Source organism: Heloderma suspectum, chromosome 1, assembly GCF_057233095.1.
Source record: "Heloderma suspectum isolate Gila_16-S chromosome 1, 16-S_ref, whole genome shotgun sequence".
Lineage (NCBI taxonomy): Eukaryota > Metazoa > Chordata > Lepidosauria > Squamata > Helodermatidae > Heloderma > Heloderma suspectum.
Genome location: NC_139458.1, coordinates 39,887,698 through 40,176,055, shown reverse-complemented (window position 1 = coordinate 40,176,055; position 288,358 = coordinate 39,887,698). Strand labels below are relative to the sequence as shown.

Here is a 288,358-nt window from a genome sequence, read left to right as displayed (position 1 = left end):
AACCACTCCAAAAATTGGTAACCTGTATTTTCTTCACAATTCACCCCAGGAGAGTATGGACTGAGCACTAGGAGTGCACGAAAGCCACTTACCTGGTCTCGCAGCTTGCTTCGTGGTGGGGGGGAGGCGCTTCGCTGCTCTCCCCGAAGTTCAGGCCGGGGGGGGAGGCTTCCCGCCTCGCCTGGCCGAAATTCAGGCCGGGGAGGAGGCGCCTCGCCTTGCCCAGCCGCGAAATAAAAAGTTTTTTTTAAAAAATGCCCCCGTGATAGGCTACATGACGATTAATGTAGCCTATCCCGGCTAGATCTGCAAAGTCAGCCATGATAGGCTACGTTAATCGTCACGTAGCCTATCACGGGTGACTTAAAAAAAAAAAAAGCACGTATGCAAATGGCGGCCCCCATAGGGAGCCACCATTCGCATTCCTTATTTGGTCACTGTAGTCTACGTAAATCTTTATGTAGACTACAGCGACCAAATAAGGAACGTGACTGGCGGCTCCCTATGGGGGCTGCCATTAGCCATACGCGCTTTTTTTTTTTTTAAAGTCACCCGTGATAGGCTACGTGACGATTTACATAGCCTATCACGGCTGACTTTGCAAATCTAGCTGTGATAGGCTACGTTAATCGTCACGTAGCCTATCACGGGGGCGTGTTGTTGTTTTTTTACTTTTATTGGAATGGTGGCGGCGGCAGCCGGTCGAAAGACCGGCTGCCGCTTCTGCCCCTGTCGAAGACCTGACGAACCGCCGCCGGGACCCGCCGCCGGGAGGGACATTCGGGAAAGGTAAGTCCCGTCCCGGGGGGGATGCGGGGGGCACGGGGGTGCGGAGAATTTCTCCCCGAAACTACTTCGGGGGGCTGAACACGTTGGCACTCGGCCCCCCGAAGTTTCAGGGAGAAATTCTCCCCCATCCCTAGCACAGCAAAGGTGCTTCCAGGCCACCCCTGCCACTCTCCAAATGTTATGTCTACTTTCATCTCTGATTTCCTTCAGCACCTTGTTGCTGGTTCCTTAGATGGTTCCTAAGAGATGATGGGTGAGAAATTAATTCAGTGTGCATTTTAATGAGAACTTACCGAACTTGGTAGTTTTGAACCACTAGATGGACTTCCTTCAAAGTTATTCCTTTCAAGTTATCCTTCAAAATTGGCACTTATCTGAATTTTGCAATAGACCCCCCCCATGCCAAGTTCATACAAAAATGTGTATATTAGGCAAAATAATATCCAAAAGTATTCAAAACGTAGGGGGAATGACATTCAATAACGTTAGGATAAATGCACACCAAAATGCATATGAGTTTTAATGCAAGCTTTAAAAAAATCCTCAATGTTCAAGATGGACTGAACTTCTGATGGGAAAATTTCTCACTGGGATGAAGTGAATTTGAGACTGGAGAAATGAGAAACTAAGAGAAACTGAAATTGACACATTTGTCCATCTCTATGAGAGCTGGACTATAAGGAAGGCTGAGCGCCGAAGAATTGATGCTTTCCAACTGTGGTGCTGGAGAAGACTCTTACGAGTCCCCTGAACTTCAAGGAGGTCAAATCAGTCAATCCTAGAGGAAATCAACCCTGACTGCTCATTGGAAGGACAGATACTGAAGCTGAAGCTCAAATATTTTGGCCACCAAATGCGAAGAGAAAACTCCCTGGAAAAGACCCTGATGCTGGGAAAGATTGAAGGCAAAAGGAGAAGGGGACGGCAGAGGATGAGATGGCTAGATAGCATCACCGATGCAATGAATATGAACTTGAGCACACTCCCGGGAGAGAGTGAAGGACAGGAAGGCCTGGCGTGTTATGGTCCATGGGGTCACGAAGAGTCGGACACGACTGAACGACTGAACAACAACATTCCTAAGGAAAATGTGGTATCAAAATGCCCTAGATTCTCCTACCATTTCTGGTACGTGGTGGTTAGCAGTTGATTGTTGTGTTTTAATTACTCTCCCCTCTTATGATGTCTGTGGGCTTACTAGTATGAGTTTGTTCGCTTTTCCAAGAATTCCATGGGGCATCTGCATTCAGATTGCATTCGGGCCTGTACACTTGTTTATGTCAGAGCAATTAAAAGAGCGAAGAAGAGATGAAAGGGAGAATTAGAAATCAATCACTTATTCATTAAGGATTTGAAGTTGGTCTTAACAGCTCTGGTGGTTTTCAAAGATGTGAATATTTATTCACATTGAACACCACCATAAGGCATAAAAAAGGCCTGTTTCAACTTGCCTGTAAAAGTGAAACAAAGCAATGTGATTGCTGGTGAAGTTAGAACATTTCAAATTATCCTTTATCCTTTGGAGAAATGACAGGCAAGATGTATCGACCAGCAAAGCATTTTTTGGCTATTTAAATTCTCATTGGTTGTTTAATCTAATGTTTTTGTTGTTGTTCTTATTTCATGCTTTGCCAACAGAATTAAATAAAAATGAAAACTGAACATGAAACAAATTGTATATCTGTTTGTGATTGAAACTTGCCCCCAAACTGAATACTGTGTCATCTAAGGAATCTGTAATGCTCTCCTACCAGTCTCTAGTCCCATTCTGTTTGTTCTGACAATGTTTTATTTTCTTCTGCAAAGGAAGAGGCTGGAGGCTGAAAGACCAAGGGAAAGTGTAGGTGCATCGATGTTCAGTTGTAAGTGAGCACAGTATGTGTGAGACTGTAGAATATTTTTACTACTTACATAGTATGGAAGTTAAGTCGGCCCTCTCAGTTTACAATTCCCATGCTTTTTTGGAGACTGAGTGAATTTTCAAGTGCTATAGCTCTTCTCTTAAACCAAAACTTTGTTTCTCATTTTGCTCAGGGTAGTATCCAGTTGTGTCGTTCCACCACTGCTCCCCCTGAAGTCCCTGGTGTGCCCCCCAAATCTGTATCCAAGGGTTGGTGGACTCCTTGGAGCAGATCTGTGGTGTGCGTGGGGGACTACAGGTAGAGATGCACAGACTGTGTAAAATCTGCTCTATCTGTGTTTCGCAGATTGTCAGGTGCCTTTTGTTCCATCATCCACCCATAGACAGATGCAAAATTTTTTTTTTTCATCGTGTGGAAAAATATGTAAATAATTACCGAAGTATTTACACAAGTATTTACATAATTTACCTTAGTACGTAACATTTAGCATATTGTCCCCCATTCCATTCAACACTTCCTCAGCAGAAACTTATGTATTTTCCTACAAATTTTTATGTGTACATTTCGGGAAAGTAAAAAAAAAAAAAAAATCGAACAGAAGTCCATGGACTCTGCGCAGCCTGAGGGGGTTGCTCTACAGCAGATTCCACAGGTCAGATTCTCAGAAATCTGAGCTCATTTTAGTCTGCCTCAAATTTCTCCAGCATCCCTGGGGGGAGGGGGAGAGGATGGGGAAGTTTTGCCTCATTGTTTCCACTAGGGCAATGTTGTTAGCGCTACTGGACGGACATGATTGGATACTTCCTTTGTTTCAGAATTATGTCCCAGTTAGGCTTATCAAAACCCTTACTCAGAAAAATATCAATCTGACATCAACCCCTTATCTAAACTATCCTCAGCAGCCTGGTAACTAAGGCATAGGCATGGGATTGATCCCATTAGAGTAGGGATGTGCAAATCAGCAAAACTGATTCCTTGTCAACAGTTGGTTGGCCACTGTGTGATCAGAGTGCTGAACTAGATGGACCCTTGGTCTGATCGAGCAGGGCTCTTCTTATGTTCTTATGCTCTTAAAACTCAAGCTCGCCAAAGGGCTCTGAATTCTGTATCAAAGCTCTTTCCAACTTGGGTTTGTATCAAATTGCAATCTTTGCTGTTTTCTTTTCACATGAAAATTCATGTGTATTTCCGTGCATATTTTTCCAAATGTACACATCAGTTGTGCCCATCTTTGAAATGCGTGCATTGCATTCTTCTTCCATTGATTAAAGTTTATCTGTGCACATTTTTCAAAAATACACATTTTTCATGCACATTTTTCAAATGGATGGGATGCATGCTATCAAATGCGGGGGCGGGGGGTTGGTCTGCAAATCACATTGCAAGCTCGAAAATGTACAAATTTCAAACGCAGGTTACATCCGAGTCCGTGTTCGGTCCGGAATGTGTGAACTGGGTAAATCTTGATTAAAAAAATGAACTGAAATGAATTTCTCATACATCCCTACACTACAGCCAAAATAAACAAAACTAAGATGTTTATTAAGGGATTTATATACACAGGGGGATAGAGTGTTCTTCAAATTATAGGATGGGAATGCTTAAACGTAATGAATTAACTATCCTTGGTTACCGTATCTAATAAGAAAGTATTCCTTGTTAATAAGCACTCAATACATCCCCCCTCCCCTGCCCCACAGATAAAATTCCCCTGAACTCCACCCTAGCCAATCCCTCACAACCATGAATGGATGCTTACAGCAGTCTCCCTCTGCCTTCAGCCCCTCCTGTTGCCTCTAACTTCTGAGATGATGGTACCATATCAGGGATCAGGGAAGCTCCCTCTGGCCAGACCTCTGACGGAATTCCCCTGGTGCTGGGTTCTGCTGCCTGCCTGAAGTATCACCACCTCACAGCCTAGCCTCCTGATCTCCATAGCCATCAGCTCCAGATTCCAGGTCTCCATCCAAGGCGTTATCTCAGACTGGCTTTCTCTTTTTCCTAGCTCTAAACACTCCCTTCAGTGCCCTTCAGTCTGTCCTATTCTCTGCCTCCAACTGTCTTTCACTGACTGTAATACACTTCTTTCTGACTTTTTAAACATTTCCTGGCCAATCATAACTTTTTGTGGAATTTCTAACTGCCAATCATCTAAGTTGACCCACCTGACCAATCAAAGCAAATGTAACTTCTCCCCTTCAGCATTTTAAACAGCCTGAAGCTTCCTGTCACAAGCCACTGTAACCAAGGCAACCACAGCTGTTAAAGGTTCCATACACAGTAGCAAAGCTATGCCTCTGGCCTACTCAGTTATATTTTAGCCTCACAGACGTCACACAAAGTATTTAAATGTAATAAAACATAAACAGCTATATATGCAGCATTTCTCCACAGTATGCTTTAAGTGTTCTTGCATGTTCACAGACCCATCCTGTAAGTCTCCTTGATGCTGGTCATTTGGGTAGCTGAGCTTCTTAAAGCTGGAAGTAATGTGAAACCCATGCAACTGAAAATCCAGGCAAATGCAAAAGAGAAAATGTGGCCACAACGGCAAAGGTCAATATTTGGACATTCCTACAACAACTCATTTCAATTCCCCACTTTCTGCCAATCTAGAAATGACTTATTTTCAGCTGTTGCATCGTCAACAGACAGATGCCCAAAGAAAGCATCTAAGTTCAAATAATGTGTCCACATTTCAGGGCTGGCTGGTAGAATATGCTCAAATTTTTAAAAATACCCAAATAAAATATGTTGTTTTCTCTGTGCAGATTAACATTAAAATGCCTTCTGCCTTGCATGGGAACAGGATAAGCCTTTACATTTCAATCTAGCCCTTATAGAGAGACTGTTTTGCGGGCTTGTGTTTTGCTGAAGTCCAGGTGTCTGGTTTCTCAAGGGACTGTTAAAGAGAGATTCATGGTCTTTCCTTATCTAAAACCTAAAGTAAACTCAGACAGACCCAGACATCATCTGTATTGCAAAAGGCCCTGTTTGACTAATCACCGCTGTAGACCATTCCCATAAAATTCTATGCTATTCATGCATGCTGCATAGCAAAAGATAGCACGTGTCTAACCTCTGATCTCCCAGCTGTCCGGAGCAAACTGGACCTATGCTGACCTGCCCATATCATCACTTCCTCTCCCCTGCTGTAACAGAAGGGTATCTCTTCCTAAGCAAATAGCAGAAGGTCTGACCCCCTTCCTGTGTCACCTTATGGTCTCAGGGTGCTCCCAACTCTATTTTTTCAGCTTGTCTCAAGGTCCCTTGAATTAAAGGTGGTAAAGCTGACATGAGCCAAGTTAATGCTAGCAGACATGCCACTGGATAAATTCAAGCCTGCTTATATAGTTATCTCAGGCAACAGGAGTCCATGTTCCCTGAGATCTTTTCAAAAGGTTTGTAAACAGGCCAGTGTGAAGGGGCTCTGTTGATCCCAGTGGAAATATGACTGGGTCCATTAGCCTACTGGAACAGGTGCATTCTCAGCTAGCACAAATGGGCACCGCTCTGTTGCAAACCACAAAATCTGGCTGATTTATGTCACCTGTGGATCTGGCATGAATTTAATAATAACAGACTGTGGTGGATAGTCACTGAGATGCTAATGCTCCATCTGGTCATAGTTTCTTTTTCCAGTAGTGCAAGGTGGGGAGAGCAGGGATTTCATGCATTCATAAACAGCAGTGAACTCCTCTCAGCCTTCTGCAAGGCCCTTGTGCTATTCTGTGTGGAATGTTTGCCAGGGGGTGGGGGCAGCCTACAATGCATAGTCCTTTGTGCAAGGCAAACAGAGGGGGAGCTTTACTAGCCAGCCAAGAGGCTGATAGTGACCCCATCAAATGCTGCAAACGGATATAACACGATACCATACTGGAAACTGAACTTAATATAATACTAGGACATGCAGCCAAATTCTCCACTGTCTAGTTTTAATCAAGGTTCAAATTTGTGTGGGTGTATGCACATGCATGTACACACCTCTAATTGGCTCACCAACCCACTTGCCTTGGCTGCTGAACCACAGTGTCCCCACCCGAACCCCCGCTCCAAAGGTCCCCTGGCTGTCCACTCCATTCTTGATAGCAGGACTCAGGCCCTCTTAGCTCTAGATCCTGACTGAGATGTTTTCCCAGTCCACTTTCTCCTTGGCCTCTCATTTTCTCAACTCCATGACCCCTGCTCCTTAATTTATTTAGTGTATAAGTCTGTCTGTCTGTCTGTCTGTCTGTCTATCTATCTATCTATCTATCTATCTATCTATCTATCTATCAAAATCATCATCTATGGAACTATATGATGAATGCTTACTCTCTGAGAGGAAATAACTTGGTGTACAACTTCAAAGCTCTATGGATACAGATACAGCTTCACAGTGGCAATTTCCAAGATTCTTTTAGGTCATTTTCCAGCCTCAACTGGTGTCACTTCCAGGTGGCTGTTGTTGTATGTATGGTGGGTTGGGGTCATATGTTACCTTCTCCACATGAATGCAAGCCAAGGGACAGCAGAGACTTACTGCAAGGGAGAAAGAATTTGATGGTATGAGCTGACCTAAGTCATGAACATAACCATTTCAGCTTCCTCCAAATGTAACCAGGGGTTGGTAAATACATTTCACCCAGTGTCATTCCCTCTTCCCCTTTTCCTTGCAAAATCAGACAGAGGATTCGTATCATCAGAACAAAATGGTATCCGGTGTTAGTGACTTACAATTCGAGACCAAAGGTTATTCTGCTTATCTTTAGCTGGAATACGGTATGGAGACCTGAGCAATCATGTTCATGTGACCTGTATTTGAAGATAATTATAAATGGCCTTTCTGATTTAATTTGAGCCACATGTTGGGATGTGGAAAAAAATATTCTCTATTAAAAAGAAATTGAAATCGAGTTCAGATGACACTTTAGTGTTGTATCAGGGCCTCAATGACCTGCTGAAACTTAAATATTTGTTTTGAAAAAAGCAAATTCCAAAGAACATTCATCATTATTATTCTTCGCTGCTGTAGAAGAAGTCTGAAGCAAGAGGTTGACTGTGGAGAAGCCCTGAGCTATTTGGTATTTCTGTTTAATGAGTGATGAAAAGCATCCCCACCCTCCATACATATTGTAGACCCCATCTTAAGGAATTCTTTGTGAAGCATATTTTCCAAATATAGCTTTGCAAGTTACTGAAATAGTCTGGTTCCAGGGTTTTTTGGGGGAGGGGGGGTCTTGAGACTTCTGGTGTGCCCTCCCTCCCTCATGGTTGAACTCCCTTTCCCCCTCAAACATATATACTATACACAGTGCAGCCACTAAAGAACTGCCTTCCCTTTTCCAGCTGCCAGTACAATGGGTCAGATAACTCTACCAGCAGCCTTGGTGCTAGCCAGGCTGCCCACGTACATGCCATCTATCTTTCAGCCATGGAGAAGGAAGTGGCAGAGGTAGAGTAGCCTGGATTCATTCTTGGTCTGACCTGACCTGCCTCAACCTCTGTGGTTGTGAGACAGATGTTAGCTTCTCACAAAGGCCCACCCTCTGAGTCCAGTTGCCATTGTGGGAACAAGCAAGGGGGAAGAGGAAGAGTGGAGTAGGTAATGCCCATCAGCCAGAATGGCAGGGTGTAGACCATGACAGATGGCTGACCGTGACAACTACTGGTACTCAACCTGCACTGAACTATTTTGGGATTTCTCCTCCTTGTCCTTCTCCTCCTCGTCCTCCTTCTCCTTTTATTTATTTATTTTATTTATTTATTACATTTCTATTCTGCCCAGTAAGTAACTAATGTTCTCTGGGCAGATTACAAACATTTAAAAAACTAAAATACCACAGAACAGTTAAAATATAAAGTACAAGAGAATATTTAAAAAGAATAAAATGCAATATAATGCAAAACAATTAACTGCGCAGGCATCGATAAACAGCCATAAAATCTAGAACTTCTTCATCATCATCATTTATGTATTTATTAAATTTATGAGTCATCCCATTGCTGAACCTCTCAGGGAGACATACATAATAAAAGCAAAAAACAACAACAATACAACCAATGGTAAAAACCAATAATACAACACATTAGGAAGTATTATCTTAAAAGCAGCAACAAAAATTCAGCATTGAAAAGAGATAAACCTAAAAGCAAAGAAGATGGTTTCAAAATGCAGCAGTACACATATTAAACATAGATAATCCCCCCCTTTTTTTTCTTTTGAATGTGTCTTGCTATTATGATTGCTTTTGCTATAATTACAAATAAAATATCTTTTGAAAACAAAGCAAGCAGCAGTTTAAAAGTCTTGGGAGTATAAAAAGTATTTGCATGGTGTCAAAAAGTCAACAAAGTAGGTGCCAGGTGGACCTTACTGGGGAAGACATACCACAATTTGGTAGCTACTACAGAAAAGGTCCACTCACTCCCTCACTCACTCACTCACTCACGAGTAGCCACCCACTGAATCTCAGTGTGTGGAGACACTTGGAGCAGGACCTCAGATGATGATCTCAGGGCACGGGCAGGAACATATTGTTCTTCACTGAACAAAAGCATTTTAAATCATGCCTAGAAAGCTGATGCCCATGATACAGTCTAGATCCTGACGTATACTAATGTGCCAACAGCTACAATCCCTAATTAGGCAGGAATTCAGGGTGGCTTTATACCATCATTTCTGATGCATGATGTCAATGTTATAAGGTTTCCCCCCCCCTTAAAACAACAATTCAAAAACAACAATGAATCTTGTGGCATCTTAAAGGCTAGCACATGTATAGCATAAGCTTTTGTAGACCAGAGTCTACGTCATTGGATGAATGGTGTTTTCCCACAGCAGTTTTGCATGGTAAAATGCTTACCATATCCTATGGAACTGTGGAAAAATATGGAAAGAAGTCATGTGACCATTTTGTCATCCAAAATCTGGATTTGGATTTAAGTTGAATCCATTATGCTAGCGAAAGTGGACTTCTGCACCCCCTCCTTCCCACAGGAGTCATCCAGCCCCCTGAAAAGACTACACGGAGAGTTGGGAGACCCTGATGAATGGAGTGAGCTGTGGCATGGGGGAGGGGGACCCTCCAAAATTGGGCAGAGGGATGTTCCACAAGTAGAGCCCTTCCTCTTGTGGAAGGTCCCTTTCTCTTGCCAAAGGCAGATCTTAGATCCAATCCCTTGTGGAGGACATTTCACCATTAGGTTATGTTCCTTGCAGAAACTTTGCAAAGGGAAGGAGTGATATGAATGCTTCTCCACATAATTGCATTTCCTCATCAAACATCTTTGCCGCACACACATACACCTTCACACGATTCCCAGCATTCATAAGAGGGGGCCGAGGATTTCTTCCAATAACTCCATCTCACATACTTTTTATCAAACAAAGTCTGTAAAGTGCCCTTGGAGCCTCACTGAATAAATACAAAATATTAATGAACTTTTGGGTCACAGCTGAAGGTCACTTCAGCCCATTTTCCGCTCAGCTGTGTCTAAAAGATTTGGCTAGACTCACTTTGCACTTCAGTTCTGTGGGTTGACAAGACTGTAGACACTGTTATCCAAGTTAATCCCCTTTCCAACGTCATAAACATGCCAGGAAGGGAGTGTTGTTCTCAGGGAATTGTCACCACTTGTAGGTTATCAAGCCTGTTGTCACTCTACGGGTATCTATACGAAAGGAGAGATGCTTGACATTAAAAAAGAAAACCAGCATTTAAGGTGCATATAATTGCGACCTTGTAATAATATAATAGTGTTGCTCAAAGGAAGCAATCACTTTCTGACTACTTGAACATCTTAATGCAAGATTAATAAGAAGAAAGCACTATTCTTTCTACTGTTTGGTAAAATATTACATTGGTGTCATTGAAGGATATTCTGCAGCTTGAGCTCAAAGAGAAGAATTTCCAGCAATTCTTTCACAATGATGAAATCCCACCCATTTGATGACTTTGCCATAATCTGAACCTGAGCATCTCGCAGACGTACTGTAAGCCTTACAGAGTGAAATATGAAGCAAATGTTGAGGTTCCTCTTTGGGTGAAACAACTGTGGAATGGGAAGGAAGTTAAAAGAGTTTCAGTGAGACTACATCCATTCTCAAGAGTGATGTCAAAAGCAAATTCTACTCTTTTCTACTTCTACCTGACCAGTGCTGCAGTGATAAATTTTGAATTGCAGGCATTCATCGTGACAGTCCCCCAAGGAGAGTCCAAAAACACAGGCTGCTGTGTTTATCCATATCAACAAACCAGTTCTAGGATTCTTCATCTCTACCAGGAGCAGGTCTTTTGTAAAGCTAATGGTCTTAATTGCCCACTCAACACCAAGCCACCCCAAAATACTCTGCATCATAACAAGGAACATTCTATTGTTTCTGGGAAAATTCATTTCTTCCCAGCTACCGTGAAGATTGCAGCTTAATTCAGAGGGAACAGGGGATTCTGGTTGTGGCAGATGACATCAGTGTCCCTGCTAATAAAAAAAAAAAGTGCCAGTGCTGCATTCCTGCCAGCCCTGACTCCACTACACCACTGGACCTGACCAGTATGAAGTGAGCAAGGACTCCAGCAATTTCACTGACCTTGGACCCAGAATACCTTGGAGTGTGAAGAGGCTGTAGCAATATATTAAAATGGTGTCATATTACTTTTAATCTGCTTTCTAGAAAAGAAAGAAAAATCCTCTGATCTATATGATTTGATTTTCTGCACAGGAAAGAACCTTGGTAACTGTTTCAGGAAAAGTCTGTAAATCTGCAAGATGGAAACAGGAAGCGAGGCCAACTGAAACAGCACGGTGGAATGTGTCACACTTTTTGTTTAACTAAACATATTTTACATTACTTATCAGACAATATACAGCACCCAGCTGATTACATGGCTGTAAATTTGTTTGAAGGGTTGTACAGAGAACCATAAAGGGATAGCTGGGTTTCCTTATTTTGTAATGTTGCCAGGGTATGAAGAATGAGCTACTTTTTTGATATTTCAACTATATTCAGCCATGTATTCTCGTTAATAATCAATAGGCTTACTTGTTTCAGTTTCAGGAGCCCAACATGCCAAAAGTGTTAAACTTCTGTTTAGCCAAGGCAGGAACATTTAAGCACTACCCAGATACTCCCGTTCCTTCCCTCTCTTTTACCGAATGCTGACACAGCCGAGAATAACTTTTCCAGCACTGCAGTAAAATTCAAGGCAGCAAAACTCAAATGAAAGAGGGGGGGGGGGAAAGGAGTCTCTTATTTGGAGTAATATGCTAGATAAAGGATACAAGCTGGAATCCTGACTCAACTGTTATCAAGTACAGTCCATTTAACTTGCTTTTTAACCTGCCTAGTTTCCCTTAATTTGTTCATTTTATTCAGTTAGATATATAAGTCGCCCGGTCCTCAAGGGCTCACAGTGTGCAACAGCCTTAATAAAAACAATTTTTGCTGCCATAAACTATGGTAGATCATAAGATTAAAATATATATGAAAACATATATTTAAATGCTACTAAAAGCGATGGCAATTTATGCTCCAACGGTCCTTATTTAACAAGCATAATCAGTGTTTCTATTTTGTCTCTGTATTGCCCTAGGGGCAGATTCTGGGGATACCTCATGCATATGTAGGGCTATTCTAATTACCGTAAGGGCTGGAACAATAAATACTATTCATTAGATATGCTGACAAAGCTGCTGAACTGAGGCTCAGGTACAAGCTTCGGGGGCTCATAAAGCTCAACTCAAAGAAGAATTGAGCTTTATGAGCCCCAAAGTTATTCTCTGGCTTGGATTAAAACCTGAAGTCAGATTCGTTCAGAAAATAAGCCAAGCTATTTCTGACTTTTGGAGATATTGCTTATTTCTGAGCCAGTCTGATTCAGGCTGTGGAAAGCTGACCCAACACTATTATTTACTGAAATATTTAGCATCCATTTCAACAGTAAAGTTAGGCAACAATCCTATACCCACTTAGCTGGGAGTAAGCTAGGGATGCTGGAGGAATCTGGAACGGACTGAAAAGAGTTTAGATTTCTGATATTCTGACCTGCAGACTCCACTGCAGACTGGTCTACTCAGGCCATGCAAAGTCCATGGGTTTCAGGTCAGTTCTTTACTTTCCCAGAATTAATGCAAATTTATTCATTAGAAAATACGCACGTTTATGCTGAGAAGTATGCCATTCTGGAAAATATACACAGGGAAAGGTTGAATGGAATGGGGGACAATACACTAAATGTTACATACTACCATAAATTATGTAAATTGTGTTGAACCTCTAACAGAACTTTTTGCATATTTTTCCGCGCACCAAAAAACCCCCCAAACACCCGAAGCCATCTGTGAGCAGACACTGGAATAAATGACACTGGACAATCCATGGAACACACACAGGACAGATTTCACAAAATCTGGACATCCCTAGAGTAAGCCCATTAAACTCAATGGGATTTAATTCTGAGTAGTACTGGACTGTGCTGTTAAGTACATACTGTGCAATTTTTTCCTATGCCTTTTTATTTGGAAGTAAGCTCTACTGTGATCAATGGGACTTATTCCTCAATAAATGTGCTTGGGATTGCAGCCAATATTATTCCCATTAAAAACAACATAAAACTGTTTTAACTTTGGCTGGATTGTGTCTTGGTACTTCTTTTGTGATGGCTTTTTCACAGATACCAGCCATCACTTGCGTGATCTACATGCATGTATGAACTCTCCTAGAGTGATGACTGCAGAATTCCTCATTGCAAAGTGGTGGCAGAACCCTTAGAGAGAGACAGTTCTTATGAATTTTTCTCCATAGCAACAGTGACAGCTGGTACACAAAAGGCCTTGGGACATGGGTTAGCTATAGAGCCATCAGGTAGCATAGAGCCATCCGGACTAGTAGCCATTGACAGCCTTCTCCTCCATGAATTCGTCCAATTAGGGATGGCAGAGAATTCCGCCACGGATCTCGGGGAGGCCGAATGCCAGTGCATTTGGCCCCCCAAAATCTGTGGCGGAACAGCCTGCCCCCCCCCGCGGATCCCCCCTGGACGAGACTTACCTGGGGCGGATCTTCCGGGCGGCGGCGGCTCCAGCAGCTGCAGCGGCGGCAGCTGCAGTGGCTGGTCTTCCAACCGGCTGCCACTGCCGCCATTTGCAGGTTTTTGTTTTTGTTTTTTACACACACGTGATAGGCTACGTAAGTTTTTACATAGCCTAAAACATCTGGGTAAAAAAAAAAAAAACAGGTGTACACAAATGGCGGCTGCTACCACAGATGGATGAAAGTCCCTTACCTGATCCCGTAGCTTGCTTCGCGGTGGGGGGGAGGTGCTGCCTCCCTCCCCCGAAATTCTGGGCAGGGGGGAGGCGCTCCATCCCTCCCCACTGAAATTCTGGCCGGGGGGGAGGCGCCCCATCCCTCCGGCCGCGAAACCTCCTCTCCTGCCAGGATGCAAATGGCGGCGGCCATAGCCGCTGCCGTTTGCGTCCCTGCAGTCAGCCGTGATAGGCTACGTAAATGTTTACGTAGCCTATCACGGTGTTTTTTGAAAATCTAGTTGTGATAGGCTACGTAAATCTTTTTTTTCTACATTTTTTTTTTTTTACTTGGAAATGGTGGCGGTGGCAGCCGGTTGGAAGACCGGCTGCCACAGCCACTGCCGCCGAACCGCTGCCGAACCGCCGCCGGGAACTGCCGCCACCAGGGACATTCACACAAGGTAAGTCCCATCCCGGGGGGGGGCAGGGGGGTGGCAGACCGTTTCTCCACCAATTTCGGGGGGCCGAATGCGTTGGCATTCGGCCTCCCGGAGATTCATGGAGAAATTCTCTGACATCCCTAGCTGCTACAGCCGCCTCCATTTGCGTACGCCTTTTTTTTTTTTTTTTAACCCAGACGTTTTAGGCTACGTAAAAACTTACGTAGCCTAAAACAACTGGGTAAAAAAAAAAAAGGCATATGCAAATGGCGGCTACAGCCGCCGCCATTTGCGTTCCTTATTTTGGCCCATCTTAGTCTACGTAAATATTTACGTAGATTAAGACATCTAAAATAAGGAATGCAAATGGCGGCGGCCATAGCCACCGCCATTTGCGTACGCATTCCCCCTCCCCACAGTGCCCTCTGTGGCCGGAAATCCAGCTGCGGATGGCTCTGGCCTGGGCCTGGCCAGCTGCTCTGCAGAGCCACCGCGGAGCACAGCCAGCCAAGGAGGATTCCGGGGGGGAGGCACAGAGTGCCTCCCCCCCATCCAGGATTCCGGGGGGAGGGACAGAACGCCTCCCCCCCCACCATAAACATAATCCGCGAACAGGGAAGTGATTTTCGTACATCCCTACGTCCAAGTTCCAACCTCCTTTTAAAGCCATCTAAATTGGTGGCCATCACTATGTCATGTAGTAGTGAATTCCATAGTTTAAATATGTGCTGTGTGAAGAAGTACGTCCTTTTATCTGTCCTGAATCTCCCACCAATCAGCTTCATGGGATGACTCTGGGTTCTAGTATTATGAGAGAGGGAGAAAAATGTCTCCTTATCCACATTCTCCATGCCATGCATAATTTTGTTCACCTCTATCATGTCTCCCCTGACTTGTCTTTTTTCCAAGCTAAATAATCCCAGTGGTTGTAACCTTCCCTCATAGGGGAGCTTCTCCAGCCTCTTGATCCTTGGACCCACCTTCCTGCTTGTACACACTCCAAACCTTATGCACACACCTTTTTCACAGTTGATGGCTAGGGATGTACGAAAGGTACTTACCTTTCCGCGGATTATGCTGATGCTGGGGGGAAGGCGTTCCATCCCTCCCCCCAGAATCCTGGCCGGGGGGGAGGCACTCCGTACTTCCCCCCCGGAATCCTGGCCGGCCAGCTTCGCTCCGCAAGGATTCTGCGGAGCCGCCGGCCAGCTCCACCAGCAGCCGGACATCCGGCCACTGGCTAGCAGGGACGCAAATGGCGGCGGCCATAGCCGCTGCCGTTTGCGTCCCTGCAGTCAGCCGTGATAGGCTACGTAAATGTTTACGTAGCCTATCACGGCTGATTTAAAAAAAAAAATGCATGTACGCAAATGGCTAGGGATGTACGAAAGTTCCGCCACGGATCTCAGGGAGACCGAATGCCAGCACATTCGGCCCCCTGAAATTGGTGGTGGAACCGCCCCCTGCCCCCCGCCCCCCCCGGGACGGGACTTACCTGGGGCGGATCTTCCTGGCGGCGGCGGCAGCTCCAGCGGCGGCTCCGGTGGCGGTTCAGCGGCGGCAGCTGCGGCAACTAGTCTTCCGACCGGCTGCCACCACCGCCATTTCCAAGTTAAAAAAAAAAAGAAGTGATAGGCTACGTAAAGATTTACGTAGCCTATCATGGCTAAATTTTAAAAAACACTGTGATAGGCTATGTAAATGTTTACGTAGCCTATCATGGCCGAGTAAAAAAAAAAAGCGCTGACGCAAATGGCGGCACCCATGGGCGCCGCCATTTGCGTTCCTTATTTTGGCACATCTTCGTCTATGTAAACATTTACATAGACTAAGACGTGCCAAAATAAGGAACGCAAATGGCGGCGCCCATGGGCGCCGCCATTTGCATACGCGCGTTTTTTGTGCTTTTTTAAATCATCGGTGATAGGCTACATAAATCTTTACGTAGCCTATCACTTTTTTTTTTTTTTTTTACCTGGAAATGGTGGCGGTGGCAGCCAGTTGGAAGACCGGCCGCTGCAGCCGCAGCCGCCACCGCTGAACCGCTGCCGGAGCCGCCACTGGAGCCACCGCCACCAGGAAGATCCGCCTAAGGTAAGTCCCATCCCAGGGGGGGCGGGGGGCCATCCTGCCACTGATTTCGGGGGGCCGAATGCTCTGGCATTCGGCCTCCCCGAGATCTGTGGCGGAACTTTCGTACATCCCTATTAATGGCTCACTCCAGTAGGTCTTATTCACATAATTGTTTATGTGCCAAATTCCAGGTTCCCATTAAAGGTTTGTTGGGGGAGAGCATGGGAGGCCAAAGCCACATGAATGCTGTATGTGCCCATGTTCTGTGTACACTGACCCTCAGGGAGCAATGCGTGGAAACCTTATCAGTCATCTGAACTGGCCCTCTATTATTTCTTCAAAGCCCAGCATAGATAACAAACTGTTTGTTTATCATCTCCAAGTTCATAACCTTTTCTTTTCATGTCATGAGCTTCATGTCATGTCTGATAAACATGTTCCACTCATCACAGATGGCAATTTTAAGTGCATAACAGCCATCCAACATCTGCATTTTTAAAAAAATGCTGCTGTTTCTATTGGAAAACTAAAAATCAATAAAAGTGTCCATCACTCAGAACTGGAAACTGTACACAAGACGACAACAACTTTTATTGTGGACAAAACAGTAATTTCTCCCTATCATTCCAACTGTGAGCTTTATGGTTGCATGTTGTTGAATGCAGCTTTTTTGTGTTTCATCATTGCAGCTACTACTTTTGATTGGCATCTCTCATCATGTATCTCACCACAAGACATTTTGGAGAGTTTAATGCACCAGAGATTTTAATGACTCTATTGAACGAACTTCTACAGAATGCTTTTGTAAAGGGAGAGTGACTTGCAACCATGTGAAACTGTCACTGATGGCCAGCTTGTCAATCATGAGCCATATGAGGATTGACCATCAAGTCTTCCAAGACGCAGTGCTTGAAAAATAAACCATCTATAAAAGACCAGACACATTGACCACATAACCCTACATTTCTGCTCCCTTCCCAGCTCTCTCTATGTTATAGTCCTGAGTTGACCCAAGCAGGGCTGCATCATGCAGTAGCATAGTACCTAAACAAGTACAGTTTGGAAAGTGTTTTTTCCTCCCAAACTTAGCAAACATTCAAGGCAGGCTTCCATAATCTGGTGCCCTCCAGATGCTGGCTGGGAATGATGTGAGTTGCACCAGGTTGGAGAAGGCTGATCTAAAAATAGGTTTGAGGAGGGAAAACCTCAAGAGAACCCATAATCCTGTCAGGAGGGAAGAGAGGGAAGCCAGCATAGACACTATGGTGTGTGTGTGTGTGTGTGTGTGTGTGTGTGTGTGAAGAATTAGAACAGGCCGAAGTCACACAGTTTTCACATACATTATTTCAGTAATTCCTCCATCCTTCTAGGTGTACATTTGGTCCCGTTTAACCTCAGAACCTGCACCAAATGGGTCCAAAGCACCCCAGTGGGTAACCAAGCAATCCCAACAGGTAAACATCAACCAAAAACACCACTACAGACAAGATCGTAACTTGAAACTATATTTATGGCTTTATTGCTGAAAATTCAGGGGAAATACAAAATAAAAGAAATAGCATGGTGGTTATATGAGTGTTAGAAATTCTGTCTCCAATTACAGGGAAAGAGAATGCAACAAAAACAGAAGATAAATCAAAAGAATTGCAATTGCCAAAGCTGGTACTATGAACTTGGCCCATAAGATAACGGCTTGAGCTTCTAGTGTTATGACTCCTCTTTCTAACTTACTCCTGTTTACTACTTGCAGTTCAAAGCTAAATAATTCAACCTATGTGTTAACCCACCCATGGCCTCCTCCTGCTTCTTACTTGAATACAAAACTTATGCTGAAGCATTACTAAGTTCCTCTAGGCATAGGAAGAATAGAGGAAGGAGTTGGAGTGAACAGAAAACTCCAGACTTGGGAATAATTCCAGTTCTCACCTTTGAAGATGGGATTCCAAATCCCCTCTTCAGATACAACCTCCAAGTCTCAAGCTTAGGAAACACTCCAAGTCCCAAACCCAGAGATCACTCTAAGTGCCAAACTCAGAAATCATTCTAAGTCCAAAACTCAGAAATCATTCTAAGTGCCACTCTCAGAAATCATTCTAAGTCCCAAAGTCTAAGAGTCTAAAAAGGTCCATAGTTACCTAAGTCCGTGGGTCTGGTGGCACAGCAGAAAGAGGGAAGTGGAGCAGCAGCAGCAGCAGGAACAAAAGACACCAACAACCCTGGAGCTCCCATTCCCTGGGCTTTTATACTCCTGCTCTGGTCAAAGGTGGGGCCCAAGGAGCAATGAGACAATCAGCTTCCAATAGGAAATGGGGTGCATGTGGTTAGAGCATTTGCTCACCAATCAGAAACAAGGTGTCCCATCTATCTCCCCTGATTTCATGTGTCTGGGGAACATGTTTGGCACTATTGTTGTTGTTCAGTCGTTCAGTCGTGTCCGACTCTTCGTGACCCCATGGACCATAGCACGCCAGGCCTTCCTGTCCTGCGCTCTCTCCCGGAGCGTGCTCAAGTTCATATTCATTGCATCCGTGATGCTATCTAGCCATCTCATCCTCTGCCGTCCCCTTCTCCTTTTGCCTTCAGTCTTTCCCAGCATCAGGGTCTTTTCCAGGGAGTTTTGGCACTATTACAAATGGGTTATTTTGAAATGTCCCAACATATGACCCAAAGTCTGCCATCTGGGCATGCTATCTTGATTGACGCATTTCTTTTTGGTATATTCTTTGAATCCCCGGTCATCTTTGGGCATTTTTGGTTATATCCGCCCAAACACCTCCTCCTAGTTGTTGCTTGTGCTCATGGCTACATTTCCCCGCCCAACTAGCATTGAGTAGGGACATTCTCTTATCAGCAGGTATTCACCACGAGAAGTCAAAACAGTACTTTTCCTCCTCTCAGTAGGCATCTGAGCATGCTCAGTTCTGCTGTTCATCTCATTTAGACCCTCTGCCAGCACGTCATGACCTTGAGCAAGCTCTGTGAAGCCGCTTGTAAAGACTGCTGCATTTTTTTTCCCCTCCTCAAAAACAGTTCTGAAAAAATCTCAGTTAGAGTCTCAGTGAAATAACATCATTTAGTATAGAATCAAACTTCATGGTCTTCTCGCCCAGGGGTCAAGAGTCTGGAATACAAAGCTGCTTATGAGTCTGGAGTCTTCTATGGGCTCCTCTTGTAGGCCTCTCCCAGATTAAATCAGCCATCTTTACACTTTGTTAACCCTTTTCAGTACCAGATTAACACTAGGTATGTGTCACTACAATTACCTCCATATTGCACATGCAGAAGTTACAAGAGGGGTGGGCAGACAGACAGACAAACTTGCATGAGTTAAGATCATCTAGTTGCTTATGGTAGAAATAGGGATGTATGGATTTTGTTTAATTTGTTCCATGTATGTTTCACAGATTGTCAGGTGTCTTTTGTTCCATCATCTGCTCATTGATGGAAATGGATTCCCCCCACCCTTCGGAAAAGTATGCAAAAAAAGCCTTCTATAATATAAGTAGCTTTTTCTGGTATGCAAATCTTATATATTTTTCTTAGTGCTACCCAGTCGAGGCTGAGGAGAGATTGGAGATGTATAAAATGTGTGTGGGGGAGGGGTTAAAAAGTCATATATATTGGTATATTTCCACTAATTTTTGTACTTTCATATGACTAAATTTGCATACTATGCAGGAAGGTTTTAAAAAAATGGTCTGAAGGCCTCAGAATCTGTATGACTTGGAAGATGTTAGTCTGCTGCTGCAGAATCCATGGGTTGAATTCATAGAAATCCAAAGTCATTTGAACTTCATAGAATCATAGGGTTGGAAGGGGCCTACAAGACCATCAAATCCAACCCCCTGCTCCACGCAGGAAGCCTGCTTCCCTGGTGGTCTCCCATCCAAGTACTAACCAGGGCTGACCCTGCTTAGCTTCCAAGATCAGACAAGATCAGGCGCATCCAGCCCTTTGCTCATCTTGTTTCAGATTTCTCTGACATCACTAGCTAGAGGCAAGTTGGGTTTTGTTTTTACTACAGACATCCTAGTTCAGCTCACAGCACAATCCTATACATGTCTACTCAGAAGTAAGTAATTCAGTGGCACTTACTCCCAGGTGTAAGGATAGGATAGGATTACAGGCTCTCTGAATGCAATCCACTTTCCTGGCAATAAGCCCAGTGAACGGTATAGGATTGCACTGTCAACCACAAAATGGGACACAGATGAAGACATGTTCTGGTGGCATCAGAAAGCCCAAGCTGCTTAGGCAATTTGTGGCCAACAAGAGTTGTCCAAAGCAGTGTCTTCATTATTGACTCCAGTTGTAAATGAAGATTGTTTCTTTGGAAATTTAAAAGAAAGAAAATAAATCTGACCCATTAGAGACATGTCAATAACATTTGACAGTGCACACACAGTCTAAATGACATCATTAAAAAAAAACCAGCCAATAACAGTGTTTAGTACAAAGATTAAAAGGAGATGAACTATTCATGACTCCAAGTAGCTCACGGATGTATCCATGCTCCATTTAGATCTGATTTTTACTCTACACTAAATACCTCTGCATTCTATTTTTAATTCCTGTTGGCTGTCAGAGCTGTTCTCCCAAATGTCAAGCTTTCAAAGCCAAATATAAGCACAAAATGTATATTGCCTGCATGTGGAGGTTTATATAACAGAAAATGCAAGCATGCAGAAGTTTTAGACAAATATGTGGTGTTAAGATGAAAAGCAATGCAGGCAAGAAAGAAAGAGTTTACATTCTTCTCATATCATTATAAACTTGAAACAAGATTAGTGTGTGTGTGTGTGTGTGTGTGTAGGGGGGTTATGTACCACCACTCTTGTCAAGAATGAAGCCCCATGCCTTATGAAGTACTAATTGCTTTACATTCAGGTCTTGATCCTGAAAAATACTGTAACTTCTGTTCTAATGTGCTTTTAACCATGGATGTGATCCTGATCCCTGTGTGCAAGGCCAGGAACCAGCAAAGCATGAAACAGGATGGTGAATAGGGGTTCAGGTGGCCACTTACCCCCCCCCCAGGGAATGTATTGCCAAAATAAGATGGCAAAAGCGGGCACAGATTGCATCACATTTGCATTTGCAAATGCAGATGCGTAGATAGAAATGTAGAAATAATCACTCCTGTTTAAATTGAAATGCAATGCACCTCACCATAGTAGAGAAGACTGTGACCAGATTACCTGTGTGTCTGCCCAGTCTGCTGTCCCAAGTGCTAACTGTTGATGGGCAACTTCAGGGTTCTTTCCCCCTTTCTTATGGTTCTTTATCTTTCAACCAGACTTGGACTGGACAGATCTTCAAATAGAGGATGACTTCAACTGCAGGACTGTCCTTTGGCAAAGTAGGACAGATGGCCTACTTTGTGGGGTGGGGGCAGGCACGGAGTAGAATGGTCTGACCTATTCCTCCCTGCTCCCCATTTAGTTCCCTGCTTGGCATTCAGCAACAGAACCCTGGCTACACACAGGCCACTGTTGCTAAGCAGCAGATGAGAGGAGAAAAGGCTGGCCCAGTATAGCTCCTCTCTACTCTCAGCCCAGTAAACTGCTGCAAGGAGCCCCATTTCTTAGCCTTTGTTTTTTCACTCAGGGGTGCCTCAAAGATCCTCATCCTCTGATATGTGAAATTTATTTATTTATTGTATTACATTTCTATACCACCCAATAGCCAAAGCTCTCTGGGCAGTTTACAAAGATTAAAACATTTAAAAATACAATATACAGATTTTAAAAGCCAATTCCATAAAAAACACATGAACAGAACAATATACAAGAACATATATCTAAAACAATTTGAACAAGCAATCTCAAAGCAGACAACCATAACCATACAGCATTCTAGGATCAATTAAAATTTATCATATGCTGCCAAATGCCAGGGAGAAGAAAAAGGTCTTAACCTGGCACCAAAAAGATAACGATGTTGGCGCCAGGCGGGCCTCGTTGGGGAGATCATTCCATAATTTGGGGGCCACCACTGAGAAGGCCCTCTCCCTTGTAGCCATCTTCCGAGCTTCCCTTGGAGCAGGCAGCTGGAGGAGGGCCTTAGATGTTGAGCGTAGTGTACGGGTTGGTTTGTGTCAGGAGAGGCGCTCTGTCAGGTATTGTGGTCCCAAGCCGTGTAAGGCTTTATAGGTTAAAACCAGCATCTTGAATTGGACTCAGAAACATAAAGGCAGCTGGTGCAGGCAGTCCAGAATCAGTCTTACATGTTCGGACCTTCTGGTCCCCGTTATCAATCTGACCACCGCATTTTGCATGCGCTGCAGCTTCTGAACTGTCTTCAATGGCAGCCCCATGTAGAGTGCATTGCAGTTATCTAACTTGGAGATAGCCACAGCATAGACAACTGAAGCCCGGTTATCCCTGTCCAGATAGGGGCGTAGCTGGGCCACCAACCAAAGATGGTAGAAGGCACTCTGTGCTACTGAGGCCACCTGAGCCTCAAGTGACAAAGATGGTTCCAGGAGGACCCCCAAGCTATGGACCTGCTCCTTCAGGGGGCGTGCAACCCCATCCAGACCAGGTTGAACACCCTCCATCCAGTCAGCAGAACCACCTACCAACAGCATCTCAGTCTCATAGTGTATCCACAGAATTACAATTTATAAGAACTGGTTATGCTGCTGAGATCAATTATCCATCTATCTTGGCATCCAGAGAGTCTCCAAAATGCAGGTGTGACTGTGACCACCACTCCCTGTTGTTAAACTGCAGTGATAATCAGGATTATCCTGGGGGTTACATGCTTGTGTGTATTACAGCTAGCAGTCACTAATATAGAACTATCTCCACATATTAAATTAGGTAGTTGTGTTTTTGAAGATAGATTCATTTTGGTCCACAATGGAAGTGCAAACTAGAATATTTTTATTTGATTAGGGAAATGGTATGAAGAGCTGATTCAGTTTGTGCTGGCTAAAAATATAAGCTACAATGCTATTACTGGTTCACATCTCACCTCAGGTGGCCTCCAGGTGGCCTCAGACAAGCCATTGTTTCCTGATGAACTTGAAAAAAATGTTCAATTTGTACTGGAGATACCCAGTTCAAATTTATGCTCATCTATGAAGCTCACTGTGTGACTTTGGACCAGTCATTATCTCTCAGACTAACCTACCTGTTGTGAGGATAAAATTGGGAACGATCCATGCATGCTAGGTAGTAATAAGTAGTTATTATAAGAATGGGATAGATGGCAAAAAGCCAGAAAAAATATAGGCAACATTTTCATAAATATGTCTGAGTTGTATTATTATTTAAAATATGTATTTGGCTGCCTTTCAGGGCAGAAGCTCTCCCAAGGCAGCTTACTGCAATGTATCCAATGGTAGCTTTTCTTTAGTGGAAAGCTCTTCCACTCATGCAGGCTGGGGCATCCGACTTATCCATTTCCACTACTGTGCACTGGGCAGACCTGTTTAGTCCAATTCTGCAGAGTTCCTCTTTGACCCACTGCCAAGCCCATTCCATGCTGGTTCCATGCAGATGTGGATTTTTTTTTACGGGGCATTGTTTTTGCTTTAAAAAAAAAAAAAAGTGTACATTTTTATATGCATCAACCCGTCGAGGAAAACATGATTGTACACACTTTTGAAATGGACATATTTTCCTTTGCTCACTTTCAGATATGCACATTTAATTAGATACATTTTTCCTGTTTTGCAGAATGCGTTGTAAGTCCTGAAATGTGGAGGTTTCCAAGCACAAAGTGCACCCAGATCATTTCTGGGTGGTCCAATAGGGGAAATACACACACACGCACACACACATCCAGCGAAATGGATTCCTCACACATCCATACTGCTACCCACTTAAATCCCCACCTGCTCCTGAGGGTTGGGGACCCTCCAGAACAGAGTGAATAAGGTTCAGAGGGCTCCACTAGACAGAAGCGGACTGGCAAAAATTGAGTTCCCCAACTTGGGCAAACAGAAGTATTTTTCATAAAGTAAAGCCACCATTGGATATAATGATCCTCCATATTGCCAAGCTGAATTTGTCATCTGACAATCAAACCAAAAAGCTTCTAAACAACAACATTATTTTCTGGTTTGGGAGCTATATGGAAAGACCTCTGACTAAATGTTGGTTATCTACCAATTCAACAATGGGCTATTGCTGTTAAACAAACTGTCAATGAGGTTAATGGTGTAAGGCTACCCGATTATGAATAGATCTTTGAAGCAAGTAAACAGCTGCTGTGAAACAATAGAATCTACTTTATTGCCAGGTGACTTACTCCTAAGGTCAATTATTCTCATTAAAGAGCTGTGTAAATTTGATGAACTCCATAAAAAGAAAAGTCTCTTTCACAGAGAGAAATGATGAAAAACAGAAGTGTTGTAATGTCATTTTAGCTGAAATAATTGCACCCCTTGTAAGTCTCCTTTTAGGAAAATGATACCCAGTTTCTTCCTTCCCCAGGGGTGGGGACCCCAGCCATTACTTTCTGCATGAATACTGGGAAATGAATTCATCAAACCAGTCACAAGGTCTGTGTATTAAACATTAGGGGGAGGGGGAGAGAAACACAAGTGTTGTCATTGGATGTTCTGCAGTATATGTTGGTTCTTCAGAAGATGTTGAGGGCAAAAGAACACAATGAAATCCAGGCATTTCAGACATACACACCTTTCAGTTAAGAGGACAAAATGCTTAACAGCATATAACATTCATTATGGAGGGTGGCGTGAATAGCCCTGCCACTAAGGAGAGGGAGTCAGATGCCTCGGGTGATACATGCTTGGGGTCAGGGAGTGGTGGCAAGGTGTTTCAAGACAGAACTGTGTGTGCCATGCAGCCTGTCCTGCACCCCTAAACTAGCCTACTGCTCTCTAGGTGTGGTGGGATATACTGCCCCATTGCCAGTGTTGAAGTAAGATTCATCTGCTAGTCTTATGTACATGGAATGGGGAGAGGCAACATCTTGTCCTTTGCTTCAGACAGCAAAATATCTTGGGCCAACCCTGAGGGTGCCAATCCTCATAACTAATTAAGGAAGCATGAGAAGCTAAAAAATACTGAAGCTGAAGCTTTAGGAAGGGCACTTAACAAGTTTGCCACCTGAGTGGCATACATTGGAAACTCAGAAGAATGATAACCTATCAAAGGAGAAACCAACATTTTAGAGCTTAGTTCTCTGAAGAGATTTTTGCTCCCATGAACTTCTTCAGCACCCATGCTGAAGCCAAGCTCCAGCAAACCAAAGTCATCTCCTGTAATGTCCTGAGCAATCATGGTCAGCTGGAAGCTCTACCAAGGACAATATTCCAGGCCCATCAAGAACAATCTTACACACCTTGGAAGGATGCACTAGGTTGGCTAAAACTGTCCTTGACAGCCACTTGTCCAGGATCTGCAGAAGGAGACTTATTAGGCCAGATGTGTTGAATAAAACACTGAGAAATCAAATCAACCATTTTTAATGCAGTACAAATTATGGTCCTTCATACTAATCAGTCTAATGGCATTAAAACGTTCATTGTGTCAGTGCAAGGTAACCTTGGATAGCTCTGTTAAGACTTGGAGTAAACCACCGGCAACTTAGTTTGATCCTTTATTCTCTTACATATAGCCTATTACTATGGTATAGGAGTGTCTTGTGGCCTTGGGTTTACTTATTTACTTACCTCTCCTGTGAGATAGGGAGCGGGAGGTAACTGCTACCAACATTAAACAGATGGGCAAATGAGGTACAAAAACTACCCAATTGCTTGCCCAAGGTCAACCAGAAGCAAAGCTACAGATGGGGCCTGTGCTGTTGCCATTGGTGGCGGTTAGCACTCTGATAGCTAGAGAAGGCTCAGGGCTCAGCCATGGCAACATCTGACAGCAGGGACAGAATATCACAGTGGAAAAGAATAGCTGTATTTCAGTCCAATAGTATAACTGTTGAACCACTTTCAGCTGGGGGGCCACATTCCATTTTGGAGAAGCTCTCAGGGGCTGCATTCCAGTGCTGGGCAGTGCCAAAAGCAAAGCGGGCAGGGCCAAATGCAAAGTCAGCAGGGCCAAAGGCAAACTGGGCAGGGCCAAAATAGCCACATATTTTAGCTTAAAACTCTTCCTGCCAGTAAGGAAAGCCAAGGAACTACCCAAAGAGGGTGGGGCCTTTTAGGAGCCCCAGAGGGCCAGATTGGCATAAGGAAGAAAGACCTGACCCACCCCAATTGGTACTGAAAGGTCATTGCACTCTGGGAACCTAACTATATATCACATGCAAACAAGTGTTACAAAAACACAATGGCTGCTTTTCCTAGGGAAAAAAGCCGAAGAGAGGATGAAGCAGAGAAGTGATGGGGGAGTGGGTGCTTCATCCTTCCCAAACAACCATGGCTTCTTCACTCCAGTTCAAATCCCTCCCCAAGTCTGCTCCTGTGGGTTTATATATGAATGTTTGCCTCTGTGAACAGGGGTCTAAAATCCCACAGGGGGATAAGTAGCTTGGGGGTGATTAAGATTCACCCGGTGGGAAAAGGGGTAGGCACCCACATCACTTCTCTATTCCAAATTTCCTTTGGTCCTTGCTAAGAAAATCAGCTATTGGGCATTTAAGATGAAGTTGGACCTTGAGTGGGAAGGCCAGAAAGAAAGGGGATTCTTCCTTGTACTGTCCTGCCACAGCATTCGGAAGGATTGCAAATATTTGTGGGGTTTTGGTTGGCTTAAAGGGTAGGGGGGACCTAGATCCTTTCTTTGGTCCAGCAAACAGTCAAGAAGCATCTACTGCTGCAGCAGTCTGGCAGCTAAGTGGGTGTGGACCTTACCGGTGCTTCAGTGGGAAATCCCTGGGTGCCCTATATATACTATCATCATCATCATCATGTGTATTATGAATCCGTTGTTGAATAATAATAACAATAACATTTATTATTAATCCACTGTTGTTCAGTAAGTTGAGTATAGCTCAAGACTGGGTACATCAACCAGCCCATCTGCAACCTTTTTTTGTATGTTGCCCAGTGAAGAATTTATCAAAACTGGAAAGAAACCTGTTTTTCTCTTCTTCTTGGACTCAGTGTAGATTACTAGGCTGCCGGAGACTGCAGAGTAGGTGGAGCTATGCCTCCTGAGAGACTGTCTCCTCAGAGTGGGTCATCCCCACCCACCCTGTCATGAGGCAGGCCAACCTCGACTATGAAATTGAGCGAGTGCCCAGCCCACTCCACCCACCACCACAAAAACAACTTCCCCAGATGAAAGCGGTCACTTGAAGCAGAACCAAGCTGAGACAAGTTGACCCTGCTGCCCTGGAACACTCATCGCAGGACTGCATATAATCAGAAGGAGTTTCCAGTATCCTCTTCTCCTTGAACTTCTTGGAACACACTCTCTGGTAAGTGAGAACTATATTAATGCTCACTTTATCTTTAATTAAGTAAGCAAATTAACAGAAGGCAAATGATAATCTTTGTTTATGGCTTTCTAGCCCTTCTGTTGCTTCTTCATAGTATTTGAAGATGACACTCTTTTAAGAGGTCAGACCAGTGTTGCTGTAAACTCCTGAGGAACTGGCTCATTTGCCCAAGTAAATATGCACAAGAAATGGATTTAAGCAATCTTTGTCATAAACATCCATCTGCTCCTTAGCACAGAAAGAAGTTACATTGAATTTTGGGAAATCATCTAATTACCCAATGAGAAAAAGAAGTTTTTTTATCAAACCAATCCTGACTCTGTTAGGTTTTCTCTCTGTTGTTATCTAGTTGACCCAATCTGTCATTTGATTTCTTCAAATCCTGATAATGTTCCCATATGATCCAGATGTCTCCTCTAGCAAACATTGATTGTGGGGCTGTCTGGCAAATAAATGTGTGTAAGACCATCAGGACCAATGCAATTAAATAGGTGAGCTGAGGATACAAAATTTATACATCAGTGATTTTTGTAAAACTGAACTCCTATATGTGTTGTTGTAATAATTGTTGCTGTTGCTGCTGCTGCTGTTTTCTGGACTGGCTAATTTGCCATAATAACATGGACAAGGAAAGCAATGTCACTGCAAATATGCCCCCCTTTGCTTGCAAGACAAGGATATGTTCACTATGGTTATACATTACTTTCATTGGGCAGGGTGCATTCCTGAAAATCAAGTTGTCCACGATAAGTATTACACAAAGGTCAACACAGGTTTGCCAAAAAAAATGTGTGCTCAATGGGAAGCTCCAATGAATAATGACTCCTTGAAAAGTGTACCTGTATGATACATGTCTTTTCAAAAACATGGGCACAATCTAGCCAAAGTTAAGCATTTTCAGTCCCATTGTTTTCAGCAGGAATGTTAGCATATACATAAATCTCTGCACTGAAATCCATGGGATGGGCAAATTCATGACTACCCTGGCTGGATTAAACCCATGTGTTTCTCACATATACACTTTGCAATTTTAGGTGTATGTCTACAAATGTAGGGTTGGATCTAGTAATGCTTAGACTAGACCCACAGAAATTAATGGGACTCAGTTAAGTCTCATTGATTTCAGTGGGCCTACTGCAAGCATCATAACTATGTCTGAAATCAATCCATGGTGTAAATGGTCCAGAAACTTCAGCTAGTCCAAAATAGGGAAAAATGTTAACAGGGACTGGCCAATGAGATCACATTACGCTAGTACTTTTCCAGCTGCACTGGCTGCCAGTCCATTTCTGGGCCTGATTTAAAGTGCTGGTATTAACATTCAAAGCCCTAAACAGTTTGGGGCCAGGTTATCTGAAGGATCGCCTGCTCCCATATGTGCTTGCCCAGACCCTGAGATCATCTTCAGAAGCCCTTCTCCATGATCCCCTGTCAAAGGAAGCAAGGCGGGTCGCTACCAGGAAGAGGGCCTTTTCTGCTGTGGGACCCCGGCTGAAGAATGAGCTCCCTAGAGAGGTTTGCCTGGCACCTGCGTTGTACTCCTTCTGGTGCCAGGTGAAAACCTTGTTGTTCTCCTAGTATTTTAGCTTCCTAGCCTTTTAGCTTTGGTGTTTTAAATCTGCATTGCTGCTAGGCTTTATTCTGATTGTATATTGTGATTTTTTCATATTTTATATTGTTCTATGCTGCACCTTGTGGTTTTAATTTTTGTGAACCACCCAGAGAGCTTCAGCTATTGGGCAGTACAGAAATTAATTAATTAATTAATGTGGCCCAGAAATGGCTCACATAATAATGAGCATTGATGTCTGGGAGATGGTTAAAATCTTGTTGTCAGTGGTGGACAAGCATATGTGGAATTCATTGGCACATGTAGCAGGCCCTATATCCATTACAACAAAGTTTGGGCACAAAGGAAATGTTAACAGTAGTGATGCCTGATAAGCCTGGTTCAGGCTTTTGAAGGGACAGTAGGGATGTGCTAGTTGGCCCTCTGTTGCATGCCCAATACCTGGTCCTGCTGCCTGCCACACATTGAGGGGTGACGGACTGCAGCGGGGAGCTTGTTCCACTTGTGGAGACTCCCTGCATTCATTCATTTATTTATTTATTTATTTATTTATTATTAAATTTATTAATCGCCCATCTGGCTGGTCACCCAGCCACTCTGGGCGATGTACAACATACAATAAAAACAGTTTAAAACAATAAAATTCTACAATAAAAACATTTTCTAAAATACCCTAACCCACCCCAAATGCCTGCCTGAACAACAAGGTTTTTAATGCATGATGGAAGCTCATTAAAGACTGCAAACCCTGTGCAATCTGGGTTCTAAACAGGACTGGGAGCCTGCACACATAGATGTGTAGCAGACCTGCAGCAGACCTCTGCCTGCCAACACCTGGAGTGTGGTGGGTCTGGGCAATGGGGATGCAACAGAGGGGTTGGGGATGGCTAGCATGTCCCCATCATCCCCTCATCGCGTGGGGCTTTGAACCTGAAAAGAAAAGAAAAGAAAAAAATTACTACAACCTGGAGAAAGTGAGGAAGAGGGACTGACAGGAGACATCAGATCTCTGTCCTTTCTTCTTCCAGAGCTGCTACTTTCCGGATGGGTAAGTGCTATTTAAAGGGAAGGGGGAAGTGGTGTTTGGTAATGGGGGGAAGGGCTTAGTGCAGGGGTGTGGAACCTTTGGCCTGTGGGCCTAATCTGGCCTGCAGAGGCTCTGCATCCAGCCGATAGAGCCTCCTTGCATTCCTTCAGGAGGCAGGGCCTGGCCTCCAAGCCCCATCCCTTGAAGGAGTCCTCCCTTGGAGGAATCCCTGCTTTTATCTCCAATGTGAGATCTGAGATAACAGTGGGAGTGCAGGGGGGGGGTCGCCTGCTGCTGGGACCAGTGGCTGCCCCCATGGGCACAAAGCCAGTCTCAGCTGGTGGTGGGGAGGAGTGCCTGCTCCTCCCAATGCTGGCTGAGTCCCTTTCTCCATGCTGAGAGAGGTACAGAAGGCCATGCCTCTCTCAGTACAGAGGAAGGCAAAATGGGCAGGAGGTGAGGCATGTGAAGGATGTCAGTGGGCATGGCCATGCCCACTGATATCATCTGGCCCACTGAGAGCCTACTGGGGAGAAATTGGAAACTGGTTTGGTACCCCTGGCTTGGTGAGTGAGGGGGAGACTTAGGGGTTACTTGGGTGGATCAGCCAGGAATTTGTCTTTGCTTCAGCTCACTTCTTGTTGGAGGAATCGATGACCCCTTGAAGTTCATACCAGGGGCAAAGTCCGGCAAGCTTTCCTGGCATCTCTAGAAATGATCCACTCTTTTAGAAACAACAAGTTATATTATGTTCTCTGTAAAGTTGAACTTCCGTCTTCCAACATGATTGACATCACTGACCATTGAAATACCGTCTATGCTATTGGAGGTCGGAACCAAATACAAAGAGGAAAGGCCAGCTGGTTATCACAGTGAGGTCATTTTATGATCTGGTGTCTCAAGAGAGCCGGGATTTTTTTCAAGGTTTCCACCGTCTGAGGCATTTATTGCGGCATCTTGAGATAGTGTATCTTGGTGGGGTGTCCCAATAGAGGAAGCTAAAGACATCATGAGTTTTTATTGGTGGAGTTACCAAATACTCATTCCATTGTGGGGAATAACAGAGGGTGTTTGCTTGTTTTCCTTTAATGAGTGATATAACTCTGTCTGATTATGGAACTCATAGATTTCCTATCCTTTGGGAAAGGATAGGAATAGCTGTCCTTGGGGCGTAGTCCAGAGGGGCGGGATGCACAGGGGTCTGAGAGACATATTTCAACCTCCTTCCTTTAATGTCCAGTTTTAGTGCACAATCCCAGCTGCTTCTCCTCCTCTCCCTCATCATTGCTACCACCTGCTTGCTTGCCAGGCAGAGAGCCAATCAGCATCTACTGCTTCTCCATTGCCTGGACCAGAGCAGCACCAGCATTGCCTTGGCCAGAGCAAGAGGAGGGTGCACAGGCAGGTTGCCATGGTGGAGAGATGGTTCCTGCCAATCCTGCCAATCCTCTTGTCAGTAGGCCCCCTGCTGGGGCATGGGCCTTCAGCTGGTGCCCGACGATGCCGACCCCCTTGCCATTGGCCCTGCTCTAGGCAAGAGTAATTTGCTGTCCGGGATCCTAAGGAGGAGAAAGAATGGGTGGTAAGGCAGATGGGAGGTGTACCCCAGCCTTCCAGTCTGAGCAATGGCAAGTATGCTACAATCCACACTAGTGCTGTGCCGAAATTTCTCCAACATGTTTTTCGACCATTCTCATTCAATTTGATAGAAGAGAAATGGCTTTTGAAAAGAAATTCAATGCTCAAGAAATTCTCGAGGGTTGGGTTTGGGTTTCTTGGGCTTACCTTACTTAGGATGTGGCTGAGAAGTGAGCACGAGTGTCCTGTTTGTCATTGTACAATCATCATTCTGGCAGCCTGTAGCCTCCTCAGCTTCCTACACTTCAATTAAAGCCCAGTTTAAGGCACCATGAGGTAATTCCTCCCACGGGGCTTTTTCAGATCAGGACGTGCAGGCGGCCTGGGAGGCTAACTGTGATTAGGGAAGCTCAAAAACACTGCAAAAAATAAAGTATAAAACTTCCTGAATGAGGCAGAATAATGGAAGTCTCTTTTGGCGGGGGGGGGGGGACTTTCAGGAAATCAGAGGAGAGATTTTGGCAAAGCACTAACTCCACCTCACCCCTGGAGCTACACACAACGCTGTCCCCACTGTGGTGGATGCAAACTGGGTGGGGGGGGGGCAGCCTGCCAAGACAGTTGATGCTGTTGCAGCATGAACCCCCCCCCCCAACCCCTTGGGGGAAAACACACACACACAAGCTGTGCTACAAGCCCTGCCAATGGGGAGCCCTAGCTTGGAGAAACTGTGGAGAATTTCTCCTCCCCCTGGAGAAATCTGGTGAAATTGTCTCCCAGATTTCTCTGCCCACAAGTAAGGTGGAGAATTTCAAGAGGCCATTTGCGCACAGCTCTAGCTACAATCCACACACATCCAAAGAGGGGAAGGGAAGATGACTCGCCTACACCACTCACCTCATGGGGTGAAGCTGTGTTCTGTTGTGTATTTGTGGCATGTGCTCTTAGTCTCTAGTCCTTTTACTTATGGCCATATAAGGGAAAACTACAGGCAATACTTTACCCATTAAGGAATAAACCTGCTTTAACCTTCTAGTGTTCTGGCCAATCAGTGTAAAGGCACTAGATGATTGATAAATGCTTGAATGAACGCTTGGCGCTTTTTAAAGCATTCATTAAAATTTAATTGTGTAGTCTCCAAATGATGTAATAACTTTGTTGCTTTTATTAAAAGTGTTTTAAAACCAACCCTCATCCTTACAGTTGCCAGTGCATGAGGAAAACTAATCACTCCAAGCGAAAATACGACAAGTCAATAAACAAACTACATAGGTTTCTCTCTCTGTGTGCGTGTACGTGTGCGTGTGTGTTCAGAGGCAACAAAAAAAATAGAGCAAACTAACCACATCATTAAACTTTAAATGCCTGGGCAAATAAAGAGAAGTTTTGACCTGGCACCAAAAATATTGTAGTGCCAGTGCTGGTCATACTTCTATGGGGAAGATATTCTGTGGACATATTGCAAAACTTTATTTAGGATTGTGCTGTTTGGGTTGACTTGACATGCCCCCCATGTGTACATTTAGTCCCCTCCCACAATTTCCAGCTCCAGGCCTACCTCTGTGGAGGCCAGTGCCTCTGATTTTGGTGGGGCTGTGAATCCATTCTGGGTTTCAGTCAGAGCCAGCCAGAACTCTAAAGGAGAGATCCAAGATGCTGAACTCTATCCACAAAATAGGTAACATGGTTGTAACAAAACCGTGCGAGTTTGTGTGGGCCTGGCGGTGCATTTGTGGGGTTGTTTGCAGCATGTATATGCCTGTGTGTATACGCCTTGATTCTGTGCTGGAGAGGGGAAAAAACCAAACAAGATTCTTTGATTAAATGCTGCTTTACAATGGCAGGTAATAAAACCAACAAACCTTGACACAAGTTTTTGTTTGAAAAGTGAAGGGTTTGTCCTGTGGTTTCATAGCTTGCAAAGAATCTCTCAAAGGAACAATGACAGGCTGCAGAAAGACTGAACAATGCATATAGGATCAAAATGAATATCAAATTGTTTACACCATCATCACTTTGCCTACATTCTTTTCTCCTCCCACCTTCAGACATTCTGGTTTTCTAGGCCTTTGTTGGCCATAGCTTTTATATAAAATATACAGGCATGCTTTCTTTGTTCTCAAGGGTGTGTGAACAACATCTATCTTCATTTCTTTAAGGTCACCTCTAATGCTGTATTTCCCTACTTATAGAATGTTGTGGAGAAAACGTTCTGTTGCTATTGATATTTCTCTTGACCAAAGCACAACTGTTTTTTAATGTCAGGCATGCTAACCAAACTTACACTTTTAGCTTCCCACACTACTATTTTAATGCATTTCCACAGACAGACAGACAGACAGACAGACAGAGAAATAAACACATTGCCCTTCTAGCAGCAGGTGTGCAGTTGCACACCTATTCTAAGAACATAAGAACATCCCTGCTGAATCAGACCAAAGGCATATTAGTCCAGTATCCTGTTTCAGATAGTGGACAGCTGGATGATGAAGGGAAACCCACAAGCAGGACAAGAGGACAGGGCAATACCCCAATCTCACCATTATTTCCTAGCAACTGGTATTCAGGGGCTTGCTGCCTCTGTTCCTGGAGATACCATATAGCTAACATGATTAGTTGCCTTTATCCCCCCTTCTGTATAAATATCCTTTTGATTCCATGGACATTCAACTGAGTTGTTAGACAAACATCCCCAGACCCCACCAGACTTTCCCTCCCTCATAAGTGTTAGACAGCAGGCCCAGGCAGGCATTCACCTGCAACGTGGGTAGACCAAAGCAGGAGCCCACACACGAGCCCCACCCACAAATGTCCTCACCTCTCAGGCTGCCTTATAGATCTTTGTGTGTTTAGCACAAGGATCTGGGAAGTGTTTGTAAGTGCTTTGGGCTGAATGGGTCCCACAATCGGGAACCCTGATTAGGGAGGCTGCCTGAATGCAAGGAGCTTTTTAAGTGTGCTCAACTGACCATGCTTACAAGCCCTTTTCAGATCTTCATAGTTCACCTGGGAGGGGTGACAATTTCCTTTCAGTTTGGTTTGGATAGGAATTTACCAAAGGAGGTGATGTTCTCCATGATCAGGACAAAAAGAACTTGAGATTTTTAAAAAAACAACAACCCTCAAATGTGGGAGAAACCAAAACCAACAGATTTGTCCACCCATACCCATGGATTTGAATACTTTGCTCTTAGAATCATAGAATCACAGAATAGTAGGGTTGGAAGGGGCCTATAAGACCATCGAGTCCAACCCCCTGCTCAGTGCAGGAATCCAAGTCAAAGCATCCCTGACAGATGGCTGTCCAGCTTCATCTTGAATGCTTCCAGTGTGGGAGAGCCCACCACCTCCCTAGGTCATTGGCTTCATTGTCGTATTGCTCTAACAGTCAGGAATTTTTTCCTGATGTTCAGCCGGAATCTGGCTTCCTGTAACTTGAGCCCATTCTTCCATGTCCTGCACTCTAGGATGATGGACACAAGATCCTGGCCTTCCTCTCTGTGACAACCTTTCAAGTAGGGGTGTACGAAACCCCTCTTACCTGGCTCTGCCAGGTTCCGCAGGTGTGGGGAGGCGATCTTTTCCTCCCCCCAGAATCCTCGACGGGGGGGAGGCGATCCGTTCCTCCCCCCCGGGAATCCTGCCCGGCCAGGCCGCGGAGCCCTTGGCTGGGCCAACCCGCAGCGGGGCCTCCAGCCGCTGCCAGGCTACTGCAGACGCAAATGGCGTCCTGCATAGGGGACGCCATTTGCGTACCTGCTTTAGTCGTGATAGGCTATGTAAATATATACGTAGCCTATCACAGGCCGGCGTAGAGAAGCAAATGGTGGCTGCTACAATGGCCGCCATTTGCGGCCACAGCAGCCTGGCAGTGGCCAGAGCCGCCACCGCCTCCAGAGCTGGAGCTGCAGCCAGGTAGGCTCCATTTCGCGGGGCTTTCACAGGGTGGTGGGGTGGGGGGCTCCGTTCTGCCATGGATTCCGGGAGGGCGAATTTACTGGAATTGCCCTGGGATGTGTGGCAGAATTCTCTAACATCCCTACTTTCAAGTACTTGAAGAGCGCTATCCTATCTCCCCTCAGTCTTCTCTTCTCAAGGCTAAACATGCCCAGTTCTTTCAGTCTCTCTTCATAGGGCTTTGTTTCCAGTCCCCTGATCATCTTTGTTGCCCTCCTCTGAACCCTCTCTAGTTTGTCTGCATCCTTCTTAAAGTGCAGTGCCCAGAACTGGGCACAGTACTCCAGATGAGGCCTAAGTAGTGCTGAGTAGGGGGGAACTAGTACTTCACATGATTTTGAAGCTATGCTTTTGTTAATGCAGACCAAAATAGCATATGTGTTTTTTGCAGCCACCTCACATTGTTGGCTCATATTCAGCTTGGGATCTACAACAATTCCAAGATCCTTCTCGCTTGTAGTATTGTTGAGCCAGGTATCACCCATCTTGTAACTGTGCGTTTGGTTTCTTTTTCCCAGATGCAGAACTTGGCATTTATCCCTGTTAAATTTCATTCTGATGTTTTCTGCCGAGCACTCCAGCCTATCAACATCACTCTTAAAAGTCTGAGTTTGAATCCCTGTGTATTCATCCATGTTAGTGTTAAATTAAGGTTTCCACCTCTTTTCTGATTGGCTCCTCATCTTTAGCAGCTATATGTCAAGCAGGGATTATAAGGAGCATGGTTGGGGTAACAGCATGGAGAGTAAGGTTAAACATCGCTTCCGTCTCTGCTGCTGCTCCCATCAAATTCAGAGCTCCCTGTCTCTGCGTACTCATTCCATTTGGTTTGACCTGCCCAGCACAGTGTGAAGAGTAGATCATAAATCTCTTATATCCCTCTCTGTTCCGTCAAGCCAGTCTAGAAGCTTTAATTTTAGAGGATCCATATCTTTAGACATTTCTTGCTTTCTAATCTCAGCAATGGTCTTTGGTCCTTGATTTGACCAAAAAAAAATCCTCAACATTGTTTTCTGAAACTTTGGTGTTTTGCCCGAAGCCCGTGACTCGGATGCCTCCCTGCCCTCCAGTGACTCTAACATTCACAGCGAAGTTTGGTTTGGGTTCTGCACTTGGCTTGGCTTGTTCAAATGCTTTTGGCTGCAATAGAGATTGCCATGATGTGCTACTGGTTCGCTGTTTGCATTCCGCAATATGCGTGAGATCAGACAATCTTCACTAGGTCCACTCTCTCCATTTCCAAATGGTGTTCCTCAACTAGGAAACTAGAAAGTGGGAGTGTTTGTTTATTCCATGAATGTTTAGATTCTTAAAAGTGCCACAAGAGTTCATGCATCAAAGCAGGCACCCCTATTTCTGAATGTAATTGTGCATTCAGAAATTTCTAGATCCGGATTATACCACTGGACAAGCACATTGAACTGCTGTATCCATACACATTCCAATCTGTCTTTAAAACATTGCATTCAGTGATGTAAACCTTGTGTATGTAATGGCACAACAGCAATATGATGGACAGGTTGTCCATTTTGAGAAGCACTTTCGATTGGCTAGTTTGCAAGGGAAATTACAGTCATCATCAAAATCCCTCTGTGTCATGCCCCCCCTCGGACTCCTCTGAGGATGAAGGGGAAGAGCAGGCTCCAGACCCAGGGGAAGGGACCAGCACAGAAGGAGCCCGAGCCCCCTCACCCCCTATGGAAGTTCCAGGCCCAGTTGCAGTCTCCCCAGAGGATTTGGAGGGGAAAATGCCACTGACCCCTGCAGAAAGAAGGCAGCTGCATGTCCGGGAGCAGCGTAGGTGAGCCTCTGTCCATTTAAGAGTAAAATGTAAAACAGGGATGCAAATGGCATCCTGGACACCCCCTTCAGCCAGCGATATGGCATGGCGGCCATATCACTGGCGCTTCAGAGCCGGCTGGCAGCTCCGCGGAATTGCCGCAGAGCAGAGCTGGCTGAAGAGGATTCCGGGGGGAGGAACGGATCGCCTCCCCCCTACAGGCAGATTGCCCAAGGACTAGCAGATAGGGAATCCACCCTTCCCTAAGGAGGACTGATTAGATACAGCTGCCTCAAGTCATGGCCGTTAAAAGGGGTTGGCAGACTGGGGTGAGACGGCTGAAGATACAACGTCATGTTACATGCCGGTCCTCAGCCTCGGATTTTGTGCACTGCCGTGCTTGTGTTTCCTCATGTGTTTTGGACTCCGGATCGGATAACGGACTTCTCTTTGCCTCGACGCTTTGGACTCACTGCCTGAGTAAAACATCCCTTGCCACAAGCTGCTTTTTCGCTTCCCAGCCTTGGACAGGTTTACAGCCCTGTTATCAGCCGGTGATTTATTGCAGCTAGCTGTGGTCAGCTGGCAGGAGCCAACACTCTGGTTCTTCTTCTTTGGGGATATCAGTGTGTGTGTGGGGGGGGTCCTAAGCTGAAGCCAGGGTGTGTGAGTGGGTAAAATAGTAGCTGACAAGTTATTGGTAGCCAATAGACTTTTGATAAGTCATGAAGTGAAGGTGGGTTGCAATCATGCGACATTTAAATAAATATATGTTTGTACAGAACAAAACGTAGTGAGTGCTAAATATCCCAGTCTATTTTGCTTATCACAGAGAAATACAAGTGGCCTTGATTGCAAGCTTTGAGTACCTACACATGTTCATATTCAGGGACACTTTAATCTAGCAGGTAAAGGTATAAAGGGAGTTGATGGTTAGAAAATTAAGTTAGACATGATTTGGATTGGAAACATAAGGCAGATGTTTGGACAGTTGGAATTATTTATCTTCCCAAGTGTGCTTCAGTTCTTGGTTGTATGTTTTGTCTCCTTCCTTCTCCATTATTCCTCTGCTACTGGATCCTGTCAGAAAGTTGGATCCTGTCAGAATGATTCGTTTCTTTTAATGGTCAGAGAGTAGGGATGTTAGAGAATTCCGCCACGGATCCCAAGGGGGCTGAATTCCAGTGAATTTGCCCCCCCCGGAATCTGCGGCAGAACGGATCCCCCCGCCCCACCACCCTGCGAAAGCCCCGCGAAATGGAGCCTACCTGGTTGCAGTCCGGCTTCAGTGGCAGTGGCAGCGGCAGCAGTGGCGGCGGCAGCTCCAGCCGCTGCCGGGCTGCTGCGGCCACCATTTGTGTCCCTATGGTAGCCTGTGATAGGCTACGTATATATTTACGTAGCCTATCACGGCTAAAGCAGAGACGCAAATGGTGTCCCCTACGCCATTTGCATTAGCCGTGATAGGCTGCCTAAATATTTACGCAGCCTATCACGGGCTACAATAGGGACGCAAATGGCATTCCCTACTCAGGATGCCATTTGCGTCCGCACTAGCCTGGCAGCAGCTGGAGGCCCTGCTGTGGGTTGGCCCGGCCGGTGACTCTGCAGGCTGGCTGCGAAGTGGAGCCAGCTGGGCAGGATTCCGGCGGGGAGGAACGGATCGCCTCCCCCCCTGTCGAGGATTTCGGGGGGAGAGATGGAGCGCCTCCCCCCCACTGTGGATGTCCCTGGACAAAACCAGGTGTTTCATACATCCCTAGTAGGGACGAAAATGGCGTCCCCTACGCAGGACGCCATTTGCGTCCACAGCAGCCTGGCAGAGGCTGGAGGCCCCGCTGCAGGTTGGCCCGGCTGGCAGCTCCACGGAACGGAGCCAGCCGGGCAGGATTCCAGGGGGGAGGAACGGATCGCCTCCCCCCCCATCGAGGATTCTGGGGGAAGGAAGGGATCGCCTCCCCCCACCTGCAGAACCCGGCGGAGCCAGGTAAGCGGGGTTTCATACACCCCTATCAGAGAGTTTCTCTTCTTGGTCTCTGCCTTATGCGAGGGAATCTTACTTGGGATAATTTGGCAATTATGCAATATACAAGGAGGAAGGTTTAAGGTGGGGTGGGCAACTTGTGGCCCTCCAGCATCCATTACCATTGGCCATGATGGCTAAGGCTGATGGGAGTTGCAATCCAACAACATCTGGAGGGCAGCAAGTTGCCCACTGCTGGTTTAAGACAAGGGCTTCATTGGGCCTGGGATTGGCTTGTTTGGGTCAATAGATTGGATGATCAGTTATATTGGTACTGCAGCCTAGATGGCACCCAACTCAAGGTGAAACTGTGCATTGCCTTTAATACATAGCAAGCAGCTGTATCTGTCCTTTTTTCCTTATTTCAAAAGTAGGCACAGAGCTGGGCCAGACCTACACCTCCTGACAGATCAATACAATCCCATCATGGTGACTATATCCCTCTTGTGCATTTATACCTCAATAGGATGCACACTGACGTCTGTTACGGTATTTTGGATAATACAGAATAAAACACAGGAAATAACACTAGAAAAGCAGTCTACGGAACACATAATATGCCCCAACAGTTATCAGTGCACTTTAATCCTGATAAAAAGCACGTGTCTCGATGTAGCCTTGATCTGCATCAGAGCCCTAGTGTGGGAGGTAGGGAGGCTTTAGCCTTTTATCCTCCACTGTGGTCCTGTTCTGAACTGGGGTCGGTGGGGACACCTGGAATGTGCACAGGAAAAAAAGACCCATTCACTTCAATGGGAGCTTTTTTCCCCTATGCAAATTGCAGGTGCAGGGTCCCTGACCAGGACTGGACAAACAATGGAGGCCAAAGGATTAAAGCCCCCCACACACACACACACACAGTAGGGTCCCTGTGCTTACTTTTGAGTAAAGGAAAAGAACTAGGGATGGCGGAGAATTTCTCCACGAATCTCCGGGAGGCCGAATGCCAATGCATTCGGCCCCCCGAAATTGGTGGTGAAATTCTCCGCCGGCCCCCTGCCCCCCCCGGGATGGGACTTACCTCGTGTGAATGTCCCTTTCGGTGGCGGGTCCCGGCGGCATTTCGGCAGGGGCAGCGGCGGCGGCCGGTCTTCTGACTGGCTGCTGCTGCCGCCATTGCAAAATAAAAAAGTAAACTAAAAACACACACACACACCCGTGATAGGCTACGTAACGATTTACATAGCCTATCACGGCTAGATTTCCAAAGTCAGCCGTGATAGGCTACGTAAATCATCACGTAGCCTATCACGGGTGACTTTGGAAAAAAAAACGCATACGCAAATGGCGGCACCCATGGGGCGCCACCATTTGTGTTCCTTAGTTTGGCACATCTAGTCTACGTAAAAATTTACGTAGACTATGGCGAAAATAAGGGCAACACAAATAGCGTTCCCTTATTTTCGCCGTAGTCTACTTTACGTAGACTAGACGTGCCAAACCAAGGAAAGCAAATGGTGGCGCCCCATGGGCGCCGCCATTAACTGTACGCGCTTTTTTTTTTTTCCAAAGTCACCTGTGATAGGCTACGTGACGATTTACGTAGCCTATCACGGCTGACTTTGGAAATCTAGCCATGTTAGGCTACGTAAATCATTACGTAGCCTATCACGGGTGTGTGTTTGGTTTTTTTTACTTTACTTTTTTTTTTTCACGGCCGGGTAGACGGGGCGCTCCACCCTGGCCTGAATTTCGGCGGCGAGGGATGGGGCGCCTCCCCCCCCTTGCCTGAACTTCGGGGGGAGAAGCGAAGCACCTCCCCCCCACCGCGAAGCAAGCTGCGGGACAAGGTAAGTCCCTTTCGTCCATCCCTAAAAAGAACAGATGTCACTGTATGCTACCTATTAAAGGTAATGTTTAGTTTGCTCCTCAGTCTGCCAGGTACACAGTAGAAATAGACAGCTGGATCCAGACTCAGTCATAATTAGAGCAAGAGAGCCATTGAAATCAATTGGACTTTACTTAATCACAACTGCCTTGAGTCCCATTGATTGCAAGAGGCGTACTCTAAGTATGACTAAATCTGGAACCAGTGAGCTGATGGAACAAGAAGTTAGGTACCGAAGCCGAACTTCTGTGAAAACCTGGTCTGAGGCACACATGCACATACCCTGTAGAACTCTGCACATATTTTTTATGGAGTGGATTCCATTTTGATGCAGGGAGATTTTAAACAAGGAAACTCCATCCCCATGTGAAAATTAAGGTGGCACAGTCTCATAAGAGGGCTGCGCCATATCAGGTACTGAACCTTTGAATCCACTTTATGTGACTTGCCCTTGCCAGCAGCCTTAGGAGAATGGGAAGCTGCCTTATACTGAGTCAGACACTTGGTCCATCTAGCTTAGTATTGGCGACACTGATGGGAGGCGGCTCTCCGGGGTTTCAGGCAGGATTTCTTCCTAGCCCCATCTGGAGATGCCAGGAGTTGAACCTTGGACCTTATGTATGCAAAGCGTGTGCTGTACCCCTAAGCTACAACCCCTGCTTTATCCACCAAGCTGAGGTTAGGGGGAAGGATTTCAAAGACAGTGGGTGTGAGTTGATATTAGGGATGTTGGAGAATTCCGCCATGGACTCCAGTGAGGCCAGATTCTAAAGAATCCAGCCCCCCGGAATCCGTGGCGGAACAGCCTCGCCCCCCTCCCACCGCCTGCAATCCCCCCTGGAACAGACCTACCTGGCGGCTCCGGCGGCGGCTCAGGGTTGTCTTCCAGGCTGCTGTGGCTGCAAATGGCAGCTGTCGCGGTGGCCGCCTTTTGCGTCCCTGTCTTTTGCCATGATAGGCTATGTAAGTATTTACATAGCCTATCATGGCTAAAGTGAGGACGCAAATGGCAGCCGCTACGCCATTTGCAGCCCTGCTTTTGCCGTGATAGGCTACGTAAGTATCTACGTAGCCTAAGATGGCAAAAGACAGGGATGCAAATGGCGTAGCGGCCGCCATTTGAGTCCCCGCTTTAGCCGTGATAGGCTACGTAAAAATCTACATAGCCTATCATGGCCTAGCATAGGGATGCAAATGGTGTCCACCACACAGGACGCCATTTGTGTCCACAGCATCCCAGCAGCGGATGGGGGCCCTGCTGCAGTTCGGCCTGGCTGGCGGCTCCTTGGACTGGGCGTGGAGCGGAGCTGGCTGGGCAGGATTCCGGGGGGGAGGAACGGATCACCTCCCTCCCCCATTGAGGATTCCGGGTAGAGGACCGGATCGCCCCCCCCCCCCCCCGCGGAACCCAGCGGAGCCAGGTAAGTGGGGTTTCATACACCCCTAGTTGATGTCAGCCTCCAGCTGTAGCACCTCTTACTTTTCGAAATTAAGCACTGACTCAAAACTATGGAGCAAAACCTCAGAGTTCTCCAATCCTATTCTTGTGGCTTAACCAAACTTCCTCCTATGTTTTGGCAGACTGTGCTAGCAGATTGGCTGCACAGATAAACATTCTTGTTACTTGTGTAAACAAGGATATTTTCATAAATTTGCAGAATGAAAATCTTAATAAGCATCATCAACATTTCTTGCTTTGAATGGCTTGAAGGTTACGAGCAATGTTGATACAAGGCCAGGAAAACCAGAGGCAGCGAGAGCCGAAAGCAGTTAGTAATCAGTAATGGATGATCGAGGAGCAGTAAATAATTAAAGAGAATTCCGACAAATGCCGAAAGACGTACAGAGCATTCATAATGCTAACAGATGACAGACAGCTGAATACAGACAAATGAATTGTAATTATGACTTTGACAAGCTTTTATGGCATAAGACTTGCTCTTTGTTCATGATAAAATGTAAGTAAAGAGGGGTTGTTGGCGGGGGGGTGTATTTTTTTTTCTTTTTTGAAAAGTCAGGAGACGAGCCATTCTCTACCTTTAATGAATGACATGAACAGAAAGGGATTTTTTAAAAAAGACAAATCAGTACAATTATCAATAGCCAAGTTGTTCAGGATTGTGGGCTTCACAAAATATGAGTTTCAAGACATTGGTAGGAAACAACAAAAGAGAGTTCTTATGTGCTATATACTTCTGTGGCTTTGCTATTCACCGGTCCCTGAAGGTTTGTGTCACTAGCCACAACTAGAAATTGCAGAGCACTCAGATAGATATGTTATTGGTTGGGGCTTTGCTGGTCTAGGTTTCTATAGCACAAGCATACATATGCAAAATGAACTCTCAGCTTTTCATTCTTTGCATTTTTGTGTATTTCAGGAATTATGATATTTAGTTCCAATCCAAACCAGAGTAATTTTATTCAAATTTGACTGGAGGCTATAAACTGTGGAATCCTCAGAACTCATATTTCAGGGAAGAAACACACTTCTCTCCCTCTCTCTTTCTGAGGAGTGGGGATGGCATTCTAAAAACCCAGACCATCAAAAGGAAACAGGCTTTCACTTAAGGAAAAAAAAAGCACATGTTTAGTGCAAAGATGCAAATTCTGAGATCACAAGAACACATACGATCAGACCAAGAGGCATATTAGACGTTTTGTTATGTGACAAGTTCTCTTGCACAAGCTCAGTTTATTATCTATTTCATGGATTTTTAAATTGCCTTTGAGGATAAATTATACTATTGGCGTGATCTGCAACTGTACAAGGTCCTGTTCTGTGGAACAGTTCATCATGGATTGTCCGCACAGAAACCTGTCCCAAATGTAATTGATTTAGTTGTGTTAAAGATGGATGTGAGAGATCAATGTATTTTTATTCCTTGGGATTTTAGAGAATAATAATTTCCAAGGTCAATGAAGGATAAATTTTTTTACATTGCCTTGATCTTGAAAAGTACTTACAAAACTGCCACAAATTAAACATTATGCAGTTGTATCTATTAGACGTAACGGGGATAAAACTCTAATCCCCGCTAGTTACGGATAGATCCTGTGTTGGTGCAGAACAGTGCACAGTCCAAAACCAGGCTGCAGTGATGACCGATAACAAGCAAATCATTACCTGACAGGATCAACAGTGGACAGAGCTAAGTAGTTTATGAATCTGCTGAACAGCAGTGCAAAGTCCCTCTGTCTCTGAAAAGAGCATAAAATAAACTCCAAGTGGGTTCTCATGGCTATTTATTTCTTAATTATATTTGTTAAATACCACATAAAATGGATTTCTCTAGGCATTGTCCAGTTCAGTTTAAAACAGAATGATTGTGATATAATAAATGCAACAAAATCACAATAAAATCCAATGCAACATAAAACCAATCAACATATATCAACACAACAAAGAAATATAATATGGACACACAAACTAAAACCACCATCAGATGGAAGAGTTAAAGCCATGGCACAGGGATGAAAATAATATATCTTAAATATTGAATGGACTAAAAAAATGATGTGGTCCTGAGGTCAGAAACTGTGTCAAGCTTTATAGGACAAAATCTGCACTTTGAATTGGGCCCAGAAATGTACTGGAAGCCAGTGCAGGCAAGAGAGGACCATAGTAATAAGATCATAATGCCTGGTCCCAGTTATAACTTTCACAGCCATATCTTACACTAGCAGAAGTTTACGGACCATCAAAGGCAGGCCCATACACAACTAGGGATGTATGGATTTTGTCTGCATGTTGTCTGCGTTCTGTCTGTGTTTTGCAGGTTGTCAGGTGCCTCCTGTTCCATTGTCCACTCACTGATGGATTTTTTTCCAATTTCCTGAAGTTGCACAAATTTGCTCTTGTGAAAATGTCCCCCCCCCCCATGCACAACTTCATGCTTTAGCCTATGGAGGAACTGAGCATTTTTAGTTTTTTTTAATGTTACATATTTTTCTATGACTAAATTTACATAAAATTCCAGAAAGTTAAAAAAAAAAAAAAAAAAGCCTGCAGGTGCAGGTATGCAGAATCTGTGCAACTTGGGAAAAGCCAATCCACTGCTGAATCTACAGGTCAGATTGGTAGAAATCCAAATTCATTTGATTCCTAGGGATGTCAGAGAATTCCGCCACGGATCTCGGTGAGGCCGAATGCCAGTGCATTCAGCCCCCCGAATTCCGTGGCGGAATGGCCTGCCACCCCTCCGCCCCCCCCCCCACGGATCCCCCCCGGGACGAGACTTACCTGGGGCGGATGTTCCGGACGACGGCGGCTCCAGCGGCGGCTCCAGCGGCGGCGGCAGCTGGTCTTCTGACCAGCTGCCACCGCCGCCGCCATTTGCAGTCTGTTCCCCCCCCCCCCCCGAATTCGTGATAGGCTACGTAAAGACTTACGTAGCCTATCACGTCTGGGTTAAAAAAAAAAATGCGTATGCAAATGGCATTCCTTATTTTCGCCGTCTTAGTCTATGTAAATATTTAAGTAGACTAAGATGGCCAAAAATAAGAAACGCAAATAGTGGCGGCCGTAGCCACCGCCATTTGCATACACGTGTTTTTTTTTTTTAACCCAGATGTGATAGGCTACATAAGTCTTTACGTAGCCTATCATGGCTGAATTCAGGGACGCAAACGGCAGTGGCTACGGCCGCCACCATTTGCGTCCCTGCTAGCCAGCGGCTGGATGTCCGGCTGCTGGTGGAGCCGGCCGGCAGCTCTGCGGAATCCCCGCGGAGCGGAGCTGGCTGGACAGGATTCCAGGGGGAGGCGCAGAGCGCCTCTCCCCCCCCAGCGAGGATTCCGGGGGAAGGGACGGAGTGCCTCCCCCCCCCCAGTGGAACCCGGCGGAGCCAGGTAAGTGGAGTTTCATACACCCCTATTGATTCCATTGTGGATTTCTCTGACATCCCTACATACAACATATTCCAGTAATCCAGTGGTAAATCAAAGCTAAAGCCTATTTTGCAACTGGCCTTACAGCAGTTCATCCCCCTGCTAAATGGGTGTTGAAACCACCCACATGATTCAAACTGTGAAATTTGTGAGTCAATCTTTAAAGGAGAAGAGGGAGAAATACTTTCCTTCACTCTCTTGATTCTAGTCAGACCCAGAGTCACATATTAAATGCTCTGAATCCTTGTATCTCTTCAGGGAGGGTTTGAAAGATCTTCTCGAAACCCCCAAAGAAAAGCACAATTCGAACTTCTTAGTTGTCTTTCTGCCTGAGGCACATAAAGTAAAGAGCTTATGATCTATGTAAAAGTCTCAACTGCCCTAGGGATATGTGAATGTGACAGATCTTGTTGTGTTGTGTGCACTCATGAGCGCATGCCACATGCATGCCTTCATACATGTATAGTTCTTCTAAATCAAGCAGTGTCTGAGTGCTTCAGGCATTCCTAGATGGAAGACAATTCATGTAAATTGAAAACAAATGTGTTGTGTACCAAAGTGATCTGAAGTAATCTTGCAAACAGTGAACTGAAAGAGACCCTTGTTTGTTATTGGTTCAAGAGATTCGGTAAAGGGTGTGGCCTAGGCAAACATAGTTGAACAAGACATGGAAAGCAGCTACTGAACAACTTATACGTATAAAAACATTCCACTGGAATGAGCTGCTCCTCTGGGCATGTGTTCTTGGGCCAAGAAAGGCAAGGTCTGAAAAGAAGAAATGGAAATATAATTTGTTCCAGTCTCTCCTGAGCTTGCTTAAGCTCATCCTAAGCACTCAGACCTTTTGGAAGATTTTTCAACGGTGTTTATTTACACATTAGATGTGTTTTAAGTATCCCGAAGGACTAATAACATCCAGAGTCTTTCACAACACTTGTAAAGAATGAGGATGACAGTATGGGGGGAAAAAATGTGACTCAGATCAATGTCAAAGCATCCTCCATACAACATCAACAAGAAAACTAGCTTCATTCCATTCAGCTGTGTTTTTTCCAGTTCCATATAGAACTCACACACTGGCACTGCATTAAACTAACCCTTTCCCATCTTTCTGCCATCAGAGATAAGTTTCTCGAATGGGTGATAGATTTTTTTAGTGGCTCAGCAGATCTGTACTCATTTCTCCAGCACCATAAACTTTCTCAACTGTCTGAAAATAATGAAACCACACAGGGCCTGCTTCATTTGAGTTAAGCCTTCAGGGAATTAAAACAATGGATTAACTAAGTTGGATTAACTACTGTAACTAGAAAAGTCTGGCTTATTTTAATTTATTCATTGTATCTTCCATTTCTGGAACCATGAAAAGTATCATAAACTATGGGTTGTATCCAGTGTTAGTCCTACTTAGAGTAAACTCAGTGAAATGAATGGGTCTTAATTTAGATTAACATTGGATATAGTCCTGTGTTACCTATGTTATTGTAAATCAATATAAGGATGCAGTGTACAACTTGATGACAAGGTTACAGCTATCCCCAAACCAGCCAAATGCATTCTGACCCAGTTTAGAGTTTAGCTGGGTCCAGGATATGCAGAAAGGGAAGGAAAATCCATGAAGACAGTTATGGGCTGCGGTGTTAAGATCAGCAGGGGAGGCCCTGTTATCAATACTGCTACCATTGTAGGTTTGTGGAGCAGCAGCAGCGCATGAAATGGCCTCTCTGTGGTGGCCCCGAGGTTGTGGAATACCCTGTCCCCTGAGGTGCATCTGGTGCTTTTGTTGTGTGCATTTCATCAGCAAGTCAAGATGCAGGCCTTTAGAAGTCGATGAATTACATGAGATCACGTTGGTTTCCCCCTGTAGTGAAGCTGTGTCCTGAACTGGTGTTTTGAATTGCGCTTTTGATGGTGGTAACTAAAGGTGAGGGACAGTCTGTAAATTTAAATAATATATAAATATTACAATATGTAGAGAACGCTACGGCTACAGATTACTTACGTCTGAGTAGAAATGTATAGGGTTGTTCTGTAAAGGTGTGAAATCCAGACTAAAAATAAGGACAGGTATGCTAACACTTTTTATCTGCTGTTTTATATTTGTATTCCTGTGTGCTTACCTACCTACCTTCCATCTTTATTGTATTGTTCTTGTATTGTTAGCCATTGTGAATGCCACTGGCAGAACAGTGGGATATAAATAGAAATAATAAATAGCTGCAATTGCCAACTGACTCAGGTGTGTGTGTGTGTGTGTGTGTGTGTGTGTGCGCATAAATGACATAGCCTTCTTCCAACCTCCATCAATCAGCAAATGAACCTTTTCACTTCATGGACATGAGAAGCATCATCACCTGCTAATGTCTGGAGATCAATCTCCTGTTAAAGGCAAAGGGATAGAGTCTAGTAAAGACCTTTTGCAAATAACATGCATGCACACCCACTTATCACTTATATGTAGTGATGTGGCCAAATTTTGTAATTAGTCAGCTCACTGATCAAACTTCTCCTGTTCATATGCTCACCATTTTAATGAGCCTGGACAGGCATTTTCCAAATTCACTATTAAGTTCAGAATTGATCATGAGCTTCTGTATCTAAACAATGCTGTTTCTGCACATGCACTGAGTTGGTTGCATTGACCCTTTCCTTGCATACAGTAAACTGTGATGTTGTCATATCCCTCTCTTACTCTTGTCGGATGAAATTTGAGTCATTGTTCCAACAGTATTTTCTTTTATTTTGTTCATTATATAAACATGTACTTTACTTACTGCTGCTAGTTGAAAACAACCCATCAGGAAGGCTGTACATAACATGGTGATGTATGATGGCATGATGCACCATGCATTTCCAAACTACAGCTCCAGAGGTGCATTTTTAATATTGCACATGTGGAAAAGCTCATTTACATGGAATGAGAGTTCATTTTAAGTGAGAACCCTTGTCTGAGCTTACTAGTCCCCTCTACTCAGCACTGGTTAGGCCTCATCTGGAGTATTGTGCCCAGTTCTGGGCACCACACTTTAAGAAGGATGCAGACAAACTGGAGAGGGTTCAGAGGAGGGCAACAAAGATGATCAGGGGACTGGAAACAAAGCCCTACGAAGAGAGACTGAAAGTTTAGCCTTGAGAAGAGAAGACTGAGGGGAGATATGATAGCGCTCTTCAAGTACTTGAAAGGTTGTCACAGAGAATAATGGGCTCAAGTAACAGGAAGCCAGATTCCAGCTGAACATCAGGAAAAACTTCCTGACTTTTAGAGCAATACAACAATGAAGCCAATGACCTAGGGAGGTAGTGGGCTCTCCCACACTGGAGGCATTCAAGATAAGGCTGGACAGCCATCTGTTGGGGATGCTCTGACTTCCTGGGGATGATTCCTGCATTGAGCAGGGGGTTGGACTCGATAGTCTTGTAGGCCCCTTCCAACCCTACTATTCTATGATTCTATGATTCTATGATTCTATGGGTGAGTTTGTTATTATCCAATGTAACAGCACATTTGCCTGGGGTAATTTCACCCATCACTACTTCTGTGGAGCTAGATTAAAGCTAAATTATGTGATACTGGTTTGAATTTGCAATCCCACCCACCCATGAATAAAGCGGTTAGATGTTGTTCATTGGGCAAACGAGGACCACAACATCATTAATGTAAAACGAGGAGATTTGCAATGGAACAAGCTGTGTTGGTGCTGTCATGTTAACAAATAGGGATGAGCCTCCCTTGGCCCTGAGTTTGAGGATAGTGCCATCACTGTCCCCATCCCATAGCTATGCCTTGAAGTGTTGGGTGGTATCCTATGGAGCCACAGCCTTCTCAAGTCCCACAACTCTGGGCAGTATCTAACCAGGCCGCTCTGCCTCCACTGGTACTGTTGCCCTCATGGGACCACCACTTGTGCAATGGGGCTTTCCCTCTTCTTTTCTGCGGAACCTCTTATTTCCAGATCAGGACAGGTCAGTGGAATGCCTCTCTGTGAGCTCTGCTGACCTGCCCCATTCTGAAAATGAGGGTTTCCACTCAAGCAAGAAAGCCCTGTTGCACAAGTGGTTACTCCTGGAAGCACACAGGTGCAATAGGATACTACCCTCTGTGTTTAACCTGCTCAAGAACCGAAGGAGTTCCTTCCCTTGCCGCTGAGTCCTAATGGGCAAGAAGTCACAGGAATGCCTTTTCTTCTCTCTCTTTTTCTTTTTTCAAAAAATATTTTTATTGAATTTTAAATTTGTAACAAAAGGATATAACATCCAATCACATCAAACATAACCCAATGATCAAACATGAGACACACTTGATGCACACAATCAACATCAATCCAAATGAATTAGGAGACACAGTAGACTGATTGTAATTGCATATATACAAAACTAGAGGAAAACATTTAAAAATATCCCCCCACCCCCAAGTCTTATCCTAACAGGTCTTTCTCCAGCATGTTCCATAAGTTGATGGAGGTGCAATAAGTGTTGTGTGCCCTACCTGGACTCCCCTGCCCACATTGTGACCAACCTAACCTACTTAACTCAGGGCACCACATCCTTAACAGCCAGATAATCCCCCAAGAAATTCAGTATGTAGTAGATAAAAAAAACAACAACCATGCACCATCAGCCAATCTTGTGCAGAGCAAAGAGGTCCTACCTGGCTCCACAAAGCCAACCAGAAGCAAACTCATACTGATCCATGCATACTATGGGCGGAAGCCGACCAAATAGCAAATAAGCCAGTGAGAGGTGTGGCTGGGCTTTATACAAGCCTGGATGCACCACCCCTCGACACCAATGCATGGATGTAAATGTGCTCTCCTGAGGCACCTACCAGGGTTGCCATAAAGGCTAATCTCCCCATGGAAAGTTGAGGTCCCACAGGGGAGATATCAGTCTTTTGAATGCTCCTGTTTTGACATTTCCAAAATTATGATAACATCTGTTCACAAGCTTGTGACCCCAAACCTCAAGTTGTCTTCTCAAACCCCAGGCTTTGCTCCCTTCATTTTTAATTTCCCATTTTCAAAAATTGATTGTTGTGCCCTTGCACACTAGGTTTCCTTCTATATAAGCCGGATTTTGTGCAGTCCAGGTCCATTTGTGTGAATGCATCATCATAACATAATCACAGAATTATCCTGATCTCCTCAATTTGGTAGAAATTTATCCATATGCAAAATAGGTACCATCTGTTCTGTCCATATTGCTTGGTTTTGGTTTTGGCACTTTGGATTTTTTATATTTTATTGACCTTTCAATAAAAGAATGGCTTTGTGTACAATGATTCAGTTAAAGCTTAACTCCACAATCCTATGAATGTTTACTCCAGGAGTGAGTTCTGCTGTAGGTAGGAGGGATCAGCAAAACCAGATGGCCAGCCTTGCACAAATGATTACATCCCTTGGTCTGGATCAGTAGTTATCAAAGAGTACACTCTTGTGCATGCCGACTCAGAAGTAAGTCCCATTGAGTTCCTCAGTGGCTTACTTGCAGGTCAGTGTGCACAGGTTTGCAGCCTTTGGATCCGTTACATCTCCCCTAGGAAACAACTATTTTGCTTAATTTTCTCATTTACCCATCTGCCTTAGAAGAACAGTTAGTTCTATTTTAAACCATTCAAAAATAAAGGCATTTTCATTTTTCACACATGACATGAAATCTGCCTTTGAGTCGCCCTTGTGCTATTTGTGTGCATGCGTGAATATTGTTAATATAGGACAGAAAGTAGAAAAGATGCATTTTTAAAATTAAATGTATTGGAACCACTGTAGGTTTTGCATTAATATTACAGCTGGAGATTACACTTTTGGTGTCATGTGCAAAAATATCCTAAAACAAAAGCATTGACAATTCCACAGTCCTTGAATATCTTCTCTCTTAACCAGCTAGTTTTCCCTCTTGGTTTCAGCAAGAATTGAGAAAGATGCCTTCTCACATGGCCTTTCTATCAATGACACTGTTACTACTTATACTGTTGAAATCCCATCAGAACTAGGGATGTACGAAACTCACTTACCTTTTGGTGGATTGATTCGCGGTGGGGCGGGAGGCACTCCGTCCCTTCCCCCGGAATCCTCGACGGTCCTCCCTGACAGAATCCTGCCTGGCCGGCTCCACTCCATGGCAGCTCTGCGGAGCAGCCGGCCAGGGCCATCCGCAGCCAGATTTCCGGCCATGGACGGGCTGGTGCGGACGCAAATGGCGGCCGCCATAGTGGCCGCCATTTACGTCCAGCCAGGCTGCCATGATAGACTACGTAAGTATTTATGTAGCCTATCATGGCTAACCCCCCCCCCAAAAAAAACCCAGCGTACGCAAATGGCAGCGGCTACGGCGGCCGCCATTTGCATTCCCTACTTTTCGCTGTTCTAGCCTACATAAATATTTACGTAGGCTATTACAGCGAAAAAAAGGGGAATGCAAATAGCGTAGCGGGCACTATTTGCATTCCTTTATTTTTTGCCATTCTAGCCTACATAAATATTTACGTAAGCTATTATGGCGAAAAAGAAACACAAATAGCACACACAACGCTATTTGCGTTCCCCTTTTTTCGCTGTAATAGGCTACGTAAATATTTTCGTAGGCTAGAACAGTGAAAAATAGGGAACACAAATGGCAGCCGCTGTAGCCACCGCCATTTGCGTACGCTGGATTGGGGGGGGGGTTAGCCATGATAGGCTACGTAAATACTTACATAGCCTATCATAGCTGCAAGAACGGCAATGGTGGCCGCAGCAGCCTGGCTGCGGCCGGACAGGAGACCAGCCGCCGGAGCTGCTGCCACCGCTGGAACTGCCGGCACCACCACCGCATCCGCCGCATCCGCCCCAGGTAAGTGCCATCCCAGGGGGATTCCGTGGGTAAGGCCGTTCTGCCATGGATTCTGGGGGGCCAGATTCTAAACAATCTGGCCTCACTGGAATCCATGGGGGAATTCTCTGCCATCCCTAATCAGAACCAATAAGACTCAATAGGTATGATAGTCAGTACATTGACTGCATACTAACTGCATTAGGGCGCAATCCTATCAGGATAGGTGGCCGCCTCTGAACTCGGAGGCAACCACCTATTCAGTGCAGGGCAGGAGCAGTGTGGAGGGGATCGTCCCCTCCATGCTTCAGCCACCTTGCATTTGTGGCTAGACAGCCAATTTCAGCTGTCTAGCCGTGGGAAGTTGGAGCGGGGTGGTGGTGGCTGCTGGATGATGCACAGGAAGCATTGGAACAGCACATCTGCCATCCCAGGCCTGGCCCACCCCCAGGAACGCCCCGTTTTCAGTGTTCCATGCTCCTCTTATGAGCGCAGAGCACGGGGCCAGTCCGCGCTGCCTATGAGGCAGCGTGGGAGTGGGTGGAGGTTGGTTCTCAGGGAACTGACCTTGGAGCACAGGCTCCGAGGTTGGTTCCCAGGAACTGAACTATCCTATGGCCATCTAGCCACTGACTAGCGGCCATAGGATTGCGCCCTTAGTTATTTAGTTTTAATAACTATTTTTTTAAAAAAGAAATAAATAACAGGAATATGGTTTAAGAAATGTATCACTAGCATACCTGATCAATATTCACTTATGCTGAGAAAAGAGGACGAGGACGAAAGGGTATTCTGGATATTGCATTAAAACTGCCAGTCATTTCCGGATTCAAAATGCTTGTATTAAAATTCAAAAGCCTAAACGGCTTGGGACCAGGTTACATGAATTGTCTTTTCCCATATACACCTGCCCAAACCCTAAATTCACCTTCAGCAGTCCTTCTCTGGGAGCCCCTGCCAAAGGAAGTGAGGTGGTTGGCTACTAGGAAGAGGCCCTTTTCTATTGTGGCACCCCGGCTGTGAAATGGGTTTCCCAGAGAGGCTCTGGGAAATACGTAAATATTTACGTAGGCTAGAATGGCAAAAAATAAAGGAATGCAAATAGCATCCACTATGCTATTTGCGTTCCCCTTTTTTTTCGCTGTTTTATCTTTAAATATTTTTAAAGATAAAATAAATCTTTAAATATTTAAATAAATATTTAAATATTTAAAGATACAGATACAGATTTAAATAAATCTTTAAATCTATAAATATTTACATAAGCTAAATCGGTGAAAAATATGGAACGCAAATGGCTGCCATCATAGCTGCTGCCATTTGCATATGCTGCGGTTTTTTGGGGTTTTTTTGAGGTTAGCCACGATAGGCTACGTAAATCCTTACGTAGCCTATCACGGCTGCCTGGCTGGACGCAAATGGCGGCCACTATGGTGGCTGCCATTTGCAACCACACCAGCCCATCCGTGGCTGGAAATCCGGCTGTGGACGGCCCTGGCCAGCTGCTCCGTGGCCTGGCCATGGAGCGGAGCCAGCCATCGAGGATTCCGGGGGGGAGGAGCGGATCGCCTCCCCCCCTGTTGAGGATTCCAGGGAGAGGGACGGAGTGCCTCCCCCCCCACCGTGAAAGATTCCGCAAAAAGGTGAGTTTCGTACATCCCTAGCTACCTCCACCAAAAGAGCCTTAAAACCCTCTGACTCTCCAGTATCCACTTTTAGGTAGTGTGGGTGTTGGTTGTTACTAGACATTGGGTCTAGTAACAACAAGAAAAGGGACCACAATGTTTCAAACAACAAAGTTTAAAAGTTTACTTTAAAAACAGCAACACTGTTAAAGGAAAAAGTTTCAACATCTAAATGAATACACACATACAGTATACCAAAAACAACAATGTAAGAGTAATAAGGTAATAAAATACCTAAGGATAAATGCATCCAGCTAACCTAATTAGACTGTGTCCCTATATGATGATGGTGATCCATCCCCATGTGTACAGTTGGAGATGGTGCATCAGGTGGGTGGAGAAGAGCTGTGTGTAGGCTTGTGCTCCCTTCAAAGTCCTTGGCCATGTCAGGTGGAGAAGTATCATCCAAACCATCCCTTTAAGTAGGATATGTCAGTGAAACATGAATGTATGTAAGACAAACACAATTGTGACAAAAAATATAGAGCCATGGTCAACTTCCATAAGAATGTTACTACTGATTAATGTTGAATTATTTCCCCAGAGGAAGAATGTGGATATTTGAAATGCTTCCAGAAATCTGATAACCAACCTGTTAATAAATCTTCTTCTATGTGTTGGCACTGCCTCTTCTTCACTCTTCTGCTCTGCAGCGTGGCCCTTCGGTTTGCAGCTCAGAGGCTTAAGCCTATGGTTGTTGCTGCACTAGACTAGTTAATCTCAAAGGGACTTGTGCATACCTTGTGCATAATATGCTTTCTTTATGCTCACTCTCCCCTTTTTTTAATTCCAACCCTAGCAACTTAAAAAAATATATATTCTGTAATGCACACAATTTTTATTTCATTTGCTAAAATGAGATGATGAAGAATCAATTTAAGGAGGAGCCTGTTTGCCAAAATGGAATGAGAAATTGCAGTTTAACTTGAGCTAAGCACCTGATTTACAACCCAATCCTATGCCTGTTTGCTATGAAGTTTGCTATGAAGCAAATACCACAAAGTTCCAATGGGACTTATGCTGAAGTAAGTGTACATAGGATTGTATTCTAACAACCCAATCCTACAAATGTTTACTCAGAAGAAAATACCACTATGTGCAATGGAGGTTACTCCCAGATAAAACTCCACAGGACTGAAGTCTATCAATAACAACAACAACAACAGCAGCAGCAGCAGCAGCAGGATATTGTGACAAAGGAGGTCCTGATTTTAAGGCACTTTGCAGCATTTTAAAGCATTCTTCATGAATAAGTATTTCTATTGTTATTAATTTGCAGTCCATTCAAGTAAATGCAAATACTCATTGACTTCAAAAGATCATTATTTACAGCCCTGAGAGAAATCCCATTATTTCTCCTTACCTTTTGCTCCTTGTTAAGGCAGAAATATCACTTCTGAATTTGGTTGGCTTTAGTGGTTGGAGGGATGTGTGTGTGTGCTCACTATCCCTGGTTTCAGTCTCTCCATTTTAGTGAGATTGATGTGCATCTCATCTTCTGTGCACTGTCCAGATCTTCCCCACTGGTGGTGTGTGATTTCCCCCACATAGAATATGATTGCATGAGTGACATGGGCACCTAGTGGAAGGGAATGTTGAATGACCAAGGGCTGATGCTCAGAAGTAGAGTACATACTTTGCATGCAAAGTCTCAGATTCAAAACCCTGGCATCTCCAAGTATAGCTAGGATAAGACTCCTGTGTGAAACTGGATAGCTGCTGTGAAACTATGGATAGCTGGATGGAACAATGGTCTGAATTCATATAGGGTTCCTTCCAGTGTTGCCAGGGCTCTGTGTTCAAAGCCCAGTTCTATACCAAGGTAATCCAAGCCAGTGTGGTGACTGTGGTACAGTGATTAGAGTGGTGGACTGGGGCTCGGGAGATATGTGTTCTAGCCCCCCACTGGCTCTCAGCCTAACCTTCCTCACTGGGGTACTGTGAGGATAAAATGGAGGGGAGAAGGACCATATAAGTGGCCTTGGTTTTCTTGCAAGAAAGGGGAAAAGGTGGGAAATAATAATAATAATAATAATAATAATAATAATAAATGTGTGCCAAAAGGCTAATTCTGTGGTTTGTATAAACTATGCATATATTTATTTCTTATTTTTGCCGATAGATAGAGACAGACAGACAGACAGACATTATTCCATGATGGCAGTGATCTCAGAATGGTTTACAGTATAGACATTTAGGCAGCAATATTGTACCCATTTAACTGGGAGTAAGCCCCATTGAACTCGGTGGGACTTCCTTCTAAGTAAACATTTATACAATCATGCTGTTAAACTATAAAACTACAATAAATAACAACCTTGGACAAAAACAGCACCTATAAAACATCACAAAATGAGGTAATGATTAAAAGTAACCATTTCCAGGTCAAAATCAATAACTCATTTAAGACAAATATCCCCTGGAATAAAACTAGGGGATATTTTTAAATAGCAGTAGGAAAGATAAGTGAACCTTCTTGGACCCAGAGTTCCCCATCTGGAGTACCACTACAAAGAAGGGCTGAGTTCTTATGGCTCTTCATCACAGGTACACTAATAAAATATAGCCTCATGGGAAGATCTCAGTACATAGGGAGGGACATATGGGGAAGGAAAGGAAGGAGTTTGATTCATTCATTCATCAGGAGTGGCATGAAGCTCTGTAAGGTACTGGCATCTTTATCCATGTCTACTGGAAATTTCATTCAGCCACTCCTTTGGCTTCTAGATTTGTCAGATGGGTATTGTCTGCTTTCTACCTATTTCCATAAGGGCTAGAAACTTGGTTTAAAAAACAACAAAAAACTAGGTTCTTTTGAAGCTGAATGTTGTGCTCGGTGCCATATTGTCTGTGTGTGTGTGCGCGTGTGTGCATGCACACTTGAGAGAAAGTGTTTCTATAGTCACTCAGAATCACATATACATACAACACACACAGTATAAAGTCCTGGATATGGCTGACAATATGAATGGGGACAAGCAAAGGGACACATGCAACCACCATATCCATGCCATCATTGAACCTTTTTCAGTTTCATTTTTTAAAGCATGCTTTAGGGAATATATATGTACTCTTATGTGCATTTGGGGATGCCTGTTTAGTCTTTTAACAGAAGCTCAGCTGTCCTCTTCCCCAGGGCAATGCTCCTCCATTTCACCAAACATTTTGCTTTCATTATATTCAGCCTGATCCTATGCATGTCTTATTCCTAAAAGAATCCTACTGAGTCCAATGGGACTCACTCCCAAGGGAGAATGCATACCTGTAGTAAGCACTCATCCTCTGAGTAAGGCTGCAATCCTATTCACATTGAGTTTGGATTAAGCGCAATTGAAGTCACTGGGACAGCACTGAGTTGCTAGTCTTTTGAAAGCTGCATGCTCCCTGCTGGAGCATACATCTATCTCCCCACTTCTTTCGTTCTTTCGTTCTTTTTGTTTTTACAAAAAGGGGAGGTGTTTGGCTGTGCACAGTCCCCCCCCAAAAAAACCTCCATCCTCATAGGAGTTCCCTATTTTCCCCATCCTTTACATATCGACTGACTCCGCCCACTCTATCACCTTGGGAAGGATATTCCCTCTCCCTTTACATTTTTTTTTCCCCCCCATAGGGATTAGCAGAAGTATCCCATGGGGGCTGCAGTTTTGAGAACACTTCCTTGGGACTTATTCTCCTGGCTGGAACACAATGGGATTTACTTCCACATTTTTTAAACAGAAATGCATGGCACTAGGCTGGAAAAGCCTCACATATAAATATGATTGCAAGATGCCGAAAGGATGGACCCATGCAACGCAGCCTTATGGCCACTCACTTGGGAGTGAAGCGCATAGAGCACCAGGAACTGATCCCAAGAAGGATTACAGGCAGAAGACTTACAAATACTAAACGGCTTCTCTCTTTTTTTTTTTTTAATTAAAAATATCATTTTTTTTAAAAAAAAAAATAGTATGAATCAGTAACCCAACACCACTCCGATCTAGGCGAACTTCTGAATAGGGGTTGCCTGGTTTTAGTTTGCTCAAGCTGGCTTCCTTTCCAATGATGGAAAAGATTTAATAATAAAAATATTAAAAACACCCCATGCTCCTTTTTTTTTTTTTTTTTTTAAAGCAGTGTTTAAGGGCTAAGTAATCGGACGATAACCAAGATTAATAATTCAGGGTGGTGGCGGCGGAATAAATCAACCTAAACGAAAGGCGAAGGGGGCGGGGTGGCAGCTTGGGGGTGGGCGATTACGCGCCCGCATGTCCCCTTTTCGACTCGGTCTTGCTATCGCGAACGTTCCTCCGATCGGCCTCCTCCGATACTCTACTGCCACCTTGGCTAACCGAAGGGATTTACACCGCAACTGTACAAACACGGCGTTACCTTTCTGCTCCTGGGCGCTTATCTTGCCTGTCCCAGCGAAGGCGATGTTTGCACCGCCCTCCCCGCCCCGCATAGTTTCCTCAGCCCCGCCGACTAGGACCAGAGAGTTATCAGATCTTCTCGAGGTGGGTTTTGGAAATCGAGGAAGCCGAGACGAGCAAATCAAGCACAGAACATCGCTCTGTTCGCTCTCCGTTCCCATTAGGGTTTATGTTACTCTGTTAGGAGATCGCTTTTGTGCCTTGACCGGGTTTTTTCTCTCTCTCTCCCTCTCTGTGTTTAATCTCGTGTAATCTGGAATTAAAATTTCCCGGAATGAACCAGACTGCAGCTGACATCCACAAACCATTTACTCCGGAATGACCCCGTTGCCGTCCCTGGTGCTCCTGCGCCGTGCTTTCTCACAGGGCTAAGTTACCTTGAGGACTCTGGGGAAGAGGCTACAAGAGGGTTCCCCCCCCCCCCATGTTCTGCCTTCAGTTCACATCAGTTCTCTGCACACGAGCTGGTTTAGGACGCCTGGTGACGGACGAGGTAGTAGTAGGCTGTGTAAAGTGAATTATATCCTAGATCTCCCTTCTCTCCGCCCCCGCCTTTCTCTCCCCCCCTCTCTCCCCCCCCCCTTTATGATTCCACGTGTGAGAGCAGGAGGGCAGAGCATCGAGGCCCTGAATTTCCTGGTCTCATCATTAGCAATTTGACTAACGCAGTCTTTGTTTGCCATTTACAACATGCCAACGTCCCTCGTAGCTTCTCGGCTGCAACGGGGAGCAAACTGACTTTGCTAACTATCCAGTCAGAGAGAGAGAGAGCGAGAGAGCGAGCTGTATCTAATTCATCTTCCAAGCACATGGGCGAAATAGGACTAGATCTCATCTAAGTAGGGCTTTGCTTAAACTAAGACGTAAATTGCCTCTCGACGCGCGGAGCGGGGCTTGTGCAAAGAGGGGGGAAGCGAGACTGCCAGTGGAGGCTGGTGGTTCAGATTTCGGTGGGGCTGTGCATCCATGCTGGGTTTCAATCAGAACCAGCCAGAACTTTAAAGGAGCTATCCAAGGTGCTGAACCCTATCTCCCATTCTGGCTGGTTCTGACTGAAACCCAGCATGGATGCACAGCCCCACCGAAATCCGAGCCACCATCTTCCACTGGAGACTGATTATCCTTCCTTGCCTTTTTTTCTTTCTTTCTTCCGTGCCACCATAAAATTCCTTTGTAAAGTTCTGGCTGGCTCTCCCTCTCACACAGACTCTCCCCCCTCCCGGAATGAACAATCATCTTCCTACGCCTCTTTAGAGAAACCAGGAAAGGGAGGGGGGTGATGATGAAGGATTGGGGCCTGGTGGTGGTGGGGGGGATCACTAATGGGAAATGTTACACTGCTGAGCTAGAAGCTTACCCCCCCGCCCCCAGCGCCGCGCGCTTGCAATGCAAGGCCCTGCGGTGCTAGAGCGGCTACCCGATGCAACCTAGAACTCGCCCCTTTTTTCTGGCCGTCGAGTTCAGCCCCAGCTTACGTCTGTTCATTCATCCCTTTCCAAACGCGTTACAAAGAGACGCGCAGCTTCAGCCACCCCCACCCCACCCCCCGGGCGGGGGGAGCGCGCGCGCGCGAGCGCTTCCCCGAGCAAGCCCGTCTCCAGACTCTCCCGGGCCAGCCATAACATAACCCTCCCCCCCGGCAGCGGCAGCAGGACCCTTCGCAGCAGCTCGCCTCTTCTTCCAGCGTCCCGCCCGCGAAGGGTTAAGCGGCCGCTGCCTCCCGCTCTTTGCTAGACGGCGGAGTTTCGAGGAAGGCGCTGTTCGAGGCAGGCGCCGCGGCGTGTTGCTGCTGCTGCAGCCGCCGCTCGAAAGCCATCAGGCTGATTCGGGGAAAGCAGCGGCCACCTCTGGGTCCTGGAGGCCGCGCGGCTTCCGCTGAAACCAGCCCCCGGGGAGCCTGCCGGGGGCGGCGGGCAGCGGCGGGGAAGGAGGCTTGCGCCGAAGGCGGAAAAGGGGGCGCGACTGGAGCCGCGACCGTCCTGCGGGCGTCTGGGCGCTCTCCGGGTCGAATGACCGGCTGGACAGCGGCGGCGGCGGCGGCGGCGGCTCCGGGAGCTTCTCTTTGCTCGTCGCTCTCTGGGAGAGAATCCGATCTAGCGGGGGGAGAGGAGGATGAGGACGAGCGTGGCGTTCGCCAGCTATGGAACCAGGCCAGCCCTTGGCGGTGATCCTTAAACCAGGACAATGCAGGAATCGAGCCGCGTCCCTCTCCACCTTCCTGACCCAGTGGGGTTTGGGTGAGATCCAGAGGGAGAAGAGCCGCGGCAGCCTCGCCAGGTAAAGCGGCTTCCCTAGCCCTTTCTCTCGTCTCCTTTCCCTCCGCCGATGCTTCCCCTTCCCATCTGCTTAATAATAATAATAATAATAATAAGGTCGATGAATAACAAACAAAGAAATCAATCCCAGAACTTGAGGACGCGCGTCCTTCTGCCAGAGTTGTATGCTTCATTCGGAGGACCAGAGAGGCGTGCAAGCCGGGTTAGGTTCCGTGGGGCTGCGGCGTGGTGGGGGCTCGTTGGAGAGAAAACCTGGGGAATCTCTCCCCAAGGCAGGAAGGATCGCCTACATTAACATCCAGCAAGAGACTTTGGGAAGGTTGTGTGTGTGTGTGTGATGCTTGCGATCCTGAAAACACTTACTCCAGAGTAGTCCCCCTTTTGGCCAATGTCATTCTGATTTTCAGCCTGGCAGGTTCAGTTTGGTTGTGTCACGTCTCTCTCTCTCTCTCTCTCTCTCTCTCTGTGTGTGTGTGTGTGTATTGGGGTGGATTAATTTCCCATCAGAAGGATCTTTGTTTCCTTTCCCCCCCGTTTTTCGAATCCTTCGGACTCCACCACAAAAGATCCACGTGGATCCCGAATTCCCGATCTGTTTTTGTGAAGGAGACTACGTCTGAGCGGGGCCAAAGCTAGGGTTTTCCTTCTCCCGCTCCACACCTGTTTGTCGTGCAGCCTGAGCCTGTGCGTGCTTACTCGCAAGTAACTTCCATGCGAGTTCAATGGGACTTTCTTTCTCCCAGGCAAATACGGATCGGATCGGGATGCGAACAAGATCGGCACGGATTTTAGGAAAGGGGGGGCTGTCTCTCTCGCTCTTCCCGCCCCTATGAATTTAACTCACACATGAACGACTTACAAATAAGGATCCAGAATCAATCAAGCGGAGACGCTGAGTGGCTCAGTCCTTGTGGGTCCCCCCCTTTCTTTTTACCCCCCCCTTTAATCAATACACTGCTGAAGCAAATAAGACCCTTGTATTCCCCCCCCCCCTTCCCGCCAGTCAATCACTGTCTCGCAAATGTCTTTTTCCACCCCGTTTTTCGCCTCCGCAGAAGAGGGGAACTTGAGGGCTGTTTTTAACTCCTTCGAGCCTGCTCGTTTCCTTCCTTCTTCAGTGAGACCAGGAAGGAAGGGAAAACCACACGCCCAAACCAGGCTCCGCGGCAGCTCGGCTCCCCCGTCCCTCTCCGCAGGCTGCATTTTACGAGGGTGCCAGCCCCTCGCTAACTGACAGCGTTTCCTCCAGATCTCTCTTCCCTTCTCCCTCTCCTGCGGTCATCGCCCCACTCCAGCGATTTCGTTTTTCCAACGGGTGGGTAGGTGGCACCCTCTTCCCGGGGTGGGGGTGGGGACGTGGATTCGTCTGTAGTGGAAAAGTAGACCAGGCCACCGTTAGCCGCGCGATCCTGCGAGCCTCGGCGACCGGCGTGCCACGATCACGAAGCTCAGGGGCCGGTGATGGGACGTGTGTGTGTGTGTGTATGTGTGTGTGTGTGTGAGAGAGAGAGAGAGAGAGAGAGAGAGAAAGGGAAGCATCTCCTAATTTGTGCCCAGGGCAATCTGGAGAAAGGTGTGCGTCTCCTTGAGCTGATCCGCTTCGTAATCCGCTGCTATTTGAGTTTCTCCGCTGCTCGGAAACGGCCAGCCAGGAGAGTCACGCACGCCACCTTTCCTTGGGGCGGTATATTCTTTTCACTGCACTGAGGTTTGGGTTTGTGTGTCTCTAGGCCGTATTATAAACGCGCCGGAAGTCTTTCTCCGGTTTCCAACGCGTTGCTGTCAACGTGAGAATCGGGGGTGGTGGCTAAGGAAAGGACTGCATGCGCGAACGGGGAAAAAAGGGAGAGGAGGAAACCGAAATACGACGAGCCCTTTCTGAGCGTCGGTGTGGCCGAAGCCATTCGCTTCCCAGGAAGGCTCAGTATCCAGACGTTAGAACGATTTTATTTATTGAATTATTTCTATACCGCCCGATAGCGGGAGCTATCTGGCGGTTCACAAAAATTAGGCCTGGCGGTTCGCTCACGTGTCTGTGCGTGGTTTGCAATCCCATACGCCCTTACCTCGGAGTTGAGGTCATTGAACTCCCTTCTGCTTAAGGCATCCGTAGGATTACGCCGTTTGCCAACACTTCAGCGCTGAACCCCTGACGACTGTCAGCTTGAACGTCTGAACGGACCCCATTAAAAAGTATTGTGTTGAAGTTCACCGCCTTAATGGCTTAAAAAAGCAAATAAGACGGCATGTACGTAATACTAATAATGAAGTTGTATCTATAACGTTAGATCCGCCGATGGCCCTTTCACACCTGCAAGCCATCACTTAGCTTCTCTGTTGTCTAATGATGAAAATGTTTGTATGAAAGGCCCCCATCCCCAAATGAATCAGCATTGGGGGGAGGGCAGCATCTCCAGGGGGCTTTCAAAATGTTTTAAACAAATCCCCCCCCCCGTTGGGTATATGGCACTGATCATTTTCACCAATTTTCCTCCACCCCTGGCACTAAAGAATAATGTAAAACATGCGATCTGGATAAGTGTGTGTGTGTATAAACCAGCAAGATCCAACTGGTCCAACTTCTCTTTTTCCCTTCCCATTTGCATTTAGCAAGGTTCCTCTAACACACAATTGTGATAACGTGCCGAAAATCCCCTCCGCGCAGTACCAGATGATTTTAGTTGTTAAATTGACTCTCCCGCCCCCCTCCCTCAAATGGCTTAATGGTTGCCCCAAATGCATCATTTATGGTTGTTGTTTTTGACTTATATATGGGAAAGAGACCCATGTGGATCTATCTACACGCACGCTCCTGGATTTCTCCAGCCTTTTAGAAAAGTCCAGATAACACAAAACAGATATCTCCGTTCTCCGGAGATCTGTGGATGTATTTATTGATTTGATTTGCCAGATAGAAGTTCAAAGGGGGGGGGGGCACTCATGCGCTGCATCCGCTCATGGGCTGCATCCACAACGCCACCCTGGTGAAGATTCTCTTCCTCTCTCCTACACACACACACACCCTTCTCCTTCTTAATGACTACCATTAATTTATGTTATCCCAGAGAAGGGAGTTCCTTCCTTTTAATTTTTATTCCCATGGAAGGGGAGCGTTCATCTGCTCCCAGGCACCGTAGGATACAAACACGGGGTAAAACCAGATGGCCTTTATTCCTCAGGGCTGGGAGGGGAGGAGTGAGTGTGTGTGTGTGTGGGGGGGGGGTATTTCAAAAGCCAGGAAACCTCTTGGATACCGACGGTCCTGCTTTCTGGGACCAGGGAAGGTTTTCTGTCTTGTTTTGCCAGGGAGCCTCTATTGGGGCAGCGAAAGCGGCTAATACACGCGCCCGCCCGGCCGCGCGGGGCAGGGCGGAGAAGTGGAAGGCTGAGCTCCGAAGATTGATTCCACTTAGTCCTGTGCCCCGTATTCTACCTGATAGATACGCGCTGAAAAGAAAAAAAAGGGGGGGGGGAGTGCAGGGGACTACTGATAATGCAGGGAGAAGCGCCGCTTTGGCTGCAGAACTTTTCGGTACAGGCTGGGTTAACTTTTTTGGGGGGGTAAGACCCGAACTCGACTTTGCCTCTTGGGAAGCTTTCAGGTTGCAGCCCTGCCTTCCAAGCATTCTTTAACCCAGAAATGTGGGAGGGACTCCAGGAGGGAGGGAGGGAGGGGAGGGGGCTATCCACTGAATTCATTACTGTAAACATCTCTCTGGGGTGTCAGGCGAGGAGAAGGGGGAGAGGAGGGGGGCGAGCGCAAAGAGAGGCACGGCTCCCATTCGCGGGGAAGAGTCAGCCTGCGGACCTCATTACTGCGGAGATCAACCTGCGGAGCAGCCCCGGCTCTCCCGCAGGCCGGCGCGGGACTCGGTCGGGGGGCAGAGCGGGAGGAGGCGCTCGCTCGCTCGCTCGCACGCACGCACACGCGCTGGCAGCTTTGCGCGCCCGCGCGCGCCCGCATGTGCCCGCCGCCTCTGGAGACTTCCCCGCGCCCTGCCCGCCCGCGCGTCCTCCGCCTCGTCCTCCGCCCCGCGTGAGCCTCTCCCCCGATCTCCGAGGGCCGAGAGGCGCCCGGCGGCGGCAGGCTCCGTCGGGCGCGCGGCTCCGCTCCGCCCGCTGCTGGCGTGAGTTGGGCGGGGAGGGGGCCGTTCCCGCCCGCCGGCCCCTCTCCGCCTTCTCCCTGGGCGGCGGGGACCGAGCGCGGCGAGAGCGGGCGCGGGCGCGCGTTCTCGGGGATGCGTGCGCCCCGGGCTGCGCGCTGGAGGGGCACGGGCGAGGATGCGGCCGCTGCCTCGCCGTAAGAGAGGGCGGCGAAAGAAAGTGACGCGCGCGCTCCGCGGAGCGGGAGCCGGCGGCGGCGGCACCGGAGGCCCGCGCCGCCAGCCTGCGCGGGAGAAGAGGGGGACCCCCCGGCGCGGCAGCGAGCTGGGCATCGCGGCGGCCTCTCCGCGCCGCGCTGGATACCGCACGAGGCGGCGGTCGGCGCGCAGGAGGCGCCGCCGCGGCGACGGCCGCCAAAGCCCGGCCGTTCCAGGACCAAAGACGCCCGGGGGATTACGAGCAGCCGAGTCGGAGGAGGTCGCCGCTCAGGGTCTCCGATCTTCCAGGTAGAGGGGGGCTCCCGCGGCTTTCCTGGGACGTGCCCTTTCCCGCCTTCTCCCCGATTCAGCAGCTGTAGCCTCGCTCCCCCCCCCCCCGCATCCCCTCGCCTATTCCCGTCCCCAGAGAATGTTAAACATAAAAGAAAGTGATTTGGGACTAGATTAGAGAGATCACTAGCCGCCTCGTTAGAAGGGATATACGTGTCTGCTTGTGTGTACGTGTGTGTGTGTGTGTGTGTGTGTGTGTGAGAGAGAGAGAGAGAGAGAGAGAGAGAGAGAGAGAGAAGCACGCAGGTATGACCGCAGAGAAATGTACCAATGGGCTGCATGTGACAAGTGTAGGGAAAAAGGAAAGGTGTAGGAATTCTATACCAGGAGTGTGTGTGTGTGTGTGTGGAGAGAGAGAGAGAGAGAAAGTATCCAGGTGGATAGAGAGGGAAGCTTTCTAGCTTCCCTCCCTCATTCCCCAAGGACGCTTTAGCGCTCCTGCATGTGTCGTCTGGCCATTTCCTAGCCCTAAAAGCGACAAGCCCCTCCGTCTTCCCTTAGCCATCATCATCACGCCATCAAGTCAAGAGGCTGCTGCTGCTGCTACTGAACATCTGGAATGAGGGGTATCTTTGGGGAAAGGGCGGACCAGGAAGATTTCCTTTGGAAAGGAGAAGTTGAAAAGAGAGAAGCCAAGCTGGGAAAGGGAACATCAGGTTAGTCAGTGTGCTGACAAGCGTTATGAAATTCAAATGGAGGAGTGCGGGGAGGGAACTGTAAATTGCATCATTATTCATCAGATTCCCATCAATAGCTACATAAAGGTGGAATTGATGGCTTGGGGGAGGGAGAAGGAGTCAGAAATTGCATTTCAAGTCTATCAAGTGGACAGCAGCCTTATTTCATGGAGCTGGTCAGACAGATGATGACTACCGACAAGCCAAAGGGGGGGGGGGGTTGAACCAAACAGCTGAAAAAGCTCTCTAGAGTGTGAAATAAAACATACATTAAAAAAAGAAGCCAGCTGCAAACTAAGGGAGAAGCCATCAACCTTCTTCTCTGGAATGGAGAATCAGTCAACAGGAGCTTTTAATTAATTTTAATGGAGGAAATCTGTTTTAAGGCTTACAATAAGCTAATAAAGTCCAAGGCACAAATCCATGCAAAAACCTGTGCTTGCATATAGAAAGTGCTGATTAGATTTCTGTAGTTGCTGAATTTATTTATTTTTATTTTATGTTATTTGCTTTGATTCGGGTTAGCAGGAAGAGAGAAAGAGAGCATTGTGGGGGGGGGGGATAGAAAAAGGCTAAATATAAGCCAAGCTCTATATCTTACACACAAGCATATTCAGAGGTGCCTCTTATTGACTGCCTCTTAGCTTCTCGGTGCTTACAAACTAATAAAACCAATTTGGAGGTGAAACTTAATCTTCTGCAGGCAGTGTAATTCTACAGTCCTCGTTATGTCAAAAAAAGAAAAGAAAAAGGGAACCAACTCTCATGATTCTCAGCTCTTTCATCCATGGATTCATTCACTGAGGGGAAGTCCTTTTCCAGAAACATTTGTGAATCCATCCTGGAGTCAAGAGAAACAAAAGGGACAGGCCCTCAGTGAAGAGGTGTGTGTGTGTGTGTGTGTGTGTGTACGTGCGTCTCAGAAACACTCTTGAAAGGTGGCATTTTTCACTCAAGGCTGTGGCGTTTTGATATTTACAGAAAGGGTCTCGGTGGGTTTGGCTATCCTTGGAGGTGGTCACTGCATATTTCTAGGCACAGGAGGGACAGAGCTGGGCAACAGGACTCTGGAGAGGTTGATTCATTTTCTTTCAAAATGGCACTAACCTGTCTGACCTATTGAAAAGGACACAAAATAAAGGGTTGCACATAGTGTGAAAGCCTCCGGCAGCCAGCCATTTCTGTTACATGTAGCAGCACTATTTCTCGGGCCCTTTCTGTTTAGATGTGACAGGACTATTTCTTTCATTCTTCTTCTGGCCTTATTTTCTGAAGATGACTGTCACTCCATCCCCTCCTTACCCTTTCGACAGCAGAGAACAAAACCTTCCCACCTCTCCCGGAGCCCCACTATCTTTCTGCCCATCAAGCCCAGGTAATCACCGTCACTTCTCTCACTTTCCCCTATCTTATGTAGTCCCAGAGCCCTGTACTACACCAGAAAGCCAGGTGGCTACAATACCTATCAACCTATTCTAAGCCTACCGTCTCCTCTCCCCAAGCTTCTCTTATGGGTCAAGCCCAGGACATTACACATTGCGCTAGCAAACACTGTGAACTTCGCCTTGGTTTTAAAACAGGCTCGGTTGTTTGCGGGTAGTGTTGCAATGGTTAAAAGACAAAGAAGAGTGGAAAGTATAGGCTAAGCACCGCTAAGAAGTGGACTTCCATGTTAATTGGCCTCTGATCAGAATGCTGGATGCTCTTTGCAGAAGTCTCAGGTTTAGACAAAAGAGAAATAGTTGGAATGCACGCAGGCTAGGCTAAGGATCACCTCGTACTTACTTATACATATATACACACACATGCGTTTTGTGAGATGTGATTGTTATCTGCCTTTGACTTTCAGTCTCTGGATTTAATTTGAGCCGTTGCTATAAGTCATGATTATATCCTGGCCTGCCAGAGGAGTTTGATATAGAATTAGGCTTATCTGCAGAAAACAACCCCACCTCCTCCACCCATTTTAAAAATGCACAAAACGGGCAATGGTTTTAGGCAAGGATCAAGGAATGTGTCTGTGTCTGTAAATGGTTAGAAAGGAAACTCAGTTATGGAGAGCCTTGTTGAATTGATATTTTTCCTATCTATTCCATCCTTGGCATCAAAAGTAGAGGTTTACTTCTTCGAAAACAAGCTGGAGTTCCAGTATGTTAACAACTGTGGGCTTTCTTCTACTGCACTTTATAGATAAAGGAAATATCCTCTCTTAAGAGAATATTGTTTGTTTCCAAGAAAGAGAGTCTCTTAGTCATCTCTGCACCCTCCACTCTTAATCTAAAAGTGAGTTCATTTTTCACTAGATTACTTTCATATAACTTTGTGGTTTCTGCCACAGTGATTCAAATTCAGTCCATTAGTGACCTCTATCTGTGAGAAGTGTACAATCAATGCATTCTCCCCTCCCTCCTTTTTTTCTGCAAAGTATATTGGTGCGGGGGTGGGGGGTGGACATCTGAATTGCTTGGAATGCTGATAAATTACTCAGTTTGCTTGCTGCGTTCAAAGATGGTGTTCACTCTAGGTTCTCAGTATTTTGGCAGTACAAGGTTCGAACAAATACAAGTTAACTCCAACCCATGGTTAACAATCAGTCATTGAGTTTATTGATCCAGTCAACAATCAGTTTATTGATCCAGTCAATGTAATAATAGTAACAATAAGAATACACCAGCCACTTGGACAAGGTTCTGTGTAGTTCACTTGTGATCATGGATTGGCCATCTTAACTAAATCGAGAGACAAAATGCAGTTTGGTCCATTGATGGTCTACATTTGCTTCAGAAGGTCTGTTCTTTGAGTATTGTCCCCATAGGAACACGTAAAATTGAAACTTGAAATGCATAACTTAGCAAAGGTGTACAGTAACCTCCATTTAAGTATAGTAGCAACATGCTCGTAGTAATAGCATCCCCCCCCCCCAACCACACCCATCTGTGTCTATACTGTGAATACACATCAGAGATCAAGGGACTGGGCTGTTGTTAACAGATGGTCCCTTTTGGGAGATTATTAAACCCAGCTTCCCAATACTAATTTGTCTCTTGCTTGTATCCAGTTTCATATTTCATGTTCTAGTTAATTATTGTGAATTGTGAATTGGGGGCTTAAATAATTACATTGCTTTGATAAGGGGAATAGTTTTGTTTGACATTTTCCAGATGATATTTGATGTATTAGTGCTGGGGTAATATGGTGACATTAGATGCTTGACAATTCTTTATTTCCTTTTGGCAAGCCTTTGCCCAGAAGTAATTCTTTGGAGGCTTTCTTTATTTCCTTTTTTCCTTTCTTAACTGACATTTTAGAAGAGCTGAAAGGCGCCCAAGACTAATACGTGGTGTTTTTGTTGTGCTTCTTTGGAAACAACTTGTGCTCTTTACTGAAAAAAAAGTCAAAGGAAACCACACAAAGCAAGTATTCTGAAGAAGACTGCATCGGCATCAAGCTGATAGTATTAAGCTTAATTTTGTTTCGTAAAGCCACATATGATCTATAGTTCCATCCCACAACTAACCTAATTGTTATATCTTTAGTTTTTGTGAACCTCCCAGAGAGCTTCTGCTATTGGGTGGTATAGAAATAAAATACATAAATAAATACCTTGGGGTCTTTTCATCATAAAACTGGCTGTTTATAAAAGGCAAATACTTTGGCAGAAAATAATCCAGTCTGTTTTGAACGTCTTCCAGTTCAGCCATCCAGTCAAATGCTTAGCTAGTGCAATGAACTTAGTTATTTCCAGCCAGTGGCCCAAACTGTTGTGATCTTCCTGTTCTGTGCTTCTTTACCAGTAAGTTACACAACTAACAATCTTTATTTCTCTTTGATTTTTTCTCCTGACGTGGGCCTTTGAATTGAATTGAAGCTCAGCTCTGGTGAGCTCTTAAAACAAATTTGTTATGTTAGATCCAGGATTCTAGAAAACATAATGGTCCATAAAGAACTCTGCAAAACATCTTTAATTTAAAATGAAGAAAATAAAGAAAACATTCTATGTTTTCAGGCCTGCTTCTTAAAGGTCCTTTGTCTACTTTATACTGAGCCAGACCTGTGTGGTTTATTTATTTCAAAGCTAGCCCCTATTGATTTGGTTTAATGTGAGGCATATCTTTCCTTCTGTATACAGAGTTATAGAAACTGATCATGCATTTAGGTAAATCGTCCACTAAAGCGTAGACATCAGTCCCCAAACTGCTTACTGGCAGGCAGTTCTATTGGCTTAAATGGGATTATTCCACAGTGTGGGTGCAGCGTATCAATTGCAGAATTTTGAATTTGTGTGTGTGTGTGCTCACTTCTTTAGATGTTGCTGTACCTATTCCCTTTCTATAAAATCAAATGGGATTTTGTGATGAGGATCATCCTATAGATTCCAGTCTTGCAACTTGCCAGAGTCATTCCATTGGCCTAATCCTGGGTTCCCTGCTCCCACCACCCTTGAGTACCTATTGGCACATTTTGATCAGGCTTTGAAAGATGTGGGAAGTGCAGGCTTGCAGGATTGGTCCTCCCCTGCTTCTCCCCACAGATCAATCCCCTAAAGGTCACAACAAATATTCCAACATGGCTTTTTGAGTCCTTCATAATTATTAATCACTGGGCAGCTAGTCAACTGATAAATTAATAGAGTAATTCCCTGTGACAGTTTATGGGCTAAGGACCACAGTCACAGAAATTATCATAAAGGAAAATGATTTGCAAACATATTGGGGGTGAGAACCTTTCAATGCTCATGATAATCAAAGAGTCCAATCCTGATAAACTCTCGTCTGTGTGGGACCTGAGCCTGTAAAAAAAAAAATCAGCATTCGGATAATTTTGATTCCTTCGACTTGTTGGCTCTTTAAACTTACAGAGGCTTGGGCTGATCTCTGTCTTAAATTTGCTTGATTCTGAAGGGATGAAGTGGTGGTGGTTGTAATAATGTTTTATAATTCACTGTTGAAACCTAAAGCTGAAATAAGCCTTTAAAGTAAAGGAGAAAGAGCCCAATCTTTTGGGACACTCTCCTGTGCAACTTCCACTGAACCAAACAGTAGCTATGGAAATACAGCTATGGAACTTTCCATTCCATTGGCCCTCTATAGGAAAGCTCAGAGTTTCAGCCTTACAGGAAATGCATCAATGCCTTCTTGAAATTCCCTTGGGATTGCTTGAATTAAACCAAAGGTTTATTACATGTTCTTCAATTTAGGATGCATGCATATACCTTGGAGCAGTTGCCATTTGTCATCTGTTGTAGGCAACATTTACCCTTGGGCAGATCCATGTGCGTGACGTGACCAGTATTTTAGACTTGCGGCTTCCTTAAGGTCAACTGGTGCAGCAATTAAGGAGCCAAGCATAATATTTATTTTATTTTATTATTAAATTTATTAATCGCCCATCTGGCTGGTCACCCAGCCACTCTGGGCGATGTACAGCACACAATAAAAACAGTTTAAAACAATAAAATTCTACAATAAAAACATTTTCTAAAATACCCTAACCCACCCCAAATATGTGGAAGGGGTAAAGCCCCCAGTTATTGTTCCCCTTGACAGGGAAGTTTAAGACTGGCCAAAGCAGGTCTTCCCTCAGCCCGGAATAATTGTGCCTAAACACATTGGGCCTGTCTTCCCAGAGATGTTTGCCCTTTGATATTTCTGTACCATCTAATCCTAGACATGTCTCTGAAAGTAGCTGCTATAAACTGTCCACCAGCTATTACGTGATACACTGATATAAAAGGTCAGACCCCAGAATGGAAACTGATTCCAGTACCTTATTGGGATAGAAATGGGTTATTGCTGCCAAGAATGACACTCCCAACTGCAGCTGGTGGTACATGTCATTGTCGTAATAAGCAGAAACAAATGGGAAACCATAGGTCAAAGGGAAGGAAATGTTCCATTTCTCGACTGTAGCAATGAAAAGGGTCCAAACGCACCCTGCGTCTTTTGACCGAAAATGAAAATACCCATCTGCAAGATGGGACTGCAACCCATAATACACAGTCACTGTTGTGAGATTTGACTGTTCGATGTTGAGGACCTCACTGTAAACAAAACAAAGATGCTATAAAAGCATGTTTCCGCCCTCTCGACTATAGCTGCTTGCGGTGTTGCAGTTGCAATTCTTTAATTGAAAGGTAAAACAGCTTTTGCTGAAAAAATAACCCAGTACAGTGCTCTTACACATTGATCAGGGATCCTTTCTATTTGGTGGGGGAACATTCATCTGTGAATGTTGCACCTCTACTACACAGATGTGAGATAATGTGCAGTGGAGGCAGTAGGCAATGTGTGTGTGTGTGTGTGCGCGCGCGCACATGCGTGCTTGTGCGCCTTTTTCTCTTTGAAGGAAAGGATCACGTGAATTGGATTTATTATCTACAACATACACTATGTCATGCATGCAGTGGGGAGGGAACTTGTGTCTATTCCCTCACGGTGCATACAGGTCACTAGAGTATGTGAATAAGAGCTCAGTGTATGCACTGGGTCTACTTCAAGGCAGACCATGATTAAACATAGAGGCTGATAACTCAGGTCCCACCCAGAGTTCCTTCTCTTTTATGTAATGACACCTGGAACATCTAAGTGGTTGGCTTCTCTCTCTTTTTTTAAGCTGTGATAAAGCTTTTTTTAAAGCTGTCATTTGGACAGCAACTGAATAATAGAATCATGATGTTGCAAGGTACAAAACAGACACCAAGTCCAACTCCTGTTCCAGAGGCTGGACCATCTTGTCTACTAGGCTTCAAGAGACCCTGCTATGCAATCAAGACCATAGTTAATGCAAGCATGCAGAGGAGGCATTTGTTGAGCAGATCTCTGTCCAGATGGCTCAAGCAATCAAGTCAGTCCACATGCTTCAGGGAAAAGTAACCTTCTTCTCCCAAGTTGCTGATAACAAATAGTAATAACACCCCCAGGCAGTTGATTTATCTTCCATATAGGCCTATTTAATCTATGTTGCATTACTTGAAATGTAAGCAATTTTGACTGGTGCACATTGTGTATTTTAAAGAAGTAAATGTTAATCAGAGTCAAGTTCCCCAGACGCTCTTGAAAATGACAAGCAAATTGAGAACATCTGACAACTGGGAGAGCTGGCTGATAGTCTAGAACTTTATCAAAAAGGAAGACTTAAAAAAATGTTGGAATGCCTTGGCATACTTTGATGTCTCCATTACTTTGACATTATTAATAGAGAAAGTTGACTTACCCTCCCCCCTCCCCCCAGTAGCACACAACTATTTCAGTTGTTCCTACTACTTCCTGTGTATTTTTTCCCCCCGGAAGAATCATAGGTCTGTGCGGTGGTCAGTTTTGTCTAAAACAAAAAAAGGGAGTGGGGAAAGAACATTTCCAGTTCTTTGCAACAGCATCTCTCTGTTGGCTGGCCCTCAGGAAATGAAGTGTCAAACCCTAGAACTTGAAATGCAAGTTTCTGTATCTTTAGCTAAATGTGTTGAAATCTGAGCAGAGAGAGAGAGGCGCACATCTTTTCACACTTCTGGTGTAACATCTGAAGTGGTGACTCTCCCATCTCACAGTGAAATGCATGAGCTTGATGCGCAAACAGGATATGTAGGTCATTCATGCATCCTGCCTGGGACCTTCCTTCTAACAAATGAACTTAGTGACTCTCTCTTTTAGGGATGTTATGCAAAGGTGGACTGGAACATGACTTTGGCTGTGGGAGAAGAGAGACCAAGAGCAGGCTTGCTTATTAACTGATCTAACTGTCCTACCAGAAGCACAACTCTCTCTCCCTTTCTCTCCCTTTCTCTCTCTCTCTGGAGGTTTTGGGGTGGGAAGCATTGCTAGATATGATGAGTAGATTCCATTGTTTGGACAGGGTGAAGAATGCATGGATTCTTCACAATGTCACTATATGGAACTGCCCTTTGCAATATTTTTTTTGTTCAGAATCACCCCATTGTAAAACATGGTCTGCCAATCATCATCATTGAACTTATCTCAGACTTTTAATGTTAGCCTGTACACAGGCTGTTATCAGCCTAAGTGCCTTTCTTTCGATGTAATCTGTTTCGGCATTAAGGATTAATTTCTGCTAGATGTTGGCTGGGCAGAAGGTAGATTGGGATTGACTGGGAGGTCTCTGAGTAATTTGAAGTAGATTGGCAAAGATTTCTGACTTCCAGTTGTTTAACAATGGAAGCAACAAAATGATCCCTGCTCCAGATTATCTGGCTGAAATGAAGAAAGCTGGGGTGGGGGTGGGGTGGGGTTGTAACCAGAAGTTACGAACTGTGCCGGTTCAGTTCTGGTACTCAAAACAAATGCCCGGACTCAGAATTATTTAATTAAGTGTATGCCTTTTGTACCTGACTCTGATTCTTGGGGTAGAAAAAACAAAGTAGATCTCACAAGCCTGAAGTCTGGCTTCTGTACTAGGTGAAGAGAAAGAAAGAAAAAGAAAGAAAGAAAGAAAGAAAGAAAGAGGCATATAAAGCATTGTTATTTCACTACCTGAATTCATTCTTCTTGATCACACACTTACAAGGCTCCAAGCAAATATATTAATGTTCCATCTACAGATTGCATGGCTTCTTTACTGATTTAGTAATGTTCTTCCATTGTATTATTTATTGAATTGAAGTATGCAGAGATGGAAAAGACCCCCCCCCCCGCACTGCAGTTTATACCCTGCCTGTTTACAGATATTGTAGGGGATCTATTCCTTTGGGATATTTTAGCTGTTATAAGGATTTCCAGTCTGAGAATCCCAATTTTATTTTCCTTTTTCCGTGCGTCCAGTGATTTCTTTAATTTGCAACTCTGTGATTGTTCAGAAATGCCACATTTCACCAGTGCTTTCCAAAGGAAAGCTGCAAAGGGTATCTTCAACACAGAGTTGTCTAATGCAGATAAAGCACTGTGAATTGCTAAGTTCATTGCTCCAGGCTGGTCTGTGCCCAGCAGTAATGCTCACAATATCTTTGCCTGGCTGATTATCAGAATCCTCAATGAAAGTCTCTCCCTTCTTTCCCCCTTCCTGTTCTTTCTTTCTTTATAAAAGTTGATCTGCAGTTCACCAGTAAGTTGTAAAACATGTCTTTGCCTGTTTTTATTTGAGAAATTACTTTGGCTGTTTGATGAAATTAATTTCAATACCTTTCCACTGCAGAAGTGGCAAAGAACACAATAGCAGTCTTTACTCATGGAGAAAAGTGTCTGCTATCACTGCTAGGAAAATAGCGAAGCAATAAAAGGACACAGTGGACATCTCTCTTCTTAAAAACCCAAATGCCTCATAGCAGACTTATTGGAACTTCTTGCACCATTTACAGATACTTTTCTTAGTTAGTGTTTGCAGTGAGGGCGCAGACAACACTGTTGATTTTAATTGCCACATGCCTCTAATCATTTAACCAAAATATTCTATGTGTACAATAGTATCTCTAGAGAAGGAATATATAAATGTCAAAAGCTAAGCTCTATGCTCCACACAGAGGTCCTTTATATAAATCCGGAATAAATGAGGTGTTTAGAATTGCTGCCAACAGCCCTAGCAAGGAGGGATGGGGAGGGGGGGAAGGTCTTGTCGATCTGCCCAGATTCTGTTTTCTTGCAGAAATTTCTTATCAGCAGATGCACATGCATCCGACATGATGTAATTGTGGATCTCCCGATAAGGGAGCAGTTTGACTAAATGTAGATGGATTGGACCTATGCACCGGTGATTTGGCCGGGTGCTACAGTGTGAAACAGCTGAGTCCAGAGCGTCTGTGCATTTTCGGCAGCCAGCCGAAGGATAAGTAAGGAGTTGCCTTGCTGGAATTGTTTGGCATGGATTCTTTGCCCTTCATTTGTCCAGCATTGTAAGTGTATAAATCAGTTTGTATGGGGCATGATGACTCCAAGATTCACAACCACTCATCTCTCTGTGACATTGATGGAATCTTTATTGGATCAAATGCATTGGAATTCTAATTATGACTCTCTGCTCTTTAGTGTTCCCCTCCAGCCATCAATATCTCATCAACAATCATATTTTACAAGCTTCAGAAATATAGTTTAGGGAGATGTGTGCTGACTAGGACAAGTTGTCTTACACCACACCCTGACAAAATCACTGCAGAGGGATCGTATTCCTAACATTTCATGATGGAAGTAAAATCACAAGGAACATGGTCAAGTCATGATCCTTTTATGGAGAGAAAAAGGCAGAAAGATAGCAAGTAGCCAAATAAACACTGCCAAACTATCACAAGGTTCTTGTCATGAGATGTGAATGCTGGCATATATCTTCTTTCAATATGTATCAAATTGTTAAATTATTATGCACAATGTACTTTTGACTTTCACATTTCTTTTTTGACCGTAGACTTGTGGTGACTCTACATCAGGAGTGGGCAACTTCAGAAGGCCCATTTCCCACCCACCTTGGCTGTAACTCCCCCGCCCCCCCATAGCTGCCACTGCTGAAATTCAGCAGAAATTCAGTGGTGGCCAAAAAACAGCATTTTCATCTTAAAACAAAGCATGTGAGAAGTGCATGCCTTGCTATAACACGTAATTGTACTTCTAGAAGCCCTGGGGGAGTGCAAATTTCCATTAAAACAAGGCACAAGCTCCCCGTACACCTTGTTTTAAAGTTAAAATGCAGCTTCAGAGTTCAGCAGCAACCCAGCGGCAGGGGCAGTCACAAAAAATAAAAAGAAAAAGCCAGGGGGCACATCTTGCCCACCTCTGCTGTATATATGTAACTTGGAGTAAGCCTCATTCAGCACGGTGGGGCTGACTTCTCAGAAAACAAGCATAGTGTTGTATTGCAAGCCTAAAGGCACTTCCTTAGGGAGTGTGCCCTATTGAACACAGTGGGACTTTCTTCTTAGTAAGCATTCATAGAACTGGGTTGCAAGGTTTTGACAGGAGAATGCCATGGTTAATCTTTTTTTATGGTTATTAGATACAACATGTGTTATACAGAACTGGCCTTGAAAATCGCAGAGCACAGGCAAGGATAAACATCCTGGGCCCTCCTAGAAGTCTGCCTGTGCATGCATGCTTTTCTCACGCTCACACATTGCCTTTTCCTTTACCTTACCCATAATTCCACTTCTAATTCTACCTTACCCTCTTCCATTTCAAATCCTTCCCTTTATTTTCACCACAAATGCTCCCCATATCCAGTGCCAAGTTCCGCAACGGTGGGGTGGGGGCTTTTCCAGCCCAGGTTTGGGGCCCCTGTGAATGAAGGAACACTGGCACTCCATTACCACTTACACTGCAACAGGCCTCCACAGCCCGCTGTGAATCAATCACCCTTGAGATAAAGTCTATTTGGGAGTGGAGCGGAGGCCTGGGAAACTAGACAAGCCCATTGAAAGCAGCCTGCACCTTTTTGCCATCATTTGTCATCATGGTGGCATGGTGCCAGCATGGGCTGGGGAGAAACTGTGAGCCAGCCAAAAATTTGTGATATTTACTCAATACTTGAAAGAGAAATGGTTTCATGAAATGCTCTCTCCTTCAACTTGGTTTCTCCAAATCATTGCATTGATTCTTCAGCACCTTTACGTGGGCAGTAAGTTCCACTGGACTCAAAGAGGCTTTATTTCTCATTAGACATACATAGGAGTGCAGTATTCATTTCTGATGCCACTGTCCCCTTAAAAAAAAGGCAGCAGGTTCTGTGGGCATTGTTATTCAGCTGAGGCATCAAACAATAAACGGATCTGATTGGTAAATCCTCTGGTTCTTGAAAGGAAAAGGGTTGGGATTGCCACGTGTAGTACATAGCCCAATAGTAGCCATTGTTGAAACATTTCCCATAAGAATATTAGGCACTGTTAGATTCCCATAAGAGCAGATTCATTAGTTCAAGTTACAAATACTGTATTACTAAGACCTGAGGTACTATATTTCCAAAGCCTCTAGGTCAGCAATTCATACTGTGGGCTTTCTGTTTAGAAGACTCTTAGCTTGTACATCTGTTCATAAACATGCAATACCTGTATACCATGGTGATCACTACTTCAGCCATACTACTCTGGGGTGTAGATACATGGACCAATGCACTGACCAACAACCTTTTAAACATGTCTGCTCTGTGGAGTTGTATGCCCTGGCTGTGGGCTGCTAAGGTTTAGAAGTACCGAGATAATGATAAACCAGACCCAGGTTTGGTTACAAGGAGACGTTATTGAGTAGTTACAGCACACAAGTGTACCCAGTGGTTGGATCAGACATCTTCTCTGAACCCAGAGCCATGAGGTAAAATGGGTTTTATACCATACATGTCAGCAGTGAGGCAGCATGAAAGCACCAAGCGTTAATTAGCATTCATCTGCAACTTTCCCAGCATAGACCAACAGTGCTTGTTCAGAGAAGCTGTCTGATCCAACCACTGGGTACGCCTGTGTGCTGTAATTACTCAATAAAGTCTCCTTGTAAGCAAACCTGAATCTGGCTTATCATTATCTCGGCACCTCCAAACCTTAGCAGCCCACGGCTGGGGCATACAGGAGTGCAAATATTAGTCAGTACGTTTTGGTAGCCTTCATCAAAATGGCCATCACGTTTAACTCAGTTCTAGCACAGTCATATTTCTGGGACAGATTCAGGCCAGATAGACGAGTATTGAACCTAAACTCATTTTTCAAAGCAGACTGATCTGCAAAGGAATATACACAAGTTTCATTTTTTTTAAAAAAAAGAAACACAATTGATTTTTTTTTAAAAATTAATCCCACACCCTCCAACATTCCAATGGAGGAAATTACAAATGCACAAGGGGTTCATGACAATGATGAAGACAAATGAGATAGCTGCTTCATATGGGCTAGTGGAATCTCTTGTCAGACATTTTGAAACATTAACCTCTAAATAAGGATGCACGAATCAGCAGAATTTGAGTTCTTTTAGGTTCTCAAATTTCCACCTTGAAGGCCGGTGTCCATGTGATATTGTGAGCTTTGTTTTGGGGGGATTTGCACACACACAAAATGTGCATGGTTGTGCACATTTCTCAAGCCTACTTACGAATTAGTCATATCTTTGAATTGTTCATATTCTTCTCCTCTGGAGTAGAGCGTGTGTGTGTTGATGTGGGGTCCTGATTCTTCCAGGGCCTAGTCAACAATAAATTCTTTTAGATTACCAAGATGAAATGAAGCCACCTGTGCAAAAAGATGACAGCTTATTGATAGAAAATTGAATCAGAATCTGTACACAAAGAAAGTTCACACCTCCCCTTGGCTGACAAAGCAGTCACCCTTGTCACAAGCTGATATGTCTATCTGAGTCCCAAGACAGATGGGGAAGCCATTCCTAGAGCCATCGAAGTTCTCCAAGAAACATGTATTTCCCCTTGAAGCGAGACCAAAGTGCAAAGCCTTTGGATTGGATTTTATAAGCTTTTCTGCTAGGTGCCTACTCCAAGCTCGTGAACTGACAGGCAACCCCTATCTTCCTCAGTGCACACACACACTGAGGAAAAAGGGGGCTTCCTTCCCCTGTATGCTCGAAGCATCCCAGCCTGTGAAAGAAATTGTCTTTCCAGAGGGAGAGAATGGTGGAGTGGAAGCCTCTCAACTCATGGGAGAGATAAGACACCACTCTCTATGAGTAAAGGGTAGGGTAACCAGGCATATATAATACCAATTAAGGTGTGGTGTGAAAGGCCTACTTACTTAGGCATAAAACTGCTGGTTAAGCTAAATTACACAGGTACTACTAGCATCTAAGAACTCTGTGAAGTCCACTTTTTTGCTTATTAACTAACCCACTACAGCATGTTTGTGCACATTTTTGAACTGTATGCGTTTTGATGCACATTATTGTTGCGCACATTGCAATCGAACCTGAGAAATGTCCAGACTTCCGGGAGGTGGAAATTGGGTACATTCTGGTCAAAGACAAACCGAAATGAATTTCTCATCCATCTCTACCTCTAAATGTGATTTGCCCACAACCAGTAAAATATTCATATAAAATATTAGCTATCATGTGTACATTTTTGTTGTTTTCACCCAATATTTCACCCCCACAAACCAAAATATTCATTATTTCTATATTCAGTACAGATACTGCAATGGTAAGATTGCAAGTCATTTGAAGTCAATAAGGTAGCTACTTACATATTACTAAAAAAAGAAGACTGTATCACCCCAAAAGAAGACAAATGAGGACACAAACTTGCATGAAATGTTCATGTACTAATTTATATGTAGAGACACACATTTAGAAATAATTACTCAAATTTAAAGAGAAATGCAGTGCATCTTCCATGGTTTTGAAGAGTGTGGCCAGCTGAGCTATGCGTCTGCTCAGTCTGATGTCTAGTTGCTAACTGTGGATGGGCAACTTCAAGGCCCTGATCTCCTTTCCTATGGTTTTTTTTTAAAATCTTTAAACTATAGCTGGACTGGGCTGTCCTCTGACAGTTCTTCAAATAGAGGATGGTCCTCTGTAAAGTAGGACACATGGCTACCCTATGAGGAAGACTATATTGCAATTAAAACAGAGACCAATCAAGCCGCTAGACTCCAGTACTAGTTACAAATTCGGTATGTACCAACAACAACATGTACACATAGCAAGAATATAATGTACTGTTGATGTTAAAGATATGCAGTTTCCACATAGTAATAATCTGAGTATTCCAGCTCTCCTAACATACTGAGAATATCTTTTTCACAAAACGTTGGAGGATCCCAGGGTTGTATGTGGAGTCTAGTGGATTTTTAGCGGCACTATGTCTCTTACGTGACATAATTGAGAATTCCACCAAGGAAATATGGGTTATCACAAGGGGAACTCATAACAGATATGACTTTGCAGTTTGTAATGACTGTTTCTGCTTTGTAATTGTAGTGTAGTGGCTAGAGTGTTGGACCGGGAATCGGGAGATCCGGGTTCTAGTCCCCACTCGGCCATGGAAGCTCACTGGGTGACTTTGGGCCAGTCACAGACTCTCAGCCCAACCTACCTCACAGGGTTGTTGTTGTGAGGATAAAATGGAGAGGAGGGGGATAATGTAAGCTGCCTTGGGTTCCTTGCTAGAGGAAAAAAGTGGGATATAAATTCAATAAATAATAAATAATTGAAATTCTTAAGGAAATGATCATCACTGTGATGCTATTGAACAGATAGTGTTATCTTCTTCCTCATGATGATCACATCTATGCAGTCATAGCAGATTTACTGCTTGGGCAGGTCTTGTGTTGTTCTAATTCTATATGGATGCCTTCAACCTCTGTGTGTGTGTGTGTGTAGGGAGTATATAACGCTTATAATGCCTGAGTTTCATTGTACTCTTAAATGGCACTCTGTGTGTGTGTTTGATTGCCAGGGGATTAAAAAGGAGAGGTTCTAAATTTGCTACAATGCTGCTGATTTTATTTGTTGCAATGCATGGCTTTTCAATACTTTTCTATGCTTACAACTTAAAGACCATGGGAAGGAAGAGAGAATTTGCCTCAGGAACTGCTCTGACTCGAATGTTATTTATGATTATGTATATCCTTCCTTTCCTCCAAGGAGTTCAAGGTGGTGTACTGGTTCACCCTCCCCCCTCCCCCATTTATCCTCACATCAACCTTTTGAGATAGGCTAGACTGAGAGATAGCAACTGGGCAAAGGTCACGCTTCCCGCCAGTAAGTTTCATTGCCAAGCAGGCCCAACCCAACGCATATTGTTGCCTGCAGCAAATGGCATTTCCTGCCCCCGTCCCATCCCCATGCTCAAGGTACATAGTACCCCAAGGCTGGCCAATTATTTTGCACCTGAGTCAGAGAGTCACACAAGTGACTCTCCTCCTTGCTGGCAGTATACATACAATAATAATAAATTAACAGTACAATCCTATGGCTGTCTACTCAGAAGTATGTCCCACTGACTTCTGGGATGGATGAATTTGTCAATGTGTTTCTCTGTTTTTTCCTAATCTTAACTTCAGTTCATCCCAAAGTTTGAGAATATTTCTTTAAAGTTAGCATGGAAATTCCTATGCATTTGTGTGTATTTATCCTAATACATGCATTTTTGTACATAATTCTGCCTAATGTACAGGTTTGTTTGTTTGTTTGTTTGTTTGCAAGCATTGTTCTTAATACAACACGTTTTAAAATGTAATTTTCAGGAGTATAAGCATTTTGTACGTGCTTCCCCTAATATACACATTTTGGGGGTGCACTTTTGCAAAATTCAGAGCAGTGCAAATTTCAAAGGATAACAGATTCGGTAGGTGTATTGGTTCAATTAGGTAACTAACATTTTACTGTCCTTTCATGACACCCAAAATAGTTGCCTGAAATTGCCTCTACACTCTGCTAATTGTAGGGTGGACCTTGGGCCCAATCCTAATCCAGTAGACTAAGGACTATGCTACAATGATTCACAAAATTGGCATGTAGCCGGTTGTGTTGACAACTAAGGCAAACCTCAAAATTGATTATGGGTTCTGGCACTCACACACTGTATGTTTGTTTGTTTGTTTGTTTCAAACACTAATATACTGCTTTTCTGCTATAAGCAACCTTTCAAAGTGGTTTACAGTAATAAAGCAAAATACCAATAAAACATCCTCACAATAAAAATCCAACAACAGAGAAAACTTTAAAAAGCCAGATGAGGCCATCGAACTAAAGATAAAGCATAATAAACATCTGGGTAAATAAAACTTTTGTTGTTGTTGTTGTTGTTCAGTCGTTCAGTCGTGTCCGACTCTTCGTGACCCCATGGACCATAGCACGCCAGGCCTTCCTGTCCTCTGCTCCCTCCTGGAGTGTGCTCAAGTTAATATTCATTGCATCGGTGATGCTATCTAGCCATCTCATCCTCTGCCGTCCCCTTCTCCTTTTGCTTTCAGTCTTTCCCAGCATCAGGGTCTTTTCCAGGGAGTTTTCTCTTCGCATTAGGTGGCCAAAATATTTGAGCTTCAGCTTCAGTATCTGTCCTTCCAATGAGCACTCAGGGTTGATTTCCTTTAGGATTGACTGATTTGACCTCCTTGCAGTCCAGGGGACTCGTAAGAGTCTTCTCCAGCACCATAGTTTGAAAGCATTGATTCTTTGGCGCTCAGCTTTCCTTATAGTCCAGCTCTCACAGCCATACGTTGCTACTGGGAAAACCATAGCTTTGATTAGATGGACCTTTGTCGGCAAGGTGATGTCTCTGCTTCTTACTATGCTGTCTAGGTTTGCCATAGCTTTCCTCCCAAGGAGCAAGCGTCTTTTAATTTCATGGCTACAGTCACCATCTGCGGTGATCTTGGAGCCCAAGAAAATAAAATCTGTAACTGCTTCCATTTCTTCCCCTTCTATATGCCAGGAAGTGATGGGGCCAGATGCCATGATCTTAGTTTTTTTAATGTTGAGTTTCAAACCAGCTTTTGCACTCTCCTCTTTCACCTTCAACAAGAGGGTCTAGATCCTCTTCGCTTTCTGCCATTAGGGTGGTATCGTCTGCATATCGGAGGTTGTTGATAATTCTCCCAGCAATCTTAATTCCGACCTGTGATTCATCCAACCCGGTGTTTCTCATGATGTACTCTGCATATAAGTTAAATAAGCAGGGAGGCAATATACAGCCTTGTCGTACTCCTTTCCCAATTTTGAACCACTCGGTTGTTCCATGTCTGGTTCTTACTGTTGCTTCTTGACCCTCGTACAGGTTTCTCAGGAGACAGGTAAGGTGGTCTGGTACCCCCATCTCTTTAAGAATTTGCCAGAGTTTGTTGTGATCCACACAATCAAAGGCTTTAGCATAGTCAATGAAGCAGAAATAGACGTTTTTCTGGAATTCTCTTGCTTTCTCCATGATCCAGCAAACGTTGGCGATTTGATCTCTAGTTCCTCTGCCTCTTCGATGGCCTGCTTGCTTACTGGCTTTCTGCCTGTCACACAGGCAGGTGGTAGCAACGATGAGGAGCAAGAGCAACTGGCTGGAGGCGCCTGATCACGGAAGCTAAGCAGGGTCAGCCCTGGTTAGGACTTGGATGGGAGACTGCCTAGGAATCGGGCTTCCTGCATTGTGAAGGGGGTTGGACTCGATAGTCTTGTAGGCCCCTTCCAACCCCATGATTCTATGATTCTATAACAATGCTGGTGGGAAGGTAGATTCACTGAAGGAGGGGCCTCAGTAAGAGTGCCCTGGCCAAGGGCCCTCAAAACCCTGGAGCCAGCACTAGTCTGATGTATGAAGATCATTTTTATCTTTATTTATTAATTAAATTTCTTAATCGCCCACTCACGATACATGACGGTGATCACTCTCATACCTGCAATTTAGGAATAATACTGCTGAACTATTTTGCACAGTGGTCGTAAGCCTCTTTCTCTCTCTCTCTCTCTCTCTCTCTCTCTCTCTCTCACACACACACACACACACACACACACCTGTAATATATGGAAAGTAACATGACTATATTGCAGGGTGGTCATACGCCACTCTCGGATGCAGCTCTTCCTTCTGCAATGTGAAGATAATTAATTAGGTGCTATATTTGCATTTGAACAGCAGTATTATTAAAAAAAATCACCCCAGAAAAGAATCACTTTTTTTTTTCACACACAACAAGACCTGAGTTAGTTCAACTTTTACCTCAATTTTTTTTCCTTTAAATTTTTGGAAGGTCGAAATCACAGCTAAGCTAAAATCTGGGCATTCTCCATTTTCTCTTACAAGTAGCTTTTACTTCCTCTGATGAGGAACCATCATGCTGTCACAGGTAACCAGGAAGTCCTCTTTCCAGACAAAAGAATTGTAAGTGTAGAGCTTATTTATGTCTGTAGTTGTACCATATTAAGTAATTTAGGGCGCAATCCTATGGCCTCTCGATGGTGGCTAGACAGCCATAAGATTTTTTGGTTTTCAGGAACTGACCTTGGAGCCAGCGCTCTGAGGTCGGTTCCCAGAAAACTGCTTCCCTGCCCCCTCCCCCCCCACCTCATAGGTGGCGTGGTTTGTCCCCAACTCTGCGCTCGTAAGGGCAGCACAGAGTGGGGGAAAACCGGGTGTTCCTGGGGACGGGGAGGGTTGGGGCAGCAAAAGCATTGTTACTATGCTTCCTATGTTCCATCCAGCCTCCCGCCTTCCCACCTCCTAGCCGCTCCAGCTAGATAGCCAAAATCAGCCATCTAGCCACAAATGCAGGGGGGCTGGAGTGCAGAGGAGAAGATCCCCCCGCGCTCTGGCCGCCCTGCATTGGATAGTTGGTTGCCTCCGAGTTCGGAGGCAGCCAACTATCCCCATAGGATTGTGCCCTTAGTTACTCAATCTCAATCCACTGAGCAGTTTTGCAAATGGTGTGCACACGCATACATATGAAAATACGGGTACATTTATCCTGGTATGTTCACATGGGATATAAAAGCGAGAGAGGGAATAAAAGCTCAAGGTTGCCTTTGCTGCTCAATAGTGCTCTGCTATACCAGAATTTTATCTTTTCTTTTTTCTTCCCCTCCTCACACACAGGAGTCACATTATCAATGTACTGAAGTTGGATCAGGGCTAATGCTGTTGTACCAGAAAGGGGGGCATTTCTTATAGAAATGATTGTATTGAAACCAAGATGTCATCTATAATTTGGGGTGGGGGAGGGGCAGTGGGTTCCATGCAAGCTGACATTTTCAGATGAGTGCACTGCCAACCAAAAGACATTGTGAAGCTATTCTGTCAGTCCTTCCTTAACAGGTTTTCTGTGGTAAGAAAAAAAAAAAAGATGGGAGAAGTGGTGGGAAAATATGAGAGCGTGACAAGTACAAGGCAACCATATCTGGACCCTCCCATAAAATTCTGTGAATGAGGCAGGACAATTGCACAGTAGAAACCTCATCTGGAATCACCTGTAATATTTTCATTATTATTTTTATTATTGTTGTTTTAGTCATTTATATCTCACCTTTGAAGATAAATTTTTATCCAGCCATCTTTTATACTAATTCAGATAGATGTAAACTTTGATTTCTTGGTTTGTTATAGATGGAATGGATGTATACTAAAAATATCTCATAATTTCCTTGGCATTAAAAGGAAAGTAAGGGCGCAACCCTATGCATGTTTAGACAAAAATAAACCCTACAATTCCCGGCATTCCCTAGACAGCATAGCTGGCTTGGAGATGCTGGGAGTTGTAGGAGTTACTTCTGTCAAAACATGCATAGGATTGTGCCCTAAGTTTCTAAACTGGATCTACCATTGCTCAGAACCAGCTGAAAACCATTGCAAAGTGAAACTCAAATGGGAAGAGGTTATAGGTCAATGATGGATGACATGCTTTGCATGCAGAAGGTCTCAAGTATGATCGTCAGCATTTCCAGTTGTGAAAGGATTAGGTAGCAGGAAACATCTCTCTCTGCCTCAGACCCTGGAGAATGTTTCCTACTCAGAGTAGACAGTCCTGGGTGAGATGGATAAATAGCCTGACCTTGAATAAGGCAGCTCCTGAAGTTCCTAAGAGAATACTAACACACTGGAGAGCTAGTGTGGTGTAGTGCCTCTAGTGGTACACTGGGAGTTGGGAGATCTGGATTCTAGTCCCCACTCAGCCATGGAAGCTCATTGGGTGACTTTGGGCCAGTCACAGAGTCGCAGCCCAACCTACCTCACAGGGTTGTTGTTGTGAGGATAAAATGGAGAGGAGGAGGATTATGTATGCCACCTTGGGTTCCTCAAGAAGGAAAAAAGGTGGGATATAGATGTAATAAATAAGTAAAACAATTTATTGAGTGAAGTGCTGTGCAGCATTCAGGCTTTCCAGATGCACTTAGAAGTTAGAAACCTTTAACTAATTCCAACAATCTCTAGTAGGATATTCTTGTAAAGGGATAGTTATTAGAATTGGTTCAATACAAACTAGAAATCTGGAGACGGGGGATCCCCAGTCTAGTGACCTCCAGATGTTTTGGATTACAACTCCCATCAGCCTCAGTTGCCATGGTCAATGCTCAGGGATTACAAGAATTGTAGTCCCAAAGACCTGGAAGGCACCAGGTCAGGGAAGGTTGTAGCAGACAATTCTTCAGGTACACTGGTCTCAAGCCATTAAGGAAGAGTTGTTGCCCTCCAGATGTTTTGGTCTGCAGCTCTCATCATCTCTCACTATTGGCTAAGATGGCTAGGGCTGATGGGAGTTGTGGCCCATCAGATGTTTTGCCCTCCAAGTTGCCCACACCTGCATTAAGACATTCTAGATCAAAGCCAGCATTCTGAATGGTGCCTTGAAACAAACTGTTTGCCTTTGAATAACAGTTACAACTGGCAAAATATATTCAGTTTGGCATGTGCCAGATGACAGCCTGGATACCACATTCTGAATAAAGTTAAATTTCCAGACAATCTTCAAGGGCAGTCCCATATACAATTAGGGATATTGTACGGATTTCCCACTGTCCGTATCGGTGGGGAATCTGCCCGGGGGAGGGAGGCGATCTGTTCCTCCCCCCACAGAATCCTCCGGAGTGGCTCCGCTCCGCAAGGATTCCATGGAGCTGCCCAGCTTGAGGGCTGCTTACCTGGACGGCCAGAGCCCTTCTCCGCACCAATCGCCTTTTTTTTTAAAAGGCGATCGGCAGGATGTGCCCATAGACTTATATGCAAATAGAGCCGTGAATCTTACATATATGTTTATGTTTCCATAGGCTTATACGCAGGATCATGGCTGTATTTTGCGTATAAGTCTATGGGCACATCCTGCCAGTCTCCTTTTTTAAAAAAAAATGGCGATCAGCATGGAGGAGAACGGCTCTGGCTGAGCAAGCAGCTGAGTGCCGTCCTGTGAGGAATCCTCGCGGAGTGGAGGTAAGTGGGGCCAATCCGCCAAGGATTCTGGAGGCTGGATTCCAAAGAATCCAGCCTTATTTGAATCCATGGCGGATTTCTCTAACATCCCTATATACAATACATTGCAGAAATCAAACTGGATGTTACCAGACCATGGATAATTATGGCTACTCAGTCTCGCTTACCCTGTGCTGTTCATAGGGATGTCAGAGAAATCAGCAAAATTTAGGGATGGGGGAGAATTCCATCACAGGCCCCAATGAGGCTGGATTTCCAGAATCTGGCCCCATTGGGGCCCGTGGTGGAACAGAGTAGTCACCTCCGCCTTCCCCTGGAATCCGTCCAGGTTGGATCCATCTCTGCGTCAATTCTGCGGAGCCAGCCACTTGCTCCGCAACACTGGCAAAAAAGAGGGACACAAATGGCGTAGTGGACGCCATTTGCGTCCCTGTTCATTTGATAGGCTATGCAAATATTTGCGTAGCCTATCACGACAAAAAACAGGGACGCAAATGGCATAGTGGATGCCATTTGCAGCTGTAAAGCTGGTAGATTAACTGAAATGCAGTCGTAAATGGCTACATTTAGGCTAATCTACCAGCTTTACGGCTGCAAACGGTGGCCACTACGCCATTTGTGTCTGGAGACTTAGCACGTTGATATAGCAAGGCAATGGCTGCTGGCCGTATTGCCCTTCGCCAGTGATGCGGAGCTGGCGGCTGGCTCCGCAGGATCAATGTGGAGCAGAGCCAGCCTGGACGGATTCTGGGGGGAGGGACGGATCGCCTCCCCCCACCTGTGGACACCCCCAGCCGGAACGGGGTAAGTGATCCACCCATCCCTATCTGCAATGGAACCAAATGAGTTCAGATTTTCATGAATTTGACCCATGCTTTACGCAACAAACTATCCTTTCCCCTGTCAGGCAGATCCCACAGACTTGAGGACCGGTTCTCTAACTTTCGCAAATTTTATCATAGAAAAATGCATACAATTTTAAAAATGGCCAAAAATGCACATTTCCCATATAGGCTAAAGCATGAACAAAGCATTTCAGGGGAATTTGCACTTTTTTGCGTGTGTGAAATTGTGCAAATGCAAATTTGTGCAAATGTGAATTTGCACAAATTTTGAGATAGGTGGACAAGGGAATGAAGGCACCTGACAATCTGTGAAAGACAGATGGAATGGATTTGACACAACCCATACATCCCTAGCTGTTCATGACTTTTTGTTGTGTGTCAGATGATGCAACCACCTTTAGCTGGAGGTAAGGAAATTTGAGGAGACTGCCTGGAAACCCCCCCCCCCCCGAAACCATGTGTATGCTGCCTTGGGTTCCATATATATATAGATACCAATGAAATAAATGAATATTATTCACTGGAGGGAGGCTTGTTTATGCTCACGTTTCTCTTATCATTCCCCCCTCCTTCCCAATCAACCTTGGCAACCAGGATATATTTGGTGACCTTTTTTGGTTGCATTTGATCATCATGGACATATAATAAGGCTTTGAAAAATTTACCAGGCTAACCTTCATCTCTGTGTGTCAGAAGATCGCACGTGTAATGACTTTTATGGATGCAGCTGTAGACATTTGGCACTCTGCATTAAATTTTAACTGATTGCGTTTAAGTGAGTTAAATGCTTTCTCTTGCGAGAGGCAGATACCACGGTGCTGGGACAGTGACATGATGCCCAAATCCTCTCTGTGATTCCTTTGTAGTTCTTTGAGCTGTTTATCTTCGGCAGCTGTGATTGCCTAATGTAGCAGCATGGCTAAGCAACGTGCTTTAATTGTGGTGTGCTAGAGATAATTCTGTTCTCAATAATGCTGAGCAGGTAGGGATGTACGAAAATCACTTACCTTTCGCGGATTATGCTGATGGTGGGGGGGGAGGCGCTCCGTTCCTCCCCCCCCCGGAATCCTGGCCGGCCGGCTGTGCTCCGCAGTGATTCTGCGGAGCCGCCGGCCGGCTCCGCCAGCAGCCGGACATCCGGCCACTGGCTAGCAGGGACGCAAATGGCGGTGGCCGTAGCTGCCACCGTTTGCGTCCCTGAAGTCAGCCATGACAGGCTACGTAAATGTTTATGTAGCCTATCACGGCTGACTTAAACAAAAAACAAAAAACGCGCGTATGCAAATGGCGGCGGTCATGGCCGCCGCCATTTGTGTCCCTTATTTTGGCACGTCTTAGTCTACATAAACATTTACGTAGACTTAAGATGGTGAAAATAAGGGGAATGCAAATAGTGTAGCGTCTACGCTATTTGCGTTCCCCTTATTTTCGCCGTCTTAGTCTACGTCAATGTTTACGTAGACTAAGACGTACCAAAATAAGGAACGCAAATGGCGGCGGCCATGGCCGCCGCCATTTGCATACGCGCGTGTTTTTTTTTCAAGTCAGCCGTGATAGGCTACGTAAACATTTACGTAGCCTATCATGGTGTTTTTTTAAAATCTAGCCATGAAAGGCTACGTCAATCTTTACGTAGCCTATCACGTTTCTTTTTTTTTAACTGGAAATGGCGGCAATGGGAGCCGGTCGGAAGACCGGCCGCCACAGCCACCGCCGCAGCCACCGCCGGAGCCGCCGCCGGAGCCGCCGCCAGAGCTGCCGCCACCAGGAAGATCCACCCAAAGTAAGTCCCATTCCGGGGGGGCGGTCCATTCTGCTACCGATTTCAGGGGGCCGAATGCGCTGGCATTCGGCCTCCCCGAGATCCGTGGCGGAACTTTCGTACATCCCTACGAACAGGAGTATATTTAACCTTGAGATGTGGACCAATTCGTGAGAGATCTATCATAGTTGGAGGTTGCACATCAACATGACAGCCATATAACAGGTACTCTAAATGTATGGAAAGCAGCTCTTACATGGGAGGTATCCTCACTGCTAGGGATGTATGGGAATTTCATTTCAGTTCTCCAAGCATCAAAACTTGCTCCATTCGCAACCCGAAATGTGAACGCATCTTTTGGGCAAAGCTCACATATTCCTGAGATTGCGATTGTATTCCAAAAACGCATTAATCCAAAAAATGTGCACATTAAGGGTATGGCAGTTGGTGGGGAACATGGGTGGGAGAGTGCTGTTGCAGTCATGTCCGGCTTGTGGGTTCCTGCTCAGCAGCTGGTTGGCTACTGTGTAAACAGAATGCCGGACTGGATGGACCCTTGGCCTGATCCAGCATGGCTCTCCTTATGTGCTTATGCATTTTGGGATGGGGGGAAAATAACAATGTTCTAGGGATGTACGAAAGTCACTTATCTTTGCGGAGCTTGGATTCGCGGTGGGGGGGGAGGTGCTCCGTCCCTCCCCCCGGAATCCTCCCTGGGCCAGCCTTGCTCCGCGGCAGCTCCGTGGAGCCGCCAGCCAGGGCTGTCTGCAGCCGGAACTCCGGAACTGCGGATGGGCTGCTGCGGACGCAAATGGCGGCCGCCATAGCGGCCGCCATTTGTGTCCTGCGACGCTGCTGTGATAGTGATAGCTGCTGTAATAGCCAAATGATAGCTGATATCACGGCAAGCCAAAAAACAAACAAACAGCATACTCAAATGGCGGCGGCTATGGCGGCTGCCATTTGTGTCCCCTATTTTTAGCCGTTTTAGCCTACGTAAATATTTACGTAGGCTATTACGGCGAAAAACAAAGGGAACGCAAATAGCGTAGTGGGTGCCATTTGCATTCCTCCCCCCCCCCCGTTTTAGCCTATGTAAATATTTACATAAATATTTACGTAGGCTATTACGGTGAAAAAAACGGAACGCAAATGGCACCCACTACGCTATTTGCATTCCCCTTGTTTTCGCCGTAATAGCCTATGTGAATATTTACGTAGGCTAAAACAGCTAAAAATAGGGAACACAAATGGCAGCCGCCGAAGCCGCTGTAGCCGCCGCCATTTGTGTACGCTGGTTTGTTTTTTTTTTGGCTTGCCGTGATAGGCTACGTAAATACTTACATAGCCTATCACTTCCTCGACAGGGATGCAAAAGGGATCCCTGTGTTAGCCATGATATGCTACAGAAGTATTTACGTAGCCTACCACAGCTATGATGAAGAAGCGAATGCTGGCTGCAGGGCGGCCGCCATTCACAAGTCAGTGCGGATGGCAGCAGGTAAGTGCTCCGTCTCGCATGCCTTTCATGGGTTGGGGTGGGGGCTTTGTTCCACCACAGATTTCGGGGGGCCGAATGCCAGTGCATTCCACCAAGATCTGTGGCAGAATTCTCTGACATCCCTATCATGTTCACACTTTAGCCAATGGGAGGAAAGTATGCATTTGGGTGCACAGTTTCAACAACAATAACAGAAAAGCTTACATTCAGGGATAGAAATGTAACAAACTGAGCTTTGAGGTGGAACTTGGAGAACCTTGACAAGCTTGAGACTTGCTGATTCCCCCATCCATACTCACCACTCACCTGCTGTCATGACCCAACACACAAGACCACTGCAAAAAGGAAGTCAAGACCACCCCAATGCTTTTATTGTGTTTCTTGTAGGGATGGGTGGATCACTTACCCTGTTCTGGGGGGGGGAGGCGATCCATTACCCCCCCCCCCGGAATCCGACCAGGCCGGCTCTGCTCCGCCTTGATCCTACGGAGCCGGCCGCCAGCTCCACTTCCCTGGTGAATGTCGATACGGCTGGCAGCCATTGCCGTGCCGTATCACTGTAAGTCAGGCTCCGGACACAAATGGCATAGTGGGCTCCATTTGTGGCCATAAAGCTGGTAGATTAGTCTAAATGCAGCCATTTACGGCTGCATTTCAGTTAATCTACCAGATTTACAGCCGCAAATGGCGTGGCTGTCTGATGAGGCTTTACAAGTAGCTGAGGAAAGAAGGGAAGCGAAAAGCAAGGGAGAAAGGGGAAGATATATCCAACTGAATGCAGAGTTCCAGAGAATAGCAAGGAGAGACAACAAGGCCTTCTTAAATGAACAATGCAAAGAAATCGAAAACAACAGAATGGGAAAGACTAGAGATCTCTTCAAGAAAATCGGAGATCTCAAGGGAACGTTTTGTGCAAAGACGGGCATGATAAAGGACAAAGAAGGCAAGGACCTAATAGAAGCAGATGAGATTAAGAAGAGGTGGCAAGAATACACAGAAGAACTATACAGGAAAGATCTGAAAGTCCCTGATAGCCATGATAGTGCGGTCACTGAACTTGAGCTGGACATCCTCGAGAGTGAAGTCAAGTGGGCCTTAGGAAGCATTAGTAACAACAAAGCTAGCGGAGATGACAGTATTCCAGCTGAGCTATTTAAAATCCTAAAAGATGATGCTGTTAAAGTGCTGCATTCATTATGCCAACAAATTTGGAACACTCAACAGTGGCCACAAGACTGGAAAAGGTCAGTTTACATTCCAATTCCAAAGAAGGGCAATGCCAAAGAGTGTTCAAACTACTGCACAATTGCGCTCATTTCATATGCCAGCAAGGTGATGCTCAAAATCCTACAAGGTAGGCTTCAGCAGTATGCGAACCGAGAACTACCGGAAGTACAAGCTGGGTTTCGAAGAGGCAGAGGAACTAGAGATCAAATCGCCAACTTTCGCTGGATCATGGAGAAAGCAAGAGAATTCCAGAAAAATGTCTATTTCTGCTTCATTGACCACGCTAAAGCCTTTGATTGTGTGGATCACAACAAACTGTGGCAAATTCTTAAAGTGATGGGAGTACCAGACCACCTTACCTGTCTCCTGAGAAACCTGTACGAGGGTCAAGAAGCAACAGTAAGAACCAGACATGGAGCAACCGAGTGGTTCAAAATTGGGAAAGGAGTATGACAAGGCTACATATTGTCACCCTGCTTATTTAACTTATATGCAGAGTACATCATGAGAAATGCCGGGTTGGATGAATCACAGGTCAGAATTAAGATTGCCGGGAGAATAATCAACAACCTCCGATATGCAAACGATACCACCCTAATGGCAGAAAGCGAAGAGGATCTAAAGACCCTCTTGTTGAGGGTGAAAGAGGAGAGTGCAAAAGCTGGTTTGAAACTCAACATTAAAAAAACTAAGATCATGGCATCTGGCCCCATCACTTCTTGGCATATAGAAGGGGAAGAAATGGAAGCTGTGACAGATTTTATTTTCTTGGGCTCCAAGATCACCGCAGACAGTGACTGTAGCCATGAAATTAAAAGACGCTTGCTCCTTGGGAGGAAAGCTATGGCAAACCTAGACAGCATAGTAAGAAGCAGAGACATCACCTTGCCGACAAAGGTCCGTCTAATCAAAGCTATGGTTTTCCCAGTAGTAATGTATGGCTGTGAGAGCTGGACTATAAGGAAGGCTGAGCGCCGAAGAATTGATGCTTTCGAACTGTGGTGCTGGAGAAAACTCTTACGAGTCCCCTGGACTGCAAGGAGGTCAAATCAGTCAGTCCTAAAGGAAATCAACCCTGAGTGCTCATTGGAAGGACAGATACTGAAGCTGAAGCTCAAATATTTTGGCCACCTAATGTGAAGAGAAAAGTCACTGGAAAAGACCCTGATGCTGGGAAAGACTGAAGGCAAAAGGAGAAGGGGACGGCAGAGGATGAGATGGCTAGATAGCATCACCAATGCAGTGAATATGAACTTGAGCATGCTCCGGGAGACAGCGCAGGACAGGAAGGCCTGGCGTGCTATGGTCCATGGGGTCACGAAGAGTTGGACATGACTGAACAACTGAACAACAACAACAACATGCCATTTGCATCCCTGTTTTTTGATGTGATAGGCTACGCAAATATTTGCATAGCCTATCAAATGAGTAGGGGTGCACGAAAGTCACTTACCTGGTCTCGCAGCTTGCTTCGCGGTGGGGGGGAGGCGCTTCGCTGCTCTCCCCGAAGTTCAGGCCGGGGGGGGAGGCTTCTCTCCTCGCCCGGCCGAAATTCAGGCCGGGGGGGAGGCTTCCCACCTCGCCCAGCCGAAATTCAGGCCGGGGAGAAGCGCCCCGTCTCCCCGGCCGCGAACTTCAAAAGAAAAAACAAGCAAACAAAAAAACGCCCTGTGATAGGCTACGTAACGATTAACGTAGCCTATCACGGCTAGATCTGCAAAGTCAGCCGTGATAGGCTACGTTAATCGTCACGTAGCCTATGACGGGTGACTTTGAAAAAAAAAAGCGCGTACGCAAATGGCGGCCCCCATAGGGAGCTGCCATTCGCGTTCCTTATTTGGTCCCTGTAGTCTACGTAAAGATTTACGTAGATTACGGTGAAAATAAGGGCAACGCTATTTGCATTGCCCTTATTTTCGCCGTAGTCGACGTAAAGATTTACGTAGACTACAGCGACCAAATAAGGAATGGGAATGGCGGCTCCCTATGGGGGCCGCCATTAGCCGTACACGCTTTTTTTTTTAAGTTACCCGTGATAGGCTACGTGACGATTAACGTAGCCTATCACGGCTGACTTTGCAAATCTAGCCATGATAGGCTACGTTAATCGTTACGTAGCCTATCACAGGGGCGTTGTTTTTTTTTTACTTTTCTTGTAATTGCGGCGGCGGCAGCCAGTCGAAAGACCGGCTGCCACCCCTGCCCCTGACGAAGACCTGCCAAACCGCCGCCGGGACCCGCCGCCGGGAGGGACATTCGTGAAAGGTAAGTCCCATCCCGGGGGGGGGGCGGGGGGCAGAGAAGTCCTCCCCGAACAACCTTCGGAGGACCGAATGCGTTGGCGCTCGACCCCCAAAGTTTCGGGGAGAAATTCTTTCCCATCCCTACAAATGAGTCGGGAGCCTGACTTACAGTGACATGGCATGGCAATGGCTGCTGGCCGTATCGACATTCGCCAGGGATGCGGCCGGCTTCGCAGAATCAAGACAGTGATGGATCCAACCCGGAAGGATTCTGCACGGAGGTGGAGGTGAGTGTTCCATTCCGCCATCGGCCTCATTGGGGTCCATGTCAGATTTCTCCCCATCCCTAGTTTCTTGGTGTAGTGTGACTCGAAGTTTCAGATCTAAGAATTCAAGATGGGTTGTTTCATACTTCAGCTGGCATAGGGATATTTGGAATCACTTTATACAAAGTGTGAACTTGGCCGATGTAGACTTTTGCTGTCTGTTTTGACTGGAATCAGCTCTCCAAGTTATCTGGCAGCTATATTTCCCAGCTGTGCTTAGGGATGGGTCATGGGTGATAAATTTGCTTTGTCAAGGTTTTTTTTTTTATGGGTTTACCCAATCTGGCATCTACTGGAACTACATGTGGAAGCAAACACAATATGTGGTTGGAAAACGTACATTTCTGAGCTTGCAATGTGTTCCATGGAAGAAAGAAAAAAACCTGTTCAACAACATGCACAAATTTGAAAAAACTGTCCAAAGAAAAATGTGTACCATTCTAAAATGTGCACTTGATTAGTTTAGTGAATGGGTGCATGCGTACAAACATAAGTACACCTGAAGAATACAGAAGCAGGAGTAGGGATGTACGAAAGTCACCTTTCTGCGGATTATGTTGATGGTGGTGGGGGAGGCGTTCCGTCCCTCCCCCCGGCATCCTCGACGGCCGGCTGTGCTCTGCGGCAGCTCCACAGAGCAGCCGCCCAAGGCCAGCCCAGGCCAGAGCTGTCCGCAGCCAGATTTCTGGCCGCAGAGGGCTCTGGGTAAAAACAAACAAACCGCGTACGCAAATGGCGGTGGCTATGGCCGCCGCCATTTGCGTTCCTTATTTTTCGCCGTCTTAGCCTACATAAATATTTACGTAGACTAAGACGGCCAAAAATAAGGAACGCAAATGGCAGCGGCCGTAGCTGCCGCCATTTGTGTACGCGGTTTTTTTTTTAACCCAGCTGTGATAGGCTACGTAAATCTTTACGTAGCCTATCACATCTCTGTAAAAAAAAACACCCCCAAACCCCCTTCAGACTGTAAATGGCTGTGGCGGCAGAGCTGCTGCTGCCGCCCGGAAGATCTGCCCCAGGTAAGTCTCGTCCCGGGGGGGATCCGCGGGGGGGCAGGGGGGGCAGGCCGTTCTGCCACAGATTTCGTGGGGCCGAATGCACTGGCATTCGGCCTCACCGAGATCTGTTGCAGAATTCTCTGACATCCCTAAGCAGGAGAGAATGATCTTCACAGTGGAAAATTGAGAACCTCGACAAGATCAAGCTTCACAGATCCACCCATCCCTAGCACTGCTACATTAGCTCCTTTCATTGGAAATGCCAAAGACTGAACATGACAGCTTTATGACTCTAAAGTAGCCTGTGCTCACTGAGCGATAAGAACGGAGTTCCTATATTTTCTCTGGCCCAGGCAGGATTCCGGAGGAGGCTTCATAGATTCTTCAAAATCTCAAAGGGCTATCATACAGAAGAGAGCAAACACCGCTGTCTCAGAGGGCAGGGCTCGATCAAATGGGCTTCAGTTACAGGAGGGTAGATTTCCATTGAATGTTAGGAAAAACATCTTGATGGCAAGAGCAGTTTGAGAGGGGAACCATTTAGCTACAGCAGGGATGGGCAACTTCTAGGGGTCAGGGGGACTGTATTGAGATATGCGGGACCTCAGCGGGGGTCACATCCCTAACCCCGAAACCAAATTTGCCACTGAGATTTGTCGGCATGGCAAAAGGAAAAAGTTGTGATTTTTCTTCAAAACAAGGAGGTGCATGGGGAGCACATGCATTGTTTTGTAGCAAAATCACCCTGGGGGGGGGGATCTTCTGGGAGTGTAATTCTGCTTCAAAGTTGTTTTTAAAGCTGCCTTTTCGGCTCCTGCCATGGCAAATTCAGCAGGGGAAAGGGCTGCAAAAAATGCAAAGGGTTGCATGCAGCCTGCAGTCCATGTGCTGTTCAACTCCAGCCTAGAGGGATGGTGAGCTCTTCAAACAGAGGTTCATAGAGTCATAGAATAGTAGGGTTGGAAGGGGCCTATTAGGCCATCGAGTCCAACCCCCTGCTCAATGCAGGAATCCAAGTCAGAGCATCCCTGACAGATGGCTGTCCAGCCTCGTCTTGAACGCCACCAGTGTGGGAGAGCCCACCACCTCCCTAGGTCATAGGTTCCACTGTCATATTGCTCTAACAGTCAGGAAGTTTTTCCAGATGTTCAGCCGGAATCTGGCTTCCTGCAACTTGAGCCCATTATTCTGTGTCCTGCACTCTGGGATGATGGAGAAGAGATCCTGGCCTTCCTCTGTGTGACAACCTTTCAAGTACTTGAAGAGTGCTATCATATCTCCCCTCAGTCTTCTCTTCTCAAGGCTAAACATGCCCAGTTCTTTCAGTCTCTCTTCATAGGGCTTTGCTTCCAGTCCCCTGATCATCTTTGTTGCCCTCCTCTGAACCCTCTCCAGCTTGTCTGCATGGGTGTGCTAAGAACTACTGGGCACTGTACATGAATATAATGGAAATGGTACTTCTTGACACCCTGCTTAACTAAAGGAAGCCAAACAAATGCAAAACAATTATAATGATTTTGTGTGCCAGGATCACTTCTTCCCTAGCATGGGCTGGGAAGTATCCACGCTGCCCATGATTTCTCCACATATCTGCTTGGTGGGGATGCATGGAAGGAACACAGATCAGGTTTGCTGAATGAGACTCAGCTCTCTGTGTATGTATCCCTACATGGGTTCACAGGTTTGGCTTACATGTTCCCCTTTGGCACAGTTTTCAAGACAGCTGTTCCTTCTACTTCCAAGGTTAGATGAGACTTAGATTTCTAAGCCTTAGGCTGTGAGACCCAGTGAACCTTCTGGGTGATGGTGGGGAAGTCCTACTGGACATACCTTGGATTCTCTGAAGAAGGGAAGAAGTCGATGCCACATTCTTATACAGTGTTCAGGATGCATTTTGTACAACCATATGAGCAAATGACGTAATGTTATAATTGGCACAATTAGATTGTTGTAGTAAGCCCACAGAGTTTGGCATCTCTCATTTCTTATGCTGAATGTTCAATCTGATTACAAAGTCTATTGATGTCTGTCCATTTGTGTCTCTGTCCCAGGAATGGACATATCTAGGCAATACTATACTGAATGTAAGATGTGTATTTTTTCTTCTTCTTAAACTAAATTCACAGTGCATTAGTATAGTTTACAGTGAATTTCAGTGCTGGAGGACATTTCAGTTTGCATGTATGCATGCATGCACATGCGTGCACATGTGTGCACGTATGCGTGTGCAGTGGCTTGCTGGGTCATTCAAACAAGGGTCATTCTTTTATTTTTTTACATGTGCAGTGAAACACACTTTACACAGTGATGTGGAGTAAGCACCTTGCTCATTATCAAATAATGCCTGCCTGACCCAGATGGGAATCATTGTTCCATTATAATTAACACCCTGAGATAGGGAAGTTGTGGGCGCCCGTTTAGGTTTGCAAATTAGACGAACCGCTGGCACCCGTGCCTGCTGAACTGTGCCCGCAGACCTCCCCCCTGCTTGCTGTCCCTCTGGGCAGCAGTCAAGCATCCCACCCCTTGCTCGATGAGGAGCCCGAAACTTACCCTGGCCTGTTTGTCTCTGTGCCGATTGCCTTTTATTTTTTTAAATGGTGATCGGCAGCACTTGCCCATAGAGCTATACGCAAAATAGCTCTGTGAACTGTGCCCACATAGACTTATATGCAAAAAGTGCTGGGAATTGCCCATAGACTCTAGTTCACAGAGCTATTTTGCGTTTATCTCTATGAGCAGGTGCTGCCGATCGCCACTTTGGTTTTTTTTTTAGAAAATGGCGATCGGCACAGAGGCAAACAGGCCAGGGTAAGTTTTGGGCTGCTCATTGAGCACCGGGGGGGGGGGTGCTCGACTACTGCCCAGGGGGCCAGTGAGCAGGGGGAAAGCTTGGGGGTGCCCGGAGAACCCGAATGGGATGTGTTCTCACATCCCTATCCTAAGAGATGTCAGGTCCCAGTGCAAGCAGAGGGGTCACTGAGGACAACTGCTAAGGTGGAGGAATGAAAATAGATTCTTGAGGGACTTCTTGGGACTTCTACCCAGAACAATCTTATAGAATCATAGAATCATAGAATAGTAGGGTTGGAAGGGGCCTACAAGGCCATCGAGTCCAACCCCCTGCTCAATGCAGGAATCCAAGTCAGAGCATCCCTGACAAATGGCTGTCCAGCCTCGTCTTGAAGGCCTCCAGTGTGGGAGAGCCCACCACCTCCCCAGGTAATTGGTTCCATTGCCGTATTGCTCTGACACTCAGGAAGTTTTTCCTGATGTTCAGTCGGAATCTGGCTTCCTGTAACTTGAGCCCATTATTCCGTGTCCTGCACTCTGGGATAATCAAGAAGAGATCCTGGCCTTCTTCTCTGTGACAACCTTTCAAGTACTTGAAGAGCGCTATCATATCTCCCCTCAGTCTTCTCTTCTCAAGGCTAAACATGCCCAGTTCTTTCAGTCTCTCTTCATAGGGCTTTGTTTCCAGTCCCCTGATCATCTTTGTTGCCCTCCTTTGAACCCTCTCCAGCTTGTCTGCATCCTTCTTAAAGTGTGGTGCCCAGAACTGGACACAGTACTCCAGATGAGGCCTAACCAGTGCTGAGTAGAGGGGAACTAGTACTTCCCGGGATTTGGAAGCGATGCTTCTATGAATGCAGCCCAAAATAGCAGTGGCCTTTTTTGCAGCCACATCACATTGTTGGCTCATATTCAGCTTGTGATCGACGACAATTCCAAGATCCTTCTCGCTCGTAGTGTGGTTGAGCCACGTATCCCCCATCTTGTAACTGTGCATTTGGTTTCTTTTTCCTAGGTGCAGAACTTGGCATTTGTCCCTATTAAATGCCATTCTGTTGTTTTCTGCCCAGCACTCCAGTCTATCCAGATCACTTTGAATTTTGTTTCTGTCTTCCAAAGTATTAGCTATCCCTCCCAATTTTGTGTCATCTGCAAATTTGATCAGCATTCCCTGCACCTCCTCCTCCAAGTCATTAATAAAAATATTGAAGAGCACTGGGCCCAGGACTGAGCCCTGCGGTACCCCACTCGTTACCTCTCCCCAGCTTGAGAAGGTCCCATTGATAAGCACTCTTTGAGTCCGATTCTGTAGCCAACTGTGGATCCACATGATCGTTGTTTCATCTAGCCCACTTCGAGCTAGTTTGCTCATCAGGATATCATGGGGCACTTTGTCGAAAGCTTTGCTGAAGTCGAGGTATATGATGTCTACAGCATTCCCACGGTCTACAAGGGAGGTGACTTGATCAAAAAATGAGATCAGATTTGTCTGGCAGGACTTGTTTTTGACAAATCCATGTTGGCTTCGAGTAATCACTGCATTGTTGTCAAGGTGCTTCCAGATGGATTGCTTTATGATCTGCTCCAGAATTTTCCCAGGGATTGATGTCAGACTGACTGGTCTGTAGTTCCCAGGTTCCTCCTTTTTACCCTTTTTGAAGATAGGGACAACGTTAGCCCTCCTCCAGTCATCTGGCACTTCCCCGGTCCTCCATGATTTCTCAAAGAGAATAGACAGCGGTTCTGAGAGCTCTTCTGCCAGTTCCTTTATGACTCTAGGATGCAGTTCATCTGGCCCTGGAGATTTGAACTCATTCAAAGTAATGAGGTGTTCCTTGACCATATGCCTGTCGATCTCAAGCTGCAATCCTGCCCCTTCAGCCTGTACTTCGCCTTTGCCAGGGGGGTCATAGACCCTCTTTTGGGAGAAGACTGAGCCAAAGTAGGAATTGAGCACCTCTGCCTTTTCTTTGTCATCTGTTATCATTTTGCCATCCTTATTTAATAGCTGAACAACCATTTCTTTCCTCTGCCTTTTACTATGCACGTAGCTGAAGAAAGCCTTTTTGTTGTTTTTAGCATCCCTCGCTAACCTCACCTCGTTCTCCGCTTTAGCCTTCCTGACGCCATCCCTGCAATTCTGTGCTACCTGCCTGTACTCTTCCTTTGTTACTTGGCCTTCTTTCCACTTCCTATATGTGTCCTTTTTTGTTTTCAGGTCATCCCTAAGCTTTTTGTGAAGCCACATTGGCTTCTTCTGTTGTCTTCCACCTTTTCTTCTTGTTGGAATTGTTTGTGATTGTGCCTTGAGAATTTCCTTTTTTAAAAGTTCCCACCCATCTTGGACTCCTTTTCTCGCTAGCATTGCTTGCCATGGGACCTTACTGATCATTGTTCTGAGTTTATTAAAATCAGCTTTCCTAAAATCCAGGGTACGCGTTTGAGTACACTCGGCTTTTGCTTCCCTTAGAACCAAGAACTCAAGTACAACATGGTCGCTTTCCCCCAGAGTTCCTGTAACTGCTACTTTATCCACTAAGTCATCTCTGTTGGTTAGGATCAAGTCAAGGATAGCCGATCCTCTAGTTCCTTCCTCTACTTTCTGTAGGAGGAAGTTATCCGCCACACAAGTCAGGAATTTCCTGGAGGGGCCATGTTTTGCAGAATTTGTCTCCCAACAAATATCGGGGAAATTGAAGTCCCCCATTACTACTACATCATGCTTCCTTAAAACATTGGCTATTTGCTTTTCAAAAGTTTCATCCTTGGCTTCTCCTTGATTGGGTGGCCGGTAGTAGACTCCGACCACCAGGTTCCTTTTATTCTTTGCTCCATTTATTTCAACCCAGATGCTCTCGATGGGGCTACCAAGCTCCTCCTCCTGTATTTCTGTGCAGAGATATGTATTTTTCACATACAGTGCAACCCCGCCTCCCTTTCTGTTCCTCCTGTTCTTTTTGAACAAGTTATATCCTTCAACTGCTGTATTCCAGTCATGAGAGTCATCCCACCAAGTCTCAGTTATACCTATCAAGTCATAATTTCCCTCCTGTATTAAGAGTTCAAGTTCGTTCTGTTTGTTTCCCATACTCTGGGCATTAGTATATAGACATCGAAGACCATGTGCTTCATAGTCTGGCTTTCTTCCTACATGTGTCTGAAGACTATTATTGGGCGCTATCAGCGCTGTTCTCTCCATTGCAGTGCATGCGCCTACGTCCATTGTTACCCCCAACATTACATCTCCCTTCCCCGTAGGATTCAGTTTAAAGCCCTCCTGATGAAGTTCTTCATGCTGTGGCCAAACACATTCTTCCCAGCCTTTGTGAGGTGCAACCCATCCCTAGCCAACAGCCCATCTTCCAGGAAGTATAGCCCGTGGTCCCAGAATCCAAATCTCTCTCGTCGGCACCACCTTCGTAGCCAGTCATTCACCCGGAGTATTTTTCGTTCCCTTTCTATCCCTCTTCTAACTACTGGAAGGATGGATGAGAAAACTATCTGGGCCCCAAAGTTCTTGAGTTTCCTTCCCAAAGCTTCAAAGTCTGACGTGATCTCTTCGTAGCTCCGCTTGGCGGTATCATTTGTTCCCACATGGATGAGAAGAAAGGGATACCTGTCAGTGGGCTTTATGAGTGCAGGCAACCTTTCAGTCACGTCTCTAATCTGTCCTCCCGGGAGACAACATACCTGGCGAGTCCACGGGTCTTCGCGACATACTTGGGTCTCGATCCCACGCAGCAAGGAGTCTCCCACTACTACCACTCTTCTCTTCTTCTTCTTGTAGGCCTGGGTTTCATCGCCTCTGTTTGACTGACCTTCAGCCTCTTGCTCACTCTCATGCAGGTTCCCCTGTGATTCTTCCTCTGCAGGCTGTCCTCCAGTCTCATCTGCAAGTACCTGGAATCGGTTCCACAGCTCCACCGCTTCCACTGGTGCAGAGTGGCGTCTAGTTCTTCTTCTCCTAACTGTCACCGTTTTCCAAGGAGTATCCTCTACTCCATTTTTCTTCACCTCAGCATTTCCCACTGCCTCATCTTGCTGTTGCTCTTCAAGCTTCTGGTCTGCCCTTTGCTGCTGTAGTTCCCCCATTCTGTCCAAGAACTCTTCGTGTTCTCTTATTCCCCGGAGGGTTGACAGTCGCCGCTCCAGTCCACTTACTTTTTCCTCCAGCAGCGTGATCAACTTGCACTTGTTGCAGGTGTAGGCCATGTTGTTCTCAGGCAAGAAAACAAACATTGCACACACCTTGCAGGTCACCACCACTGGAGAGTCTTGTCCTTCCATAGCCTCTTCTCCCTTTTTGTGTCTAGCTTTGTGATTGTTCTAGACTAGCCTGTGCCTGCTCCTCTACTCAGTAGAGGTTAAAAGCAGAGTCCCACTGGTGTGGAAGTGTGTGTTACAAGACAAATAAATGAAAAAAAGTTAGTAAAAAAAAATAAAAAAAAAATGTTAGGGGCCTCCCCCTTGACCTCCCCTGCCGAACTCCCCTGGCCAACTCCTGTTTGCTCCCCCTGTTCACTCGCTCTGTTCGCTCGCTCTCTGGGAGCTTGCCTGCTTCTGTAGTCCCTGGACCAGCTGGAGCAGCTTGCTCTGCTCTGCTCTGCTCAGCTGGGAGGCGGGAAACAGACTGAAGCTTCCCGCCCAGTCAGCTGCTGGGAGTACTCAGGCCACACCCCTCCAATTCAGTTGGAGCTCTCAGAAGCTCCTGGTGAGCTCACAGCCAGTCAGAAGGATAAAGGGCAGCGCCCTGGGCTTCCTGCAACCCACTTACCTCTTAGCCTCTGTCTCCTTTGTCTCCTTTGTCTCTTCAACCACTGCAACTCCCCTGGCCAACTCCTGTTTGCTCCCCCTGTTCGCTCGCTCTGTTCGCTCGCTCTCTGGGAGCTTGCCTGCTTCTGTAGTCCCTGGACCAGCTGGAGCAGCTTGCTCTGCTCTGCTCTGCTCAGCTGGGAGGCGGGAAACAGCAATCTTCATTTAGGCAGCAGCTCTTCAAGCAGGACTACCCTGGAGCGTGGGAATGGAGGACTGCAAATTTAGAGCCCCATTTGATAAAATCAATTTTGGTGCTGCAGCAGCCAAAGAGGAGAAAATCCTTCTCACATAAACCTGCCTTCAGTTGAATTAGACTGTTGGTCCATCTAGCTCAGGTACTTAGTCTGACTGGCAGTAGCTCCCCGGTGTCTCAGGTCTGCTTCTTTCCTAGCCCTCCTACCCTGAGTTCCTTTTCCATTGAAGAGATTAAGTCTGGGACTTTATTAGGGATGTGAGACTCAGCAAAAGTCAAGTGCATCAAGGTTCTCCAGGTTGACACAGCGCATAGTTAAACTTTGGAATTCGCTGCCGCAAGACATAGTGATGGCTGACAGTTTGGGTGGCTTTAAAGGGGGAAGGGACAAATTCATGGAGGAGAAGGCTATCAGTGGCTACTAGTCCTGATGGCTATACGCTACCTCCAGTATCAGAGATAGTATGCCTACTGTATGTTCACCAGTTGCTGGGAAACATGGGTGGGAGGGTGCTGTCGCATTCATGTCCTGCTTGTGGGTTCCTGGTCAACAGCTGGTGTGAACAGAATGCTGGAGTAGATGGACCCTTGGTCTGATCCAGCGTGGCTCTTATGTACTTATGTTCCAACTTGAAGCTCATTCCAATTTGTGTCTGTATGAGATTGCAAGTTTTGGAGGGCAGGGGTGGGGAGTTGTATCAATATTGGTGTGTATTATTGTGCACATTTTTCCCCCAAATGTACTCATCAGTTCTGTGCATTTTTTAAATGTACACATTTTTCTCCCATTGACTAAAGTGTATTTGTGCACATTGCCCAAATGTATACACTTTTCATGCACATTTTTCAAATGTATGTATTTTTCAAATATGGTTTTTGTTGTTGTGTGAATTGCATTGCAAGCTCAGAAATGTAGAGATTTCAGATTGCATTCAGGTCTGGGTTTGGTTCCGGGAGATGTAACCTGGATAAATTATTTCAAACAAACAAACAACACCCTGAAACAAATTTCTCACCCATCTCTAGACTTTATAGATGAAATACACAAATTATGTTACTGAGCTATGGCCAATCTCTGCTCACTGCCATTAATACACACACACACACACACACACCTTACAAAACAAGCAGATGGGAACTAGGCAATACCTATCACATAATTCAGCCTTCCCAATCTTGGGATTCCAGATTTTGTTGGACTACAACTCCATCATCCCCTACCAACATGACCACTGGTCAGGGATGATGGGGCTTGTCGTTCAACAACATCTAGGGATCCCAGGTTGGGAATGTCTGGCCTAATTGCTGGGTCCTAGAAATAACTCTCAGCATGTCAAATATGGGGCCACTGCTGGTTCCTTTCTCTCTCAAATGCATCATAGCTTTTGTGACTACCATGTGGCAGGGACATGAGCAAACATGGGAGCATCAATGCTGCTTCAGCTTGATCTTCTGAAATTGCTGTGCCAGCACAACTACAGTGAAAATGAAAGAAAGCCATTGATAGGTCAGACATTCCATTCTGAATCCTGATTTTGCAACAAGTAGAAATGTGAAGGTCATGGTACCAAAACATCCATCTTCCACCCTCTGTAGAGGAATCCTCCCTTGGGCAAAAGGAAAATATTTCTCGTGGAAATGGTCAATCTCATCTTTAATTTGGAGTGGCAATGCTGTCGCTGCCCACAAAGTAACAGTGGCACATAATAAAGAGTCATGGGAATGGACAACAGACTGGTGAATTTACAATGAGAAGTAAGGCACAGGCTGATCTCTCTGGATAAATGTCTACATGCATTATTAAACAAAACACTAGTTAAAATATAGGCTGTCAAATGCGTTTTTCTTCTGAGGACATGGCAGGAATTGAAATGCATTTTTCAAAGCTGGTGTCTTGCTTTGCTTTTTTCCAATCAATCCTTCGTTTTTGTGTTCGAAGCATTACAGCACTACCCCTTCCCCTCCCCCTTGTCACAGGTCTTGCAGGGTGGAGGCAGATCAGAGGAACAGAGAAGGACTTAAGACAATTTCCTGAAGTGTTCATTGGAAGGTTTTTGGCCACCTGATATCCCTTTAAATCAGGGATATGTTTCATCTTCAGAGATCCTGGCAGCAGCTCAGACATACCAAAACCTTCAAAGGAGACAGCACACCAAGATCAGTCCTCGGCGCTTTCCGAGTCAGTACCGTTTTGTTATACCTGTGGCATGAAAGTATTGCAGTCGTTTGAGGTTATCACAAGAGAGGATCCCTGTTCTGTCTGTTGTGTACGTATCTACGCTTGGAAAAGAAAGGCAGAATGAAAGCATGAGAATAAATAATGCAGGCTGCAGCTCACCCCTTTCTGATGACTCAGGCTGGGAACAATAATTTAAACCATGGTATGTGAGCTGTTTCAGATGTAGTGCCAAACCTTGGTTTGGCATTACTGTGTGCCTAAGCTAGCCCAGCCTTCAAGGTTGTGCATTATCTCCTTGCTTCATGCACTGGATTTTGAACCTGATTTGTGATCCTAGTTTGCAGGCCTTGAGCAATGGGTTTTGATCCAGGTTTGCAGGCAAAATATGATTTAAGCAAACAGAATAGCCAACCATTGCCTGTAAAAAACAGTGGTGGTGGTGGGGAGGAAGAATGCAGATAACCATGTTTGGTGCAGTCTTTGAAATTGGCACTGTGTGTGTGAGAGAGAGAGGATAAATCAAGAAATAATGGGTTGGATCCAGAGTTAGCCCTGCTTAGACTAGACCCATTGAAATAATTGGGACTTAAGTTGGTCACAGTTATCATGCCCCATTGATTTCAGTGGATCTGCCTTAAGCAGATCTAACTCTGGATCCAGCCCATAATGTCTAAAAGCTCCATTCTAGCCAGCTTATCACAGGCAACACCAAAGGAAGTTCAAATAGGAAAGCTTTATTTTGTTTTTGAAAGACAGTGGTCTTGAGGAAGCTATCCAGGGAAGATGAGTTCCGTAGATTTGTAGCAGTTATGGACATGTTTCAGTGTGGCACACTGCACAATTTAAGGGGGAACTCAGAAGGTCTTAAATATCAACACATGAGGCACTGGGTGCTGGTGGCAGAAGAGGGGATTCTCAGTATCTTAGGGCACAATCCTGTGCAGGTTTAGACAGAAAAAAGTCCTGGCTGGGGAATGCTGGGAGTTGTAGGACTTTTTTCTGTCTAAATCTGCATAGGATTGGTACTTCTGTGTCACTTAATCTAAAAATAAAATAAAAATGTACTAGTTACCCTGCAGCTTATACTGCATGCACGTCGGCATTTTCCGTGGTAAACTCATAATATTTGAAGATGATGTTATGTGCTTGGTGCAGTTTAGTGTGGGCACAGTACCTGCACATGGCTGAGTACATCTCCCACCCACTCCCAATGTGAATGCACAGGTATGTGTGCTGGCAGTGTAAGTAAGGGACATTGCATGGAGTAGGAGGTCTGTGCACACTTCTCATTATCCCATCCAGCCCTCAAGGACCTTGCACCATGCAGTTTTCCTCATGTTCCAGAGATGGAGGGTTGAATGAAGTTATATAGAGCATGTACATATACCTCTTTCCTGCAGTATCCCTTCATGCTCTCCTAGTAGTTCAAGGTAGGGAAGCAGAGCTCTATTGAGCTCTGTGGATTTCATCTTCATGCGGACACCGCATTCGTGCTCGAAATGGTTCAAGACCTACATGTTTAATGTAGAGCTGTGCACAAATGGCCTCTCAAAACTCTCCAACTTATTTGTGGGCAGAAAAATTGGGACAATTTCACCAAATTTCTCCTAGGGGAGGAGAAATTCTCCAACAGTTTCTCACAGGGAGGGCTCACTATTGGCAGGGGTTGTAGCACAGCTTCATTCTTTTTTTCCTAAGGGTTTTTGGTTTATTGCACTGCTTCTGTAGGTGGCAACAGCATCAACTGAGTTGAGGCTTCCACTTTTTGAGGCAGAATTCTGGATATCTTCAGTGGTGTTTTTGAGCTTACGTAATCACCGTGAGGTGGTTGACGGTACTGTGTGTGTTTTCTCTCTCTGTTACACGTCTGTCCATTGCTCTGCAGCCTCCCAGGCCACCTGCACTTCCTGAACTGAAAAAGCCCCATGGGAGGGATTGCCTCATGATGACTTGGTCTTGATGGCTTTAACTGAAGTGCAGGAAGCCGAGGAGGCTACAGGCTGCCACAGAGATGACTGTACAATGACAGACAGGACACTCCTGCACGCTCCTCAGCCACCTCATAAGTAAGGTAAGCCCAAGAACCCCAAACCCAGCCCTTGAGAATTTCTCCGCAATTTCTCCTCCTTTGAATTTCTTTTTGAAAGCAATTTCTTTTATATCAAAGTGAATGAGAATGGTCGAAAAACATGTGGGAGACATTTTCAGCACAGCAAATAGTAGCAAATAGTAGCCGAACAGCACTGGCGCCATGTATACCACTCATGATAACCCATGTACGGCTTTATATGTAAAAACAAGCAAAAAACCCAGCAACTTGCAGTGTGTCTGGAAAACAAATAGTACATTGTGGATTCCCTAATGCCTGGAAATCTCCTGGGAATGATATGTTTGGCAGTGGCTTCTATGAGGAATTAGAAATAAAGAACCAGTTCCTTCCCTCCCCACTCCACCCGTTCAGCTGTGAAAATTGTACAACTCCAATTACTCTATTACTTTAATTATTCACCTGAGTTTGACCATAATCCTGTCACTCTCCGCATAACTCAGGACATGCACGAAAGATGGCAAGATCCAAAGACAGCAACTTTGAACACTCTATTTTATTGTCAATTTATTACCAAGGTGAAGAGACACACGTTAATGAATCTTTTAGGTTTCTCATTGTCTGCAAAAAATGCTCTTCTTACAAAAGCATAGATTTCCTGTGTCACAGGAGAGTTTGATTACAGTTTCAAATGGATCAGGTCACACGAAAAGGGGTAGCATTCAAACTTCATGCATTTTTGATTAGGTGGAATTGCTGCCATGGATGGTACGTTACGAGGAATGCAGAGATGGCCCAAGACATTGTAAAAACATAGCCATCAACTAACTAATTCACTCCTGTAACAGCCTGCCAGGACTCAGTGGACCAAGTCATCCTTCTTTTGCTGAAAACACCCAGGCAGAGAGGCCTGCGACCACCACCCAGGGCTTCTTCAGGCATATCCAAGCTGGGGCTTAGCATCCTTCTCTGAGGCACCTGAAGAGCGACATCCACAGCTTGGTCTGGAGAACTACTTCCCTAGGAACAGACAACCACTAGTGAAGAAAAACTGTGAAGGGTGGCCACCTGAAAGGCAAGGACTTCAAAAGGGGAGAGTTGGACATTTTTGTAATTTAAAGCCAGGGAGCAGGGGAGGAAGACATAATTCCTTTCCCTGAGTTGGAAGTCTGTATGCTGGTGTGGCCTCAGAGCTGTAACTGGAGGCAAAGACGTACACATAAAAGCTGCCCGCGCTTACTGGTGGACTCTTGTAATTATGAAGCCTATGGAAGAGGGTGGGTTTAATGTACTCCTTCCAGAAGACATGCACGCAACTCCTGTTTAACGGCAGCAATATCTGTTGACATGAGGCCGGTCTCCTCTCTCTGCCTAATCATTAGGCTAAACAGAACTGCAGAACTGCAACACAGGGCTCAAATCCAGGCCTCATGGGGTTCCAAGCTGGCTCTCTGGGGTTCCGAGAAGGCCACATCCCTTTCCCCTGTCCCCACCTTCTTTCTCCCAACCACAAATAATTTGGTGGTTTCCTGGCATGGGTGCAGTTTTTTCCCCATTCTAAAAGGTTGAAATGCCTCTCCTAAGGCTTAACTGTAAGAGCTTTAAGCTAAAATATGCTGGTATTTTTTGTAGTTTTGGCCCCATCACGTTTGGGGCCCACCACCGGAATGTGGCCTCTGAGTATGGGTGGACGAAAGTGACTTACCTGTCCTCGAAGCTTGTTCGTGGTGGGGGGGAGGTGCCTCGCTGCTCCCCCCGCGAAGTTCAGGCCGGGGGGAGAGGCTTCCTGCCTCGCCCGGCCGAAATTCAGGCCGGGGGGGAGGCTTCCCGCCTCGCCCGGCCGAAATTCAGGCTGGGGAGGAGGCTTCCCACCTCGCCCGGCCACGAACTCGGAAGTAAAAAAAAAAACGCCCCCGTGATAGGCTACGTGACGATTAACGTAGCCTATCACGGCTAGATCTGCAAAGTCAGCCGTGATAGGCTACGTCAATCGTCATGTAGCCTATCACGGGGGCATTTTTTTTTCTTTTATTGCAATGGTGGCGGCGGCAGCCGGTCGAAAGATCGGCTACCGCCCCCGCCCAGGACGAACACCCGCCGAACCGCCGGCCGGACCCGCCGCCGGGAGGGACATTCGCCAAAGGTAAGTCCCGTCCCGGAGGGGGGTGGGGTGGGGTGCGGGGGGGGTGCGGAGAATTTCTCCCCGAAACTTGTTCGGGGGGCCGAACACAGCGCTCGGCCCCCAGAAGTTTCGGGGAGAAATTCTCCGCCATCCCTACCTCTGAGATCTTCTCTGAAATGGAATTTAGCCCCTGAGCTGAAAGAGGTTTGACACCCCTGGGCTAGAAGACAAAAGCCCCTCTTAACACATTTTATAATTTTATTTTATTTAAAACATTATATCCCACCCTATATCATTAAGATCTCAGGGCAGCATATAGATAAAATCAATTTAAACAGTATAAAACAATAAATAAACAGCTAAAAACATATTAAGTCATTAAACAAGCTAATACCAATTAAAATCTAAAACAATAAAACAGCTAAAACAGTGTGCTACTTTAGGGAATGCATTTGGCCCTCAAAGGCTTTGGTAAAAAGCCATGTTTTTACTTGGTGTCAAAATGAAACCAATGTCTGCGCCAGTTGGCTCTCCAAGGGGAGGGCATTCCACAACTGGGGTGCCATAGCAGAAAAGGCCTTCTCCTACATCCCACCATAGTGTGGGACACTGGTGGGATGCAGAGGAGGGCCCTCCAACAGATCTCAGTCCTCGGGCATGCATATATAGGGAGAGGCGCTCAAATATCAAGATCCCAAGCTGCTTAGGGCAGCTTGGGACCTTGATACACATACGAGGAAGTGGGCCAACAATCATGGCCCCACCCTTGATGCTGCCTGCCTTCCCACCCCTGGAACACCAACGCATTGAGCATGGATGTTTGGAAGAGGAAGCCTACTCATGCTCATAGATGACCCACTAAGGATGGGTGAGAAATTTCTTCAGTCGAGAATTTTCATACATATTTGCCAAATTCACCTCTCCCAAGCCAATAAGCAAGCCAAGACAACAGTTGCATGCCAAAATCCACACTTTTCCAAACTTGGTGATGCAGTTTGTTGGGAAAGGATGTACACAAAAATGTGCATATTAGTAGAAAATATGCACAAGATGCATATAGTAGAGGAAAAAAATGCATATTTTGAAAACACTCACTGAAAAGCATATATTGATTGGGTGCAGGGGAGAATGTCCACCAAAAAATGTCTAGATTTCTATGCAGACTTTAAAGAAATCTCAGAAACCTGTGCAGAAATGGGATGGAACAAGCTGAATCCTGGAAATCTGATAATCTCAGCGGGAACAAAAATAACAGATCTGGCCATCCTTATATGCAGCTCTTATGTAGCTGTGGGAATATCTGAGAGGCACCTTAGAAACAAGTGAATGTGGTTTTAGGGATGCAAGACCCTGCAGCCTTATTTTGCGAATGGGTGCACCAAATCCCATCAGCTTAGGGAAGGGTAACAAGCCTCAAGATATGCCCTAAAATATTCACTAGTGGCCTAAGATTATAGCCGCCTCTGAATGAAATATTTGTTACCAATCAGCATGTGCAAAAAGCGAAAGCAGAGGAGTGAGAGATGAAGTAAGCAAATTTACAAGGAAGTAGGTCCCATGGAACGCAGTGGGATTTACTTCCGAGCAAACATTTAAGAACCTGGTTTAAAGATTTTCTTGCTGTCTCAAGGAAGATTTATATTTTCTTGTAATTTCAGTTTCTGGTGATTGAGCAGAAGCTGTGCTGCCTTCATAGCGTATCTTGTTTGTTTTACAATTTGCTGGAATGTAGGACAGAATATGTTAGCATCGTATATTAGTCTGAATCCCTTACAAAGCAAACAAGAAGTTGTCAAAGCTGCTTCTAGGTCACGTATGCCAGTGGTGTGCATTATCTTCATGCTCTGTGGTGCAAAAGAATAAAAGAAAATGTGGTTTGGCTTTGCGTGCAGTCTTTTTAAAATTGTAGCTATCATATAGCTATGATTCTCTTTTGTTTTTCTACTGTCATATATTGTGTCCCCTTCATTAAGCTAGAATGATGTATAAAACCATCCAAAGGATTATTGTTCCCTGGCAAGATGTTAAATTCCATTGCTGACCTAAGTTAATGTTGCAGTAGTGTGGGATGAATGTCTCTCAGAAATCACAGTGGATTGTAGAATTGCATTTTGATCCACATATCAGTCTGGGAAGTGAGAAGTGAGGATCAGGTTGGTCTGCTTCGAAAAGTGTCTAAATAAAATCCTCAAGCACCCCTGAACATCAGTGGATCATGGGGACTCTAGAAAAATAGTAGATCATCTCCAATCTGGAGCCGCTTCCAGATTCTTGTCTTGATCAGGCTGTTCTCTATTTTATAGTTCCCAGAAACAGTAGATGAAGTAAGAAATTTGTGTCTTAACTGTACCACTTCACAGTACAGGTGGGACTTCACATGATTGCATCTTCATCCATTCAAAGCATTATCTTCCCATAGAAAAAGCTTTTCTACATGAGCCATTTATTGCATGCTCATCGTTTCCTACTCATGGTTGTTTATGGGTTCTTTAGACAGTGTTGTGACCCTCCAATTTCATTTCTGTTTTTAGAGATCACTTTCGGCGAGTTTTTTTAGAGCAGGGAAAATGTGGTATCATTTGTGAAAGCAAAGGAAAACGCTTTCCACTTGTGTATTTGTGCTGTTCTGCTATGCCACATTGTCACCTAGAGGTTATGTAGCAGAAAAGCAGGAAAAGAAACGTGCTTCGTGTAGTGCTCCACTCTCAATTCTGTGGCGAAACAGAAAGTAGATACAGTGGATTAAGAGCCTCTTGTAGAACAACCCAAAGCTAGATGTCAAGGAGAATGGGCTAGTCTTCTCCCTGTCATACCAGTTGTCTATGTCTAGGGATGTTTTCTTATGTGGGGATAGGATTCAGTGATGTGGGCTCCTACCTGCAGTTTGAAGCAGTACAGTTAAGACACAGGTCTACCACCCCATCTAATATCTGTGACTATCAGGGTGGAAACTGAGCCCATAGAGCCCCAGAGCAGTTCTGATTCTGAGGAAGAGCAACAACCCGTAGGAGAGGAGCTCGCTCATTGCTCACAGGCACAGTGGCAGGGAGAGATTCCTCCTGCCTGCATTCCTGAGAGAGATAGTGACCCTGGCAGCAAGAGAGCGGGGGATGGGGCCTTGCTGGACGCTCGGCGCAGACGCAGGGAGCGGTGCCAGATGGAGGGCGCTGAGAGGAGGCGCTCTGCTCACTTGGCGTTAAAACAACGGTTGCGTCCTGAGGACCCAAGGGTAAGAGGGAGGACCTCTCCATAGCCCATAAGTTCAGAATCTTCCCGCCCTTCTCCTTCAAACAGGGACCAACTGCCTTACCTGGGGCTTAGGCTACTCTGCTAACTACCCCAGTGCAGTTCCTGGCTTAGTCACTAGTTATTAGCATCTGAAAGAGTAATTAAATTGTAAAGGAATAAAGCCTTGGAAAGAATCCTTTTCATCTGTGTCTTGAGTTGGCTATTGGAGGGGACCGTGAGAGGCAGCTAGGGCCTTCCTGACAGTGACAAGCAGTGGAGGGTGGTACCTCCAATGTCAGTGGGGCAGTGAATCCACTCTGGGTTTCAGTCAGAACCAGTCAGAACTCTAAAGGAGCTATCCAAGGTGCAAAGCACCACCCTCCACTGGTGAGAAATAGGCCTACATTCAGTAAGCATGACAAGAATTGAACATAGCCTTCCCCAACCTGCTGCCTTCCAGATGTGTTGGATTACAATCCCCAACTAGGGATAGACGGATGCACCCCTGTCTGGTTTTGGCAGTTGCCTGCTGAAGTGCTGGCCCTGCTTGAACTCCCTCTGGACACACGCTCAAGCCCCCACGAGCTTGTCAAACCACTTGCACTCACCCTGGATCCCATCCATGAACGCCCGCCATGGCATTTTCCAAGCTTGTTTTTTATGAAAAAGGAGAGCTTTAAAATGCACATATTTAAACATGTGCAAACTCGGGCTGGGAAAGGTTGATATATGTAATATTAGAGGCGTAAATTGGCCATTTATGCCTCCAGTATTGCATATATCAGCCTTTCCCAGCCCAAATTTGTGCATACTTTAATATGCACATTTTTAAAGACCTCCTTTATTTCATAAAAACAAGCTTGGTAAAATGGTGGGTGCTTGCGGATGGGTCCGGGTGAGTGCAGGGAACGTCCAGGAGGGGGCGTGTGAGGCCAGAGACTCGGAGAGCATGGTCTGGGGGTGTTGGGGCGGGGGGAGCCCGACAGACTCCTGGACCCAGCCAAGTGCCCACACCATCTCTGCTCCCAACACACCTGAAGGGCTTCAGGTTGGGGAAGGCTGGTCTAACACATGTTCATGCATATTCAAAGTAGAGGTAGAAAATAACAAAATGTGAATGAATTTGCACCTTTACATTTCACAGCATAACAACGTAAAAAGTTCACAAGACAAAAACCTGATGAAATATCATTAAGACCAATCAATAACAGAATAAAACAGTACAATTACATTAATTATATTTTATTTATGTTATAAAATAAGAACATAACAAGAGCCATGCTACATCAGACCAAGAGTCCATCTAGTCCAGCATTCTGTTCACACAGTGGCCAACCAGCTGTCAACTGGGAACCCACAATAACTAAGGGTAGCTGGCAGTAAGGCTGAGTGCCGAAGAATTGATGCTTTCGAACTGTGGTGCTGGAGAAGACTCTTACGAGTCCCCTGGACTGCAAGGAGGTCAAATCAGTCAATCCTAGAGGAAATCAACCCTGACTGCTCATTGGAAGGACAGATACTGAAGCTGAAGCTCAAATATTTTGGCCACCTAATGCGAAGAGAAAACTCTCTGGAAAAGACCCTGATGCTGGGAAAGACTGAAGGCAAAAGGAGAGGGGGACGACAGAGGATGAGATGGCTAGATAGCATCACCGATGCAATGAATATGAACTTGAGCACACTCCGGGAGAGAGCGCAGGACAGGAAGGCCTGGCGTGCTATGGTCCATGGGGTCACGAAGAGTCGGACACAACTGAACAACTGAACAACAACAACAATAGTAAGCAAGGCCTTCCTTTCAGAACTTGGTAATTTACATATGGTACCTAGATGGTCTACCATTTGGCATATTTATGGGACCAAACCTGCATAACCTTGGGAATACAACTGCATTAAGGGCCTTCAGACCATTGGGATCATTATTACCTCTGTTTTACAGAGTGAGTTATCACAAGACACCAAGTGAGCAATTCAAACCTATGCCCCCCTCCCCCAGCCTACATCTAACGTACTACCCACTAAACCAAATGTGGATAGTATGTTTCATTTAATTTAGGGAGCAATCCTATCTCGATAGGCGGCTGCTTCCGAATTTGGAAGCAACCACCTCTCCAAAGCAGGGCAGGAGAAGCACGAAGGGGATCATTCCCTTTGCACTTCTGCCCTGCTTTGTCGGCTATACAGCCGATTGCTGTCTAGGACGGAGCGGGGAAGGAGGCTGCTGTATGACATAGGATGTGTCATACAGGCAGTTACAATCTCCCCGCCCCGGAATGCTCCCACCCTTTTTGGCCGCTCCATGCTCCTCTTGTGAGCATGGAGGATGGGGCTGTTCCACGCTGCCTCGGAGGCAGCATGGAAGTGGGGAGAGGTCGGTTCTCCGGGACCCGACCTTGGACCGCAGGCTCTGAGGTCGGTTCCCAGAATACATCATATCCTATGGCTGTCTAGCAGCCCTAGGATTGCTCGCTCCACCTCTTTTCATAATTCAGAAGCAAGTCATGCATCCCAAATTACCAAAATAGAATATTGTTTGCAGTGAGGAAAAAAAAAAATAATCCATGGAACTTTCAGCAAGCGTTTTAATACAGGGCAAATGAGACAATTACATGATCACAGTGCAAACATACACTGGCTAAGATTTAAGTAAATACAAAAAAAGTCTTTACTCCTCATGGCTGCCCAGGGCATAAACTGGGGTTAAGAAACTTCCCCAATAAACGCTTCTTATATAATAATAGCTCAGTTGTGGTTTAGTTGCCCTTTCGCAAAAGCATCTCTTCTTGGCCTCCATCACTCCCAGAATGTTGGAATCTCTGTGACAAAATTCTCCCCCCATACTATAATAACGTTGGAATCTTGGTAAACATCATATGGTTTGAACTTGTGGTGTGCAGCTGCAGGGTTTAAAACTTTATATTAACTTTGTTATTTTTAGTGCTAATCCTTTCCTTTGGTCAAATATCATGGAGCCTTTTCCAGCATCTACTTAACCCGGTACCGCACTGATTAAAGCTCCTTTATTTGAGTTGCTGCTTTGTATTACAGTTCCCTCTGGCAAAGATGTTTAGAGAATGCGGTGCAAATTAGCCCCCTGCTGTTTGAATCTGGACTGCACCTAGGCCAGAAGTTGAATACACATTTCACTGCTGCTCCTGTCACATGGAGCTGGGACACCCACATACACACACCATTCTGCTTAGCCTCTGTGCTGTTGCTAAACAGACAGAACTCAATTATATATTACAGCAACATCGAGGCCTTATTGGACATCGCCTCTTCGGAAGTATCTTCTCTCATATCAGCCACCCACCTTGAGAGAGCTACTCGGATGAAGTTATTGGAACATAGGAAGCTGCCTTATATCGAATCAAACCATTGGTCCATCTAATTCAGTATTGTTGACAATGATGGAACTCTCCACGGTTTCAGGCAGGATTCTTTCTTGCCCTATCTGGAGATGCCAGGGATCGAACCTGGGACATTCTGCATGCAACACAGGTGCTCTGCCACTGAGCTACAGCCCTGCCCTGTCCTGCAGCCGTTAAGCCAGGAAGTGAGATTTTTGAGGACCCAGATAAGGCCTTCTTGGTGGTGGTGTCCTAGAACAGCTGCTGGACCAAAGAAACACACTTGACCCTGAAGGTGCAGACTTTTAGGAAGAGGACAAGTATATTTGGGGGGTTGGTTTTACAGGCTTTTTAGTGGGTAAGGGAGGAAATATTTTCATTCTCAAACTGTTGCTGCTTAGGAACATAGGAAGCAGATTAGACTGTCTGTTATTCTAGCTCAATATTATCTTCTCTGGCAGGCAGCAGTTTTCTAAGGTCTTAGGAATGGTCTCAGATGAAGTCTCTCCTCTTTATAACTGAAGATGCTCGAGTTTGAATCTGGGGCCTTCTGCATGCAAATCATCTGCTTTCTTACTGAGCTATGTCTCCTTTCCTTTGTTTTACCTTTCTATTATGTTTTACCTTTTGATTTTTTGTGGCTGCTGGTCTTGTATGTTTTGATAGAAAGTCAACTAGAACAAACAACAAAAAGTCCCGCAACACCTAAAAGTTGAACACATTTATTGTGGCATGAGCTTTCATAGACAAGAGCTTGGTTTATCTGGTGCTCAAAATGGCCACACCATTAAACACCAGTAGATTCATCCATATATATTGCTGGTTGTCTTCCGACACCTGTATTGGAGAGAATAGCATGGTATACCTTCTATGAATGAATGAACTGATTCATTCATTACACCAAAACATGATGAGATATTTAGTGCTACAGATGGCAGAATATAATACATTTGCAGTTGTAGAGCAGAAATCTAATACAGAACTGGGTGAACAGAGATTCCAGGTCACCCTTCCCACAACTGGTAACTAAAAACATCTACCTATAAGGTGCGTCACTTAGGGCACAACCCTATGCATGTTTAGACAGAAGAAAGTCCTACAATTTCCAGCGTGCCCCAGCCAACTATGGCTGGCTGGAGCATGCTGGGAGTTGTAGGACTTTTTTTCTGTCTAAACATGTATAAGGTTGTGTCCTTGGAAGACTTTAAAAATGTAAGTGAAAACACATGATGAATCCAAGCAAGCACTAGTATGAGCTTATTATTGAGCCTGCTCTGTAATGAGGATAGCTACAAAGATGCAATATTTTTCTCCACCACCACTGTTGTTGTTCAGTCGTTCAGTCGTGTCCGACTCTTCGTGACCCCATGGACCATAGCACGCCAGGCCTTCCTGTCCTGCGCTCTCTCCCGGAGCGTGCTCAAGTTCATATTCATTGCATCCGTGATGCTATCTAGCCATCTCATCCTCTGCCGTCCCCTTTTCCTTTTGCCTTCAGTCTTTCCCAGCATCAGGGTCTTTTCCAGGGAGTTTTCTCTTCGCATTAGGTGGCCAAAATATTGGAGCTTCAGCTTCATTATCTGTCCTTCCAATGAGCACTCAGGGTTGATTTCCTTTAGGATTGACTGATTTGACCTCCTTGCAGTCCAGGGGACTCGTAAGAGTCTTCTCCAGCACCACAGTTCGAAAGCATCAATTCTTCGGCGCTCAGCCTTCCTTATAGTCCAGCTCTCACAGCCATACATTACTACTGGGAAAACCATAGCTTTGATTAGACGGACCTTTGTCGGCAAGGTGATGTCTCTGCTTCTTACTATGCTGTCTAGGTTTGCCATAGCTTTCCTCCCAAGGAGCAAGCGTCTTTTAATTTCATGGCTACAGTCACCGTCTGCGGTGATCTTGGAGACCAAGAAAGTAAAATCTGTCACTGCTTCCATTTCTTCCCCTTCTATATGCCAGGAAGTGATGGGGCCAGATGCCATGATCTTAGTTTTTTTAATGTTGAGTTTCAAACCAGCTTTTGCACTCTCCTCTTTCACCCTCAACAAGAGGCTCTTGAGATCCTCTTCGCTTTCTGCCATTAGGGTGGTATCGTCTGCATATCAGAGGTTGTTGATAATTCTCCCAGCAATCTTAATTCCGACCTCTGATTCATCCAACCCGGCATTTCTCATGATGTACTCTGCATATAAGTTAAATAAGCAAGGTGACAATATGCAGCCTTGTCGTACTCCTTTCCCAATTTTGAACCAATCGGTTGTTCCATGTCTGGTTCTTACTGTTGCTTCTTGACCCTCTTACAGGTTTCTCAGGAGACAGGTAAGGTGGTCTGGTACTCCCATCACTTTAAGAATTTGCCACAGTTTGTTGTGATCCACACAATCAAAGGCTTTAGCGTAGTCAATGAAGCAGAAATAGACGTTTTTCTGGAATTCTCTTGCTTTCTCCATGATGCAGCGAATGTTGGCGATTTGATCTCTAGTTCCTCTGCCTCTTCAAAACCCAGCTTGTACTTCCGGTAGTTCTCGGTTCGCATACTGCTGAACCTAGCTTGTAGCATTTTGAGCATCACCTTGCTGGCATGTGAAATGAGCGCAATGGTGCGGTAGTTTGAACACTCTTTGGCGTTGCCCTTCTTTGGAATTGGAATGTAAACTGACCTTTTCCAGTCTTGTGGCCACTGTTGAGTGTTCCAGATTTGTTGGCATATTGAATGCAGCACTTTAACAGCATCATCTTTTAGGATTTTAAATAGCTCGGCTGGAATACTGTCATCTCCGCTAGCTTTGTTGTTACTAATGCTTCCTAAGGCCCACTTGACTTCACTCTCTAGGATGTCCGGCTCAAGTTCAGTGACCGCACTATCATGGCTATCAGGGACATTCAGATCTTTCCTGTATAGTTCTTCTGTGTATTCTTGCCACCTCTTCTTAATCTCATCTGCTTCTCTTAGGTCCCTGCCTTCTTTGTCCTTTATCATGCCCGTCTTTGCACAAAACGTTCCCTTGAGATCTCCAATTTTCTTGAAGAGATCTCTAGTCTTTCCCATTCTGTTGTTTTCCTCGATTTCTTTGCATTGTTCATTTAAGAAGGCCTTCTTGTCTCTCCTTGCTATTCTCTGGAACTCTGCATTCAGTTGGATATATCTTCCCCTTTCTCCCTTGCTTTTCGCTTCCCTTCTTTCGTGAGCTACTTGTAAAGCCTCATCAGACAGCCACTTGGCTTTCTTGCATTTCTTTTTCTTTGGGATGGATTTCGTTGCTGCCTCCTGAACAATGTTACGGACCTCCGTCCATAGTTCCTCAGGCACTCTGTCTATCAGGTTTAATCCCTGAAATCTATTCCTCACCTCCACTGTATATTCATCAGGGATATGATTTAGGTCATACCTGAACGGTTTAGTGGTTTTCCCGACGTTCTTCAATTTAAGCCGAAATTTTGCAAGAAGCAGCTCATGATCTGAGCCACAGTCAGCTCCAGGTCTTGTTTTTACTGACTGTATGGAGCTTCTCCATCTTTGGCTGCAAAGGACATAATCAATCTGATTTCGATATTGACCATCTGGTGACGTCCATGTGTAGAGTCGCCTCTTGTGCTGTTGGAAAAGAGTGTTTGCTATGATCAGCATGTTCTCTTGGCAAAACTCTATTAGCTTTTGTCCTGCTTCATTTTGTACACCAAGGCCATGCCTGCCGGTTATCCCGGTGATTTCTTGACTTCCTACTTTAGCATTCCAATCCCCTATGATGAAGAGGACATCTTTTTTTAGTGTTAGTTCTAGAAGGTGTTGTAGGTCTTCATAGAACCGATCAACCTCAGCTTCTTCGGCCTCAGTGGTTGGGGCATAGACTTGAATTACTGTGATGTTGAATGGTTTGCCTTGGATTCGTACTGAGATCATTCTATCATTTTTAAGATTGTACCCCAGTACTGCTTTTCCCACCCTTTTGTTGACTATGAGTGCTACTCCATTTCTTCTAAGGGATTCTTGCCCACAATAGTAGATATGATGGTCACCTGAATTAAATTCGCCCATGCCTGTCCATTTTAGTTCGCTGATTCCCAAGATGTCAATGTTCAATCTTGCCATCTCATGTTTGACCACCTCCAGCTTACCTTGATTCATTGATCTGACATTCCAGGTTCCTAAACAATATTGTTCTTTACAGCATCGGATTTTCTTTTCACCACCAGACACATCCACAGCTGAGTGTCCTTTCGGCTTTGGCCCAGCCGCTTCACTCTTTCTGGCGCTACTTGGAAATACCCTCTGCTCTTCCCCAGTAGCATATTGGACACCTTCCGACCTGAGGGGCTCATCTTCTGGCGTCATATCTTTTAGCCTTGTGATACGTTCCATGGGGTTTTCTTGGCAAGAATACTGGAGTGGGTTGCCATTTCCTTCTCCAGTGGACCACATTTTGTCAGAACTCTCTGCCATGACCTGTCCGTCTTGGGTGGCCCTGCACGGCATAGCTTATGGCTTCACTGAGTTACGCAAGCCCCTTCGCCACAACAAGGCAGTGATCCACCACTGTAGCCTCTCTCTTTTTCTGTCTAAAGATGCATAGGATTGTGCCTTAAGGCTGCCATCCTAAACACACTGACTAGGGAGTATGCCTCCTTGAACACAGTGATAGGATCGCACTTTGGGTGATCAGACAGCGTTGTTGGTGGGACATGGTGCTGTCCGTGGGTTGGAGGAAGACACAAGCATTTCTGAATGGCCTTTTGCTTGTGGCTTTATATATTATGCCACCACACAAGGTTCACAGGATCAGACCATGAGACTGGGAAAGCTAATTTACCATCTAGTAAAAAGTGGGGATGTTTTTGCATCAGCAGCCAGACCCAGCACTAGAACCAGAAAAGACATTGTACCAGAGCCGTCTTGCAGCACAAATGGAAAGATCTGGGTACTTGGATAGTCTTGTGAGACAGACAGCATCCTAGGACTGGTGCATCTAGCACTGGAACTTGAGGCCAAAGTCCAGAGCCGCCCCCCCCCCCCAAAATGACCACCCAGAGAGCATCAGGTGCAGAAGGAAACTCAATTTTATTTCTGTAGTCATGCCCAGTTCTTGGGAAGAGGTGAGGCTAGAACTGTGTCAAAAGCTGTCCTCTAATTTCCTGAAAGTTTTCTTCCCCCATGAAAGAGGCTTCCATTGTTCTGCCTCATTCTCAAAGTGTTGTATAATTTATTTTGAATTTATTTTGGTGGTATTTCTGAGCTTCCATAATCACTGCAAGGTGGTTGTGGGTGCTCGCTCTGTGTGTGTTTTCTGTTACCTTCCATTGCTGTTCAGCCTCCCAGGCTCCCTGCACTTCCTTATCTGAAAAAGCCCTATGGGAGGAATTACCTATGATGTCTTCACCTGGGCCTTAATTGAAGTATGGAAGCCAAGGGGGCTACAGGATGCCAGAGAGATGACTGTACAATGAAAGACAGGACACTCACACATAGTCCTTGGCTACTTTGTAAGTAAGGTAAGCACAAGAACCCCGAATCCCACCATGAGAATTTCTCTGAAATTTTCTTCTTCAAATTTCTTTTTGAAAGCGATTTCTTTTCTATGAAATTGAATGGGGATAGTTGAAAGAAATGCGAGAGAAAACTGCACGAGTGCTATGATTTAAGTAATTTTAGAATGCAAAACTGCACATGATCAGATTTTATTTTTTTTTAAAGGGTTGGCAAACAATTTTGTAGTTCTAACAAATCATGAATTTAGGAGCAGTTTTAAATAGTGCGGTGCTGAAACCCCACCTGCCCTTTCACAACCTCTTGGTGTCCCTGTGAAAGAGCCCGTCATTTTTTGGCCTCTTTCACGGGGATATTGAGAATTTCAGAGAGCTACAGGCTACAGGGCTTCAGTGCTTACCTTACCATAAGAAGGTGGCTGAGGGGTTTGTATGTGCTCCTTCTTTTACCGGTCCCCCCCCCCTCCATTCAGTTCTTGCAGCCTCTCCAGCTGCTTGACCTTCTTGGAAAGCCCTGAGTTAAAAGGACTTTTAATAACAACAAAGCAAAACCAAAAATGCCTCTCTCAGCTTTCAGCCCCTCAGCAGGCAGCAGCAGTGGAAAGCCCCAAGGGAGGAAGTCCTGGCTGAGACCTGTAGGGGGCTTTTCAAAAAGCTCAAACAGCCAGGGAGGCTGTGAGGACAGAACAAGGGGGAAACGGTAAAAGGAAGAGCACACACGGACCCCTCAGTCACCTCTTACAGTAAAGTAAGCACTGAAGCCTCCACCCTGAGAAATTTCTCCAAAATTCTTACCCCTTCCCACAATTTTTGAGTGCAGTTTCCCCCTGCCCCCCATGGTTGAAAATAAATAGATTGAAAAATTCAGCACAGTGCTAGTTTTAAAGCATGGTGTGGCAGTTGGAGAGTGGCTTGGGGGGAGAGAGCAAGTTGTGTACTTTACAACAGAAGTAAGATATATGGTCATCTAAAGGGTTCCCCCATAAGACCATGAAGTCCAGGGTCTAAAATTATCTAGCTGCACCATTGCATCTTAGCTGCCTTTTGAATTAAAAAACAAACAAACAAACTTGTGGAAACAAGCTTGGTGTGTCAGTTACCTAGCAAGAGGAACTGTGCCAAATTCAAACTGCTCATGACATGCAAACTGCCCACGATAGTTCAGGAGTCTCTTTTCCATTTGTCTTTTAAAAACAAAGTGGTTGGATATACACCATCTCCTCTGCGAAGCCATAGTGCTGCCCCCACCCCGGCCTTCCTTTGAAGAGATAGTGAGAATTTTGGAGAAATTTTTTAGTGTGCAAAGGCTTAAAAGGCTTAACTTGCTGTAACGAGGTGCTCAAAGTGTGCTCGTTCTTTTTCATCTTTAGTCTGAGAAGTTTAGTGCTGAAAAGTTTAGCACCATTTAGTGCTGTGCCGAATCCTACCCCCTATTTTCGGGAACTTTTTCTCTCTCTGCAAAAGAGGCATTGTTTTTTCTGCCTCTTTCACAGGGAGGGGGAGAATTTCAGAGAATTTTCTCCTTGGGGAGGGGGATAGGGTTTCAACATACCTGTCTTAAGTGTAGATGATTCTTGAGGGGTCTTTCTATTTTTTTATTTTTTAAAAAACACCCCCTGCACTTGCAGGATCCCAGGACTCTTCTCTAGCCAGGAGTTCTTCCTGAATGCCTATTGGAGAGGGTGAGGTTACATGGTCTCCTGGGAGCTCAGAAAGAACTGCCAGGCTGGAGAAGATTCCTCAAGTCCTACAAGTGAAGGAGGTGTTTTTTTTTTTTCAAAAAGAAAGAAAGAAAGAAAGAAAGAAAGAAAATTCCTCAAGAATTGCCTACACTTAAAAAGGTAAGTGGAAATCCTGTCCCCATCCCCAAGGAGAAAATTCTCTGAAATTCTCACTTCTCCCAGCCTCTTTTGTCAGAGTTTTCATCCCCCCCAATGCCAAAAATGGAAGAATCAACATTTTCAGCACAGCACTAGTCCCATTCTCCTGTACTTTACAGCCTTCCCAGCTGTTTGATGTTTCTGAAAAGCCCCCTAGAAAGCTTAGGGCTTCCTCCCTTGGGGCTTTCCAGTGCTCCTACCTGCTGAGTTCCTGAAAGCCAAGTGAGGAGGAGGAGGTGATGGTGGTGGTGATGATGTCCTTTTAACAACAAAAACAAAAATGCCTTCCTCAGCTTCCAGACACTCAGTAGGCAGCAGTACAGCAGAGCCCCAAGGGAGGAAGTCCTGGCTAAGTCCTCCAGGGGGCTTTTAAAAAAGCACAAGGACCCTGAGAGGCAGCAAAGCACAAGAGAATGGGACTTCAATTAAAAAAGAGCACATGCACACACCTCCGCTATCTCATCACAGTAAGGTCAGCCCATAAGTCCTGCACACTAAGAAATTTCTCCAGAATTCTCACCCCTTCCCTCAGTTTTCCAGTATAATTTATTTCTGCCCCCTCCCTCCCAATGCATGGTTGGAAATAAATAGCTCAAAATGTTTGGCACAGCACTACAAATTACATTGAGCTAAAAGGCACAATTCAACTTCTTTTTTTCCAAAAAAGGAAGCCTTTAAAAGCAATTGTCTTTAAGAACAGGTGGGGGACATTGCAACATGTAGCTTCTATGAAGCTCAGAGGAACTGGAATGATTTGAAATGATGGGCCACTTTATCCACACTTTAGTCTTTCACACTCCTAGAATCATAGAGTCATAGGGTTGGAAGGGGCCTACAAGACCATCGGGTCCAACCCCCAGTTCAATGCAGGAAGCCTGATTCCCAGGCGGTCTCCCATCCAAGGACTAACCAGGGCTGACTCTGCTTAGCTTCCGAATTAGGGAAGCTCATTTCACTTAATCATCATGTGGGAAATCAGAATAGAATTTTCCCAGGAAATTAGTAGGGTCGCAATTTGGCCACCTTCCCCCGAAGTTCTCTTGTAACCTGACCTGGGTTAGGACTCGCATTTCTTGGCTTGGAAGGTAGAACACCTCCTCTGCCTGTTGCAGCAAGTATTGGCAGGAAAATTATTGTGCATCAATATCCATATTAGCAGCCACCGTGTAGCAGTTAAAAAACATCCCCTTTTTAAAAACTGGGCATCTGGCCTTTGTGCATTATCAAGGCTCAAGAACAGAAGGTGACGGGCTTTCACAGAGAAGCATGCTAATATAATAACACTCTCCCCGTGCCATCGCTTCTGGCATTGGAAGCCACCATGTTTTTGAAAATCGTTGTCATAAACAGGCTGTGATGTTAATATTATTTCCTTAACCCCTTCAAAAACATGACTTTGTGTCAAATGCTCAGGTAAAGTTTTCTCAGAACCTGAGCCTACGGACAGGCCTTCGCAATAACAGCATGATTCATCAACCAATTCAGTCACCACTGAAACAGAAGTGTTAGGGTAGCCATGCATCCGACCAGGGCCAGCCCAATACAGTTTGCTGCTTCAGGCGAAAGACAAGATGGTCCCCCCTCCCATTTCATGTACAGAAGCTGACTAGTCTGGCAGTTGAATCTTTCTACAATGCTGGCGATGGGACAGCGTCTTCCACTGCACCTGAAGGCAGCAGGCTAGCTTATAGGGCACAAAGCAGGCCATGAGGCACATACAGCTCTCTCCTCCAACACCTTGCTGCTGCCTCCCAGCATCAGCCACCTGAAGCAACTCCCTCCCTTTGCCCAATGGTAGGGCTGGCCCTGTGCCCTATTTTACAGAGGATAGACTTCTGTTTGAAGGGGTGCCAGAAGATGGTCCTTGGTTTGAAGGCGCTCTCTGATTCAGGGGTGGGGAAGCCGTGGCCCTCCAGATGTTGTTGGACTACAGCTCCCATCATCCCTAAGCATGGGACATGCTGGCCAGGGCTAATGGGACAACTTCTGGAAGGTTCAGTGAGAAGGGCTGCCCAGTCCAAGTCTGTTTTAAAGATAAAGAATTGTATGATGGGAGACCAGCAGGGGCCTTGAAGTTGCCTATCAAGAGTTACCACCTGGTCAACAGACTGAGCAGCTGGCACACAGGTCGCCCACTCACAGTCAGTCTTCCCTGCTATGGTGATATGTATTGTATTTCTATTAAAATATAGCAATTATTTGTAAATGTGCATGTATGCATATAAATTAGCGCATGCAAATTTTATGCAAATCTCTGTCCTCTTTTTTGACGACACGTTTCCTCTTTTTTGGCAATATGTAACTGGTCACCCAGAGTCCAATTACGTGCCTAGAAAGTGGCCTGCCTTGTTTCCCAGGAGCATATGCTCCGTGCTGCAGAAGCCAAATGGTTAAGAATACCATTTGGCTTTTGCAGGAAGCTTGGTACACACGTGTGTCGGTCTCCTTGGCCTCTGAAAAGCCCCCTTGGATGCTGCACAAAGTGATGGCTGGGGTCCTATCCCCGCCCCACTTCCTATTCCCAGAAAGATGAGATTAATTTTTCTGAACCCCACCCCAGAGAGCTCTGGCCATTTGGTGGTATAGAAGCGTAATAAAACAAACACACTGTTCTTGTGTGTCACAGTACCACTAGAACCCGGGACGTGCCATGAAGCTGACTGGTGGGAGATTCAGGACAGAGAAAAAGAAATGTTTCTTCACACAGTGCATAGTGAAATTGTGGCGGTAGCTACCACAGGATGTCGTGTTGGCCACCAATTTGGATGGCTTTAAAAGGAGATTAGAGAGAGTCATGGAGGAGAAGGCTATCAATGTGTCTCCTAGTCATGATGGCTATATATTGTATGCTAGTTGCTGGGGTACACAAGCAGGAGGGTGCTGTTGCGCTCATGTCCTGCTTATTGGCTTCTCCCAGGCAGCTGGGTGGCCACTGTCTGAACAGAATCCTGGACTAAACAGGTGTTTGGTTTGGTTCATCATTGCTCTTCTTATGTACTTATTGGTGGTGGTCAGGAGAAAAACGCTATTTTAAAATAAAAATGTACATTTTAGCTGATGTATTTGAGGTGACATACACACACAAAAAGAATGCTGCCTCTGAACTGCACATGCTGCTTTTGATGTCGCATGTGAAAATGTTTTCATTAGATCTCCACCAGCTGGAGTGCTTGCTGGTTGCACCTCTCAGCGCCTTTTGCCTCTCAGCAATATTGAGCTGAGTACTGAAGGCTCTAAGACAGAATAGAAAATACAGGCTAATATAGTGTTAGCTCCCTTGTTCTCTATAGAAAATCTCTCTAACCTTGACTGCTGCAGCTGCCTTTCTTTTCATAACGCTCTTAGAGTATCACTAAGCAGCTTGACCTCATTGCCCTATTAGCTCTCCAGATTCCCTGTTCACGAAATCGTTGCTACTTCATTCATAAACTAGAAAGGTCCATGTGTCTTCAATATGCTTCCAGTGCTTAGTTACTGGATTTGGAGACTTGTAATGACCAGAAATAAATACTGATGGCATGTGAGTAGGGATGTACCGACTGTGTAAAATCCACTCTGTCTGTGTTTCATGAATTTTTAGGCGCCTTTTGTTCCATCGTCCACTCATAGACGGATGTGAATTTTTTTCTCCATGCGGAAAAATAAGCAAATAATTACATAAGAGGTTTTGTAACAATTTACATAATTTATCTTAGTATGTGACATTTAGCATATTGTCCTCCATCCCATTCAACTTTTCCTCCGCAGAAACTTGCATATTTTCCGATCAATAAATATGGGCAAATTTCAGGAAAGGTAAAAAAAAAAAAAATCTGAAAGTCCATGGACTCCGTGCAGTCTGAAGGAGTTGCTCCGCAGTGGATTCCGCAGGTCGGATTCTTAGAAATCCAAGCTCATTTTAGTCTGTCTCGAATTTCCCCAGTATCCATACATGTGAGCAGTAATCCTTACAACAACCAGTTGAGCATTGGGAGACTTCATCTGTTGGTAAGAGTATGCTAGGCAACACCTATTAGATGGTTTAAATCAAAATTCCTCAACACAAACTGAGGGGTGGGGGTTCCCTTCCGCTGGTGCCTTTTATACTGCTGCAGAACTAGAATATTTCAGCTCTGTGAACTGGGAGCTAGTATTTAGTATGGGACATTACCATAAAATTGCAATTCTGCTACTTGAATAAAGAAACTAAGTGGCCATTAGAGCTGTTGACAGTCTAAAGAACTTTTGTGTTGGTGAACTGTTTGCCTTTTAGCTGATTAAGCAATTTAAATTGATATCCATTTGCATTTTACCCATAACTCAATTTAGGTAAATGAAGGAAGTAAAAAAATAATGTACTGGTTAAATAAAAGCTACCACTCACATGTGTCCATACACTTCCCATTAGAGTAACACACTGGAACCCAAGTAACCTCAAGACATAACTGCGTTTTGCTAACCAGGCACTTTTGCTTAGCTAGGTTTCCATTAAGTCTTATTTCCATCATTGATTAAAACTGGCCCCTACCAGTTAATTAACAGTCCAATCCTATACATGTCTACCCAGAAGTAAGTTCCATTGAGTTCAACAGGACTTACTTCCATGTAAGTAGGTATAGGCTGCAATTCTAAGCACACTTAACTGGGTGGAAGTCCCATTGATAATACTGGGATGTACCTCTAAATAAATATGCATAGGATTCAACTACATATATTTAGCTGAATGATCAGTTGCTTACTTGGAGCCCTAATAGTAATATATGTGTGGTTGTGTGGCACTGTTAGCTAGTAATATTTGTTTGTGCTAGCCAATATACGACAACGACGACGAAGAAACTTCCTCTGATTCAGCCACTATTTCGGTCTTTCCCCCAAAGCATGGAAAAATAATCACTGGTAACTTTTCCTAGATCAACTTGGACCCAAACTACATGTTATGCTAAGTGCATAGCATGTACCTGACACTTGTCTTTTATTTTATTCTAGTGTAAGTGTGCATGGCCCTGTTTTGGATCAGGACATGCTCTGGGAAGGGAAAGTTAAACTCTCCCCCCCCCCCGTTTGCTTCCTAAAATTCATCTCCCCACACAAAAACAGGGGAAGACGTTCAAAAAAAAGGGGGGAGTCTTCATTGGTGTCAGTGGAGGCTGTTTTCCTTTTCTTTACCCTTCCCCCCTCCCCCCCCCCATGGGAGAACAGAAGCAGAGAAGTGAGGAGGATCATGGGCACAGCGCTTGATTTCATAAACCATCCCAGGGTTATCACAGGGATGAGCAAATTCCAGGGGTCAGGGGGTGCATTGCTGCCTGTACCCCACCAGGGGCTGCCCTTCTATCCCTGGCCATGTGCTGCCAAATTTGCCACCAAAATTTGACAGTGCAGGATAGTGGTGGCACCCCCGCCCCCATGATTTTCCTTTAAAACAAGGCATGCGGGGAGGTCACACTTGTTTTCAAGTGACTCACCACTTTTTTTGCCGCCGCATCACAAAATTTGGCAGCAAATTGAAGAGGTGCGGCAGCAAGGATGAGTGGGGGGTCACAAAAAATTCTGGGGGAGGGGTGCATGTGGCCCGCGTATTACCCTTCCCTGGTTTATTGGACGAATATAATTATGTCTGAACTGGGCCAGAGACTTGCTCAACACCACAGCCCTTTTCAGACGTTATTTGAGGAAGAGGCAGAGGATGGACCAGGGATGGCAGAAATCTACTTGTGTCTCGTCTGTGTCACATTCATGCATTTTTAAACATAATTCCATTTTGTTCCTACATTAACCTGCCAGTATTTCTTTTAAAAAATAAATATCACATACAGATATAAATACAAGGACTATTTCTCACCCATTTCTCTACCTTGAAATGGGATGTTTGGGCTATAGTTGGAGTGGGGTGAGGCAAAATTATTTCTGGAAAATAATCATAGCAGTTACTGTTTTGATTTTCTCAGAAAGCTCTGTTCTGAGATGCTTTTAGAATTCTGGGGAATTCAAAATGGCTACCATCAAAAAATTGCTGCCTCTTTTGCTGCTTACGGGGAGCTGCCATTATAGTGGACAGCAGTTGAATAACTACAGAGAACACACACACTTCCACAGGTGGGTGAATTGTTCCTCCAGCAGCTCATTCTATTTGAGAAGTGCAGTATGGGGAAATACCATCCCAAAGAAAGGGCAGTGATTGAAACAGGCTCGTTAAAGATATCCATTTCGTGCAACTGTATTTTTAACCCTGAATTACTAGGAAAAATGTTTATATATATATGTAGGAATGTCTTGCAAAATTAAAAAGGAAATATGCATTTTGGAAAGCAGACCCAAAGGTTTAAAAGGCATCCCATTCGGGGGGGGGGGGGCATGATATAAGAAATCAACAGCAAAATTCTAGGCATGCCTAATCAGAGGTAACCCCACTGAATTCAATATGGGACTTATTTGCAAATAAATATGCTAAAGAATCAGCAAAGTTATTTGAATTATGAAGCTGAGTGAAAGGGCCATTTCATGAAACCATTTCTCCTTGAATTTCTGGGTCAATTTCATGAATTTTTGGTCATACCTCTTCCCAGGCCTTCGCCTGAAGCTGCCAGGCAAATTCACCAGTAAAACTGTTTAGTTTTGCCTGATATAAGAGGCTGAGTTGCTATGCTATTTCTCCTTGAAAATCACCTCCTATTACTGTGCCTAACTTGAATCTGGCTAGCTATACAGCCAGGCCACTTTGACACAGGGAACACGAAGCAGCAGAATTAAGGCACAGAGGTCAGAAAGGAATTTTAAATAGCTTAGGCTGCTAAAGAGCTGCTTCACTTCTGAATTGGTTCCATTTCCTTTTAACAGCCCATTTACTGGGCTGGAAAAGGAACTTAACATGTAAAATAAAGGAAATGTAAAATACTGAGCAATCACTGCTCAGTCAAATTCCACGTAATGTACAGTTAGCTGCAATCCTGTCTTGTCTCTTTCATATAGGTTGTACTATTTCTTATCTTGTTTGTCAGAAATGAAAACAGACATTTGGGTTTCTTTCCACCCTGATTGTCAAGGCGCGTACTAGCACATGCATTTGTGTAGTTAATGTGTTCTTTTTTTTGCTCAGAAAGAGGCCACTAAGGAAGAAGTTGATATTGCAATTCATGATACCTTTTGTTATTCGGTCATGCGAAGGCCTAATATGGTCTTGCTTTTCCCACAATCTTTGTTCCAGGGTGGTCTCTGTATGGTGGCTAATTGGAAACCATCCTACAAAGTGTTGCTGATCAGCATTGAGTAATGTTGAGGGCCAATGCAGTATTTCTTTCTTTCCTTGACGCTATCTACTTAATTGGTTGCTGCGACAAGTGGGCTGCTCCCTATACAGTGCTGCCCTACACAGCTGCCTGTAGATCCACTTAGGGTGGAACTAGTCATTAGGAATGACATTGGGCTATCCCCTCAAAATGGCAGCCATGTGTCTCCCCCTCTCCCATATTAACGATAGTTGGCATGTGCTGTGCAGTCATCACTGTAAGCAGCAGCCAATGAGGAAAATCCCAGCATGATGAAGTGTTGTTATGCACTGATTTTCCTAGATATTATGAAAGAGTCAACAGAAGGAGATATGAGGCTTCTGGTCAGAGCTGGCATCAGGGGTTGGCATAGTGGGCATCTGCCAAGGCCCAGACCTCTGTCAAGTCCCTCTAGTCCTCTCCTCACTATTGCCTGATCAGTCACCCACTCACCCTTTCTTTTGCTCTCTCCCTGGCATGTGAGCAGGCGAAGGTGGTGTGGAGAAGGAGTTCCAAGTTAGCAGCAAGGAGGGCTCTCCCAACCCTAGAGCCAGCACGGCTTCTTCTGTTTTTGGTGGCAGTCGTGTCTCCTGCAGACCATAGTGGGACATCCAGCTTCATCCCCTCCCTTTGTACTACAGACAAATGTTTTACTGGAGCTAATTCAGGATTCTCTTATCACATTCTGATAACATGTTATGATAAATGGCTTATGGTGGGGTACCCATTGCTTAATACAACTCAGATATTGCAGAAAGAATAATGGAATAAGCATGTGATTTGAACCTTCCTCTACAGCATTTTAGTGTTCACAAGCGTGGGTCATTGTTTGCTGCTCACTTTAGAATGATCTCCAGTTTCTTAGCAGCTTTCATTACATCTTTGATAACAATAGGTGGTTCTCTTCTTCTGTTACTCTGCACATGGTATGAGAACTGTAATGTGTTTCACACCTTCCCATCTCACAGAAGCCACTGAATTGTGGTCAAAAATATAATAATGTTCGGATGATGATTATGAACCTGAGCTAGATTATAAACACTACAATGAAGTCTGAAGGTCCCATAAGCCTACTACCAATCACTTGAGCCATCTAATCCCATACAGTTTTATTATTCTAATTTTATGATAGAGTGCAGTGTTCTTATCAGGTCAAAAATTCTGTTTGAAACAGTGATGTGGAATGAAATAAGAGAGCTTGAAGCTGAAATGAGGCTGTCCCATTACAGAGAAAGAAATGCCGATTACTATTAGAAAACTGTGATATATATATAGCCAATTGAGAAGTTAAGGGTGCAATCCTATGCATGTTTAGACAGAGAAAACTGGCTGAGTAATGCTGGGAGTTGTAGGCCTTTTCTCTGTCTAAACATGCATAGGATTGCGCCCTAAATCTTTCTCATTCATCCCTAACATTCTTTCCTCTCTCTCTCTCTCTCTCTCTCTCTCTCTCTCTCTTTTTTGCAATAATAAAAGAATTCATTCAGTGTAATAACAGCTGGAAATACTCAATGAAAATATTGCTGCTTCCAGAACAATTTAACCAGTCCATAGCTGAGGTTTTAGAAAGTTGAAGGGCACACCCATGTGGCAGATTTTTCTGGAATGAGATGCAGTGGAGAAGCAGCAGCCAGACTTCCTAGATGTGTGTTGGCTGCTGAATGTTTGGTTCAGGCCTAAGACAGGAAAAGGAGATAAAATGCTGTTAAAAAATATGTCCAGATGGAAGGTTTTCGGTGTATATGTGTGGCAGGTATGCTGATTCAGCACATCTGAGGCTTGTAAACTGCATGGAGGACAGCCGCAGTCCAAGGAAAGAAGGATCCAGCAGTTAGAAAATGTATCCAAGAATGACACCCCCCCAGTAGCTATTTTGAGAGAGATTGCATTCTTTATTACCAATGCATTTAGAAGTCTACACTTTCCAAACATATGCAAACTTTACAATTAAATATAGGCAGCTGGATTGTTTCAGTCACAAAATGGAAGTGGATTGAACACATTCCTTGATTTGAGGACTTTTTTGCACATTAGGTTTTTAGATGCACATCTCAAAATGTGAAGCACGAACAAGCTAGTAGTTTGGGACACTCTGACCAGCTACTAGTCAAAGAGATGGGACTGGCTGGGTATCCCTTTCAAGTATGTTTCCAGTGGAAAAACCCAGCTGTCTTTCTTTTCAGTGTATGAATCATCCTTGATAAGGAGTAAACCTTGAAATGGCTGCACCAGTTCCTGCTGTTCAGAATAGTAAGCTTGGGATTAGCAGGATTTCTTCAGGAGCACAGTCCAAATGAAAGACTGTTAAGCAGTTGTTGGCCACAGCACCCTGTACATTCTTTGCTGGGTTTTGTTTGTTTGCTTGTGTGTGTGTGTTTTTGTAAATTAATGCTGCTCAGCACACCTTAATTTGAAGATAGAACTATGCAGCCAGCTGGATACAAAGGTTGCTGCTCAAGAGTTTATAGACTCATAGAATCATAGGGTTGGAAGGGGCCTACAAGACCATCAAGTCCAACTCCCTGCTCAGTGCAGGAAGCCTGATTCCCAGGCGGAATCCCATTCAAGTACTAACCAGAGCTGGCCCTGCTTAGCTTCCAAGATCAGATGAGATCAGGCACATCCAGCTCTTTGCTCGATTTTTCGTAGTTGTACTAGAAATCACACTACTGACTTATTACCTCATTTTTAGATGACCTGTAGGTCTTAATTTTAGGCTTGAGAAATGTCAGGATGATTATGATGGTTTTGTCTCAACTATGGTTCAAAGACATTGCAATATACAACTTTATTTTGCTAGATGGTCAAGAAAAAGGCAGGTGTAGAGCTGTAAATTCTTTGCAGTTGTAGAACTTGTGACGTTCCTGATTCGGTTTGCCGATTTATAGAAGGCAGCATAGATAACTTTGGCATTCGCTCATATTTTCCAAATGTTTTACAAATGGCAGAACTAACAACCTGACCTTTCAGAGAGCTCTGTTGCAGATGTTCAATGGCAAAGAGGGACTTTGTCCTTTGCAACTACCTCATCCTCATTTTTTAATAAATAAATAAATTCAGAACTTTATACTAACCCAAACCATATTCTTTCTCCATTTCCACTCTCTGTTTACATAACACCACAATCATGTGTGCACTACTCGTTATTAAAGTCATTTAATAATGAGTAGTTATTAATGCTCATTTGGGAGGTTGATGCGATTGCTCTGAAGGAAGTGGCTTCAAGGCTGCAGTCATGACACTCTGCCTTTCTCCTTGCTGCACTCGTTTGTTTGTTTATTTATTTACAATATTTGTATACCACTCCATATCTAGAACAGATTTCGGAGCAGTGAACACAAGAGATAAAACATTAAAAGGATCAAAAGATTAAAACACCAGATTAAAATTATGCTATTTTTTTAAAAAACAGAATACCAATAAAAAAACATGGCTGGTTAATTCAGGAATGCCTCCTGGGACAGTGCTGTTTTCAGGACGTGCTGGAAATAGCACAGAATTGGTGCCTGCCTGACCTCCGGGGGCAGGGAGTTCCAAAGAAAGGGGGATGCCACCCTGACGGCTCTTCTCCTGGTGGACCCCAGTTGGGCCATAGGTCCATGTGGAACCACCAGGAGCATGTCCTCTGACGACCTCAGTGACTGGGCAGCTGGCTAAGGGACTGTATGGCTGCAAGGACCCTGCAGCAGACAAGCTCACCATCAGTATCTGGTCTACAAAACAGGGAAAGGGTGCTACTATGAAGTTGAGGGGCATGGGCAGTGGAGAAACTGTGTGTGTGCGTGTGTGTGCGTGTGTGTGTAGAATACTCATTTCAATCCATCCTTCTGTTAACCCAGGCAAAAACTAGAGTTGATCAATCTGGCCATCCTGGGTTCCTAAGGCTTAGTTACTGGCAGTAAGAGCTTTAAGCTTCAATTTTTTGGTATTTTGGTATTTTTGGTATTTTGGTATTTTTGGTATTTTGCCCCTTTTGCCTTTAGCCCCACCCACCACTGGAATGCATCTCCTGAGAGCGTCTCCAAAATGGAATTCGGCCCTCGGACTGAAAAAAAACTAAACACCCCAGATCTAGGTCCTATTTATTTATTTTTATTTGTTAAATTTCTTAATTGTCCATCTGGCCGGTCACCTGGCCACCCTGGGCAATGTACAGGAGTACAATTTAAAACAGTGAAGTTACACTTTAAACATTATTTAAAAATACCCTAATCCACCCCAAATGCCTCCCTGAATATCCAAGTTTTCAGTGCGTGGTGGAAGCTCATTAAAGAGGGGGCATGGCGGAGTTCCCTAGGGAGGGAGTTCCACAGAGTGGGGGCCACCACAGAAAAGGCCCTCTCCCTCGTCCTCACTAGCTGTCCTGGTGATCACCCTCTGGCTGATGGGACAGAGGGAAGGCCATCCAAAGCTGATCTTGTTGAGCGGCCTGTCTGGTGTTGCTGGAGGCACTCCTTGGGTCGGAACCATATAGGGATTTAAAGGTCAAAACCAACACCTTGAATTTGGCCCGGAAAACAACTGGTAACCAGTGCAACTCCTTCAGCACTGGAGTGATGTGATCACACCGGCAAATGCCTTTAATCAGGCGAGCCGCTGCGTTCTGTACCAGCTGCAGCTTCTGGACTGTCTTCAAGGGTAACCTCACGTAGACTGCATTACAATAGTCTAGAAGAGAGGAGACCAGGGCATGTACTACTGATGGGAACAGATGTCTGGGAAGGTAGGGGTGCAGCCGCTGTATCAAATGGAGTTGATACAACACTGTCCGGTTCACGGCTGACACCTGAGCCTCCATGGACAGCTGGGAGTCTAAAATGACCCCCAGGGTGCGGACCTGGTCTTTCAAGGGTAGCCGTACCCCATTCAGCACCAGGTCAGCATCCCCTAGCCTCCTCTTGTCTCCCACCAAAAGTACCTCGGTCTTGTCAGGGTTCAGCTTCAGCTTATTCCTCCCCATCCAGCCACTCACTGTCTCCAGACATTTAGACAAGGATTCTACAGCCAACCCTGGTGAAGGTTTGAACAAGAGGTAGAACTGTGTGTCATCCACATATTGATGACACTGCACCCCAAACCTCCTGATGATACCCCCAGTGGCTTCACATAGATGTTAAATAGCATCGGGGAGAGGATGGAACCCTGTGGTACCCCACAAGTGAGTTGCCACAGGTTCAGAACCTCCTCTCCCAGTGCTACCCTCTGGTACCTGCCAGAGAGGAAGGACCTGAACCACCATAATACGGTGTCTTCAATGCCCATCCTCTCCAGGCGGTCCAGGAGGATACCGTGGTCAATGGTATCAAAAGCCACTGAGGGGTCAAGGAGAACAAGGAAGGAACATTCACACCTATCCAAAGGTCCTACAGCCCCCATGAAGAGGGCACCCAAGTTGTTTCTGCACGGTGTCTAGGGATGGTGGAGAATTCTGCCACGGATTTCAGTGAGGCCGAATGCACTGGCATTCGGCCCCCCGAAACCCATGGCAGAATGGCCTCCCACCCCCCACCCCCCGCGGAATCCCCCCTGGGACAAAGCTTACCTGGGGCAGATGTTCCGGTGGTGGTGGCTCCAGCAGCGGCTGCGGAGGCGGCAGCGGCAGCTGGTCTCTCGGCCGGCTGCTGCGGACTCAAATGGCGGCCACCACGCCATTTGTGTAGCTCAGCACCCTGGGGGTCATTTTAGACTCCCAGCTGTCCATGGAGGCTCAGGTGTAAATACTTACGTAGCCTATCATGGCAAGCAAAAAAAAAAAAACAGCGTACGCAAATGGTGGCAGCTATGGCGGCCGCCATTTGTGTTCCTTTTTTTTCGCTGGTTTAGCCGACGTAAATATTTACATAAGCTATTATGGCGAAAAAGGGAACACAAATAGCGTAGTGGGAGCCATTTGTGTTCCTTTTTTTCCACCGTAATAGCTTACATAAATATTTACGTAGGCTAAAACGGCGGGGGGGGGGGAGGAACGCAAATGGCTCCCACTACACTATTTGCGTTCCCCTTTTTTCGCCGTAATAGCTTACGTAAATATTTATGTAGGCTAAAACAGCAAAAAAAAGGGAACGCAAATGGTGGCCGCCATAGCCGCCGCCATTTGCGTACGTGGTTGTTTTTTTTTCTGGAAGGCTGCCCAGTGGCTGGATGTCCGGCTGTGGGCAGCCCCGGCCGGCAGCTCCGCGGAATCTCCACAGAGCGGAGCCAGCCGGATTAGGATTTCGGGGGGAGGTGCGGAGCGCCTTCCCCCCACCGCGAATCACCCCGTTGAAAAGGTAAGTGACTTTCGTACATCCCTAATGGTGTCTTCTCCATGCAGTGCCATAACATATTCCATATGCAGGTGGTTTCTACTAGTGCTGTGCCAAAAATTTCTCCCATATGTTTTTTGACCGTTCTCATTCAGTTTGGTAGAGTAGAAATTGCTTTTGAAAAGAAATTCAGTGGTGAAGAAATTTTGGAGAAATTCTCCTGATTTGGATCTGAGTTTCTTGGGCTTAGCTTACTTAGGAGGTGGCTGAGGAGCAAGCACGAGGGTCCTGTTCTTCATTGTACAATCATCAGTCTGGCAGCCTGTACCTTCCTCAGCTTCAATTAAAGCCCAGTTTAAGGCACCATGACGTAATTCCTTCCATGAGGCTTTTTCAGATCAGGAAGTGCAGGCAACCTGGGAGGCTAGCAGTGATTAGGTAAGCTCAAAACCACCTCAAAAATAACTTTTAAAACATCTTGAGTGAGGCAGAACAATGGAAACCCCTTTCATGGGGAAAGAAAACTTTCTGGCAATTGGAGGACAAATTCTGGCAAAGCACTAACTCCACCTCATCCCTGGAGCTTGACACAACACTCCCCCCACACACACACACACACCTGCATTGCGGTGGATGCAAAATGAGGGCCAGCCTGCCAACACGGTTGATGTTGTTGCAAGATGAAAGACCCAGAAACCCTTACCAAAAGCAAGAGAAGCTGTGCTACAAGCCCTGCCAATGTGGAGCCCTACCTGTGAGAAATTTCTCCTTCCCCTGGAGAAATTCGGTGACATTATCTCCCAAATTACTGTGCCCACAAATAAGGTGGAGAATTTCGAGAGGCCATCTGTGTACAGCTCAAGTTTCTACACGTAGACCTCTAGCCAAAACAGGAACAGTGCATGCCGATTGAATGTGGGTATGCATTGTGGTGCAAATCTGGATGTTTGAACTTATAACCCTTGGATTAGATCTAGACTTAGTCATGAGACTGGAGCCATTGAAATCAATAAAATGTAGTTTAGTCATGACTAAATTTATGAATTTATTTCATGGATTTCAAAGGGTCTCCTCTAAGAATGTCTAAGAGCATTTCTACACGAGGCTTTTATTGCATGCTTTTGATTGGTCACTCACAGAAGTTTGTGAGTCCTTTACACAATGTCATCAACCTCCAGGGTGTCTCCCATGCTTTCTGACCTTTATCCCACTTTTAAAAAGATTGGTGATAAACTGATAAGGAACGTTAATCTGATATATTGGCAGTGTGTAATGACAGGGTTGTTCTATCACCACAGCACCATCTAGTGGCTGTAAAATGAAACATATAGAACTTGTCGAGACCTTGCTGAGAAAGACAGCCCTGAAAAAACAGCACGTGTAAGGAGCCTGTGTAAGGAGCTGATCTTAATCCTGCAAAAAATCTGGAAGCAGAAGCCCTGATAAATTGCAGGATAAAAAGCCTGGTGTGGTGAAGCCCTAAATCTGGATTCATCCCCCCCCCCAAATACTCTGTATTCATGTCCAGACGACTGTCTCAGGCTACTGGGGTCAAAGCATTGCAGTAGAAGGGCATTCAAAATGAACGCCAGTTTATAGCTGTTTTTATCGGTTTTCTGATTTTTGTTCTTGTCTTAATTATCCTTTGCTTGTTTTCCTAGTAGGCTTTCAACACCATCACTAATGTTTGCAAAGATGCCCAATGTACCGTGGGTGATAAATATTATTATTATCTTAGGCAGGGAGAGGCTTAGATCCATTTAATTCAGAGGGACATGACGGAAGGGGTGGGTGGGTGTTTTCTCAGGGCTGCTCCTTTGACAGCATCTTGGAAAAATAGCCACATATTAAATAAAACAAAAATGTAGACTTTCTGAAATCTAAGGGGACCCTACTAAAGTTACTTGCTTTAATGTTCAAGGGAAAGAAAACTTAGAAGTGCTGTTCTGAACCATTGTGAATCAAAGGCATACTCCATTTCTAAATGTCACATCATAAAGGCACTTCTCTCAGAGACACAGGCTGCAACTTTGATTTGGGCTTGTCACAGGCAAGGAAAGCACAGTAGTTTTAGGCACATTTCATCTCACACCACAGTTTCTGCTTTTGCAGTGGGCATGGAGGGGGTGCAACAAAGAGGTTCTAACTAGAGATGTTAGAGAAATCCACAACATAATCAAATTAATTTGGGTTTCTGTGAATCCAGCCCTCAGATTCTACACCGGACCAGCTTTTCCCAAGTGTCACAGATTCCGTGGACTTGCAGACTCTTTTTTTTTTAACTTTCTGGAACATTAAGCAAATTTAGTCGTGGAACAATGCATAAAATAATTTTAAAAAACCAGCTGAAAATGTGCATTTTCCCCATAGGCTGACACATGGAATGTACATGGGGGGGGGGGATTTGCACATTTTTGAAAATTCAAATTTGCACAAATTCAGGAAATTGGAAAAAATCCAATTCCGTCAATGAGCAGACGATGGAATGAAAGGCACCTGACAATCTGCAAAACGTAGATAGAATGCATTTTACTAAATCCATACATCCCTATTTCCAACTAACACAGGGCCCTTGCTTGACAATCACTGTTCTAGACTGTGCCAGTTCCACATATTTGCTTTGCTGACCAGTTCACCTTTTGGTCTAGTAAAGCATGAGATACCTGGAGGTTGCTCCAGTCCCAATGTCTGGAGCCAACAGGAATGGAGGAACAGAGAATTTAAACAGTGTTAAGCCATTGATGGGAACTCATTAAAAAGATGGTCCAAAGAGATTATTCAGTTTATCACCCAACTTTCATTATTGCTGGGATCAGCCTGGCTGATTTGGATCTCTCCGAGGTTTTATGGGCCATCAACAGGAACAGCCTTTCAACACCTTCTAATCTTGAACACATTTTGCAATCCCTGTGTGCTGCAAGTCAACATTGCCGATATCTTGTAGGTGGAGATTTGAGAAACTGAGCAAGGTTGTAGTTTGCCCAGCTTAAATCGGATCTCTTTAAACTCAGTCCCAGGGCCTTACCTTCAAGGACATCCTTGACCTTTTGCTGTTAATAAGTATTTATTTCTTAGCTGGAGGAGAAGAGGGAGCTATAAACTCATCTAACACACACACACACATTCTATCTTATCTGTGTATGTGTTAGAAGAGTACACACACATATATAAGATGCGTTATTATATATCACTGTGTCTATGTGTGTGTGTTACTGAGTTATATATAAAATTACTAACTTTGCAAAACAATGAAAGGACACAGCAAATGTCAGGCTGAGATTTCACCCATCCATCCTTGAAAGAAAGTTTTTTTCTAACATGTAGTCATATTTTATCCTTTCATCAAATGAAATCAAAGGAGGGCTGTTAGATTTTATAGAGTGTTTGATGGTGCATTGCATCACTAGTTGAATCTTCAGGCTAAATGTTCATTTTGAACAGCGAATTAAATACTTAAGTATCCTTCAGAAGTGACTGAACCCATTATATTGTTTTGTTATTCAGGTCTTTAAATAACCCCTTGATGCAGCCATAATTGCCTTCCAGAAGCAACTTTTGTTTTTTAAAATGAAAAACACATTTTGGATGTTTTCTTCAAAATATTGTTCTCAAGCTTATTATACATAGGTCCCCCCAAAAGAAGAGGCAATTGTTCATTCTTTCCTTTCCAGTGTTTCGAATGGGTTGTGTTGTAGTTTCATTGCTTTGTTTTTGTATAGGCTGACAAAGTTTATGAACCCAACCATTTTTAACCAGCAAGGTTATCATATGCATTGTGGAGTTATATGATATGAATTGTAGAATGGACCCAGCAAATAACGGGCTTCTTCACACAGGGCTTTTATCCTGCTACTGAGATCGGTTACTCATGGAAGTTTGCAGGCACTTTATATGATGTCGTCAACCTCCAGGGCATCTCCCTCACTAAATGACCTTTATTCCGTTTTTTAAAGGATCGGAGATAATGCGCTGTAATCAAATTACAGCGCTTGAGTTCCCTCATGAAAAGAGGAAAACCTACAATAAGAGGAGCTACACCACAGCGCCATCTAGCGGCTGTATAATGAAACATATGGAAGACTCAGATAAGGGGGGAAAGGATGGGGGGAAAGGAGAGGAAGAAAGCACATGTAAAGGGAGTCCGTTGCGATCTTGCATTTAAAATGGAAGCAGAAGGTCCCGTTTTAAATGTGGGATTTTAGGCTGGTGTAGAGATGCTCAACATGATATGATTGGCTGCATTGCTAGTGATGCACTTTAATAATGAGAGCTGTCAGGCTTTGTTGTGATCAGAGGTGATAGAGGTAAAGTGAGTGAAGTGCAGCGAAGTGAGAGTTTGAATGCAAGGTGAGAATCCGGATGCAGATCTTGGAAGTCTGTTGCAGCTAGCCTGCACAAGAATGGCTCAGAATCTCAGATTTGGGATGGTAGTTGCTTATTGTTATGGTAAGAGAACAATCAGTGACTTGATGAGAGTCAGCTGATCATGACTCAACAAGTCCTTGAGTCGAGTCACTCACTGCTGAGGATGGATTGAGAGTATGGTGTTGCAGTTCCTGCCCTCGTTGCGTTTAACTTCTCTCTCTAGAAATGTGTGAACAGGGAACAGAGAAGGGTGAACAAAGCGATGAAGATATATGTAAACTTCCAGCACAGAAAAAAAGCTATTAGAATGTGCTAACCCTCCAACTTTTTTAATAAAATGGTGGAAAGATGATATAAGAGATATAGACAATCAGAGTGAGTAGGACACTTTTTTGCACTCGGTGTACAACTTCACCAAAAAACAAATCAGTGGTTCTAGTACATTCAGTGGTTGTTATCCTGTGATAATATAAAGGGGTCCTACAGCATTTTAGCTCATATTTGTGATTGTGAAGCCACGGTATATACCTGCTGCAGTGCTAGGCATATTCTTTAAAAGCAATACTACTTTGATTCGGGATGTAGGATAAGATTTTTATCCACGTTATTCTGATGTTACTGTAGACCTCTGCAACTGAGTTCTGAATCTGTTCCTTACATTTCAATCCTATTCCTTAGATGTGGAGAGGTTATAACTGTTCTGGAAACAATGGACAATCCTTCTTCTTGAATAAAATCTGAAACCAGCGCTTTTTAGGGGGGAAAGGGGCTTTGAAAAGTCTGTGGTTACCTTCCTGCCTCCCCCAAATATATTTCATTTTTTGCTCTGCTTTTTAAATCCTGGAGCACAGCCATAAATCTTAACTGGTAGTGCCATCTTTTGTAATTCAGACTCTCTCAGTCAATTGCACAGACCATTTCTGCAAGGAATTTGGCCCTCAGAGGAGAAATTGCAAAGTTCCTGTAAAGGAACTGTGACAAATATTCATTGAATTCCATACATAAAATCCTTTTAGGTGTATTCATATCCCTTTTTATCTTTACAGTCCAGGCACATTTGCATGACTGGCTTTTGAAGGAGCTTGCAAGATGCACATTTCCAGCTCACTTGGAAAGTTAGTTTTAAATTGTGTTCCCTTCAACTTTCACATTACATACTTGAGACTAGGAATTCCTAAACCACAATAACAAAAACAAATTTGTATATCACCATCAGTGAACATGGTGCTTTACAGAGGTTCCAAAAGCAAAACAAAAAGATACAGGTTCCTGCCCCAAGGAGTGTACAATCTACAATCGGCGGTAGACAAACAGCAGAGGGATGGGAAGAAGAGGAAATGATAGCAAGGAAGACATGTGATGCAATGCAGCTGAATCTACTTTTTGTTAATGAGGAAAAAGAAAATTATCTCTATAAACTAGTGAACTAGTGTTGCAAGAGCAACCAGTAAATCATTTGTTACTCCTCTCCACGTGAAGAGAGCTCTACGCATTGAAAGGGCAGCAGGGCCCAGACACAGATATCATGTGTCCCCCCAGCCCCACTCCTGATGTCCATGCTCAGTGTGTGGACATAGGTCTGTATGTGCCTAAGCTTCCCCAATGCAGATGGCTACACTCAATGCTTGAATGTAAAATTCCATGTGTGCAGGCTTCACTTATCCCTGGGAAGAGTAACCCCTGGCCTGCAGGCCTAATCTGGCTTGTGGGTAGTTGAGCACCCTCTGCAGGCCCCACCCCCTGCCCTCCCCAAGCCCCCCCTCCCCAAGCCACAGCATAAAGGAGAATCTCCAGCTTATGTCCATGATCAAAGATCAGAGATAAGGCTGAGATTCTGCTGCACCAGTGCCCGCACGGCTTTCACCCCGACTGGGGACATGCGCAGTGCAGGAAGGAGCAGCCCAACTCAGCCAGGGCTTGTAGGACCTGGCTCCTGCAAGCCCAGCTGAGTCCCTTTCACCATGCAGAGAGAGACACGGAGCTCTATGCCTCTCTTTACATGGAGGATTTTTCTTTTAAAAAAAGTGGGTGGGGGTGGGTGACGTCACAGGAAGGGAGGGGGTGAGGCCCTACCTCTTGACAACATCCAGCCCACAGACTTGGAGAGGGGGTGTTAATCTGGCACCCTGACCACAAGTGGTTGCTGCTGTCCCCTGCCTTATGCAGATGTCCACACACTCAGCGTGTGGTCATTGCGGGGTGTGTGTGTATAGCCCTCTTCTCTCAGATATTGTATGAAGAGGGCTTCTTTGTTGTAATTATTCCCTTTACTGCCAGCAGTCCATTCCCTTTGGAGGGGTTGCAGAGGGCCTACATTGCACAGTTACTATAACAGTAAATAAAATATATGCTTGGTGGGGCTTTTTAAAAAATTACCTGTCAACTCATTAGTAAATTATGGATGTCTTATATGATGGCATGGAGCTAGACTGTATTATCGGATCCTTAAAAGCCTGAGGGTTCTGGCTGCAGCTGTGGCCAGCACCAAGTGGGGATACCATATTAGGAACAAGAACAGCAAAGAGTCCTGTAACACCTTATAGACTAGCCAATGCATCATGGCAATTGTTAGTCTTTAAGGTGCTACAAGATTCTTTCTTGGTTTTGCTTCAACGGACTAACTGACCAACTCCTCTGCACATTGGGGACACCACCTCCTTCTGCAATGAACTCGCCCAGGAGTGGGTGGCTAGCCTTTTCCCCTTTCTGAATCCCTGGCTAGCCTCTTCCCCTTCCTGAATCCTTGGCTTTTATCTTAAAAGGAAAGAAACCCAGACTTACCGGGTGCTACAGCAGCCCTCCATTGCAGATTGCATGAATAAACCAGCCCCTGAGCAGCTGGATACTAATCAATATGGCTCCTAGGCATATGAAGCTGGCCACCCATGCTCTAATATGTTCTAGAAAATATGACAGAAACACAAGGAGGAAGAAAAGGGGAAATGGGTGAGTTTATCTCTTACTCAACCCCAATGGCTTTGGAGCCTGTACTTTTACTGGAATGAGGGAGGTATCAGTCAGACTACCCTGTAATGAAATGGCTCATCTTGTTACAAGACTTCCCGCCAAATTAAGAGAATGGAGCAGGTTAACCTGAATCTTGGGTAATAATCTGAACAGAACCCAAATTCTTGCTTGCAAGTAATAGTTTAATCATGCTTGTCAATTCATAATTGACCTGAGGCATGTTTTTACTAGAATAAAAACTACTTGCCCTTGTGTGCATCTCATTATTGTTTATGGCAATATTAGTTCCTGCCTCAATTTTTTTTTTTTTTACTGTAATACAATACTAGAAGCTCATTATCTTTTGAGACTAGGGATGGGTGACAAATTCACTCCATCCAGTTGTGTTTTTTTAATGGATTTACCCAATGTGTACCTCCTGAGCCTTTCAGCAAGCTGAGACAGAGTTGTGTACCATAATCCGCATTTTTGTGAGCTCATCTCAGGAAAAATGTGTGCAGAAATGCACATATTAGGGGAAAGAACACACAGAATGTGTATATTTGAGAAATGTGCACAGAACTGCACCGTAAAGTCCTTGGGGGAAATGTGTACAAAAATGTGTACATTAGGAAAAAATGCACACACACACTCACAAAACCATACAAATTGCCATAAGAATTTTTTTTTAAACAAACCCACAAGCATTTGCAGAAATGGGATGGGACGAGTTTATCCTTAAAAATCTGACAATCTCAATGTGAACAAGACTGGAAGATCTGTCCATCATTAACTGAGACTCACTATGGGGAAGTACTCCATTTGTCCAAGCCCACCAAATATCACAAAATATTCATGTCAGGCTGTTGACTGGTGACAGACAGACTGCATGTCTGTGTTATCTACCCTTTGAAGTTGCAAAATGAAATGGTAATTGCAAAGATTTTGGACCTCCCCACCTTGAACCACATACATTATTCTCGCTTACAATATTTCAGTTCCCTGGCTGCCTGTAGCACAGCATCAGGGGCAACCATACACTCATTTAATTTTAACCTTGTAAATCACACTGCCCATTTGCGCTATTCCAGTAAACAGAGGAACTTCGGCAAGAGCTTTCATTACAGTGAATTCCCCACTGCGACTCCAATTCCCCGCCCTGCACTTGCATTGAATTACTGTAAGGTTGGTACAAGAGGCTGAAGAAAGGAACGCAGGAACACAGCAGGGCTGCAGCCATTAAGGGCCAAGTTTTTCAAAGTGTGGATTGCTAGGCATGAAAAGAAACACAGCTTAGTGATTTAAGCACGGGGGACAAAGAGACAAGGACTCATGCCTTTAGGTTCTGTTACCCATGTATTGGTCCCGAGGATGTCTCTCTCTAGCTGACATGTTCCGATGTGTTTTTGGAAGGGATCCCAAGAGAAGCAGGGGAAGAGCTGCCGCCTCCCTTACAGAAATAGAGCTAGCCATTTTTTCCCCTTTGCATATGCTAAATTATTTGAACACATGAAGATTTAAAGTGGCTTTTTGCTCAGCAAGTAACCCAACCTGAAAACAAACATTCAGCCAGATGACAAAAGAAACCCTGACGAGGTGAACGAAAGCTTCTCTGAGTACCTGTAACAGGCCTAACCGGAGCTGGTTTGAAGCACAGATCTATAACACAGGGTCAAGTGATACATGTGAACAATTAACATGTATTTTTAAATGAAGAAAAAAATGGAGGGGGGGGTTGAGCAGGATTGGGACCCTAGTACTTGGGTTGCGAGGTTTACTCTTTTGCCCCATTTTGATGAAAATCTACACACACACACACACACCCAAAGCCCCTATTAGCCTTGGGAGAGAAGCTTTCAGAAGCCTATGTTTGAATTTCCTGGACGCTCGGTGCAGACGCAGGGAGCGGCGATAGATGGAGGGCGCCAAAAGGAGGCGCTCCGCTCGTTTGGCACTCAAACAACGGTCGCGTCCCGAGGACCCAAGGGAAAGAGGGAGGATCTCTCCATAGCCCATAAGTTCAGAGTCTTCCCGCACTTCTTCAGACGGGGACCAACTGCCTTACCTGGAGCTTAGGCTACTCTGCTATCTTTCCCCAGTGCTGTTCCTTGCTTAGTCGCTAGCGATTAGTATCTGAAAGAGTCATAAAGTAATAACGGAATAAAGCCTCGGAAAGAATCCTCATCGTCTGTGTCCTGAGTTGGCTATTGGAGGGGACTGCAAGAGGCAGCTAGGGCGCTCCCAACAGATAACTGCATCATGCTCCAGTGGGGCTCCCTTTGAAGACTGTTCAGAAACTTCTGCTGGTTCAGAAAGCTGCAGTCAGGCTGGTGACTTGGGAGAGTTCTACGGAGCACGTGATTCCAAGGAGCAATACGCAACACAACACAGCTGCTAACATAAATTACGTTGTGCTGGCATAAATAACCTCTAGCACAATGCCAACACGATGGTATGATGGGTTTCCATGGGCATAACCCATTGTGTCAGCAAGCACTATTGGCCTCGCGCCAGAGGCCATTTACACTAGCACAGTGTAATTTACATTAGTGGGTAGTGTCACATTGTATAGTGTCCCTAGGTTACAATGTCTACACTGCCAGTCTGGTTCCAGTCAGAATTCAAATGGCTAGTTAAAGCCCTAAGTGGCTTGGGACCAGGCTATCTGCAGGACCACCTTCTCCCATAGTAGCCTACCCTAGTGTTGAGATCTTCTGGAGTGTCCTCCTCTCTGTCTCACGAACATCTGATGGGCATTTGCAGGGAACTCAGAAAGGGTCTTCTCAGTGGCTGCACCCAGACTTCCGAATTCCCTACTGAGGGAGGCTTGCTTAGCCACCTCGTCAGTGGCCTTCCACTGGCAGGCACCTGTTATATTTTCAACATGTATTTGGCCAATTGAGACAATCTGTGTTTTAATCTGTATTTTTAAATTATGTTTTTAGCTGGATGCCATTTTTCATCTACTCTGATGTGCTTTTATATTGTTTAATGTGGTTGTTGCTTACCATGCCATGTGGATTGTTTATTTTCTATTGTAGATCTTATTGTTAGCCACCTTGGCCAATTTTTCTTAAAGGACAGAAAGGAAGGAAGGAAGGAAGGAAGGAAGGAAGGAAGGAAGGAAGGATTAGGACAGAGTGCTGCTAAGCAGCTGGAGAGTGCATTTTCTATGAGGGGAATGATACTCTGTATTTTGAAAAATGAGCCTAATGCATCTACTATGAAGTGCATTTGTGCTTATTTGTACAACAGGCCCAGGGCTGGCTCAAGATGCTTTTGGTGCCTGAAAAGGAACAGGAAATGGCACCCCCACCTGCCCCATGTCAAGGTACATAGGGTAGTATCCAGTGTTAGCCCTACTTAGAGTAGACCCACTGAAATGAATGGGACTTAAGTAAGTCCCATTCATTTCAGTGGGTCTACTCTAAGTAGGGCTAACACTGGATACTACCCTATGTGCCCAAGGCCAGTCGATTTATATTGCTACTAAAGGTAGAAAAACCAACAAGCACCTCTCCTCCTGCCTGATAATAAAATGCAATCATAATACATTAAATAAGGAATACATCTGTTGCCCTTTGATGACTCCCAAAATCAACTTCCTTTGACAGCCACCTCCTTCTGCCTAATGGTAGGGCTGACCCTGAGGCCTGAAATCCAGTCAGCCTGGAGTCCAGACTTTAGCTAGCTTTTTGTTGTCCAGGTTCAGGAGCCAGCCTGACCAATAAATTTCTGTCTGGACTACCAGAATTTTGGTCAGATTACAACCATGGACACACAAGTGACAACAGTATATGCATTCTCTGTGGCCATGAAGCATATGTCAAAACTACATTCATAGAATCATAAAATAGTTGGGTTGGAAAGGGCCTATAAGACCATCAAGTCCAACCCCCTGCTCAATGCAGGAGTCTAAGTCAAAGCATCCTTGATGGACGGCTGTCCAGCCAGCCTCATCTTGAATGCCTCCAGTGTGGGAGAGCCCACTACCTCCCTGGGTAATTGGTTCCATTGTCGTATTGCTCTAACGGTCAGGAAGTTTTTCCTGATGTTCAGCCGGAATCTGGCTTCCTGTAACTTGAGCCCATTATTCCGTGTCCTGCACTCTGGGATGATGGAGAAGAGGTCCTGGCCTTCCTCTCTGTGACAAACTTTCAAGTATTTTGTTGATGTATTATTTTTATTCTCCATTCTGCAGCAGTAATTAAACATAACTGCCTCCGAATCCTGTCATGAGGATTAGTCAGAAGCCCTTGCCTGGCTGAAGTAGAAGGTTTTCTTTCTCTCCAACAGGAGGCACGAGGTGGCAGATTCAGTTCATTGCAAGGAGAAATCCCTTTACCCATCTGGCTAATGGGGCAATCTCAAATGAACCAGAAAATTAGCCGGTGTCTCCGGTGACAGTTGGCTACTCATACCGCATGCTATAGGCAAAATTAGTGTACCTTTGCCATGCCCCAATCCTAAACCTGTCCATGCAAATGGATACTGTATTTACTTAGGTAAATCTGATACTGATACACTAAAGCTTGGCTATTTGAAAAATGAGATGTGGCAGAGTTCATATGCTTAGGGCTTTCTGCTTAGGATCTCTGTTTTTTTAAAACTGTGCAGGGTGGGAAAGATATACACTACAGAAGATGAAATAGCCTAGTTTAGATTACGGTGGCAAAATCATAGATTGCAAGAGTGTTCTAAGCACATTCCTTTCTAATCTTAGGCTGTGCCTCATTGAACATGAGCCAGCAAAGGATACTCTATCATGTTTGCTTTCATTACTCTTGCAGTAAGATATCTGGGCCAGGCTGGCCACATAAGATAATGGAGGATGCCGTTTAAGGTGCTTAGCTTCATTTTACCTTCTGTTGTCCAGGGAGTGGTTGGGATACTATTACTGTAAATATTTCACTGGAAGGCCAAATGGAACAGTTGGATTGATGGTCAGTCATATTTACTTAATGCTCCAGAAGCTTGGCTGCTGGTTTTTATTTACCGCTTATTCCTCCCTGGTGCATTCATGTGATTCTTTTGCCCTACGGCTTTTCTCACGACATCTTTTTTTTTTTAAGCATATGCTCTTATTGAATTTTAGCCTATGCAAAATTGGCAAAAACTCGTGGAATGGGTACAGATACTTTAGAAATTGTATAAATCAATAGGCTACAATTTATTCATTTTTAAATGACAGGGACAAAGAAGAGAAGCAAAGAAGATGAAAGATTATAATGGACATGGGTGGGAAGGGGAGGCTTCTATCATCTGTTTCTTCTAATATATTAGTTAGGATATAATGATGAGAACGACCAAAAATGGCAGGTAACTGACCAAGGCCTATATGAATTAATTGTTCAGCATTAAGTTGTCCCATCAAAATCAGTTGATGAGCCTTGGACTCACGCTGAGCAGTTCTCTAGGACAGATATAGGTAACCTGGTGTCCTCCAGTTGTTTTGGATTGCAGTGTCCATCAGCCCCAACCAGCATGGTCAATTATGAGAGTGTGCCCCCCCCATTTATGGAATAATCTCTCTGACAAGGCCCGCCTGGTGCCAACATTGTCATCTTTTTGGCGCCGGGTTAAAACTGCCCTCTTCTCTTGGGCATTTAGCAGCATATAATGAGTTTCTTTGGTTGTCAATGGCTGATGGTTTTAAATTGTTTTAGATATATGTCATTGTTGTGTGTGCTATTTGTTGTATGTCATTATGTGAATAGTTTTATACTTTATTTAATGTATTTTAATGTTTGTTTGTTTAATTTTTGTGAACTGCCCAGAGAGCTTTGGCTATGGGGTGCTATAGAAATATAATAAATGAAATGAATGTCCCATCCTTAATGGTGGCCAAGAAATAATTTTAAATAAATGAAAAAGAAATTGTCAGGAATTATGGATGCTATAGTCCAAAACATCTGGAGGGCACCATGTTGCCATCCCCTGCTCAAAGATAACAGAGAATATACAGTGTATCTAATAATTGTGATTTTTTTTTTTTTTTTGTAAGGCACATTGTGATCTATCTGTTGCCTAACAGAGGCTGAAAAAATCTTTGATGCAAATATTTTGTCTGCAAGTGTAATATTTGCTTTCCACAGTATGTGAATATGCACCAATGAAATTCACTTTCTCAAAAGATTAATGTCATCAGGAAAATGGAACAGCACAAATTGACTCAGAAATTGACATGAGAAAAGATAGAAATGGAAAGTAAATACCAAACAGCGCATTGCCAGAATTAATTTCTAGAATAAAAAAGACACCAAGAGGTTTAGATGATGATGATGATAAAATTATTTTCCTGCATCCATCTGCCTCTAAAAAACCCACAATCTGGTTATCAATAATAAAAACCACAGGCCATTATGTCAATGTTCTCTTCACTTGTGGAATGCCCTCAGCAGAGGATTCAAGCAAGATGAATCTTAAAAAGCATCTGCAATATTTGCATTGAACTGATTGTTTTTCTTCCTCTTGTACACAAGATGTTTATTTCTGCTTCACTGGTACCTAGCAGGCAGCACTTCCCCAACTGCTCAGAAGAGTTGAAGATAATTATGGGAGTGGTATGAGCTGGCATTAGCCTGTGTTTGGAATAAAGCTGCCTTCCCCCAGCCTGGGGCAGGATGGTTGGGAGATGATGGGACTTGTAGTCAAACATATCTGTAGAGCATCAGTCTGGGAAAGACTGGACCAGAGCATGTGGTATTTTCTCTCAGGAAGCACAGAATAGGAAATAAGATTCATTTTGATTCAACACACACAGTAGAAGCAAAATTTATCCTGCACTGGACAGGGCTGACTGAGGACTGCTGGAAGCCGGACAATTGGGGATTTGCTGTTGTTTTCTTTTTACCCTTTGTTATATTGTAATCAAATACATCAAAAGTTCATACTGAACAGATACTTTGGTAATTCCATATACTCTTCCTTCGGTGATGGATTGGTCGAAAAAGGCTTCAGAGCTTGAGCTGCAAGGGGTTCATACAGGCCTGGCTCCAGTGTTCTTTGGGCAGTCAACAAAGGAATTTTCAACCAGTTAGTACAAGTAGGCCAACTTGACTCTGTCTTTTGGTTGGACAAAAGGAAGCCATCTACACTCTGACCAATGGTAAATTTTGAAATGCAGCTGCTAGTCATGACACTCCTCATAGCCATAGCCTCAAGGAGAATCCAGAAATGCAAGGCAGCTGTGTTGATCCATCTCAACAAAGCAGTTCTGGCAGTTTTCATCTCCAGGAGGAGCAGGTCTTTTGTAAAGCTAATGGACCCTTAATTGCCCATTCAAGATCAAAATACTTTTCATTACATCAGGGAACAATATACCTTCGCTGGGAAATTTCATTCCCTACCCCCACCCCCACTTACTGTGAGGATTGCAGCTAAGCTCAGAGGGAAAAGGGAATTCCGAGGGGGTTGGCTGACAGTGTTAGCATCCCTGCTAATAAAAAAGCGCTGGTGCTGTGCCCCTATGAGCCCTGGCTCCACTACACCATTGCCCCAGACCCTCGTGCAACCTAAAAGATCAAGGTCAACTGTAGGGATGGATGGGCACCCCGCCCCCGGTCCGGGTTCTCCGGGTATCACCGAGCCCCTGCCCCCAGTCACGCACCCCCAGAAAGGCAGGTGAACCCCCCTTGCTGAACTGCCTGCACGTAAGTGGGCCATTTACACCTGTAATCTTGTGTATACGTGTCATTCATGGTGCCATTTTGCAGAAGCCTAGATGTGTGCATATTTTGCGATTGCCATTTTTTTTCTCAAATGGCGCTCGCAGATGAGTTCCTGATGAGTGCAGGCGGCTCGGCAAGCACGCATGGGGGGTGAGCAGGGGCAGGGGCTCAGTGGGCGTGGCTCAGGGGCGCAGGCAGGGGGGAGCCGCTGGACTGCTGGACCCCATCAGCCGCCCGCACCATCTCTAGTCAACAGGGTTGTTTCCAGTGGTGCAGCTTTTAGTTGTTGTTGTTCAGTCGTGTCCGACTCTTCGTGACCCCATGGACCATAGCACGCCAGGCCTTCCTGTCCTGCGCTCTCTCTTAATAGTATTACAGACACACACCCTTTAAAGCTGATCTAAAGTTCATAGTTTTCTCCTCCCCTCTCCACCGCCATCCCATGCTTTACAACTGCTTAAACACCCTTATAATCATAGCACCATCATGACTAGGAGGAATAAAATGGAGTTTGCTTCTGGTGCCCTGATGCTAAATAGATTTACTTGGAAATGAGCACAATTGTGTTGTAAAAAAGGTGTGTGTGTGTGTGAGTAAAAATAATAATATGAGCATCTGTAATGATAAACATACCTGCCTGGCTGCTGCTGCTGATAAAATGTTTTTAAAAAGAAGAAAAGAAAGAAAGCTGCAGCACTGAGCTTCAGCCCTGGCGGGCCCTGGCATACTTCTGCCTGCCCAGGTCCCGACACTGGGCTGGGCATGTTTGCCACTGCCCCCATCATAAAACCAGAACTTTAAAAGGGGCTCGGAAACACACTGGCAGCCCATGCAGCTGGCACAGTATTGGTGCCCCATGATCCCACTGCCCAGCGGTGAGCTCATTAATTTGGGAAGCACGGTTTACGTTGGTTCATGTTACAATGAGAACCAAATGAATTTTGCCACCATCCCTAATCTTGAGGCATGGAGATACATCTCGGAAAAGATGCTCCTGAGATATGCAGCGCCTAGACCATTAAAGGTCAGAACCAGTTCTATGAACTGGGCCAAGAAGCTTTGGAATGGAGGTATGAAGTGAATTCATTTCAGCCATATTCTTCAGTTTACAGAGATCCTAGAACAGCACTTCTGTCTTCTGAGCCATGCGTATGGATAATAGCTCCATTTCCCAAAGAGGGAGGCATTTAAATCAACCAAAGGCTATGGAAAAAGCAGTTGTAATCATTGAAAGGTTTATGGTACGAGGAGAACTAGGCCATACGATGGAGAAACCACTATTTATGAGCTTGAACACTTACTCTCAATGTGTAGCCTATTAAGGTTAAGGAAAGGAACGCAGCACATACTGTTGTTACCCTGTTCTTTGTGGCAGAATTTTATATGGATAACTCTGGCCTTTCCAGTGGAACACAGGTCATAGTGGTAGACCAGGCAGCAAATCTCATTAATACAACCTCACGTACCTGGAAAGAGACAGGAAAGAAAGCCAAGTTGTTGTTTTCCATTTCCTTGTGAGCCTGTCAGACTTGTCCAGTCCAAAAATTTTGAATCTGAGTGCAAAGGAACTTGGACACATAAACTAATAATTTAATAGCCTAAAATTGTAGAAGTTGGCTTTGCTGGCAAACATGTATGAACAGGAGAGTTGATGTTGCCACTGTAGATAAACCAGAATTCTTAAGGGAGAGTTTAGACATTTGCCATCTTATCATCTGTATTGTTCCTGGCCAGGCTATGTTGTCTGCAGTACCAGCAATGAAACATTTATTACAACCCAGCATGTTTCGGAACAATAAGATCTTTCTTCAGGGACAATCTTATACATCCAACTTCTGAGGGTAGGGTAAAAAAGTGTTCAGAAATAGTGACTGTCTTTCTTGCACCATTAGACAGTCGCTATTTCTGTAAGCTGTTTCAGCCTGTTCTCAGACGTTGGATGCATAACATTGCCCTTGAAGAAGGACCTTATAGTTCCGAAACACGTTGGGTTGTAATAAATGTTTCATTGTTGGCACTTCTGAGAACTAGTTTATCTTTTTGCATTCTATTTATATTCTGACAAATATCCTATAAACTAACATGAAACTTTGAAGTCTAAGAACAAATAGGAATGGATTCAGTAAAGTCAGAATCCCACGCTAACATTGATAAAGTATATTTTGCAGGGAAAAATTCTACACTGGGCAGAGAAAGCCTATTCACATTATCCCTACACACCCAATTTGATTTATTATTTACCCATAATCTCTGTGATAGATGCTGCACATTGATAACTACATGCAAAGTCAGCCTCAAAGAGGAGGCCGTTTAAATCAACATAGAAAATGAAGGACTGTGGAAAAAAGGAGTTGTAACTGCTGAAAGATTTTATGGTATGGGCTGCTTGGCACAATACACTATTGACATGGTGGGGGGAAAAAGAGAACAGGACAATAAAGCACAACATGTTGAAGAGGGGTCAGAAGAGGCCAAGAATAAAATACTTGCTGGACTACATAAAATTCAAAATTTTAACGGCAGCCTTTCAAGACATTGAAAAACTACTAGTAGTTTAACAGTTTAAAGGCACAAGGGCATTCAAGCCATAATGTACCATGCACATATGTAAAAAAAGAAAGAGAAAAAAAGAATGTGGTAGTAAATCTCAGCATCATCACATCGGGTCAATGATTAAGAGCAATAAAATGTGTGCTGGACTATATAAGACTTAACACCAGGTATAAGACTAAACACCAGGTTTATTTTTTTAGTTAAAAAATAGCAGCTGGAAAAAACCCCATAATTGAGAAATGACATCAATAGATGATACACGCATACACAATTTCTATACTACCAAATAAATAAATATATTACCATGACTTGGCAATGTTTTGTTTCTTGCAGGTGATAACATTATCTCCTGTTGTAATTTTTCTATCTTCTGCTAAAATCATGAAAAGTAAAATTAATTAATAACTAGCCCATGTTAATAAAGAAATGAAAATGAATCACCAGTGCTGTTCAGATAGTACAAACTGAGAAGTAGGTATGGGGTAAGATGAAAGGTAGGGATTGCAATCATGGTGCTTCTTGTGCCATATTATATGGGGTAAAATTTTGGGGTTGGGTTCAGGCATAGTCATGCTTGGAGTAGACCCACTGAAATCAGTAGGACTTAAGTTAGGCATAACTAACTTAAGTCTCATTGATTTCAATGGATCTGCTCTAAGTATTATCAAATCTGGTTCCAAACGTTTGTTTTTAAGAACAACTAAGATAAAGGTATAGGAAATAACAACATGTAAATCTTTTATTCCTAATTTATATACATACTCTTTTTTAAAATATACCAAATGTACAAATAAGCTAAGGCAGTTGGAATCTGCTCAGAAATGATGAGTGAAATGTTCTGATCACAAAACACATGGGGACTATAGAACCTTGTTGTATTCTATACAGCTGCCTTAAAAAATATATATCTTGGTTACCTTTTACAGATGTTTGATCCCTATTGCAGCTTGAAATGCTTCATCTTCACTTAGCCCTAATTTATTCTCCATAACATCTGGTTAGCACGAGAATACTTAACAGGAGGATGATTGCAAAGAGGACATTGTTCTAGAATTTATCAGTGTATCCACAAGACAGCACTGTCACATCAACCCATGGCTGATTGGGGAGGTAGTTCCATTTGGTTCATTTCCAAATTGGAGGAACATGACTCAAGTTAAACGTCTGCTAAGCAACACGTTTAGGGCACAATCCTATGCATGTTTAGACAGAGAAAAGACCTACAACTCCCATTCTGGGATTTGTAGGCCTTTTCTCTGTCTAAACATGCATAGGATTGCACGCTTAATGACAGACCACAACAGTACACCTAGGAAAACTCAGAAAGCTAAGACGAGTGCCATTTCATTTGATTTTTACTTGGAGGCATATCAACAACTAAAGTGGGAGGATACAGGTTTATTTTTTAAGCATTTTGTGGATAGTAGTGGGCAATCACTTTTGAATGAATACGCACTTAGTGCTAAATAAATAATTGCTTCTTTTTAAGATTGCTTGGAGTCCCCCCCTCTCCAAATAGCCACCCACATGAATCGGACCTTCCCCACCCACAGCAGCTATGCCATGCCCACTGGTGTGGATGGATCATAGCAGGATGAACCTACCAGAAAAGTGCCAGAAAATATGCCCAATCATTTGGGAAAACCATTGCAATTCTGCTGAAAAGCACCACTTATTAGTTCTAGGATTGACCTGTCTGGAAGCTGGTTGTACATGTGCTGGGGACAGGTGGTAGTTATTTGACAGGAGACAGCCTCCCAACTTTTGACTCAAAAGGATGAGGTGCATCCCCATACTTTTTCCTCATTTCATTATTATGCCTCCCAGTCCAGAGATAGAATGCCAATGGGAACTTCATCAAGTGTTTCCACAAAATGAAAAATTGGAATTCAGGGAAATGCTACAGATATTCTTGATCTGCTCATGAGAATGTAAATTGGGTTGCAGGTAGGGTCACTCTGGGAGACATTTCTGTTCAGAATGATTACAGCCCCACTATGCTGGTGAATCCTCCTCCCACAAACCCATCAAGAGCCACTATGAGTGCTGATGATAAATTATTATGTTACTAAGAAGAAGGTTATAATTGCAAAGTTTTTTTCTCCTTATTTCTGCAGTCTAGAGTAAGTTGCCTACACCCCTGCTAACTGATACTCTGATTTATTCACACACACACACACACACACACACACAACCACCTTCAGGGTTTGGTTTTGTTTCCATTTTGCTTTTGCTCAGATACTTCAGTCCCTAGTACAGTAGTTTCATGTCATAACTCATGAGAGCCAATATTTAGAGTTTCTTGAAGGAAAACCTCTCTTAGCTGGGGCAATAATGCTTGAAGAATCAGTAATGGACTGCCCTCAGGTCCTCGAAGCAGTGACTGTGAGAAAGCAAATACAATCTCCGAAGAATAATCTTTCCAGAATAATTTTAAGATTAAACACTGCATAGGAATGGTGTTTAATGAAGCGACATTCAAAACCCACAAAGTAGCTGCATATGAAGGAATGCTGACAAAGTAGTGAGCTTTATACAGCTGAGGTGGGAAAACTTTCCATGTGCTCTGTGTGACACTTTGCCCTGTTGATACACCATGCAGGATCCTGCCTTATATGTCCATTGGATCCGGCAATGTTCACTATGTCTCAAGTTGGAAGGCTGGCAAATGAAGGGAAGATAGCTATACATCTTGTTAGAAACATAGTTCCCATTCTTGCAATTCACATGACAAAGGACTGCAACCTCTCATCACCTCCCATATCATGGGAGGTGGGGCTATTCCTCAGGGTGGGGCCATAGCTCAGTAATAGAGCACCTGCTTTGCATGCAGAAGGTCCAAGTTCTGGTCCCAGGTAAGGCTAGTGTTGACAATCCTGGGTTAGATGAACCAATGTTCTGACTCTAAGGCAGCTTCCTGCATTCCTTTGTTGATCATGAGAGGCAGACCTGTTTCTGCACAGTAGACCCCAAATGGCAGTTTTTCCCCTTCAGAAAAGATTTGGGTTTCCATGCATGCAGGCCTCCACGTGGAATGCCTACCTCAAGTGCTCCTCCACCACACAGGTGGCAGCACCAATACGGTAACTAAAAATTACTATGTTTGCTTTTGACTTGTACATTGAGAAGGTACATGATGACACACATTACCCTGACTGGGTGATACAGTACATTTTTCTGAATCCCACCCTTCCTCCAAGGAGCTCAGGCCAGGATATATCCTCATAAAAAAACCCCATGAGGTATTGGAATGCCAATGGCAGGAAATCATACCAAATAAAAGTGCAGGCTAAGGGTTAATTTGTTTTTGGGTTTTGTTAAGTAGGTAGTACGTGAAGTGACAGGGATCACTCAGGATGCAGAAGTAATCCTTCTCAAATTGATGATGGGTGCATCAGAGAGCTTTGGACGCAAACAGGGGTCACAAGGAGGCGGATGTTGCCTAGCAGGCAGGTGGAGCCAAATGTTTCCTTTTAGCCTGTTTATGTATAAAAATATGAGCATGTTCCATAGTAATAGTGGTAGTAGTGGTTTTATTCTGTCAGAAGCCTGGCCTGATTTGTTCTGCTGTTTTATACTTCTAACTGCTTAGCCGGGGGACTATCTGTTTATGACTCAGTAAAGTTTGTGAAGTCTTCAGTTTTCACTTTTCAGTCCGCTTTAGTCAGCCAGTTCTGCTAACATGAGGTAAGTTACGCTAAGAGAGAGTAACTTGCCTAAGTCACCCAGTGAGAGTCACAGCACATGCAGGACTGGAACCCCGGTTTCCATAGTCAGTGTCCAGCACTCTCTCCACTGCATTACACTGGCACACTGAGTCTGAGTGCGGAATGGTTAGGAAAGATATTCTGTTTGGAATGCAACCCCTACAGTAACAGATGAGCCCCACCTCCCACTTGGTCACAAGGGCTGTGGCACTGTCGTCGCCCATCTCCTTTATCCTTTTGCCATCTTAAGCAAGATGAAAAGGAAGAACTGAGTTTTGCCCCTCAGGCTGCTGTGTCCTGCCATAGCACCCCATTAGCAATGCAGTGCCATGCAATATGATACACAAGTGTCAAGATTATGTCTCTGCAGATGCAAAGTTGAGTTGCTTAGGCCAGGGAAAGCAGCTTTTTCAAATTATCTTCAGACATTTTGCCAGGCTGCCTGCCTCTCTCTAGATAAAAGCAAACAGTGTCGAATAATTTATAGGTAGAAGCCAATTTGCTTGCAAAGACACAGCAGGTTGTTTTCCCCCTCAACCCCCGCCACTTTTTAAAAATACAAAATGCATTGTGCTGTAGCTGAAGCAGAGCATCTGGGTTACAAAAAAAAGAATGTATTTTAATTAATTTGGCCTTATTACTCTTAACAAGCAGGCAGGTCCAGTTTTTATCATATAGAAAAGCTAACTCGTTTCAAAGGAGTAAAAAAGAAACGGAGTCTCTTCTTTTCACTGTCAGATACTGTAAATGTATTTCCTTTTGAAATTCTTATTTCTGTTGACAGGGTGTATGGTTATGTGTCATTAGTGCAAGGGATATCAAGTCTGTTTCTAAGCAGGTTGCTGGACTTGCGCACCAAAAATAATTCTAACCCATTGCTGGGCTTATGCACCAAAAATAATTCTAACCCATTGCTGGGCTTATGCACCAAAAATAATTCTAACCCATTGCTGAGCTTATGCACCAAAAATAATTCTAACCCATTTATGTACTGAATTGCAGATTATTTTTTTTTTAACACATGCAAATAAATCTCTGCTTTTTTTCTGTACATATTTTCCCAAATGTGTGCATTTTTGTGTGCATTTTAGGAATGTGTCCATTCCCTCTCCCAAAGGATAAATTGATGCTGTGCATATTTTTTTCCAAATTTGTACACATTTTTAAATATGCACATTTTTTTCTGTGTGCACGTTCTTCAAATTGACAGAACCCGAACACAGTGTTCCAGGAAAATGCATTTTTTCTGGTTGTGACTGCGTTCTGGTCTGTGTTTTGGCCTAGGGGGTGGAAATTGGGTAAATCCACATCAAAATGCAGACCCAGCAAAATTCTCACCCCTATCGGTACTGCCATCTTGATCAAGATAGCTCATTAACTCTTGACATCCTTTCATCAGTGTCATACATACATACAACCAAGGTAGTAGAAAAAATGGACATTACCTCTCTTTTCAAAGCATGCTTCTGCGTGAAATGGATATTTTAATATTAACTGCTGTGTGTATAGAACCAGGGGTGGTACTTCTGCAAGGATATGATCTGGGCTTCTTGTGGGTGGAAACTCTTGACCTCTTCTTGTTTGTCTCCTGGCAGTGGTTGCAGCAAGGCACACCTGACAGCTCCACCACTCTTGAACCCAGAAATAGTAAATTCAGGTGTAACAAGAATAGGCATAAGAAGGGCCATGCTGGATCAGACCAAAGTCCATCTGAGTTTCCCTTTTTACAAGGTTGAAGCACTGACTACCGTGACAAATGTGGCCTTGAGGGAAGAGACACCAACTGCTCTGTTCCATAGCTTTCTGCTCCAAGACATGGAACTTGGTTTAATATCAGTCCTGGAGGTGATCATCTGTTCCTTTCGGCCCAGTGGAGTGAAAATGGCATAGTGATAACCATCTGGAGAAAGCTTAGCCAGAATAGCAGAGCTCACAATTTTTATGTTAGAGAACACTGAGATCGACTCATTGACAGGTGAACGCTTCATTGTCGCAGACTCAGGGCTGATACTAAAGAACACTTTAAAGCATCAAGCTAGAGCAGGATGCTAGAGGACATTTGTTTAGCAGTACTGAACAAATTGGGGGCCGCGGTGGCTTAGTGGTTAAGATGCTGAACTGCAGACTGGAAGGTCGGCAGGACAGCAGTTCAAGACCCGAGTGCCATGTGACGGAGTGAGTTCCCGTCTTCAGTCCCAGCTCCTGCCAACCTAGCAGTTCGAAAGCAAGAAATTGCAAGTAGATAAATAGGTACTGTTTCAGCGGGAAAGGTGACAGCATTCCGTGCACCTCGGTGTTCAGTCATGCCGGCCACATGACCACGGAAGCGTCTTCGGACAGCGCTGGCTCTTCGGCTTAGAAATGGAGATGAGCACCACACCCTAGAGTTGGACACGACTGGTTGGGACACCTTTACCTTTTTACCTTTTTAATTGGCTAAATGGTGAAGTGGTCTGAGGCCATAAGGATGTCATGGTTTCCATACTAAGTGTGTGTGTGCTCCAATGTGTGTGCAAAAGTAAACTCTACTGTAGAATTTACTGTATCTTTAGGATCCTGTTGTCTGACCCAACCTTGGAGCTAGATTTCTTAGTCCACATAGTACCAGTTTCAGGATTTTCTGATTTATGGGCCAAAAGATTATAGTTAATAGAAAAGAAAAATCTATAGGCTGATGTGTGTCATTTGTACACGGATAAGAGGAATAAAAGGCATCCTGGCCTAAATGTTGAAAGACTTTTTATCGTTAGAAAGGTTTATAGACAAGACTTTCCATTTTTAAAAGGAATAGTGTCTGCTAAAATATTTTTCACCAACTTCGTACTAAGTGCTCTGCAGTACAGCAGAGTGGCGAAGTCAGAGGAAGTAGACTCTAGTCTGTGAAAGCTTATGCATAATAGTTTTGAGATGCCGCAGGATTTTTGTTTTTGCTGTGATACACTAACATGGTATCTAAAAATTGTTAGGTCTTTGCAGACATTCTTTGAAATGTATTATGAATGTGTTGTCTGGGAATGATAGGAGTTGTAATTCAACACATCTGGAAAGCAACACTTTGGGGAAGACTGCTTTATGGCATTTGATAAATACTTAGAAGGAATTTGTTTTGGAGTAGGAGAGACCATAGTTGGAGACCATAAATCCTCCGATTAATTTATGAAAGCTACTCTTCAACGTTGTTGTTGTTGTTTAAAAAATATACTTTAATCCTCCCCTCCCCTCTTCATGAGGGCCAGCATTCCAGGCCAAGGAAAACAGAATCAATACATGCTTTTATTGTTCATCCCGCTGAAAACTGTAGCTACGTTGAAAACATACTTTAAAATAACAAACAGGAAAATGCATTGGGGTATGAGAAAGTGGGTGGGAAAGAAAAGAAACATTTGCCGCTGTGCGAGAGCTCCTCCTAGTGCTGGTCAGAAATAAAACTGTTGTGGGCTCTTCTTTGGCTCATTTCAAAAGGTAAAGCTGTTGTGGATGATACTGTGGGGTTTGTTAGTTCATTTTGTCTCATGTTGGAGTTTCCTGAGGCTTGCATCCTGCCAGCAAATTCACCTCTGAAACATTTTGCGTGGCTGCAGCTGAACAAAAATTAAAGGACTGAGATTGCACTGCAGGCCGGGGAGCAGCATCTTTTCTATAACTAAAAGAATAGTAGCCACAGACAGAGTTCAGCACTTTTTCAGTAGTGCTCCTTCCTGAAGTGTCTCAAAAAATATACATGTCTGCCAGTAACAGTGCAAGTGTAACCCAAGATGCTGTCGCTTTAAGATTGCATCATGGAATAATAGAGCTAGAACGAGCCTTGGAGATCATCTAGTCTACCCCCGTGCTCAGTGCAGGCTCTGCAATGCAAGATGCAGCTACAGCATCCCTGATGCTGGGTACCAGTTTATTTTTCTACATAGATTGTAATTTTGGGGATTAGCTCCAATCAGTCTGGGAGTGATTGGGGTGAGGAGGTTTTTTAAAGCACGTGCAGAGGCAGAAGCTGCTTCCATACTATCAGTTGCATGCATGGGTCAAACGTCTCAGCCCAATCAGCAGCAGAAAGAAGACAACTCCACCAAAGGAAGGTGGTCTGCAATAGGGATGTTGAGGCAGTCTGAGAGGAGGGTGGAGTCTGGTGGACTCCCCCCCTCCCACTCATTCTCCTGGAGTCCATTCACCAAACCACCATGCTTACTGACCCTGCTTGCCGAGCCACCATGAGGTCCACAGGCACCCGGCAGCTGCCTGACCCCTCAGCAAGCCACCATTTTGCGAAAAAACGGCAGCTCGGGTTTTCCCATAAATGTAATATTGTGTAAATGACGGCTGTAAAGGGGCCCATTCACACAACATTACAGGCATAAGTGGTCCATTACATCACAGGTGCGACAGCTTGTCCAGGGAGCTGAACAGGGGCGGATGGGCGGTGGCAGCTCAATAGAGGTGGGTCCATCCATCCCTAGTCTGCAGCCTGGAGGTTACTGATCGGATCGCTGCAAATTTGCTTGCAGCCATGTGTTGGGCTTCAAATGAAGATATTAGTTAGGATCTCTGTGTTCGGATTTTTTAATAGCATTTTTATCTCACCCTTCAGCCAAAAAGGCTTCCAAGGTGGCTTACAAAGATAGAAGACAGTCCCTGCCCATAGGCTTACGATCTAAAAGACACAACACAGAAGGAAAGGGGATTGGGAGGCAAGAGGGGGGGAAAGCAAATTCAGGCACTGTATTCTGAGTAGCAAATCTCATCAGGTCATAGGCACAGTGGAAGGCCTGACTCCTGCTTCTTTCCCCCCTGATGCAGCAATGACAGTTGGTAGCAGGAGGGGCAGAAGATTTCAGCTAGAGGTGTATCCAGGCATGATGGAGGGGTGCCTGACTCCTGCTTCTTTCCCCCCTGATGCAGCAATGACAGCTGGTAGCAGGAGGAACATGCACCCCCCAATCCTGACATTAAATAATTGTAAATTGTATTTCAAATACTTTAACCCACCTTTCAGGGTGCACTGTGCTTGCAAGATGGTGTACAAGAGTAATACATTAAAATGCAGGGTTGTATCCAATTGTAACTTTCCACCAGAATAACAGACATGACTATAGATTGAATTCTCTATCCAACCTGTACCCCTCCATGCCCCCCTCCCCAAATCCACTCCGGGGGCTGGGGGACCCTTTGAAACATATCTGGAGTGCATACAGGGGCTTGCGGGGGGAAGAGGGGAAAGGAAACTCCCATTGTGCAAGAAGTCCATTTGTGTAGTGTTGGATTTAGCTCTCAATAATGACAGTGTCAACATTTAAACCACAAATTAGAAAGGACCGTGAGCAGCTTAATTTCTCTCTTAATTATTGCATCTTAATTATGGCTCTGTTCCCCTGTCAGGTTGTCCCAAAAGTGTTGCCCCGTCCCCTTCCTGGGTCAAGAAATTTTCAAGGGAGGCTACTGAAAAGATAAGAAGCAAGGCCAAGAGAGTTGCATGTCACTGCTATACCTTGCATGTGCACCCTGGGAAATCAATTTTATAAAGAGAATGGGGTGCCTGCTTGATTGAAAGCAGAACACCTCTGTCATGTACTGCCTCTTCAGTGTTGCACCACTGAAATCTGGAAAATACTCCCCATCAAAATCTGAAGAGGGAAAATTGGGGTGGGGTGGAACCTTTTAGCAAATTCATCTTAGCTGAACAATACGTTTATGTTATACATACCCAGACATAGCACGGTGTTGTACTTATTCATGTGCAAGTGCAAAGCTGTTCATTGAGAGTATTACTGGGAGCAAATGAATGGAACTGCACATGTTTGGCTATGTAGGGTCCATGTTTGGTTACTTGTTAATGGAGAGAGGAGCAAACTTCGAGAGTTTCGTCTATTGGGTGGTATAGAAATTAAATATAAATAAATAAATAAATAAATAAATAAATAAAGTGTTCTAGCCAAGACTTTGGGGAGTTTGTTTATAACACATTTATCCTACCGTTCTTTCAAAAACCTCAGAGCAGCATCCATGAGGTTTTCCCATTTTATCATCACAACAGACTGGGAGATAGTTATCAGAAAAGGAAGGGTGCAGCTTTCTTTTATGGCAAGGGCACTGAACCATTTTTGAAGGGGGGGATGTGAATTGCCCCACACTGGACCCTTTGTGGGCTGGATAACGTCAGCGCCTGTGGCCATATTCACTAGGGATGTACAAATCCTTTACCTTGCGTCCGCGGGGGGGGGGGGGGAGGCGATCCTTTCCTCCTCCCCGGAATCCTCGCTGGCCAGCTCCACTCTGCGTTGACTCTGCAGAGCCACCAGCTGGCTCTGTTCCGCCAGCGATAAAGCCACCATTGCCGTCCATACTGCTGCTGGGCGGAAACAGGCAGTGATCCAGATGCAAATGGCATCCGCAACACCATTTGCATCCCTGTATTTTCTTGTGATAGGCTGCGCATTTGAATTTGTGTAGATTGTTGCGTAGCCTATCGTGTGAAAAAGCAGGGATGCAAATGGCGTCCACTACACCATTTGCGTCCCTGCTTTTTCACGCGATAGGCTACGCAACTACCTACGCAAATTCAAACGCGTAGCCTATCACGAGAAAATACCATTTGTGTCCGGATCACTTTCTGAACGGAGCCGCTGGGAGGAAGGATTCAGTCTGCGTGGGTCCTGGAGGTGGAGGTGAGTACATCCATTCCACCACGGACTCCGGGAGGCCAAATTCAATGGAATTCGGCCTCATTTGAGTCCGTGGCGGGTTCCGTGGACATCCCTAATATCCACTGATTTCAACACCCTACCCATTTTGTGTTTCTCTGTGCTGAGGGGGGAGCGGCACACAGGTCAAAGATAACAGTGATAAGAGATAACCTTGGGATTCCTCTAAGGGGCGGGACTTCCATGGGCCAGATTGGGCCTGCAGGTGGGTGGTTCTGCAACCTTGTCTTATGGCCTGTGGTCCTAGACTGCACAGTTTACAGCATGAGTTTTCTTTCCTGTGGAAGAGCAAGCACAGTGACAGGCCTGCAGTGACAACATACAGATAAAATTTGGTCAGCATTGTTTGCATTGTGGATGGAATATGATGCATATTGTGATGGAATATGTTACACTTTGGTGGAAAATGTTACATTGTGGTGGAATAGGATGCATAGTTTTCCATGTTTATGGCATAAGCACACATTCTGATTTGGAGAACACAAACCAACTTTCAGGTTACATATTACAAATCTTACGTGTTATATCACACGTATGTGACGTTGCAAGAACCAAGCAATCAGTTCAAAAACAATGATTGACAAATAATCTTAACTGGTTAACAGACTGTCAAGAAGACAATATACACATCCCATGTTGCCCTTTAAATTAAAACACAGTTCGAGTTTTGAGAGAAACATATTTTTAAGTATTTCTAATTAATCCCATCGTAATAACTTCTAAACAGGGTAATTCCCCAGAACATGTCCAAGGTTCCCAACCAGTAGTTTGGTCAACTCATAACCAGGACAATAGTGTTCACACAAGCCATAAGAATCGCTTTTAAGAAACTGTTAGGTAGACATTGATTATAACAGACAATAGACCTTGTCTGCTTGACAGGACCTTCCAACATCCTGTAATCCTTTCAAGAAGCAAGATTAGAAACTTCTGGTGGTAGGTCAGACTGGAGTCAGGAGAAAATTAGGAAAGTAATGCCTTGAATAATGAACATAAGATAAGCCATGCTGGATCAGACCAAAGACCTCTCTAGTCCAGCATTCTGTGAACACTATTATGTTCACATAGTGGCCAACCAGATCCCTGTGGAAAGCCCACAAGGAGGACAGAAGGGCAGTAGCTCCCTCCAACTTGTGTTCACCAGGAACTGGCATACAGAAACATACTGCCTGTGATACTGGAGGCAATATATTGCCATTGTGACTAGGAGCCATTGTTAGCCTTCTCCTCCATGAGTGGAGACAAAAGGGTTTTGTTTTTGTAATGCTGTTCATCACTCATTGTGATGGGTGGTACCTTTGGCGGTGACAGTAGAGCTAATTTTGGCATCTGCTTCCTAGCAGATGCTATTTTCTTTTCCAAAATATATTCTAGACATTGTAGCATTCCAGGGTATTCAGTGGGTTGGGTTGGGGGGAATATGGCTGTTTAATCCATTCCTGTGCAGTTTATTGTCTTGCATTATATTGTATTTTATTCTTTTAAATATTTATGTTGCATTTTATATTTTAAACTGCTCTATGGCTTTTTAGTTTTTTAACTGTTTGTAATCCTCCCAGAGAACATTAGTTACTGGGTGGCCGCCACTGAGGGCCAAAACCTTTTGTGGGAACTGCTACATTTCCCCCTAGAATCCCAAAGGACAGTGCAGTATCTGAGGATTTCTGGGAAAAGTATAATGGCAGCTACCAGGAGGTGGCTGCTGTACTCAACAACAAAACTACCACCAATCAGTAAAAGAGAAAAGGAAGAGAAAGAAATTAAGAAAATATACATAAATGTGAGCAAACAAACAAACATGAATGGAATGAATAATGAATCAAATATGGTCTTAATTAATGAATAACAAAACAAGTGAGGCCATTAATAATGGAAACAGAATTAAGAAATGAAAAAAGGTACCCTTTTCAAATACAAGTACATGTACATAACAAAGGGATATAAATCATCATTCCTACAATCCAGTGAGCTTTATGGCTGACCAGGGATTTGAACCTTAGTTCACCAGAACCAAAATTCTATCCACTCTGGTACTCGAGAACTGGATTCAAGGTTGTCCAGCCAGTCAACCTTGAAAGAAATGAATAGGGATGTTAGAGAATTCCGCCACAGATCCCAGGGAGGCCAAATTCCAGTGAATTCGGGCCCCCGGAATCCATGGCGGAATGGAGCAACCCACCCCACGAAAGCCCCACAAAACAGAACCTACCTGGCTGCGGCTCCAGCGGCGGATGAACGCCGCTGCCGGGCTGCTGCAGCTGCAAATGGCGGCCGTCATAGCGGCTGCCATATGTGTCCCTACGCCAGCCCGTGATAGGCTACGTATATATTTTCATAGCCTATCATGGGCCGGCGTAGGGACGCAAATGGCGTCCCCTACGCAGGATGCTATTCACATCTGCAGCAGCCCGGCAGTGGCTGGAGGCCCCTCTGCGGGTTGGCCCGGGCGGCAGCTCCACAGACTCCGTGAGTTCGCCCGGCCAGGCAGGATTCCGGGGGGGAGGAATGGATCACCTCCCCCCCGTCAAGGATTCTGGGGGCAGGAGCGGATTGCCTCCCCCCACCTGCAGACCTCAGCGGAGCCAGGTTAGCCGGGTTTCGTACACCCCTAAAAATGAACTACATGAGCAGGTGTGAAACTGTATAAAACAGATATTTGAATATTCCATATATTATTTCAGAAGTATCCTTTGTTACCATCCAGACAAACATCAAAGTTCTGGAGAATATTGGTTCCTTCATCTACAAGTTGTTGTCATTGTGATGAAGATGGAAAAATCTAAGTGAAATTAATTAAAGAGCCTTTATTTTCCCTTTTGTTATGCAGTTCTGTGTACAATTTTCTCATGAAGCATGTGGCCTATGTTCACTCTCTACAGCTTTAATTAAAAGTACTTTAGAGCAAATTACTCTTACCATGATGCCATACTCTCCTACATTTTAGAGGGTTCAGAATGTGTGGAGAGAGCCTATGCATGTGCAACTTTAAACGATGCAGATTGTATTCAGGAAAACAGATAAATATGCAAAGATTCAGAGTGGGGACAGGGGATACGATCCCAATTCCCAAATTCTCACCCTCCATGTTCACTGAACTTCTGGAAGGGGATATTAAAATTACCTCCAGCTCCTTGCCCTCCCCCCCGACCCCCAGAGGAAGAGCAGTGACTTGGAGTTAATTCTTTTAAAAGGATGAAAAAAATTTTTTGAAAAAGAGCCTGTGTGCTTTGACCAGGATGGAAAACACTTCTGAAAATAGTCCCCCAAATGGAGGGTACAACATTTCTCTCTTCCTCTTCCCAGCATAACCAGGGGCAGAAGGAGCTTCCTGTAACCATCACATGACATGCTGAGCCTAATTTTAATACCTGCAGACTCCTTCTCCCACACTACACCTTAGGACTAGTCTGAACTTGCAGGCAATGTAACTTTGCCTAGTTACTTTTTTCCTCCCCCCCGCCCTCCAGCTTTTTATAACAGCTTGCCTGATGAAGATATATGGGGATCTCAAAAATTTGCACAATTTCTTTGGGTTAGCTTCTTTTACATAGATTTTATTATGAATATTGAAATGTACAAATCGAGGAGATAATTTTAAATTTTAGATTTTTAGTGTTGGTTCTTATTTTAAGCATGATCCTGTGACTGTTCTGATTCATGGGAGAAAACACATGGCCTCCTTTCCCAGTTTTAAAGAAACAAAACTTATTTCTCAATAACCAGCTAGAGGTAATTTTAAAGTAAGCTTATAAAAATGGAAACTCCACCAAACAGAAATGCATTCTTTAAATAGGGAAATGAAGTGGGAACTGGATTAAAGAAAGGAAGGGCTCTTCATTCCAGTAGCAGCATATTTTAGTAAAATGAGACGATGACATAGCAAAACAGTTAGAAAACCATAATAGTAGAAAAGGAAAACCCCAAAGAATCTGACACAAACTACTAACTTAAATAAAGAAACCACAGTACAAGAGAAAGAGGTTTTGACTAGGGATGTCAGCAAAACTCAGCAAAACTCAAGCTCACCAAAGTTCTCCAAATTCCATCTCAAAGCTTGTTCCAACTTGGTCCCATATCAGATTGCGAGTGTTGTTGTTGTTGTTTTCTTTTTGCATGACAATCCATACATATTTATTTTGATGCACATTTTTTCAAATGTACACATCAATTGTGCACATCTTTGAAAAGTACACATTCGTCTCCCATTGGTTTGTATTTGTGCACGCATTTTTCAAATGTATGCCTGCTGCCGAACACATTTTTTGATGTTGTCCACAAATCACATTGCTCAGAAATTTACGGACCTTGACTGCAGATTGTATCCAAGTCCAATCCGGCAGGTGTGAAATGGGTAAATTCTGATCATAAACAAACTGAAACAAAATTCCCATACAGTCCTTAAGTTTTGACTGGTAAAGGAGGAGGGTGTGATGGCAAATTGTCATCAATAAATTTCTATAGCATTATGTGATTATATAAACAGAACTGACCCTATTAGGGAGAATGAGGCAACTGCCTCAGGTGGTAGATGGTGGGATCAGGGCAGCAGTTCCCTACCATTTCCACTGGGTCCTGTTCTCCCTGAGCTAGCCTGCTGCCCCCATATGTGGTGGAGAAAGCTGCCCTGTCATCAGTGTCGAAGTAAAATTCAACTACCAGTCCGGTTGGATTCTATACATGGAATGGGCAGGAGCTGCCCTCTTGTCCTTTTCCTCAGGCAGTAAAATGTCTTGGGCTGTGATATAAATGTGTATGGAAGATGTAAGCAATTTTCAGCCAACAGCCTTGTGGCAAAAACATTGTTACCGTAGTGAGCAAAAAGGCAAGCAATGTCACAACATAGTCCCCCTCCCTTTGTTCACATGGACACTCTCATAATTTATTTTTTATGCTACACTTAATGAGAGAAAGGGGAGGAACCATCTCAGCCTCATGACAAATCACCATCATTTCTGCCCTGATGACAATAAATTATTTGGTCTTGTTTCTGAGGAAATAATATTCACACCAGTCTTTGGTATGCTAAACACATGAGAGTAATAATCCAAACACAAATCCTACTTTTACCAGATTTCATTTTAATATGCTTCTAATGAGTTCTCATCCTTCCATACTCAAATTGGATCTTTCTTCTAACATGTAACAATGCACTTCTTGCTTATATTTATTATTGGCAACAAAAGTGGAGCTAAGCAGACTGCGGCTGATTTTACAGGATAAGGTTTAACTTTCTTCCCACATCTGCTAAGAAGTGCTAGCACTTAAGAGCACTTTATACAATACTTTTTTCCTACTCTTGATTAGATAAAGATTGTGCTAATCACTTTAAAAAGCCAGGACGCATTTAAACAGCCTCAGGGGGCTGACCGTTTCAAAGCTAATCCTTCTATACAATTAAACAGTTATATTTTAAGCTGGTCTGTGAGAAGATAAAGGAAGCCTTACTCTCCACACACACCCGCCCAGCCATTGCATCTCCTAGGAGAAAGGAGGAACTCCAAACGTTCAGTGCAACCATGATAGCAACACAATACATCTTGCTATCATGGGGTAGACTGTGACCAGGTGACCTGTGTGCCTGCTCAGTCTGCTATCCAGTGCTAACTGTTCATGGGAAACTTCAAGACCCTAGTTTCTCTTCTTTCTTATGGTTCTTTGGGCACTTTGGGAACTATGTGCAAGAGAAGAATCCAACTAAAGTTACATTTGCGCAAGCCTGGTTGCGCAAGTGGTTTTGCATAACTCTTGTGCAACGCCTTGAGGAAGGCTTTACACAACCTTTGTGCATTCCCACTGTGCAGCCAGTTTCACATTCCGCTTGTATAACTGGTTACACAACTGCTTGCACCCATTGTGCAATGTGCTGTGCAACTGGTTGCACAACTGCTTGCACAAACAGGTGCACAAGTGTAATGAGCAACTGCTTGCACAATAGAAAGATTCAGGAGAACTATGCTAATACTAGAATCATAGAATCATAGAATAGTAAGGTTGGAAGGGGCCTACAAGGCCATCGAGTCCAACCCCCTGCTCAATGCAGGAATACAATGCAAAGACTATTTGAGTTTGGGGATGTCACTGTTGGATACTGCCCTCTATCTTTAAACCAGGGTTAGATTGGACAGCCCTTCAAATGGAAGACTGTCCTACAAAGAATTAATTAATTAATTAATTGTATTATATCATGTTATTCAGCTGGAAAAGGTCCCAGAGCAGTTTATAGGTCAATTTTTAAAAAGGTGGTCCCTGCCCTCAGGCTTATAGTCTAAAAAGACATGACACAAAAGGAAAACAGGTTGGGGAGGGAAAAGGAAAACAAGAAAACTTAGTCACCCATTCAGAGCTGGACACTTAGCTACCCTAGTCCTTCGTATTATGTTTTGATTATGAATTTCAATGCAAGCTCCTAGAAAAGCAGCCTGGCGAGTAAGCAGGATATAAATTTTAGAAATAAATAAATAAACACATAAATAAAATAAGCTTTCTTTAGCAATGCTTGTACATCATTCACTTTGTGACACTGAAAAACTAATCAAAGGCTTGAAATGCTGGAACAAGGATACGATTGAATTATGATCCTTTCTCCACTATTAGACAGAACCAATTTATTTAGAATATATCTATGCATAATAGCATTGGCACACTTGACTACATTTGCACAATCGTGTTATACAGAGTCAGAGGACATAGTCATGTTTTTGAATAACAGATAACTACAAAAATATTTAAGTTATTGTATAAGGATTAATTGGTCATTGATTAAGCCACTTTAGTTGCAGTCCTGAACAGTTTAACAGTATCACCCTATACATTTCTACTCAGAAGAAAGTCCCATTGAGTTCAATTTGGCTTACTTCCAGTTAAGTAGATATAGGATTGCAGGCTATTAGCAAATTAACAACATTTGTACATTATGTCTAGGCTGGAGTAGGGGCACATCTCTATCCCCGAGTGTTTCAAGACATATGCAATTGGTTATTCCTTAGGTACAGATATTTCTCTGGTTTTAAACAAATGTCCTTAAAATATGCTCTTCTCCCTTGCTCCAACCAAACATCCCCAAAATTGTCTCCCTGATTTTGAGGAGACATACAGCAGACTTCAACATAAGTCATGTGGCTTAGGCCTCATTCTCACACATCTTTGAGCCTGTGGCCGCTACAGTTTTCAGCCAGGCCATGCTCACTCCCACTTGCACTCAATGAGCTTGTCATGTGACTGCTGTCTTCCATGAGCTCTAATTGAGGCAGCCAATTATGATTGCAACCGTTCAAAAAGCAGGCACTGGCAATGATGGGAAATACAGGCAACTTAACCCTGGGCAGGTCACTGTGGTCCAACCCGCAATCAAGGTCCAGGTATGAAGAAAGAAAGAGAACAAAATGAACAGAACGTGGCGTGAGGAACAAGAAATATTTAAGGGAGGGGAAATCAGTTCCCTGCTCCACCAAGGAAGGGATGCGGATAGAAGAGAAAAACAAAAAGAAAACAATATTTATTTATTTAGCCATTTACTTAATTTCTACCTCACCTCCCTTTCGGTCCCCCCCCCCCATGGCACTCAAGGCAGCTAACAATAAATTCCGGATTAAAAACAAAACCTTAATTAAAGCATAGCATAAAAACAAATGAAAACACAATGAAAACACAACAATAAAAGAGATAAACAGCACAAACCAAGGGCATCTCTACACCAGCCTAAAATCCTGCATTTAAAACGGGGCCTTCTGCTTCTGTTTTAAATGAAGAATCATGACGACTCCCTTTTTCACCCGCTTCCTTTCCCCCATCCCCTTTCCCCCTCCTCCTCCCCCCCATAACTGAGTCTTCCATTATCTTTCATTGATCCTGCTCCTCTTCTTGCCACTTTTCCTCTTTTCACAGAGGGAACTGAAGTGGAGCACAACGGGGTAATTTGATAGCTCATTATCTGCGATTGATTTAAAAATGGAACAAAGGGCATTTAGTGCACGAGATGCCTTGGAGGCTCACGGCGTCAAGTAAAGAGCCCGCAAACTTCCGTAAAGAAGCAATCTCAGTCACAGGATAAAAGCTCCGTATAAAGAAAGCCTAAGTACCTCCCCCTTCTGCAACAGTCCAGATTATATGCCAAAGGCCTGCCTGAATAGACATGTCTTTGCCTGCCAGCAGAAGGAGGCCAACCTAGCCTCCCTTGGCAAGGGGTTCCAAAACCTGAGAGCGGCCATTGAAAAGTTCCTCTCTCGTTCCCCCAGTAAAAGTGCTTTGATGACATCGGTACCTAGGGAAGGGCCTCCCCTGAAGTTCTTAAAACCCTTCATGGGACCTTCTCGATGAAAGGGGACTTTTTCCCATTTTTCTCTAGGTCTTTATATGGCTAACTAAATATCTATGTCTTGTGACACTGTGAAAGAGACCTCAGTCATCATTAGCTTCAAGCTACTTTCCCCAGCCTTTCTACTCTCTGCATTGAATCATTATATATCTTCCCTGCTTCTGACTTACTTTATAAGCATAGTGGGTGATGCAGCTCTTGCCGTGAGGAATGTACAGTTGACAGAGGTAATTGCAGAGGAAAACAAGGCAGCATTGATCAGACTGACAGGGGACACATGCATGTTAAGAGCCGTATGTGCTGGTTATTGGTTCCATTTCCACTCAGTACATTTCCCTTGTACTCACTCCTCCGTTCCCCTTCCTCATTCATCACCATTGTCTTCTCCATCTCATGCCTATGGCTTTGGCTCATTCCCATTCTAATTCTGAACTCCATTAGTAATGAGGCAGAAATGCAGGTGTAATTAAAGTTGTGTCAAGTGAAATATGAACAAGGAGAATGCAGTATTCTTGTGAGCAAACCTGATAAACTAGTTAGCTAATCCCATAGTATAATGTGGGTTAAACTAGATTACAGCTGGAGATGTGATATTTCTAGAAATTTGAAGCCAGGGGGAAGGAGAGGTTTTCCCCATGGTGTGTGTATGTATGCATATGTAATAAAAACCCTAACCATTGACCTTTGGGGGAAATGTAAAATAGATGCAATCTAAACTTAACCTTACTACTTTAAAAACGTCAGGGGTGCAATCTTATGCATGTTTATTTTGGGGGGAAATTCCTACAACTCCCAGCATGCTCCAGCCATAGGATTGCACCCTAAATGTACTATATATAACTTACCACATAACATTGTGCCGTTAGGTTTATTGTTTTTAAGAAAGTATAAATGCCTTAGTTTTATTTCAACTACAATTGCACATGTACCCAGTGTAACAGATGGAGCTGCAATCCACTGCACCAGCACAGAGCAATCCTACCTTTGAGGATGAGCTCTGATGTCAGAGGCACCAAACCCCCCAAAGCCCTGCTGTACTTGTACTGGCAGGATGGAAGGGAGTGAGGAGTGGGATATATCTTCATTTCTTTTCCTTTTCCACTGTTGTTGTTGTTGTATGTATGTATGTATGTATGTATGTATTTATTTATGCTTTTGTGCATTTCTGCTCATCTCCCCCTCCCTGTGTTGAGTGTGTGTCTGGGGCTTCGAGAAGGCTTTGCATGTGGATTCAGAGCCTCGCCAGGATTCACCCATGACATGCCCCCAGTTAGTCCCCTTTTTGGCAGTATCCATGTTGCAGCTGCAACACTGGAAAGGCAAAGGTTTCCTGAGAGTTCCACAGGTGCTGGGAGGGAGCATCGAAGGTTGGATCTGCCTCTGCAGGGTTGGACACTTCTCTCCACCCTCAGAGTGGGAGGGGGCAGGATCCAAACAATCCTTTGGTGTAGGATCAGTATTTAACATTTCACAGAAAACAATATAAATATTTAGACAATAGTCTATAGCAGGCTCCAAACTGCCTCTGGAAAATCCATGTTCAGGTTCTGCAGAGAGGCTCCATGGCTCCTCTTCAGAAAGTTGCCCTCCATGTGTACAGCATGAGAAATACAATGACGGAGGGTGGTGGCATTAGTGCTCTCCCTCATTTCGTGGGTTTATTAGCCCCAGATGTAGAACACCTGAATAGGCCTTTTGTTTGGCTCACATCTTGGCCTGGGTCCTTAATGCTGAACCATGCTGTGAGGAACCACCATTTGATATAATGTGTTGGGTTACATTTCTGAATCACCGCTCCTTTATCTTTGATGAAGAATAGGTAAGCAAATTGTTTGATGGTGAGGGAAGAATGTTCTAGCATCCTTGAGGGCCTGCCTTCTTCTTGAGTTAGAATTCCTCTCCTGAGTAAGTACCATCTAATACACTTCGGACTTGTTTAAACATGTAGGGTTGGCCTGTAGACACCATCATAATAACTGTAAAAGAAATGTGTTATCCTAAACATCAGAACTCAGGGAGAGAGCGGAGGACAGGAAGGCCTGGCGTGCTATGATTCATGGGGTCACGAAGAGTCGGACACGACTTAACGACTGAACAACAAACATCAGAAGATGTCTTACAGTGAGTCAGCCCATTGGTCTAGTTATCTAAGAACATAAGAAGAGCCATGCTGGATCAGACCAAAGGTCCATCTAGGTCAGCATTCTCACACATTGGCCAAGCAGCTGTCGACTGGGAACCCACAAGCAGGACACAAGTGCAACAGCACCCTCCCCGCTATTACCTATCCAGCTCTTGAGGAAGGCCTTTACAGAGTTAAGATTCCAACAGACGCCATCTGCTTATCTGGGTGGCAGGCACTTTCACATTCCTGCAAAGCACAGGCTCTGTACTTGTGGAAATGGTTGTGTGGAAGATCTAGTGCCCTATTTACTGTGCTGTCCATTGTATGCCTGCACCAGAGAGCGTTTTTTGCCTCACCCTGTGTCGCAATGTAGCAGGTGGTCAGTTCAGAATATAATAATCCACCTCATATCGGATGAGCAGGAGTATGTTTCTTACCTAGTCGCATTGTATTTGACCGCAGCAAAGAAAATTAGAGCAAGAACCCTAAATGAGATGGCAGTAGACTGTAAGGGGGATTCCATGATCTGACAGTGCTATCCTTGTGAGGAATTTTAGCAAGTTTCAAGGTCCATTTTAAATGTGAGTGTTTTTAAACTGTATGTGTAATTTTATCTCATTTCTAGTTTAGTGTTTTTACTGGTGGTGATTTCACTGTCAGATCTTGTGAGTAATTTTAGTAAGATTTAAGGTGTGTTTTAAATGAACTGTGTAATTTTTCCCTTCTTGTTTATATTTGCACTCATCCCGACAGGTGTTTTTGCATTTGTCATTCTGCAGTCGCCTATGGCTAAAAGCAATAACGTATGTATGTATGTAACAGCACCCTCCCACCCATATTTCCCAGCAACTGGTGTACATAGACATATTGCCTCTGATACTGGATGTAGCACATAGCCATCAGGCCTAGTAGCCATTGATAGCCTTCTCCAGGAATTTATCTAACCCGCTTTTAAAGCCAATCAGATTGGTGGCCATCTCTACATGTTGTGGTAGCGAATTCCACAATTTAACCATGCGCTGTGTGAAGAAGTAAATATCTATCTAGCTGAGTCTTGTTTACTTTGACGGCCTGCCACTTTCTGGGCTCTCAGACGGAGGTCATTTCTATCTCTGCTACCTGAGATCTTTCTGGAGAATCTAGGAGTTGAACCTCAGAGCTTATGGCTATTCACTCTGGCATTTTCCCAGCCCATCAGTTTCCTATTGGTGGATACCTTGCATGTAGACATCATTGAACATTCATACAAGCTTGGGGAGAGGGCAGGATTGCTCCCTGTTGATGTGTGGGAAGAGGATTTGTGAAGGTTTGTAGGAACAATGTAGGCGTACATGCAGATTTGGAGGACTCCGAGGACAACTAACAGCCAGTGATGGTGATGTGCAAGGACAAAAAGCACAGCAGGTGGGCAGACTGTGAGCAAAGCAAGCATGCAGTCCAGGTGCTAGGCAGAAGAGAGAATAGCTGAGCAGAATTTCATCCAGGAAATACAGTCCATGTGAATCAGGCTGCCATTTCATATAAAAGTGGAAGAATTTTTCAGGATTTTTATTTTTAGAATGGGAAATTATTTAAATATGAGGCATGTGCATCTCTGCATTTCTGAACATGCACAGAGTGATAAATGGAAGGAAGGAATATGATGGTAGGGCAAAGATTAGAATGTTGGGAAAGTGATAATTGATTTGTTGTTGTTTATTCGGTCAGTCGCTTCTGACTCTTCGTGACTTCATGGACCAGCCCACACCAGAGCTTCCTGTCAGCCGTCGCCACCCCCAGCTCCCCCAAGGTCGAGTCTGTCACCTCCAGAATATCATCCATCCATCTTGCCCTTGGTTGGCCCCTCTTCCTTTGGCCTTCCACTTCCCCTAGCATCAGCATCTTCTCCAGGGTATACTGTCTTCTCATGATGTGGCCAAAGTACTTCAGTTTTGCCTTTAAGATCATTCCCTCAAGTGAGCAGTCTGGCTTTATTTCCTGGAGTATGGACTGGTTTGATCTTCTTGCAGTCCAAGGCACTCTCAGAATTTTCCTCCAGCACCACAGTTCAAAAGCATCTATCTTCCTTCGCTCAGCCTTCCTTATGGTCCAGCTCTCACAGCCATAGGTTACTACGGGGAATACCATTGCTTGAACTATGCGGACCTTTGTTGTCAGTGTGAAGTCTCTGCTCTTCACTATTTTATCAAGATTTGTCATTGCTCTCCTCCCAAGAAGTAAACGTCTTCTGATTTCATGGCTGCAGTCTGTGTCTGCAGTAATCTTTGCGCCTAGAAAGACAAAGTCTGTCACTGCCTCCATGTTTTCTCCCTCTATTTGCTAGTTATCCATCAAGCTGGTTGCCATAATCTTGGTTTTTTTGAGGTTGAACTGCAACCCAGCTTTTGCACTTTCTTCTTTCACCTTCGTCATGAGGTTCCTCAGCTCCTCCTCACTTTCAGCCATCAAAGTGGTATCATCTGCATATCGGAGATTGTTAATGTTTCTTCCAGCAATTTTAACTCCAGCCTTGGCTTCATCAAGCCCAGCACGTCGCATGATGTGTTCTGCATACAGGTTGAATAGGTAGGGTGAGAGTATACAGCTCTGCCGTACTCCTTTCCCAATCTTAAACCAGTCTGTTGATCCATGGTCTGTTCTTACCATTGCTACTTGGTCATTATTCAGATTTCTCAGGAGGCAGACAAGATGACTTGGTATCCCCATACCACCAAGAACTTGCCACAATTTGTTATGATCCACACAGTCAAAGGCTTTAGAATAGTCCATAAAACAGAAATAGATGTTTTTCTGAAACTCCCTGGCTTTCTCCATTATCCAGCAGATATTGGCAATTTGGTCTCTAGTTCCTCTGCCTTTTCGAAACCCAGCTTGTACATCTGGCAATTCTCATTCCATGAGAACGTACCTTGCAAGATCTTGAGCATTACCTTACTGGCATGTGAAATAAGTGCCACTGTTCAATAGTTTGAACATTCTTTAGTGCTTCCCTTTTTTGGTATGGGGATATAAGTTGATTTTTTCCAGTCTGTTGGCCATTCTTGTGTTTTCCAAATTTGTTGGCATATGGCATGCATCACCTTGACAGCATCATCTTGCAAGATTTTACAGTTGAGCTGGGATACCATCATCTCCTGCTGCGTTGTTATTAACAATGCTTCTTATGGCCCATTCAACCTCGCGCTTTAGGATGTCTGGCTCTAGCTCACTGACCACACCGTCAAATCTATCCCCGATATTATTATCCTTCCTATACAGATCTTCCGTATATTCTTGCCACCTTTTCTTGTTCTCTTCTGCTTCTGTTAGGTCCTTGCCATCTTTGTTTTTGATCATACCCATTTTTGCCTGGAATTTACCTCCGATGTTTCTAATTTTCTGGAAGAGGTCTCTTGTCCTTCCTATTCTATTATCTTCCTATCCGCTTCCGCACATTGCTTGTTTAAAAATAATTCCTTATCTCTTCTGGCTAACCTCTGGAATTTTGCATTTAATTGGGCATATCTCCCCCATAACTGTTGCCTTTTGCTTTCCTTCTTTCTTGGGCTGCTTCCAGTGTCTCAGCAGCCAGCCATCTTGCCTTCTTGGTTTTCTTTTGGGACGTTTTTTGTTGCCGCTTCCTGAACAATGTTGCGAACTTCTGTCCATAGTTCTTCCGGGACCCTATCTACTAAATCCAGTCCCTTAAATCTATTCTTCACCTCCACTGCATATTCATGAGGAATATTGGTGAGCTCATATGTAACTGATCTGTGGGTCTTCCCTATTCTCTTTAGTCTGATTCTAAATTGTTCAATAAGAAGTTCGTGGATCTGAACTACAATCAGCTCCAGGTCTTGTTTTTACCGACTGCATAGATGTCCGCCACCTTTGGCTACAAAGGATGCAGTCAATCTGATTTCGGTGTCAACTGTCTGGTGAAGTCCATGTATAAAGTCGTCTCTTAGGTTGTTGGAAGAGAGTGTTTGTTATGCACAGTGAGTTGTCTTGGCAAAATTCTATCAGCCTATGTCCCACTTCATTTTGTTCTCCCAGACCATGCTTGCCTGTAATTCCATGTGTCGTTTGACTACCCACCTTAACATTCTAGTCTCCTGTAATGAAAATAACATCTTTGTTTGGCATACTATCCAGTAGGTGCTACAGATCCTCATAGAACTGATCTACTTCTGCTTCTTCAGCATCTGTGGTTGGGGCTTATATTTGGATCACTGTGATGTTAAATGGCTTACCCTGAATTCGAATTGAGATCATTCTGTCATTTTTTGGATTGTATCCAAACACTGCTTTAGTCACTTTATTATGAATTATGAAGGCTACTCCATTTCTTCTGTGGTCCTCTTGTCCACAGTAGTAGATCTGGTGGCCATTTGATGTGAAGTGGCCCATTCCAGTCCATTTCAGTTCACTGACACCCAAAATGTCTGTATTGAATCTTGACATCTCCCCAATAACCACATCCAATTTGCCTTGGCTCATAGATCTTACATTCCAGGTTCCTATTGTGTGTTGATCTTTAGAACATTGGATTCGTCATTCACCACCAGCACCATCGGCTGCTAGCCGTCCTTTCGGCTTTGAGCTAGCTGCGTCATCACATCTGGGGCTAGTTGAACTTATCCTCGGTTCCTCCCCAGTAGCATTTTGACCATCTTCTGACCTGGGAGTCCCATCTTCCGATGATATACTAACATATCTGTGGTTGTACTGATCCATTTAGTTTTCATGGCAAGAATACTGGGGTGGGTTGCCGTTTCCTTCCCCAGGGATCGTATTTAGTCTGACCTCTCTGCCATGACCTTCCCGTCTTGGGTGTCCCTTCACAGTTTAGCTCATGATGTCATTGAGGTGCTCAAGCTCCAGCACCACGACAAGGTAACGATCTCCTTTGCTGAAGATTTGATTTGACAGGTGTATAAATTTGGGGAAAAAATGTGGCTAGCCATTCGCAACCAGTGTCAACTTGGTGAGAGAAAGGACGTTTATAGACTGAGGCGAAGACGCATTTCTGGGACTGCAGGGAGAAAACTGTCATATATTAGATAGGCAACAGAGCATAGGGAAGGCAGAAAACTCATACGATCAGAAGATTAGAGTTCAAAATTGTAAACGGAAGAAAGATGGAAACATGTTCTATGTAAAGGAATTTAAAAGTTAATGGAAAAAAATAAGGCATTGTTAGATAGAAAACCATGAATATGGGGTCCATGTTAGGTGAGCAGCAAGTTATGAGTGTCAGAGTGTGTCAAAACAAATTGTAGGAATTTATATAAGGATTTTTTTTAAAAATGTATATGGCTAGAAATCTAGGGTTGGACCCTTTATGTCAAAAAAGAAACAGCTGCACCAATTGAATTCCCAACACATTTCAACACTTGGTCTTTATCAAGAGAAAAACTTCTAGAGATTCTTTTGGAGAATTCCCACTCCTCCCTTGCTTTGGATGAAGCAAGGGAGAGGGAATCCTCCAAAAGAATCTCTAAGAGTTTTTCCCTTGATAAAGACCAACAGTCTAAATGAGTTGGGAATTCAATTGGTGCAGCTGTTTCTTTTTTTACTTTGGTTTCCAGCCTTAGAGCTGTTTTTTTTCTGGTACCTTCTGGCACTGGTGCTTACCCAGATTTATGTGCATGCAGCTTGGCTGGTGGAAACCCCCTCTTCCCCATGACAGCCTCTCCAGCCCTCCAAAAATGCATCACAGAGGGTCAGGGTACCCTGCTGAATGGGATGGACTGTGGTACAGGAGGCTGAGAGGGAAGGGGGGATTCTCCAGAATTGCAGGAAGGGACCTTCTATATGTGGAGCTCTGCTCATAGAAGGAGTCCCTGCCCCCTTTCCAGGGATCCCCCCCCCCATTCCACAACAAAGCCTACCCCACTGAGCAGGATTCCCTGACCTGCCATGTAGCATTTTTGGAGGGCTGAAGGGGCTGCTGTGGGGAGAAGGGGGCATGGAAGTCTGCTTTCACCATTCCAGTTGCATATACTAAATCTGGATCCAACCATTGAAATCCCATGAGGAGGGGAAAAAAACCCAACCGTGCTGAGAGAAGTTCAAATGATCCAGAAAAGAACAGTCTAGTTTAGAAAGTAACTGGAATGTATTTGGTGAGAGAAAGAATGGCATATTAAAAACACACACACACACACACACAACCCAATAATGAGAGAAATGAAGGCATAGTTACAAACATTCCTGTGGGGGAAAAAGGTGTGACAACAGTGCCTACATTCCAGAAAATGAACTACTAGCAATTTACAAAGTTAGGAAAATAAACCCAATGAGAGAAAGAATGATATGAATAATTGATAGAAAACCAGCAGCAGTTTTCAAAAAGCATAAAAGGTGGGAACATGAAGGAAAATAATTGAGAAGGGAAAGAGGTGTGTTCAATTCAAGTCAGGTCACAAAGTATTAAAAACAAAAATACCCCCCCCCCCCGGCTGTTCCACAAAACACATCTTGGGACAGGTCATAGCAGTAGTTCTCCGACTCTGTCACAGTCCTAATCCAGCACTCAATTGCATGCAGGACCTCCTTGATTTCCATGCAGCTACATATACATTGCAATTTTTCCCCAACAAACCATCTCATGATCATACCATATCAACTTTTAAAGTGAGCAGTGTCTCACAGTTGCCTTTTCCTAGGTGCTTCCAGAAGGATGGCTCCCAGCAGCACCAATCACTTTGCCTTTTGCAAGATGGGTGTTGAAACAGAAAATGGTAGTTCAAGAGAGTGGTTTTGTGTTTTGGAGCTCAGATCCCTCCTCTACTTTGTACTTGGGTTATTGGGGAAGTTACTTTTCTTTTAGTCTCACTTGGTTTTCTTTTGTGAAAAGAGTATTTTGTGACTGACCACACCAACCATGGCAGCCATTCTGTGAATGGGAAAGCCACCCCCCTCCACCATGGCAGCTATTTTGTAAGACCACCCACAACACTCTCTCAGCATCCTAAATGTGCCTACCAACACAAAAAGGTTGGAGACCCCTGTCTTATGCCATAATAGTATGTGTGAGTCTTTAAGGTCCTACAAGACTCTCTTGTTTTTTTCTGTGTCAGGCTAGCATGACAGGCTGTCTTGAAATAGTTTCAGAGATTTAGGCTCTGTTGTAGAACCCCCGTTTGGTTCTTCCCATCAGAGGAGGGAGTAGGCCCTGCAGAATTTTTCATGAGATTCCTGATGGGTCTGAGGTGTAAGTACATTTGCACATAATTTGGGTACCTTGAACTGACCCTGTGAAGTTGTAGTAGCACTAGTTGTCATCATTTTAGTATTTTTCTACAAAAAATAAAAAAATAAAAAATCTTCTACCTTCTTCTGCTGATAATTAACATTTATTAAAACACTAGTGGTAAGGTGAGTGTTGTAAAGACCACAGAAATGACATAGGGCCCCTCCCACACTAGAAGGGCTTTAATTTTAGTTGTAATGATTGGAGGGTAGTGAAATGGATAGCTGGTGGTACGTTATGGATAGAGTATCAGACTTGCACTGAGTTACATGGGTTCTTCAAATCCCCATTCTGAGGGAACTCACTGGGTGACCTTGGGCTGGTCACCACCTCTCAGCTTAACTACCCCCATATTTTTCTGACAGGATAAAAAGGGGCCACTGGTTACTATGTATCCAGGTTGAGATGATTTAGAAAGAAATCCCAGGTGTATTAATGGAGGATAAACTGTCACAGAGGTCTTGCATTAGCAAGGAATCCTGTTAAGAGTTTCTCTGCAGTATCACATCATCTTACATAACTGTAAAGAAACTAGTCCTCTTCTATGAAGGGAAGGGAGCAAAGCCTTGAGTGGTGCATTCGCTAATCTGCCCATTTCTAGAGGACCATTGTGCACAAGGTTCAGGCAAGAATCAAATGTTATGCTTCAGCCTTCCCCAACTGGGTGCTCTCCAGAGGTTCTGGACTACAGTTCCCATCACTGCCAGTCAGCACTAATCCACGATAGGGGAGGCTGTTCTATTTGGATGCCCAACAGAGGGTGCAAGGCAATTCTGGTTCACACCTTTGGGCTCCGCCTGTTCTAGCTGTTGGGCTGGTATTTGATGAACTCTCTAAATAGGCACAGTGCTCCTAACATACAATGTATCCTTCGGCACAGCTCTAATGTTTGCTCTCCTAACTGCACTTAATGAAATTGCAAATCCATGCAAAATGTCAAGGGCAGTTTTTCAGTATCTACTGTGCATTGTACACAAGAAAGATATATGCTGTCAGATTTCCTTTCGGCTTTGTATCCACACCTAGCCTTTTACACTGTGCTAAAAGACAGATGCCACCCATAGCAACTAAATAAAATAAAATAAGCTAGATCCGTTTATTTTGCTAGATAATGCTGGCATTGTTATTCAAAGGATGCATTTTGGGTAAACTCCTGACAGCTGTTACTTGCCTACAAGTCAGAGAGAAACTGTGGGAGTTTAATCTGTGCAACACTTCCCTCAGTGCTTTACTCTACTGAATAAGTTACCATAGGATCGACTAATGTCTTCGTTTAAAACGAATGTATTGAAAATGTAAGTAATAGAAGCATTCTCCTCTTATTAGAAAATACACATTAATCATAAACGGTGAAATCTTTCATAGCCAGTGTTGTCCCAGCTTGCTTTAAGGAACTAAGTATTTCAGATTTAAGTAATGCATCATGCCAGAGGGAGAGAGCAAAATCAAGGAGTGCATCAAATGTTATGGATTCAGCTACACGGAAAGCATGAAAACTTCATGAAGATTGTCAGGTGTGAGGATTGTTTGTGAATCTATCTTGTGACGTATATATTTGTAAGTTCATTCATGCAGACTTACCAAAAAATAAAATCTAGTAAGGCAGAATCGTGACTATTTTTCGTTAACACTTGAGTAAGAGTAGAAAGTTCAATACTTTAAAAAGACGATGTAAAGTTGTCACCCAGTCTAGCAAGCAAAATCTGCTGGCGTAAGCAACCTTCCGTGCATTATTGATGTGGCTGCTCATCTACGTGTGTATTCTCATCTGCATCGCAGTGCTCATCCAAGATCTGTTTAGCTGGTGAATGTGATTTTTGATGTTATGTGTGGATCATAAACAGCCTATGTACAAGAGTGCAGTCATTCATTTGTATTCTAACGGACGGCCAGATGTGAAATGCAGGGAGTGTTTGGAAGGTTTGGATATCAAAAAGGAATGACTGAATAAAAATTTCCTATCATTGTGATGATAGCATGCTGAATTATATTCTCATTGGCCAAAATGGTGGGACCATGTTTGGAACAGAGCTACAACAGAGTCCATGTTCCTTCCCAACTGACTTTGCCTCACCTTTATTTCCTGTTCTTATTCTAGCGATGGGGGAAACTCGGTCATCCTTCAAAATTCACCCTTCCCTGAATTTTGCAATGGAGTTCTCAAATCAAAAAATACATACAAAAATGTGAATAAGGGAAAAGTACACACAAAAGCATGTATCAGTGAAAGTAACATTCAGAAATGCATTTTGCAAAAATATTTGCAAAAATGAACAGTGTATATTAGGCAAAATTGCAAACAAAAATGCATGTATTAGGAGAAATGCACACACAAATGCATACAAAATTTCCTGCAGACTTCCAAATAAAATTCTCAAAGTTCAGGATAAGCTGAACCTAAAATTGGGAAACATAGACACTGAGAGAAACCAGAATTGACTGAGTCATCTATAACTATCATATTTCCATTTCTTGGGCTCTTTGCCTCTGCCTATTTTGTGTTTTCTCATCTTCACTCTTGTTACCCTGCTTAATGGAAAAGCAAGTTTCTTTTTAACGTCAGTAGATAGTACACCAATCCCCAGTCCCCATATCACAGAACTCTTCATCCCTTTCCTTAGGTGTATTGGTTGCTAATCCTGCTGAGATCATAAAGGTACTGCTTTTTAACTCCTGTAGTAGGGGGAATTAGTTCTATTCCCCAGTACAAGCTATTGTACTGGGGAATAGAACTAATTCCCTCTACTATACTACTTGGTTCCCAGATATGTCATAGGCATTTATCATTAAAAAAAAAAAGGAGGTGTATTCTCTGCTGTCCCCAGCTTCTACCACTCAGTGGTACAAACCCTGTACAGCAGGGATGAGCAACCTTCAGCCTATGGGCCAAATATGGCCCACAGAGGTTTCCCATCTGGCCCAACTACTTCCACTAGCCCAGCCCCCTCTGCCATGGAGGAATAAGCTTTTATCTCCAATCAGTAGCTGATCACAGAGATAAGTGTGTGTGTTTTCCTGCTCAGCAGGAAAAAGGCTCCCTTTTTCAGTGCTTAACAGGGGAATACACTTATCTCTGATAAGCTGCTGATCGGAGATAAGAGCTTTTCCTTGAAAGGCAGAGGGGCAGGGAGCTCACTAGCTAGCTGTGGCGGCAGCATGATTCAGTCCTGCTTCCTTCTGAGCCTTGCCCTGCAGAGACTTGTCCTGCTTACCTCTGAGTAGACATTCAGTGTTCAGCCTAAAGCTCCCACTTCAGGTTGCTGTATGCTGTTCTGTGGCCATTGTCATATCAGCAGTACGAGAGCCAATTATCCGTCTGGCTTTCCCTGCTGGTTTTTGTACTTGGCTTTAGAAGCTGAAGGAAACACAGAGCAGTCTGGATTATTTATGTTACCATTTCACAAAGTTAATGAATTTCTGTGCACAGGATGTTTGTCAGTTAACAATGCCACATTATTTATTTTCCCTCCTCTCTCTTAACAGATTTCTCAAATCCAGCCTCAAGCTGAAATGAATGTCTTGGAGACTGAAGGAAGCTGAGTGCACTGTCACCACTAGCACTACATTGAACGGAAGAACTAATCCAGCCATCCTGTCTCCTGTCAACATTTGATACCTTAGATTGCCTGCTGGCCACCTGTACAGGACACAGTTATCTTATCATCCAGCATACATGGAGAGGGACAACAAAGTGTGTAAGCCTGGCTAATAAGACAGCAACATTTCTAGCCAGAGTGGGAGGCAGTCCAATTATAAAAGGATTATTTTGCATTTAGCCTCCAGGATTTTACCTCTTGCCTGTGCACAGGACGCATATACAGCAACTTTTTTCATTGTATTTCTTTTTTTGCTAGTATTTTTCCTTCCCAGTATTTTGTTTCTTCAGTTAGAAATGGGCCCGTGGACTAGAATGTGGCCCATGGACAGGGTTGCTTTCTTTAAATCATGGCTTGTGTTTTCTCTGGGGCTCTACATGGAGTTCTCCAAAGCTTTGGCCTGTCCAAGTGTGTGCCGCTGTGACCGAAACTTTGTCTATTGTAATGAACGAAGCTTGACCTCAGTGCCTCTTGGAATACCGGAGGGTGTAACCGTACTCTACCTCCACAATAACCAAATTAATAATGCTGGATTTCCTGCAGAGCTGCACAACGTCCAGTCTGTGCACACAGTTTACCTGTATGGCAACCAGCTGGATGAGTTCCCCATGAATCTTCCCAAGAACGTCAGGGTTCTCCACCTGCAGGAAAACAACATCCAGACCATTTCTCGAGCTGCTCTGGCACAGCTCTTGAAACTGGAAGAGTTGCACCTGGATGACAACTCCATCTCTACCGTAGGGGTTGAGGATGGGGCATTCCGGGAAGCTGTTAGCCTCAAGCTTTTATTCTTGTCCAAGAATCACTTAAGCAGCGTACCAGTTGGCCTTCCAGTGGACTTACAAGAACTACGAGTTGATGAAAACCGAATTGCCATCATATCAGACATGGCTTTCCAGAATCTCACAAGCTTGGAACGTCTCATCGTGGATGGCAACCTCCTTACTAATAAAGGCATTGCAAATGGCACCTTCAGCCACCTCTCCAAACTCAAGGAATTCTCTATAGTACGGAATTCACTAACATACCCTCCCCCTGATCTTCCAGGTACAAACCTACTTAGGCTTTATCTACAGGACAACCAGATATCACACATACCACTTTCAGCCTTTTCCAACCTCCACCAGCTGGAGCGACTTGATATTTCCAACAATCAGCTTCGGATGCTGTCCAAAGGTGTCTTTGACAACCTTCACAACCTGAAGCAACTCACTGCAAGGAATAATCCCTGGCTATGTGATTGTAGTATTAAGTGGGTTACTGAATGGCTCAAGTCAATTCCTTCCTCCATCAATGTTCGAGGCTTCATGTGTCAGGGACCAGAACCCGTCCGAGGTATGGCCGTCAGGGAACTCAACATGAATATATTGTCATGTCCCACAACCACCCCCAATCTGCCATTTGTTACCCCAACTCCCACAGCATCAGTGCCAACCACATTGACCCCTACTTCATCATACTTAACCCCAGGTAACAAATCCACTCCTCTTACCCCCACTATAGCCACACTCCCCACTGTGCCTGAGAGGAATGATGGAGAAAAAGCGACCCCTCCCGTTTTGGAACGGTTTCAGCTGTTTATCCACATTGTGAATGACACTTGCATCCAAGTCAGCTGGCGTTCCCCTTTTAATGTGATGGCATACAAACTTACCTGGGTTAAAATGGGTCACAGTCTGGAAGGAGGCATCATTCAGGAACGGATAGTTAGTGACAAGAGGCAAAACATCAGCTTGACAAGCCTAGCACCCAAATCTACATACCGAATTTGCTTGGTGCCCTTGGATGATTTTAATAACTACCGAGTTGGTGAGGACACCGTCTGTTCTGAAGGCACCACCAAGGCTTCCCTAACAAGTAACACAGCTTCCAGCCACGAGCAGACAACATCGCATAACATTGATTCCCCATTTCTGTTGGCAAGCTTGATCGGGGGGGCAGTGGTATTTGTGCTGGTGGTTCTGCTGAGTGTCTTCTGCTGGCACATGCACAAAAAGGGGCGCTACACCTCTCAGAAGTGGAAATACAACCGGGGCCGACGGAAAGATGACTACTGTGAGGCGGGGACCAAGAAGGACAACTCCATCCTGGAGATGACAGAAACCAGCTTTCAGATCGTCTCCTTAAATAATGATCAGCTCCTTAAAGGAGATTTCAGACTGCAGCCCATTTATACCCCAAATGGGGGTGTTAACTACACAGACTGCCACATCCCCAACAATATGCGATTTTGCAACAGCAGTGTCTCAGACCTAGAACACTGTCATACGTGATAGTGAGGGGCTGTGGCAAGACACCTACAACCAGGAGCAAAAACTCAGAGGGCAGAAGCAAACTAAATCTACTCACACACAAACAAAACAAAACAAAATTACATTTGATAAATGTTACACAGATGCGTTTGTGCATTTGAATACTCTGTAATTTATATGGTGTACTATATAATGGGATTTAAAAAAAAGTGCTATCTTTTCTATTTCAAGTTAATTGCAAACAGTTTTGTAACTTTTTGCTTTTTAAATCTTTAAAAAAAATATATTGCTGAAGTACTGTACAGGGTCATACAATAAGAACCCAATGCCATGGCAAAGGAAAGAACGCCTCATTCTTCAAACATTAACCATTTGGATTTTGGAGCTGTTTGGGGGATACTGGCTCATACATCTTCCACGAGTTTAGGAGATAACTTTGTATTAAAAGAGGAATCACTAGAAATGCCTAAGCTAGATCAAATGGCAGGAAGGATACAAATTAACAACCTCTGTGGTTCATAAAATTGGAGTAACTGACGTTAAAACTTCATTAGTCACTTGTACCTGTCTCGGTACTTTTTGGTTCCATTTGGAAGGAAACATTGGGGCCTTCCTTGTGTTAAACACTATGAGTCTCCACCATATGTTAACATTTTGCAAGATGCTTATCACACATTTATCTCTCCTCACAAAAGCTGGGATAGAAATATCCAAGGCAAAAGACTCATTTTCTTTTATGTTTGCATCAAAATTAGGTCATTTAAGAATATTCTGACCAGATTTGTCAGAACTCTTAGTCTGCATCTAAACCTTTCTCTTCTGTTTGCTCCTAAAGCAGATTTCTTTAGTCTAGCCTTCCCCAGCTGGGCGCACTCCAGATGTGCTGAACTACAACTCCCATCATCCCCAGAAAGCCTAGCCACATTAGCTTATGAAGGTAATGAATGTTAATCAATGCAAACAGATCTGATACATTGGCCTGAGTAGAAAGCAATATCTACATACTAACCACTAAAAGTATATTCCCAAAGACAAAGTCAATGAAAATATTTCAGTTGCCATTTCTCAGTTTCATATGTATCCCTGGCTATGTTAGTCCCACCTCTCTCTCTCTTTCTTTCTCTCTCTCCATGAGAGAGAAAGTGAACCCTGTGGGGCATTAAAGTAAACCAACACTTCTGCATAAAGTGTTCTGAAGTTTTCTGGGGAGATAAATCCATAATGTCTTAAGTTTTAGTTGTGGAGAAGATATGTGTCAGAAAAAAATTCTGGTTCAAAAAATATTATCGGATCTGTGGGGCTTGTGTTATCATAAGTCCATTCTGCATTTTTTGACATTCCCACTTACCTTTGTAGAACAAATACTTGTGTTTGGTGTTTGAGGACACAAGAATGCTCCTGATTTTGTATCCTCCAGTATTCATTTGAGAATTTTGTTTAACTTTGTACCTTTGCAAGTGACACCTGGGGAATGTATGCTGTACAGCCTGTATTAAAATGAAGAAACCCCACCACCACCTTCTCCTTAATTACAGAAGAGCTTGTATAGGAGCAGCTCTGGTGTAATGTACCAACGGTCTATGGAAGAACCTGGTGCAGCTGGTGCAGCTCTTAATGTTATGCAAGGGTCTATTGATGGCAAGCTGATGAACCTTTCCCCCCAGCATGCAGACTCTGCACATGGTTGGGGGAAGAAACGCTCCTTGAGCTTCCATCACCACATATAGAATATCACATAATAATTTACTTATGCTGGGGCGGGGGGGCCGTTCATGCCCACCATGAGGGGAGCATCCATGCCAGGGTCTAATGTGACTCTCATCTAATATTTCTGCTTGCTTCAAGCCTTGCATTCCCCTCCCTACTTTTTCTTTTCTAATTCAACTCATGTATAACCCCCACCCCCTGGCTCCAACACATCCATATTATCTCTAAACTCATGGGAATGGAGCATTCAATGATAAGTCAGCAAAAAAAAAAAAAAAAGTTTAAAAAACCTCAGAAATATTAATTCCTTTCCTTGACTTATCTTGATTGGGGGAGTGGCTTAAAAACCCCTTTCCTTACATTGAGAAGAGCCCAACAAGTTGTTGTCTCAATAAAACAACCTTTAATTAAAGGCTAACAAACATCCCTATTGAGCAACAAGGATTACTTAAGGTGTTGAGCAGAAGGGGGGGGATACTCCTTAGTCTACTCAGTTTCTTATTCATCAGAAAACTTGATCCATGCACACAGCTTCAGCAGCTTGACAACATTCATCCTCCACCCCGAGGAGATGGATAAGCACTTTGGTGTATGATGGCAGAGTACAATCATTTCCTAAGGAATTATGTCCTTTCCCACCCAACGCCTTTTATAACCACATTTTGGATTTCCATTCTATATTCTGTATATTTGCTATTTTCTCCAGCTATAACAGGTATTTTAGGCAACCTGTGTGGCTACTGTAATAGTGAAGTCACTGAACCTTTGCTAAATAAAAGGCTGCCGTATGGTTTGAAATGGTGTAATTTTAGCTAGAAACTTTTATGCAAAACGTTGTTCTTTGTCTTTTGACTACGCAAGCTGTTTGCCTGTTGACAAAGGGAAATTCCTTTTTAAATGTTTCAGCCGTATGAATCCCCATAATGACAAGAAATAGGACACATAGGCATATATATATGGAAAACATGGATAGATGCAAGTTTTTCTTCCTCTTTCAAAATACTAGAACCTGGCAACATCCAATGAAGTTGAATGATGGGAGATTCTGGACAGACAAAAGGAAACACTTCCTCACAGCACATATGGAACTATGGAATTTGCTACAAGATGTGGTGACAGCCATCAACTAAGATAGTTTTAGAAGGGGATTAGACACATGCATGGAGGATTAGGCTATCATCATGGCTATGTGCTACTTCCAGGATTAGGCAGCATGCCTTTAAGTACCAGTTTCTGGGAACCACTGTGGGAGAACGCTGTTGTTGCCCTCATGCCCTGCTGCTTATAGGCTTTCTGTAGGCATTTGGTTGGTAGAAAACAGGATGCAGGGACCAGATCGGTTTGGGTCTAATCTAGCAGGCCTCTTCTTATATTCTTTACATTATCATGAGCATGCTGTTGAAAACACATACATATGTGAGCATGCTGTAGGAAACACACACAATGTTATCAACCAGCAAAACAGTCTATACCTATTTTGCAGGGTCCAGGAAGGTTGGTGGATGGCTATTCACATGCAAGGGAGAAAGCAACTGTGCTACTGAGGGACACCATTGAGATAGTAGCTAAACCTGCCCACACTGCTCATTGTAATGTCTGTGTCTGGAACAGGAAGAACAGCAAAGAGCCTTGTGGCATCTTAATGACTTAACTTTTTTTTTTTTTCCTGGCTAAGCTTTCATGGACATGGTCCACTTCATCAGATATGGACAACACCCATGAAAACTTGTGCCAGATTAAATTTGTTAGTCTTGAAAGTGCCACAAGACTCTTAGTTGTTTGTGCCACAACAACTAACATGGTTACCCCCCTGGAAACTGGAATGTGAAGCAGGTTGTGCTCCTTTCTGCTAAGTTCTAAACCTATATATTTTGTCTCACAGAATTCAGTGGTGGCTATTGACCTGAGGACCAAGCCACCAGCCCTATCTGCATAGTATGGGTTTTGTTCCTTGGTCACTCTAGACTGTGATGGAATGTTTGGGACTGGCATACACACACACACACACACACACACACACACAGGCAGGCAGATTATTCATTTGGGGGGATCCAGTTATTTTACTGGATGCAGCAGCCATATGTTTTTCAATTGAAAAGCTGACCTATACTGAATTAGTGCTTGCCATGTAATGGTTGTGTTATCCATCCTTGCACCTCATGATGGTACACTGCCTCAGCTTAATGATACATTTCCAGCTGAAATTGGAGCATTTATGAGTAATTGACAGAAGATATATTTTCATTCTGATCCTAAACGCGTTACATAAAATATATTCTGTCTGATATTCAGCCCCCTCTAAAGCTTCTAACCCCTCTCCCCTTTGCTCCCCATAGTTGGTTTAGGTCTGCGGAGGTAGTTTAATCTTTCCTCAAGAAGATCCCTCTCAGGAAAGCAGGGACGCATTACATCCCACAGACAATTTTCTAGAACAGATATGACAACAAACTCTTAAACAAGCAGCTTTTGGTTCCCTTACCTAACTCCCATGGTCCCCATGCAAATGGAACCCTCCCAAGACTGGCTTGCATGAATTTCAGTGCTTCTTTGCCTAGATGGTTGCTACATGGATTATTTCTTCCCTCAAAGCAGACGAGGGGAACCTGTGGCCCCCCAGATGTTGTCAGGCTACAATTTCTGTCATCCCTCATCATTGGCCATGCTAGCTGGGGCTGATGGGAGTTCAACAACATCTGGAGGGCCACAAGTTTCCTACCCCTGTTTCAAAGGCTTACATCCAAGAATATAAGAATTGCCTTGCTGGATGAGACTGAGATACATCTAGTCCAGCATTATGCTTCCAAAAGAAACCAACCCAGAAGCTCCCAAGAAAGGCATGAAGGTGAAACCCAACTGCTGCTATTTGCCCTCAGCATTCGATTGCTCTGAGGTATGCTTCCTCTGACATGAAGCCCAAGATGTTTTGGTGCCTGAGCTACAAAATGCAAACATCCTCCTCCATGGAGGTAAACATATAATGAACTAATAATTGACATTTTGTTGTCACTTAATGGCATTCCAAAGTCTGCCAGGAGGCTGCGTCAGTCTGTCCAATATCAGGATCAATCCTGTGAACATGGATTTCTTATTTATCCAACACGTCTTATTAGTTGCTGATTGACCCATCCTTCATGAATTTGTTTAATCATTTCATATATAGCCCAAATTTCCCCAAGCTGGTGCCCTCCAGATGTGTTGGCCTACAACTCCTATTATCCCCAGTCAGCATGACCATTGGATGATGGGAGTTGTAGTCCATCATGACTGGAGGGTGCTAGGTTGGGGAAGGCTGATATAGCCCTATGCAGGCATTCTGCCTGCTCACATATGGGATAAAAGTGGGGAGGGGATGTGAGTGTGCATGCAATCCCCACTCCAATCTCTCTGTTCCCTTGATCCTTGACATTCTTACATTGATCAGGGAGCCCCTGAAGGGGGCTTCTACTTGCATTAACCTGAACCCTTCATTTAAATGTGATGGTGCCTGTTCACACAGAGGTTTTAATTGCACTCAAACAAACAAGACCCCCTTCAGACCTTCCCCCTTGACATAGGAATGTCAACAACTGAGTGGGTGGGGGAAAGGAATGCTGGGAGCAAGGCCAAATGCTTGCATAGGGCTTATTCTTTACTTTGTCTCCAGCATATACCCCTTCCAAGGTGCAAAGCCTAGTGAGTCTCAGTGACTTATGGCGATGGTCGAAGAACATGTGTATATGTGTGGTAGCTATAATGCCCCAGTTTATAAGCTTCCCCCATACAGAATTATTGATGATTTAGGGTGGGTTCCATGAAAGTGCAACCCATTCTTTCTCCATATTATTTTAAAACAAAAGGTTTGCTGGAAGCTGAAAGCCAAAGAGATTTGAAAGGTGACCATGCCCAGACATGTTTGCACAATGAAAATCATGTAGGTGCCATTTCCCATGGATCCTCTCAACACACACACACACCCCACAAAACTTTAGAGAAGTGCTACCTAATACTGTATAATTGGTGTCTGTTCGATCTACGCTGAAAAGGGGTTCCATTTAATTTACGCACCAAATTCAAGCACTAAAGGTGTCATGATGCTACTAGTTGAAAAGCCAAAATAAATGGTTACAAAGGGTAATTGTGGGAAATGGATGCTAATTTGCATGCTAATGTTGCTGACTTCCCTTTCACAAACATCATACAAGAGATAACGTTTGGGGATGATGCTTAAAATTATGGCTGATAAACTCAAACTTAGTGTACAAAAAAATCAAGTGCACATTAGGCTCCTAAAGCTAAATGATCCAGGCACACACAAAGCTTGAGAATCAGCATGCTCTTTCTATCCCCAGATCAAACGTGGCTGTGATGACAGTCATGCTGATAGAGAGACTCAGTCACTCTCCAAAGCTAAAGTGAGGTGTCTCTGAACACACAGGCTCTGGTGAGTCCCACCTAATCTCGGGGGCTAGGCAGAATGGAACCCATAATCTAAATGTGTGATGTCACATGCATCAGGACTCATATCGACCTGATGCCCCGAAGCTATTTTAATTCCAGATGAGCCTCTGGCAACATAGCAGCTGCCATCTTGCCCCACAATATAAGCCCACTTCAGAAGAACTCTCTATAGATCTAGTAAGTGTGTGTGTGTGTTAGGGGGAGGACAGAGGACTGTACCTGACCTGTCGATCTCAACCCCAACATCAATGTGCCCCACCAGTTCTACTTCCACACCTCTATGAACATGTAGGGTGCCTGACTGCATGGAGGAGCAATGTGTGTGCACATGCATTGCCTCTCCCTTTTGCCAAATGCAGAGCTGGCGAGTGCAGTGATAGGGTGGGAGAATGGGTGCAGCCCTGCTCCCACTCCCCGCATGGAAGGCTCTTCTGAAAAGGCCTATCTAGTCAGGGATATCCCAGTATAAATGCACTTTTGGGTCCAGAGAAAGATTGACAATGTGCATTGGGAAGTCTGTTATTAGTGGGGAACATGCCTTAATAGGGGTAAATGCCAAGTTCTGCACCTAGAAAAAAGAAACCAAATGCACAGTTACAAGATGGGGGAGACGTGGCTCAACAACACTACAAGCGAGAAGGATCTTGGCATTGTTGTCAATCACAAGCTGAATATGAGCCAACAATGTGATGTGGCTGCAAAAAAGGCCAATGCTCTTTTGGGATGCATTAATAGAAGCATAGCTTCCAAATCTCGGGAAGTACTAGTTCCCCTCTACTCAGCACTGGTTAGGCCTCATCTGGAGTACTGTGTCCAGTTCTGGGCACCACACTTTAAGAAGGATGCAGACAAACTGGAGAGGGTTCAGAGGAGGGCAACAAAGATGATCAGGGGACTGGAAACAAAGCCCTATGAGGAGAACTGGGCATGTTTAGCCTTGAGAAGAGAAGACTGAGGGGAGATATGATAGCGCTCTTGAGGTACTTGAAAGGTTGTCACAGAGAAGAAGGCCAGGATCTCTTCTTGATCATCCCAGAGTGCAGGACACGGAATAATGGGCTCAAGTGACAGGAAGCCAGATTCCGGCTGAACATCAGGAAAAACTTCCTGACTGTTAGAGCAATACGACAATGGAACCAATGACCTAGGGAGGTAGTGGGCTCTCCCACACTGGAGGCATTCAAGACAAGGCTGGACAGCCATCTGTCAGGGATGCTCTGACTTGGATTCCTGCATTGAGCAGGGGGTTGGACTCGATGGCCTTGTAGACCCCTTCCAACCCTACTATTCTATGATTCTATGTCATCAAGGGAGGAAACACTTCCTGCCTACCACTGAAGATGCTTTCACTAAGCCTGTACTAATTGAGAAGTTTATTCTTCTCCCTTTGCTTTCTACTTTAACTTAAAAAAAAACTTTAATTTTTTACTTGCCAAAGGCCAAGGCTTGAGAGACCACTGATTTCTGTAGCCAAATGATTTTTGTATATGCCATTTCATAGGTACATGTGGGGTGAGTTCTTTACATGGTAGGGTTCTATCAAGTGCGGGATCTTCATGACAACGGAATGAGAAACGTGTTGGAGTATTACCTGGATTTTCATAGAATCGGCTTTGGTCTGTCAGGGATACACGAAGCAAGATAAGCCAAGTGTCCTGTACCTTTAATATCTGGTTTTCAGGGGTCACACAGTGCTTGAAAGGAACATATGTGAGGGGTCACTGCTGTGTTCCTGGGGATTTTCTTAATGGGAGTTCTGTTATTACCACTTCCAAATGGAAGAACACATGAACACATGAAGAAGAAACCAAAGCATTTCCTTGGGTTAAGGCAGTCCTTCCCCAAATCAATAGTTGCTATAGAAGGCTTGCCATCGCTGGTTACAACCTCCACCCATTACACACAAGAGAAATAATAGAGTACTCCCTGGTTTCAAAAAGAGAGATAGTTCTTACTGGCAAAGCCATCAGGAAAGAGAACTCCCACTTTATCTCCTTTTGTCACACCACTGTGATCTAAGATCTCTCAAAAATCATCCTAATTAGGCAGCTGAGGGTATGCAATTAAGAAGATTGCAAAGAAGGGCCATGATCCATTCAGAGATTCATGAGGCATAATGCAAGGCATTTTTCATGGTTTGGCTTAATCTGTTTTTGGGAGAAGAACATGCTGCATCCATAGCCTTTTACAGGTTGATCCATTGGGATGGTAGTGGCAGAAGTATTTCCTCCCTGGACTGGGGTTTTTAATGTCCTAAAATTGTGGTTTTCAATCTTTCTGCCTTCAGAGAACCCTTCCTGCATTGTCTTATCTGCTGAGGAATCCCTGCATATCTGTCATGGAACTGTGTGCCTTGCTGGGTATTATAGAGTATATTCTAGGGTTCAGTTCACACATGCAGCACCATTGGTCAGTTTTCTAGGGCCCCACCAATACCCTGTGTTATCCAAAATACAATCAACAGTCCCTGTGGCTGAACATCACACAGGAAATCAGCAGGGGTGGTCAAGCTGTCTTGTTGCAGGGATACAGGTCTGTGAATACTGACCTTCTCATTCAGGAACCCCACTATACTTCTGAGGAACTCCAGATTCCCTGTGGCACAGTTTGATTGATAGTCTCCTAGTACACATTCCTGATTTTTTTTTTTTTTCATTTCCATTGGTTGGATTTTCAGCCAATTTGCTGGTAAATCTCTGGTAACTTCTATTTCTGGTCTTTTTCTCAGTCACTTGTTATAGTTTTGCATATCTTTTGTTATCTCTTCTTTGTCTCTTGTATTCCCCTGCCTACATTTTGACACATTTACATAAGTGCTTTGAGATAAGTGGAAAGGGAAATTTCCATAAAGGGAAAGTGGAAGCAAACTCATCTAGCAGGTAAGATTCAATCTGCGGGAGGGAGTGGTTCCGGATGAGATCAAATCCTACAGAGGGATTTATAAATGAAGATTACGGGCACAATCCTATGCAGGTTTAGACAAAAGAAAGCCCTACAATTCCCAGCATGCCCCCAGCGGGCAATGCTGGCTGGGGGCATGCTGGGAGTTGTAGGACATCTTTTTCTGTCTGAACCAGCATAGGATTGCATCCTAATTCTATTTCCTCTTAACAAAACAAAAATACAGCAGAAAACAAGATCATTATTATTTTGGTTTCCTGAACAGCTTGATCTAGAGAGCAATCAAATCAGCCACATAACAAGCTAACATGTAATGTGCCAATGAAGTTGAAATACAGGATAGGAATACAGGCATAAACCTCATTTTGAATTATATTGCTGTGAAACTACACTCCTTGAGTATCAAAACAAAAGCAATGTATTAAAAAAAATTATTGCCTATTTGCCAGTTGTTGTTGTTGTTGTTGTTGTTGTTATATTCAAAAACCTAAGTCTTGATTCATTAGGGTTTGTTCCCAATTTGTATGGGCTCTGTCTGTTCAAGGAGTATTCCATGGCACATTGGTCAGAAATCATTATCTGATGGTGAGTCGTATGTCTTTACATGGTAGGGCAGGGATGGGCAATACATGTGGCCCCCAGCCATCTTTGCACCCCCTGCTTCCCCCAAAGTGTTGCCACAGCCAAATGGCTGCTGAATTTTGGTGGCACAGCAGCAGCAGCAGTGAGGGAAGCTGCATTTCCCCTGATTAGTTAGTTCACATCTTGTTTTAATGGCATATCATGCTTTTCCGGGTCTTCCAGGAGCATGATTTGCCTTTAAAACAACAAGGCATGCACTCACTGTGCACCTTGCCTTAAAGGGGAAATGTGGCATTTTTGCTGCTGCTGCAGCCATCAATTATTTGGCAGTGGTAATTTGGGGTGTCACCAATATGCTGATGATACTCAGCTCTATTTCTCCTTGTCATCGGAGTCGGCTGAGGCAGTGAAGGTGTTGGACCAGTGCCTGGAGGTTATAATGGGCTGGATGAGGGCCAATAAACTGAAGGTGAATCCTGACAAGAAGCTCTGTGGATTGGTGGTTTCCAAGTCCAGGAATTGGGTAAGCGACCTGTCCTGGATGGGGTTGGATTTCCCCTGGAGGAGCAGGTGTGTAGCTTGGGAGTACTCCAAGATCCATCTCTGTCACTGGAGCCCCAGAGTATTTGGGGCCAGCTTCAGCTCATCTGCCAGCTGTGGCCTTTCCTGGAGAGGGATAACCTAGCCACAGTTGTATATGGGGTGGTAACTTCCAGATCAGACTATTGCAATGCATTTTACATGGGGCTGCCCTTGAAGACAACTCAGGAGTTGCAGCTAGTGCAAAATGCAGCAGCTAGACTGCTGACCGGGACACCTCATAAAAACCATATAACACCAATTTTAAAGGAATTGCACTGGCTGCCAATACACTTCCAGTTGGAATTCAAGGTTTTGGTGATGACATTTAAAGCCCTAAGCGGCTTAGGACCTCGATATTTGTGGGAGTGCCTCTCCCTATATATGCCTGCCCAAGAACTGAGATCTTGGAGGGGCCGTCCTCTGCATCCCACCAGTACGAGACATGCACTATGGTGGGATATGGGAGAGGGCCTTCTCTGCTGTGGCACCTCAGTCATGGGATGCCCTCCCCTTGGAGGCCCAATTGGCATAGACATTGGTCTCGTTTTAGTGCTAAGTGAAAACATGGCTTTTTAAAAAGCCTTTGAGGACTAAATGCATTCCTCAGCACATTGTTTTAACTGTTTTATTGTTTTAGATTTTAACTGGTAATAGTGTGTTTAATAGGTTAATATGTGTTTAGGTGTTTAAATTATTTATTGTTTTATACTGTTTAAATTGATTTTATCTGTACACCACCCTGAGATGTTAATGATATAGGGTGGGATAGAAATGTTTTAAATAAAACAAACAAACAAACAAATAAATAATTTCAGTGGAAGAGGGCAGCCCCTGTGGGATCCAGGGGGCAAAATTCGACCCTTGAACCCTCCAAAGTTGCCAATCCCAGTGGTTGGGGTGCCATTAGCAAAAACTGAAAACTTACCAAGATGGCTGTAGCTTTGAGGTAATGGGAGGTATAGCACTACTTTCACCCTGTGGACACAAACACAAGATATATATTTTCCAAATGTTTTCAATACTTCCATTTCCCAGATGTTTTGCCTGAGCCAGAGCTCCCATATTTGTCTCAAAATTTAACATTCAATTTCAACTACAGATGGGCAAATATATCAGTTTCTCTTTCTCCTGTATTCAGATGTTTTAAATCTCAGGTTCTTTCTTACTTGAAGAACTTTGTGAATTTTGGTAAATTCTAATAAAAAGGTAATGGAAATAAAATTCTCACCCATCTGTACCAGCCAAATGTCATAGGTACAGTTAGTCCTACCATGAAGAGGATCATGATATACCTGCCGTATAGCTGTTTAAAAAGAGGAACCTGTTCAGAACAAGAGGTAGCAACCCTAATTAAGCACTAACATAACTGAGACAGGGATTGAAACCCAGACCTTTAACAGCAAAGCACTAAAAGTCCTGGGCCAGGATGGATAAATCTGTTAGTTTCCGTTTCTCTCATACTGAAACTTTTAAAATCTCAAGTTCTTTGTCTCCCGAATATAGAAAACTTTGTGGATTTTGGTAAATTCTCAAACTGAAACAAAATTCTCACCCATCCCTAATTTTAACTGGATATTTTGTTTAAAAAGACATTTGGTAATAACTCTTGCCCTGTTCAGGCATGACTAAAAGTGGTGAAGCTCACCATGCAAGAAACCCCGCATCATAACAAAGCCCCTCCCATAGAGCTGTGTTTTCCATACAGTGCGAATGCCTGCAGTGAGGTGGCCTTTTTCCATACACCTGTACATGCGTACTCTTTTGCCTGATTCAGAACTCTGCGTCCTTAGGGTTCCAAATCACATGGAAGCCTAAGCATGTACAGTTGCATGCGTGAAGGCCTCCTCACTGCAGGCGTTCATGTTGTACTGGTGGACAGCTACGGGGGAGCTTCATTATGACATGATGTTAGGGGCGGGGCTATTTGGCATGGCCCCGTTGTATGGCGAGTATCACCACTTTTAATTAGTGCTGTGTCAAAAATGTCTCCCACATTTTTTGGTCATTCTCATTCAATTTGATAGAAGATAAATTGCTTTTGAAAAGAAATTCAATGCTGAAGAAATTTCAAAGAAATTCTCATGGGTTGGGTTTGGGTTTCTTGGGCTTACCTTATTTAGGAGGTGGCCAAGGAGTGAGTGTGAGTGTCCTGTTTTTCATTCTACAGTAATTTCTCTAGCTGCCTGTAGCCTCCTTCTTACACTTCAATTAAAGCTCAGTTTAAGGCACCGTAAGGTAATTCCTCCCATGGGTTTTTTTCAGATCAGGAAGTGCAGGCAGCCTGGGAGGCTAGCTGTGATTAGGTAAACTCAAAAACACCACAAAAAATAAATTATAAAACATCCTGAGAATGAGGCAGAACAATGGAAATCCCCTTTCCTGGGGGAAGAAAACTAAAACTTCCAGGAAATTGGAAGACAAGATTCTGGCAGAGCACTAAATCCACTTCATCCCTGGAGCTAGACACAATGCTGCCCCCGCCCCCCCACCCCACCCCTGTATTTTTATGGATGGAAAATGGGGGCCAGCCTGCCAACACAGCTGATGCTGTTGCAGCACAAAAGACCCAAAAACCCTTACCAAGGAAAGAAAGCATGCTACAAGCCCTGCCAGTGGGAAGCCCTACTTGTGAGAAACTGTTAAGAATGTCTTGTTCCCCTGGAGAAATTCAGTGAAATTGTCTCCCAAATTTCTCTTTCCACAAATAAGGTGTAGAATTTTGAGAGGCCATTTATGCACAGCTCTACTTTCAATCATCCCTGAATAGGCCTTTTGCATATGAGGTGTGTTGCTGGTGTATATTGCTTAGGGGTGTACGGATTCCCCACCATCTGTTCCAGTGGGGAATCCGTGGGGGGGGAGGCAATCCGTTCCTCCCCCCGGAATCCTCCAGAGTGGCTCCGCGAGGATTCCGGGGGGGACTAGCTTGGGGGTGATTACCTTCCCTCTTTCCAGCCAGAGCTGTTCGCCTCCTCCCTGTCCCTGCTGATTGCCTTTAAAAAAAAGTCTTTAAAAAAAAATGGTGACCGGGAGGATGTGCCCATAGACTTATATGCAAATAAAGTCATGAATCTTGCATGTAAGTCTATGTGTCCATGTTTCACGCGATAGGCTACGTAAATAGCTACGTAAATACAGACACGTAGCCTATCGCAAGAAGAAACAGGGACGCAAATGGTGTGGCGGATGCCATTTGCGTCCGGATCACTTCCTGTTTCTTACCCACAGCAATGCGGATGGCAATGGAGGCTGTATTGCTTGTGGAATGGAGCTGCCAGCGAGGAGGATTTGGCTCCACTAGGGATGTATGAAAATTCTGCCACGGATCTTGGGGAGGCTAAATGCCAGCGAATTTGGCCCCCCGAAATCGGCGGCAGAACGGCCTGCCCCCCCCCCGGGACGCGACTTACCTTGGGCGGATCTTCCTGGTGGCGGTGGCTCTGGCAGTGGCTCCAGTGGTGGTGCGGCGGCGGCAGCTGTAGCGGCCGGTCTTCTGACCAGCTGCCGCTGCCGCCATTTCCAGTTTAAAAAAAAACAACAAACGTGATAGGCTACGTAAAGATTTACGTAGCCTATCACGGCTAGGTTTTTTTTTTAAAAAAGTGATAGGCTACGTAAATGTTTACGTAGCCTATCACGGCTGACTATTTTTTTTAAAAAAAAACAATGCACATACACAAATGGCGGCGGCCATGGCCGCCGCCATTTGCGTTCCTTATTTTGGCACGTCTTAGTCCATGTAAACATTTACGTAGACTAAGACGGTGAAAATAAGGGGAACGCAAATAGCGTAGCGTCTACACTATTTGCGTTCCCCTTATTTTCGCCGTCTTAGTCTACGTAAATGTTTACGTAGACTAAGACATGCCAAAATAAGGAACACAAATGGCGGTGGCCGTGGCCGCCACCATTTGTGTACACACATTTTTGTTTTTTTAAGTCAGCCGTGATAGGCTACGTAAACATTTACGGCTGCCACCATTTTCTGTCCCTGCTAGCCAACGGCCAGATGTCCGGCTGCTGGTGGAGCCGGCCGGCGGCTCCACAGAATCCCTGCGGAGCACAGCCGGCCAGCCAGGATTCTGGTGGGGGAGGAACGGAGCACCTCCCCCCCAGCGAGGATTCCGGGGGGAGGGACGGAACGCCTCCCCCCCAGCCATAAACATAATCTGCAAAAGGTAAGTGCCTTTCATACATCCCTAAGCTCCACAACATTCCGGCAGGAGGTGGAGGTGAGTGGGAGCGTTCCGCCACAGACTCCGGAGGCCGAATTCCCTTTGGAGTCTGTGGCGGAATTCTCTGCCATCCCTAATAACAATAAAAGGAGCCCACACCCTTCTTTGGTGAAGAAAAGGTAAAATGGTTTACTCAGAAATGCTCTTGCATAGATAGTATGATGCAGGTACAGCATAGAGTTTCAAAAAGAATTTGTTCAGTCCATTTTGCGTTCCATTACACAGGCAGGAGCGAGAGAGCAGACACAAGTCCACCCAGCAATGGATGAAGTCAGAGCGGGGGAGGAGGAAGGGGAGAAGCAAAAGGAAGAAATCACAGGAAACCACATTGTAGGCTTTAGAGATCCTAAGGGTAGCTGTGGTCTAAATTCCGATTCATTACCCAAGGGCACAATCCTAACTAGATAGGTGGCCGCCTGCAAACTCAGAGGCGACCGCCTATCCAAAGCAAGGCAGGTGAGGCATGGGGGATCATTCCCTCCAAGCCTCTCTTGCCTTGCTGTTTTTTGCTAGACAGACATTTTTGGCTGTCTAGCGGCAGGGGGGCTGAATGAGAGAGGAAGTTGCCGTTCGGCCCATTGGATGTGTTGTATGCATAGCTCCGCTGTCCCCGCCCTTGAACACCCCCCAGCTCCACCCCTTTTCAGTCGCTCCGCACTCCTCTTGTGAGTGTGGAGGATGGGGCTTCTCCATACTGCCTCCAAGGCAGCATGGATGAGAGGGGCGGTAGGTTTTCTGGGAGGAATTTAGTGGATTTATTTACCAGTAATTTGCAGATGAGGTGGCAGTATTCCCAACAACTTCATGGGAAACCTATGGTAATAGACTGGAAGGGAGGGTGCAAATGTACCAGTGGGACAAACACTGTAAATATTCTCTCTTATAACAAAACAAAACAAAACAAAACAGAAACCCTTTTATCAGCAGAGAATATATTTAACCATCAAACAAACAAAGCTAATTCCTAAAGATAGCAATACTGATAAAGATAATGATCCCAATCCGTACTGTCATGTGTCTCCATTTTTAAAAATTATTTTATGCCTCCATAAGAATGGGATGAATTCCCCCCACTAGGGAAGGAATCTCTCCTAAAAGTACAAGCCAAGAAAGAAGCCAAACATTTACAGAGCTGTTAAGCAGGCATAATCTTGGAGGGAGTGAATAGGGTGCTTTATTGATGGCATTAAATAGCAGGTTCAGATTCAGCTTTTGACAGCGAAGTGGTTAATTACCGCTGATTCTGTTGTTTACAGCATCTCAGTACATTTTTAACAAAGAGACATTTAGGCTTCATTTTAGAACATGAAAATAATGAATTGACACATGGCTTATTTTAAAAGCTGCATAAAAAAAAAGCAAAATGGAAATAAGTGCCAAAAAATATAGCAACTAACTTGGAGTCTTGTCAAAATCCAACTGATGTTCTTTCTTTACTCAAAGGGGAGTTCTATGAAGGTTTATCTTACATCCTCCCCTGTGCTGAGCTCCAAAGATGCTAGGGAATGCTTATGAACGATTCACAGAGCAATCAAAGGGCTTGTGGGAAAGAGAATTCATGGTGGCCAAACTGCTATTTCCTATGCCCTGCTGGACTTACGGTGGTGAGTCAAAAGTGGGGCATTCTGGGGAAGTGGGGAAATTTTTCCTGATGTTCAGCTGGAATCTGGCTTCCTGTAACACATTATTCCGTGTCCTGCACTCTGGGATGATGGAGAAGAGATCCTGGCCTTCCTCTCAGTGACAACCTTTCAAGTACTTGAAGAGCGCTATCCTATCTCCCCTCAGTCTTCTCTTCTCAAGGCTAAACATGCCCAGTTCTTTCAGTCTCTTCTGTCCATACCCTTGCAGCCCAGGAGACCCCCCCAAATGACCACCCAGAGAGCAGCAAGTGATGAGGGCTTCAGGGCAGCAGAAGCAAACTCCATTTTATATCTGCCTGACCCTGGCAGACATGCAGGGCAAGCTGCCAGACAGTCTGGGGGGGCCCAGCGAGAGATCGCGGTTCCCTGCTTTTTCATGAGCCACCATTTTGTGCAAAATCGTGGGTATAGCTATTTCCGGAAATTGCGATTTGCACAAAATTGCAGCCATAAATGGTCTAATTAGACCACATAATTACACCATTTATGGCACAATTTTGTGCAAATCATAATTTCCACAAATAGTTATGCTCACAATTTTGCACAAAATGGCAGCTTGCAAAAAAGTAGGGATGTACGAAAGTGACTTACCTTTTCATGCATTGTGTTCATGGGGGGGGGAGGTGCTCTGTCCCTCCCTCTGGAATCCTTGATGGGCAGGCGATCCGGTCCTCCCCCCCGGAATCCTGCCCGGCTGGCTCTGCTCCACAGCGGCTCCATGGAGCAGCCGGCCAGGGCCGTCTGCAGCCAGATTTCCGATCGTGGATGGGCTGGTGCGGATGCAAATGGCGGCCGCCGTAGCAGCCGCCATTTGCGTCCAGCCAGGCAGCCATGATAGGCTATGTAAGTCTTTATATAGCCTATCACGGTTGGGCAAAAAAAAAAAAACAGCTTACGCAAATGGCCGTAATCACAGCCACCATTGGTGTCTTTGCAGCTGTGATAGGCTATGTAAGAATTTACATAGCCTATCACAGCTATCCCCCAGAACTCACTGGAATCCATGGCGGAATTCTCTGCCATCCCTACAAAAAAGTGGGAAACTGCAATCTTGCCCAACTTGGTGTGTCCCAAGTCAGGCAAGCTCAAGGATCCATGAACTGGAATCCAGGGGGCCAAGCTGGCAAAAACTCGCTGAGCTCCACCCCCAAACTGGATTCCTTTGATATTTCCACTGCCATGTTAGTACTAAACTAATTTCTTTGGAAGCAAGTCTCAATGACTTCAGTGAAGATTAATAATATATAGTTGCATAATGACTTATATTTAAGTTCCATTAAAGTCAAACTCCTTAACTTTGACTGGATCATACCTCATATGCTCTTCAAGAGCCTGATCTAAAAAGAAAAAAATTAGAATGCTAGAAAACATCTTTCTACAATGCAAGTTCAATCTTCAGTTTAAGAACCCCACAACTATGCTTCCATTGAATAATTAATTGGGTTTTTCTTCATCTTTAGTTTGTCTATTTTGCTTGCAGACTTTGTTAGTTTAGTTTACATGCAGCTCTTCATTTTAATGTGAACATATTTATTTATTTTATTTATTTACAATATTTATATACCATTCCTCATCAGAAGATTTTGGAGTGGTGAACAACATGATAAGAATAAAATAATGGTTCAAAGAGTTAAAAAAGTTAAAACGTTTTTAAAAAGACAAATCCCAACGAAGTGGGATTGTGTCAACAAGACACAAACGTAACATGATGTTTGTGTTTTTTGTATGTGCAGGCAAACAAGTGCTTATATACCTGTTAGCTGGAGGGCTGGGGGGTGGGGGAGTTGCCGTGGTTCATAGAACCTCCATCTTCATCACCAGGAAACCACTCCACTTTGGAGTAGGCCTTGTGGAGTTGCACCTGGTGTTGGGTCACAAAGACAGATTGTGGATATTGCTGGTGGTGTGCTGCCCACCCAGCTGCCCAGAATCCTCCCTGACTGAGCTGGCAGAGGTGGTCTTGAGTGTGGTGTTGGAGGAACCCAGTATGATGGTTCTGGTTGACTTCAATTTCCATGTTGAGGCTGTCTCTGGAGTTCCAGCTCAGGACCTCATCGCCTACATGACAACCATGGGGCTGTCTCAGTTTGTCATCGACCCAACACATGAAGCAGGGCATACCCTTGATTTGGTTTCTTCTCCAAGCTGTGAGATGGATGCTCTGAAAATTGAGGGTGGTGGTGGCAAGCAACCCCATTATCTTGGTCAGACCATTTCCTGGTGAGATTTGAACTCATGGTGTCACTTCTAGGGATGTACGAAAGTCACTTACCTGAACTGAAATTTGATTCGTGGTGGGGGGGAGGTGCCCCGTCCCTCCCCCCCGAAATTCTGGCCGGGGGGGAGGCGCCCCATCCCTCCCGCCACGAGTCCTGGCTGGCTGGGAACGCAAATGGCAGCGGCCGTAGCCACCGCCGTTTGCGTCCCTGCAGTCAGCCATGATAGGCTACGTAAATGTTCACGTAGCCTATCACGGCTGAGTAAAAAAAAAAAACCGCGCGTACGCAAATGGCGGCGCCCACAGGCGCTGTCATTTGTGTTCCTTATTTTGGCACGTCTAGTCTACGTAAATATTTACGTAGACTACGGCGAAAATAAGGGGAACGCAAATAGCGTAGCGTCTACACTATTTGCGTTCCCCTTATTTTCGCCGTAGTCTACGTAAATGTTTACGTAGACTAGACATGCCAAAATAAGGAACACAAATGGTGGCGCCCATGGGCGCCGTCATTTGCATACGCACGGTTTTTGTTTTTTTGTTTTTTACTCAGCCGTGATAGGCTACGTAAACATTTACGTAGCCTATCACGGCTGACTGCAGGGACGCAAACGGCGGCGGCTACGGCTGCTGCCATTTGCGGCCTGGCCGGCCAGGATTCGGGGGTAGAGGGATGGAGCGCATCCCCCCTGGCCAGAATTTCTAGGGGGAGGGATGAAGCACCTCCCCCCGACCAGAATTTCGGGGGGAGGGACGGAGCACCTCTCCCCCACCGCGAATCCAATTTTATTCAAGGTAAGTGACTTTCGTGCATCCCTAGTTTTAGGTTAACCGTGATAGGCTACGTAAATTCTTACGTAGCCTATCACGGCTGTCTGGCTGAATGCAAATGGCGGCCGCTATGGTAACCGCCATTTGCATCCGCACCAGGCCGTCTGCGGCCGGAAATCCGGCTGCGGACGGCCCTGGCCAGCTGCTCCGCGGCCTGGTTGCGGAGCGGAGCTGGCCGTCGAGGATTCCAGGGGGGAGGACGGAGCGCCTCCCCCCCACCACGAAAATTTCCACGAAAAGGTAAGTGACTTTTGTACATCCCTACCGAGCATGCTCTAGAGCACACAATCTTGCCTATTGTGTGGTTGTGCAGGCAGAAAAGAAGGCTTATTTTGCTGCCTCCATTGTGTCCTTGAGTAACCATCCAGCAAAGCTCTTCCAGGGGCTGTTAACACCCTTCCCAGCAAATGGGGCCCTGGCCCCATCAAGGATCCGCTGTGGCCTTTTTGCATTGCACTTTGAGGACAAAATCACTTGTCTCCCCAGCAAAGTTGATGCTGTTGTTAGCGCAGTTCCAGTTGAGGTGTCTGATGCCACCATCTACCTGATTTTGTGGGATCAGTTCCAGTTGCTGCAGCCTGATGATGTGGACAAGGTGCTTGCAGTAATGCGACTAACCATGTGCCCTCTCAATCCCTGACCCTCCTGGTTAATAAAAGCTAGCCATGTTGGTATGACTGGGTGGGTCGAGGGAGTGATAAACGCTTCACTTTGGGAAGGGGGTGGTCTACTGTCCTTAAGGAAGTAGTACTGCAACCACTCCTGAAGAAGCCACTCTGGACCCACTGGTACTAGACAAGTACCACCCAGTCACAAATACCCATTCTAGGGAAGGTATTTGAGAGGGTTGTGGTGGAGCAACTGCAGGCACTCTTGAAGGATACTGATTATCTTGACCCATTCCAGTCTGGGTTTCGATTTGCTTACAGGACTGAATTAGCCTTGGTCACTCTGATGGATGACCTTTATCAAGAGAGGGACAGGGAGAGTGCAACCATGTTAATTCTGCTTGACCTCTCATTGGCTTTTGTTAACATCAACAATTGTATCCTCCTGGATTGACTCCATGGGATGGGTATTGGAGGCACTGTGCTACAGTGCTTCCAGTCCTATCTGTGGGGCCGATTTCAGAGAGTAATATTGGGTGATTATTCCTCAGCCCCTTGGCAATGGAGCTATGGGGGGCAGCAGGGTACCATCTTGACCCCAATGTTGTTTAACATCTATGAAGCCCCTGGGAGCAGTCATTAGTGGAACTGGAGCCAAGTGCCGTCAGTATGCTGATGACACACAGCTCTATCTCCCTGTGACATTTGAATCAAGTGAGGCTGTGTAAGTCCTGGATCAATGTCTAGACTCAGTAATGGGCTGGATGAAGGCCAATAAACTGAAGCTGAATCCTGGCAAGATGAAAACCCTGTAGGTGAGTGGTTCCCTGGTCTGGGAGATAGGTTTATTGCCTGTTTTGGATGGAGCAGCACTCCTCTTGAAAGATCAGGTTCATAGTCTGGGGATACTCCTAGATCCATCACTGTTGCTGGAGGCCCAAGTGTCCAGGGCAGCTTGGAGTGCCTTTCATCAGCTTTGGCTGGTTCGCCAGCTATGGCCTCGCCTGGGCAGGGATAGCATGGCCACAGTGGTACAGGCATTAATAACCTCAGGACTGGATTACTGCAATGCACTTTATGTGGGGCTGCCCTTGAGGCTGGTCCGGAAGCTGGAGCTAGTGCAGAATGTAGCAACCCAGCTGTTGTCAGGAGCTGCCCCTTTTCAGCATGCAACTCCTTTGCTGAGGGAAATGCACTGGCTGCCTATTTGTTACCGGGCCAGGTTTAAGGTTCTAGGACTAGTGTACAAAGCCTTGAACAACTTGGGCCCAGGATACCTGAGAGAGCACCTTCTCCCTTACCAACCTGCCCGGTCACTGAGGTCATCAGAGGGCATGCTCCCAGTGGTTCCACATGGAACTATGGCCTGACTGGAGTCCACCAGTAGAACAGACTGCAGTGTGGTGCCCCCCTTCCTATGGAATTCCCTGCCTTTGGAGGTCAAGCAGGTGCCAATGTTTTGTTGCTTCTGTCACCTCCTGAAAACATTGTTATTTCTGGAAGCCTTCCTTGAGTGACCAGCCGTGTCTTTATCAGAATTCTGTTTCTTTGTAAAAATAGTAATTATTTTAACAGGGTGTCTCTTTTATCCTGTCTGCTGTTCACTGCTCTGAAATCTTTGGATGTAGAACAGTATACAAATGTTGTAAATGAATGAATGAATGAATGAATAAATAAATAAATGCCATGTATATATGTAGCAATGATTGTATGGAATAAGCTGCACAGACTAGAAATAGATGTGCTAACTTGGTAAATTTTTATGCTTCATGTGCCCTTTGCCCTGCAATCTAGTTCTACAAAATTTACTTTAACATCCCAGATTGGACAATTGCCTGAGCATAATACATAGAAATTAATTCAACTGAAATGCCGGGGAGCTTGTACTGAACCTCAAATCGATACTAGTTTTACTTATTTATTTCAAAAACTTATAGATTGTCTTTCCACAATTCAATGCACCTGGTGATAAACAAAACCAAATAAAAACTACATATGTGAAGACAGTAGGATGAATAAAGCAACCAGAAAGCAATCATAAAAACAGCAGTGAGCTCATGTATTGTAAAATCCAGAGAACAGAAATCAATCAAGCTAATAGCAACCTGGTTATTCTAAAACTGATTCTCTGAAAAGCTTACAGAAAATAAAGGTTTTAACTAGGGCTGCATCAAATAGTCTCTAACTGCTGATATTTACAAACATAGCATGGGGGGGGGGGCAATCCCATGAAGACAGTCCAGAGCCTCTGAACTCGGAGGCTGCCAAGTATCCAGTGCAGGGCGGTGGAGCACAGAGGCGCTCTGCATTTTGGCTAGATGGGCAATTTCACATAGCAGTGGTGCTTCAGAGGGGGAGGGAAGGAAGCTGGGGCGGCCATAGGAAACATCGTATGGCTTCCACCCCAGTTTCTTCCCCTCCCTGCCCCCCGGAATGCCCCCATTTCCCATCTCCATGCTCCATTTCTGAGTGTGGAGACATAGCCAGAACCGCAGTGGCTACAAGGGGGAGGGGGCAAGGAGTGCGGTTTCTGGGCTTGGAGGGTGGAGCCCTGTTTCCGACCTCAGAGCCCAGACACCAGACAATCCCATGTCTCCCCAGACGCTGTCTGAGGGACATAGGATTGCTCCCTAAATAAGGCTTCTTAAGAAAATCTTAACCATCTGCCTCACACACCCGGGATATGCAAAGACGCTCAAGCAGCAGTTTGGTATACTTAAAATTTAGTATAGCCCGTGTGTTAGAGCATTGAAATTGAAAGATTGTCTTTCCCCAGTGGTATAACATGACACTACTCCTAGTGCTGGAAAGCCTGGAGATGTCAGACTTTATAGTTATGACATTTTTTAATGTCAAAAAGAATATTATTTTTGAAGGCCTCCTGCATGAGGTAGTTCTTTCATTCTCTGTAAGCTCTTTACAAGTCTGCAAGTATGCATAACATATGCTTGTGTAGATGTTTCAAATGCAGTTTTACCTTTCCTTCCTTCTCAAAATAGACATTACATCCCACCATATCATTTTACTCCATTCTTCTCACATTGTGTCAAGCAAATGTAGCCTATGCTGCTGATATTTGAATACAGATTCAGGAGATGATAGTAAAACATGTGGTTTCCAAAGCAAACCAGATATGCTTAGACTCAATGATTTTTTTCTCCATCTGCCCCCACCCCCCAGAGTACTGTGTTGGCTGATCAGGGCAGTCAGATCCCAAATCCAGATCAGAGATTCCCAATTAAATTCCCCCAGTGGAGGCTGGTCGCTCTGATGTCAGTGGGGCAGTAAATCCACTGCAGGTTTCAGTCAGAGCTCTAAAGGAGCTTTTCACACCTTGGTTAGCTCATTTAGAATTCTGACTGTTCTGACTGAAACCCAAAGTGGTTTCACCACTCCACTGACATCGGAGCCACCAGCTTCCACTGGATTTCCCCAAGCAGAGAGATGAAATCTAGGCTAGCCCAACAAGTTGTCTCCCCTTGTTCCATATACAGAAGCAGCTGGACTGTAGTTGAATTTTACTTTGGCACTGGCAATGGGACATCAATCTCCACCACACCTGAGGGCAGCAGGGATACAAGAGAGGTTGTACGGCACACACAGCTCCAGCAGAGAGGAATGGCCAGGAGAAATGGCCGGGGAGCTGCCCCTGCTGCCCCCAGCACCTGCTGCCTGAGGCAGTTGTCTCACTCTGCTTAATGGTAGGGCTGGACCTGGCTAAAATACCTCAGGTGCTAAAAAGTCTGTGTTTGTGTTACACTTTCAGTGTCTTGGGTGGGGGATTTCAATATAGGGAGCATTGAAAAACAGCTGAACACCACATATGTGTGCCTCTTTTCACACTTGAAGTGGTTCACTGTTTTCCTTTCAAAGGCCCATTATTAGTGCCTTGCGCTAATGGACAAGCTGCAATGAATGTGTCTACAGGGATTAGCATGGAGAGCCGGCAGTATCTCAGACTTGAGCCAGGCATGTGTGACTTATTGGAGTTTTAATCCCCCAATAAACTGCTGTTACTTAGCAAGCACTTACTGCCAACTTTGTGCTACATATTCTACAGTGAGAGCGAGCAACTGAATGCCCCAGAACTAAAGGTGTCCTTCTGAGTATCATCTGCCCCTGTCCTAGTTGCCAAAGTAAGAGGATGTGCGTGGAGGAAATGTTGGCTGTGCCCATGGAACATATTCACAGTCCACTTTGGAGATTGTGGAAGGGGGCAAAACCTGGCCCACCATGACTGCATTGTAGTGTCTATCTAGTAACTTGTCACTGGTCAGGATTCTGCAAAGATTAGAAATAATGGAATCCTTGGCTAGGGACCTCGTGCTGTACTTTTGGTAGAAAGAATGCATTAGGATGAGGAAGTTCCAGGACTGACAAATGGAGAGGGGACACTGTGTACTGGTAGCCGAATCTAGAGAGTGTAAATTAAGATGTATGGTAGGGCTGTAGTGAATCTCAAAAGAAGTTGTACTGAAGAAGAAATCCTTGAGAAGGAGCTTGATGGAAGAAAGGAAAGGCACAATTAATGAATTATATAAACTAAGGATGTCAGAGAATCTGTCTGGGGGGGGAGTTCACCGAGTGTTCTGCAGCTTAGGCCCCCCAGACTTGCCAACCCATGAGCCGGCCCAACTCAATTTTTGTGAGTCGGGCCACCTCACAGATTTCCATTTTATTTATTCTTTTCTAAAATCAGCAAGTTACACAAATGGTGGCTACAATTCGTGTAATGTATGTAATTTTCAACCACAATGAGTGTAATTTGCACAAATTACACCTACAAAGTGCTTAGTTATGCGCAAACTGCGGCTGCAGTTTGTGCATAACTAAACACTTTACTGTTACAGTATGTGCAAATTATGCCAATTACAGCCAAATGTTGCTGATTTGAGAGAGGGGGGGGGAGAGAGAGAGAGAGAGAGAGAGAGAGAACTCAGAAATTCCCAGATTCCGGGGAAAAGCCCATGGCTCGGCTCATGAATGCAAGCTGAGCGGGGGGTTCCGGGAAAATTTATCAAGCCCCCAAAAGGGCTGGATTTCCCCATGACAGACATCCCTAATATAAACTTCCCAATGTCTTCTGCTCATGACACTCCAACAACATCTAGATGAAGGGAAAATGTGGGTGATGCAAATATGGCTTTTCCTTTTTATAGATATGTTGCCTTGTTCCTTGGCAGATGGAAGATTATGAGGGAAAGGCAGCATTTAATTTCTAAAATGCAGGAGGAGTTTCACTTAGAAAAAAAAAACGATGATTAAGCAGGGAGAGGTATGGTAGACTTTTCTAACATTATGAATGGCATAAAGACAGTGGATAGGTTTTCCTTGCTTTCTTGTGATACTAGAACCTGAGCATTTCCCAGTGAAATTGTTCTATGGCAGAAAGTAGTAACTGAGAATGTATGCTAAGTTATGGAGTTCACTGTGACAGGATGTGGTAATGGCCACTGGTTTTGTTGGCTTTAAACAGTGATTAGCCAGATTCAAAACAGTTCCATTACCAGCTATAACCCATGATTAGGGATGGGACAAAATGTTGTTTGGTTCACATTTCAATGTGAACTTACCTAATTTTGCATTTTTAAACCAAAGCACAAACTGAAACTCAGCCTATCTGAAATTCCCCCTTCTCTGAATGTTGCAATGGGGTTCTCCCATTAAAAATGTGTTAAAATGCATATATTTGGGAAACGTACAAGCAAAAATGTGTATATTCATGAAAAAAATCCAAAATGCATTCTATTAGGACAATTCTCATATATATTTATATGATGTGTGTGTGTGTGTGTATCATACAAAAATACATGTATTAAAAGAAATGCACAGAACAACACGTACACATTTTCATAAAACATTTTAAAACCTTAATATTTGGAACAAAGGACATTTAAGATTGGAGAAATGAGAAACTGAGAAAACTGAAATTTGGAAATTTGTCCACCCCTAGCCAAGATAGTTAAGTAGAACCTTCATTCTAGATTCTAGTGCACCTAGCCACTCTTTGAAGCAGGATGTTGGACTTAATAGACCATCTGTCTGATCCAGTAGAGCTCTTTTTATGTGTCATGGCTCAACTTTAATTGAAAATTGTGCATCCTGACTTGTAGCCTCACTCCAGTCTATGATATGTGGGAGCTGAAGTTTTCTGTGGTGAAAGAAAGGCACTCTGCACATGCTCATAGATACTATCTCTTTCTTTATGAATTTCCTTGGACTACACAGGGCTGGATATTGTTTGAAATAGATTCTCTAGGGCTAAGTCTTGGTGATCACTTTCTTGAACTAATGTCAAGGAACCTACTTATCACCTAATGCGAAGAGAAAACTCTCTGGAAAAGACCCTGATGCTGGGAAAGACTGAGGGCAAAAGGATAAGGGGACGGTAGAGGATGAAATGGCTAGATAGCATCACTGATGCAATGAATATGGACTTGCGCACACTCTGGGAGAGAGTGCAGGACAGGAAGGCCTGGTGTGCTATGGTCCATGGGGTCACGAAGAGTCGGACATGACTGAACGACTGAACAACAACAACAACAACGTAAGTAGCAATCCACCTTCATGAATCACTGCCTTGTTGTGGCGAAGGGCCTTGCATAACTCAGTGAAGCCATAAGCTATGCCATGCAGGGCCACCCAAGATGGACAGGTCATGGTGGAGAGTTCTGACAAAATGTGGTCCACTGGAGAAGGAAATGGCACCCCACTCCAGTATTCTTGCCAAGAAATACTTGAAAGAAAACTTCATGGAACGTATCATAAAGCTAAAAGAGATGATGCTGGAAAATGAGCCCCTCAGGTTGGAAGGTGGCCAATATACTACTGGGGAAGAGCAGAGGGTATTTCCAAGTAGCACCAGAAAGAGTAAAGCAGCTGGGCCAAAGCCGAAAGGACACTCAGCTGTGGATGTGTCTGGTGGTGAAAAGAAAGTCCGATGCTCTAAAGAACAATATTGTTTAGGAACCTGGAATGTAAGATCAATGAATCAAGGTAAGCTGGAGGTGGCCAAACATGAGATGGCAAGATTGAACATTGACATCTTGGGAATCAGCGAAGTAAAATGTACAGGCATGGGCGAATTTAATTCAGGTGACCATGATATCTACTTCTGTGGGCAAGAATCCCTTAGAAGAAATGGAGTAGCACTCATAGTCAACAAAAGGGTGGGAAAAGCAGTACTGGGGTACAATCTCAAAAACGATAGAATGATCTCAGTATGAATCCAAGGCAAAGCATTCAACATCACAGCAATTCAAGTCTATGCCCCAACCACTGAGGCCGAAGAAGGTGAGGTTGATTGGTTCTATGAAGACCTACAACACCTGTCCTTTTCATCCTAGGGGATTGGAATGCTAAAGCAGGAAGTCAAGAAATAACTAGGATAACAAGCAGGCATGGCCTTGGTGTACAAAATGAAGCAGGGCAAAGGCTAATAGAGTTTTGCCAAGACAACACACTGATCATAGCAAACACTCTTTTCCAACAGCACAAGAGGTGACTCTACACATGGACATCACCAGATGGTCAATATCAAAATCAGATTGATTATGTACTTTGCAGCCAAAGATGGAGAAGCTCTATACAGTCAGTAAAAACAAGACCTGGAGCTGACTGTGGCTCAGATCATGAGCTTCTTCTTGCAAAATTTCAGCTTAAATTGAAGAACATAGGGAAAACTACTAAACCATTCAGGTATGACCTAAATCATATCCCTTATGAATATACAGTGAAGGTGAGGAATAGATTTCAGGGATTAGACCTGATAGACAAGAGTGCCTGAGGAACTATGGATGGAGGTCCGTAACATTGTTCAGGAGGCAGCAACGAAATCCATCCCAAAGAAACAGGAATGCAAGAAAGCAAAGTGGTTGTCTGATGAGGCTTTACAAGTAGCTGAGGAAAGAAGGGAAGCAAAAAGCAATGGAGAAAGGGAAAGATATATTCAACTGAATGCAGAGTTCCAGAGAATAGCAAGGAGAGACAAGAAGGCCTTCTTAAATGAACAATGCAAAGAAATCGAGGAAAACAACAGAATGGGAAAGACTAGAGATCTTTTCAAGAAAATTGGAGATCTCAAGGGAACGTTTTGTGCAAAGATGGGCATGATAAAGGACAAAGAAGGCAGGGACCTAACAGAAGCAGATGAGATTAAGAAGAGGTGGAAAGAATACACAGAAGAACTATACAGGAAAGATCTGAAAGTCCCTGATAGACATGATAGTGCGGTCACTGAACTTGAGCCGGACATCCTCGAGAGTGAAGTCAAGTGGGCCTTAGGAAGCATTACTAACAACAAAGCTAGCGGAGATGACAGTATTTCAGCTGAGCTATTTAAAATCCTAAAAGATGATGCTGTTAAAGTGCTGTACTCAATATGCCAACACATTTGGAACACTCAGCAGTGGCGGCTAGACTGGAAAAGGTCAGTTTACATTCCAATTCCAAAGAAGGACAATGCCAAAGAGTGCTCAAACTACTGTACAATTGCGCTCATTTCACATGCCAGCAAGGTAGGAATGGCGGAGAATTCCGCCACGGATTTCAGTGAGGCCGAATGCACTGGCATTAGGCCCCCGAAATCTGTGGTGGAAAAGCCTGCCACCCCCCCCACCCCCTGCGGATTCCCCCCGGGACGAGGCTTACCTGGGGCAGATGTTCCGGACGGCGGCGGCTCTGGCGGTGGCAGCGGCTGATCTTTCGACCAGCGGCCGCCATTTGCATCTTGGTCTTTGCCATAATAGGCTATGTAAGTATTTACATAGCCTATCACGGCAACCCCCCCCCAAAAAAAAACAGCATACGCAAATGGCGGCGGCTGTGGCGGCCGCCATTTGCGTTCCCTATTTTTCACCATTTTAGTCTACGTAAATATTTACATAGGCTATTATGGCAAAGAAAAGGGGAATGCAAATAGCGTAGTGGGCACTATTTGCGTTCCTTTTTTCCACTGTTTTAGCCTACGTAAATATTTATGTAAGCTATTATGGCTAAAAAAGAAAGGAACGCAAATAGCGCCCACTACGCTATTTGCGTTCCCCTTTTCTTCGCTATAACAGCCTACGTAGATATTTACGAAGACTAAAATCTAAATACTTATTTAGCCTATCAAGGCAGCCTGGCTGGACACAAATGGCGGCTGCTACAGCGGCTGCCATTTGCGTCCGCACTAGCCTGTCCACGGCCGGAAATCCGGCTGCGGACAGCCCTGGACGGCTGTTCCACAGAGCCGCTGCAGAGCAGAGCCGGCCAAGCAGGATTCCGGGGGGGAGGACCGGTTCACCTCCCCCCCCGTCAAGGATTCCAGGGGGAGGGACAGAGCACCTCCCCCCACCGCGAAAAATTCCGCGAAAAGGTAAGTGAGTTTCGTACATCCCTATAGCAAGGTTATGCTCAAAATCCTACAAGCTAGGCTTCAGCAGTATGTGAACCAAGAACTACCGGAAGTACAAGCTGGGTTTCGAAGAGGCAGAGGAACTAGAGATCAAATCGCCAACATTTGCTGGATCATGGAGAAAGCAAGAGAATTCCAGAAAAACATCTATTTCTGCTTCATTGACTATGCTAAATCCTTTGATTGTGTGGATCCCAACAAACTGTGGCAAATTCTGAAAGAGATGGGAGTACCAGACCACCTTACCTGTCTCCTGTGAAACCTGTACGAGGGTCAAGAAGCAACAATAAGAACCAGACATGAAACAACCGATTGGTTCAAAATTGGGAAAGGAGTATGACAAGGCTGCATATTGTCGCCCTGCTAATTTAACTTATATGCAGAGTACATCATGAAAAACGCTGGGTTGGATGAATCACAGGTTGGAATTAAGATTGCCGGGAGAAAGAATTATCAACAACCTCAGATACACAGACGATACCACCCTAATGGCAGAAAGCGAAGAAGAACTCAAGAGCCTCTTGTTGAGGGTGAAAGTGGAGAGTGCAAAAGCTGGTTTGAAACTCTACATTAAAAAAACGAAGATAATGGCATCTGGCCCCATCACTTCCTGGCATATAGAAGGGGAAGAAATGGAAGCAGTGACAGATTTTACTTTCTTGGGCTCCAAGATCACCGCAGACGGTGACTGTAGCCATGAAATTAAAAGACTCTTGCTCCTTGGGAGGAAAGCTATGGCAAACCTAGACAGCCTGGTAAGAAGCAGAGACATCACCTTGCTGACAAAGGTCCGTCTAATCAAAGCTATGGTTTTCCCAGTAGCAATGTGTGGCTGTGAGAGCTGGACTATAAGGAAGGCTGAGCGCCAAAGAATTGATGTTTTCCAACTGTGGTGCTGGAGAAGACTCTTACGAGTCCCCTGGACTGCAAGGAGGTCAAATCAGTACATCCTAAAGGAAATCAACCCTGACTGCTCATTGGAAGGACAGATACTGAAGCTGAAGCTCAAATATTTTGGCCACCTAATGCGAAGAGAAAACTCCCTGGAAAAGACCCTGATGCTGGGAAAGATTGAAGGCAAAAGGAGAAGGGGACGGCAGAGGATGAGATGGCTAGATAGCATCACTGATGCAATGAATATGAATTTGAGCACACTCCGGGAGAGAGCAGAGGACAGGAAGGCCTGGCATGCTATGGTCCATGGGGTGACGAAGAGTCGGACAGGACTTAACAGCTGAACAACAACAACATATAGCAATCACCTTTCACTTGAGGTACAATAATAAAAATTCCAATCTATCTTGGCTGAAGACAGTGAGATGGAGAGGGAGAAGGAGAAGAAATGGGGGCAAGAGCAGAGATGACCTACAGTGCACTCTCTTAAAACCCTATAGCAAAAGATTTTGTATATTTTCTCTCTCTGGATATATATTATTTATTTATTTATTTATTTACAATATTTATATACTGCTCCACATTGAAATATTTCAGAGCAATGAACAGCAAGGATAAAAGAATAACATACCACGTTGAAACAATTAAAACATTTTAAAAGAGACAAGTTCCAATAAGTCTGAATTTAATAAACCATGGCTGGTCACTCAAGGAAAGTTTCCAGAAATAACGATATCTTCAGGAGGTGCCAGAAGAAACCAGCCTTGGCACTTGCCTGACCTCCAAACACAGGGAGTTCCATAGGAAGGGAGCCACCACACTGAAGGCTCTTCTCCTGGTGGACTCCTACTGGGCCATGAGTCTATGTGGAACCACCAGGAACATGCCCTCTGATGACCTCAGTGACTGGGCAGGTTGGTAAGGAAGGAGACACTCTCTCAGGTATCCTGGGCCCAAATTGTTTAGGGCTTTGTACACTGGTACGGATACTTTAAACATTGCCCGGTATCCCAGTGGTCTCTAAGTATACCTAGTTCATTCCCATAAAAGTCACAGCAAAACGAAATTCTGAATATTTGATCAGGAATCTTCTTTGCAAATAGCTTTTTGTATCCACCCTTTCATCTGCTAACAATAAAATGCTGTAGAATCCCATTTTATCTGGCAAATGTACTGATGACACAAGGTACTATACATAGCCTACAATTGTATCTGTGGTGCAGTTCAGAAAATAGGTGTGCAGGGAAGAAATTGTATTACATGCAGCAGAGCAGAATTGGAGGAAATATTATAAGCTGATTTTGGGTGCAACTGTGCAGCCTATGTATTGAACAGTCCTATTTATTTTACAGTGGCACTTCAGGAGAAATACCTGTAAAAGTAACAGTGACAAGAGGATTTTGTGAACGAAACAGGTATGATTTGAGTTGGGGTGGGGAGAATATTCTTTCTCCTTCACTGAGGCATCTTCTTGCAAAAAAACCCCCCTCCATCATGTGCTGATCCCATTACTATGGGACTGTGTGACCTCTGACATTCAATAGATTACTTCTTGTCTTTCCACAGAAATAGATGCTGATATAGTCTTCTGGGATGATTTGAAGCAATGACAGAACATGCAGTTTCAGTCCTATTTATTTCACACAATGCGTAATCCGACTTCCCACAAGTCGTTTCAGGCATCTCATGACAGGGATGGTGAGCCCATACAGGCAATCAAACTATCTAGGGATGAGTTCTTTCACCTTGGGGGTAGATTTGTCATCTGTATAATCCTACAAAGTGGTAAACAAAGTGAATTTAACAGATTCACTTTCTCCCACATTTGAATTTTAAATCTCAAGTTCTTTGTCTCCTGAATATGAACTTCATGAATTTTGATCAATTCTTATTAAAAAAAAATGAACTGAAACAATATTCTCACCTGTCTGCTGCCCCAGCTAAATTCAATAGGCACAGCTGTTCCTAGCATGATGAACCTGCCTGCCTTAAAGCTGTTAAAGATGACGAGCCTGTCAGAGAAAAGAGGTGGCAGCCCAAATTCAGCACTAATATAGTTAAATACACAGGGATTCAAACCCAACCTTTTAAAACTAAAGCACTTAAAGCCCTGGGTCTGGATGAATGAATCTGTCAGTTTTTGTTTCTTTCATATTCAGGGTTTTTTTAAGTCTCAAGTTCTTTTGTCCGAAATATGGAGAACTTTGCAAATTTTGGTAAATTCTTATCAAAACCAAACTGAAAGAAATTTCTCCCCCATCCCTAACCATACATCAATTGCCAGTACAACCTATGAGAAACGGGTTATCTGAATAGGGTCACTGTGATTCTTCTGTGGAGGATTTTCAGATATGTACCAGATATGCCAGTTTCAACCTGCTTTCACATGAATATAATTATGCAGTGTTAGTCGAGTCTGTAGAACTTATTCAGAAAGGCATACGTTACTTCTGTATTGCTCACATGCATATTAATTCATTTATAAAACACACCTATACCACCTTTCAGCTCACCTCCCAAACATGCTTTACAACAATAAAAGATCAATGCAATTAAAAAGAGCATTTATGCCACAATAAAACAGATAAACCCAAAACTAGAAAAAAAAATTAAAACACATGGAAAGCCTAGTGGAACAAAAATTATTCAGGCACAATCCTATGTATGTTTAGACAGTAAAAAGTCCTACAGTGCCCAGCATTCCCCAGCCAGCCATGTTGACTGGGGAATACTGGGAGTTGTAGGACTTTTTTCTTTCTAAAGATGCATAGGATTGCACCCTTAGTCACCCACCTAAAGGACTACAGAGAAGGGGCCATAGCCACCGCCATTTGCGTTCGCTGGGTTTTTTTTGCCGTGATAGGTTACGTAAATATTTATGTAGCCTATCACGGCAAAATACAGGGACACAAATGGCGGCAGCTACGGTAGCCGCCATTTGCGTCCCTGCAGGCTGCCCAGTGGCCGGATGTCCGGCTGTGGGCAGCCCCGGCTGGCAGCTCCGCAGAATTGCTGTGGAGTGGAGCCGGCCCGAGAGAATTTTGGGGAGAGGGACGGAGCGCCTCCCCCGCACTGCGAATGTCACCCTTCAAAAAGGTAAGTGACTTTCATACATCCCTAGTATTGTCGCCTGCCCTAGTTCTCAGGGCAGAGGTGCAGACATACCAGTTTGTTACAATGCCACTCCACGCTACCAAGGCCACCTGTTCTTCCAGGAGCACCTCCAAACTACAAACCTATTGTTTAGAGGGAGTGCAACCCTCTCCACAACAGACTGAACACCACTCAGCCGGGCCAAAAAAACCCAAGTACTAACACAGTACTCTGTGTCATCTGGATTAAGTCTGTTTATTGGCCCTTATCCAGTCTAGAACATCCACTGCCTTACCTGGATTTGAGGAAAAGGAGAGACAGAGTTGAGTGTCACCAGCATATTGCTGATGCCTCAGACAACATCTCTGGATAACCTGAGATGTACTATAACACTGTCCCCATTGCTCAGAATACATGTTCAAGGAAGGCATGAGAGAATATCCCAGAGTTGGCAATTTTTGTTATAGTGTAAGCAGCTGTGACTCTTTATAGTTGTCAGAGGCATATCAGGGAAGAGCAAACCAATGTCCAAAGATATACTGCTCTTATGTAACAAAATCTAGCCCTCAAACCATCAAACACCCAATTTGGCTTCCATTGTTTCTGTACCTACTACGTTTTCTAAAACTAATCTCTAGCTTTGCTAATTAAAGGCCTACTACATTTTTCCTTATTTCCCTGTTCTGCTTTAGAAATTGATGGATTATTTATAGGTCTCTAAACAGCTATTAGTGATTCTAATAGCCAAATGGGTCCTCCATTTTTTAAGGCAAGGTACCTCTGATTACTACATGCTGGGGACATACAGTGGGAGAAAGGCTGTCTTTTTCATCTCCTGCTTGTAGGCTTCCCAATATAAGCATCAAGCTGGTCACTATTGGAATGAGAATGGGAGATTAGATGTAGCCTTGGCCTGATTCAGAAGGACTCTTATGGCAGGTATGGGTGAGAATTTCATTTCAGTTCATTTTTGAGAAGGATTTACCAAAATTCAAATACTTTTCCCCACATTTGGGATGGAAAGAACTTGAGATTTAAATAATTCTGCTGTGGAAGAAATCAAAACCGATAGATTCATCCATCCAGGCTTGGGGACTTAAGTATTTTTTTCTTCAAGTCTGTGTTTGAATCCCTGTGTATTCAGCAATGTTAGTGCTGAACTTGAGACCTCTTTTTTTCTGTCAGGCTCCACAACTTTAAGAGCTACATGGCAGGCAGGTGCAATATGATCTTCTCCATTTACTTATTGAATTTGGCTGGTGTAGATGGGTGAGGAGTTCAGTTCTGTTCATTTTTTATAAGAATGTACCAAAATTCGCAAATTCCTTCATATTCAAGTCAAAAGAATTTAGGATTTTTTTTTTTTAAAAAAAAAGAATGCAAGAGAAAGTGAAACTGACAGACTTGTCCATCCCGGTCTTATTCTTTTTATGGCTATATGAATTTATGGACTGTGGACAGAAGTTTGCGACATTGTTCAGGAGGCGGCAACAAAAAATGTCCCAAAGAAAAAGAAAACAAAGAAGGCAAGATGGCTGTCTGCTGAGACACTGGAAGCAGCCCAAGAAAGAAGGAAAGCAAAAGGCAACAGTGATAGGGGGAGATATGCCCAATTAAATGCAAAATTCCAGAGGTTAGCCAGAAGAGATAAGGAATTATTTTTAAACAATCAATGCACGGAAGCGGAAGAAGATAACAGAATAGGAAAGACAAGAGACCTCTTCCAGAAAATTAGAAACATCGGAGGTAAATTCCAGGCAAAAATGGGTATGATCAAAAACAAAGATGGCAAGGACCTAACAGAAGCAGAGGAGAGCAAGAAAAAGTGGCAAGAATATATGGAAGATCTGTATAGGAAGGATAATAATATCGGGGATAGATTTGACAGTGTGGTCAGTGAGTTAGAGACAGACATCCTGAAGAGTGAGGTTGAATGGGCCTTAAGAAGCATTGCTAATAACAAGGCAGCAGGAGATGACGGTATCCCAGCTGAACTGTTCAAAATCTTTCAAGGTGATGCTGTGAAGGTGATGCATGCCATATGCCAGCAAATTTGGAAAACACAAGAATGGCCAACAGATTGGAAAAAATCAACTTATACCCCATACCAAAAAAGGGAAACACTAAAGAATGTTCAAACTATCGAACAGTGGCACTTGTTTCGCATGCCAGTAAGGTAATGTTCAAGATCTTGCAAGGTTGTTGTTGTTTATTCGGTCACTCGCTTCCGACTCTTCATGACTTCATGGACCAGCCCACGCCAGAGCTTCCTGTTGGCTGTCGCCACCCACAGCTCCCCCAAGGTCGAGTCTGTCACCTCCAGAATATCATCCATCCATCTTGCCCTTGGTTGGCCCCTCTTCCTTTTGCCCTCCACTTTCCCTGGCATCAGCATCTTCTCCAGGGTATCCTCCTGTCTTCTCATGATGTGGCCAAACTACTTCAGTTTTGTCTTTAATATTCCCTCAAGTGAGCAGTCTGGCTTTATTTCCTGGAGTATGGACTGGTTTGATCTTCTTGAAGTCCAAGGCACTCTCAGAATTTTCCTCCAGCACCACAATTCAAAGTTCTTGCAAGGTAGACTCCAGCAATTCATGGAATGAGAATTGCCAGATGTACAAGCTGGGTTTAGAAAAGGCAGAGGAACTAGAGACCAAATGGCCAATATTCACTGGATAATGGAGAAAGCCAGGGAGTTCCAGAAAAACATCTATTTCTGTTTTATGGACTATTCTAAAGCCTTTGACTGTGTGGATCATAACAAATTGTGGCAAGTTCTTGGTGGTATGGGGATACCAAGTCATATTGTCTGCCTCCTGAGGAATCTGTATAATGACCAACTAGCAACGGTAAGAACAGACCACGGAACAATGGACTGGTTCAAGATTGGGAAAGAAGTACAGCAGGGTTATATACTCACACCCTACCTATTCAACCTGTATGCAGAACACATCATGCGACGTGCTGGGCTTGATGAAGCCAAGGCTGTAGGGTTGGCGGAGAATTTCTCCCCGAAACTTCGGGGGGCCGAGCGCCAACGTGTTCGGCCCCCCGAACAAGTTTCGGGGAGAAATCCTCCGAACCCCCCCCCGCCCCCCGCACCCCCCCCGGGATGGGACTTACCTTCACCAAATCTCCCTCCCGGTGGCTGGTCCGGCCGGCGGTTCGGCGGGTGTTCGAGCGAGGCGGGAGCGGCAGCCGGTCTTTCAACCGGCTGCCGCCGCCGCCATTGCAATGAAAGAAAAAAAAAACAACGCCCCCTGATAGGCTACGTGACGATTCACGTAGCCTATCACGGCTAGATTTGCAAAGTCAGCCATGATAGGCTACGTGAATCGTCACGTAGCCTATCACGGGTGACTTAAAAAAAAGAAAAAAAGTGTGTACGGATAATGGCGGCCCCCATAGGGAGCTGCCATTCCCCTTCCTTATTTGGTCGCTGTAGTCTACGTAAAGATTTACGTAGACTACAGCGAAAATAAGGGCAACGCTATTTGCGTTGCCCTTATTTTCGCCGTAGTCTACGTATACATTTACGTAGACTACAGCGACTAAATAAGGAAGGGTAATGGCAGCTCCCTATGGGGGCCGCCATTAGCGTACACGCTTTTTTTTTTTAAAGTCACCCGTGATAGGCTATGGGATGATTCACGTAGCCTATCATGGCTGACTTTGCAGATCTAGCCGTGATAGGCTACGTGAATCGTCACGTAGCCTATCAGGGGGCGTTTTGTTTTTGTTTTTAACTTTCGCGTTCGCGGCCGGGCGAGGCGGGAAGCCTCCTCCCCGGCCTGAATTTCAGCCGGGCCGAGGCGGGAAGCCTCCCCCCCGGCCTGAATTTCAGCCGGGCCGAGGCGGGAAGCCTCCCCCCCCGGCCTGAACTTCGCGGGGGGACCAGCGAAGCGCCTCCCCCCCACCGCGAACGTCCTTCGAGGACAGGTAAGTGACTTTCGTCCACCCCTACAAGGCTGGAGTTAAAATCGCTGGAAGAAACATTAACAATCTCAGATATGCAGATGATACCACTTTGATGGCTGAAAGCGAGGAGGAGCTGAGGAACCTCATGACGAAGGTGAAAGAAGAAAGTGCAAAAGCTAGGTTGCAGTCAAGCCTTAAAAAAACCAAGATTATGGCAACCAGCTTGATTGATCACTGGCAAATAGAGGGAGAAAACGTGGAAGCAGTGACAGACTTTGTCTTTCTAGCACAAAGATTACTGCAGACGCTGACTGCAGCCAGGAAATCAGAAGACGTTTACTCCTTGGGAGGAGAGCAATGACAAATCTTGATAAAATAGTTAAGAGCAGAGACATCACACTGACAACAAAAGTCCGCATAGTTAAAGCAATGGTATTCCCCGTAGTAACCTATGTCTGCGAGAGCTGGACCATAAGGAAGGCTGAGCGAAGGAAGATAGATGCTTTTGAACTGTGGTGCTGGAGGAAAATTCTGAGAGTGCCTTGGACTGCAAGAAGATCAAACCAGTCCATACTCCAGGAAATAAAGCCAGACTGCTCACTTGAGGGAATGCTATTAAAGGCAAAACTGAAGTACTTTGGCCACATCATGAGAAGACAGGATAACCTGGAGAAGATGCTGATGCTAGGGAAAGTGGAAGGCAAAAGGAAGAGGGGCCGACCAAGGGCAAGATGGATGACGATGGATGATATTCTGGAGGTGACAGACTCGACCTTGGGGGAGCTGGGGGTGGTGACGGCTGACAGGAAGCTCTGGCGTGGGCTGGTCCATGAAGTCACGAAGAGTTGGAAGCGAATGAAAGAAAAAACAACAATGAATTTAAATCTTCTGCTTCTGATTTTTCCACATTTGATAAAGTATTATCTCTGGACCACATACAATTCTTGAAATGTTTTTACTGCTTCATCATCCTGCTTTCACGATATTACAATGTCATTCTTCAAATGATCAAATTGGCCAATATGAATGACACCAGGCTTATCTTTCTAGATGTTAATGCTGTACCCAATTAAGCTGTTCATATGCATGCAATCCTAAGTAGGCAGTATTCATTGCACCCATCTAGACAACAGTCAAGTGCTTTGTCCTTATTGTTTGCTATTATTTGCATATTCTTCAGACAGTCTTCTCATATTCTGTGTCTGGTAATTTTTGAAAATATGAAAAGATAGATTTGCAAACTATTCTACACTATTCCACAACAGCACACAAAGTATTGCGTTTACTATGTATCCAAAGCAAATGACAACTTGTAGGTATATTTGTTTCACAAACTGGCTGTCCCCTGTGGTCCTCATGGCTTTGTGCTATAAAAGTCTGTGTATGTCTCTTCATTTGGATCCCACAGGGCTTAGTTAGAATAAAAGTTGCAAAGCTTTGAACTGAACAAAATGTCTTCGTTAGAACCACTGTTATATAGAACAGTACAGCAATTGGCCACATAGAGCTAGATGCACAACTAACCTATTTAACAGGAGAACAATGCAACTAACAGCCTGTCTTAGTTCAAAGGGAAATATGGAAATATTGCTTGCAAAACTTTGCAGTCATTGCACTGGTTTACCAAGGTGCTGGGCATTTTGGAGTAACTTCTCTGCAGACAACTTTAGTCCCAAAGTAACAGGATGAGAACAGCGACAACAAACGCATAAAGTGCAGCTTGAAGGGCATAGCCCTGCATTAACAATGTAAGTAGAACATATAATACCAGAGAGACAAAACTTAAGAAAATAAGAAGAGCCATGCTTGATCAGACCAAGGATAGTATCCAGCTGTCTCCTTCTGTCAGCACAAATGATGTTGTGCTAGCAGAAACTAGGTTCCAAACTATGTGCAAAAGGAGAATCCAAATAAAGGTGTGTTTTCACAAGTGTGGTTGTTTAAGCCATTGCATTATGCATGTGCAACATGTAGCACAACCAGTTGCACATAACTCTTGTGTAACCCAATGTGCATTCTGCTTGTATAACCCATTGTGCAACCAGTTGTGCAGCTACTTACACAACTGGTTGTGCAAGCATAACGGGCAACTGCTTGCACAACAGAGAGATTCAGAAGAACTCCACTAACACTGTTTGAGTTTGTAGAATGAATGACACTGTTGGATACTGCTCCACAGGTCCATCTAGTCCAGCATTCTGTTAACACAGTGGCCATCCAGCTGAAGTGGCCGGTTTGCAACCCACAGTTTGTGCTAACTGTGGCTTGCTTTTACATAGGCAATTCACTAACCCTAGTTAGGTCCATTGCTCTGCCTCAGGGAGATGTTGTTGGCCCACGGAAATGTGAATGAATGTCTGAACTTACAAAGTTGAGTGCTGAGCAGAAAGGGAAACAAAACCCTCAATGAAGTGGATTTCTCACCTATCCTTCAAGCACATGTGAGCCACCAAGAGAGCTTCAGCTGTTGGGCAGTATTGAAATGTAATAGATAAATAGAAATATCCACACACATACAGAGTATGTGACACCAAAATGGTATCTCGATGTTGAGCTCTGTGGCATCTAAGAAAACATATTGGCATCATCACTCTGTTTCCTTGCTGCAATGCCTTATCATTAAATGGACCAAGAAGCCATGGATCATTTTTACTACACGTTATAGAGGAGGAAAATTTCATGTGTAGTGATCATGTTTGGCAGCAGCCCTATGTTTAGCATAAGATGGTGTTCTGCTATCAGAACCAATTAGCACTTTCTAATGTAGATGTTTCTTCCTTCCATTGCATTTGTGAGCAGTTCTACAGAGCATGGAAGCCAACTGCTTTGCCAAACATAATAAGAAAGGCATAGGTAAGATGATACTGTGTTTTTGTGAAAGACCCACCCTCTCCACTACATCCTCAGCTGTACATTAAAGGGGGATCAGACAATAGTAGGATGCTTTCCCTAGGTTAATTAATTAAACACAATCTTTACTGTCTTTGAACCATTTACATTATTGCGTAGTCTGTTTCCAGTCTCTTTAATCTGACTGCTCCAAAAGACTTCCTTTGAAAGGGAGTGTGCCCAAATTTCTCTAGTTTAATCAGAAACAAATAATTCTCTTTTCTTTTTCTTTGTTTTGTAATGGGCACAATATAGCCAAAGTTCATGTAGAAATCGACAGCTTGATTAGAGTAATTGTTCCTGTGTTTTTGTTCCTGTATCACATCATGGCCCTGGCTTCCATATTAGTTTCCATCTTAATCTGCTACCCTGTCATTAGGGATGCCATTGAACTCCACCTCTGAGTTGCTGACTGGTGTGGAAGCACTTTCTGAACTGAACCACGACATACTGCATTATGCTGATCGGGGCATTGCTAGGGTCTTAAAAGATCCGGGGCACAGGCCCATAACACAGTTTTATTTATCTATTATTCATTTATTTCATTTCTATACCACCCAATAGCCAAATCTCTCTTTCAAAACGCAAATTTGCATACACACACACACACAAGTCTAAGCACACGTCTAATATACTGTATGTGTGTGGGGGTGCGTGCATGCAGTGTGCTTGTGTGTGTGTATAGATTACATGTGTACATACACATACATACATACATACATACATAAGAAGTGTGCCAGGACCCCCCACCCCACTTCAACTCAGACCCTGATTCAGCATTTCAGAAAACATCCCACTTCTGCTCTGGCCAATTTGTAGTTGGACCACTTCAGCTCAGCACGCTTCCGGTTGACTACCATGGGAAATTAGGACAAAAAAAAAAAGATAACTTTTTTCTCTTGGTCAGAGCTGGATAATTTCAGGCATAGTAGCCCCCTACAAGGGGATTACACCTGCCCAATGTTAGAAAAATAGGTGCAGGGTTTATATTTTGATTTTCTTTTGAAGGGAACTGCCAATAACGTTTTAATTCCTTGAAAGAATTGGATATAATTTCAAGATTCTTTGCCCCATCAGAGGAGATCATGTCTCCAAATTTCAGAGTGCTAGCCACAAGGGTTTTTGTGCAAGGGTGACCTTGACATTTTGAAGTCTCCAAAAGAGGACATACTTATCTCCCTGTGTTCCTTGTGGACCATTGTTCTGAAAGTTACAGACGGCCTATAGTTGTCCCTAAATAAGAAACCAGCAAAGTTTCAGAAGGACAGGTGCAACAGTTCATGTGGAAGGGGAGTTCTCCAGTTTGGGGGAGGGAGTGATTTGCTTTCCCTTCCATTCACCCCTTCCCCAATAGTTTTTGGGTAAATTTGTATGAAAATGCACAGGTCATTAGAGGTGACCTCCCAGGCAAGAAACCTGCAAAATTTCTGAAGGATATACATGCATTCTAATTTAGAATGACTAGAATTTATTTACATTTCACCAATGTTAGCAGCAGGGGAACATGGGTGGGCAGGTGCTATTGCACATGTCCTGCTTGTGGGTTTCCCATGGGCATCTGGTTGGCCACTGTATAAACAGAATGCTGGACTAGATGGACCTTGGTCTGATGCAGCATGGCTCTTCTTATGTTTTTAAATAGAGAGTGCCTCTGTCTGAACATGTGCAGAATATTTTTCTTTCACCACTGAGCACTTACATTCTCCCCCTACCAATTCTATTCCCCTCCATGCAACCATCCGTCCTCATCCTACCATCCTTCAGCAACTCTTCATCAAAACAGATGTCTTGTTTTGTGCTAGTCCTCTATATGCACAAGCTCTCATTGTATCTTCCTCCCCATAACTTCATTTGTGCCAAGACTTCACCAGGATTCATCCAATGAGCCTGATTTCAAAACTAGGGCTCAGTTACGGAGAAACTCTGAGCATGCAACTCACCACTGAAGCTAGAATTCATGCAAAAAACAAACAAGCCCCATGTCAAGGGCTCCTTGGAGGCCTCTCTCAGTCTAATCCAGTAGCCAAGTCCAGACACAGACAAATGGATTCTTTTCAAAGCTTTATCCTCTTTTACAACTTAACAACTCTACTGTTAGCAACTAGATATGAGCAGCAGAGTACCTATGCCCTACGTTGGAACAGTTGGTCCCCGTTTGAAAGGGAATTACTGGCAGACCCCTGAACTTAAGGACTAGGAAGAGTCCCTCCCCTTTTCCCTTGGATCCTCTGGGCGCAGCCGTTGTTTGCGCGCCAACCGGGCACTACATCTCCTTTCTGCGCCCTCCATTTGGCGCCGCTCTCTGCGTCGGCGTCATGCGTCCATCAAGTCTGCTTCCCACGTCTGTCACTCCCAGGACTGCTATCTAAGCTAGGAATGCTGGTGGGAGGAATCTCCATCAGCTGTTGGCCCTGGGAAAGAGGAGCGTGCTCCTCTCCCAGGAGCGACTCCTCTTCCTCAGAATCAGAACTACTCTGGGGTTCTATGGGCTCAGTGTCTACCCTGACACCCCAAACCCACAAAGACAAATGACAAAACATGCATAGGACTGAGCTGAAAGGGTAGTCAATTCATTAGAAAGAATTGCGTAGGCACTGTATTAAGCCTGCAGTACCATGCTCACAACTCAGGACTTATTTCTGAGTAAACATGCAGAACATCAAGGTGCAAACCTCCCTGCAAAAGTAACCTGTGCTGGAATCCTATGCACACTTTCCAGAGGGTAAGCCTCATTAAACTTAATGGGACTTCTCAGTAGGCATACATAGGATTGCATAAATTAGCAATATTTATCTCCCCTCCACTTAAAAAACAAACCAAAACCTCCTATTTTTAGTAAAGCTTTCTGTTCAGAGGAACATAGAATTTATGTGGAACCACAAAAGAATTATAGCTCTTTGCTTTGACTTTTCTCGGAAAAAGCAAATTTTACCTATGGCTAGCACAAAAGCCATTAGACCTAACTGTCTGAACTTTGGCAGGCTCAGTCATCTCTATAGGGGCTTCCAGGTCCCCAAATTCCATACACATATGTGGAAGCACAAAAAAAAATATAGCTCTTTGTTTTGGCAGATTTTCTTGAAAATAGCAAATTTTACCTGTGACTAGCACAAAAAACACTGGACCTAACTGCCTGAAATTTGGCAGATCCAATCAGTCCCATGGGGGCTACCGAGCCTCCACATTTCATGCATTTATCAAACAAACTAAAAAAGTTATGGCCGTTTATGTTTTCCAATGCAAGTCAATGGGGAAATGTTTAAAAAAATGGCAATTAGGACAGCTCAAAAGATCCGGGGACCATGCCCAGGTGGGCCCCTCCCTAACGAGACCCCTGATGCAGATGTCCCAATATATGCAAAGAAACCCACCCATGAAGTAGATTTCTGAAACCTCTACTTTCTGCAATCCTCTCCAGAGTTTTGATGAAGTAGATGAATCTATCTTGTTCTCTGCCAAATCTTTTCTAAGTGGAACTGAATGGTTCTGCCCATTCCTAACATGTCCTGGTAGACCATAGAAATGGAGCCTGAAATTGATAGTATGTAGACTGTGTTTGCCTGTGTGCTAAAACAGCTGAACAACTTCTTCACTGTAGGGATGGGAATGAGCGAGCATTCGAAGGAGGGCTGTTCATATATGTGAAAAAATAAAATTAAATTAAAAAATAGTAAAATAATGAAAACAATAAGAATAATAACATTAAATATTTTTATTGGCAGAACTGGATGGAATTTGCATAGATAGTTGCCCCTTCTGAGGGTACTAAGCCAGCCAAGTTTCAGTTGAATAGGTGCAGGAGGTTTTGTGCAAGAGTTTTATGCCTTTACATTTTGAAGGTATACAGATAACAATGTGTTTATCCCCCTATGTCTCTTGTGGACCATTCTTCTGAAAATGACAGACTGAAAAAAAAAAAAAAAAGAGGACTCCCCTTCCACATGAACCACCATACCTATCATTCTGAAACTTTGCAGTTTTCTTACTTAGGGGAATCCCCAAATTTGAGGGAGGGGAGTGATTCTCTTCCCTTTCACTTCCCCCATGTGTTTTTTGGGGGGTGGGCGGATTTGTATGAAACAGGCACCCTTCACAGATATGTCTTCTACCAAGATACCAGCAAAGATTCAGAAGGATAGGCACAGGAGCTAGGGAGTTATGGTTATTTCATAGGTAAGCCTACCTTTCCACAAGAAGCACCAGAAATGGTCCAAAGGGGCCTGATTCAGCTGGTGCTTAGGGCTTTGGTATGCATACTAGGGATCTGATGTAGATCCCTAGTATGCATGCATGTGTATAGTATACTGTCATGGACTGACAATGCCTTGTTACATGAATGGAAGAGAAAACAGGCAAAATGATGTGCCATCACTCCTTTTTGCCCTTCCCTTGCTGTGGCCTTTATCACTGCCACCAGTGGAAAACTCTATTCCTCTGGTCACCTCCACCAAACCAGTCACAAAACTCTCTATCTCAGGTATCTACTTTAAGTAGTGTGTGGGTTGGCTATTATACATGGGGTGGGTAACCCAAAAAGAAAAGAGACCACAAAGTTTCAAATAAAGTTTAAATTTTGCTGAAGAAAAATGTCAATAGGGAAAAGTTTTAAAATCTGAATGGATACACACACACAACCCACACACACAGCATACACACAGATACACAAATGATATGAGCAATATGATAATAAACAGCCAGGGATAAACATATCTAGATAACCTAACTATACTGTGTCTTTATTATCCAAGCAATATCTTAGTGCCATTGGTCCAGCTTTCTCAATCAGTTTATGTATTCATTCATTCATTTTAAAAAAATACATAAACTGGCTGCCTTTCAGGGCAGAAGCCCTCCCAAGGCAGCTCACAGCAATAAAATACATAAAAACAGTTAAAATATTAAAAGCTATAAAACATTAACACAATAAAATAGCAATAAAAGCGACAATAAAAGCCGACAATAAAACCAACAACAGTTCTCCAGTTCCAGCATCTCTGACTCTTTCTTTTCCTCTAGGATTCTGGGCTTCTTTCTTTCCTTCCGTTTCTCTCCTCTGCCTATCCACCTTTTCACCTAGGCAGGTAGGCTTTTATCTCTTAAAAATATTTTTTTCCTCCCCAACTCCAACCAGTAAGGAGGGTAGTTTCTTGTTCATTTCTGCAAACTATGTTTCTATTTCCCAAGTTTAAAATTCTCTCCCCCGCCCTTTGCCTCTGACTTTCTGTTGAACCTCATAATCTCCTGGCTTTCTGAGCAAAATTCCTGAGCTCCTCATTCCAACTAAACTATTGACCTCTAAACCTTTAACTGTAACCTTTTGGCCAAAACTGACTAACACTGACACAGACACATACACGCACACACACACACACCTTAGTATCCTAAAACCAAGTAAATACAAAAATGGAAGGTAGTTCTGTTCCTTCACATATGCACATAAACACTAAAGTGCCATGCACTTCATAGCTTGCCATTTCACACACTGCTACTATTGTATGCAAAATTGTGTGGGAAAGCTTGGGCAGTGATTGAAATCAGAATTAGGATATTTCATGCATATCCCTATTTTTATCTGGTAAGATGCTGGAGGATATGTAACTTTCTCAAATGACCACACACATACCAATGGTTTCTTTTCATATAACTATTTTAAAACAAACAAGACTTGTTCCTCCCCAAATAAGTGATGTTAGAAACAGAACAGGTTTGGTTATGTTTGTTTAAAACAGTAACATTCTTCTCTTGGGCTCTTGCCTGAATTTTGAAAGGAATTTTCCAACTACATGATTTTTCATTAATAGCACCGATTCTGTTTAAGGCAGCTGCTAACATTCCACATTGTAAAATTAACACAGTAATTGACCAGGCCTATATTAGATTTGTCCTCATTAAGACTTTATTATGGAAACCTTTTTTAACAGCTGTCTGGGCTAAACATTGTTAATGATGAGAACAACCACGGGGGGAAAAAAAGATGTCTAAGGAAGTGTTTTATAAATGTGCACCAAAATACATTATGGTTTTATTATAGATAATACCGTAAGTAGGTGAGATATAGGCCACTCTTTCTTTTGCAACTTAAAAAAAACACTTATATATTTTTACATCATTAATTTAACTGCATTTCACAGCATGCAAAATTAGCATGAAATCTCAGCTACTTACTCAAAGACACATTTGCCATCTGTTTGGTCTAACCCACCACCTAGTACCTACCAGCCTTCCTTCCCCAACCCCTGAATATTAGAATTCAGTTGTACAGCAAAATTATTATATCAAAGTAACTGTAAAGGTTAAAACAAACAATACCCTAAAAATAAAAAATCCCAGCCCCATTCCACAGCTGTTTGTGTTGAACATAGTTTAATGGCGGATGGAATGTTGAGAGGGAAGAGAATCAGCATTGTCTGTATGAGTTGTTGTGGTATGAGTATTTTGCAGCTACAATAAATCATTCATGGTATTTTCCAGTGACTATGGAAAATAGTCACTGGAATATGGCCATGAAAATTGCAAAGGTTTTCTTCAATATTTCCTTTATTTTCTGATATTTCTTCAGTATTTCCTCCTGCTGTTCCTGCTGCTATGCCCGCGAAAAATGTATTAAGTGCCTATGATGTGCTAGGTAGAATACACAGAAGTGACATAGTCCCCAACAAGGCAGGTCGTGGTGTGGTCAAGACAGGGTGCCTAATTCCATCTGGGAATCCAGCGGAAATCCCCTGCTTGCACCCCCGAACCCCGCTTCCCCCTGCCTGCGCTCAGCGAGTGGCCCACACTCACCCCGGCGGCCATGTTGAGCTCTGCAGTCGCCATTTTTTGAAAAATAAAATGGCGATCACAAAATGCACATATTTGTGTATGTGCAAAAATGTGCATTTTGCGACCATGCACATTTTTGCGCATATGCAAATAGGCACATTCATAAAAATGCACATTTTTGCGCATATGCAAATAGAACTTTTTTGCAGTCGCCATTTTATTTTTCAAAAAATGGTGACTGCAGAGCTCGATGAGGCCACTGGGGTGAGTGCAGGCTGTTCAATGAGCATGGGAGGGGCTTGAGCACAGTCCGGGGACCAGCGAGTGGGGTCAGGGGCTGGGTGGGTGCCCAAAGAACTCGGATGGGAGTAGGTTTGCACATCCCTAGGTCAAGATCAAGATTATGAGGGAAAGGGTGGATGATGATGATGATAGATGACAGTGCTGGGTGCAGGAAGAGGTTTATAAATGGAAAAGCCCTATTCAGGTATTATGCCTGAATGGGATATATCAACACATCTAAGGGGCACAAGGATGTTCGTACTGGGCTCCTCACATTGAGCATGGAGATCTGAAGAGGTTCTTTTACTTATGTTTACTTGAATGTGAGTAGAGGCCTCTGCGTGATCAGAGACCCTGCATTATTAGAGTTCCCGATCATGTGGAAGCTTCTACTCACATTCAAGTGAGTGTACATAGAAGCCCCCTCCATAAAGGAAGGTCAGGAACTGAGGGGCTGGCGGAGACATTGGGGATAAAGCCAATGAGCATGGCTCAGTGCCCCTTACACGTATCAATATATCGGCCCTGTTAACAAGGAACACGAAGCCATGACGGTTAGGGAATTCCCAGAAACCAAGGTGGCTTCACATCTTGTGTATGGGGAGAAAACCCTGCTAACTGCAGTTCCAGAACCTCCCTGGCTACCCCCCCCCCCGCAACAGGGTTAAGGGCCCCTGGGGTGGCTTACCGCATCATCTGGTGGTCTCCCCATTGCTTAAAATGAGGACTCCAGAGGACTTCCTGGCCACGACTGCCAGTAATGCTTTAGCCGCTGCAGACTTTCTCTATGTGTGCATAGCTATTTTGAATGCCAAAGCAGACACTGGGAGCCCATTAGTACCTCAGAGGACAATGGGATGCGTGCTAACCATGCTGGGAAGAGCACCAGGTAACTATGGGGGGGCGGGGTAGCAGAACCACGTGGCACTGTGTGATTCCCAGTCATATGATGGGTGCGCGCATTATGGTTTCACTATCCCCTGCCCCCTCTGTAGTTACACTAACTCCTCTCCCAAAGCACATCTGAACAGGGCCACTCTGTTCATGGAAAACATCTGAACGCATAACACCATAACATATAACACCAGGATGAACTTTTTCACTGTATCATTCTGGAAAATGTTGTCAAGATCTTTGATGGCAAGAAACAAATTTAACAAATTCATGGAGCATAAAACTACTAGTCATGATAGCTATATATAATTTCCAGTAACAGAGACAATATGCCTCTCAATAGCATTTGCTGGGGCAAATGGGTGGGAGGGTGTTGTTGCACTCATGTCCTGCTTGTGGGCTTGCACAGACATCTAGGTGGCCTGACACTGTGAGAACAGAATGCTGGACTGGTCTGGATATGAATGATCCAGCATGGCTCTTCTTATGTTGTTAAGGGAGATGGGGAGCATGGATGGTATATTTAAGAAGTGTGTTAAAAGCCAAAGAAGAGATAGTTGAGGAGAAATGTATGAGTTAAGTAGGGGGTGAATGAAGGTGGATATTGCTTCCTGACTAATGAAGAGTAAAAAGCTAAAGCAGAGTGCAACTGGGCAAAACTATGACCCGTTTACAAGGCAAATATGGGATAATCCCCCCTTTTTTGCCTGATAATTCTGATACAGGGAGATAGGGCATTACATGGGGTAGGGACGTGACCCTTCTATGTCTCATTCCACACAAACTCCCCTCCCCATGGCTACTACCCCCTCCCCCCAGTTTTCATGAGCTGGCTCTGTGTTCTCCAAAAGCCCAGGCCAAAAATTTAAAAGCGGTTGTAGGGGACAATCAGCTGGTGGCAGCAAGGTTAAGGACCTATCGTTTTGTTTGCTGATTCTCCCTTGCAGAAAACCAGGGGTGTAGATTAGTAATTTAGGCTTTGGACTTAATGATCTTATGGGGAGCCCTCTCTTTGGATGGCAATGCCTATCACTTCACTTACTTAACAAATGTAGTAACTAAGCCCTACTGGATTTGGGGTCCTGTATGTCTTCCCCAAATCCTGCCCTTATGGCACCAATATAAGTGCTCCCCTGCCCCCATGAATTCTCAGTACCTGGCAAGCATATGTTTGGGAAATGCACATTTCCTAAGGGAATGTGTAGTACTGCCTTTATGATGGAGGAAGCTGACTTTAAACCTTTTCCTGACTGAATACCCCAAAGGAAATTCTGCTATAGGTTCTTTCTTTCTTTCTTTCTTTCTTTCTTTCTTTCTTTCTTTCTTTCTTCAGCATAGAATGCACTTATAGTCTAATGGCTGGTTTATTGGAAGTCAAAATACCAGAAGGGAGCAAGTAGGAAATCTACATCATCATGAATAAATCATGCAAATAGCTCAAATGCATTTGAGTAGGACTGTGCTGTGTTTTCATGGCATTCATTTTTGTATAGAAATTCACAGTTTCAGTGGGGTCAAGTTTTCATCAGATCGAGAAGCCAAGTGATATCTGACCAACCAATCTGAAAAACAAACATACGATTTGAAGCTGTTATTGCATCTGCCCCACCCCCTTTGGCAAAATGACCCATAAATAATATCATGTGGGTATAATATCATATGGGTATACATACATCCAATCCAATATCACATAGCAAGCTAGATAATGACACATTATATATCACTTCATATGCTGATGTCACAGAACTCCATTATTTATTTTTTCAAATGCAGATCTACCCAGCCAATATAACACCAAGTACAGCACCCCCACTGAATTCTTCTCAAGTCAGAATTCAGGGTGGATTTGGAAGATGACACTTTATAATATTATTTATTTTCTTAAGGTGTAATCCTATGCATGTTTAGATGGAAAATAAACTGGCTGGGGAATGCTGGGAGTTGTAGGACTTTTTTCCCATCTAAACATGCATAGCATTGTGCCCTTATTTTGTTTAGAGTTACAGGAATCTGCACTGCTACTGGTGGATTCTGGTAAGTCTCTTTCTGCACTGGCTGGACAATGGTTAAGCTATGCTGCACTTGTAAAGAGGTCTTTAAACCAATATGGGCTGATGGTAGCCACCCTCCTTTCGACCTTAATAAAAGCTGTACGAGAGAAGGGCAAAAACTGGCAGGGTAATTGGATGTCTGGATATCCCATAGCAAAATCTGGTTGCACAGATAAACTCCTTTGCCAATTTTAACCCTTACGATTATACAATATTATACTATCCCCTTCATGGATCACTGCCTTGTTGTGGCAAAGGAGCTTGCATAACTCAGTGAAGCCATAAGCTATGCCATGCAGGGCCACCCAAGATGGACAGGTCATGGTGGAGAGTTCTGACAAAATGTGGTCCACTGGAGAAGGAAATGGCAACCCACTCCAGTATTCTTGCCAAGAAAACCCCATGGAACCTATCACAAGGCTAAAAGAGATGATGCTGGAAGATGAGGCCCTCAGGTCAGAAGGTGTCCAATATACTACTGGGGAAGAGCAGAGGGAATTTCCAAGTAGCGCCAGAAAGAGTGAAGCGGCTGCGCCAAAGCCGAAAGGACACTCAGCTGTGGATGTGTCTGGTGGTGAAAAGAAAATCCAATGCTGTAAAGAACAATATTGTTTAAAAACCTGGAATGTAAGATCAATGAATCAAGGTAAGCGGAGGTGGTCAAACATGAGATGGCAAGACTGAACATCGACATCTTGGGAATCAGCGAATTAAAATGGACAGGCATGGGCGAATTTAATTCAGGTGACCATTATATCTACTACTGTGGGCAAGAATCCCTTAGACGAAATGGAGTAGCACTCATAGTCAACAAAAGGGTGGGAAAAACAGTACTGGGGTACAATCTCAAAAACGATAGAATGATCTCAGTACGAATCCAAGGCAAACCATTCAGCATCACAGCAATTCAAGTCTATGCCCCAATCACTGAGGCCAAAGAACCCGAGGTTGATCGGTTCTATGAAGACCTACAACTAGGGACGTACGAAAGTCCATTACCTTCCACGAAACTTGATTAGCGGTGGGGGGAGGCGCTCCATCCCTCCCCCTGAAATTCTGGCCGGGGGGGAGGTGCCAAATCCCTCCCGCCGCGAATCCTTGCCGGCCGGGACGTAAATGGCGGCGGCCGTAGCTGCCACCGTTTGCATCCCTGCAGTCAGCCGTGATAGGCTACGTAAATGTTTACATAGCCTATCACGGCTGAGTGAAAAAAAAAGAAAAACACCGCACGTACGTAAATGGTGGCTCCCATGGGCGCCGCCATTTGCGGTCCTTATTTTGGCACGTGTAGTCTATGTAAACATTTACTTAGACTATGGCGAAAATAAGGGGAACGCTATTTGCATTCCCCTTATTTTCGCCGTAGTCTACGTACATTTGTGTACACGCATTTGCGTACATTTGTGTACGCGCAGTTTTTTTTTTTTAACTCAACCGTGATAGGCTACGTAAACATTTACGTAGCCTATCACGGCTGACCGCAGGGATGCAAACGGCGGTGGCTACGGCCGCTGCCATTTGCATAGGGATGGCGGAGAATTTCTCCACGAATCTCGGGGAGGACAAATGCAAATGCATTCGGCCCCCCGAAATTGGTGGTGAAATTCTCCGTCCCCCCGCCCCTCCCCCAGGATGGGACTTACCTCCCTCGAATGTCCCTCTCGGCGGTGGGTCCCGGCGGTGATTCGGCGGCGTTTCGGCGGGGGCGGCGGCCGGTCTTCCAACCGGCTGCCACTGCCGCCATTACAAAGTGAATGTAAAAACACACACACACGTGATAGGCTACGTAACAATTTACGTAGCCTATCACGGCTGACTTTGGAAATCTAGCCGTGATAGGCTACGTAAATCGTTACGTAGCCTATCACATGTGTGTGGTGTTTTTTTTTACATTCACTTTTTTTATTTCGCGGCCGGGGAGACGGGGCGCTTCTCCCCGGACTGAATTTCGGCTGGGTGAGGCGGGGCGCCTCCCTCCCCGGCCTGAATTTCGGCCGGGCAAGGCGGGGCGCCTCCCCCCCTGGCCTGAACTTCGGGGAGAGAACCGAAGCGCCTCCCCCCCCACAAAGCAAGCTGTGGGACCAGGTAAGTGACTTTCGTACATCCCTACATTTGCAGACCCGGCCGGCCAGGATTCGCGGTGGGAGGGACGGGGCACCTCCCCTCCGCCCAGAATTTCAGGAGAGAGGGACGGGGTACCTCCCCCCGGCCAGAATTTCAGGGGGGAGGGACGGGATGCCTCCGCCCCAGCCAGAATTTCGAGGGGAGGGACGGAGCGCCTCCCTCCCACCGCGACTCAAATTTCATAAAAGGTAAGTGACTTTCGTACAGCCCTAGCTCAGTTAGCTATTGGAGTAGACTGAAAGAGGCGGCCAGGGTGCTCCTGACAACACAGAAGAACTATACAGGAAAGATCTTAATGTCCCTGATAGCCATGATAGTGCAGTCACTGAACTTGAGCCGGACATCCTCGAGAGTGAAGTCAAGTGGGCCTTAGGAAGCATTAGTAACAACAAAGCTAGCGGAGATGACAGTATTCCAGCTGAGCTATTTAAGATCCTAAACGATGATGCTGTTAAAGTGCTGCACTCAATATGCCAACACATTTGGAACACTCAACAGTGGCCACAAGACTGGAAAAGGTCAGTTTACATTCCAATTCCAAAGAACGGCAACGCCAAAGAGTGTTCAAACTACCGCACAATTGCACTCATTTCACATGCCAGCAAGGTTATGCTCAAAATCCTACAAGCTAGGCTTCAGCAGCATGTGAACTGAGAACTACCAGAAGTAAAAGCTGGGTTTCGAAGAGGCAGAGGAACTAGAGATCAAATCACCAACATTCGCTGGATCATGGAGAAAGCAAGAGAATTCCAGAAAAACGTCTATTTCTGCTTCATTGACTACGCTAAAGCCATTGATTGTGTGGATAACAACAAACTCTGGCAAATTCTTAAAGAGATGGGAGTACCAGATCACCTTACCTGTCTCCTGAGAAACCTGTATGAGGGTCAAGAAGCAAGAGTAAGAACCAGACATGGAACAACCGATTGGTTCAAAACTGGGAAAGGAGTACGACAAGGCTGTATATTGTCGCCCTGCTTATTTAATTTATATGCAGAGTACATCATGAGAAATGCCGGGTTGGATGAATCACAGGTCGGAATTAAGATTGCCAGGAGAATTATCAACAATCTCAGATACGCAGACGATACCACCCTAATGGCAGAAAGCGAAGAGGATCTAAAGAGCCTCTTGTTGAGGGTGAAAGTGGAGAGTGCAAAAGCTGGTTTGAAACTCTACATTAAAAAAACTCAGATCATGGCATCTGGCCCCATCACTTCCTGGCATATAGAAGGGGAAGAAATGGAAGCAGTGACAGATTTTACTTTCTTGGGCTCCAAGATCACCGCAGACAGTGACTGTAGCCATTAAATTAAAAGACGCTTGCTCCTTGGGAGGAAAGCTATTGCACACCTAGACAGCATAGTAAGAAGCAGAGACATCACCTTGCTGACAAAGGTTCATATAATCAAAGCTATGGTTTTCCCAGTAGTAATGTATGGCTGTGAGAGCTGGACTATTAGGAAGGCTGAGCGCCGAAGAATTGATGCTTTCGAACTGTGGTGCTGGAGAAGACTCTTACGAGTCCCCTGGACTGCAAGGAGGTCAAATCAGTCCATCCTAAAGGAAATCAACTCTCTCATTGGAAGGAGAGATACTGAAGCTGAAGCTCAAATATTTTGGCCACCTAGTGTGAAGAGAAAAGACACTGGAAAAGACCCCGATGCTGGGAAAGACTGAAGGCAAAAGGAGAAGGGGACGGCAGAGGATGAGATGGCTAGATAGCATCACCGATGCAATGAATATGGACTTGAGCACACTCCGGGAGAGAGTGCAGGACAGGAAGGCCTGGTGTGCTATGGTCCATGGGGTCACGAAGAGTCGGACATGACTGAACGACTGAACAACAACAACAACAAATATATTATACTATGCTACATATTATATTATATTAATTTTGGCTGGATACATGAAAGCTTGTGTGTAGGACACACTATTGTTTAATGATTCCTTATTTCATTTTTATAATCTCTGGTTCCCCTTCATGGATCACTGCCTTGTTGTGGCGAAGGGGCTTGCGTAACTCAGTGAAGCCATAAGCTATGCCGTGCAGGGCCACCCAAGACGGACAGGTCATGGCAGAGAGTTCTGACAAAATGTGGTCCACTGGAGAAGGAAATGGCAACCCACTCCAGTATTCTTGCCAAGAAAACCCCATGGAACGTATCACAAGGCTAAAAGAGATGACGCCGGAAGATGAGCCCCTCAGGTCGGGAGGTGTCCAATATGCTACTGGGGAAGAGCAGAGGGTATTTCCAAGTAGCGCCAGAAAGAGTGAAGCGGCTGGGCCAAACCCGAAAGGACACTCAGCTGTGGATGTGTCTGGTGGTGAAAAGAAAATCCCATGCTGTAAAGAACAATATTGTTTAGGAACCTGGAATGTCAGATCAATGAATCAAGGTAAGCTGGAGGTGGTCAAACATGAGATGGCAAGATTGAACATCGCCATCTTGGGAATCAGCGAACTAAAATGGACAGGCATGGTTGAATTTAATTCAGGTGACCATCATATCTACTATTGTGGGCAAGAATCCCTTAGAAGAAATGGAGTAGCACTCATAGTCAACAAAAGGGTGGGAAAAGCAGTACTGGGGTACAATCTTAAAAATGATAGAATGATCTCAGTATGAATCCAAGGCAAACCATTCAACATCACAGTAATTCAAGTCTATGCCCCAACCACTGAGGCCGAAGAAGCTGAGGTTGATTGGTTCTATGAAGACCTACAACACCTTCTAGAACTAACACCCAAAAAAGATGTCCTCTTCATCATAGGGGATTGGAATGCTAAAGTAGGAAGTCAAGAAATCACCGGGATAACAGGCAGGCATGGCCTTGGTGTACAAAATGAAGCAGGACAAAAGCTAGTAGAGTTTTGCCAAGAGAACATGCTGATCATAGCAAACACTCTTTTCCAACAGCACAAGAGGCGACTCTACACATGGACGTCACCAGATGGTCAATATCGAAATCAGATTGATTATGTCCTTTGCAGCCAAAGATGGAGAAGCTCCATACAGTCAGTAAAAACAAGACCTGGAGCTGACTGTGGCTCAGATCATGAGCTGCTTCTTGCAAAATTTCGGCTTAAATTGAAGAACGTCGGGAAAACCACTAAACCGTTCAGGTATGACCTAAATCATATCCCTGATGAATATACAGTGGAGGTGAGGAATAGATTTCAGGGATTAGACCTGAAAGACAGAGTGCTGAGGAACTATGGATGGAGGTCCGTAACATTGTTCAGGAGGCAGCAACAAAATCCATCCCAAAGAAAAAGAAATGCAAGAAAGCAAAGTGGCTGTCTGATGAGGCTGAACGACTGAACAACAATAATCTCTGGTTGCTGTTTTATTATAGATGTTAATCACGGTATAAAATTTTATTAATTGAAATATTGATTTGTGTGTTGTTGCTAGGTGGGTTTTTCTTTTCTTTTCATGGAGGATAAGACTATCAATGGCTACTAGTTATGATGGCTACATATTATTTCCAGGATCAAAAAACATCATGCCTCTGAATACCAGTCTCTGGGAAAGATGTGTGTGTGTGTGTGCGTGCGTGCGCGTGCGCTATTGCACTCATGTCCTGCTTGTGGGTTTCCCATAGGTATCTGGTTGGACACTGAGGGAAACAAGATAGATCCACCAGGGCTCTTCTTATGTTTCTGTGTTCTTTTGTGTGTGTGTGTGGAGGGGGGTTGATGGGGGTGTTTTATTGTCTATTGATTGTAAGCCACTTTGAGGGCCACTGAGTAGTGGAAAACTGACATGTACAATAAATAATATAGTAGTAGTAGTTGTAAAGAGAATATTAGAGAATAAAGATAATATTATTGCATACTGAAGATGTGACTGAGTAAGCATTGTGTCGTACACTAACAAATGTAACAGATATGTTGAATCCACTGAACAAATTTCCTAGAATTTGAATCTACATTTCTCTGCCCCCATTGCATCCGCATAATGCCAACCAGCAGAGCTTGTTTTGAGTGGTGAGCAGCCTTCTTGATGATGGCTCCAGAAGGCAGACAGTGGAATCCATGCAGGTGGTCCTGCTGTGACCAATCTCCTTTTAATTTTGGATGCAGCTGTTGCGATAAGGTCAGAGATGGATGTACCTCGAACACAGACTGGTCAGATTGTGATGGATACTTTTCTGCTTGTGCAGCCTGAGGAGGTAGATAAGGTACGTGGAGGTCTACTGCTTGCCACTTGGATCCTTATCCATCCTGGTCAGGCCTTGCAACTCCGGGAAGTCTTGGATGACACTGAGTATTTCGGATCCATTCCAATCTGGCATCAAGCTGGTTATGGGACTGGAAGAGTTTTGGTTGCCCTGATAGATGACTAACACTGGGGAACAGAGGGGTGTGTGTGTGCTATGTTGGTTCTCCTGGACCTCTCAGTGGCTTTGATACCATGGTAAGCTTCTGAACTGTCTGACTGTGTTAGGACTTGGGGGCATGGCATTATGGTGGCTGCGGGCCTTCTTGGAGGGACAGACCCAGAAGGTGATGCTGGATGTGAAGAAATGCCTGTATATAACTGTGTTGTTATGTAATGATCTCTTTGTCTGGCCTCTGTAGCTACAGTGGATCTAAGTAGGCCTGAGGCCTTGCTTTGTTATGGCCAAAAGCCTGTGCAGTAGTTGCTTAATTATTTAATAATCCAACTGGTCCCTAGTGTTGGTGCCCATCTCATGCCTAAGCCTCTTATACCAGCTACTAGGAGGTTTTAAAGTATTCTAAGAGAATTGGTGGCAGTGGGAAAGGGTCAGCTTGCAGAACTCTAAGTTCTAGTGGCAGAGAGTTCCTGAGACCCAGGAATATAAGGTTTGGTATAAATAAGAAACCCAAAGGTAGGGCTGTCCAGTGAAGGTGCAGCTTCTACTAGACTGCCCAGTGAAGGAACAAGTAGTGGTAGTAGTGGGGAGAGGAAATCCCCCATCCTGGGGGACTGCTGTTCTGGCCACTGGCCTTCTGGGTGCCTCAGGGTTCTGTCTTGTCTCCCATGGTGCTTACGATCTACAGGGAATCCTGGAAGAAGTCATCCACAGGTGTGGGATAAAGTGTTATGAGTATTTTGATGACATGTTGTTCTGCCTTTCTTTTCCATCTACTAATCCCAGCCCAGGACAACTGTGGAAAGCCTGAAAAGGAGTCAGGAGGCAGCTTTATTATTGATGAGGGAAAACAAGCTGAAATATAATCCAGATAAGATGGAAGTAACGTGTGGGTAGGAAATGATCTCTGTGTGTGCAACTGGGTTTGTTTCTCAGTTCAAGGGGCTGAGCTTGCCCTTCAAAGCCCTAAACAACCTTGGACCAGAGTATCAGAACCTGCCCATCAGTTAAGATCTTCTTTGAGGCCCACCTCTGGGACCCTATCTTTGAAAGTTAACTGGATGGCTACCAGAGAGAGGGTGTTTCTCTGGTGGCCTCCAAGTTATGGACTTCCCTTGCTAATGATACTCACCTGACCCTTTATTATCTTTTAGGTGCTAGATAAAGTCCATCCTGTTTTTCCAGTCATTTAATGATATCTGATAGCTTTATGAGAATTGGTTTCTTCCCTTTAATGATTCTATTGTTGTTTTATGGATTTTTAGTTGTCATCTCATTACTGTTTTAATCTGCTGGTCAGTTCTTTGTGTTATTTACTGATTTTACTGTTTCTATCTTACTAGTATGTGTTTTTTGTGTTCTGCTTTACAGAAATAGTAAACTGACCTATGCAAATGGTCATTTAACCTGCACTTAAAGGCCTCCAGTGATTGAGATGTTATCCCACTCCTAATAGCCGCTCCCAGTGCACTACCCTTCTACTAGGGATGTACGAAATCCCTTACCTCCAGTCCACCGGGGGTCCGTGGGGTGGGGGGAGGCGATCTGTTCCTTCCCCCCAGAATCCTCGCCGGCCAGCTCCGCTCCACCTGTATATAGCTGTGAGTCTGCGGAGCCGCCGGATGGCTCCGTTCCACAAGCGATACGGCCACCATTGCAGTCCGTATCGCTGTTTAAGTGGAAACAGGAAGTGATCCGGACGCAAATGGCATCCGCTACGCCATTTGTGTCCCCTTTTCTTCTCGTGATAGGCTACGTGTCTTTATTTGCATAGATATTTATGTAGGCTATCGCGTGAAAAAACAAACAAGGACACAAATGGCGTCCACTATGCCGTTTGCGTCCCTGTTGTTTTACGCGTTAGGCTATGCAAGTATCTACGTAAATGAAGACGCGTAGCCTATCGCGAGAAGAAATGGGGACGCAAATGGCATAGTGGACACCATTTGCATCCGATCACTTCCTGGTTCCGCTGAAGACAGTGGAACAGAATCGGCCGGGAGGGGAGATTCGGCCTGTTGTGTCCGGGGTGGCAGGGGTAAGTACATTCATTCTGCCACTGACTCCAGGGGGCTGAATTCACTGGAATTCGGCCTCATTTGAGTCCGTGGCAGATTTTGCAGCCATCCCTACCTTCTACACTTTAAGAAGTCTTACTAACATCCCACCTAAATCTCATTCATTGCAGTCTGAGTCCATTAGTTCTTGTCTTGCCCATGGTAGACCTGGAGTTCAACTTACACACATCCCTTTCTTAAAGGAACCTTCAATGGTGGTTTTCATTGGACAAATACACCTACCAGATCAAATTAAAACAAAAAACATGTGAAAGGACTCTATTCCCACCTCAGTGGAAACCAAGGCTGTTGGAGAGTTTCCACCCTAAGGGACATTTGCAATGATCTGTAGAGTGTGGAATATGGAATAGGGGAATACCCTAAAAGAAGGGATGTTCCTTCATACAAGGGACATCTGGCAATCCTAAACCCAGGGAAACCACCAACCTGTATCTTATAGGCCATCAAGAGGAACAGCTTTGAATTACTATCACTGGCGGCTGGTCTTGAACTTGTGACCTGGAGGTAAAACATTCTGTATTCTATTACCAGTCCCGCCAGCAACACAGCCTCATTGCTGTGCAGGAGCCAAAGATTGCCTTCCCTGATATCAAGGTTGTGGCAAGGGGTGCTCAGTTTGGGCCCAATGTTCAGCTCCGGTTTTGTCATCTGGAGATGGTATCTCTTGAAGGAGATAATTGCACTTTTCCCACAGGCTACGGAAATGTCAAAAAGAGTAAAAGAGTTTATAGCAATATATCTACACATGCCATCATGGTAAAGAACTTTCCCTAAAATCCTCCAGCAGATTCAGTGAATGAGCAAAGGCCGGGGGGGGGGGAGAGCTGGATGGGAGAGAGCAAACGTGCAGTAATAATAGCATTCATTTTTCCTAAACCAAACCAATTCAGCAATCAACTTTGCAATTACCAAAATCCATTTCACTGGGATTTTATAACTAGAGGTGAAATGAAAAAAAGGAAATGAAAGTCCCCATCCATTGCTCTCTCAGTACATTCCACCCCCTTTGCCATAAAGCTCCTGATTCGCAACGATGAGGGTATTTTCTCTGTCTTTTCCATACCGTTCCTTCACATTTTCTTTACTGTTAAAAACATACAGAAAGATAAGTGAAGAAGAGGAAGAAGAAAATAAGGTTTGATGCAGTTGGATTTAAAACACACACACACACACACACCCCTCAACAGTGTACCTACTTACTTCGTCCAAAATTACTGTCTATGTAGCTTGTTTTAAGAATTTACTGTGTCAAAGATTTGTTCCTTCAGATTAGACTCAAGAGTTTTATGTACGAAACAACTGAAAATGCACAAGAAGCAACATCAAGAAAAGGAGCACAAATAAGGAAGGATGAAGACAAGCTGAGCCATAAAACTGCCACGCTGGAAGTACTTCAACCAATATCCATGTTTGCTTTTTAAACCAATGTAGCCTTTGCTGAAAACTGCAAAAGTTTTCAAATGAGCAAACGAGTCTCAAGTATTCAAACAGATGGTGTGAGGAAGGATGATGAGAGGCTGGGCTGATACTTGCGGTCACAATTGCTCTCCTGTGGGGTGTTACATTATACACTGTGGGATAATGGAATAATGCAAATACACAGGAAGAAATTGCGCTTTCTTTTGCTTTCACAAAGAAATGCCACATTTTCCCTGTTCCAAAAAAACTTGGCGAAAGTGCTGGTTAGACACAGAAGCAAAACTGCAGGGTCACATCATCATCTGAAGAACCTGAAACATAAGGAAAGGGCTATGATGACTCATATCTGAATGTGTGTGAACTGAATCTGTTGAAAAGCATTGTAGGGTGTTAGACTTGTAATGGCTCAATCGCACATACAAGTTGACACATTGCACACCCTTCTATGCTTTGATGGAGGAATATAGGTATTAAAGCAACATAAATTTGGAGAAAAGTGAGCCAAACAAATAAACCAATGTCACTGAATTAGTTGGTATGCCCTGCTGTCACAGGATCTTTGCAATTCTTAAAAACCAGCTTATGATACTAATTTTTGGGGTGAAATAGTAGCATTCATAGAACTTTTCGCAGTTGGGGTCCACATTTTGTGGGAGTGGTTCTCACCATCAAAACACCAATATTTTATTATTAAGTTGTGAGACCTACAGGACAAACAAGATTTCCCAACCAAACAGATACAGCTGTCAGGGAATCTGCAAAACTAAAGTGAACACATTAGCAAAAGGCTGTTTACCCCTTCATAGGTACGGTTGTATGATTTTATGTGCAGACATTTAGGAAGCGTGGGCTGCTTGATTTTCTTATACTATTAAAAGCTTTTTTTCTAAATGCAAAAGAAGACTAGAGCTGTGCAGAAGTAGCCTCCTGAGAGTTGTCGGCAGAGAAACTAGGTGTGCGTGCATGCATGCCAGGGAGGGAATTTAACTGAATTTCTCCAAGGGGGGCCTCCATGTTTGTTAGAGGCAGGCCTCATCATTAGCAGTGACAGTAGCAGAGCTTCCTTCTTTTTTCCCCAAAAGTGTTTTTGGTTTAGTTTTGGTTTTCTACCACTGCAACTACCTTGCCAGCCTTGTCACCATTTTCCATTCTCCGCAATGCCCCTGGTCCTAGCACCATTCTGAGACATTGTTGTGAAGGTGCCTGAGGAGGTGGGGCGGGGGGGGGGAGACAGCTGCCACAAAAAAGGGTGGGGGATATTCAGAGCCAATTCTGCAAAGTGTCCTTTTTCTCCGAGGGCTGAGCAACTCAGAAATTTTCTCAGAAAAATGTCTCCCAAGAAATTTCAATTCAGTGCTACATAAGGCAGTCACATTATTTTGAGAAAGGAGAGTCTGACCTGTGTTTCTGAAAAAAAAAAATACACTAAGCTGAAATACCATTGATATATTTCCTCCTTGAAGCTATAGAAGCAGCACAGAAACTTTATGGTTCCAACACATGAAGCTAAGGGCACCTCGACACCAGCCTAAAATCCTATATTTGAAAAAGGGTTTTCTGCTTCCGTTTTAAATACAGGATCACAACTGACTCCCTTTACATGTGCTTCCTTTCCCCCTCCTTCTCCCCGTATCTGAGTCTTCCATTATCTTGCATCGATCTCGCTCCTCTTCTTGTCACTTTTCCTCTTTTCATGGAGGAAACTGAAGAGGAACACAACGGGGTGATTTGATAGCTCATTATCTGCAATGTATTTAAAAACGGAACAAAGGGCATCTAGTGCAGGAGACGCCCTGGAGGGTCACGGCAGGGTGACGGCATCATGTAAAGAGCCCGCAAACTTCTGTGAGGGAGCAATCTCAATTTCAGGATAAAAGCCCGGTGTGAAGCAGCCCTAAACACTCCTTCGGCCGGTGGTTCGGATCATGCCAATTACACTCTTGACAATCCTGTAGATCAGTCAGTGGGTCATTTGTGTCAACTGTATTGGGGTTTGGGGTGGGAAGGGCATATTCCTGGAAAGGGAAGTAAGGAATGGCTGTGCCCATTACTCTCTAGCAGCTCTGACACAGAGAGTCTTTTGGAGGAGGATGAATGCCCTCTTTTACTGGGGACCAAAGAAGAGTGTTGTGTTCAACCTCATATATCAGCTTGAGAGACCAGCCAGCTTTTAATTCATTTTATATATTTTTAAGCTGGGGGGGGGGGGAGTGTGTGAGCTGCAGATTTCTTTTTCGTTTACCCAAAATAAGCAGCCCCTGTGTGAACATTACTGAATGCAACACTACATTTGATATAAATCACTTTACATGTGAGTTTGATGAGGCGGCAGGAGCATGCTGTTTCCTGTATGATCACAAATATACTATGTGTGCACTGATCCAAGTTAGCGGATTCCTGAGCTATCTCTCTCCTCTCCCCACTCCCCACCGCCACACACCCCACCCCTGACTCTGTATATTTCTCACTACAAAACCTTCCTTTATTCCAGCTTTGGAAATTTCTGTCAAGTTATCAGTTTTCAGAAGGTGAGGGGGAGGAGTGTTAGTCTGAAGAGGCAGGAAATCATTCTGTAAAACAAGGCTTCTTAAACTAATTGCTCTGCTGTGCCAAGGTGGCTGGTTAAAAACCGGTGGCTGTTTTCAAAAGGTTTGGTGGAGGGTAGAAACATTTGAGCTTAAGAAATGGAAACACAACTTAAAATGGAAGACTGCTGTGTCTTGTAAACTCTTCCCTTTGAGCACTTGGAATGAATATTCTACCAAGGGGAATGATTTTTCAAAAATCCCTCCTCAGTCCATAATATTATTTCTAACGTGTTATCCACCCCCCACACACACAATGCACCGTGATATACCTGGAGGAAATGACCCCACACAGTTTGTAATATCAGGTGCCTCTATGTGAGGGAGGCTAAATGTCATGGCTGTGGAGACAGAGCAAGGAAGGAAATGTGTTATGTGTGTGAAAGAGTCTGGGATGATCTCATTAATCTTTCAGTTTCTGAACACCAGTTTCAAAATGGCAGACAAAAGTGACTCGGAATACTTGCTTGCTTGCTCTTGGACTGACCAAGCTCAGAGCATTTCCGTAAATTAATCATTATCCCTGGCATTTAAAGGGCTCTGCAGTCATCCTGGCAGCTAGAAATAAAGACACAAAGTGGGACACCATTTAATTCCAGATGAGAAAACATTAGTAAGTCATCACTGCGCAGTTAGAAGGCCCACTTTAATACTTTGGGTGCCGTTATCCTTGTGGTATGGAGTGGGAGATATTTCCTGCCCAACTTGGCTCTCCTCTCCAGACAAACCACAAGAGAGACTGGTAATGGGCTTTTCTACATGAGGCTTTTACCCCACCACTTTACTGAGGATTCTTCTTCCAGATTCTTTGTGGGTTTAAGATCGGCTCCATTACACAGTTTTTTTCCGGAGTTTTCTTTCTCTGCCTTTCTATATGTTCCATTACACAACCACTAGGTGGAGCTGTGGTATGGTGGAATTGCACAAATACATTAGGGTTTCATGCTGCCATTCACAGATATACCAGACTTTTGTTAGGAAAAACCCTCACAATACACTAAAATGGTTGCAAAGCACAGGAGAGGCCCTGAAGGATGACAACATTGTGTAAAGCACCCACAAAGTACCATGGCTGAATCTACATATTTTTACTGCCAGGGCTCTTCCTGACAGACACTTCTAAGATGTGATGCCTCAGGTGCCAAAATAACTTGACCAGCCTTGGGTACTCTGACTTGACTTAGAGGGGTGGTGGAAGAGGGCACCATTTGTTACTTTGCTTCAGGCAGCAAAATATGTTGACCTACTTCACTAACTCCCAAATAATTACACTGCACACTGCCCAACCTCCAAGGCCTGCACTCAGATGTCCTACTCAGGCCTCAACGAAGAAGGGGAAGCTAATAGTGCAATCTATACAGGTCTGTTCAACAGTAAGACCCATTGAGTTCAATGTGCCCTACTTGCAGGTAAGTGCGTATAGGATTGCAGCCTAACTCTTACAAGCTGACTTAAATCAATACATCAGAAGGAAAGCACATGCCTAACACACAGTGCAGCTGTCTCTCCACATTAACACTGAAAACAGGAATTGATTGAAGCAATTACTGCTTTTAAATGCAGATTAAAAGTATAGATTTTGAATCAGACCGTAAAGCAGAGCTCCCTCCCCTCAAAGAGCCATACAACCAAAGATCCAGGAGGGCATCATGTCCAACAGCTTCCCCAAGCCAGGGCCCAAGTATTGTGGCCACATTTGCAAATGGTTCTCACTGCGTGATTTTTTTCAGACCTCAAATAACTCCTTTGAATTGCACCCATGCCTGGATAAAACATGCATCATATCTGAACAAGGGCAACTTTTGCCTGGCTTCCTAATAGGTCTGTGAACTCCTCCACTGCTCTGGATTGTTACTTACAGTTCACTAATCTGACTGGGGAAAGATTGTATGAATTATTTAGACGACATGTTGTCATATTTATGTGGGTATGATTGTGACTCGGAGGTATATCAACTTGTATCATTTTAAACTGTAAGCATGACAAGTATCTCTAAGCCCATTTTTTCTCAGACTGATGTTGAGCTGTAGCCTTAGAGTAGACTTGCCCAACCTAGAGCCCTCTGCGTTTTGAACTTCAACACCCATCAGATCCAGCTAGCATGGCAAGTGGTCAGGAATTCTGGGAGTTGTGGACCAAAACTTCTAGAGGGAAGTAGGTATGGGAAGGCTGCCATCAGAGCCAGTTCCAGGTTTTGGAGGACCCTTGGGCAAGTCACCCTCAGTGAAGACCCCACCCTCAGTGAGGGCCCCTCCGTCAGTGGGTATACCTTCTCAACAGCACTGTTGCCAACCACTGCTCTTCCTCATCTACCTCATCATTGTCACCACCTTCTTGCCTGCTAGACATAGAGCCAATGAGCAAATAGGTAGTGACATCTACTGCTCCTTCCTCACACCACCACCGTTGTCTGGCCCAGAGTGAGAGGAGGGTGAACAAGCAGGTATCAATGGTGAAGAGGAGGAGCAGGTCCAGAGGGTTCTTATAAGTAGCCTTCTGCTGGGGTTCGGTCCTTCAGCAGATGCCCAAACATGCCAACCCTTGAGCTGGCCATGCCTGCCATAGAGCATGCATAGTGACCACAGACATCTACCTCTCGCACTGGTAATCTTCACTGAAGACTCTCCCCTGTCTTTGTACAAGCTAATCAAGCAAATTATTGCTTGATAATTGCTTGCCTTAGGGGCAGGGTTTGTGGTCAAAGGCAAAAGTTCCCTTCCCACATTCTTAGATTTCCCTAACTGCACATCATTTCTTGATCCTGGTAAAGACATCATCTGAAGCTTCTTTTGCCTCACAATTACCTGCCTATTTGTTCAGCCTTTTTTCTTTGTGTCTGCTCTGATGTCTGCCTAAATGGCTGCATCAAAAGTCCCTAGTAGCGGCATTTGAGAAACCATGGCCTATGCTGGGTTCACACATAAGATTCTGAATTGAGGGATATGCAGGTTGCCATTTCAGTGTTTCTCATCCCCACAGGCTAGACAACTGGGGTGTTTCATCCCATGCCTGTCTTCACAACTCATGGGTACAAGCAAAACATATCTCCAGGGTCACTTTTCTCCAGTATGTTCCACGTGCTCACTTTTAGTGTTCAGCAAATGGAATAATAACAACAATATAAAAACAACTGCCTGGACAAGCCTATGTTTCTTTTCATAACTGCAAATGATTTGTTTGTTTTTTATTCAGCTGAGGGGGGGAAAACCCATGGCAATCTTCATGGAAAGCCCACAGACCAGGGATGAGACAGGGACTTTTTCTTAGATGGCTTAGAAAACTTGTGACCCACTAAAACTGGAGTGTGTGAAGAAATGCTGGAGCTAACTCCAACATCCCTGCAAGGTAGGACAGCCCAACCTGGCCTCAAGCCCCCCAAATACACCCATAGACCAATACACCTCTCCTACAACAAGGTACTGAATTTAGCACTGAGGTTTAGCACTGCGGTTGAACAAAAAGGATCACACCAACTTGGAGTTGGATAACTGTTTATTATGGTGAAAGGGACAGGGAAGGGGAGAATTAGAGGTGGTAGGTTGTACAGAGGATTACAAAGCTGAAAACATGCAAGGAGAACCAAAGCATGCACAGAGAGCCTTTATACTGTACCCCCAAGCAAAATAACCAAAGAATGGCTAGCCTATTCTTCCACATAACCTAGGTACGGGCCTCCCAGATAGTGTCCAGCCAACAGCAGGTCCAAGCACACCATGACAAAGGGAGACGCCACACTTCTCCCTCAACCTCCTTTTAAGTCCCAGCCCCAGCAACCCAGGGCAGATTTCTCTTAGCCAATCACCAGCTGAGCCCCCAAAGGGACCACCTTCTTCTAGAAGAGGCCGGATCTTTCCCCAGACCCAGTTCTTATTTATTTCCCAATTAACAGGGACTGAGCATGGCCTTGAGCAACAGGGCCAAGGAGCTGGCAGATAACGCACCCTTCCAGGTGGATGCCTGGGATGTGACACAAGGCCTGGTCTCATGGTGGGAAACAGGCCATTGTTCTTGACAGGGTGCAAGAAGTATGGCCTGCTGGATGGATGGCCCACCAAGCAATTTCTGGTAGCCCCACCAGACCCCTGACATCTGCCGCCATGGCAGCACTGTCTAGGGTTTCCCTTGCTAGAGCTAGGAAAGGATCTGTCATCCAAGATAAGGGAAGCTTGTGTGTGTTTGTGAGTGTGCGCATGTGCATGTGTACATATTTCTGTGTGCAAACACATGCTTGTGCAGCCCCCTGGGGCCACCGAATGCGGCCCTTGGGGCCAAAAAGGATGTGCACCCCTGCACTAAGATGACAAGCCATTCTACACTAGGCTTTCATTGTGTGCTTGTGATTGCTCACTCACGGTAGTTTGCAGGTCCTTTACATGACATCCTCCTCCTCCAGGGCTTCTCCTGTGCTTTGCAACCATTAGTGTGTGTGTGTGTTTGTGTGTTTCTAACAAGGAAAATCTTGTATATCCTGAATGGTGCCATAAAACTCTCCATATAATTCTGCAATTCTGCTATACTGCAGCACTTGTATAATGAAACATATAGAAAGGCAGAGAAAGAAAAACCTTGGAAAAAAGCACGTGCAATGGAGTTGATCTTAATCCCGCAAAGAATCTGGAAGCTGGAAGCAGAAGCCTCAGTAGAGATGTGGGATAACAGCCTCATGTAGAAATGCCCTATGCCAAATGGAACCTCCCCCATTCTACACTCCATGGCAGGTGGCAAAAACATGATTTTTACTCATCTTCCAGTTGGCCAATCAATATTGCTTGTGTGGATTCAGCTTGGTGGAGTCACAAGTTGACAAGCCTGGTTTAGAATTAGAAAGCCTTATCTGGAAGATTTAGTTTTGCTATGGCACTGCAAATAGCCTCATGTCGTACCATAGAAACTAGTGCTATGCCAAAAATTTATACCACAGTTTTGACTATTTTCTTTCAATTTGATAGAAAAGACAGAATGAGCCTAGTGAAGGAAAAAACAGAATCTGAATGAAATTGACCATGACAGATTTTCCCATGGCTAGCTGGTAACGTATGGTGGTGGGAAGAGGTTGGTCCCAGCAAACAAAGCAGCATTGTAGAATTTATTTCTATTCTGCCCTGCCTCACAGAGAGCCCAAGGCATCTCCCTTCATGTTGAATGAAGAAAAAGAGCTTCCTTTTTTACTGTGCACCTTTTGAGTAGATCCAGCCTAATGCTTGTCTCTGAGTGCTTATCAGATGAGCTCTGTGTTCCACTTCCCAGCCAATAGACCTCATATACGTACTCTCACTCATGTGGAACCACTGTTGCAATGAGGGCTCCAAAGCCAGTCAGCTGCTTACTGTTTTAAGCAACTGCTTGAGAAGTTCCCTAAAGGTTCATCTGACCTTTAACTAAAGACCATCTCTGCTCAGTAACACATCGTCGGTCCCTGGAAGGTTACTTAAGGCAGGTTTCACTGAGTACTGAACCTTGTAGTAAAACAATATCAGTCAACAGCTCTGCACAGATAACTTAAAAAAAATTAATGTATGATCAGTTGTTCAATATGTGTATGTGTTTCTAGATAGAATCAGGAAAAAGATTATCTGAAGAATCTTTATCAAGTCTCCCATTGTTTAACTGGTCCTTAAAGACCCACAAACAAAATCTAGCACACTGATTTTGGGGGCTGGCTTAATCCAGAGGTGCAGAACCTCAGGCATAGGGGCAAAATCTACCCCAATTGAGGTCCCAATCCAACCTTTGTAGGAGTTCTCCAAATGACCATGCTTCTTTTCTCCAACTACCAATTGTTTGGTGGTTTCCCAGCTTTTGTAATTTTTCCCCCATTCTAAAAGATTGAAATGCTTCTTATATACATAATAACTAAGGCTTAGTTATTATGTAATGGGTGGCTAGCAGGGAAAGAGCCTTCTCTGTAGTGGCTCCCCTGTCTATGCAATTCCCTTCCCAGGGAGAACCGCCTTTGTGTCTTCACTGTATACATTTAGATGCTAGATTAAGATCTTACACTTTTAAGCAGGTATTCCACTTTCATTGTGTTGCTTTATTAATTTATTATTAAGTTATTAATTACTGTGGCTCCTCGATGTTTTATAATATATTTGTTACTGTTTTTAATGTTTAATACTGCATTATTCTAATTCTTGTATTGTTGTATTCTTCTTTTGTGTGTGTGGCTATTTTGATGTTGTTGTTTGGTTTTATGACTGTAAACTTCCCCAAAGGCAGGTGAGTGGTCTACAAACCTAAATCAATTATTGCGATTAAGAGCTTTTTGCTAAAATATGCTGGTAGTTTTGGCATTTGGGGCCTGTCCTTTTTGCCTTCAGTCCTGCCCCCTTTGGTGTTTGGCCCTACCCATCATGGAATGAGGCTCCCAAGAACTTCTCCAAAATTGAATTTGGCCCTTCAGCTGCAAGAGGTTCTGCACCGCTGGCTTGTGCATTGCACTACTGTAGCTGAGGCGCACCTGCTAAGTAGAGCAAGGCTGGCTGATTCTTCCCTTCCCTTCTCCCGTCTTTTTGGAAGTTTTAATTAACCCAGGCATTCTGCCTCCACATAACCTCCTAATGCCTTCTGCACAATCTAGTTCTTACCTTCTGGCATGCTTTGGCAATGCTTTTTTTTTACAGTCTTGAATCCTCCTGCTTAAGGAATAATGCAGTTACTATTTTATGTTTCAAGGGAACTGTCAGGTTCCTTCATCCTCTCCCTTCACAATCAACACACTCCAGGAAACAAAGCTTCAGGCCAACACTACTTTATTAATAAACAACTAGCTTCTTTACAAATGCAGATTACAGGAAACTCTCAGGCTGCATACAACCAGCTCATCCACACATCTATGAATATCAATAGAGGAGCTGAAGTGGAAGTTAGAGAAGTTGCCAGCAGTCTGGGCAAGAACTTCACAGCCAGACTTGCTTCACAGGGATGCCCCTCCCTTAGGGTGGCTCCCTCCTATGTTGGCTTCCATGAGTGGCCAACATGGCAGAGCATCTGAGCCCTGCCCTTAACTTTTCCCACTTTGCTGTGCGACGGACCCTAGCGTCCCTCAAGTCATGGCCCTTGCCATCCTCCTCTCTCTCTGAAACTTGGGTTCTCATGGTGGAGGAATGGGGGAGCCATTCAAGCTGGGCCATCTGTGTGTCAAGGTCTTGGGAAGAAAGTCTGGCTCTACCAGGTCTAACTAGGGAGGGTGCCTCCCTGTGTTCTTGCTGTTCTCATTCTTCTTCCAAATCTGAGCTGCCAGACATCTCCACATGCTCAGATTCATTCCTGACAGGAACATTACAACAGCTGAGGATGAATTTTAGGCCTGGCAGTCTTGATAATGTCTCTTGAACAATAACCTTTCAATGTTCATCCACAAAGAACATTAATTATAGATCCTTAGTGTACATTTGGGAAATAAAGAGCAGTGACATTTAAATATTTAAATAAGCAGAAAAGCGGAGAAGCAAAGAATCTAACCTCCCAGGTGACTGTCTTCAGGAACAAAACGCTGCCTTCCATAGGGCATCTGAACCTGGACCTCAGCTTGACAATGTAACTGCAATAGAGTGGTAAGGGAGATGCCTTTTAGAATTATTCAGTAGTGCCTAATAGAAGAACATAAGAAGAGCCATGTTGGATCATACCAACGGTCCATCTAGCCCAGCATTCTGTTCACACAGTGGCCAACGAGCAGTCCACGGGAAACCCACAAGCAGGACACGAATGCAACAGCACCTCCCACCCATGTTCCCCAGCAACTGGTGTACATAGGCATACTGTCTCTGACACTGGAGGTAGCATATAGCCATCAGGACTAGTAGCCATTGATAACCTTCTCCTCCATTAATATGGAGGAAGGTTACCCAAATGGCAACTCACCACCGGGATCCAGCTTGTAAAACAATGTTAACTCCCTCTCCTCCTCCCCAGTGAAATTAGCAAATTTTAATGCAGGTGCTAATTTGCTCATAGTCTAATTCATAAAGTTAAGAAAAATTGTTTTCAAAAGTTCTCATGGACAGGGGTGCTCCACGTTTTAACTCTCTGCTGATAGGAGAGGAACTGTGGCTCAGTGGTGAAGCACTTGCTTTGCATGCAGAAGGTTCTAGGTTTGATCCCCAACATTTCCAGGCAAGATTGGAAAGATTGGATTGCATGCAGAAGGTTGGAAAGATTGGATTGCATGCAGAAGGTTCTAGGTTTGATCCCCAACATTTCCAGGCAAGATTGGATGCATCTTGCATGCAGAAGGTGATGATTGCATGCATCTTGCATGCAGAAGGTTCTAGGTTTGATCCCCAGCATTTCCAGGCAAGATTGGAAAACGTCCAGCCTGAAACCCCGGAGAGCCGCTGCCAGTCAGTATCAGCAATACTGGGCTCGAAGAACCAATGGTCTGATTCAGTATAAGGCATCTTCCTGTGTTCCTGTGTTTGTCTGATACCAAATTGGTACTGTCATTTTTTTTTTTTTTCTGTCAGGGTCAAAAGTATCTCAAGAAAGCCATACAAATAAAATACCAGGTGGAAGTTATAAGCATGATACCATTTGCAAGTGTGTTTTGCATACCTTTATGGAGTTCTTTCCTTTTGCAATAAAACAAAATAGTTACCCATAAGTCACTGGGGTCAACAATACCCCACAATAAATAAATAAATGATTGAATAAATAAATAAATGGAACAAAAGCTTACACAAATGGTATGTGGGGGTCTGCCTGATCTCACAGTTTTTTAAACACACAAGAAACATATTGCGCCATTAACATACATATGATATAATTATAAGAATGGCACAAGTATTGTTGTTGTTGTTGTTGTTGTTCAGTCGTTCAGTCGTGTCCGACTCTTCGTGACCCCATGGACCATAGCACGCCAGGCCTTCCTGTCCTGCGCTCTCTCCCGGAGTGTGCTCAAGTTCATATTCATTGCATCCGTGATGCTATCTAGCCATCTCATCCTCTGCCGTCCCCTTCTCCTTTTGCCTTCAGTCTTTCCCAGCATCAGGGTCTTTTCCAGGGAGTTTTCTCTTCGCATTAGGTGGCCAAAATATTGGAGCTTCAGCTTCATTATCTGTCCTTCCAATGAGCACTCAGGGTTGATTTCCTTTAGGATGGACTGATTTGACCTCCTCGTGTGTTTTGAATTACTGGTAACAACAACAGTCTCATACACCTTGCAATCATAGCACAAGCTACCTGAACAGCCTATGTATAACCATCACATTTCACAACTGCACGAGTAGGACAGACAAAACAGTTACATGAAGCACATCACTGCTGTGGTTTTCTGTCATTGTGTCGACAACAGAGATGACACCTTTCACTTTTCTTCATGTCAACAGTGGTCGGCCCTACCTGTTTTGAGGCTCCCTCTCCTAGGGCTTCTTCACACAGAGCTTTTATCCTGCTATTGAGATTGCTCACTCATGGAAGTTTGCAGGCCCTTTAGATGACATCATGAACTTCCAGTGGGCCCTTCAGATGATGTTGTGAAACTCCAGCACTAAATGACCTTTATCCCATTTTTAAATAGATCGGAGATAATGAGGTATCAAATTACCCCACTTGTGTTCCACTTGAGTTCCCTCTGTGAAAAAGGAAAAGCCACAAGAAGAGGAGCTAGGCCAATGAAACATATGGAAGACTCAGGTAAGGGGGAGAAGGAGGGGGAAAGGGGAAGGGGGAAAGGAAGCACGGGGAGAAGGAGGGGGAAAGGGGAGGGGGAAAGGAAACACGGGGGAGAAGGAGGGGGAAAGGGGAGGGGGGAAAGGAAGCATGGGGGAGAAGGGGGGAAAGGAAGCACAGGGGAGAAGGAGGGGGAAAGGGGAAGGGGGAAAGGAAGCACGTGTAAAATGAGTCTGTTGTGATCCTGCATTTAAATGGAAGCAGAAAGCCCTATTTTATGCTTATGTAGTGCTGCTCCTAGAGAAGTAGGCTCTGACCTGGTTCACATGTAATGCCAAGCCACCATGGGTGAATTTCCCCATGGGGCTTGCCATCTTGCATTTGAAAAATTCAAGCCATGGCCTGTTTTAGGGTTGCAGGTGGCTTGTTATTCACCCCAACAATCCACCCTTGCTGGGTTCACATGTAATGAAAAGCTGCAGGGTGCCCCTGCTGCAGCTTGAAGTTTCAAAATGGCAGCTGGTGTCATGACGAGAAGCCCCATGTGGAAATTTACTCACAGTGGCTTCTTGTTACATGCGAACTGGCTCTGTATGCAGGGAAATCTGGCCTTCTTTGGGCTTGCTGGATTTCCCTGGAGCCCCCAGCTCAGCTCGCATTTGCAAGCCAGGCAGCGGGTGTTTCCCGAAACCTGGTTCTGGCTGTTGTGCACAAGTGTCTCCTTCACCCTTATGGGGGGCCCAGCAGGGAGAAGGAGATACTTGCACACAATGGCCAGCACTGCAATTGCCTGCAGCCAGCCTTTGTGTGCAAGTGTCTCCTTCTGCCTGACAGGGCCCTGTCAGGGAGAAGGAGACACTTGCACACAATGACCACCAACAGCGGGCAATTGCAGAGCCACGGCTCCTCCCCTCCCTGCCATCGCCACTGCTACTATCGCCTGCCAGCCACTCTGCACAATTATCTTGAGTGAGAGAGTTGTGCAGAGTGGCCAGCAATGGTGACGGTGGCAGGGGAAGTCCGCAAGCTGGCCCGACTTGACCTGTATCGAGTCAGGCCAGCTCACAGACAAACAAGCTGGAGTCTGGGGGGCTGAGCTGCCAAAAGCTTCATGGACTTGACCTCCCTAGACGGATTCCTCTGACGTCCCTATATATATGTGTCTAGACTCTATCTAGTGAGATGGGTAAACCATCCCCACTCCCTCCGACTAGCTTGTTTCTCTTACCTGTAGAAGTGTCTCCGTGGACTCATCTGACCAAGAGAGTAAACAGAGGCTGTATGGACAGACTCCAGTCAGCAAAAGATTTATATAAATCCCAGCCGAGTGTTCTGGGTTTCATGAAGTAAATTATATGTGTTGTGGTTCCTGAGACATCCCTCAAGCCAAATAACACAAAGCGGTACCACAAAATATATATTTATTGCGCAAACAGTATAACAAAACTTTCCAATGATAAAACAAGCAAAACCCATTACTAAATACAATGCAATTAGGATGTCTAGAAGCATAATAGAAATAGCTGCTAGCATATTTCTTGGTAAAATTAAAGTTGCATTCCTCTCAACCATCAAAACAGTCATCACTATTAAATCATTAAAATTTTATAGTTATCTATATGGCAGGCATAGCTGACAGAACTTAGGTAATCACATTTGCTAGGCTTCTTATTCTCCCAGGATCTCTTTGCTCAACCATGTCAAAAAATCTCACCACTTAGAACATTCCACCTAGCAATACTTCTAGTTCCTTTATCTTACACACACATCTGTGCACCTTGTCTTTTTGGACTCAGTCATAGCTCTTACTCATGACCTCAGGAGGGCCTCTCCCTGACACAGCCAGGCTTACAGCTTAGTTCAGAAGCACCCTTGCAAAGGTCAAAATCCTCATGAGGCAATGACCTTTTTACTTCCAAGAATTAACCAACCCACCTGTGGTAAGCTTTTTTTGTCCCAATTCCAAGAACACATTTTTGTACTTAAAGCTAACTTATAGCATAAATAACTAATCACTCCATACTTACAGTTAGCATATACAGATTATTATTAATAGCACCCCTATGAAATAGAATGAATTGTATTGCATTCATATTTTGTGACACCAGGGTCTGATCAACTCCTAGGCCCAGGTTTCCTAGGAAGATGCATCTTTTGGGATGCTCATATCATTGTGAGTTGTTCTGCTTCCAAATAACATAGGCATTTAAACAAGCAATGTCCATTATATCTGAATGAACACTACTGGCCACCTATGTTTACTGTAATCTACTCAGGAAACTTTCTGTTATGGGCCATCACACAAACTCTCTGGCTAGTGGCACACTGGTGAAAAAGTTATCTGTTGTTGTCATTCATCTTTGTTGTTGTTGTTCAGTCGTTCAGTCATGTCCGACTCTTCGTGACCCCATGGACCATAGCACGCCAGGCCTTCCTGTCATCCACTCTCTCCCGGAGTGTGCTCAAGTTCATATTCATTGCATCGGTGATGCTATCTAGCCATCTCATCCTCTGTCGTCCCCTTCTCCTTTTGCCTTCAGTCTTTCCCAGCATCAGGGTCTTTTCCAGAGAGTTTTCTCTTCGCATTAGGTGGCCAAAATATTTTAGCTTCAGCTTCAGTATCTGTCCTTCCAATGAGCACTCAGGGTTGATTTCCTTTAGGATGGACTGATTTGACCTCCTCGCAGTCCAGGGGACTCGTAAGAGTCTTCTCCAGCACCACAGTTGGAAAGCATCCATTCTTCGGCGCTCAGCCTTCCTTATAGTCCAGCTCTAACAGCCATACATTACTACTGGGAAAACCATAGCTTTGATTAGATGGACCTTTGTCGGCAAGGTGATGTCTCTGCTTCTTACTATGCTGTCTAGGTTTGCCATAGCTTTCCTCCCAAGGAGCAAGCGTCTTTTCATTTCATGGCTACAGTCACCATCTGCGGTGATCTTGGAGCCCAAAAAAGTAAAATCTGTCACTGCTTCCACTTCTTCCCCTTCTATATGCCAGGAAGTGATGGGGCCAGATGCCATGATCTTAGCTTTTTTAATGTTGAGTTTCAAACCAGCTTTTGCACTCTCCTCTTTCACCCTCAACAAGAGGCTCTTTAGATCCTCTTCGTTTTCTGCCATTAGGGTGGTATTCTCTGCGTATCGGAGGTTGTTGATAATTCTCCCAGCAATCTTAATTCCGACCTCTGATTCATCCAACCCGGCATTTCTCATGATGTACTCTGCATATAAGTTAAATAAGCAGGGTGACAATATGCAGCCTTGTCATACTCCTTTCCCAATTTTGAACCACTTGGTTGCTCCATGTCTGGTTCTTACTGTTGCTTCTTGACCCTCGTACAGGTTTCTCAGGAGAGACAGATAAGGTGGTCTGGTACTCCCATCTCTTTAAGAATTTGCCACAGTTTGTTGTGATCCACACAATCAAAGGCTTTAGCGTAGTCAATGAAGCAGAAATAGACGTTTTTCTGGAATTCTCTTGCTTTCTCCATGATCCAGCGAACGTTGGCGATTTGATCTTTAGTTCCTCTGCCTCTTCGAAACCCAGCTTGTACTTCCGGTAGTTCTCGGTTCGCATACTGCTGAAGCCTAACTTGTAGGATTTTGAGCATCACCTTGCTGGCATGTGAAATGAGCGCAATTGTGCGGTAGTTTGAACACTCTTTGGCATTGCCCTTCTTTGGAATTGGAATGTAAACTGACCTTTTTCAGTCTTGTGGCCACTGTTGAGTGTTCCAGATTTGTTGGCATATTGAATGCAGCACTTTAACAGCATCATCTTTTAGGATTTTAAATAGCTCGGCTGGAATACTGTCATCTCCGCTAGCTTTGTTGTTACTAATGCTTCCTAAGGCCCACTTGACTTCACTCTCGAGGATGTCCGGCTCAAGTTCAGTGACCGCACTATCATGGCTATCAGGGACATTCAGATCTTTCCTGTATAGTTCTTCTGTGTATTCTTGCCACCTCGTCTCATCTGCTTCTGTTAGGTCCCTGCCTTCTTTGTCCTTTATCATGCCTTTCTTTGCACAAAACGTTCCCTTGAGATCTCCAATTTTCTTGAAGAGATCTCTAGTCTTTCCCATTCTGTTGTTTTCCTTGATTTCTTTGCATTGTTCATTTAAGAAGGCCTTCTTGTCTCTCCTTGCTATTCTCTGGAACTCTGCATTCAGTTGAATATATCTTCCCCTTTCTCCCTTGCTTTTCGCTTCCCTTCTTTCTTCAGCCACTTGCAAAGCCTCATCAGACAGCCACTTGGCTTTCTTGCATTTCTTTTTCTTTGGGATGGATTGAGTTGCTGCCTCCTGAACAATGTTACGGACCTCTGTCCATAGTTCCTCAGGCACTCTGTCTATCAGGTCCAGTCCCTGAAATCTGTTCCTCACCTCCACTGTATATTCATAAGGGATATGATTGAGGTCATACCTGAATGGTTTAGTGGTTTTCCCTACGTTCTTCAATTTAAGCCAAAATTTTGCAACAAGAAGCTCATAATCTGAGCCACACTCAGCTCCAGGTCTTGTTTTTACTGACTGTATAGAGCTTCTCCATCTTTGGCTGCAAAGGACATAATCAATCTGATTTTGATATTGACCATTTGGAGATGTTCATGTGTAGAGTCGTCTCTTGTGCTGTTGGAAAAGAGTGTTTGCTATGATCAGTGTGTTCTCTTGGCAAAACTCTATTAGCTTTTGTCCTGCTTCATTTTCTACACCAAGGCCATGCCTGCCTGTTATCCCGGTGATTTCTTGACTTCCTACTTTAGCATTCTAATCCCCTATGATGAAGAGGACATCTTTTTTTGGTGTTAGTTCTAGAAGGTGTTGTAGGTCTTCATAGAACCGATCAACCTCAGCTTCTTCGGCATCAGTGGTTGGGGCATAGACTTGAATTACTGTGATGCTGAAAGGTTTGCCTTGGATTCGTACTGAGATCATTATATCATTTTTAAGATTGTACCCCAGTACTGCTTTTCCCACCCTTTTGTTGACTATGAGTGCTACTCCATTTCTTCTAAGGGATTCTTGCCCACAGTAGTAGATATAATGGTCCCCTGAATTAAATTCACCCATGCCTGTCCATTTGAGTTCGCTGATTCCCAAGATGTCGATGTTCAGTCTTGCCATCTCATGTTTGACCACCTCCAGCTTACCTTGATTCATTGATCTGACATTCCAGGTTCCTCAACAGTATTGTTCTTTACAGCATGGGATTTTCTTTTCACCACCAGACACATCCACAGCTGAGTGTCCTTTCGGCTTTGGCCCAGCCGCTTCACTCTTTCTGGCGCTACTTGGAAATACCCTCTGCTCTTCCCCAGTAGTATATTGGACACCTTCCGACCTGAGGGGCTCATCTTCCGGCGTCATCTCTGTTAGCCTTGTGATACGTTCCATGGGGTTTTCTTGGCAAGAATACTGGAGTGGGTTGCCATTTCCTTCTCCAGTGGACCACATTTTGTCAGAACTCTCTGCCATGACCTGTCCGTCTTGGGTGGCCCTGCATGGCATAGCTTATGGCTTCACTGAGTTACGCAAGCCCTTGCGCCACAACAAGGCAGTGATCCATGAAGGGGTGTCATTCATCTAGAAGAACCCTGGAAATGTGGTGTCAGTTTATCAACCACTGTCTGGCCTAGACTTATTTTATTTATTTATTTTATTTATTTAAAATATTTATTTGCTGCCTTTCAGGGCTGGAGCCCTCCCAAGGCAGCTTACAATAATAAAACACATACTGAAAACAGATACAGTAGTAAAAGCACAGTAAAAACAGCAACAGCAGCAAACATACTAAAGGAGAGCAAACACCAGCATAAAATAAACGTTACAACAGACAACCTGAACTACAACCCAGTTTGATAAAACATAATCAGGGGAAAGCCAGACTAAAATAATAAGTTTTCAGGGCCTTCTTAAAAGCCTGCAATGATGGGGCCTGGCAGACCCCCGATGGCACCTTATTCCAGAGGTGTGGGGCCACTGTGGAAAAGGGCCTGTCTCTTGTAGTCGCCCACCTAACTGCCCTCACAGGTGGGCAAATGAGAAGGGCCTCTCTTGCTGATCTGAAAGAGCGGGAAGGAATTTGAGCTGCTGGATCCCCCTTATATGTGTCAGCATCCTAATCATACAATGTTCTGGAACTGCAACAGCATGAGAATATTATGCCATGCTTTACAGGTCGGGATGGTGTGTGTGTGTGTATATATATATATATATAAATAAAATAGCTTTATGGATGCCTTCCATTGAATGATACTAATTGTTCATCAATTGTAACATTCTTATATGGTATGAAGCAATGTGGGAGAGTCTCTCATTTGGACTAAAATGACTAAAAAAAGCCAGATTAGTAAATTTTGCACAAAATAAGAGCTATGATGGAAACAACAACATCAACAACTGGTTTTGCTGGGTCACAACAAAAGTTCTAACTGCAGGGGTGGGGATGCTTTAAAACCTCTTTGGATGGTAATGGATTTGTAAAATGTTGGGCCCCTTATACTTTTTGTGGGAATGTTAAGGAAAATGAATCATTTGACCATTATGAAAACAAGAAAATATAGGGGTGCAGGTTCACCTTCTGCACTATGTTCTGACATGAAGTAGACAGTACAGACCCCAGACTAAGCTTATGCAGCCATTACTAGTAACTAATATTTCAAAACAGCATTTAGCAGGGCCACTTTGACTCCAAGCACCTCTTATGGATGGTTTTTCAGTTGTCTGAGTTATTCCAATAGAGGTACAATAGACCCCCAAAGCCAAAGAAAAACATAATTTACCTTGCTAAATTAAGGATTGGGGGGGGGAGGCAATTCACACCTCATCATGGTTGACCTGCTACATGGAGTTGATGAAGGCTGACTCAAATCTTTTATGATTTTTTTTCCAATATTGTTGTGATGCAATTGACCCTACCTGTCAACAGAGATTTAATGCTGCATCTGCTTTTTGATTTTGTATATAATTAATATTCAACTCTTGGCAGCATTGGTATGGGATTTCCTCTTCACACAGCTTTGTAGTGTATGGACGAAGCTCCCCCTGCTTTGCCACATCCCTGGGCAAATGTCCTGGAAACTTAAATTTGACAATTTTTGTAGCTGTAGTTCTTTCTTTTTTCTTTTTCCTTTTTTTTTTTTTCCCTAAAGGCATGTAACCTTTTTCCTTTAGGGAGAATCTGGTGAACTTAGTCACAATAGCTCAGAGGTGATCAGGATTCCACAGGGCTGCACTCAGAGCCCTTTTTATATTACTCTCTTCTGTTGTTAATGCTAGCAATATGTCAGAGGACCATTTGGCCAGAAGAGATTTCATATATTTTCCCTCTTTAACCTCTCCAAATCCTCTCACCTCAGATTCACCTGATGACTGCAGTTCTCCAGGCCTTCGGTTCTGATCTGCAAGTCCCTCATTATCCTAGAGAGGTCAGCCATTCTTCTGACATCATAATCCGAGGCCTCATTGTTAGCTGCGGAGAACAATCCTACAGTCCCTGGGCAAACATCCTAGACACCATAGGATGACTCCGATTTCCCCCTCTGATGTCAGATACATCACTCTGACCTCAGAAGGGAGAGTCAGAGAGCCGTCCCCACCCCCTCGCAACTGGTGTGAAGAGAACCATGCCAGCTGCCTCTCTGAGGTCAGAAAATCAACCTCGGAGAGCAGTTAATCTTGGTCTCATCAGTCCAAAGAATCTTATTCCAGAACCAGGCAGGCTTTTTTTAGGTGTTTGCTGGCAAAAGCTAATCTGGCCTGTTTGTTCTTGAGCGTTACCGATGGTTTGCACCTTGTTGTGAAGCCTCTGTATTTACATTCATAAAGCCATAGATGTTGACAATGACATGCCTACCTCCTCAAGAGCATTCTTGACCTGGCTAGATGTTGTGAAAGGGTTCCTCTTCACCATGAGCAGAATTCTGCAGTCATCCACTTTAGTTGTCTTCCGTGGTCTTCCAGGCCTTTTTCTGTTGCTCGGCTTGCGAGTTAATTCCTTCTTTTTCAGGATGTTCCAAACTGTTGTGTTGGCCACTCCCACTGTTTTTGCTATCTCTCTGATGGGTTTATGTTGTTTCCTCAGCCTAATGATGGCCTCCTTCACTCGCATGGACACCTCTTTGGACCTCATGTTGGCAGTTCCAGTGAACAGCTACCAAATGCAAATGTAACACTCAGAACCACCTCCAGGCCTTTTATCTGCTTGATTGGTCATGGGGTACCCAGGAAACAGGCCACACCTGGCCATGCAGCTGCTTGTCAGCCATTCGTTCCATTACTTATGAGCCACCAATGATGGGTGTGTGTGAATGCCACTGGCCATACTTCCTGAATGGTTAGTGCCCCACTTTTGTCAAACCCCTTGAATTACAGCTGAAAGTCCTTTGCTCCCATCTGGGTGTGTTTCCTTTCTACTTCAATGTGGTGGTGTACAGAGGCCAACTGCTAAAACAGTTATCCTTGTTCCAATTATTCTGGCCCTGACTGTATTTCAATAAAAGCTTCATTACAGCCAGTTGGATTTGCTCTTCTTTTCTGTGCCAGGGTGACATTTAGAACCTTTCTCTAGAGATGGTGTCTCTCAAAATAGGTGAGCAGCTGAGAAGTTTTTAAGAGCTAACTTTTGTCCCCCATGCTGATAGGATTGCTCCAAGTCTGCTGGGTCAGGGATGGAGTGAAGAGCAGGTCTGGGAATGGAGCTGATAGGCAGATCCTTATTTCTGGTGGCTCTTAAACGTAGATGCCAGAGGGTTTTTTGGAAGGGCTGGGGCAGAGATATCTATTCAACTAAAGCAGGGGTGGGCAACGTGTGGCCTTACTGATGTTTGGGCCTACAACTCCCACTATCCCTCATCACTGGCTATTCTGGGTAGGGCTGATGGGAGTCGTAGGCCCAAAGATCTGGAGGGCCACAACTTGCCCACCCCTGACCTAAGGAGTACAGTTTTTAAAAAAATCAAAGAGGAGGAGGACACAAAGAAGACAATGAAGACAATGGCTAGTGGCTTGACAGCAAAACCAACCAACCAACCAACAAATAACAAAACAAAAAACGCACCTGTCCAGAACATTTTTTATTTTTCCTGGTCAGTTGTCAGCTATACTCACTGAGTAGTCTTTTCAAATTCTGTCTCTACAAGGATCATAACAATGGAAATTTATTTATTTACATTCTAGTCTTCTCTACCCGAAAGGCTCAGATTGAGTGGCAATCACCTGAGGCAATGGGTCCAACTAGAGCTATGTGCAAATGGCCTCCTGAAATTCTCCACCCTCTTTGTGAGTAGAGAACTTGGGAGGACAATTTCACCAAATTTCTCCAGGGGGAAGAGAAATTCTCCAACAGTTTCTCACAGGTACAGCTCACCATTGGCAGGAGTTATAGCATGGCTTCTTTCTTTCCCCCCTTCTTTCCTTCCTTCCTTTCTGGCTTTTGGGGTTTTTCCTTAATGCTGCCACAGCATCAGCTGTGTTGGCAGGCTGACCCCCCCATTTTGCATCCACCACAATGCAGGTTTGAAAGGGTTGCTGTATTTTGTTTGTTTTAGCTCCAGGGAAGAGGTGAGGTTACTGCCGAGCCAAAATCTCTCCTCCAATTTCCTTTAAGTTTTCATCCAACATGTAAGAGGCTTCCATTGTTCTGCCTCATTCTCAGGGTGTTTTATAATTTATTTTTGTAGTGTTTTTGAGGTTACCTACTCACTGCTCTCAGGCTGCCTGTGCTTCCTGATCTGAAAGGGTCTCATGGGAAGAATTACCTGACAGTGTCTTCACAGGGACTTTAATTGAAGTGTGGGAAGCTGAGGAGGCTACAGGCTGCCAGAAAGTGGATGGCACAATAAAAAAACAGGACGCTTGGACACAGTGTTCAGCCACCTCCCAAGTAAGGGAAGCACCAGAAACTCAAACCCAACCCATGAGAATTTCTCCAAAATTTCTTCACCACTGAATTTCTTTTTGAAAGCCATTTCTTTTCTATCAAACCGAATGAGAATGGTAAAAAAAAAAAAAAAACCCGTGGGAGAAAATTTCGGCACAGCGCTAAGCCCAATGCACATGTGGGAGTTTCATGCCAGCGGGGGCTTCCCCACTCTGTTCAGAACCTAGAAATGCTCCATGGATGCAACTGCAACATGTTCCAATACTGCAGCAAAAGAGGCTGCCCCATTTCCTTTGGAGCTCTGTGTGCATATTTGGGCATCACCTCATTCTGAATTGCAGTGACAACAACATTAAAAAAACACAGACAGAAGATATCCAATTCATAGCTGGTTAAATATAATTGGGCTGTTTCTGGGTACTATAGAATGGTTTAGTTCTCTTCGTGGGCGGGGAGGCAGGGGAGTGCCTTCTTTTCTGCCTCATCACTGGATTTGCAGCCAAGCAGCAAAAAAATGTAGGCATTCGGTTAACCCCTTTTAAATCTGGGAGATTACCGAGAAGATCCATTTAATTTTTGATGAAGAACAAGCATTAACAAATCAGACCATGAAGCAGTGGAAAATTAAAACTTCAGCAGAGCAGCTGCAAGCAGTTGCCGAAATGTTGTTGTTTTTTTTTAAGCACAAGGATAAGGTTTAAAGGCATCATTTCTGAGCAGAATTGCATTTAATTAAAAGTGAGGTGAGAGGTAGAGAGACCATGCTGGCAGTCTGCAGGGACAATGGTAACTGGCCTCTTAAATACTCCGCAGGATAAATTAATTGGCAGACTGTAGCCCTGTTGTGAGCTGGGGTCTCGTTAGTTCTCATAAATTAAGCAAGATGGGCCTAGTCTTTATCTGGATGCAGCATCTTCAAGGTAAAGGAGTAGAATTCAGCTTTAGTGATGGTGACGATTAAGTAGCCTGCGTTTGCTAAAAGGCCTGCCCGAGGCTTTGCAACTGGCTGTTTGCTGGAAGCTTTATCTGGAGTCTGGACTATATTTCCTAAGGAAGGCCTTGACCTTTTGGAAAAATGTTTGGCCCAAACTGATTATAGGGAGGTCATTATATGTAATGGATCATGCTGAGCCAAAATGAGTCTGTTAGGGTGGAATCCTATGCATGTTTAGACAGAAAAAAGTCCTACCATTCCCAGCATGCCCCAGCCAGCATTGCTGGCTGGGGAATGTTGGGAATGGTAGGACTTTTTTCTGTCTAAACATGCATAGGGTTCCACCCTTAAAAAATAATTAAAAAACATTATTGCAATATTAGGCCACATTAACAGAAGCATGGTGTTGAGACTGAAGTGCATTATGATGAGAAGACCACACAGGAGGAACAGAAGCTGAAAGCACAGTGCCTGAGCGTTGACTCAGGCACTGGTATGGAAAGCCAGGAGTATCAATACGCTACGACAAGGGGTGGGAAACTTCTGGCGATTGGTGAGGGGGGCACACTGGCAGAATATGTGTGAATATACCATTTTATCTTCAGGAAAAATATGGTGTAGTCTCTTTTTATTAAGATAGCTTTGTGTGTGCATGTGAACTGGTAAATGCTCATTCTGCTTTGCCTTTCTCTGCTAACTACTACCTTTCTAAGAAGAAGCAGCAATACCATATAAAACCCAACAGGACAGCCATTTATTTTTTTTTCCAGACAATGTTGCTGAGGTCCACACCACATCATCACATAGTGATGCTCCCAGCACCGTTCTTAAAGAGCTTTCTAACATGATGGGTGTCCAGCTGCTGAATGTAATGGCTTGCCCTTGTTTCATGTAGAAAAAGAAAAGATGGAGCCAACTTGGCCACCACATAACATTGTAAGTACCTCTCCCCTTCCCACTTGAGCATTTCAGTTTTCAGATGGGTATTTTTACATATGATACATGGACACCCTACCTCCTAATGACCTACCCAAAGCTCAAGAAATTCTGCAGGGGTGGATGTTTGGATCAGCTCTACCCAGAACTCTTGGAGTTCTTCTCACTCAAGTGAGCTGAGAAAAGTGATGGCAGATATAAGTCGGGGTGTCACAGGTAAGGTTGGCCTTGGCCTCAAGGCAGCTGGGATGGGCCTCTCTCCACACAGATACCTTGGCCTGCCTTGCTCACCATTCAGCCCTAGTTGGGCATTGCGATGCTCATCTGTGAATGCAATCCTGCTGCCTGGATATACTTGAATGCATAAAAATCCTGCCCTTTGTGCAGCTGTGCTTCTTTCCTTCATATAATTTGCACTTTGCTGTAGGCAATTGGGAGGAGACCTATGATAAAATGAAGTTCTGCTTACAACTATTCCAACAAAGAGACAGTCTATACAAATTTGCACTCACTGGTAAAGGTGGCTTTCACTTGACTTTCCAAAGTCTGTCTTTCTCAGAAGTTGGTCAAACGATTAATATTGTAATCGGTGCAATAGAGGAGAGTGAAATCTTTTTCCCAGTGCCAGACAGCTTAACCCAATTAAAGGGCTATTTTGACAGGTGCTTTAAAGTGTAATGCAAATGAATGCTATCCAGAGTGGCTGTAGACCTGGGGCTGATGAGTGTGTGCATGTTTATGTGCGCAGGTGAAAATAGGACTGGGAGGGCAGCGATGTTGGGTCTGTGTTCATAACACATTTTTCACAAGAGCAGCAGCTGCTCGCTCGGGGGATTGTATAGGTGTTTTTAATTACTAGCATGAGAGATCTTGACTCAAGTTAACACCTTACACCTGGAGGTGGGTTTTTCCAAAAACGTGGGAAGCATGCATATAGAGGTGTGCGTAATAACAATCTAGGAAAGGAAAAAAAGTGATTTTCTTTAAAATAGGATGGTCTTCGCAATGTGCTGAGCACCTAGAAAATCTTCCTTAGCATCTCCACTGAATTTCTTGTAGTACACACTTCCCAAGGCTAAGCTAAGATTGCCAACTTTTCAATGGGTCCATGTAGCTGCGCTTTTAACAACAACAACATGATCTGCAGCACTAGCTGGTGATAGTGCTTATTTCCATGCCATAAGATGCTTCACTTACGAATTCCTGCAGATTTGAGCCATACCTGCAGAGGTCAGTTGGAAAGTTGTCAACCCGGAACTATGCAGACTAACTCAAACCTTTGCATCTCTCCTGTTTTACTCAGAGAAAGAATAACCCAAACCATCAACTGGGCCTTCTGATGCTTTTCAAACTCTAAACCTGGGGCCCTTTACTTTGTAAGTTACCATTCAGTCTATCACACAATCTGTTTTGCCATCTTATAGCATATATATATATTTCCTAAACCCTCCAGAAAGTTTACTTTGCTTATATGCTCAAATCATACATTATTTTCTGTGACCGCTGTCCTATATTGCTACTGTGATACCGCTGCCTGTTTCTTTTGCACCAGCGTGAGTGATCACTTGTGCAATGGGGATTTTGCAATTGTAAAAGTAACCCCAGAGACAAGACGGAATGCTCATTTCTGGACTGCTTCCTTCTGCGAGCTCCACTCACCTGCCCTGTTCTTAAAACAAGTATTTCCACTCATTTTGGGTTGTTTGTAGAACTGCAGAATCCCTATTGTGCAAGTGGTGTCTCCCACTGGTGGATGGGCACAATAGGATACTGCCCTATAGGTTTCAGTGGACTCTGCTGAATGTTACACCCTCTTCTGCCCACATTCTTGATTCAACTTTGAATATCAGAGATTTGCTGTCTGGTTTGTTTTGGGATAACTAGATGGGTGCTGGGAATGGCTTTTCACAGCATTCACCCATGTACCACATCCTGTGGAGATGGGGCTCTTATTTCAGTAATTTGAGCCAAACAGCACCAATGTTCAGAGAAGAGTTGTTTGCAACAAAGCCAAAAAATCCCCCAAAGCAAAAACAAAACACCAACATGCCATTTAATGTTATTATCTCTTCCTTGAACTTTATATAACCAGTCTGAAATGCTGCAGAGTCCCTGCCAGCCAATGCTGTGCAAGGTGGACAAATGGTCTGACTTAGAATAAGGCAGCTTCCTAGCTCGTATTTGCAAGCAACATCATATATCATCACCAACAGTGAACATTTAATCATCTATTACTGGAAGCAAGAAAGTGTATAATTGCAGCAGCGCAAATCCTCCCAGGCATATTTATTTGGAAATGTCCTACTGAATTTATGGGACTTACCTGAAGGTGTCTCCTTCCATATTTATCTACCTGGACCCTAAGGTGAGGACCTTCTCCAGGTGGCTCTGCCAAATGAGGTAAGGTGAGTGGCCATTAGAGAGGGGGCCTTTTTGGTGATTGGGTCCCATTTGTCGAATGCCTTCTGCTAGAGGGTGGCTTCTACCTACATTATAATTGTTTCATCACCAAATGAAGACCTTTAGATTTTCCCACGTGGGGGCAGCAGTCGTAACACTGCTAGTGGTACCTGATCTGTTTTATTGTTACTTTATATTTTATGTTTTTAATTTGTATACACCGCCTATAGTACTTTAGTTACTTATTAGGCAGTTTTAAACTGTAATAAATAAATGAAGTACTGCATCCACATACAGCCCTCCCCCACCCATTAAATCTGGATCAAATTGCAGCTCAAATGATGCAATCTATTCTCAGGCCCTCCAAAATTAGTCCCCCCCCCCCGAGTTTGTTTTGCTTGGCTTTCCCCAGTCTGATTAGGGAGATAAGCCCACTTTATTTTTATTTTTTAAATTTACAATATTTATATATTGCTCCATATCTAAAACAGATTTTGGAGCGGTGAACATAAAAGGTAAAATAGTAAAAGGATAACAAGATTAAAACACCGTATTAAAGTCATGCTTTTTAAAAACAGAATGCCAATAAAACCGTGGCCCACCAGTTAAGGAATGCCTCCTGGGACAGTGCTGTTTTCAGGAGGCACTGGAAACAACACAATGTTGGTGTATGCCTGACCTCCAGGGGCAGGGAGTTCCAAAGAAAGGGGGCCACCACTAGAGATGGCACTAGAGTCCAAGGAGGGGGTTTAGTTCGACAGACTGCCCCGCCCCCATCAGGCCTCTCAGATCCCACTCACCGAGCTGTGGGGCTCTGACAGACCCAGCTGCCAAGCACTCGATGAGTGGCTAGGAGTGGCACAGAGGACTTGTTCTGTCTTTGCTGGCTGTCAAGGAATCCAACTGCTCTAGCCCTATTTTCCTCAGATAGAGAGCTGAGGGGTGTGCCACACCGGGACCTGTCCTGCCTCCACCAGCTGTCAAGGAAGCCGTGAAAACCAGTGTGGGTAGGAGAGGCCTTGGCGGTGCCCCAGCACTGTAGCCTTGCCCTCCTCAGGAGGAGTTCAGGGCAAGAGAACTGGGGGCTGGCCATACCCTTCGCCCTTGTGCACATAAAGCACAAGGGCTTGACTGCCTGAGTCGTTGGCATGGAGAGGAGGGGCGGCAAGTGCAGCTTGGCAGGCGGGCAGGGTGAGCAGGGTGGCTTGCCAAGTGGGTCTGGGCTGTGCGAATGGGGTGGGCAGCTCCTTGAACTCCCCCATGCCCCGGATGGAGATGAGCCCGTCCATCCCTAGCCACCACACTGAAGGCTCTTCTCCTGGTGGATTCCAGTTGGCCCATTTGGAACCAGCAGGAGCATGCCCTCCGATGACCTCAGTGACCGGGCAGGTTGGTAAGGGAGAAGCTGTTCTCTTAGGTAGTCCAGTCCAAAGTTGTTAAGAACTCTGTACACTAGTACTAGAACCTTAAACCTGGCCCGGTAGCAAATAGGCAGCCGGTGCAGTTCCCTCAGCACAGGAGTTGCATGCTGAAAAGGGGCAGCTCCCGACAACAGCTGAGCTGCTGCATTCTGCACTAGCTTCAGCTTCTGGAGCAGCCATAAGAGCAGCCCCACATAAAGTACATTGCAGTAATCCAGTCTTGAGGTTACTAGTGCCTGTACCACTGTGGCCAAGCTATCCCTGTCCAGGAGACGCCATAGCTGGTGAACCAGCCGAACCTGATAGGAGGTGCTGCAAGCCACCATGACCACCTTAAGAATTATAGCAATTAGGTCCTTGGGAGGGCATTTGAGGGGGCCATAGGATGTTTTGGATCTCTTCCTCCAAGGGCAGAGGGAGAGTTCCAGCTTCCCAGTCACTGTGGAAACTTCCACAGCCCTTCCAGGACAGGAGTTTGAGGTCAGTAGAAGCAAATAGGAGGTGTTCTGTGTGCGTCTTGTGGGAAGGCTTCAATCCACTGGATTCATAGACTTTCCATTCCCCCCATGCCCCCTCCCCCCACAATTGGGGCAAATGTATGCCAGCCTTGGAGGTGATGTACACAATTTAGACCTCACTACAACCAATGGGAAATATAAAAGTAAAAAAAAGAAGAAAACAAAATTGAAGTGTGGGTGGGTGTGTCAGTGCTCCCTCCCTTCTGCCCTGCTGGTATAAGCCCAGAGGGACTTCGGATAAAGCAAACCTTTGAATCTCTCTTCCCCCCATCCATTGGTAGGATTTCCATGCCTGTGCAAAGTGCAATTGGATTATTTTTGGAAAACCCACACTAACCCTACCCGTCCCATTCTTTTAGCATCATAGCTCTCGAGATGGCAGAAAATCTCTCTCTTTAAGGCTTCATTTTGAAAGACGGAATAACTGATGCCTGGGGATGATGAGAAATGAGCTTGGCTGTTTTGGGATCATGTATAGCCGTAAGCAATCTGGCTGCTGCGCTCTCGGTCTCCTTGTTATCCATCTACGTTTCTATCTGTTTTTCTCCCTGCTGTGTGAGTCACCACTGAATCCAAAAGCAACAATCCAATGAATCCATGCATCTTGATGCCTCTTTTCAAGCCACTCCTGATTTCTCAGCTGATCAGGCACAGAAATGCCAAAGTCACTGTGATGCATAATCCATTGATTCTTGATGCAAGTCCTGATGGCACTCTGAAGGCAGCCTTCACGCAGACTGGATGAGGTGGTGTGGGACACGTTCTACTGGCATCAAAATGTCCATGAGTGTAATAATATGGAAATGCCAACAGATGCAGCCTAGGCATGTTGTGCTTTCTGGGAGGAACCAGGAACTAGTTAAAATCAACCCCCACTTGTCCCAGCCTGAGGATAGAGACGCCGGCAATGATTTGTTAATTATTTATATCCTGACCTTCCTCCAAGGAGCCCTGTACTTTATCCTGCCAATGATCCTGTGAGTTGGTGAGGCTGACTGAGACATAGTGACTTCATGGCTGAGGAAGGATTTAAACTGGAGTCTCTCTAGGCCTAGCTGAGGCATTGATCATGCAATCACCCTGCCTAATTGGGGGTGGGGGCGGTGTCCAGAATACATTATCTTCCACTTATAACCACTTCCATGTTTTACCATTGCTTGTTCTGTTTTTCTTTTCTTTTTACAAAATGATCCATTAAAGAGGAAAAAATGGTATAGCACAATGTCTTTTAAGTGGTAGTGCTAGGAACTATTGGTCTGGCAACACTCCTTGCTCAACATTCTACGCAAAGATTGGTTGGGAAAGCACAGATTCTGCTTGATGCTGTAATCCAACTTTTGTGAAACAGGTGACGTCAGAAGTTTTGAACTACAACTCCCATCATCCCCAGTCAACATTGCCAACGGTGAGGGGGATTTTAGTCAAAAAACATCTGGAGGGCACCAGGTTGGGAAAGGCTGCTGTAATCAATCTCACAATCTTAACACAACAAATGTGCTTCTTTTAGCCTAAAAGTACTTTTTAGCATTAATCTGCTTCATTCGCTGGCCTGGATTGTGCGTTACGACAACTCCGGTGTTTGTGTGTGTGTGTGTGTGTTTTAAACTCTGGGTTGTTGTGAATGAATGAATGAATGAATGAGCATTCTGGTCCCTACTGCCTGGTTGCTTCTGCTGCAAATGGGAGGGGCTAAACAACCCACTCCATCCTTGGGTTGCTTAGCGTTATATATGAACTGGGAACTCCAGTTCAGACTGAAACAACCCAGAGTTCCTGGTTCACGCACAATGCTAAATAACCAATGGATGTGGTTGTTTAGTGTTCCTCGGTGGTCTCACTCATAGAATCATAGAATAATAGGATTGGAAGGGACCTACAAGACCATTGAGTCCAACCCCCTGCTCAGTGCAGGAATCCAAGTCAGAGCATTCCTGACAGGTGGCTGTCCAGCCTCATCTTGAAAGCCTCCAGTGTGGGAGAGCCCACTACCTCCCTAGATAACTGGTTCCATTGTCGTATTGCTCTAACAGTCAGGAGGTTTTTCCTGATGTTCAGCCGGAATCTGGCTTCTTGTAACTTGAGCCCATTATTGTCAATTGTTGTCAATTGACAATAACCCAAGCTTAAAAAAAAAAAAAAAAATACTGGTTTGTTGTGATGTGTGAACTGGGCTACTCTGTAACTAGGAATGCCTGGATTTTGTGAAATCCGTCCTGTGTATGTTTCGTGGATTGAACAGTGCCATTCATTCCGGCATCCATTCACAGACGGATTCAAATTATTTGTTTTCATTATATGGAAAAATACGCAAATAATTCCTTAAGAAGATTCACACAATTACATAATTTACGTTAGTATGTAACATTTAGTGTATTGTCCCCCATACCATTCAGGTTTTCCCTACGTATATTTCCCAGACTCAGCCGAAACTTGCGTATGTGTATTTTCCAGTGAATAAATTTGTGTAAATTTCAGGAAAAGAAAAAAAGAAAAAAGATCCCAAAGTCAAGATTCCACACAGCCAGAGGAGGCCTGTCCTCAGCGGATTCTGCAGGTCAGATTCTTAGAAATCCAAATTCATTTTAGTCCATCTTGAATTTCTCCAGCATCCCTATCTGAAACATAGAAGTACTACACTCATCTCTTATTATGAGGGCTCAAGCCTGCTCTAGCCACTGGGACTTGCAGCTAGAGCAAACGTTCCAGGATCTGTTGGTACACCTGAACCTCATGATTTCACGATTGGTCTTTCTCAATGAATTCACAAGAATGTAGATGAACTCACGAAGCGGCATCCAGGCTCAGTTACACATGTTTGCATGTAACCTGCAGTTAGCCCCTGAATGATCCCAGAAATCTTTCTTAAAATGAAAAGCAACACCTCAACAGATTTCTGGAGTTAAGGATGAATTACAAGGACTGGCCACATTTTATCCAGTATGATATGCAGACGCTAACCTCGGTGATGAAGGCAATAATCAGATGTGACATTTTAATGGCCACTCAACCTCGAGCACTTAAACATAATCATAACAAAAAAGATGTGTGTGTATGTGTGTGTGTATGGCAGGTGAAAGATCAAAGGAACAATGAGAGAACAGAAACAGATCCACATTAATGTAACACTTCCATGCAATGCTGTGAGTCGACAGTCAGTATAGATGCCTCTGATTTGCACATACATAGAAATAGGGATGTCAGAGAATTCTGCCCATATTTTAAATGGGCTCGAATTCTAACAAATCCGGTCCACGGAATCCTCCTTGGAACGGGACGGCCAGGTCGACCTGGACTGGAGCTCACATGGACCCTTTTTTTTTTCCTCCGCCAAAGGGCGGATTTTTCTAAAATAATTACGAAACTAAAAACGTAAATGGGAAATGGAGGAAGAAAGACCATGAGCAGATTTACCCTTTTTACGAGGCATTTTCCAGAGGCTTTCTTTCGCTGGGGCTGAGTCCACAGAAATCCTCCATCTTTTCTGTTTATTGTCTGAGGAGGTCAGGTGAGGTCAGGTCCAGTGAGGTCAGGACCACTCCAGTAAGGTGAGGTCAGATGAGGTCAGGACCGCTCCGGTGAGATCAGGTGAGGTGAGGTGAGGTCAGGACAGCTCGGGTGAGGTCAGGTGAGGTGAGGTCAGGTGACCAGAAGTTTCGCAGGGAAAGCAAAGGGCTTTACTCTTATGGAGACCGAGGGCGCGCGGAAAGGATATTTCAGCAGGAATTACGAAGATATTTACTGAAGTTCCGGAGTTGAAAAAAAATGGGGGGGATCCGGGGCAGGCGGATGGAGGGATGGGGTGTCCCTCAGCTCTGCAGTATCCTCACAGAGCAGAGCCACTCTGCGAGGATTCCGGGAGGGAGGAATGGATCGCCTCCCCCCCCACGGATTCCTCACTGGAATGGACGGTGGGGGAGGCGATCTGGTCCTCCCCCCCGGAATCCTCGACGGCCGGCTGTGCTCTGCGGTGGCTCCACGGAGCAGCTGGCCAGGCCCAGGCCAGGGCCGTCTGCAGCCGGATTTCCGGCCACGGAGGTCTCTGGGTAACAAAAGAACAAACAAAATGCGTACACAAATGGCGGTGGCTATGGCCGCCGGCATTTGTGTTCCTTATGTTTCGCCATCTTTGTCTATGTCAATATTTATGTAGACTAAGACAAAGAAAAGAAAGGGGAATGCAAATAGCATAGTGGGCGCTATTTGTGTTCCCCTTTCTTTTCTTCATCTTAGTCTACGTAAATATTGACATAGACTAAGATGGCAAAAAATAAGGAACACCAATGGCAGTGGCCATAGCCGCCCCCATTTGCGTACACGTTTTTTTTTTAAAAACCCAGATGTGATAGGCTACGTAAGTCTCTACGTAGCCTATGATGTCTATGGGGGAAAAATAAAAGACACAGACTGCAAATGGCGGCGGCGGCAGCTGTTCGGAAGACCAGCTGCCGCTGCCACTGCCAAAGCCACCGCCGGAGCCGCCGCCGTCCAGAACATCTGCCCCAGGTAAGTCTCGTCCCGGGGGGGATCCGTGCGGGGCGGGGGGGTGGCAGGCCGTTCCGCGATGGATTTTGGGGGGCCGAATGCACTGGCATTCGGCCTCCCCGAGATCCGTGGCGGAATTCTCTGACATCCCTACATAGAAAGCTATTCTATCTATCTATCTATCTATCTATCTATCTATCTATCTATCTATCTGAAAGCTTTCTGTGTATGTTTAAATATGTATGTATATGTCTGAATAGTCTGTAGTTGGTTTGTTGTTCATTACATCCCACAGTAGCAGCGTGTTTAGATGTCCTCCAAGGTGTATCATCTCTGCTTCAAAATCAACCTTATTTAGATTTTAGAGATACATTTTCTGCCCCATTTTCATGATAGTAAGGTAGAGCCTACTTTTCACTTATTGTTGTGGGCGCTTGAGAACTGATATATTTCCTCCAAATCCCTAGAAATAAAGTATCAGGGCAGGGGGAGAGGGAAGTAAGTATCACTGTATTGTGGGAATAAGAATCCAAGTTCTGTCTCCCACTATACAAATGTCAAGTGCCAGCCACTGGCCCCATAATAACTGGGGAACCAGAATCTAGAAACAGTGTAGAGTGAGGAGGAATCTTCAGCCAATCTAGGGATGTACGAAACACCTACCTGGCTCTGCGCCGGGCAATCCACGGTGGGGGGGAGGCACTCCGTCCCTCCCCCCGGAATCCTCAAGGGGGGGGAGGCAATCCAGACCTCCCTCCTGGAATCCTGCCCGGCCGGCTCCGCTCCACGGCCAAGCTGTGGAGCCCTCAGCCAGCTCCGGCTGCTGGGCAGCCCTGCAGGGACGCAAATGGTGGCTGTCATAGCCACCGCCATTTGCGTCCCTGTATTGAGCCATGATAGGCTATGTAAATATTTATGTAGCCTATCACGGCAGGGGGAAAAACCCCAGCGTACACAAATGGCGGTAGCTGGGTTTACCCCACCCCCACCGTGATAGGCTACGTAAATACTTACGTAGCCTATCACGGCCTCCCCAGGGATGCAAATGGCGTCCCTGTGTTAGCCGTGATAGGCTATGTAAGTATTTACATAGCCTATCACGGCTATGAAGAGGAGGAAGCGAATGCCGGCCACAAGACGGCTGCCATTCGCAAAGCAGTGTGGACGGGAGCAGGTAAGTGCTCCGTTTCATGCACCTTTCATGGGTTGGGGGGGCGGGGGCTTCATTCCGTGATGGATTTCGGGGGGCCGAATGCCCTGGCATTCGGCCTCACCGAGAACCGTCGCGGAACTCTCTTACATCCCTAAGCCAATCACAGAATCTATGACAAGCTAGGAAAAGGGCTGGCCATACCATTAGGCAGAGTGAGGCAGCTACTCTAGGCAGTATAAGAACATAAGAAGAACCAAAGGTCTACCTAATCCAGCATTCTGTTCACACAGTGGCCAGCCAGCTGCTTGTAGAAACCCACAAGTAGGATCTGCAGATTTTGGGTGTCTGAAAAAAGGAGCAAATGGTTCATTAGTTATCATTACTATTTTTTTTTTTTTTATTGCCAGAGACAGGAAGAGGTGCTTGTGGGATTTTCTGCCTCAGGTGCCAACACAACTTGACTGTCTTTGGGTACTATACGGTAGGGATGGTGTGGGCACCTGTTTTGGTCTGCAAATCTGTGAGACCACTGGTTCCTGTGCCCCCGAGCTGCCCCTGCTGAGCTCCTCCCTGCTCGCTGGCCCTCCGGGCTGCAGTCCAGCCATGACTCTATGCTCAGTAAGCAGCCTGCAACTTACCTAGGTCTGTTTTAAAACATGGCGATCGGCAGCACTTGCCCATAGACTTACATGGAAAATAGCGCTGTGAAACTAGGGTATATGGGTGATCCACAGTGCTTTTTGTGTATAAGTCTTTGTGCCCAAATAATAACAACAACAACAAAGCCATAACCTGTAAGAGCTCAGCTGAAAACGATGTTTATATATTTTTAAAGAAAAAAATAATTGATATTTTGAAATAATGCTTACCAAAAGATAGGAGCTGCTACAAAACAAAACAAAATATTAAAAGTAAATCCTGTCATAGTTCTGCTGTGTTGTATAGTGCACTGCCACTGCTCAGAATGGGTCTTTTCAAAGTTTGGCTCTTGCAAACTGTAGCACAGTGGGTGAGAGTTCAAGGTTGTGAGCCATATCATCTTTGATGGACATCACATCTGCATAAGGCCCCATTAATACTCAGGGTGGCCTTGCACAACTGACTAGTATGGGGGGAGGGGGGCACCAAAAGGCACTCGTCCTCGCCCAGGGCATTATTTATCCTAGGGTTGGCACTGGTAGAAGGGCTGGGAAAGAGTCGTGCCTGAGATCCGGTGTCAGAGTAGTTAGTACTGGGCTGAAGTGACCAATGGTTTAATGACAGTATAAGTCCATAAAACATTTTAGTCTAGATGAGGCAGGACATAAGCCCCAACATAATGACAAATGGCAGTCTAAAAGTCCATGGATATGTTCCAGACTTAGCCATACATAGAGTAGACCCATTGAAATCAAGGGCTTAAGTTACCCATGAGTTCAGTGGATCAACTCTAAGTATGATTAGGTCTGGATCCAACCCCATGGTGTTCTGGATGAAGAAAATGGCTAATGGGAGAAGTAATCATGGAAAATTGATAAATGAGAGAAGATGTTGACAAAAGGAGTCCCCCCGCCCCGAAAGCTAAATTATGGCATAGGTGATCCCTACTATGATGGTACCATATTGCTGATCTGTTCTCACAGTTGGTCCGGTAAGTACAAAGGGGCACTGCAGTTGGAATCTCATGTCTTGCAGGAATGAGGCACATTATCAGCACAATCCTATGAATCTCTCTACTCAAAAGTAAGCCCCATTGCGTGCAATGGGACTTACTCCCAGCTAAGCATGTATAAGACTGCAGCTTAAATATGGTAGCGATGGGAGAATGAGCCAAGTTGGAGCTAGCTGAGATACTCAGTTTTCCACCTTGATGTTTTGTCTTGCCTCATTCTTGCTCCTGAATGTGGGCGTATTTTTTTTTCTTTGAACAGGAAAAGTGCAGATTTTCGAACACGAAAAATGTACACTTTTTCCCCATGGGCCAAAGTGTGAAAATGCAGTGTGTGTGTGTGCGTGTGTGTGGGGAGAGATGTGCGTTTTGGAAGCGCATACTTTTGAATGTGAATGCAAGCTTGGGAAATTGCAAAATTTTCCAGAGAATGATGCTCTTGCTTGTGCTCATGATTGGGGTTGTAAATGGAGCATGCTCTCATGTTTTGCAAATAGGAATGAAATTTTCATTCCTCATTTTTATTACTTTTCTATACTGCCCCATAGCCAAAGCTCTCTGCATTCTTGCACATCCTGAAAATATGGCTTCTCTGCTTTCCCTACCAAATGTTCCTTGAAGATATGGTTATGTATGTTCAGCTAGGGAGCAGAGGTAAAACACACTTTTAAATGGGCCACAAAAGTTTAGCAGCAAAGTTAAGCACCTGCTCTTAGACAGCACCAGGAATCTGCTACTGAAGTTAACAGGAATATAAATCAGAAGAGAAAATGTATAAGCTCACTTCTCTTCAGTGAATCTCCTTTTTCTCTCTAATCAGTTTAATTTTGCCCATGTCTATGTACATAGTTTAATTCTTGTTTTTAATTAGAATAGAGCACAACTATCTGAGTGCCTTCTGATGTTATTTACTTTAATGGGAGTTGGCAAGGTTTATGTGAACCATGTGTTTTCTGTTGAGTCACAATGACCCCACTCACACAGACAGTGTTTGCAGGATAGTGTGCCAAGGTGCCTCTCCTGTGGGCAACCAATAAGGAACAAGACTTATTTCAAGTGTACTATGAGATTCTAGATCTTCATGAATATATGGTATTTAGGGATGGCGGAGAATTCCACCACAGACTCCAGTGAGGCCGAATTCCGGTGAATTCGGCCCCCTAGGAGTCTGTAGCGGAACGGAGCAATCCCCCCCGCCACCCTGTGAAGTCTTGGCAGACCGGCTCCTACCTGCCTCTGGCGGGTCAGGATCCGGCCACTGCTATCTGCTGTCCGGTCTGTGGCCGCGAATGGCGTCTTGCGTAGAGGACGCCATTTGCGTCCCCGCTTTAGCCATGATAGGCTATGTAAATATTTACGTAGCATATCACGGAAAAGAGCAGGGACGCAAATGGCATCTGCTACGCCATTTGCATTGCTACTCTTTTTGTAATAGGCTATATGCGTTGGCACTCGGCCCCCCGAAGTTTCGGGGAGAAATTCTCCTCCATCCCTAGGAGAGAGAGAAAGTGATGTTTGGTTTGGATTTTTCTTTTCCTCTGCGTGTGTGCGGGGATTGAATTTATTTCATGTGAGTGTCAAGTCAGTCCTCCCACAGGATAAACAGCCACTTTTTTTTTTTTTAATCTCTGATTGCCTCATTTTGAGGTGCACTTTGAGAAAATCCAAGTGGCTGCCATAATAAAGTCTGCCTCCTTTTGCCACTCATGGGATGGGGTGGTCGTCATTTCAGTTGACTGAAGTACATACTTGCCTGGTAAAGTTTGGGTGGGTTGTTTCTTTATGACTATGGTTCTACAGAGAATTGTGAGAATCCTTCCTCCTCAATTTTAGTATTCCCCTACGCCTTGTCATTAGGATCATACAAGCGGCACGTCTTGCAACAGTATGTTGTTTCAGTTAGGAGAAACCTTCAGAGTATCCCTCCTCAGCAGGAGAGGCCACCCAGTGTCTCATTTTGTGTGTTGGTTATGCTGCTTATGCTGAGAGAGTCCAGCTCAACAGGGCCAGAAACGGCATGGAGGAACGTGGTTTCCTTTACAGGCTTTTTAAAAAGATGCTAGCCTTGCGGTATGTTTGGCTTGAAATATTGGAGGAATCTTTCTCTGCCCTTTCTATTTTCTGAGGAAGGTGTGTGTGTGTGTGCGCGCGCGCGCGCGTGCGTACGTGCGTGTGAGACAGAGAGAGAGGGACGGAGGGATGGAGGGAGGGAAAGGGATGCTTTGGGAAAACAGTTCCACCTGTTGAATCTCAGTTAACAACC

At 44.6% G+C, this 288,358-nt stretch overlaps 1 protein-coding gene across 2 annotated transcripts; it reads left to right on the top strand.

Annotated features, from left to right (window-relative positions):
- The first annotated feature begins 61,052 nt into the window (after positions 1-61,052).
- Positions 61,053-193,128, top strand: FLRT2 (fibronectin leucine rich transmembrane protein 2). 2 transcript variants are annotated; one of them, XM_084841271.1, is made up of 2 exons: positions 61,053-61,600; positions 188,268-193,128. In XM_084841271.1, the coding sequence occupies exon 2, from the start codon at positions 188,677-188,679 to the stop codon at positions 190,651-190,653; it is 1,977 nt and encodes a 658-aa protein (XP_084697397.1). In that variant the 5' UTR covers positions 61,053-61,600; positions 188,268-188,676; the 3' UTR covers positions 190,654-193,128. The 2 variants fall into 2 exon arrangements, with proteins under 2 accessions (XP_084697397.1, XP_084697404.1); XM_084841278.1 differs by lacking the exon at positions 61,053-61,600 and adding an exon at positions 65,341-66,209.
- The last annotated feature ends 95,230 nt before the right edge of the window (positions 193,129-288,358 follow it).

What these genes read in the sequence shown, in the direction of transcription:
- FLRT2 (XM_084841271.1), top strand. Translation starts at nt 188,677, where the DNA reads ATGGGCCCGTGGACTAGAATGTGGCCCATGGACAGGGTTGCTTTCTTT.